This window comes from Ahaetulla prasina, chromosome 3, assembly GCF_028640845.1.
Source record: "Ahaetulla prasina isolate Xishuangbanna chromosome 3, ASM2864084v1, whole genome shotgun sequence".
NCBI lineage: Eukaryota > Metazoa > Chordata > Lepidosauria > Squamata > Colubridae > Ahaetulla > Ahaetulla prasina.
In genome coordinates, this window is record NC_080541.1 from 27,148,719 (window position 1) to 27,437,076 (window position 288,358).

A 288,358-nucleotide genomic window follows, 5' to 3' on the forward strand; every position below is an offset into this window, starting at 1 on the left:
GGTTTTGATTTACTGAGGGAAAACCCGGACCTTTCAGATTCGGGTTTTTCCAGATGTGCCAATTTACCTATCCTAGTAAATAGAACTTTGAAAGATGCTTACTTCGGAGTTTTTAACTTGGAGCTGGGGTCTTTTTCTGGAATGCTGACACCAGGCACATCTGAGGCAGTGCTACCACACCAAGAACCAAAGGTGGAACAGCCTTGTCACTTGAGGGTCCAGATACCCAAGCTACTCATTCTTGTTTGGGTTGAGTCAAAGTCCATTGTGCCCCATCTAGGCTCCTAAGCCTTCAAGTACTGGGATGGGACATCTGTGGCATCACTCAGGGAGCCCATGGCAGAATTCTTGATTTGTGCTCATTCAGTTCCACATTTTAATCAAACTTCTTCATCAGCATCTTTCAATCATATTAGAATTACATGTCCCAGAATTTCCAGCCAATTAGTGTTTTGACAAAGACTGCAGGTTTCATCTAACTGCATTTTTGTTTGGTTCAGTATTGTTTGATATTCAAATAAATAAATTCCAACAGTGTCACTAATTACACAGAGTTGCAGAGGTCTTCTCTTTGAGCAGATGTGTCTGAGCTAAGATTAGATAGCCATCTACCTAAAATGTTTTAATTTTTAATCCTGCCTGAGACAAGTGGTTGGACTTAATTGTCCAACAAGTTCCTTCTACCAATGTCGGTCTATGATTTGATGATTCTTTTTACATGGGAAGGAAACATGGCTTGTTTTGTGACAGTTGCTTTGATCTTGCTGATGTTATGTAACGTGCAACTGAACGTGATGTTCTTAAAAATGAGTTTAAAAAAAGAATGCTAGATATACTGATATTTTTAAAAAACAGACTGTGCCTAAAAAAGGACAATCTAATTAAAGTCAAGAGGACATGTATAATAAAAATCTCTGTAAGTCATGAAATTTCATTTCATTTCCTTGCATATCTTTGTCAGGGTCCTTTTTCCCTGGTATTATTTGAATATCAAACAATACTGAACCAAACAAAAATGCAGTTAGATAAAACCTCCAAAGGTCAGAAATGGGCCTGTTTTTTGCCCTCCCAAGGTTTTGTGTGCACCCTGCACTTACCTGCATCCAAAACAAGCCACGTGGTGACTCCTGGGAGGGGAGGGGGGCGGGGTGGGGCCAGCCAGAAGTGGGATTTTGGGGTTCTCTGAATCTTAGCTAGAAGTTCTCCTGAACCCCTCTGAACCCCAAGCAGCTCCCCCCCCCAATTATTATCATTATTTAAAATGGTTCTGAACAAAGATGTTTGGATTTAAATTTGACTAGTGACTAGTGGCACTAGTCACACAGAGTTGTAGAGGTCGTCCCTTTGCCCATTTGTTTATTTTTAGAAAAAAAATATTTTTAATTGGAATCTTTGCCTTCTTATATTATGCCATTTTTCTGTACTCTGCATGCCAGGACAGTGGAAAATAGATCTTGTTCACCTTCTGTGTGATAGTCATCCAGCTTCCTGAAGGCAACTGCTAGTCTCCACACCCCAACCCTTATTTACCTTCTTAAAACCAAAACCTTGCACTTCCCTAAATATTACCATAGAACCTGTCAGATGTCTTTGGCCTTAATGGCTGTTTTGGGGTGATCTGGCAATTGTTTACAATGGGCCGAGCCAACAAAAGATTGTATCATCTTACAGTGGTTGCTGTCCACTTCATCTTGTGGGTCCACTGCTGGCTCCAAGTATTAACTGCTCTCACTTTTCTGTGATGTTATTACTGTTTCTTTCTCTCTCAGAGTATTTTGACTTCTAGGTCATGTTACAGGCAAGCCACAGAGGGAGGAGCTTGCAAGAGATTACTGAGTAGTGACTATACCGGTAAAATAGACCGTCTCAAGGAAGGAGAACTGATTGAAGGCACCAAACCAGCCTTCCTGTTGTCATCAGTCATGACAAATTGGAATCCGATCACAGTATTTAACTCATAACCAAGCTATTTTTTTCCTTCCTTAGTTCCTAGTTAATTAGTCAGTCAGTCAGTTAATTAGGTCCTTAGCGACTATATAAAAGAGGTTTAGCCTTGTTATCATCTAGGACAGTGGTGGGTTGCTACCAGTTCACCCCAGATAAGGTGAACCAATAGCAGCAATGGCAAGAGGCTCCACGTGCACAGAAGCGTAATGCGTGCAAGCATGCGAGCGCCCATGAACGAACCGGTAGCGGGCGAGAGTGAAACCTACTACTGGTCTAGAATATCTTTTGGTAGAGTGTCTTCAAGGCACGATAAATTAAATGAAGATGGCAGCCATGACAGTGCTATTGAAGCTGTGATTATTGTTGCTTACACAAGGCACATTTTTTAAAAAAACTGATAAAGCTTCAATCTCATTGATGTGGCTGCCATCTTATCTTGCCTTGGACACATTCCGGCTTTGTTTGACTTCCCAGCTTTGCCTCTCACTCTGGAATTTCCTATAAACTTTCAAATGTAACTTAATCTAATCCAATTTAACTTTTTCAAATACAATCAATAGCTGCTTGCTGCCATCATTGCAAAATGTTTTGAAATTCCTATAATGCATAGTCATCGTAATTTTTCTTTCTATTTTCTGCCAATAATTTTTTATTATTTATTTATTTTATGCATCATATTTATATGGCTAGCTATCTTACACAAAAATGACTGTGGGCAGTGTACAACAGTGAATTAAGAAGAAAAAGCAATAATTATCCTCTTCTGAGGCCAGTACTTTACATCCAATCTGAAAGTGGGGCTGGGATTTAAGAAATTCTATCATCTTTTTAAAAAATTATTGAAGAACTATACAAGGAAGTATTAAAGGCACTGTCATCAATCACCCTTTTCCTTGGTATATAATTTGTCCTTTGAATTTAGCATCACAAGAATCTTATATTTATTCTATAATGGGATTTGAAAGAGTATTATTATCATCATTTAAAATGGTTCTGAACAAAGATTTAAATGGATTATTTTTTCACTAATTATTTCAAGAGAAAGATCAAAAGGGAAAAAAAGTAATTAATTTGCTTCAAAATGCACTTCACTTTTCATTATCTTGCAATTATGTAACAAGCAACTGGTTCCCAGGTCATTTTAACAAGCAAGAAACAGAAGCTGTGGAAAATATGAACTCATCCAAAATCTGTAATGCAACTTATATAAATTGTCAACAGCAGTTAAAAGCAAACATAGTAGCCAAGAAGATTTCCAATTACTTTGGAATAATTGTCATAACAAGAGAGTTCCAAAGAAAAGGAGCCAGACGGAATACATATAGCACCAAAATAGAATTGGCAAATGGAATTCTATTTGCCAAGAATACAAGAATAATGAAGATAATGTAATGGTGCATTCATTTGTGTTGACTGATCTGCAAAGAAACAAGCATTTTGATTTTTTCAGGAGCAGGAGGAGAATAAGAATCATCTGCCTCTTTGTTGGCCTATCTTTGGGAATAGTTACACTTATTTTCACTAGAGGTAGGTTTCAGTCAGTATAAAAATCATTAAACCGAGTGGTGTGGTGGCCTAGTGGTGAAGACATGTGCCTCCCACTTGGAAGATTGAGAGTTCAATCCTAGGTAGTGGCAGATGTTTCTCACCTAGGGTACAAAGAAAAAAAAAATCTGCTGCAAACTCCATGGAATATCAGGGAAGGGTATGCCTACATGGATAAAAACATAGTGTTACGAAGGATATGAGAATTTTGTATCCTCCTCTAAATAATCAGATTATCATTTTGGAAGTACAACATTATCACTCTATTGTTCCCTTCAAGGCAGAAGATGCTTCTGATAGAAAAAGAAAGGGGGATATCTAGCTTCTTTTTTTCTATCTATCTATCTATCTATCTATCTATCTATCTATCTATCTATCTATCTATCTATCTATCTATCTATCTATCCCATCTATCTATCTATCTATCTATCTATCTATCTATCTATCTATCTATCTATCTATCTATCTATCTATCTATTTATCTACCTATCCATCCATCCATCCATCCATCTTTCTTTCTTTCTTTCTTTCTTTCTATCTACCTATCTATCTATCTATCCATCCATCCATCCATCCTTCTTTCTTTCTTTCTTTCTTTCTTTCTTTCTATCTATCTATCTACCTATCTACCTATCTACCTATCCATCCATCCATCCATCCATCCTTCTTTCTTTCTTTCTTTCTTTCTTTCTATCTACTACCTATCTATCTATCTATCTACCTATCCATCCATCCATCCATCCATCCATCCTTCTTTCTTTCTTTCTTTCTTTCTATCTATCTATCTATCTATCTATCTATCTATCTATCCATCTATCATCTATTTATTAATCTACCCACCCACCTACCTATGTAACTCATTTCTAGGATTACTGCTGTGAGCCTTATTAAATATTCTTAATATTACAATCTTCCAAACTTGATCCATATCCTAGATGTTTTTATTTCAAGCATTGACAATTTGCATTTGCCTAGGTTTATATACAATCCTTGATTGCCTAGAGCGGTTCATGAAATGGCAGGCATGTTTTGTTTTGAACTCTTCCATCAAAATGTTTCAAGTTGAGAGAAGACAAAAGAATCAAAACATTTTGAGTGTTCTGACAATAAAACACAATAAGAACTAAGAACAACTTCTTAAATCCTCTGTTATGCACCACAGTTCTGTAAGACTAAACAGGTGGCAATCCTTGTTCCGACTCTGCCATCTTGAAATACAAACAAATGATTTTTTAAAAAAGAAACTTTATAGAAAGCTTTAGAATAAATGGAAACAGAGCTCTGATCTCTCCCACTGAAAAATCTGTTATTTTTTAATAGAATATGTTATCAGATCAACCATCATTCTTCTTATTGGAATGAGGAGTCCTTTCCATAATTTAAATAAGCAGTCTGGCACTGAGCCAATAGAATACAGAAGAAAAGAGGAAATATTTTTAACATTTCTTTCAAATAATGCATCTTTCAGCTTGAAAACAAACAAAAAACAAAAACAGCTAGACATCCAGATAGAGATAAAGCTTCCATTCCTGAGGTTTTCTTAATGTTACCACTACTTCAATTTTTCTCTTGGCACTGCAGTTGCAGTTACTTAGCAAAATCAAGATCAAGTAACAATTTAGCACATCTTTTTTTAGTCTGCCTATCTGCGAGGTGCAAGACAATAAAGGGAAATGTTACTTTTTGCTAATATTTTTCTTTGCATTCGGGGGTGAACGGTAAAAGTACAAAAAAAAATGATGTTGCTCGTGTTCTCTTCTGCTCATTTAAAATAATAAAGCATAAGAACATGTACAAAGTGGATGCAGAATCAAAGCTTAACCGATCAGTCTTTGCTTTTTAAAAAGGTTTTAAAATGCTTCCTGAAAATTCAGCCTCAACAAGATATTTAAATCATAGCTCAATACAGCAAGTAAACTACTTCGTGGCATTAAATTTGTATGAGAATATGAGATAAGCTCTGCTCATAATTTCCTCTTAAATTATAAGTGCTCAGGCTGAACATGTAGCAGTGCATGATGGATTATGGCATTGTCATCTCTCTGTGGATGCTTCTGTGCCTGGTCTTCATCTTAAATCATGCCATATGGATCAGAAGCTCAGCTGGACTCTGGTGATGTCATTCAAGGCCTTTGACTTGAATTGTCCTGGTCTATGATACTTTAACATCTGAAAGCTCCAGTTTTCCATTATTTCTGTGTGTCTTTCATAATGCAGGAGACTTGGGCTTCAGAATGAGAATTCTTCAAGAGAACTCTTCAAGTTCTATGTTAGGAAGGACCTAAGGAATCACTTGACTCTGGCTTTTTTTGAAGTTTCAGTCAAGGCAGGTGTTGGAACAATAGTTCTTATATTGAAAGGTAATCTACTCTATGGTTTTCTGCACTGAGTATCCCAAACCTGCCTTGTTGACTCTGTGGGATTCTCGGTCCTTAATTACTGGTAGGTTTGTCAAAGTCTTCAGCCTGGTAAGGACGATATGGCTCAATCATTTATGAAGGGAATTTCTAAACATATTAATTTGGAAATGAGTAAATCCAATTTGGTCTATTGGTAAAGGTGCTGGCCTAGAAACCATGAGACTATCTCACTTTAGCCATGGAAACCAGCTGGCTGACTTTGGGCCAGTCACTCCGTCTAACCCCAACATACTACACAGGATTGTTGTTGTAGGGAAAGAGGTGGAAGGAGTATTTCTGGATGGTCACCACTTTGAATTATGTAATAAAGGCAGGGTAAAAATCTAAATAAGTAACAAGTCCTCATTATGATGGACCTTGATAAGTAAAAAGTCCTCATTATGATGGACCTTGATAAAATAAATCCAGCCATAAATGGAGTTGTACTATCTAATCCCGTGATGGTGAACCTGTCGCCAGCTGCTCTTCTGGTTTTCCCTGTGCACATACATGCTGGCCGGCTGGTCTTCATGGGTGCCAGAGTGCAAGAAAATGCCTGAAAAATGGCCAAAAAACAGGCCATTTTTCAGGGCTGGAAAATGACCAAAAATGGCCAAAAAACAGGCATGAGCATGTCGGCCAGTTGGTCTTTAGGTTTCCAGCGCTCTAGCACATGCAAAGACCAGCTGGCTGGCACACATGCGGGTGCCGGAAACCCAAAGTCCAGCTGGCCGGCACACGCATGCACACCAGCCAGCTGGTCTTCGATTTTCTGGCGCTCTGGTACACACACATGCATGGTGCATGCATGCGCGTTCCAGTTTGGGCACTCAGTACCAAAAAGGTTCACCATCACTAATCTAATCTGTCAGAAAGTAGGATGTCTCCCAAATATTGTGACCCAATGCAATAATCTCTGAAGCAGAGAGGATGAGAAGAGAGTGTTAAGTACACATAGCATATACGGAGTTGTGTCTACCCAGCTTATGTTCTCATTTGTTGAATGTGTGAAGAAAACGCGTAGATAATGGAACACAAAAACAATTATCCTTAGCCAAGTTTGGAGAAGTAGAAGCAATAAACGAAGGTAAGGGTGGGTGAGTGTTTATCTCAAAAACACAGCTCTGAACTAAAATAATGGAGAAAGTGCTTAGAACCCCATTTTTCCTTGGGCCTTTTCAAAAGTGAAATCATCTTCATCTATGTTCTATGTTTGGGTGGTCAGAACATTTCCAAAAAAACCAGAGAGAAAAGGAACGTTTGTAAAAGAAAATAAAAAAGCCCCAAACCATAAATGAAGTCACTGCTCCTGTCACGGAAAGAAAAAGTAAGTGTTAACATCATTAGTCAGAGGCTGAAGGCCAAACATTAGAGATAGGCTTGCATTTAGTGAATTCGTGATGTTTTTTTAAAAAGTAAAGAATACAACAGTTGAAATAATTCAGATTAACTCCTTCATTGTGTCTTGTAGCTTTCCTTATCTTTCCTTATACCTTATGAACGTATCTTTTCTTTTATGTACACTGAGAGTATATGCACCAAGACAAATTCCTTGTGTGTCCAATCACACTTGGCCAATAAATTCTATTCTCATTCTCATTCTCTTATTACAAATCGAGTCTCTACCACTTATTATGGTTCGTTGCCCAGTCAGCCAGATGTTTAACTTGGATTTGGCATTTTTATCCAGTGGTGGGTTCTAACCGGTTTTACCACCGGTTCGCTTCATGCACGCGCTTTGCACGTGATTGCCACGCACCTAATTGCTACGCTCGCAGGCGCGCCAATCTTGCGCTTTGCGCAAGCGCATTTAATAAAAATACAGCTGACGCATGGCAATCCACTCTGCCGTGCCTTACAGCTGGGCTAAAAACAAAGGAATAAAGGTATGTATAGCGCGGGGGTGGGCAGGAGGACCCAATTGACAGATGGAGAGAACCGGTTCGCTCACACATCAAGATTTCCGCTACTGGCTCTCCCGAACAGGGAAGAACCGGTAGCAATCCACCATTGCTATCGAGGGACCTGGGATGGACAGATGTTGTCATTTAATAATACTAAAGTCACAAGATATATTGTAAGATGTACCAAGTAAAACTGCCTTTTACAATTAACTAATGGTGATTTTCTCAATGCCAGTAGTGTTCAGGGATTGTTCCAGATATTTTGGGATTATAAAATGCATTTACATTTACTACAGCATTCTCTTGAATACCAGAACAGATCAACACCATTTCACTTCTCCAGAGAATGTTGATAAATATGTTAACTTCCTTGTAAGGACTTAGAAGCTTCCAACCCTGACCTTACAGTTCATTTTCTTGAACAGAAAAGCCGATAAAGACTGAAACTGTTTCTCAATTTTATAAACATTGGACATGTGCAATGATTTTGAAAAAAAAAAGAATAAAAATGTGACTTTAGCAATGACAGACTCATTTTTGCCAACATGGCTGCGCTGAAAATGTTGCTATGACAGCATCATCAGCAAAAGGAACATTTAAAAAGATGTTTTTGTAAGTGAATTTTCCATATATCCCAAGCACTGATGCCATTTTCAATACTCGTGGACTTATACTTTATTGAAGTAAGGTAAAGGTTCCCCTCACACATATGTGCTAGTCATTCCCAACTCTAGGGGGCAGTGCTCATCTCCATTTCAAGCTGAAGAGCCAGTGCTGTCCGAAGACGTCTCCATGGTCATGCCATGGCCGGCATGACTAAATGCCAAAGGCACATGGAATGCTGTTACCTTCCCACCAAATGTAGTCCTTATTTTTCTACTTGCATTTTTTACATGCTTTCAAACTGCAGAAGTTGGGACAAGTAATGGGAGCTCACCCTGTTACACAGCACTAGGAATTCGAACCGCTGAACTACCGACCTTTCGATCAACAAGCTCAGCATTTTAGCCACTGAGCCACTGTGTCCCTTTTTACTGAAGTATAAGTCCACAACTGAAGAGAAAGATAACTTTATAAATTAACAACAATTAAGAAACATCTCTGGGATACATTCATACACATCACAGAATCTTTCAAAAGATTATTTACATGGGAAGATTTGAGATTAGTAAAATTTTGATCATGGATTATCCTCCTGGCACAATTTATCGAAAAATTCTAAACTGCATTATGTCTATGAATATTCTCGGTCATCCAAGTCATCGTTGTTCCAAAGGTGCTTTTTCAAAAGGCAAGTGGACTTAGTTTTTCCTTGAAGACATTTTACTTCTCATCCAAGAAGCTTCTTCAATTCTGACTGAAGAACTGTTCTTGGATTGCATTACGCACATAAAAACTGTAGGGTGAGGCTTGGAAGACAGGAGACAGCAGTAATCCTGAAAGACAGCCTGGATGTTCCCATGTGTATGACTCAGATCCCCAAAATTTGCAGAATTGTTCTACCAACTGTAATCCACAGGACAGTTCCACCGAAGTTCTTGATTTCCCATGCTACTCCAACTCTTTTAGACATTTCTGTCTCTATTGCAGTAGACTGGCAACAGGGCAGAGCAGATGATCAGTCTGGACTGACAACAAGATCTGGTTGATCTTGCCCTTCCACATCATGGTGTGCTGATGTCAGCCCTGAAGCCATTTTGAACTGAAGCCATTTTGGGAGCATTTTCAGGGCTGCCACAACAAGGCTGTTTGGAGCTGTGGGAACAAAAGGGAGGTGATAGAGATAGCTGGGGATGTGTAGCAGAGGTGGGTTTCAGCAGGTTCTGACCAGTTCTGGAGAATTTTGAGTAGTTCGGAGAACCGGTAGTAAAAATTCTGACTGGCCAACGCCTATCTGTTCTCTGTCTCTCAAGTTCCAGCTGATCAGGAAGAAATGGGGATTTTGCAGTAACCTTCCCCTGCATTGAGGAGGGAATGGAGATTTTACAGTGTCCTTTTCCTGCCATGCCCGCCAAGCCCACCAAGCCATGCCACTCCCACCAAGCCATACCCACAGAACCGGTAGTAAAAAATTTTGAAACCCACCACTGTGTAGCCAAAACAACATTCTTTTCTATGGGAGCCAAGGATGCTCTACCAGGTCTGGAGAGGCATGGACCAAAGCCATCTAAGATGGTTGGATCATGTGACAGAAATGTGTCCTGGGGGGGGAACTTTAGGGTTTGATTTGGATGGGAAAAACCTCAGGTCCTTCAGAGTCAGGTTTTCCCCAGATGTGACAATATGACTTGCCTAATAAATCTATGCTTTGAGGAATATGCCTGCCTTGGAGTTTTGATGCAGTTGGGTCTGTTTAACTGGAACCCTGACAGTTCAATGGACAGGAGTTTCTTTTTCTCTTGCTGACGAATAACTGATTTTTCCACCTGCTTCTTGTCCTTCTTATCCATGTAGTGCAGGCAAAGTTGTTGACTCACTCCTGGGAGAACTGGTCTGCCATGGCCTACATCTTCATTCTGGCAATTGCTCCATAGTCATTAGATGCCACGCCTTTTATTTTCTTTTCCCAGATGTTTGCATGCATTGATGCCTCCCCTCGCCCCTCCAACTTTATTTCCTTTTACATTAACACAGTCCAATTTTTTTCTGTCCCCCATCCCAACGAGTTGCTCTGATGCCACAATCAAAACAATAGGAAGTAGGTTGTGGTTTCCTTCCTACCTTGTTCTTTTTTAAAAAAGTGCATTTTTATGGCATTAAAGCAATGATGGTTCGGCTTCATAGAAACAAAGGTATAATATTCCTGCTTTACAATTTATTTATTTTTTTAAAAAAGGAAAAGAAAGGAAGTTTTGCATAACAATGGGGAATAAGTAGGAAGGCAAGGGGAGAATGGAATAGAAACTGAAAAGATAATCACTAAATTATAGTTGTAGGGAAGTAATAGGTTAATATGTACAAAATATGCATATCTATATATTCGGAGTGGTGCGGTGGCCTAGAGATGGAGCTCTCACCTCACAATCAGGAGGCTGTGAGTTCGATCCTAGGTAGAGACAGATATTTCTCTCTGGGCACAATGAGAATTTATCTGCTGAATAAAATTCCGCACTGGCGACAGGAAGGGCATCTGGCCAGTAAACACTCTGCTCCATTCAGTTGTCCAGACTCCACCCCGCTAGGGATTATGAGGTCATTAAAAGGAGATGATGATGGATATTTATATATTCATATTCAGACTACATACCCTGCACTTCTTGACAAAATCTGCAGTAAGTTCAAAACCCTCAATGGAGAAATCTTTTTCAAAATGTTATTTTTAAACACAGTTACCCTGATCAGGGTTGAATGGCATGGGCTATCAACTGCAAGATTATAACGAAGCTGCAGATAATACGGCAACCCAAGCCCAAATGGCTGTACAAGGAAAAGATCTGGGAGAAGTTAATGCTTGACATTGTAGCCAGTTGGAGTTGGGCTACAGCTAGATTGGAAAAAAGCCATGGAGAGCATACCTGCTTAAGTCACATCCTGCATTTTTATGGACCAGGTGATACATTTGCTTCAATATCTATCCGTAATTTTTCACTTTCTCATTACAAACAGAATGGGATACAAAGCCAGTTTCTGTTCTTTTATTTGCTTCAGAAGATGATTTTTGCAGAAGTAGATTATCAGGTGAACCACCGAAATCACTGAGATGGAGCATTCTATGTATTAAACAAATAAATAGGATTGTAGGGGGCTAATATACTAATATGTCTAGAATATGCATGTCTGTATACTCAGGAGACATACCCTGCTATCCTTGAAAAAAAAACTTCACTCAGCTCAAAACCACAACAGAGAAGGGTTTTTGAAATGTTATTTTTAAACACAGCTACCCTGATATTTCTTATCAAAGCAGCATGTCTTTAAAAGATCCCATTAAACAGGCTAATTAGAAATACATGTTTCTCTTTTGAGTGCACAAATCTATCTCCAAAAAAAATCTGTTTAAACAGCCCTCTGGTTTTCAGGGAAAACTTTCAAGATAGATCTGTTTTCTTTAAATGGCAAGATCTCTGATATCACAATGACATGTTTTCTAATACCATCCAATCACCTGTCAGTTGGGTTAAACATCCCTCAGAATATGAGCCTCAGATAAAGATCAACTTGTGCATTCGCACAAAAAGGAAATGTGTGAGTAGCAAACAAGACACTGCAAAATACAAGAAGGCTTTCAAAGGAATGAGAGCTGGAGGAGCATCGGCCAGATTTTGTTTGCTTATTTTTGTCCAAATATTTTTTTTTATTATTATTTCAAAACCAGCCTTCCAAAAGGCTATTATGGAAGCTTATTTTACCCTCCAGAAATGGAATAGAATTAAACAAACCAAAAAAAACCATACAGACAGCTCATTTAATATGCCATCCTCCAATCTTTGAGATAGCAACCAAGTATATCAGGCAGTACCAAGTCGAGTTATGATCACAACTGACCCCCAAAATTTCTGTTGCTCAGTGAGACAGTTGTTAAGTGAATTTTGCCCTATTTTATGACTTTTCTTGCCACAGTTGTCAAGTGAATCCCTGCAGTTGTTAAGTTAGTAACACGGTTGTTAAATGAAACCAATTGGCCTCCCAATTGACTTTGCTTGTCAGAAAGTCGCAAAACGGGATCACATGACCCCAGGACACTGCAACCATCACAAGTAAGAACCAATTGCCAAGCAATTAAATTTTGATAATGTGACCACTGGGATGCTGCAGTGGTTATGTGAAAGACAGTCATATGTCATTTTTTTCAGTGCCGTTGTAACTTCCAACGGTCACTGAAGGAATTGTTGTTAGTGGAGGACTACTTGTATAAACTTGCTCTGCCTCACCAACCATTCCTAAGCCTGCCTTGTTTATAAATCTGATGAATAATGCCGCCTTGACAATTTACTGTGGAGAAAGTGAAGGTAGATGGTGCAAGGCAAATTCCTTTTCTTGTCATAGGATACGGCTGTGAGAGGAGATGAGTTTCAAAACATGGCTACAGAGGGGGATTTAGCCATTGGAACCTGATCTGTGGAAAGAGGTCGAAAGAAATATAGAATAACAAAGTTGGGAGGCACCTTGGAGATCTTCTAGTCCACCCACTGCTCAAGCAGGAGACCCTATACCATTTCATGGCTGTCCAATCTCCCCTTTAAAAACTACAGTAATGGAGCACTCATAACGTCTGAAGGCCAGATGTTCCTCTGATTAAATGTTCACACTGTCAGGAAATTTCTCCTTAGTTCTAGGTTGGATCTCTTCTTGATAAATTTCCATCTGTTACTTCTTGCCCTGCCCTCATGTGCTGTGGAGAATAGATTGTTCCCCTCTTCTTTGCGACACCTCTCAGATATTGGAAGACTGCTATCATGTCACTCTTAGTCCTTGTCTTTGTTAGACTGGGCATACCCAGTTCCTGCAACCATTCATTGTATGTTTTAGCCTCCAAACTCCTTAATCATCTTAGTTGTTCTTCTCTGCACTCTTTCTAGAGTCTCAACATTCTAGTATATAAAAAAGCATGACAAAGAATGTTATTTTTGTGCCAACTCAGAAAGCTCAAACTGCCCAAGGAGCTGCTGATCCAATTCTACAGAGGAATTATTGAGTCTGTCATCTGCACCTCTATAACTGTCTGGTTTGGTTCTGCAACCCAACAAGACTTCAGAGGATAATTAGAACTGCAGAAAAAATAATTAATACCAACCTGCCTTCCATTGAGGACCTGTATACTGCACGAATCAAAAAGAGGGCTGTGAAAATATTTACAGACCCCTCACATCCTGGACATAAACTGTTTCAACTCCTACCCTAAAAATGATGTTATAGAGCACTGCACATCAGAACAACTAGACACAAGAATAGTCTTTTCCCAAATGCCATCACTCTGCTAAACAAAGAATTCCCTCAACACTGTCAAACTATTTATTAAATCTGCACTACTATTAATCTTGTCATCGTTCTGATCACCCATCTCCTTCCACTTATGACTGTACAACTGTAACTTTGTTGCTTGTATCTTTATATTGATATTGATTGTTTCCTAATTGCTTATTTGCACCCTATTACTATCATTAAACGTTATACCTTAGAATTCTTGATGAAAGTATATTTTCTTTTATGTACACTATTCTAGTAGAATGTTACAGTGAAATTCAACTCCCACTTTATCAGGAAGATCCTACTTCCTGAACTAACTTTCTCAAACTTGGCAATTTTAAGACATATGGACACCTGATCCACAGGGCTAGATGACAGAGGACACTTTAACTGATGGCAAGAGTCCCAATAAAGCTAAGACAGGCTGAGAATATTTTTAATGCTATCAAGATTTCTTTCATTGTTTCATCCATTTACTTAGGATAAGAGTTTCATCTAAGATTCTGTCTCCATATGTTCAGAATCCAAAGACATTTTTTTTATTGCTGGGAAATAAATGAAGTGAAGAAGATATGAATGCTTGCCCAGATGGACACAGTTGGAAGCAACTTATAAAGCCACCATGTGAGTCTAGGAGAAGGTATGGCTTTTTGACTTAGAAATGATACTCATAAGAGAACCAGATTGGTCCAGTGGATACGATTCCATGCTAAAATCATATCCAGAGACCATTAAGTTCTAGTCCCATCTGAGACCTAAAAGCCAGCATGAAAAATTGGGCCAATTACTCTCAGACAAATTCACCTTACAGAGTTGTTGTGAGGAAAATAGGAGAAGGAAGATGTGTTGGATACATTAGTCACCTTCAGTTATTATGTAAAAATAATGAAGGTGGGATATAAATTAATATAAATCCATCCATCCATAAATGAATTTAAAAATTTTTGTAGAACAGTGTTTGGAAGATTGCACAGCCCTCTGAGAAAGCATCCCACATTCTCTTCCAAAAAGTTAAATCTACTCCCTGCAAACAAGCAGAGGCAACTTTTGCTTTCAAGATATACAAAATTCTCCAAAGTAACGAACGTCTCCTTGTAAGAAAAGATAGGGAAAAAAATATCATTGCTTTTACACTTTGGGCAATTTAATATTTCTGCATTCCAATGTTGAGACACTGAGTCTCAGTAGAATTCTTTTGACAGTATATCAGCGCATTTCCTGTTATTTCTCTGCAGAAGCAAATCTTATTACTGTCATTAGCGGGATGCCAGATTTTCATAACCTATCAACTTATCATATTTGCAGACAACACCAAGCTAGGGGAATAGCCAATGCTTCAGAACGTAGGCTCAAGATCTAGAAAGATATTGACAGACTTGAGCACTGGGCCCTATTCAACAAAATGCAATTCAGGGTGAGAAAAGTAAGATTTTACACTTAAGACAAGAAAAACCAAAAGCACAGGTATAGAATAGGAAGTATCTAGCTCAACAGAAGTAATTGCAAAAGGGATTTTGTAGTCGCTTAAATATGAACCAGCACTGTGCTTCAGCAGCTGTCAAAACAGCCAAAACAATCCTAGGCTGCATTAATAAAGGGATTGAAATCAAGATTATATGATGTGTTAATACCACTTTAATGTCTTGGTAAGGCCTTGGAATATTTGGAATATAAGGCCTTGGAATATTGCATCCAGTTTTGATTGCCACAATATAATAAAAGATGTTGAAACTCTAGAAAGAGTATAGAGAAGAACAGAAAATATGATTAGGGAACTGGAGGATAAAATTTATAAAGAACAGTTGCAGGAGTTGGGTATGTCTGGTGGCTCAACAGACTAAGACAGCCTATTATTAACACAGCTGCTTGCAATTAATGCAAGTTCAAGTCCCACCAGGCCCAGGGTTGACTCAGCCTTCCATCCTTTATAAGGTAGGTAAAATGAGGACCCAGATTGTTGGGGGCAATAAGTTGACTTTGTATATAATATACAAATGGATGAAGACTATTGCTTAACACTGTGTAAGCTGCCCTGAGTCTTCGGAGAAGGGCGGGATATAAATGCAAATAAATAAAATAAAAATAAATAAAATAATGTCTAGTTTAATGAAAAGAAGAACTAGGAGTAGGCTGCCACAGAGAAGAGGGGTGAATTTATTTTTCAAAGCACCTGAAGGCAGAACAAGAAGCAATGGATGAAACGAATAAAGAAGACCAACCTAGAGTTAAGGAGAAATTTCCTGACAGTTAGAACAGTTAATCAGTGGTTCCAGAAGTTGTGAGTTCTTCAACACTTGAGGTTTTTAAGAAGAGATTGGACCACCATTTGACTGAAATGGTATAGATTCTCCTGCTTAAGCAGGAGGTTAGACTAGAAGTCCACCAAGGTCCCTTCCAACTCTGTTATTCTGTTAAACTGTCAGAGTGATCTAGGAGTCCTAATAGACAACCACTTAAGTATGAGCCAGCAGCATGCTACAGCTACCAAAAACAGGCCAATACAGTCTTAGATGCATCAACAGCCATCAAATGGCTGTTGTAATTTTTTGCATCTCGGATCTGATAGCCTGAAAGTGTGGCATCTATTGCATTCAGACTAGATTTGTTTCTTTGGAATGTCATACCAAATACTTACATCTATCTGAGACAGTGATGGCGAACCTTTTCAGCATCGAGTGCCCAAACCAGAACGCATATGCATGTGTGCGCATGTGCATGTGCCGGAGCGCCAGAAACCCAAAAACAAGTGGACCAGTGTATGTATGCCTGTTTTTTGGCCATTTTTCAGGCCATTTTCCCACTGTTTTTCAGGAAATGAAAAATAGCCCAAAAAAGGCTCAGAAACAGCCCAGGGAACAGCCCAAAAATGGTCCAAAAAAGGCCTGAAAAAGGCCCTGAAAACAGTCCTGGAAAAAGCCTGGAAAACAGCCTGAGAAAGGCCTGAGAAAGGCCCAAAAACAGCCCACAAAATGGTCTGGTTTTTTGGCCATTTTTTGGGCCGTTTTCCGGTGCTCCAGCGTCCGTGAAGACCAGCTGGCTGGCATGCATGTGCGCGCCGGAAACGAGAACAGCAGTTGGCGACTGCGCGCATGCCCACAGAGAGGGCTCTGCATGCCACCTCTGGCACGCATGCTATAGGTTTGCCATCATGGAAGTAGGATTTTATATCTTAGGCCTTTGGGGGCAATGCCACACACACTAATATAAATTTGTAAGCAATGAAATATCTACTTGGTGTAGTCAAGTCACCTGTTACATGTGAAAGCTATGGTTAGGGTCACTCAAAGTTTTTCCTTGATTAGCTAATAGTTATATGCAGATCGTTTTCTCCAATGTGGCTAGGTCCTGTTCTTATACTGTTTCCTCCTTTATTAAAGTGCTTGCATCGTATTTTATATTAAATGATTTTGTTCCATTTTTCAAAAGTTAACTATCTGAGCAATAATTCACAATGGAAAGAAAATACTTTGGATAAAGGATGAATAATAGAGCATGCAATGAATTTAAGACTTGTGCAGTATTTTTAATTACTTAGGAGCATTAGAGGTTTCCTTGAGTTCCACAACAGCCAAGGTAATATTGCGATAAAAGGATTGAATTGCATGTGGGGAAATATAAATTCAACGAATAACTTCGAGCAAGTTATCCTCACTCAGTCAAATATATGTCACCATATTGTTGCTGTCGGCAAGAAATTAAAGATTCTCTTCTTTAGCCTGCAAACTTGAGATTGCAGACAAAAGTCAGTATATCAATGCAAAAAATAATAAGCTTATGAGGCATACATATCCATCATGCTTTTGATTTTCAAGGTCACTAAAGGTATGTAACAGGGATGTGGTGGCTTAATGGCTAAGATGCTGAGCTTGTCAATCAGAAGGTTGGCAGTTCATTGGTTTGAATCCCTAGTGCCATGTAACAGGCTGAGCTCCCATTACTTGTCCCAGTTTCTGCTAACCTAACAGTTGGAAAGCAAGTAAAAAATGCAAGCAGAAAAATAGGGACCACCTTTGGTGGAAAGGTAGCAGCATTCTGTTTGCCTTTGGCATTTAGTCATGCCAGCCACATGATCACGGAGACGTCTTCGGACAGCACTGGCTCTTCAGCTTTAAAATGGAGATGAGCACTGCCCCATAGAGACAGGAACAACTAGCACATATGTCCGAGGGGAACCTTTACTGTTACCTTTTTAAAGGTATGTAAAGCAGAGAAGACATGTCAACAAAGACAACAAAATTGATGACAAGAATTTTTGGTGATAGATATTCCATTTTTTAAATTTTCTCTCCCTCTTATTTTTTGGCCAGGTCTCTTTAGATAACAAAGCTTACAGAAGGAGCTCTCTTGGTTTTATTCTTCTGCAAAATGGCCTGACACAAATGCTAGGCAAGTTAATGCTATTTTTTTTTAATTAATTATAAGAAACATGCTCTGAAATAATAATCTGCTCCACGGACTCATAGCTGTCAAACTCGCAGCGTCACATTGCTGTCATGTGATATTTTGTAATGTTTTTTCCCTTTGCAGGGTTGGGGTGGGTGTGGCCTATGTGTGATGCATCCAACCAGTTTGACACCCCTGGTCTAGATAATGAAAGATCGGTGGGCATTAGAACCAATTTTTTTTCAGGCAACTTTTTAGGTCTGAAAGCAATATGTAGGACAGGTGGCAACATCAGGCTGATGTAGTCTGGGTGCAGAAATTAAATAAGTTCAGCCTTGGTTAGACATGCAGAGCAGACTTGCATAGAATTTGGAATTCTACTCTCCAAGTATTTTTTAGATTTTTTTAAAATCCCGCCTTTAGTTTTGAGTTTTTTTTATAACTCAAGATGGTGGACATATCCAATACGCCTTCTTCCTCCTGTTTTCCTCACAACCACCACCCTATGAACTAGTTGAGTGGAGAGTGACTTGGCCAAAGTCACCAGCTGGTTTTCATGCCCAAGGCTGGACTAGAACTCACAGACGCTTGGTTTCTAGCATTAACCATTAGACCAGGGGTCTGCAAACTTGGCTCTTTTAAGACTTGTGGATTTCAACTCCCAGAGTTCCTCAGCCAGCAAAGCTGGCTGAGGAACTCTGGAAGTTGAAATCCACAAGTCTTAAAAGAGCCAAGTTTGAAGACCCCTGCATTAGACCATTCTTAAAGAAGGTAATGACAAACCATTTCAATCTATCTGATGAGAACATACTGATTTGTACGTGGTCACTAGGACTAAAACTTCACTTAAGGAATCTGTATCCTTTTTTAAAAAAACTGATTTTGGGTTGCATTATATAGTAGGCTATCTGTCTTTCTCAAAAAAACAAAACCCTAATGGAAAGAAATTGCGCATAATTTATGAGAGTCCATAAAATGTCTTTCTCCTCTTATTTTCTAATGGCAATGTTAGCGGTGTACATCAGTGTGAAATGTACTCCTGAGAGGCTTGATTATCAGAGCAGCTTGTGCCCCATGCAAACCACTGAGAATAAATGCAATCCAAAATCAATTACTAGCTAAAGACAGCAACATTTTAAAGTTTGTTGTTTTCCTTTGTGTAATTCACTGGTGCCAGTGTTATGTCTCTCTCTGTGTGTGTCTGTCTAGCCTGATAACAGACAAGAATTCTTGTGGTTGCTTAGATTCTCCCAATGTGCATTTTGGCTGGTTCAAAAGCAAGTTTAAACAAATGACCCAAAATTCTTTAATGACCTCTTGGATGAAAACAGGTGATATGTGTTTTAGCTTGTTGCTATTTATTCTTTATCTATTCTTTATTTTTGGCATAGTTTATATACATCTTAACAAGTTGTAGCATTTTTATTGTGGCTTCATTTCAAATTTAATCTCTAAAATATTATATTATATTATATTATATTATATTATATTATATTATATTATATTATATTATATTATATTATATTATATTATATTATATTATATTATTATTATTTTATTTACACAAAATGACAGTATACACAGCAAACGAGATAACTATGCTGCATTTCATATCACAGATCACTAGTTGAACACTTTCCAAACGTTTAGGACTGCGTGATGTATCGGCGAATTATGCGAGCAGATCTTAGTAAGGTGGCCTTCTGCAGCTGACCAATGGTGATCTTGTCAGCACCAATTGCTTTTAAGTGCTTATTATTATTATTATTATTATTATTATTATTATTATTATTATTATTATTATTATTATTATTATTATTATTATATTATACATACTATATGATAGAATGTTCCTTATGGCATTCCCAGAATTTTTTATGATACAATTTGTCGGTTTTGACAATTGATGGAATTTTGTAACATATGTAAACATTTTGTATCCGTCCTTTTTTTTAACAGAGTAACAGAGTTGGCAGGGACCTTATAGGTCATCTAGTCCAACCCCCCCAGTCAAGCAGGACCCTACACCATTTCTGACAAATGTCAGTCCAATCTTTTCTTGAAAGGCTCCAGTGATGAAGCTCCCACAACTTCCGAAGACAAGCTGTTCCATTGGTTGATTGTTCTCACTGTCAAAAAGTTCCTCCTCTTTTATAGGTTGAATCTCTCCTTGGTCAGTTTCCATCTATTATTCCTTGTCTGGCCTTCAGGTGCTTTGGAGAATAACTTGACCCCCCTCCTCTCTGTGGCAGCCCCTCAAATATTGGAACACTGCTATTCTCTCAAATGAAAGCTTGGAATATATTTTATAGATTTGTTCCACAGTTCTTCCCATTATATTGAAACAGTTTCTTTGAAGTTGTGCATCCAAATCATTATACACGTTTTAATTTCTTCTGTCCCTCTTTTGTATTTAAATAAAAGTTTATATGGGCTGATAGGTGGTTTTGATTCTACACCATAACATACATTCTATGCAGAATACTTCCAATTCTGTCTTTTTTCTTAATGTCCCATCCTTATTTCCGAGTTCAGATTTTTCTCTTCCAGCCATTTTTATGTCAGTCATGGTAAATACCAGATTTTACTGAGTAATTTTTGCTCCAGTAATTCATGGTGTCTGGGTAGATCATGTTTGCATCAGAGGTGGGTTTCAGCAGGTTCTGACCAGTTCTGGAGAACCAGTAGTGGGAATTTTGAGTAGTTCAGAGAACTGACAGTAAAAATTCTGACTGGCCCTGCCCCCATCTATTCTCTGCCTCCCAAGTCTCAGCTGATAGGGAGGGAATGGGGATTTTGCAGTAACCTTCCCCTGGAGTGGGGTGGGAATGGAGATTTTATAGTATCCTTCCCCTGCCACACCCACCAAGCCATGCCCACCAAGCCACACCCACAGAAGCTATAGTAAAATATTTTGAAACCCACCACTGATTTGCATATGTAATTACAGTTTTCTTATAATATTGCAGTTATCTCCAACATGAAAAACATCTGGGGACCAACTAATGGTGAAATTGTTGCACTTGTTATTTTTCTTGTCAAGTTTCTATACGCTTTGTTTTATAATTCTGTCTTCAAATGTTCAATCCTGTCATCCCTGTCTTCAAAAAAAGAGACACCAGCCTAGTTGAAAATTACAGACCAATCTCTTTATGCTGCGTCACCTGCAAAGTAATGGAATCAATCATCAACCAATCCATTATTCTCCACCTAGAAACAAACAACCTACTCTCTAATAAATAATTTGGTTTCAGAAAAAAATTATCCTGTAATTTACAACTTCTGCACTGCAAAAACATATGGACTACAAATCTAGATCAGGGCAAAATAATAGATGCAATTTACATAGACTTCTGTAAAGCTTTTGACTCTGTGGTGCATGACAAACTTCTCCTAAAAGTAAAATCCTATGGCATCTCTGGACTCCTCCACAATTGGATAATACTGTTCCTATCAAACAGACAACAAGTGGTCAAAATAGGCAGTGCCCTATCAAATCCTGTTCCTGTCAACAGCGGCGTTCCCCAAGGCAGCGTTCTTGGATCAATACTCTTCATATTATACATTAATGATCTCTGTGACCATATTATAAGTAATTGTGTTCTCTTTGCTGACAATGTTAAACTATTTAACACTACCAACAATACAGCTACGCTTCAAAAAGACCTTGACTTTGTGTCGGAATGGTCAAAAAAGGCCCAGTACTCTTCAACATCTTCATCAATGACTTGGATGAGGGGATAGATGGGGAACTCATCAAATTTGCAGATGACACCAAACTGGCAGGAATAGCCAACACTCCAGAAGATAGGCTCAAGATACAGAAGGATCTTGACAGACTTGAACATTGGGTGCTAACAAAATGAAATTCAACAGTGAAAAAAGTAAGGTTCTACATTTAGGCCAAAAAAACCAAAATGCACTGGTACCGTATATGTGGTACCTTGCTCAATAGTAGTAACTGTGAGTGGGATCTTGGAGTCCTAGTGGACAACCATTTAGATATGAGCCAACAGTGTGCAGCAGCTGCTAAAAAAGCCAACACAGTTCTGGGCTGCATAAATAGAGGGATAGAATCAAGATCACGTGAAGTGTTAATACCACTGTATAATGCCTTGGTAAGGCCACACTTGGAATATTGCATTCAGTTTTGGTCGCCACGATGTAAAAAAGATGTTGAGACTCTAGAAAGAGTGTAGAGAAGAGCAACAAGATGATTAGGGGACTGGAGGCTAAAACATGAAGAACAGTTGCAGGAACTCAGTATGTCTAGTTTAATGAAAAGAAGGACTAGGAGAGACATGATAGCTGTGTTCCAATATCTCAGGGGCTGCCGCAAAGAAGAGGGAGTCAAGCTATTCTCCAAAGCACCTGAAGGCAGGACAAGAAGCAATGGGTGGAAACTAATCGAGAGAAGCAACTTAGAACTAAGGAGAAATTTCCTGACAGTTAGAACAATTAATAAGTGGAACAACTTGCCTGCAGAAGTTGTGAATGCTCCAACACTGGAAATTTTTAAGAAAATGTTGGATAGCCATTTGTCTGAAATGGTGTAGGGTTTCCTGCCTCAGCAGGGGATTGGACTAGAAGTTGTCGAACGTCCCTTCCAACTCTGTTATTATGTTATGTAAAAACTTGGCAACTCCAAATCTCAACCAGCAAATGCTCTATCTTACACATTGGAAAAAAGAATCTGAACACTAAATACAAGCTCAATGGACATTACCTTGTATATGACCCTCACTCCGTTAAAGACCTTGGAGTTTTCATATCAAATGATCTAAGTGCCAAAGCTCAATTCAACTACATCGCAAAAAAGGCTTTAAGAGTTGTAAACTTAATCTTGCTTCTTCTCCAGAAACACTACACTACTAACCAGAGCATATAAAACATTTGCTAGACCAATTCTTGAATACAGCTCACCTGTCTGGAACCCATACCTCATTTCGGACATTAATACAATTGAGTGTGTCCAGAAATGGGCAGGGGGTTGGACTAGAAGACCTCCAAGGTCCCTTCCAACTCTGTTATTATTATTATAAATATTTTACAAGACGAGTTCTCCACTCCTCTGATTACAACAAAATACCTTATGCCACCAGACTTGAAATCCTGGGTTTAGAAAATTTAGAACTCCGCCGCCTTCGACATGATCTGAGTTTAACTCATAGAATCATCTGTTACAACGTCTTTCCTGTTGAAGACTACTTCAGCTTCAATCTCAATAATACAAGAGCAAACAATAGATTCAAACTTAATGTTAACCGCTTCAATCTTGACTGCAGAAAATATGACTTCAGTAACAGGGTTGTTAATGCCTGGAATGCACTACCAGACTCTGTGGTCTCTTCCCAAAATCCTCAAAGCTTTAACCAAAAACTATCTGCTATTGACCTCACCCCATTCCTAAGAGGTCTGTAAGGGGTGTGCATAAGAGCACCAACGTGCCTACCGTTTCTGTCCTAATGTTCCCTTTGATTGTATCCAATTTCATATAGTTATTACATATTTATGATTATATTTATGCTTATATATCATATAGTTATTTCATGCTTATTCTTATATATACTGTTGTGGCAAATAAATAAATGTGCCCTTTTAGATTTTTATTGTCTTTTGTGTCTGAAGAATGCATTTGTTACTCCTTCCATCTTTAATTTTCTTTGAATCAATTACTGAGTGATCCTTCACCATACCTATTTGAGTTGGTCTGAGTTGAAAGATCTTTTGAAAAGATTTTTTTTTTCATTTTCCATGTTTGTTGCCATTTTCAGTGACTTTAAGATGTTGCAATATGGCTTGATATCCCCAAATCCTGGTTCAATTCTGAGCTCAAGCTGCATTATTAGCTTTGTAATTCTTATTGTCAGGAGTAAGGAGGCATTCCTATACTTAGCTATACCAGTCCCACCCTCCATTTAGCAGATCAATGCTCATGTCTAAAGTAATATTGAACAGATGCTTCATACAGCCACAAATACTTGTTATAAAAGCCAAAAGAAAATTGGCAAACAAACTATGAATATTTGCGGACTGAATGTTTATGGACATAATTTTTGGAATTTTGACAGCATGGTATATGATGGGCACAGTCAGTTAAAAATATTCATTTATTAGTCTGACCTCAAAAGAAAGCACAAAAGTTCTGCTCTATAATTTTTTTAAAATCTAAGAATAATTCCGCCCTGCATTTTATTGGAAACAATTATTATACTTAAGGCAGATATTTTTGTTTGCAACATTCTGACCTTGGATGCTTTTGAAAAAGCTAAACAGATTCAAATCTGATTTATTGTATATACCTATAACAATCTCCAGCCTGAAGACTAAATTGAAAAGTTTTATTTAAAAAAAAAATCATGAAAAATCATGTCAAACTTCTTTCTCATTATAATCATTATTTATTTATTTATTTATTTATTATTCAAATTTTTATACCGCCCTATCTCCCAAAGGACTCAGGGCGGTTTACAGCCTAATAAAACATAAGAATAAATACAAGTTAAAACAACATTTAAAAAACTTATTAAATTAGGCCAAATTTAAAACTATCGTTAAAATGATACAAAACCCCATTTAAAAACTAAATTTAAAACTAAAACCCAGGGCCACTCAACAATACAAAATGGTGCCTTGAAAGACTGATTTAATAACTGAAATGATACAAGTGTTGTTGAGATGTGACTGGTGGTGGTGGTGGTTGTGGTACCGTGTTTTCCCGAAAATAAGACCCTGTCTTATATTTTTTTGAACCCTGAAATAAGCACTAGGCCTTATTTTGGGGCATGTGGAGCAAGAAGGGGCTCCTCTTGCCATCTTTCCTGATTTCCAGCTCTGCGTTTAAATATTTTCAGTGAGGCCTTATTTTTGGGGGGAGGCTTATTTTAGCACATGTGCTCAAAAGCCTGATTGGGCTTATTATCAGGGGATGTCTTATTTTTGGGAAAACAGGGTAGTTATAAAGTTGGAGATAATGAAGAAACACTTGCTACTGCAGCATGGAACACTGTTCCACAACCTAATGGTCTATAGTTATTTTAGTTCACAAAACCATCATTCCCAGGCAGCATTGCCTTTGACTGACTGAGGATTATGGAAATAAAGTCCAGTCTATGTTGTGTAAGGCTATGTTAACTTCAGAAGAATTCCATAGCTAACTTCCAACTAGGTACTTTGGACCAATAAGTATTTGTGGCTTACAAATATTTCTAACTTCATTCTTTTGTTTTCAATCCTCTAGGATGAAAAACGGTATTTCTGAAAGTATTACATTGCTCACTATAATAATAACTACTGATTACCCCGAACAAAATTCTGTTTAATTATAAAACATGAGTGAGATATGGAATCTTTTGATCAGTGAAACAGGAAGAGAAATGAGAACATCTGCTGCTATTTTCCTACCTCTTCTATGTTTAGTGTTTGTCATTTTTGTACCTTGTGGCAAGAACACCGGGATCCACTAAGGTGTAGCTTTTTATGGAGATGATGGGAGGATTGCCTTTATCCTTAATATTCTTTATTACTAGATTTTCAGTCAGGATATGAATCATTTACTATTCTACTCTGGATCGTTAAACTTTAAATTTTGGATTTCCTTTTCCTCATGCACAGTTCCTCCAGACTATTTGTTAGACAGGGAAGTGCTAAGTCTTACTTTCTAATGAAAGACATATTAAGTTCATAGTAAGTGATAAATCTTATTGTGTGCATATTAATACATATTAAGCTCATGCAGGATTTCTAAATCCTACCTTAAGCTTCTTTGTGAATGTATATTTCTTCAAACTATTCCTACAGTCACTCTTCAGAGGTTCTGCTTATGTGAATGAATTCCCTATAAAATTCATGTTATCCTTGGTTTGTTAAATGCTGAACAACACCATGTGGCTGGGTTCATCGAGCACATTATGATGCAATTATTTAATCCACCAGAGATAGGTTCATAGATTGCACTAGGTCAAAGATGACAACTCAAGGATCATACTAAGCTTTGAACAAGAGATTTAAGAGTTAACTCCAAAATCAGATAAGGAGAAGACTCAAAGAAGGGCATTTTGATGAATGACCGGATGTTTTGAAACTGTTATAAGCAGTGGTAGGATTCAAAATTTTTTACTACCAGTCCTATGTGCATGGCGTGATGGGTATGGCATGGCATGGCTTGGTGGGCATAGCAGGGGAAGGATACTGTAAAATCCCCATTTCCTCCCGATTAGCTGGGACTCGGGAGCCAGAGAATAGATGGGGGTGGGGCCAGTCAGAGGTGGTATTTACCAGTTCTCTGAACCAGGGGTCACCAACCTTTCAGACCTCAGGGACCATTAAATTCATAATTTTAAATCCTGTGGACCACTAATATGATTTTTAAAAAAGAAAAATAGTATTTAGTGCAATATAAAAAATGAAAATAATTTTTCTGTGGACCACCAAAATTTTCTCACAGACCACTAGTTGGTGACCACTGCTCTGAACAATTCAAAATTTCTGTTACCAGTTCTCCAGAACTGGTCAGAACCTGGTGAATACCACCTCTGGTTATGAGCCTCTTGCTAAGCCTTTTCAAGCTTTAAGGTTTCTGTTTTGCTCCTTTGAACCCCTTGCTACCTATAATAAGATGATTTTTCTTTTCAAATCTTTCCTCTTGGCAGGAGTATGAAGAATGCAAAAGTGATGCAAACTTTAAAGAAAAGAAACATCTATAATGGAATGTGTGGATGGCCTTGGGAGATGAAGAAAAGAGATGCTGCCTAGGAAAGAATCAGACAAGAGAAGAGGGAGCCCCTAATGGCTTAGAAGTCAGAGAAAGAAACTTAGAATAGACCAACTGCAATTGATCAGGTGGTTAAAAGTGGCAACAGAAAGTATATATATTCAGACTTGTAAATGTCTGTTAATGTAGCTTTACATTAAATTAGGTTTCAGAGGTGGAATTCACTTACCTTCCCTACCGGTTCACAAATGTGAGTGTGCGCGCCTTCTGCTCATAGAATAGAATAGAATAGAATAGAATAGAATAGAATAGAATAGAATAGAATAGAATAGAATAGAATAGAATTTTATTGGCCAAGTGTGATTGGACACACAAGGAATTTGTCTTGGTGCATATGCTCTCAGTGTACATAAAAGAAAAGATACGTTCATCAAGGTACAACATTTACAACACAATTGATGATCAATATATCAATAGTTATATCAGTAGTTGCGCATTACATCCAGCCGGGTGGGCGTAGCCTCCTGCAGTCGCCGCTACTGGTTCACGCGATCTAGACAGAACCGGCTGAATCTCACTACTGGCTTAATTCATCTAGTGATGTTTCCTGTCTGACTTACTGGGAGTGCTGAATACATGAAGAAAATCTCATTTTTGCTATATCTTGTTAAGGGATCTCAAGACTCTGCTAGCAGCTCTAAAAACTGACAGCCAGAACATATAGTAACAGGTAGACTAATTAATCTAATTAGATGTGATAATTTCAAGACAGTTTGATGTGACCCAGAAAAGTTAATGGGTCAGATTCCAGAGGTATCCTTCTCTGAATAGAAAAACACTTTCCACAGGCAGAAGGGTCCAGAATCCTGTTGGAGAATGTAGATCTGCTGGCAATTTTTTTCCCCTATTTCTTCCATCACTTGAGCTTTTCATATTACTTTGCAAGCTATTCTAAAGAATTCCCAGTGTCCAAAGAAGAGTTGTAGAAATGTAATGAGTTGCAGAGAAGAAAAGGAATTGGAAAACTCAATTCAGGTCCAAGGCTGATGTCAAATAAATGAAAGATTAGTAATTAGGATTTATATCTGATAATGAGTTGCATCCTATTCAACAAGTTGTCTTATTGAATGTTCTAAGCAGCACTGAACAAAACAGTTAATGTGGCTTAAATCTCACATCAACTTTTTTTTTTAAGGTTGAGCTATAGCAGGGCTGTCAAACTCCCTGCCTATGAGCCGGATGCGTCACGCGCTGGCCACGCCCGGTTTAGCAAGAGGGAAAAAGTTCCAATATGTCATGTGATGCCGCTGTAATGACATGAGTTTGACACCCCAGATCTACAGGGATTGCAAACTGTTGGGGAGATAATTTATTATTGAAACCATACTTTCAATCTAACTATGGTTGAGAGCTGAGAATATAGACTTCAGCCCTAGATTAACAGGGAAGATACACACATCTGAATGTAGACACAATGATCTAATCAGAACTCTGGACACCTCTATAACTGGAAAATTTGTACTAGGTTATTATAATTTGGCCAAACAAAATTACTGCCCTTATATAAACACATCAATTTAATTTGGTCAGGGCTGATGATGGAGGCTCTGGTTCCCATCCATGAATGATGACCCATTAATGATTCTCTCTGCTGAACTAAGAAATTCAGTTCAGAAATTGCTAATGAGTTATGAATTCTCCTGCATATTTCAAATAATGAAGGCACAGGGAGCCATTAGCAGTTTTGCAGAGTTAAAGAAGAATCTGGAGCTTGAAATAATATTAGAATTTGAGATGTTTTAACTGTCATAAATTGAGGATCTGTATCTTGTCAGAACTCTGAGGAGGCACAAAGTTCAAGAGAATTAAAAATGAAAAGTTCCAAAGGTGCTTTTTTCAAGAGGCAATTGAATAGAGAGGTGGGAAATAGAAGGATTTATACAAATGACCAGCTGTCTACAAGGAATACAAATTCCCCACCAACTAGTCAGACAGAGCTGAAGAAGTTCCTTGGATGAGAAGCAAAATGACTTCAAAGAAAAATGAGAAAGTCCAGTTGCCTCTTGAAAAAACTGCACTTTGGGACACCATATAAATATCACACACAGAACAGTTCAAAGCACACACTCTGCTAGAGAGAAGTTTCCTGAAGATGGGCTCCAGTATGTATCTGAAAGCTCAGAAGACAAAACCTCTGGTCCCGATGACCGACCCAGATTGTACTAAATTGCAATTGTACTAAGCTATTTCTATTGCATTCTGCTGTTCCTGCCCATAGTATTGTACTATGCCACCTTCAGAGGTTCTTCTTGTAGGACTTCCTTCTTTTATCTCCCCTTTCCATCACTCTTTTACTGGTCCACCTTTTTAAATGGCTCGTCCAATAGTGCTTGCCCTTCTTTAGCCCGATCGCTGTCAGAACCTTTACAATTAGTTCCATAACATCCTTTGAAAATAGTTTACAGATTCCATTTCAATATTAGGTGGAATGAAGAGCTCAGCTTAATAACAAAGCACAACAGATTTAAAAGTGGGCGTTCAGAAAAATTATGTCCTTGGAACACGCTTCTCTCTCACTCTAACTTATTTCTCCTTATGCTTCCTACTTGTCTCCCTCCCCCCCCCCCATCCTGAATACGCACGCTATTGTGATACTATTCTTCTTTTTTTCCCCCATTTTATTTTGGAAATCAGAATGTCTTCAGCTTAGTTTAAGCATCCACCCATCTCTTACAAAAACCTTTATCTTCCCTTATATTCTAATGCAGAAAGAGTTACCGGTAGTAATTCTGCAAAATCAACTCCTGCAAAAAAAGAGAGGCGGAAAAATCAGCTGTTTTATTCTTCAACTTACATCTATTTTTCACAGATGGCAGTATCCATATGAGCTCTTCCCTTGCCTGGCATGATTGCTGAATAGGATTCTTATAGTACGCCTTGATTTGGATGAGCTACTCAGATGTGGCACTGACTGATAAATTACTGTTATCAAAGAAAACAAGGATAATTTTCTTACACATGGGGAAGTTTAACAAGAATAAAAGCTACATAAATAGATTTCAAGTTGATCAAAAACGTGTGTAAGATAATGTTTGGTGTTGCATCCTAAGATGAAATCATACGGGATCTTCAGGAGTGAGATAGCTGAAAATTGTAGGATTAGCCACGTTTAAATGTTTAATATTTGATGCTATTACTGTAGGTACAAATATGCTCTCAGCTAAAAGGATTTACCAACCCCTGGAGTATGCTCTTAAAACTATGGTTGGTTTTTTTGGTGAAAAATCACTCTGAAATCCATAGCAATTGCAATTTATTAGCATTTTTTCCCCCTGTAGAAAGCCATTTGTGGAAATGGGTGGCGCTCCTTTTCAGCCCAAGTTATTTAAATCGAATGTTCATGGTTCATCACGTAGAAAGAAATCAAGCTGCTGTTTTTAGCATGTTAATGAGCTTTTATATTTCATAAGCTGCTTTAGAGGAGGGATTATATGAGTAAAAACTCTTCAATAAATAATAATATGCATCGTTCAGACATCTAAATTGCATAAAATTAAAAAGCTAAAAGCAATCTAATGCATCTCTGTCAACCAGTAAGTTCTGTTGAAGTTCAATTCTCAGTTAAAATTGTTCAAATATGGCATTTGTACTGTATCATTTCTATTATTCTGTATCCATATGCTATGTAAAGTGTGCGTTAAGAGTGGTCAGTTATTGTTTTTTCTTTAAGAAAAAAAATCACATTAGCTAGTTCCCCCAAAATTCAGTACAATGGTCCTTTGTGAAGGTGTCTCAAACACTACAGAATGTTTCATATCTCTTAAGGAGATATAGATCCATTGTGATATGGGGACAAGGAGAACGGATTCCGTTTCTCGTGGACTTCAACTACCAGAATTCTATGCTAACTTGGGAATTCTGGGAATTGAAATCCACAAGTATTAAAGTTGCCAAGATTAGACACCTCTAAATTAAACCATCATGGCAACTTCCGTGCTATAATTTCCAATAGTAAAATTCTGATTTTGGCAGATGTGAAATGGAGGCACAGCAGATGGACTTGATTAGTATGATAAAAGAGGTACCAGATCTGCAGAATGTTCAGTCCTCCTGGTTTAGGAATATCACTCTGCCTACCAGAGACCAGTGGTGAAATCCAAATTATTTTACTAGCGGTTCTGTGGGTGTGGCTTGGTGGGCATAGCAAGGATACTGCAAAATCTCCATTCCCTCCCCCTTCCTGAGGGAAGGATATTACAAAATCTCCATTCCCACCCCCAGAGTGGTTCTCTGAACTACCCAAAATTTCCTCTACCAGTTCTCCAGAACCTGCTGGATTTCACCCCTGCCAGAGATTCTTCTGGAGTAGACCAGTTCATTCCCTCTTAATTTCATCAGATGGGAGAGCAGAATAGATATATCAGAAACACCTTAGATTCGTGATGGTGAACCTATGGCAAGTGTGCCAGAGGTGGCATGCAGTGCCCTCTCTGATGGCACGTGAGCCGTCACCCCAGTTCAGTTCTGCCACGCATGTGCACATGCCTCCTGCCAACCAGCTAGTCTTCGGGTCTCTGACACACATACGCGGGGAAGCGGGGCACGTGTGGGGAGCCCTACATGCACATGTGCAGGGGGCTGGGCACCTGTGCAAGGTCATGTGTGCATGCACGGGGGCTGGGAACATGCGGGTCTGTGCGAGCAAGCGCAGTGAGATGGGATGCATGCAGGGGGCTGCACACAAATGTGCGGGGGGGAGTGGATCATATGCAGGGGGCCCACACCCATGCACGGGGGCAGGATGCATGTGTGGGGGCCACACACATTGCATTTTGGGGGTTTGGGGCAGGGGTGAAATGCTCCCAGTTCGGCCCGGATCGCCCGGTTCGGCCTGGATCGCCCGGTTCGGCCCAGATCGCCCAAATCGCCCAATCCGGTAGTGATGGTGGCGGGTGGTTCCGAGAACCGATAGCAAAAATCCCTCCCACCCCCGCCCCAGATGAGCCATGCGATCATCAGAGGTTTTGGGTTTTTTTTACTTTTAAAAGCATTTTTTCTTCCGCCAAAAAATAATGCTTTTAAAAGTAAAAAAAAGCCTCTGATGATTGCTTGGCTCAGCTGAGATCGTCAGAACCCTTTCAAAGCATGTTTTCTACAAGCTTTTTGGCTGAAGAGGTTGTAGAAAAAAAGCTTTTAAAAGTTCTGGCGATCAGGCAACTCAGCTGGGATCGTCAGAACCCTTTAAAAGCTTTTTTTCCTCTGGTGATCCCAGCTGAGTTGCCTGATCATCAGAACCCTTTAAAAGTATGTTTTCTACAACCTCTTCGGCCAAAGAGGTTGTAGGAAAAATGCTTTTAAAAGTAAAAAAAAAAAAGTTGGCCATGCCCATCTAGTCACATTGCCCCCACCACCAAGCCATGCCCACAGTAACAAATTTTACATTTCACCCCTGGTTTGGGGTTGCGCTTTGGGCACTCGGTCCGGAAAAGGTTAACCATCATTGTCTTAAATCCATCTGTAGTTTTGACTTTGGGAGATAGGATTACCTCCTTTCATTATTCCATTAGCAGTACTAAACACAGTCACATGCATTAGCTTTCATGTACAGAAATATTTTCACTCTGTTCTAAGCAAACTCCACATACTTTTTCCTGGTGTCCATTTTCCTCCCGACTCTAGAATGCTAAGACATTAATAATGTAGCTGGAGAGGCACCATAAAAACTCAAAATTTAGAGGTAAGTAAAATCCAGAAATTCAAACTCTCATCTAACTTTTTAAAAACAAATCAGGGCAAATAGCAAAATTATGGCCCACATTTTTTTCTCCAATATACAAAGACAGATACAACGCAGATCCAATTCAAATATTATTGTGTGGATAAAGGAGGAAAGCCAGAATTAATATACTTTGTCTAATCATATAAGCAATTTCCTCTCTACTGTGCAAGACTAATTATCAAGGGTAATAGGTCTTTAACTACTTCACATTTCTTTCCTGGTGTTATTGTTAGTGTTTGTTTTCCCTGAACAGAATCTTTCTTACATTAAATGCAGACAAGGAGCAAGAAAATGGGGTAATAGAATGTCCTAAACAATATTATCAACAATACTTCCTCATGGTTAATTAACAAGAAAGCACAATGACATTTGCATAAGAAGCAAATACTATAAGACAGAAATCACTTTATCTTTGTTCAGATAGAAGTGACACTAGAAACAGTGTTTATGTTTTTAATCAACAGACATTCCGATTTCTATTTTGTCTTTTATAGCAAAACTAATTAGGAGCTGATATTTGGCTGTAGGAGCTGCCTGCTAATTTCAAAAAGTATCGACAGTTGGGTAGAAAAGCAACTCCAAATTCCACTCTTCCTTTTAATCTTAACGTGCCTCTCCCTATTTTTAAATTATTTTTCCAGTCCTAGCGTATCAAAGAAGAGAATCATACTTGTAGTGACTCTTCTTTCTTCCATTATTTCTAGATCACAGTAGAAGGCTGTTCACATAATATTAAATTTGCCCAGAGGGTGGGGTGCATGCACAGGGGCCGTGCGTGCATTGCATTTTGGAGGCACGGGCGTGCGCATTCGCACACATGCTTTGGGCATTCAGTCTGGAAAAGGTTAGCCATCACTGCCCTAGAATCTCTCAGGATATATCGAGTAAGTTAGTTTGGCAAGACTCTTCAATTTCCAATAAAAGATCGAATTTCACTGGACTTTGCAGTGTCATCTCTGGATTGGGCCTGGCACTTTAGAGTACTCAAGAAAAAGAATAATTTAGAAGGTACAGATTGTTTGGGATGGGTGCTATGAGCCACAACTTCAACGATCTGTTCAGCTGGAGCCTTCCATTGCCAGCTCCTTTCCAGACCAGTTCAAAGTCATGTGATATTGTTAATTTAAATAGGACCTTTGTTGTCTGTCTATCTTTCTCTGTCCTCCCTCCCATTCTCTAAAAGGCATGCATTGTTATATTCCATATGAAGTTATCTGATAAATGCCCCACCTAATTTTGGGATGCTCCACTCTGAGGTTCCAGATCTGCATGACCTCCTTCCCCACCCCCCAAAATAACTTGGTTGCTACTCCAACAATCTTCAACTTTCTTCCATGCAAAAAATGAAACTTACCATATCAGTGACAGGGGTGAAATTCACTTACCTTTGCTACCGGTTCGCAAATGTGAGTGTGCTTATACACGTATGAGTGTAGAAAGCATGCACCTCCTCCACACATGTGCAGAGCCTTCTGCGCATGTGCAGAGGGTAAGAAACAGGACATGATGACACCCGGGTGGGTGGGCGGAGCCTCCCACTGCTGGCGCTACCGGTTCGCCCGAGCTGGATAGAACCGGCTGGATTTCACCACTGATCAGTGAGCTATCTATAGTTAGTGTTAAATGGCTGTGTTTAACACCAATGGTTAAAATGAATGCAACTGACTTTGGCCAAAATTACACAGCTGACCAAAATATAGATAGGATAGTCTAGTAATTAAAATTACCTCCTTAGATAGGGGAGCCACAAGTTCAAACCTTTTTCAGCAAACAAGACGAGAGAAGTATTTTTACAGTGAATACAACAATTCTTTCTCACATCTACTTATCACAATGCAAAAGGACCTGTACGAAGCACTGGTAGCTGCTATTCTTATTATGAAACTTGATCCATTTAAACTGAATTCTGAACAACGTCAATTTTTCTTAAAGTATAACTTGCATATGTTCTTCTTGTTATATTTGAGATGTTAGATGTTAGGCTGCGGGTGTAATCTTGTTGTGTCTCGCTCGGTCCCCCTGCTGCAGCCGGGCCCCTCTTATCTCCTGCCGGACGCTGATAGTTCGGAATAATGTCCTGGAATGCCTCCAGCCCCCAGCCCTGGCACTATGCCCGGACAGGCCAAGCAAGACGAAGGGCCTGACGTGCCTTCAGCCCCCAGTCCTGGCACCATGGCCAGGAAAACGGAGCAATTAAACCCCTCCCCCACAGCATGTGAGCCTGAAAAATGTGAAGCCAGTCATGAGCTAAGATTACCAACAGCTGGAAGCTGGAGAGATCCGCGCTTCTGGAGAGTAGAGAGGCGACGTCAGCAAAAGGAAGGGAGGGGCAGGCCTGGATAAGTGCTGAGTCATGGAGCCACACCCCATGGCCTATATAAAGGATCTGCTTTCTGGCATTCTCTGAGTCAGGCAAAGTCTAACTTGGATTGCTGAAGTCACTTCCTGGTCGCCTGCCTGCCTTCCTTGAGAATTCTGATAGGACTTTGGCAGAGCTGCAGAGGCACGCTTGATACAGACTTCCACGACCCGGCCATCAGCGGAGGAGTGGGACATGACAAATCTTCACTTTTTTGATTAACTTCCTGCACATATCAATGGCAGATCTTTCACCAGCCAATTCATAATTGGCAACAGAAGAATAACATTAAGGATTAAGTACACACCTAATATTTAAAATAAATCTAAATATTTATTTTTTAAAAAAATCTTTGAAATAAATATAAGAGCTGGAAATTTTGATCTACCTGCCATTCCCAATTCAAGATAAAATAAAGGTTTACTGTATTTTTCGGAGTATAAGATGCACCTTTTCCCCCCGAAAAAGAGGGTGAAAATCTGGGCGCATTTTATATTTTGAATGTAGCCCCACCCAGCTTCTCAAATGGAGGTTTCAGAGGCTGAAAAAAGCATCAGAAACAGAGCTTCAGAAAAAAAGCCCTCAAATAGAGCTTCAGAAAAAAAGCCTCCAAATAGAGCTTCAGAAAAAAATCCCCCAAACTGAGCTTCAGAGGCTTTTTTTCTGAAGTTTTGTTTTGGAAGCTTTCAGAGGCAGAAAAAAGTTTTTTTCTGAAACAGTTTCAGAGGCAGGGGGAAAAAAGCCAAAAAAAGCAAGGCACAGAGCTCATAAACAAGGAACCTGTTGCTAAAATTCACCTCTGGGAACAACTGATTAGGGGTATTCGGGGAGGGCAATCCATCTGCCAATCAGTTTTTTTCTTATTTTTCTCCCCAAAAACGAAGGTGCATCTTATACTCCGGTGCATCTTAAACTCCAAAAAATATGGTACTTTCATTATTTCTTAGAGGAAAAAATCTACTCTGCAGATACAGTACATAGAAGCGCTATTTTTCTTCCCTATTGAAAACTCAGTGAGAAAAGGACAGATGGATGGGTAGGGCCTTTGCACTATTCCATCTAGTATACCACATAAGGCCATTCTTGGAACAGAAGGTCCTTTCTGATTTAGTTACCTCTCCTGTGAATTCAAGCACAAATTGCATTCTCTGTGGAGCTGCTGTTGAAGACAACCCCAAGGCTACAGCTGTTTCAGAAGACAGTGGCTTAAATGGTGATAGATAATTTTCAGTACCTCTGCTACTTCAAGGGCTGTGCAGCTTATTACTTTGTTTCTGGGTGCAGCTAAGGTGCGAGTAGTGTGAGCTTTAAACCCCTTTACGACTTGGGATGTTGGTATTTATAGGCCACCACCTCCCAATTGTTTCTGCCTGGCTACGTTTCTTAGATCCGTTCTATTCACTCAGGGAATTCCATCATCAGGGGTCATAGAGTTTCTCTTGAATCATTGATCTGGTTAGCCCTAACCTTGCTGGGACTTAAAGAAGCAATTAAAAGCTTGCCTATTTTCCCAACCTTGCTGGTTGCTATGTTCTAAACCAGAGGTCTTCAAACTTGATGGCTTTAAGACTTGTGGACTTCAACTCCCAGAATTCTCCACCCAGCTATGCTATGCTGGCTGGAGAATTCTGGGAATTGAAGACCACAAGTCTTAAAGCTGCCAAGTTTGAAGAGCTCTGTTCTAAACTGTTTTCTTCTCATTTGGGGTGTGATTGAAATTGAATTGTTATTGCTCTTTTGACATTAAACTGGTGTGTCTACAATGTTGTGCAGTTACTGATCCCTGTATATTTTAACCTTATTTATTGAAAAGGGTAAATAAGCTGTTCAGAATCAGTATTGGTTGGTGCATTATATATAAGCCCAGTGAATAAATAAACAAATATAAAATGACCTATCTCCTGGGCTCCATCCTCATAAGCAATGAAAATCTGTAGCTACTCTAAATGCAAGTCTATAAACCCAAGTGGGTCTACTAGTATCCAGGTGGCAAACAGCAATGCCACATGTCCGAGTATATTAATCACGCATATTACACGCTGACCCTAGGGCCCCACTATGCTTTGACGTCTAATAAGCAATTAAAAGCAGCAGCTCTAAGTCACGCAGCTGGACCAGATGATTGGAAAATTGACTTGCAAATCATTCTGAAAATTTCTTTTTTATGCTCAAGCCTCTTGGTACAATATTAGCCTTAATACTACTCAAATCCCAGGGGCAGGCTGAGCTCTAGGAGGACACTTCAATGACTTATGTTGACTGAAGATGTTTCAGATGAAAAGCCACCATCTGGCCACATCAACTCCGACTACTCAACTTGCAATTTAATTTTCCCACATGTTTTCTAGTTATCTGGCATTTCTTTGCCAGGATCTACCAAGACTGGCTGGAGGGGGAAAAAACTAGATTATTGGAAAGATAATTTCAATAACCAGTTAAAGGAACTGAAAGCATCTTTAAAATATCTTCAGCAGCAAAGAATAACCCTCTTTAACAGCATCAGAATTATAGCAGTTGTAGATTTGGAAAGCCAGAACAGCAATTGCATTACCACCAGGAAAATCTTTCTGAAACAGACATTTGGCAGGGGAATCTGAACAGGAAATTACTAGCAAGTTTTTTGTTTTTCTAGTAAGAATCCCTACATGTTGGTGCTATAGCAAAAAAAAGTCTGGATTCTGGGCTCTTAAAGATGCCTTCATTGGAAGATGAAATTACCATCTACTGGTAATTGTCTGCAGGAATATAGTAGAATAGCTGACCTATATAAGGGAAACAAGAGTAGTAGGGAAAAAAAATATTTCTCTGTTTATTTTAGAAATATATCCTGCCTTCCTTACAGGAGCTTAAGGCACAGTACAGTTTGTTTATCGTGAATAGCAATTCTGTAAGGCAGGAGGTGAGGCTGAAATTTAGTGGCCTGCTCAGTTGCCAGAAAAGTTTTTTTATTATTATTTTTTATTATTTTATTTATTTATTTATTTATTTATTTATTTATTTATTTATTTTATCACAACAATATATATAAGTATCATATAAAAAGATTATATAGTATATAAACACATATATGAGTAAATATTAGGAGGTATAAGCATATATATATATATATATATAGGAAGAAGGAAAAAAAAACAATAGGACAGGAACGGTAGGCACGCTGTGCTCTTATGCACCCCCCTTATGGTCCTCTTAGGAATGGGGTGAGGTCAATATTAGAAAGTTTTTGGTTAAAGCTTTTAGGATTATGAGAAGAGACCACAGAGTCAGGTAAAGTATTCCAAGCACTGATGATTCTGTTACAGAAGTCATATTTTCTGCAATCTAGTTCCATGTCTGTTAGCAGATTTGCACCTCTCCAGATATAGTTCAAACCATAAACCATTTCCCTACAAGCCCATTCCAAGTTCATTTGTTTATAGTGGTATTGGAGGGGGTGAGTATGCGCAGGTAGAGTATTGCAGCATTGTGATGCAAACCGCATCCTTTTACTATGTGCATAGCAGCCTTGCATGGATTTCCAAAGGGATGGAGCTTGCCCAGCATAACAGCTTTCTTCTTTCATACAAATGCAACAAAAAGCTAGGGATACTGGTGTTTGCTTATTATCTTCTAAAGCATAGACAGCACACATATTGTTTAAAGGACTACAGAAAAGAGTGGTATAGTTACTGAAATAATTAATCCAATTAATGTACTTGATGGAAGGTTGTAAATTACTCCACTGAAGTAGAGTTTACATCTTCTTTGAAAGTTCATGTCCTAACTTAAAAGAGGAGCAAAGGCACGTGGGCCCCTTGCAGGAAAGCAACATCGTTAATTCTGTTCCCGGCCGGCATCTCTGTTTGATTCTGGACTCTGTGTGGATTTGCCAAGTAGGTCTTTGGCAGCATGTCAAGAGAAATAAAGGTTGGTGACTATCTGGAAGGACTTTTTGCAACTGATTGGGACTCAATTAGTTGAACGTAATTCACAGCTGTTTTTGGGACTACTTGTATGTTTTAATGACTCAGGAAGCCGAGGTCACAACAATCAGCTGTGCCGTGCAAATCAGCTGATCCAGAAAGAAGGTACTATAGGACAGAATAGGGAGGGGGTTGGTGGGTGGGTGGGGCCAGCTGATCATCAGAACTACTGGTTCGGTTGAACTAGTCCGAACTGCCAGCAGCCCACCTCTGGGTCTATTTTACTAGAGGGAAGGGGAAGGGAACATGCTAATATGATTCTCTTCTCCTTGTAGGAAAATGCCTGAAGAGAGATTTGGATATTTACCTTTATGCATATATAAAATGTGCCCTGTTTGGGTTTTTTAAAAATACTATATTAGCAATAGCACCTAGACTTATATACCACTTCATAGTGCTTCACAGCTGTCTCTGAGCAGTTTACAGAGTCAGCACATTGTCCCCAACAATCTGGGTCCTCATATTACTGTCCTTGGAAGGGTGGAAAGCTGAGTTAACCTTGAGCCAGTCCGGATCGAATTCCAGACAGTGGACAAATTTAGCCTGCAATACTGCATTCTAACCACTGTTAGAATAGCTCCTGTTATTCCCCCCAAATAACCATCAGAAGAGCTAACATTAAAAATGGAGATTTGCATGATGTTAATAGCAAGATAAAATCAAGTAAACTAATTTAAAAAAATAAGCAGTTCATTAATTTAGTAAGTGGGTATAATAAACGTACTTATCAAGCTGAGTAAAATGCTGAATCATCACCATCGTTGTAAGCCATTCAGTCATCTCCGACTTTTGGCTATTCATGGATCAGAACTCTCCATGCCTCTCTGTTCAGCACCCCCTCTTTCAGAGACACCATGGTCATCCTACTGTCAACCTTTATAGCAGGGGTGTCAAACTCGATTTCATTGAGGGCCGTATCAACATTGTGGTTGACCTTGGGGGAGGGGGGGCAGGCTGAGCATGGCCAGCTTGATATCACTTGTGTCGGGGGCACCTGTGGTCGCCTGAGCACTCTGCCAGAGAAAATGGGCTCCCAAGCTCCGTTTTTGGCTCCAACGGCCTCCTGCAATTCTCTGCCAGTGAAAAAGGAGCTCGGGAAGGCTTCCTGCGACCCTATCAAGTTCCGTTTTTGGCTGTGACAGCCTCCTGCAGCCCTCTGCCAGTGAAAATGGAGCTCAGGAGGGCCACCCGCTCTGATTTTGCTGGCAGAAGCACTGTGGGACGGTTCTTCACTGTTTCCAGGGTGGCTCCACGGGCCAGATCTAAGCACCCCATGGGCCGAATCCAGCCCCCAGGCCTTGAGTTTGACACTCCTGCTTTATTGTCCAGCCAGCAGGTACTAGGGCGGCCCCTTCTCCTTTTTCTGATCACTCCCAGCATGATTGACTTTTCGAATGAGTCAGCTCTCATGGCAAAAGGCTGAATACATTTCACGTCATTTGTGAGAGCTGCACTGGTTATCACCTTCAAAGCCGCACATGGCTTTGGGACAGATTATTTGAAGAACCGTCTTTTCCCAAATATACAGGTATGTATAAATATATTTTCCCAAATACATCTACCCAACTTGCCAGATTGGGAAAAGTAGGATCAGGAAGGGCCTTTTCTGTAGTATTCCTTATGGAATTTCATCCCCATAAAGTGCTCCAACCTTGATACTCTTCTGAAAGGACCTGAAGACATGGATTTAACATAACATAACATAACATAACATCAGAGTTGGAAGGGACCTTGGAATGTTGTCATCTGCTGATGTATAGGGTTTTGTATTTGAGGTGTAATCCTTGTAAGATTCCCAGAATCACCATGGATGAGTTGGGTAGCCATATACATTTCTCAAATAAATAAACTTCTATAAATTAAAACTACCCTGCTCTGCTCAGGCACATATAACACATCCCTAATCATCAGGATCATCTGTTACTAATAGGAGAGGTGGAATGGTTCCTCCTGAATGTGTACTTAAACCCCAATCAAGAATTCAAGTCTCATTTCATTAAAATTTCATTTTAAGTTTTGCTGATATGTTTAATATTCAGGAACAAGCAGGTGGGCAATGCAATCCCAGGGTTTTAATGTTATTCACACTCCATCTTATGGCCAATTTAGGAATATTCCTACTAAAAGATTAATATAATGAGATGATGCCATCACTGCAGTGGTGGGTTTCGCATTTTGTTACTACTGGTTCGGTTGAACTAGTCCGAACTGCCAGCAGCCCACCTCTGGGTCTATTTTACTAGAGGAAGGGAAGGAACATGCTAATATGATTCTCTTCTCCTTGTAGGAAAATGCCTGAAGAGAGATTTGGATATTTACCTTTATGCATATATAAAATGTGCCCTGTTTGGGTTTTTTAAAAATACTATATTAGCAATAGCACCTAGACTTATATACCACTTCATAGTGCTTCACAGCTGTCTCTGAGCAGTTTACAGAGTCAGCACATTGTCCCCAACAATCTGGGTCCTCATATTACTGTCCTTGGAAGGGTGGAAAGCTGAGTTAACCTTGAGCCAGTCCGGATCGAATTCCAGACAGTGGACAAATTTAGCCTGCAATACTGCATTCTAACCACTGTTAGAATAGCTCCTGTTATTCCCCCCAAATAACCATCAGAAGAGCTAACATTAAAAATGGAGATTTGCATGATGTTAATAGCAAGATAAAATCAAGTAAACTAATTTAAAAAAACTAGCAGCTCATTAATTTAGTAAGTGGGTATAATAAATCTACTTATCAAGCTGAATCATCACCATCGTTGTAAGCCATTCAGTCATGTCCGACCTTTGGCTACCCATGGATCAGAACTCTCCATGCCTCTCTGTCCAGCACCCCCTCTTTCAGAGATGCCATGGTCATCCCACTGTCAACCTTTATAACAGTCAAACTTGATTTCATTGAGGGCTGCATCAGCATTGTGGTTGACCTTGGGGAGGCAGGCCCACCCATGATTTCTGCTACCAGTTCAGGTAAAACGTTCCAAACTGGCTGGATACCACCTCTGCATCACTGGCACGTAAACAAAATACCTGAAACTTTTTAATTTATTTTTGCAATCTTAAAAGTGTGGTTGTCAAGCCCAGCTCCGGCTCGACACATGATCCGGATCATGGGAGCAGCCTCTAATCAAAGATCCAAAGGGATGACACATCAGGGCCTTGTTTGAGGGCTGCAGGGATCAGCGAGGATGGGAAATGAATCAGCACACTGGTGGCCGGAATAGAGGGAGATGAGGGCTGGGCGTTAGGAAGAGCTGCTTGAGTTCCAGGATTTAACAAATGACGTGGCAGCTGAGACTGTCAGACGAGGATGGAGAGAGCGGCTGGGCGTCCAATCAAAGGAGCAGTTCAGCCATGGGGCGGGGCATGAGCAGCGCGGGATGTTTAAAAAGGGGCTGAGAGGCAGAAGCTCCAAGCGCTGACTTTATAAAGAGAGACCTCAACTTTTACAGAGACCTGGTTTATAGCAAACCCAATAAATAAAGTCACTATTGGAAAGGGAAAAAAAGGAAAGAAAACCAAGTTGGCTTGTTTCTTCTCACGGCATCTGACACAACTGTGGCTGAGAGAGCCGAAAGTTGTGTTCAATGTGTATCCGATTACAAGAATTGTGAATTCTATATTTAATCAGTATATTACATACAATTCATTTCATTAGGAATTTCAGATTCTGTACAGGTAGTCCCCGACTTACAACAGTTTGCTTAGTGACCGTTTGAAGTTGCAACAACACTGAAAAAAAAGTGACTTATGATTTTTTTACACACTTGTGACCGTTGCAGCATCTTCATGATCATCTGATTTACATTCGGATGCTTGATAACTGATTCATCTTTATGATGGTTAAAGTTTCCCAGGGTCACGTGATCCCCTTTTGCAACCTTCTGACAAGCGAAGTCAATAAGGAAGCCAGATTCACTTAACAGCTTAACTACTGCAAGTGGTTCACTTAATCAGTGTGACAAGAAAAGTTGTAAAATGGGTCAATTTCTCACTGAGCAACATAAATTTTGGGCTCAATAGTCATCATACATTGAGGATTATTTGTACAGGCTTCCTCCACATTATTTAAAGCTGCAGACTTATCGTATTTTTCTCCCAAAAAAAGAGGTTGAAAATCTGGGTGTGTCTTATACTCCAAATGTAGCCCCATCCAGCTTCTCAAAGGGAGGTTTCAGAGGCTGAAAAAAGCATCAGAAACAGAGCTTCAGAAAAAAAGCCCCCAAATAGAGCTTCAGAAAAAAAGCCCCAAACAGAGCTTCAGAGGCTTTTTTTTCCTGAAGCTGTTTTGGAGGCTTTCAGAGACAGAGTTTCAGAAGTTTCAGAGGCAGAAAAAAAAAAGCGGAAAAAAAAAAAGCGCAAGGCAGAGAATTTATTCCAGGAGGCCAATCCACCTGCCAATCAGCTTTTTTCTTATTTTCCTCCCAAAAAACTAAGGTGTGTCTTATACTCTGAAAAATACAGTTGTTTTAAATTAAAAAATGGGTGGGGTTTCAATTATGCTGCTTTGACAGCAATTTGGACATGATGGATCCCCCCCTTCACCCCCAACCTCTTGTCTGCACCTGCTTGAACCCTTTCGGTTAAAAGGAACAATACCTTTGACAACAACTAAAATGATATCCAAATTTTAGGTCATTTCTGTTTGCCTATCCTTTTCTTGATAGTTGCATATAAGGATCTGTAAAGCCACCACTACAGTTCGGAGGATTATTTGTAAAGCCTTATTTTAATTAAAAGCATAAGATTTGGGATAATGATTTGAAAATCCCGTAATATTCGGGACAGGAATAGGAAAAACTCACAAGAATTTGCAACTCCCAAAACCTTATGCAATTACCCTGCAGTAAGATGGGCAGCCCATAAATTTAATACATAAATAAAAAAATTGTCACTCTCACAAAAATTCACCTTTTTTCCCAGAAATATGATTGAGTGTAGCAATCAATCAGACCAGAGCATGCAATTATGTCATTCTAATTTTTATTTATTTATTTATTCTTCTCTGTTATATTCTAATAATCACTTGTCTAAGAAAAGTTAAAAATTCAATCACAATGCAAAAAGTTAGAAACCCAGTTTAAATTTAACAATAGAATCAATGCTAAATTGTTGTCATTCACAGCCTAGTAGAAGATGCAACTTTATAGATCACCAAAATGCTAAGAGTCAGGGCAAAAGACAACTTTCAGGTAAGATGATGATGATGACGATATGATGATGATTAACATTAACATTTTAACCTAACTCATCCTGATTGTCATTATCAGGTCTAGTTTGCAGGTCCTCACTAAACCAGGGGTGGGTTCTACTTACCTTTACTACCAGTTCTCAATGGGATCGCACACATGCGCAGATTGCCTATGACAACATCTGGGTCGGTGGGCGGAGCATCCTGCCGGTTTTACTACCGGTTCTATAGAACCGGTCCAAACTGGGGGCAACCCACCACTGCACCAAACGTCCGTCTTGTGATGCATGAAAATCAGTGGTGGGTTTCTATTGGCTTTGCTCGCACAAGCACAAAGCCGAAAGCCCCAGCCTGAAGATGATGAGTGAGACCTTGTTGAAACGTCACCAAGATACTCTCAACCTTACATGGGAAAAGACCCGAATATGCCAAGACCTACACACACACACACACACATACACACAATGTATGTATATATGTTAGACCATAGGCATGCTAAACCAAGCATATTTTATTTGTTGAGCCATAATTAAAGCTAACCAGAATCATTCAATCTCAACCTGCCTATATATGAGACCCATTCTTTAGGATAAAAACATTCTTCAAGGTGTTTTTTTTCAGTTGGGCTCTATTATGTCCCTCAGCCATAGTAAATGTACTCAAATATTGACAGAATAGGGTCAGTGTGCAATCATTTTGCTAGTCTGGATTTTATTTCATTTCTAAGCATGCATCTTAAGCATTGTCTGCTTCTGTTCATCACCAATTCAAGACAGGCTGTTTTACGTCACCCCAGAGCACTGCTGTTGCCAGGAGCAATGCAATGGAAGCTGTACCGAATGTGATTTTCATGCGTTCTAGAGAGAATTTCATAGCAGCATGGATGTGACCAATAGGGTAGCAAGGTGATGCAGCTGTATGAATGAAAAATGGCTATGCTTTGTGCTCTTTAAATGAACCAGGTAGTTTCTTATGAATGGCAGATAGTTTCTGGAGCCCAGTTCAACTTAATTAGGATGGGATGAGAACATGTTGTAAGTACTGGGCAATAAACAAAAAACGAAAGGTTCCCTTAAGCTCAAACATCACTTTAGTTTCCTTTGGCAGTAATACAGAATTGGTTTGCCATTGCCTTTTTCCGAGGTTCATTTTTTTTATTCCCTAAGTCAGTTTATAAGTAGTGCTTGACTTACAACTAGTTTTTTAGCGAATGTTCAGTTTTGAGGGACCTCCCCATAGCTACTTAGGATCTGGATTCAAAGTTCCAACACACACAGCCCAGTCATTTGATTACATTTTGGGCATTTACAGCTTTTTTGGCATAGTCCTGGAGTTACAGGATCATGATTTATTATGTTCTTCTATCAGAAACCAGTATTTACTTCCAGTTTCTAGAAAAAAACAACATCCATTTGGACAATTGACTCACTTAATGATTGCTGTAAAATTGGATGCAATCAGGTGTTGACCTGTTTAATGACTAGCATGATTTATGACCATAATTCTGCCCTCACTTACAGTTGTAAATCAAGGACTACGTGTAGTAATCTGGGATTGCTGAGCAGTTTCCCATCTAGTTAATAACCAAATCTGAGCCTGTTCAGCTTTTCAGAGAAGCAAAGGTGAGGCTTTCAAGATTCAATATTTCACACTCCTAGCAACTTACCGTATTTTTCGTACTATAAGATGCACCGGAGTATAAGATGCACCAAGATTTCAAAGAGGTAAATAAGAAAAAAAATGCCCCCAGGAGCATTCTGCAGGTCTCCCAACCCCCCTGTACATCCCGTTTTTTTGTGAAAAACGGGCCCATTTTTGGCCTCCCAAACCCCCAACATCACATTTTTGCCCTTCCCAGCCCCCAGGAGCACTCTGCAGGCCTCCCAAACCCTCTGTGCATCCCATTTTTGTGAAAAATGTGTCTGATTTTGGTGAAAATGGGACGTGCTGGATGGGGTTTTGGGAGGCCAAAAATGGCTGTATTTGGTGTATAAGATGCACCAACATTTCCACCCTCTTTTAGGGGAGGGTCTTATACTTCAAAAAGTATGATAGGTCTTTGAAGAAATCCCAATGGTTTTCTTGTTTCTTGGGTTACCTACCTCAAAAACTTATTGTGAATGGGGTGTGTTATGCGTACTGCATATAAAGAAACAGAAATGTAAATTTACAGATCTGCAGTGAGAATCTTCTACCTGAACCAGGAGTGACCAACCTCGTACTCAATGTACAACACCTTTCAGAAATATAAAAATCCAACAAGGGTATTCCCTAACCATAATGGGATACTCCTCCAACCATCCTCAAGTTCAACCCTGAAAAAAGACTTGGATTAAAAAAAGGTCATCTTCTCACTGCTCAGTCTTTTAGGCTAATCTTAAAGCCATTTTCTTACAAGCTCAAACAACAACAAAAAAGCTTGGTAGCAGCAAATGCTGTTCACCATGGCAACAGAGCAAAAACGATGCAAGAACAAAATCATCTTCCTCTTTGGCTTTCTCCATTTCAGATTTACAAAGTCTTAGTCTGTGTCTGAGATATTCCTTTATTCCAATGTCTCAACCAGGGGTGAAATGCTCCCGGTTCAGACCAGATCGCTCGATCTGGTAGCAATCTTGGCTGGTGGTTCGGAGAACCAGTAGCAATTGCGGTGCGAGGCTCTGCCCACCGGCCCAGCTGTCATTACTTCCTGGTTTTAACCAGGAAGTAATGTGTTTTGTACCCTCTGTGCATGCACAGGCTTTGTGCATGTGCAGAGGGCCTGTGCTCACATGTGACGCATGTGTGGGGTGCGTGCACTTCTGAACCAGTAAAGAAGGTTAAGTAGATTTCACCCTTGGTTTCAACCAGATTATTTACATGGTAGTCAATCAGGGAAATGAATAGATAAGCAGATAAGCCACAATTGTGGCTTCCAGTGGTATAAACTAAGTGACTCTTTATTAGAGAAAAACAGATACTGATATAACAAAGGAAAAGGAACATGCATATGGCCTCAATTTTTAACCCAAATATCTTGGAAAGCAGATGATAACAAAAATTTCCACTGTAAAAAGTTAGGGACTTGCTATAGGTCAGGGTGAAGAATATTGGTCTGTAATGGGCCAACCATGAGAGTCAAAATAAAACACATTTGAATGGTTATATACTGTATATTTAGTATGTAACCCTTGCTACCTTCATTTCCCATCTCACAAAGATTGCTATTTACCATTCTCAATTTCCTTAGATTTTTTTTTTTTTTTTGCCACTGAGAATTGCTGATGATCTGAAAATCTATCCATATGGATGTGCAGCCTGCTTAGCTGGTGAAGTGGATGATACAAATTTAATATCAGTCTTGTATAGCATAGTTAAGAATCTGTAACTCTCCATATACTGCTGAGCTTCAAATTCCAGCAGCCCAGCATGACAAATTACAATGTGCTGAAAGTTGTAGATCAGTTTTATTTACAGAGACCCAGGATGCTCACTATTCTTGTTGAATTTAGTGTTAGACACGCAGTCTATCTTGCCCTATCTATTTACTGTTTCAGCATGTTTTCTTCCATTATTTTTTTTTCTTTGCTCTACTAGCTAAGTAATCTGTTTTGAGGACAGAGGCAGGTGAATGGCAAAAAGATTATTGCACCACAGAGGCAATTAATTCCCGTGCAGAACTTGGGTTAAATCAACCCACCCACTTTTTGTAATATTTTTTTTATCGTGTATTGCAAGTATTCCTTTCAGATTTGAAGTGCTATTGTTTGTGCTATTTGAATTTGGGCTAATTGCTGTTTTTAATGTACTGCTTAATTATACACGGGGTTTTGTGGGACATAAATCACCCTAAATGCCTAGCTGAATGTTGACATGCATTCTGATTAGACAGTTTCAATATAACTGGAAGCTGTTGAACAGAATCACAGCGACTGATTTATGTTGCTTGGAGAGCTATCTACCCTGTCCTTGGTACTGAAATGCCAAAAGGTGAGTAGATCCCACAAATTCAGGTCAGCATGTGTTGATTTAATGAGTCAGCATGAAACAGACTAAATTTGGATCCAAACTACATCTGCTGTTTGTGTAGCACCGATTTGTCTTTTTAAAAAAGAAAATGCAAACATTTTGGACATCCCCCCCCCCCCGTGGATCAAATGTGTGAACTCTTAAGACCTCAAAATATTCAGAGGCCATCAGTGTGCAGAATACTGTTTGAACCCAACAAGAAGCCATCACACTTCTCTTAGTTTGTACTAATAATGCATTTAAAAGACCATTTCTGCATTTTCCAGAAGAAATTTAAAAAGGCACTGTTTCTCGTTGTTTTTAATTAATCAAGGGCATTTGGCTTGAAGTTGTCAGATAAAATTAGCACTTGCAGAAGCAGCAGAAGGAAGAAAAGTGTGAAGAGATAGCAGGCTGCCAAAGACAAGAGAACAGTTCTGTTCCCCCCAAAAAAGAACAAATGAGAAAAAAGGAAAATATGCCTATTTCAGAAAACTTTGAAACCAGACATGTCAAATTGGTTTCTATGGGTAGCCCTCATTTAGTGACTACAATTGGGACTGACAGGTTGGCCATTAAACAGAGCAGTCGTGAAGTGAAATTGTGACTGTTTTTAAGATCTTATGTCAGCTTTCCTTTGCTTTACAGACTGAAGGATGTAAACACACGAACTGGTCACAAAATTACTTTTTCATCACTGTCCTAACTACAAATAGTTACTATCTATTTATACTATACTATCTATTTATACTATACTATCTATAGCTAGTGCTTTCCTACCTGAAAACCATCACGAATCCGCTTTTAGACCCCTTGCAATTTGCATACCGAGCAAATAGATCAACAGATGATGCTGTTAATATGGCTCTGCACTACATCCTACAACATCTTGAGTCTCCAAAGACCTATGCAAGGGTCCTCTTTGTAGACTTTAGTTCAGCATTCAATACCATCATTCCAGACATTCTTCTAACTAAGCTAAACCAGCTACAGGTACCGGAACAGACTTGTAAGTGGATCACAAGCTTCCTAACAAACAGGAAGCAGCAGGTGAAGCTAAGCAAGATCACATCAAATACCTGTACAATTAGCACAGGGGCCCCCCAAGGCTGTGTGCTCTCCCCACTTCTCTTCTCTCTGTATACCAATGACTGCATCTCCAATGATCCATTTGTTAAGCTACTGAAGTTCGCAGATGACACAACAGTGATTGGTCTCATTCGAGACAATGACGAATCCGCATATAGACGAGAGGTCGAACGACTAGCCTTGTGGTGCAACCAAAACAATCTGGAACTGAACACACTCAAAACCGTAGAAATGGTGGTAGACTTTAGGAAAAACCCTTCCATACTTCCACCTCTCACAATACTTGACAACACAGTATCAACAGTAGAAACCTTCAAATTTCTGGGTTCTATCATATCGCAAGATCTCAAATGGACAGCTAACATCAAAACATCATTAAAAAGGACAACAAAGAATGTTCTTTCTGCGCCAACTCAGTAAGCTCAAACTGCCCAAGGAGCTGCTGATCCAATTCTACAGAGGAATTATTGAGTCTGTCATTTGCACCTCTATAACTGTCTGGTTCGGTTCTGCAACCCAACAAGAAAAACACAGACTTCAGAGGATAATTAGAACTGCAGGAAAAATAATTGCTACCAACTTGCCTTCCATTGAGGACCTGTATACTGCACGAATCAAGAAGAGGGCCGTGAAAATATTTGCAGATCCCTCGCATCCTGGACATAAACTGTTTCAACTCCTACCCTCAAAACGACGCTATAGAGCACTGCACACCAGAACAACTAGACACAAGAACAGTTTTTTCCCGAAGGCCATCACTCTGCTAAACAAATAATTCCCTCAACACTGTCAGACTATTTACTGAATCTGCAGTAATTAATTTAATTTAATTAATTTAATTAATCGTTTCATAGTTCCCATCACCAATCTCTTTCCACTTATGACTGTATGACTATAACTTGTTGCTGGCAATCCTTATGATTTATATTGATATATTATCATCAATTTTGTTGTAAATGTTGTACCTTGATGAACGTATCTTTTCTTTTATGTACACTGAGAGCATATGCACCAAGACAAATTCCTTGTGTGTCCAATCACACTTGGCCAATAAAATTCTATTCTATTCTATTCTATCTGAGGCAGCTCCTAAATAATTACTTGTATTTATTATCAACAATTTTTTTTCTTCCTTAAGTGGAGTCCACTGAGCTAATCAAGCTCAGAATCATCACTGGATTCCATAGCCAAATGGTGTCTCTGTGATTTTTAAAATTTAGGTTTCCTGGATTTAAACTATTTCATTATTTAGTTTTAATGTAGATTATATTGAACTCAAATATTGCAGTCCAGATGTTTGCTGAACTTTAGGAAAAACACTATCTTCCAAAAGATAGTTCCTCGACTGAGTGTTTTACTTCTTTTAGTTACTGATCCTATGCCATTCCTCTTCCCTTTTTTTAAAAAAATGACATTTATTAATTGGGAATATTTGGCAAATTGTTCACTGTGAACATAATAAATAATAAAAGGCCATTTGTAAATGCATATCAAGACATATCCCTATTTTACTAATATTAATATTTAATAGTAAGGTGGAGGAGGATCCAACATTAAAATTAGATTAGATTAGATTAGATTAGAATAGAATAGAATAGAATAGAATAGAATAGAATAGAATAGAATAGAATAGAATAGAATAGAATAGAATAGGAATAGGAATAGGAATAGAAGCTGGAAGGGACCTTGGAGGTCTTCTAGTCCAGACCACTCTCAAGCAGGAGATTCTATACCATTTCAGATAAATGACTGTCTAGTCCAGTGTCGGCGAACCTATAGCATGTGTGCCAGAAGCGAAACGTGAAACCATCCCGTGAAGAATGTGCACCCTCGCTGGCTCCTATTCCATGTTCCTGTGATCACACGCATGCCGGTCAGCTGGCCGTTCCATCACACATGTGCAGGATGGCACCCGACCTTCCGGGTTGATGTTGCGCGCATGCGCGATGGCCAGTTGTTTGTTGAGCTCAGTTCCATGCCAGTATCTGGGTGTTTGGGTGCTGGCTCGCGCATGCGCAATGGACCACTGCTCTTCCAGGTATCGGTGCTCCCGTGTGCACGAAGGCCAGCAGGGCTGTGCATACCTTGCGGGATGGTTTTGCAAGCCACTTCCGGATGCAGGCCGGCACATGGTGATGTCAAAGGTTCACCATCACTGGTCTAGTCTCTTCTTAAAAACCTCCAGTGATGGAGCATCCATGATCTCTGAACCTGTTCCACTGGTTAATTGTCTTCACTGTTAGGAAGTGTCTCCTTAATTCCAGGTTGCTTCTCTTTTTGATTAGTTTCAAGCCATTGTTTCTTGTCCTGCCCTCTGGTGCTATGGAGGATAATTTGACCCCCTTTTCTTTGTGGCAGCCCCTCAACTACTAGAATACTGCTCGCATCAGCTAGGCTTACATGCTTGTCACTACCCCATCCCAATCCTCTTTATGGTGATTTGGACCTCTATCTTGCAGGGTGTGGTACCCTGGATATCAGATCCAAGATCCTGTTCTATCTGTCTCGCTGCCCCAATGAATCTGGGAAAGAAAACAGTGATTGCTCAACCCCACTGCTTTACCTAGTCGTGGATATTATGGGGAAGGTCAAGAAGAGCCAGTTTGGTCTAGTAGTTAAGGCACCAGACTGGAAAGCAGGAGACCACGAGTTCAAGTCCTGCCTTAGCCATGGAAGTCAGCTAGGTGATTTTGGGCCGGTTATTCTCTCTCAGTGCAAATCAACTCACAGGAGAGGAAGTTGTGCTAGATACCTTCACTGCCTTGAGTTATTTGTAAAAAAATAATAAAAGTGGGGTACAATAAATAAATAGGTAAGTAGGTCGGTCGGTCGGCCGGTCAGTATGGCTTCCTGAATAGCTGGTGCCAAACGGGCATTTGACCATTTCTTATCCTAAAGTTCATACATAAACCATACATAAACCATACATAAACCTAAGTTCTCTGAGAACCTCTGAGAGCTACAGAAAGCACTGCCAATTCTCTAAATAAATAAATGATATTGAGGAAGAGATGGAATGGCAATATGACACACTCATTGATGCAAGCTTACTTCATTTGTCAGCACAACCAAAATGAGAAAAGATTTTAAAAATTTGATAGGCATCTAAATTATTCAAGCTGGGGAAATGGGTTATTTTTGTTCAGGTTTCTCTTATCTCCCACTACAGTTACAAGGCAAAGGGAAGATTGAAAGTTTCCCTGTGGAATTAAAATATTTTGTTTTAACTGGGTGTCTTCCTATACAAAATACCTCTCTCAAATCTCACGCTGAGTTATAAACAAGATAAAAAGGCACCTTGGTACATTTAAGAGAAGCCAATAAAGTCTACATGGCTAGATACTGGATTATCCGAAGCATCATTTTTTTTCAACAATTTCTACCCATCCAGTCTGATCCAACAGATTGGGCATGCTCCAAATCCCATCATCCAAGGAGTGTCAGCCAGCAGGAACTAGAAGATGAGCTTTTCCTGCTATAGCCCATTTTGTTAAATATTCTCTCCTTAGAATTTAGAAGGATCTCAACCCTGTTGGCTTTTCACAATGCTTTAAAAACTTGACTATGTAGCCAGGTCTGGGGCTCAGAATGTATTTAGGATCCAGTTATTTGGATTTCCCAGTTATTTGGATGTTTATACTTATTTATTTTGTGGATGTCTTTGTTGTTTTAGAATAGAATAGAATAGAATAGAATAGAATAGAATAGAATAGAATAGAATAGAATAGAATAGAATAGAATAGAATAGAATTCTTTATTGGCAAAGTGTGATTGAACACACAAGGAATTTGTCTTTGGTGCATATGCTCTCAGTGTATATAAAAGGGAAAAAAAGAAAAAATACATTCATCAACAATCATAAAATACAACACTTAGCGATAGTCATAGGTTACTAATAAGCAATCAAATCATACTAGGAAACAGAACAATACAAATCGTAAAAATACAAGCAACGTAAGTGGGAGGAGATAAGTAATAGGAAGGATGAGAAGAATAATAGCAATACAGTCTTAGTAAATAGTTTGACAGTGTTGAGGGAATTATTTATTTAGCAGAGTGATGGCATTCAGGAAAAGAACTGTTGTTCTGGTGTGCAGTGCCCTTTAGCACCGTTTTGAGGGTAGACATTCAAACAATTTATGTCCAGGATATGAGGGGTCTGTAAATATTTTCACAGCCCTCTTTTTGACTCGTGCAGTATACAGGTCGTCAATGGAAGGCAGGTTGGTATTAATTGTTTTTTCTGCAGTTCTAATTATCCTCTGAAGTTTGTGTCTGTCTTGTTGGGTTGCAGAGCCAAACCAACAGTTATAGAGGTGCAGATGACAAACTCAGTAATGCCTCTGTAGAATTAATGTTTTATAATTTTTAGAATTGCAAGCCACCCAGAGTCAATTGGTTGAGTTAGGAAGCTATAGAAACTGGATAAAATAAATGAAAAATAAATAAATTGGGGCACCATAACTCAACTGTTGCCAAAAGCCTATATTATTCCTGAAGAAAGGAAAGCTGCATTTCTGGAACAGCCACTAGAGGGTACTAGAGACAAGCAGTCGGCATAAGTGATGGCCTGTTATACACACTCTTCACTGCTAAATACTAACAATCAAGCCAATGTTAATTATCCAATCAGATATTCCTCCCAATTAAGGTTGGGCAGTGTTCAATAATGATTTATTTATTTGTTTATTTATTTATTTATTTTGTCACACAGTATATATGAGTGTAAGCATGAAATAACTATACAATATATAAGTACACATATAAGTATGAGTATGTAATAACTAAATTAACTGAATATAAAGAAAGGAAACAATAGGACAGGAACAGTAGGCACTCTTGTGCTCTTATGCACGCCCCTTATAGACCTCTTAGGAATGAGGTGAGGTTGATAAGAAGTGTTTCCAACCACGCTTAGCAGTTCTTTGCTATTCATTAAAACAGTCAAACTCTTTTTAGCTTTTCCATGAGGTTGAGAAAATATGATCAAGAATCTCATCCATTTAGTTGAATGGGTTTCTTAAAGCAGCATTTCTCCGCCCCCAGGCTTACGTGGAGAGAGGGTCTGTTTTAATGGAGGAGAGCTTTTGTTCAAGCAAGATCCAAGCAATTTTTCATACCACTGTATTTGCAATTTTCCTGATGAACAATCCCGTGTAACTGCAGCCACAATCAAATAGCACCCACAAAACAGGGGTGCTATTCAGCAGGTTCTGACAGGTTCTGGAGAACCGGTAGCGGAAATTTTGAGCAGTTCGGAGAACCGGCAAATACCACTTCTGACTGGTCCCAGAGTGGGGTGGGAATGCAGATTTTGCAGTATCCTTCCCATGGAGTGCAGTGGGATTGGAGATTTTGCAGTATCCTTCCCCTGCCACACCCACCAAGCAACACCATGCCCAAGCCACACCCACAGAACCAGTAGTAAAAAAATTTGAATTTCACCGCTGCCACAAATTAAATATATAAGTAAGCACCCTTTAATAGTAAGATTACCATGGACACAACCATGCTGTTATTCTGTCAGACTTAGCCCATTCCTCCTTCTAGGTATAATCTGTATTTTCTCTATAATTAATCTTTATTTTCCTTGCAGCCTGAGCTGTCCTCTCTAAGGGTTAATCAAGACTTACCCTGCTTAGATTCCCAGCCCAGAGGGAATATACTCAGGAGTATATTGGGTGGGTGGGTGGGGGAAAGGGGGTTATTAAAGAGTTCCCGAAGGCAGTCACAATCCACTCCACCTCTTTTTAATGCATGTCGTATACAGGTAGTCCTCACATTGTGACCATCACTGAGCTGAAAACTTCTGTTGCTAGGCAAGAGCTTTGTTAAATAAATTTTGCCCCATTTTACGGCATTTTTTTCGGGGGGACAGCTGTTTAACTGAATCACTACGGTTGTTAAGTTAGTAACATGGTCGTTAAGTGAATCTGGGCTCCCCATTGACTTTGCTTGTCAGAAGGTCGCAAACGAAAATCACTTGAACTCGTCATAAATATGAACCAGTTGCCAAGCGTCTGCAATGTTGATCCTGGGACCACAGGGACGGTGCAAGGGTGGTAAGCACGAAACGTGGTCAGATGTCGCTTTTTTTGTCATTCTGAACGGTCACTAAATGAACGGTTGTAAGGCGAGGACTACTTGCCTTTTGCTGGCTGGGGAATTCTGGGAGTTGAAGTCCGCCAGGCTTAAAGTGGCCAAGATTTGGAAACCCCTACCTTAAACGATTCCCCCCACCCTCACGGGACACCCCACTGCCAGCACCCGTTGGTTCTCACCTGCCGAAAAGACACGGGAAGCCAGCTACAAGTGGGGAGGGGCAACCAAGAATTTAAATTGGGGGGGGGGCGTCGAGACGCAAAGAAAAATTAAGAGGCAGCCGCTCTGCGCGTTGCCACCGCCTTCCCAGACTGAGGAGCCCCCCCCAAAAAAAAAATCTGCGCACCCCCTTCTTTTATCTCAGAAGGCGCTGTGTCAATAGGCGTCTCTCTCTCCCCCCCCCACCCATACACAAACACACCCCGGCAGCAGCGATCTCCACAGCCCCAGCGGAGCCAGCATTAGCCCCCCGCCTGACGCGAGCCAACAGCCAGCAGCGGCGGAGTCGGACTCTCCACGTGTCAGGGCGGGGCGAGGGGACGGCGAAGGCGGGGGGCTGGCCGGAGCTCGGGCTGCGGAGCGCCAAGCACGAGTTCGGGTGGCTTGGGAGGCGGCTGCGGCATTGGCAGAGCGACCCGGTTTCTGTCCTCAACCTTCCTTCGCGCCGCCAGCAGCCCCGGCTGGCTGTCACCGCCGAGGCCAAGGCGAGATGGGGCCCCTCAAGGAAAGCTGCAAGGTAAGACGGGGTGGGGGGGGGGATGGAGAGGAGGAATTGAAGGGTGGGGAGGATTTACAGAGTGAGAGAAAAACCAGGTGTAGCCAAATCTCCTTTCCAACCCGCCCAGTCTGTATGCGTCTAAGCTACCTAAAGACTCGTGCCCAGAGGTACGCGCGTGCATACGTTCTTTGGAGTGGGCAATCGCGTGGATTGATTGATTGATTGATTTATTTATTTATTTATTTATTTATTTATTTATTTATTTATTTATTTATTTATTTATTTTGTCAAATACATATTAAATAATATATATAAGTATAAGCAGGAATTGAATGCATAAAATGAATACAACTAAAGGGAACATTAGGACAGGGACGGTAGGCACGCTGGTGCTCTTAAGCACACCCCTATATACTGTATAATATATAGGGGTGGAAGAGACATCGGTTTCATCTCTGCTTCATCTCACACACACACCAACCCGCCCCCCTCCGTTCATGCAAAAATGCCCTTCGAGAAGCGGCGTTAAATGCCAGGGAGGGGGCTATTCTCGTCCCCCCTCGATCGTATTTATCAGCCCCTCGTCCCTGCATGGGAGACTGCATGGGATGGATGGATGGATGGATGGATGGATGGATGGATGGATGGATGGATGGGGAGACTGAATATTTGGGTGGTGGTGGTAGGGGATGGGCTGCAGGACACCCTTATGGGGCAGAAGTTGATCCTGATCTCTCCCCAGCTGAAGGTGTGCATCCTTCATGCAACTACACACACATATACACACATACATAAGGAGGCTGACATCATTTTATACGGCACTGCCTGTGCTGCGGATCTTTCTCTAGAATGGGTGGGTGGGATCAAGCTCAAAAATAAATAACGTCAGCCCAAAGCTCAGAAAGGTACACGGGTTGGGGTGGGGGTGGGGGGAAAGGGGAGTAGAGAATGAAGCTCAACATATTACATCAGCTCAAAGCTGGATTGTCTCCCACCCCTTTCCCGGTGAGTCTTTTGGGATTCCAGAGTGGTGGAGAAGAGACAGAGAAGGACTATCTCTCTCTCTCTCTCTCTGATAATTGTGTTTTGAGTCCCTCTTCCAGCTGATGCCTAGCATAATATATTCATTACCGTCATTCGGGAAGCAGTTTCTTTTGAAAGGTTAATTTATCTTCCTTCTTTGCATCTGACATTGGGGTTCATTTCGAAATAGATCCCCTTCCAAAGAAAACAAAGCCAAGACCAATTAATATAATGTGATTTTTTGTTTTCCGAGGTGGGTTGAAATATATGTGGATTTACTGCAGAAGAGCTAAAGGACAGTAGGTTGATCAGATCCTTGTATAAAGCCTAAGAGGTTTTTGGATGTTACAACAATTCTTTGCCCAAAGATTGACCATCAATGAAAGGCCATATCATCAATTGGAGCACCGTCATGAGTGGTTTCCCTATCAGACGTTCATAACTCAGTAGACTCAAAGACCGCTCTTGGCTTTGATCATGTGCCAAAAGGCCTACTCCCAAAATTAGACAGAAATTACACTTGATTTAATGAAACGTAAATGAATGATTGATAATAATATTATAGTAATGATACAGTGATAATGATTGATTGTTAAATTCAATGATAATTCAATAAAGGAATTGATGAAATGAAGACTAAGATTACAGAACTATTACCCTGTTAGTTGCATTAACATTTGGAGAGAACTACTAGAGAAGCTCTTAACCATGGCAGCCCCTGAGTTTCAGCTTGTTTGTTTGTTTGTTTATTTATTTACTAATATGATAAACATGTTCATCGACCCCTTTTTTATGCAAATTTGTCATATTTATCAATTTTGAGTTGACTTATTAAAGCATCCAGTAGTCCAATGCCAAAGTTACTAATGGAATGAATGCTTAAGATCCACCTAAAATCAGTTCTAGTTGACTAGGGGTAAACACCAGGCCAACCTCACCCAGTCTTTAAAATGTTAAACTAGATCAAGTGGGAAAGAGAAAAGTCTAGATCTGGAACCTAAACTGGGGGGGTTGTGAAAACATCGTGAAAGCCATGGTGGACCATTTCTGTACTGCTATGAAGAAAACAGCTTGAATGTGTCAACAGGAGTCAAATTTAGCTCAGAGATTTACCTATGGGATTACTATGATAGATTATGAAACCATTTTGTTTCTAGCCTTAGTCTGTCATGGGTACATCAAATACACTTGACAATATGATGCTCTTCAGGTGTGTTTGTTGGAGTTGGACCTGTCTCAATTATATTGGATAGGACAGTGTTTCTCAACCTTGGCACCTTGAAGATGTATGGACCAACTCCAGCAAACATATGCTGGTTGGGGAATCTGGGAGTTGAAGTCCACACGTCTTCAAATTATCACCACTGAGAATCACTGAGCTAAGGAATCTGCTATGGAATACGTTGGGGAAGGCTGATTTAGCTACATCTCTGTTATTTCAAAGATGTCTGAAAATGTTTAAGGATTGAAAGTGGCTCCTATAGATGGAAAACCCTCATCCTGTTGGTGAGCCACAAACTTTTCTTTTTTTCTCTTTGAAGAAAATAAAGTTATTGCTTTAATAAAAACATTAATTTAATTTTTAATTTAAATTTAATTAATTATGATTACAATAATTAATTCACAAAAGAAGATATGGAACACAAAAGACATGCACACTGTTACAAGCAGTGGAAAGAAAAAAAAGGAAACGAGAAATACATATAGGAAATCATTCAGCCTAATTCTTAAACACAGCTCTGTTTATTGATTATACATTGATTGATCATTCAGTTACATTGATAGTAAGGAAGTTGGTAAACTGAAAGCAAATGCATATTGGTGATTCAAAACTGTAAATATGGAATCACATTAGCTTCCCAACACATAAAACTGGACTTATTTGTCCCCTCACTCCCATTCTTAATAAATCCATAATTGATATTTTTTAAAAAAATACTTTTTAAACCAAAATAAGATCTGTCATGGGACAAACCCAATCAATGAATGTGTATTCCTGCTTAATTTATATTTCCAATTAAATGATGTTGTTTGCCAAGTTTCCTAAACATTTTTTGGGATTTCCAGTAAATTAGAAGAAAAATGATAAATGAGAATCATTAAATAAAGCTTTAAGACTGTTATCAATGAATCTTTTATATTGCAATTGAATATTGCAATTGTTTATTCCAGAATTCTTGGAAATAATTAATACTCACCTTTGCAATACTCTTTGTGTATGAAAAATATAGGTATGGCATCATCAAAACATGGAAAATATTGATAGTAATATGGAACATTTTGAAACAGTTGTAAAAACAATATCCTTTAACTGAATTCTAATTCTAATTCTAATTCTAACTTTAGGCAATTCAAAAGCCACTTCAGATATTGGCAAAAAGCTGATTTGAAGTATTAATACCTGTAGCTGACCACAATTTCCATACCTATTTTCGAACTGGGATCATTCAGGAATACAAGTTAGTCTTGGGAGTAAGGATCAAAAATACGTTTCTGTCTCAAATTCATTTATTTATATTTGGGTGCTGCCCAATTTCAAATCAACTCTGGGCTGTTCACAATATAACAAATTGTAAATAGATGAAAACACAATACAAAATAAGTAAATAAAATGGGATTTATTCCCTCTATATATAATCACAGACAAAAACATGTTAAACGAGGGACTCCATCCAACCTGGAAAACTGCCAAGTCTTTAAGGCTTTCTGAAAACCATTGAAGTGATGATGAATTTTATGAATTCATGAATTATGAATTTTAGTGGGCACCAAATGTGCCTCCAAGCCTCTAATGTAAGAATGGTTAGTGAATAGAGAGGTGGAAATAGATATAAACTGCCCAATAATGTTGAACAGGTCACACAATAACTTTCTAATTATGATCATAGTGTATGTTTCTTTTAATTTAATCACTTACATTCCATAGCAAAGTTAAAATACTGAATAGGCCCCTTGACCATAGCTGAAAATCAGAGGTGATTCAGTTACTATATCATAGTTGCGAAGTAGATTTTAAAAACCTAGAAGGTTGCTCTTTCTGTATATAAAAAAGGGCAAAATTTAATATTTTCTCAACCCATTTTTAACGATTAGGAATACTTTTACATAGAAGTAATAATCATTTTTACATTATATTTTTACCATAGGATTTATAGCTATTTGTGTACAATCAAAAATATGTTTATATCCACTAATAAAGAAACTTTCCTCGGAATAAATATTTACAGAATTCAAGCAGTCATTGAAAGCCAACTATTACAAATTGTTATAGAAATATTAGAGTCTATAAGAAGGATATGGAACTTCAGTTAATTAAGTAATCTGATAAATTATCAAACTGTAAATATTGGTGTAGAAAAATAGGTAGTCATAAATAAGATGCAATAAGATCAGGGGTGAAATCCAAAATTTTTCCCTACTGGTTCTGTGGGCATGGCTTGTTGGACATGGCAGGGGAAGGATATTGCAAAATCTCCATTCCCACCCCACTCTGGGGCCAGCCATAGGTGGTATTTGCCAGTTCTCTGAACTATTCAAAATTTCCACTACCGGTTCTCCAAAACCTGTTAGAACCTTCTGGATTTCACCCCTGAATAAGATATAATACAGTATAACATGTATGAATAATTTGTATTCAATTCAAATATTGTTGTACTGAAAATCTCCTGTGTTTGATAACAGACCAATTGTTTCAGTATTACAAATCAGAGATAAAGGAGGTATTTTACAAGTGATAAAGTATCCTGCTAAATGAACAACTAATACCATTTGCAATAACCCTAGCAAAGGTAATATAATACAATGTATTAATTCAATTAAAGCAAGAAGAAAATCCACACAGGATTTATTTTAAAAATTGCCAATGTACCATATCAAAGGCCTTCTCTGCATTCAATGATGCAGAACATCATCACTGGTTTCAATAGTTTTGAATGTGTGCTCAGAATGTAGTCTACATGTATATATGCATGCAAAAAGGCACTCATTAACCCCAAGCCATATTGTTTACTGTTTTCAACAAGAGTGCTAATTGCACAGGTTTTCATTGGATAAAATACGATGACAACAGTCATTCTGCTGATGTCAGATTATTTGTTGGGACATGGGTGTAAGTGGGTCTGGGAAACAGTAGGAATTGATAGTCTGTAGAGATTCTCAGTCATCCAGGTCATGGTTGTCCCAAAGGTGCTTTTTCAGGAGGCAACTGGACTTTCTTGTTTTTTCGTTTGAAGACGTTTCACTTCTCATCCAAGAAGCTTCTTCAGCTCTGACAGGATAGTGGGGAATGGAAGGATTTATATTCCTTGCAGACAGCTGGTCATCTGAATCCTTTTAGCGGGTTGTTGAAGCACTTGGACATTTATCTGTGTCCTCAGGGTCACCTGAGTAGTGCTTCTTATAGTCTGCAATTTTTTCCTCTGGAAATCCATTCCTACTCCCACACCATTCAGTGGGTGTTTGTCCCAAATTGTAGAGCTAAATATCTTTTAGATCCTTCCATACCCCACTATCCTGTCAGAGTTGAAGACGTTTCTTGGATGAGAAGTGAAACGTCTTCAAAAGAAAAAAACAAGGAAGTCCAGTTGCCTCCTGAAAAAGCACCTTTTGGACAGTAGGGATTGATCCAACTTTCCAACTTTCAATGTATATCTATAGCTCTGATATGAACTGTGGAATTCTCAGGGCTCTTTGAATGTGGTAGTTTGATCATAGAAGTTACCCATTACCCAGCTAGGTAGTATCATCTGTACTAGTGACACTACTTTCTTTTCCCTTTAGAAGGATCACAAGATGCAGGACAAGGAGTTTTGCCGCAGCCGGATTCCTCGCCTGGTACTTCGGCCTCATCTCCCCCAGCAACATTTCCAATACCAGAAGGTGTCTCCAGCATCCGAATCCCCCTTTTCTGAAGAGGAAAGCAAAGAATTCAACCCTTTAAGCTCATCTGGAGGGTCTGCCAGGACAATCAGCAGCAACAGCTTTTGCTCAGGTATTAAAGAAAGAATGTACATCAATTAGGATAAATGGCTGTTTTTATACTATCAACACTGAATGGTCTTAGTGGTCTTCTAATCCAGCCCCCACCCCCCCCATGCAACTTTCATTTACCCTGTTTCCCTGAAAATACGATCTGATTTTTACATGTGTGCCCAATATAAGTCTTACCCCCAAAATAAGCCTTAGTTAAGACCCCGCCCATTCTGGGGTGCACACAGTGGAGCAAGGAGCATGGGTAAAAAGCTAGAGTGTGGATGGGGGGGTGGAACTGCCCTACTTATCTGTTCTGTCCCCCTCGCCTCAGTCCGAGCGATGACTTAATTAGCCGGCAACTATCAGCTCTGGCAGCAAACTAGCGAGTGTCTGCCAAGTGTCTCTGTTATCTCTCTTGATGCCAATGAGTCAACCAGGAACAAACAATACTTCAGCTCTAATTAAGCAGTTGATTTGCTTGCCACAAAGTGGTATAGCAGCCCTGCTGCTTTTATATCCTGTGGGGTGTGGCTCCATGACTCAGCACTTCCTAGGCCTGCCCCACCCCTGCTTTTGTTGTTCCCGCCTCTCCTGCCTACGAAACCTAGGGTCCAGCCAGGCCTGATTGCCATCAGCCGGGTCTGGAGGCGTGGCCTGGGGAGGAAAGAGTCAGGGGACGGAGGCCTCATTATTTCCTCCACCTGGCCTGCCTCTGGCTCCTGGAGCTGAGCCAGGGAAGCCGGTGCTCCCGAGGTAAGTCCTGATGGCCCTTCCCCCTCACTTTCCAAGTCACTTTCTGGCAGGGGGCCCCAGGCCTCGCATACCCCGACACCTGCCTCGTCTTGCAGGTCCACTTCTCCTGCGTCTGCTTGCTCACATGCGTCGCCCCCGGCCTCCAATCCAGAGCTCTCTTATCAGCTGCTGAGGGCTTTCTGGAAGGCCTCTGACGGCAAAATGGAGCCTGGAGACAATGCACACGAGTAGCGGCAAACGGCCATAGAAGAAGTGGGCTGGCAGTGGGCTCCTGCTGGTAGGGCTCTCAGTGCCACCACTGTGAGATGAGTCAGTAATTAGACATTCTCAAAAATAAGACCTGGTGCCTTTTTTGGTGGCAAAAAAAAAAAAAAAATAAGACCGGGTCTTATTTTGGGGAAAACACAGGGTATGTATTTCAGGCTTTTCCCATCTTGCTCATTTAAAAAGAAATGGTTACAAGATAGGGGAAAAGATCTGAGGTTTGTGTACAGAATCTGCCTACTTTCCCCTTTCCCTGATCCTCCGTCCCCCTTTATCTCCCTAGTGTCTGATTGATTCAAACAGGTTGTTTTGGTAATGGTCTTGGGGGGCTCAGTGATGGTCCAGATTTCATTCCAACACCCCCTGCAGTCACATGACTATATTTTGGACATAGCTGTAGCCTGCAGTTACAGCTGTTTACAGTGCCTTATGGTTACATAATCATAATTTACAATGAATTTGTCAGAAACCAGCATTTACTTCCAGTTTCCGACAGAAAAGTCCATTCTGGCACATTTGGAAGTGTAAGCAAGTGCTATTAATGTTGCTGTGATGGGCGTGGCTTGTATAAAACACCCATTTCATAGAAGGGAAAACTGGTCAAACTATTTGTCAAATCAAGTAATTTGTCTAGGAATCTGGATACATGCCAAAAGATAAGAGCAGAGCCCTGAGATGCAGACCAACAAATTTGAATCCAGCCATTTGCCCATTTGTGGCCCATCTGTGCAATCTATTTCACAGAAAGAAAGATTTGTAAAGAAGTTGCCCAATAGGCATGAGATTTGAGCCTCGAAACAGTAGACCATCTCTTTGAATGCAGAAATCTTTCTTCTTCTCATTTGAGTATCCTTCCCTAGACACCTACTACTGATACCTCTCTGATACCCATATTCAAACATGCATATGTAGAACAGTGATAGTATTCAGCCAGTTTTATCCGGTTCGGGCAAATTGGTGGCAGTGATGGGAGGCTCCACCCAGACATAATCATGTCCCATTTTTGACATTCTGCGCGTGCGCGGAAGGTCCTGTGCTTGTGTGGAGGTAACATTTGCAAACCAGTAGCAAAGGTAAGTGAATCCTACCCCTGATGTAGAACCTTTTCCTTTTTCCTAACCCAGGTCTCTTAGCTGCGTCTTCCCATTCCATTGGGTCAACTTCTTCCTTGTCTTCACATTTTTATAGGATCATCTCCTGCTTTCTCCGAGATTCCTACTAACCAAATGGTGACAACGGAGTCTATTTTTCTCTTTTCCCAGATGATAAGAAATGGTCCAAATGTTAGTTTGCACACATATTTTTTTTTTCTTAGTGACATGAGAAAGGTCCACAGCGTCATACTTACCACGTTGCCTTCTCCCCAAAATAGAAAACTGCAAAGGATTTGGTGATAGACCAGCCTTAGCCAACCAATTCTAGATGCGTGGAAGGGGGTATTAACTGAAAATCCTAGGAATTGAAGGCCACAAGGTCAGTCATGAAGGATCAAGGTCACACATTAGTTTCAGTTCAGAAGATTTGTTGCTCAATCTTGTAAACAAGAATCTAGTCAACTAATGAGCAATACTTAATTGGTGCCAGGTAAGGGTCAATGGTATTCAAGAGGGGTTGGATTTGGGTAATTTGTGGTAAGATAATGACTCTAGGCTGATGACTCACTAAACTCCTCCCTAGCGCTGCATGCTTTTCTGCTACATATAATAACTATGGTAGAGTCTTTTTAAAACTCTGGAAGGCCTGGGAAGAGATGTCCACAAATTGGTGCATATGCAAAGGAGCAGGGCTTTGATTATGCAATTGCATCCACCATCTTGGTCTTTAATCCCCCACCATCCACAGATACTCGTCTATGGGCAAAACATCCTCCAAGTTCTTTTTTTATTGCATTTTTGCCATTCATTATCTTTTTCTACAGGGTTTTTCACCCATTGATGCCTACTTAATAAGACTGTGACTGGAAAAGCCAGAAATAATTATTCAAACGTTACCAATTTCAAATATTGAACTATCAATACCATCAAAAACTTAACTATTTATAGAGTCACTTGGGGCAATTTTTCCATTCTTTGCCTATTAAACTTAGGGAGAATCCGTTGGTTTGATGAGTGATAACTATCATTTAGTTTGTCAAAAACATGCTTCCCAAGAGGCACAGCTTGTTTATTGCTTTCTTCTTCCAAGTGCTGTTATGCTTCAGTACCTGCAGTAGAGCTAAAATAATTGTGGATGAAATTTTCCACTGGCTAAAACCACGTACTGCTATTTGAATTAGTAGACAATTATTTTAAAGTCAGCCTGAAAAGATGGCATAGCTCTTTCACAAATGTTGCTGGGGTTTACACATTGTCGACAGATGTTTGATGTTCTTTGGTCACATTGTATAAAATATGTGGCTTATCCAGCCTTCACCAGCTTAATAGATTCCAGATTGCCCTTCCTGGCTAGGGGATAAACGTTGCTGCCCAAGGGCATCAGGATGGAAGGAATTACAAATTTCTGATTTTATAATCTGTTAATGCTGTTTAACATATTTAACTCATTAATATTGATGATCCATCAGAAACAAACCCTAACCCATTCTAAGTCAATGATACACCACCTGTACACCGCCCTGAGTCCTTTGGGAGAAGGGCGGTATAAAAATTTAATAAATAATAATAATAATAAAATAATAATGATCAAATCTGTCAGCAGAGATGATTCTGGTAGCTGTAGTATGCAAATGAGAGAATATCCTTCTCTTCTTTGTAGATGCTTTGAAAGGTGCTGTGGATTCAGTTTCTGAAAGGAAACTGAACAGTGGTCACCAACTGGTGGTCCATGGACCACTGGTGGTCCGCAAGAAAATTTTGGTGGTCTGCAGAAAAATTATTTGCATTTTTTATATTGCACTAAATCAGGGGTCCTCAAACTATGGTCCCTAGGCCGGATACATGCAATGAATGGTTGTGAGTGAGTCTCCCCCTTTGGGGTCTTTTTGTGACCCCAAATTGGGGGCAGAAATTCCAACTTGGGGTCTGCTTCAGCCTCCTGGTATGGGGCTTTGGGCAAAGGCTAGAATGAAGTGCTGCTAGTGACAAAGAGCGAGATGGCCTTGTTCCAGTGGGACTGCTTGATGGCCTGGAACTGGCTGACCATCTCAGTCAGCTGAGCCTCCAGGTGCCGGTACCTAGCCTTGCACTCCCGCAGGTCTTCCCTCTGCTTGGAAAGCCTATAGTCATAGTCCTCAGTGAGGTGCTTCTGTTGAGCCTCCTTCTTGGTCAGATCCAATTTGAACTGAGCCAGCAGTTTTGCCAACTCTTTCTCGTGGTGGCTGCTTAGCTCCAACAACTGCTTCCTGTTGGGGCCCTAAGGAGCCTGGGGAGGCAAGGAGTGGCTGGGAGGGGAGGGGCGAGTAGAGGCTGGTGAGGCACCCCTCCACGTGAGTGACATCGAGTTGGCCACGCCCACCCAGTCACATGACAGCCTAGCCATCCCCACCCAGCCGGTCATTAGACAGATCATATTTCTAGACCGGGATGCCCTATGCACGGTCACTCACGCCCTCGTGACGTCTCGTCTGGATTACTGCAATGCTCTCTACATGGGGCTCCCCTTGAAGGGCATCCGGAGGCTGCAGTTAGTCCAGAATGCCCTCGTGGCTCCCGTGTGACACCTATCCTGCGCAGACTGCACTGGCTACCTGTGGCCTTCCGGGTGCGCTTCAAGGTTTTGGTAACCACCTTTAAAGTGCTCCATGGCATAGGGCCGGGCTACTTACGGGACCACCTACTGCTACCGAATACCTCTCACCGACCCGTGCGCTCTCACAGAGAGGGACTCCTCAGGGTGCCGTCAGCTAGGCAGTGTCGTCTGGCGACACCCAGGGGAAGGACCTTCTCTGTGGGGGCTCCCACCCTCTGGAACGAATTCCCCCCAGGACTCCGTCAACTTCCGGACCTCCGAACCTTCCGTCGTGAGCTTAAAACACATTTATTCATCTGCGCAGGACTGGATTAGATTTTAAATTTATATTGGTTTTTAATGGGTTTTATTATTTATACTGCTTTTTAATAATTCGGCCTTTTAGAATAAGTTTTTTAATTGTTATTTTAATTTGTATTTATATGTTTTTTACTTGCCTGTGAACCGCCCTGAGTCCTTCGGGAGATAGGGCGGTATATAAATGTGATTAATAAATAAATAAATAAATATTAGTGGTCCGCAGGATTTAAAATTATGAATTATGAGGTCCGAAAGGTTGGTGATCCCTGTTTTAGAACACGATCATAATACTGTCAGTAGCATATTTAAAAATTTATAAATGTGGAAGGTACCCTTGTGATCCTGCAAAAAGGACAACTGTGTTGCAAATAGATGTTTGTTTGCATTCCTGGGTCTTCAAAGCTCATTTTGGAGATTAGAATCAAATTTCTGCATAGCCTTAAGGCTTAGGCAAGGATGAGGCATGAATGGTCCCCTGGCTAGTATTGAATGTCCAATGTTATCCAGCAAACCTAACCAACATGTTAGAAATAGGAAGGATGAGTTTATATTTCACTGACATCCAGACCCCTACAGGTTGTCCAGTGCTGGATTAGTAGATTAGAACTGGAGAATGCCTAGTTCAATCCAACTTCACTGTGAAATTTACTGGAAGGATCTCAGCCTCACCTGCCTTACATGGTTGCTGTGAGGATTAATTTGGTGGCGTTGTGTGATACCTTGAGATACTTGAGGATGAACAGAAAGATATTACATACAAATGGCATACAGTAAGTGGAGGCATTCTTTTATAATAACAACATAGCAAGGAGTACTGGTTCCATACAAGTAAGATTTGGAAAGTCTTGCCAAAGGAGAAATATGACAAAGCAGAAGTGACTCTTTAATATGTATGTTGCAAGTATACATAGTTTTCTGTCTCTTTAATTACAATGGCTTCTACCAAAGAATGTAAGAATGAATAAAGGTGGTGGAAATACCAAACAAGTCCCTCCAGGAATTCTTCGGAAAGAGCAATGGCTACTAAATAATTCCTGGTAGTGGAAATTATTCCTTCTCAGTGAAGTCATCCAAGGCCTGGATGATTGTTTAGCCTTCTGAATTGATGCAAACCAGTTCAAATCAAATGAGTCTAAATAAATTCAAACTGATCTGGATGCTTTCCACATTAATATTTTAAAGATCATAATTAATATGAATCAAAGCTGATCCAATTAGGTATTTGTTCTGAACTGATTTGGACATCCCAAATTTTCCAAATCAACACGAACAAAATGCCATTAATTTGATTCTGTAATAGCCACCTATTTTTCAGTAGTCCAGTATAGAAAATATATTGCAAGTAATGCTTTTTTTTAGTATTCTGTGAAATTCAAATTAGGATAGCACTATTTCCAGAACATGTACCATTTGACTTTGAATAATATAGACTATTGTGTATCACTATAAAATTGTAACAGAAAAGCATACTTGATGAATATGAACAAGGTCCACGTATAAGCATAACATGGTAAATCTTGCAAAATGGTTACTATGGCTTCAAATGGGAAGTATGCAGGAGCTAAAATGAAGATTACTTAAAACATACCAAATTATATAGACAGATGTGCTGTAAGAATATGAGAAAATCATGCCATTCGCTCCCAGTTTAGATAATTGCTTCAGATGGTAATGTGTCTGTGACAGAATGCAAATTGGTTGCTTATACTTTGAAACTTGCTAGTTATCACATTTATGATGCTTTTCAGCCAGTGAACTGAATAGTTACCTCTGGACGGCAATCAATCTAGATTAACTCATCACAGTTCTAGTATAAAAGAAATAGTTTCAGTTGCTGAGCAATGTTATATAACCTACCTTTGTATCTTCCAGAATATAGGGTTGCATTGCCCTAGGTATTTGTGTAATAGATGGAAGTAGTTCTAAATTTTAATAGAGAAACAGGCTGAGCTGGAGGGCAGAGTTAAATGTGTCATCAGTTTGGAACATTTTACGCTCCCACAAGAGATCTAAGTCTAGCTCCCTTCCTCATGAATTCTATTGACCCTTATCTCTACTGCCAATGTAGCTTTGACTGTTAGTTACCAGATTCCTATGCATAGGTAGCAATAATAACCTTTTCTGTGCATTGAACTAAGTGAATCCTCCTGGTTATTTGTGCCTGACAATTTTAGCATCGCAAGTTGTTGTCTCATCTGCATCTCATGCTATTTCAGCTCTAGTCCTGAGGATATGGCCTCAGGCAATGCTTTTTAGAGGAAGTAACATTGCTGAATTCTGTAATTGAATGTTTTTTTGACTTGCATTTTATATCTGTTCTTTGGCAGGTGACCTCATACATAACTGTGGCCCACACATGAAAAAAAAATGATAAAAATAATATTGGCTTGCAAAATGTTCATGAAGATGTTTAGAGATAGTGTTCAGCATTTTAAATAAAGTCCTCCACTGTCCCCAATCTGTTAACCACTAAATGTACTGGAATGACAATCTCCAGAATGCCCAACCATCACTATGTTGATTGGCAGCTCTGATGCTTATAGACTGAGGCCAGCAACCTTAAACACTCAAAGAGCCACAAAGATCCTAACCAGAAGGCCCCCCCCCCCCCGTTCAATTCTGGAGCTGACCGGACATCCAGTTCCCCCACCATAGAGTATCCTCCTAGCGTGGCGTCCTTTTTCCTCTGCCAACCAGAAATCTGGTTCCCTCACCATAGAGTCTCCTCCTAGCATGGCATCCTTTTTCCTCTACCTGTCCTAACTGAAAGTCCTATTGGTGACAAGGAGCTACAGAAGAGGGATGAAAGAGCCACATGCGGCTCCAGAGCCGCGGGTTGCCTACCCCTGTTATAGACCAAACCATTTGAGCGGTGTCAGGAGGGATCTGCAACCAATGTGTGAGAGATTGCAGAGAGGTTGGAAAAAGAAGGCAACCATATAGTAATAAACAATCAAGAGATAGCAGCTGGTGAGTAGCAGACAAGCACATGCACGCATGCTCCATTTGCATGAGCAGCAGGCGTTCATGCCACTTGCACAAATGAAACTGCGTGCACAATTGAGTCCAAAATTTCTGTTTCTAAGGAGAAAGTTGTTAAATGAGTTTTGCCTCATTTTGTGACCTTTCTTGCCACAGTTGCTAAGAGAATCACTGTAGTTTTATTAAATTATAACATGGTTGTTAATTGAATCCGGCTTTCCCACGGGCTTGTCAGAAAGTCACAAAATCTGATCACATGACCCTGGGACACCGTTGCTGTCATAAATATGAGTCAATTGCCAAGGGTCTGAATTTTGATCATGTGACCCTGGAGATGCTGAAATGGTTTTAAGTGTGCAAAACAGTCATAAGTCATGTTTTTTCAGTGCCATTGTAACTTGGTCACTAAACAAACTGTTGTAAGGTGAGGACTACAATTAATGCATAAACAGCAATTTGATCCAGGTGGATCAAAATCTTGGAAGAAGCATTTGAAAACACTCAAAGAGATTCTGTCTTAATTAACTCATCATAACTGAAGCTGATACCTTTTTGCTTGTAGTGTCCAAGTTTCTGTGTTTCTACTAGATGAGCATTAAGGGTTATGGACATAGTTCTAATATCTTTCATCTTCATAGCTGAGGCTGATACATTTTTGTTATAGTGTCCAAGTTTCTGTGTTTCTACTAGATGAGCATTAAGGGTTATTGACATAGTACGGATGTTCTTGATCTTGCCAAGCTGGGTGAGACGTAACATGATGTGGTGTACAAGGTTGCAATTACAATTTGGACTTTTCTGCCTAGATGAATGGCAGAAAAGGCTTTGACTTAAAAGATGCTTCACTACATCCAGAATTGGTGTGTGCGGCAGAAGAGTTGACGTTCTGGTTTAATCTGTTTTTAAATGCCTTGTGTTCTTCAATAATGTTCTGATCACACAATATGTCCACAGTTGAAACTTGATGCCAACCTTCCTTGGCAGCATCATCGAGGCTCAGCTGTGCTGCAAAAGAGGTGTTGGTAGAAGGAACTATGCTAGGACATTTGTTCGGGTGGTTGGAGGGGAGAAAATTTCCATGTTGCCAATTCTCATTGCATCTGAATCCCATTAACTAGATTTCACTAAAAACAAACGAACAGACCCTTTCCTGCTGGGTATGAACATTCTGAAAAACTGAATAAATAGGAATTAGATACTCTTCTCTATCTCCTCCGCCCCTCTTCCACCCTTAGGTTTGGATTTCAGCTGCAGGATTCATATGTCAAGCTGAGAAAAAACATTCACCAGAAACATTCAGCTGGCTTGTTCACTTCAGATTATTTTCCAGTATTAGTTCTGTTTAAATCAAGTTGCGCAGCCATTTTGGAACCATTTTTCATGTAGATTGAGGCATATTGGCTACCTGAGCTTTAAGGTAGCTGTTCCGAATAGATGAAATAAAAAGGAAGTTTTGCTCATTTTGGAAAAGTTAAGCCATTTACCTTAATAGTTCCAGAATGAGAAAGCAAGACACTAAAGGAAATGTATTTAAATGTTCCAGCAGTATAATATTGTGTATTAGATCCCTAAGCCTATTATTAACCTATCACAGTAGATATTTCTAATAAGATGCACAATCTATTCTTTGTTATGTGTTCACTGTACTGCAGATTAGTAATTTAATTTTAGCAAAGGAGTTGCACCTCAAAAATGGCACACAATCTGATGCCTAGTGAATACACGAGATCCACTTAATTAAATGTTATACAGTATATTGCAAAGAATGAGTTAATACACACACATGCATTTGCTAGGCAGAGGTAGTCCTTGTTTAGCAACTGCCTCATATCTCAATCATTCATAGTTAACAATGGTGATGAAAAAGTAACTTTTCCACCAGTCCTCGCATTTACAACCTTCACAAGTCTGTAAAGCAGGGTGTCAAACTCAAGGCCCGTGGCCCAGATTTGGCCCATGGAGTGCTTAGATCTGGCCTGCAAGGCTGTCCTGGAAATAGGGAAGGACCGGTCCAAAGTGCCTCCTGCCAGCAAAAGCAGTGTTGTGGTCCGCCAGCAGCCTACGGAGATGGCAACGGAGTCAGACAGCGATGAGGCTGAGGAAGAGCATGGGCCAGTTTTGGAGGCTGGGAATGGTCCGGATGGGGGCTCTGCGTCAGAGGCTGAGGTGGGGCTAGGGCCATCGGGGAGTGGGGTGCGGACTCCAGAGCCTCCAGAGACTGACAATAGTGAGGCAGAGTAACAGGAGGAGCCTGTTCCTAATGCAGTCATGAGATGAGCTGCCAGAAGGCAAGAGTAGCTTAAGCAAAGAGAACAAATCAAGAGTAGGACCAAGAGATGATTGGCCCCTCCCATAAGGCTTAAAAAAGACCAGCAATCGCATTTGAGTTTTGCTGGAAAACAACGTTGATAGCTTCATCTTCTTGCATTTATTTTTGTATCAGTGTCTTCTGAACATTTGCCAAGAAAGGCCTTTGGCAGTTTGCCTAATTGGACCAAGGTTGGTGATAGGACTGAGGAATTTGTGTTTGGGAGGAATTTGCTTTAATTTAGTTGGACTACCTTGAGAATGAAGTAATTCTCAGCTGTTCGAATAAAGTTTGTTTGTTTTTTGCTACTACCTACTTGCCTGGGTCACAACAAGCAGAGCTCATGAGGGCGGCCCTCCTGGGCTCTATTTTCTCTGGCACAGTGCTGCAAGAGGCCATCACAGATGAAAATTGAGTCCGGGAGGGCCATGTGCCCCCCTCACGAGCTGTGTTTTTGCTGGCAGAGTACTAGCAAAACAAACTACTAGCAAAAGACACATTTGATCACACGAGTGATGTCGAGCTGGCCACACCCACCATGGCCACACCAACCCCAGCCCTCTGAAGTCAAACACAACCCTGATGCGGCCCTCAATGAAATCAAGTTTGACACCCCTGCTGTAAAGCAAAGAGAAGCAGAAGTAAGATCCCAAGCACAGTCACAATTTCACTTAGCAATCACTTTGCTTAACTCTTGGGTTGCCTGTTCCAGTTGTGGTTGCTAAACAAGAACTACCTGTTTATCCAGGTAGATATATATGCATTTATAGTTATTTTTTAAATCAATTATATTAAATAAATAGAAGTATGTGCAGAGCAACTGTGTATTCTGGAACAAGAGAATGGAAGGGATCAAGGTAGAAATTTTGCCAGAACATAGTAGTAGTACTTTATTGTCATTGCACCAGAGGTGGTATTCAGCAGGTTCTGACCAGTTCTGGAGAACCAGTAGCAGAAATTTTGAGTAGTTTGGAGAACTGGTAAATACCACTTCTGGCTGGCCCTGCCCCCATCTATTCTCTGCCTCCCGAGTCCCAGCTGATCGGGAGGAAATGGGGATTTTTCAGTATCCTTCCCCTGCCACGCCCACCAAGCCATGCCACGCCCACCAAGCTATGTCCATTAATGGGGTTTATTTCTGAGAAGAAATGAGGAACAGGATTGGCCTACAAAATTTTTTCTCAAGGATTCATGGAATCAAAGCAGCAGCCTGCCGTCCTGTTTCCCACAGTGGCCAGATGCCTCTGGGATAATATACAAAGAAGCCTGACAGGCTATACTGGATGCCAAGATTTAATTTAGCTGTCAGAGCTGATGGCTGCTGTTGGATGTGTCATCCTGGACAACATTTTTCCCCTATCCTTTTCAAATTCATTTGTGTTGTGGAGATGTGTCTTTGTCTTTCATTGATCCATTAAAAAAATGGCATATTTTATAATAGAACTATGTTGGCAGTAGGTAATGGGAAATATAGTCCGCTACACACTCATACTGTATGTATATGTCTTTTTTTTATTTTATGTCTCTTTAATTGATATTGGGCGTTTTTTATACCACTATTGAAGAACTCTGGGTAACAGGGGCTCTGCAAATCAAATCAGTCATGTAATAACTTGTGAAGCTGCTATTCTGAAGAAAGCCATTTCAGGAATTCTTCTCATCCTGTCATCTAAAGATTGACTTTTTAAAAAGCAAGGAAGGTCTTTGATGGGTAAATTTATTTCTGGTTTATCTCATTGTTTTAAACCTGAGGCACAAACGTCTGTTTCTACTAAGAAAGTCATTGATAAGAATGTGCCACTGGGCTAAGATTTTGTGAATGCTAGAGGCTAAACCTTGTTAATTTAGCAAGTTTCCCAGTGAATATTCTAGAGGTAGACTGTACATAAATTCAGCTTTTAAGCCTCTGCGTGTCACCTGCATGACTGATTTTTTTTATAGCATGAGTTCTTCTGATAAGTGATTATCCCCCATGCCGGTGTCGGTGTCATGTGTGCCTACTTGGGAAGCCAAGTCAGTGACCTTGACTTCTGTCTTCATATGTTTTGCTCATCAATCATCCTATTGGTTATGTATCCTTCCTGTCCCCATCACCTGTTTTCTTTTCTACACATAGGAATCAAGGCAGAGCGTTGAAAACAGGATCCAGCCCAAATGCTAAAGTGGCATGAAGCCAATTCCTTTAAGCCGAATCACTGTTGTGTAATGAGAATTTTTTTTATTAAGGCACACTTTCAGATTACTTAGGGACAAACCTAAGGGACTGGTGGCTTATTTCATTCCATTCTTAAAAACTTCTTCAAGGAAATTGTTTTATTTTGCCACCAAGAAATGGGGAAAAGCAGTAATAATTTATCTTTACAATTGAATCAGGGTTCTACTTACCTTTACTACTGGTCCGCAACAGGACAACACTTGTTCACTCGTACACACACTTCTGCACATGCACAGAAGTTTCCTGATGACATCAGGATCGGTGGGTGGAGCCTCCTGCCAGTTTTACTACCGGTTCATAGAACCGGTCCGAACCGGGGGCAACCCACCACTGAATTGAATGGTGGAGAGCATTTCACTAGATGTAGCTGCTGGCCACCCAACATAAAACAAAGCTAGGGAAGGGAGACTTAACTATCCCTGCTAATATTTTTATCAAGCACAGTGAAAACCTCTGGAAAATATTTATTGATCCATAAAAAAAACTTAGACCACAGTCTATCAAAAAGCAATCTCTTGCAGCTCAAAGGGTTGCTGTCAGGAAAATAGGAGGAAAATTGACTGCTTTGAGTTTTGCATTAAAAATAATAAAGATGGGTTTAAAAAATTGTAATCTAAAATCTAAAACCCTCGTTCCTACAAGTTTCTTTTCTTCTTGGCAAACCCGGATCTTTATTTAAAATAGGTACGGCCAACCTGCCATGATAGAGTTTATCAAAAAGCAGGATTAAAAAAAACACCAAATGGGTTAAATAGTATGTTAAAACTCATAACAATAATTGTTGTAATACTGATAGAGAGGCCCTAGGGACAAAAGCTGTGACCTCAAAACCTGAGGGATGGGTCATCAAAAAACAAAGAAAAAATAGAGAAGATCCTAGGTTGCTCATCAGAGGAAATCCATCTGAGGTGAGGTGCCATAACATAGAAATCACTCTTTGGAAAAAAAATCATTTGTACTGTCCTTTTTCTATTTCCTTTAGCAATCACGTGAGGAGAACAATGAAACCAAATATTGCATGCTGCTCAGTCGGATTCATGAACACCAACTGGCAGTCAGAAAACATGACAAAAATTCTTTAAATTAACAACATATAGACAGATTTAACCATAGTTTCAATTTGGAAAATGTGACAATCCTACGGTAGATCAGGCCAAGTCCAAAAATGCCAGGGAATTTCTAGAAGCCTGGCACTCTGACAAATCAGCCATCAATAGATACATAGATAATAACAACATCTATAGACCATGCAAAAGAGACAAACAAACAGCCCAAAAGAGAAAAAGACTCCAGCACCTCTCCACCAGTTATCAGCACTCAGATCAGCATGGATTAAATCCAAAGTTAACTTCAGACCAACAATCAAATAAACAATGCCTCAGTCAAGAAACTGCCAAAGAGCCCAACCAAAGAATCTCAAATACTGCCTCCACCCACACAGACAGGCAAGTCACCAGAATATAAACCAGGGTTGAAATGCTATCCGTTCGGACCGGTTCGGCCGAGCTGGTAGCAATGATGGCTAGTGGTTCAGAGAACCAGTAGCGATGGCAGCTTGAGGCTCCGCCCACCCACCTGGTCATTGTTACTTCCTGGTTTTAACCAGGAAGTAACCTGTTTTTTACCCTCTGTGCAAGCTCAGAGAGCACCGAGGACCCCCTCATGTCAACCCAGAGCTACAAATATTCTCCTTCATTAGATCTCTTGCAATTCTGAGATACACAAAGCTTCTGCCCCTGTATACAAGAGGCTGGTTTATTTTTTTAAATTTCAACCGACTGATTTTCCTTTAACTCATCCTGCCTCGACCTGGGATTTTGCGACCTCTTTTGCCACTGTTGTTAAGCAAATCACTGCAATTGTTAGATCAGTGGTTCTCAACCTTTATAGTGCTGCAACCCCTTTAATACAATTCCCCACGATGTGGCAACCCCTTTAATACAATTCCCCACAATTTGGCGGTCCCAACCGTAAAATTATTTTCGCTTTGAATTTATCGCGCCTGAAGCCGTATTGGCTAGCGATCTGAACTGCTTGCGATTGCCTTGAGGACAGAGGCATTAAAGCGGAGACTCCTCCCCTATTAAGTTTATCGCGCCTGAAGTCAGATTAGACTAGCGATTGGGAGTGATTGCAGCTGGCTTGAGAGGGAGACATCAGAGCAAAGATTTTTCTCTTTTTTAATTCATCGCGCCTGAAGCCGAATTCAGCTAGCGATTTGAAGAGCCTGCAGCTGGCTTGTGGAGTCAACCATTGTAGCGCGATTCTTCGACTCGCAAGTATACTTCCCATATTTCCAATGGTCTTGGGTGGCCCCTGGCAAATCGTCATTCGACCCCCAACGGGGTCGCGACCCACAGGTTGAGAACTGCTGTGTTAGGTGAATCACACAGCTGTTAAGTGAATCCAATTTCCTCTATTGAGTTTGTTTGTCAGCAGTTAGCTGGGGAGATTGCAGATGGTGATCACATGACCCTCGGATGCTGCAGCTGTGTAAAATACTTGCCGGTTGCCAAGTGCTCAAATTTTGATTCTGTGGCCATGTGGATACTGGTGAAAGCATTGTAAGTGCAAGGACATTTCATAATTAGAGGTGGTATTCAGCAGGTTCTGACCAGTTCTGGAAAACCGGTAGTGGAAATTTTGAGTAGTTTGGAGAATCCGTAAATACCACCTCTGACTGGCCCCGCCCCCCGCCCCCTTCTATTCTCTGCCTGCCGAGTCTCAGCTGATCAGGAGGAAATGGGGATTTTGCAGTAACCTTCCCCTGCCACGCCCACCAAGCCAAGCCCACCAAGCCACACCACGCCCACAGAACTGGTAGTAAAAAATTTGAATCCAACCACTGGTCATAAGTCACTTTTTTCAGTGCTGTTGTAACTTCGAATGGTTGCTAAACATGACTGTAAGTCAAGAAATACCTGTATGCGTTTTACCACAACTTAGTTTGAGGATTAAGGATATGGGAATTGATTTTCTGTAAACCCACCAGCGGACAAGACCTGGATTGTCTCTGTTATTATCTTGAAATCTTGATATCAGAGGAATGGGAGTGCAGAAGATAATAGCATGTCTTTAATTCCATGAGAATTGAGAATGTGGAAGGGCTTGTTCTGCTAAGAGGTTAATTTAAATGCTTTATGTCACAGCCACCAACCACGTTAGAGCAAGTACTAGTTAGGAACTGTTTGTAATTGATGGCCTGGTAGGGAGAAAAAAAAAAGGAGGAGGGAAAACATTTTGTGCTGTCCAAAATTATGTGCTGCCAAGTTGCACGAGCTGCAAGTTGGCAGATTTATTTCCTTCTTTCTTGTAAAAAAAAAAAAAGAAAGAAAGAAAAGAAAAGTGTTTTATGATCAAGCAAATAAAACCGGGAAGTGGGAAGTGATCCTGTTAAGTTCATGGCATGCTGTCATCGCCCAATCTTCTGCTTCCCTTTCCTGTCTGATTTTCTGCAAAACTATGGTGGTAGAGTTTAGCAGGCGTTACTCTGAAGGACAAAGTTATCTCTGGTTACATTTCCTTTCGTTCCCACTTGTGACTGAGGCTCTGACTTCACAATTTCGTCATTGTCATTACGAAGCTTCTAGAGATAAGTCATTCTCCATTTTGAGATAGTGTGTGTTAACAAGTCAGGGGGGCAAGTGGTAAGATCTGGCCACTAACTTAGAGGTGTGGGAGAGAAAGTTTTCAAGAATCACTTGAGAGTCAACCCACTGGGGGCAGCCAACTGCTCATCATGATTTATTGGGCAGTCACTTAGGAAGGTGAAAGTGTGAAGGCGCTGTGGCAAGAGGGATGTAAGCTGGTCACAGGAGCTTTTGAATGGAGATCTTGGCAAATAATGGTAAGCTTTGCATTGGGATAAAGAACATTTTCTTTATGTGCTGAATGTCTTCGTGAAGGATGCTGCTCAGTGAGCTGTAAGTTGTTATGGATGATTTTAGATTTTATCTTGATCATAAACTCAGTAGCTTTAAGGAAAGCACATTTTTTTGCTGGTGGAGTTATTCCCTTTTTTGTGTGTGTCATCTGCAGTTTCCATTAATGGTTGACTTTATTACGGGGCTGTTGGAAGGCCCACTGAAAATTATATTTCCAACTGCATGAGTATTCAAAAGGGGTTGCCTAATTGCTAAGTAAAATAGAATAGAATAGAATAGAATAGAATAGAATAGAATAGAATAGAATAGAATAGAATAGAATAGAATAGAATAGAATAGAATAGAATAGAATTTTATTGGCCAAGTGTGATTGGACACACAAGGAATTTGTATCATGTATAATTATTATACATGATTTTATCATGTATAATAGAATAGAATATCATGTATAATAGAATAGAATAGAATAGAATTTTATTGGCCAAGTGTGATTGGACACACAAGGAATTTGTATCATGTATAATTATTATACATGATACAATCATGTATAATACAATCATACAATCATACATTATAATACATGTAATTATAATACAATCATGTATAATTATTAACCTGTTGTTATTGCATTTTACTGCATGTCTTTTAGCAAACTTTGTTTGAATGCCTAGCAGTCTCTATATCTACCTGTCCAGTCCATCCATCTACGTATGAATTAATTTCAATTCAGTCTATTTTCTTTCTTTTTGGTTGGTCAGCAAAAATGTAGCCTTCATTTGACAGAGGATTGAACTGAAACTAAATTCACATTTATTTCATAACTTGGACTTCAAATGTCCAGTCCTTTACCAATACAAGAAATCTTCTACTCTCTTGTTCTGCCAGGTGTTCATTTACTCTGTACTTAAAAAAACCCACAACTTTTGAAGAGTCTGCTGTTTGAGCAGCCTGTGGTTGATCAAAACCACATTATATTGATTTAGCTTCTAAACAGTTGTGGAACAAAGATGGTCTTCTACTTCTTGGAGCATAAACAAATTTGCTCTTACAATTCAACAGACTTTTTACACAGGAATTTTTTGTGTTATGGATTGAGTGACTTCCAGTGGTGGGTTGCTACCGGTTCGCCCCGGATCAGGTGAACTGGTAGTGGCGGTGGCAGGAGGCTCCACCCAGATGCTTCTGCACGTGCATGAAAGCATCACACGAGCGCATGCACCCACAAGTGAACTGGTAGCGACGGGTTTTGAAATCCACCCCTGGTGACTTAATTCTCACCTCTAACCCCAGCCCACCAAAAAATATTTTTATGGATAACTGAAGGTAGTCTTCAAATTACAACCAAAGGGAAATTCTCGGACTAGAATTTAAGTGCTATTGCTAAGATGTATCTATTTTAAAATAATTCTGAAGCTGACAGTCCTTCACGCAGAAGGTGTCTCCAATCATAATATTCTGATAGTTGTTCAGTTAGACAAACTATGATGATTTTATTGGAACTTTTATTTTCTCCTAGAATCTGGAGGATGATTAACTGGAACTGGTGGCATTTCAGAATTGGTTTTGATAATATCCAGTTTTCTTTCACTTCAGTAATATACCATATTTTTTTGAATATAAGATGCACCTTTCCCCCCCAAAAAAGAGAGTAAAAACTGGGCACGTCTTATACTCTGAATGTAGCTCCAAGCAGCTGCTCAAACGGAGGTTTCAGAGGCTGAAAGAAGCTTCAGAAAAGAAGCCCCCAAACAGAACTTCAGAGGCTTTTTTTCTTAAGTTCTGTTTTGGAGGCTTTCAGAGGCAGAAAAAGTTGTTTCTGAAAGGGAGTTTCAGAGGCAGAAAAAAAAAGCAAAAAAAAAGCAAGGTACAGAGCTCACAACCAAGGAACCTGTTGTTAAAATTCACCTCTGGGAACAGCTGATTAGGGGTATTCCAGGAGGCCAATCCACCTGCCAATCGGCTTTTTTCTTATTTTCCTCCCCAAAAACTAAGCTTATACTCCGGTGCGTCTTATACTCCGGTAAATATGGATAATTAAGAGAAATTGGTAATCTGTTGATACTATTCCAATCTTTTGAAACCATCCAGAGATTCATAGGGAAATTCAGACTTACTTTCTGTCCAGAAAGATAAATCAGCCCTCTTATACCCAAAGATGACCTACCTACCCTTTCCTGCAATTGACATTCTTCTGTACAGCAGTGTAACCTCTGTCTAAGTCACAGAACGACTTTGACCTGAGTGATCGACAGTGCTGGGAGTTGTGCAGCTGCTGTTTTGGTAATGGTGAAAATTTTGATCCTGCAGGAGACATAGTGATCAAATGCTCATCTGATACTAATGTACAGGGAGGAAAATATGTCCTCTGGCAGAGTGGAAGAAGGAACATGACTATATTGATGTATGTTTTCGCTGTGGATATTTGGAGGGGAGAGAGAGAAAGAGCGTTATACGCCCAGCCTGGTATTCATTATATAGCTTGATAAAAATAACAATACGGTGATTGGTAAGAAGGATTGTATGCAACAGATCCTTGGACTGTCCGTAGCTTGAATTCAAAAGCCTGCTGAGTTATTGGTATGTCTAAAGGTCACTAATGACATGAGCCAAGTGAAGAATGATCTTCCCTGCCAAGATCGCTTTGTTCCTATGATAAGCAGCTTGATGTTCATGAAAGCTGCGGAACTGAAGCAGTTTTAGTTATAATAGAAATCAGGGCTGGATCCAGGTTTAAGAAGACCTATTAAAAGTTGCTTGGAGCCCCCTTTTATTTATTTTATTTCCTATATTGTTGCTGTCAGGTCTCCTTGTCACCATTATTTACGTTTTCCACAATGACCTAGATGTGAGCTATTAAAATGGGAAGAAGGAAGGAAAGAAGGAACGAAGGAAGGAGGGAGGGAGGGAGGGAGATGGGCTGTGTTTCGGCTTATGGAGGTTAGAGATAGACTTGACAAGGATGAAAGCAAAGGGCCTGAGACAGTGGTGGCATTCACAATTTTTTACTACTGGTTCTGTGGGCGTGGCTTGGTGGGCGTGGCATGGCTTGGTGGGCGTGGCAGGGGAAGGATACTGTAAAATCTCCATTCCCTCCCTACTCCAGGGGAAGGATACTGCAAAATCTCCATTTCCTCCTGATCAGCTGGGACTCAGGAGGCACCAAATAGATGGGGGCGGGGCCTGTCAGTGGTAATATTTACTGGTTCTCCATCCTACTCAAAATTTCCGCTACCGGTTCTCCAGAACTGGTCAGTACCTGCTGAATACCACCTCTGGCCTTAGAGCAAACTGGCCCATTAAGATGTCCATTCCTTCTGCAAAATGAGAAGCTCTCAATTTGTTAGAACTGAGCTGAGAAAGCAATTGAAGGATAAACAGGATCTGCTACATATTTATGGAGTCATATTGTTGATTTTCTCCATTCTAGACATTTTTAGGCTTTTAGAATTCATAATAAGAGCTGCCTTATCAGGAGTATGATCCTTACACCTACCATCCTTCAGGTTTCAAGTATTCATCTGGTAAAAGCCAATTGGAAAGGTCCCAAAATTCTAGGCCTTTAGCCCAGACAAGGTAACTTTTTAAAAGCATCTAAGCATTTCACTCTTTGTAAATTGAATTCCGGTCTAGATTCAACAAATGTGTAAATCGTCTATTGATTGAAACCAGGATTTTCAAACTAGCCAACTTTTAAGACTTGTGGAAAATTCAGAATTCTGGGAGTTCAAATCCACAAGTTTTAAAGTTGCCAAGTTTGGAGAGCCCTGATTTAAACTGTGGAAACAATAATCCCTGTGTAATTTGAAGAGTCCTGCCTATAACCATTTTAAGATGTTTCTTTCTGAATTAATAGGACTCCAAATTGGAAAAGTGAAAGAGGCTTTACATTCCTTGTGTAAGGAACTTCATCCTTGTGGGTTTTTTTCCTTTTCAACCCAACTTCTTGACATTGCAACTTACCTAATAAAGCAGTCTCTAATCGTGTAGAAATGTGTTCTCATATTCATCTCAATGCACGTACTGGGTGCCACAAATATTTTGAAGAATTAGGCAATGATAAGGATGTGGAAAATTAGTGACTGTGGTGATGATAGTGGTACAGATAACTGAATCTTAAAGAATTGAGGAAAATCAGCAAAGCAGTAATAGAATGACTCTTATAAGCATGTTTCAGAGTGAGAAGGTTAATCGATGAGGGTTTAATTATATTTTTCTTTAAAGAAAAGATTTGTGGCTACCACCAGCTTCAAAATGCAAAGATATGGAGTTGCTTTGATTGGTGCAATGTTTCTCAACCTTGGCAACTTTAAACTGCATGGACTTCAACTTCCAGAATTCCCTGATTAGAGTATGCTGGCTAGGGAGTACTGGGAGTTGAAGTTCATGGGTCTTAAAGCTGCCAAAGTTGAGAAATCTGACTTGGGGACAAAAAGGATGCTTCGTGGATTCTCCTTTCCTTTCAGCATAGACCAGGATCCCTAATCCCTGGTCTGTGGACCGGCCAGCAATTAGGCCATGCAAACAAGCGAAGCCACATCCATGGGAAGCAGGCAGCATGTGAAACCATGCCTCCTCCAGTCTGTGGAAAAACCTCTCCATAGAATCAGTCCCTAGTGCCAAAAAGGTTGGGGGCCGTTGGCATAGACTACCTGGGATCCAGTGGCGGGTTTCACATTCTGTTAATACCGGTTCGCCATGCACACCTACCTTCCACACATGTGCTTGGCCTTCTGCGCATGCACTTTGCTTGCACGTGTGTCTTCTGCGCATGCACCCGGCCTCAAAAACATGCCTAAATAGGACGGCATAGAGCCAGGGCGGGTGGGCAGGCCCACCCACGATTTCCGCTACCGGTTCGCCTGAAACCATCTTAATACCACCTTTGCTGGGATCGCAGGTGTGGAATGTCACGATGATGGGATGGGCACTTTCTAAGAGCCCAAGGTAAGCCACTCTTGTACAAGAGAAACAAGGTGTACATGCCTTGTACATTGATAGAAGACGTTCATGTTTGCTCAATTTACCTATCCTGTTGCTTTGGTTTCGGATCATTGATGTTGTTTTAAAATTGATGTTAAATCAAACCCTTCTCTGTTTACTTTGACTAGAATTTTGCCAGGCAAGTTTGTGTATGCAATCAAAAAGTAGCCTCCATCTTGGTTGCTTTAGATCTTTTGCAAACCACCTGCTTTCCCCTCGTGGGATAAAGGGAGACTTTTCTTCTCTGAAAGAGAAACATGGAAAATATGCTTGTAGGCTTCAGATGTTCTTTCTTTGCTAATATATAGGGAGTCCTCAACTTAGGACCACAGTTGAGGTCAAAATTTCTGTTGCTAAGCAAGACAGTGTTAAGTGGACTTTGCTCCATTTTATGACCTTCTTTGCCACTACAGTTAAGTGAGTCACTGCAGTTGTTAAGTTTGTAATATGGTTGTTAAGGGAATCTGATTTCCCCATTGATAAGCATCAAAATTCATATGCTAATCAGAAAGTTGCAGAAAATGATCACATGACTCATGGGCACTACAATCATCCTAAATACATGCAAGTTGCCAAGTCAGTTGAATTTTAATCATGTGACCATGGGGATGCTGCAACATTTTAAGTGTGAAAAATGGTTAGGGCTGTTGTAACTTTGAGCAGTCACTGAACAAATGGTTGTAAGTTGAGGACTATCTATAGTACTTTGTTTGTAACACCCACTCCATTACAATGACTATGATCACGATTTAATAATAATAATAATAATAATAATAATAATAATATTTTAATTTGTATACCGCCCTTCTCCCGAAGGACTCAGGGCGGTGAACAGGCAGATAAAATATACATACACACAATAATTAAAAAACATCCCTTAAAAAACTAATTTAAATGCCCAAAATATTAAAAAACGTACTTCCCCGTAAAATCACAGAATTTAAAAAACCCATCCAATAAAAATAAGAATCAGGCTAGTCCAGCCATACGGAATAAATAAGTTTTAAGTTCGCGGCAAAAGGTCCTAAGGTCAGGTAATTGTCGAAGTCCGAGGGGAAGTTCGTTCCACAGGGTCGGAGCCCCCACAGAGAAGGCCCTCCCCTGGGGCCGCCAGTCGACACTGTTTGGCTGACGGCACCCTGAGGAGTCCCTCTCTGTGGGAACGTACCGGACGATGGGAGATAGAAGCCGGCAGTAGACGGTCCCGTAGATAGCCGGTCCTAAGCCATGGGCGCTTTAAAGGTGGTAACCAATACCTTGAAGCGCACCGGAAAACAACAGGTAGCCAGTGCAGTCTGCGCGGGATAGGTGTTATATGGGAGCTCGAGGCGCTCCCTCAATAACCAGCGCAGCGTTCTGAACTAGCTGAAGTCTCCGGGTGCTCTTCAAGGGAGCCCATGTGAGAGCATTGCAGTAGTCCAGGCGAGAGGTAACGAGCATGAGTGACTGTGCATAAGGCATCCCGGTCCAGGAAGGGACGCAACTGGCGGATCAGGCGAACCTGGTAAAATGCTCTCCTGGAGACGGTCGCCAAATGGTCTTCAAAGGACAACCGACCATCCAGGAGCACGCCCAAGTTGCGTACCTTCTCCATCGGGGCCAATGATTCACCCCCGACAGACAGCCGCATCTGCAGCTGACTGTACCGAGGTGCCGGCACTTATTGCTTGTATGTATACTGAGAGCTTATGCACTGGAGACAAATTCCTTGTGTCCAATCACACTTGGCTAATAAAGAATTCTTATTTTATTACTGTTTGGCCATACTGTCAGCAACCCTGTCAGTGATCATTGGATCTTGCAAGGCTTTTCAAACTTTCAGCTTGTCTTTGTGGCATCCCCAGTGTGTTTCCCACACTGTTGGTTGTACACAGCACATGAAGCCAAGAACTGGTTCTTTGAGAAGTCCTTGGATGGCATGAACCTAGTGTTGTGTCTTGCCCGCTCTCACAGCAGCCGGGGCCTTCTTATCTGCTCCCGAACACAGAGGAATATATGCCTTCCGGCCCCAGTCCTGGCTCCATGCCCAGACAAGCTGAAGAGGAGGGGGCACCTCCCGGTCCCAGCCCTGGCTCCATGCCCAAGCAGGCTGCAGAGGAGGGAGCACCCCCCGGCCCCAGCCCTGGCTCCATGCCCAGGCAAACGGAGCAGCTAGACCCTCCCCCTCCTCCACAGCATGTGAGCCTGAGGAAAGTTTATTTCCAACAGCTGCTGATTGGAGTGACCCTCGCATCAGAAGACTGGATAGGCAGAGGCAACAGAAGGAAGGGAGGGGCAGGCCTTAATGTGTGCTGAGTCATGGAGCCACACCCCATGGCCTATATAAAGGATCTGCTTTCTGGCAGTCTCTGAGTCAGGCAAAGTCGAACTTATCTTGCTGAAGTCACTTTCTGGTCTCCTGCCTGCTCTGAGGACTTTGCTAGGACTTTGGGCAGAGCTGCAGAGGCAAGCCTGATTCGGATTTCCCTGACCCGGCCGTCAGCGGAGGAGTGGGACACGACACCTAGGCACCTATTTCCCTTTCCCATTCTCCATCCCATAATACCCTGTGTCAACTCACAAAGCATCACTGGCCTGCTCTCGAGTTGCCATAAGGAAGGGGGATGGGAAACCGATGAAATGGCATAACAGCCAAAGACAGATGCACATTCCACACTTATCTCTCTCAAGGCTATAGCCCAGGGTTACCCACAGCGGTGGAAGGGAGTGATCTCTAAAACCCTCAAAATTGCTCCATTGGCGAATGTGATTGATGACACACCCTGTGGGGGGAAGGGGGGAAACAGGGTCATGACTGGGGCGTAAATTACTTAGGGTCAGAGCTGGCTTCACTTGGGAATGCACTGACATGAAGCTCCTAATAAATAACTGGATTTCTTTTGAAGCTTGGCTGGAGGCTCATGATTTAATTAGGGAATCTGGTGGGAACCCTGACACCCTGTTTTGAATGAGTGAGGTGGGAAATGAACCCCCTTGCCTGACATTCAGTCCTGATGGGAACTTCATTTTTTTGTCCCTCTGTGTTGGAAAGCATAGTTCCAACATGGGTGAACTAGAAGCTACTGCTGTGGGGATTAAAAAGATGCTTATCAGATGGTGACACAGCAATGTTCCACTGAAAAGAAAAAGGCATTCAACTCCAGCCAGGACTGCATGCTTCATTGCTTTACAGAATGCCTTTACAGAGAGAAGCTGGGAAAGAGGAGGAGAAGGAAGAGAGAGATACCCAGCAAGTAACTTTTGCCCCTCTCTTGTTTTCAGATGACACAGGTTGCCCCAGTAGCCAATCCGTATCTCCAGTTAAGACTCCACCAGATACAGGAAACAGTCCAATCGCTTTCTGTACAGGCAGTGATGGGGGAGATTATGCGAGAAAGAAATTTAATTCAGGAACAGTGGCAGATGGAACTCACCAGCCGGCTCGATATAAAAAGGAAGCAAAGACAAACCTCATAAAGCCAGGTAAGAACTACTTAATTTTTACTTTTTTAAAAAATGTATTTTTTTCTCCTTGCAATATAAACTTTATTGAACTATATATACATAAAATTCATTTACAGAAAATCAAATAGAGTCTGCAATGTATACATATTTGGAAAATCTTCTGGATCTTTATAATTTAGAAAGAGCCTTTGGCTTTAATGGTGTACTTTGGTGTTCTTCGTACTTTGTTTGAAGTATTCTTTCTTTTCCAAGTCTTCCATACTTGGAAATGACATACAGAATGAAGCACGCATGTTGTATTATGAACGGTGATGTTTTTTAAAAGCAGAAACTGGGTAGCAAAAAGGCAATGCTTGAAATCTATTCCTCATACAAAGTAAAGTTTAAATGCTGTTGTGATGCCAAGAGATTTTGATTACTGATTATTGATTGTTCATTGATAAAAGCCAACTTGGCCTTGGTAAGATTAAGTTTGAGCTTGTATCATCTCATCTAGATTCTAACAACTCTTGTACACCAGTTCAGGCTTTTTATGGCATTTATGGGGGTAGTAATATATAAAGGAACGCAGTGGCTCAGTGGCTAAGAGGCTGAGCTTGTCGATCGAAAGGTCGACAGTTCAGCCGTTTGAATCCCTAGTGCCGCATAACAAAGTGAGCTCCCATTACTTGTCCCAGCTTCTGCCAACCCACCAGTTCGAACGCACGTAAAAAATGCAAGTAGAAAAATAGGGACACCTTTCGTGGGAAGGTGTGCCTTTGGCATTTAGTCATGCTGGCCACATGACCACAGAGACGTCCTCAGACAGCGCTGGCTCTTCGGCTTTGAAACGGAGATGAGCACCGCCCCCTAGAGTTGGGAACGACTAGCACATATGCAAGGGGAACCTTTACCTTAATATATAATACCTCTTGGTATCACAACAGCAAAAGGAATCAAAAGGTCAAGGGATCTTTGCTCAACTTTAGCTGCTAGGCCACCCTACCTGAATTCAAATTACAGCCTTGGTGTCTGTAATTCATATCTCAGTTTCCAGGTATTTAGACTCCTGTGCTCCATGTCAATAACCTTTGAAGGTTATTTGACAACTACAAATGGTCCAGAATACAGTGGCCAGATAAACTGATGAAATCCAACCAATATCAGATAAAACCAACTTTGAGGTTATTCACAAGCTTCTGGGTGAAATTTGGAATGCTGATCATTAAGATCCATAATGGAATGTCACCAGGCTACATCAGGCACTGCCTTACCAAGGTTAATTTTAGCTATCCAGTCGAAACATCTTGAGGTCTTAAAGACAGCCCATATCCTGTATTCCTCAAAAAAGAACATGGGACATGGATGAAGTATCTGACTGTTCTATTAGATATCCTCCAACCAGCAGTACATATAGCCCTCTTGTTGCTTTTTTACAAAGCACTAAACACATTTATTGTCTCATTGGGTGAGTGTCTGAACTCAACTGATTAATATGAATAATTGCCGATGAGGTGAACTCTATGAAACGTCACACAGATGTCAGACAAATGTCTTCACTACAAATTAACATCAGAAGATCTCCGATGACAAAACTAGTGGGAAAAATAAATACTGTGCAATACACATTTATTAAGTAATTATCCTACCACTTTATCATTTGCAGCACAGTTCTGTGTATATCTTCTCAAAAGTAATTCCCAATGAGTTTAATTTCATAACATTATAGTCTGATTAAAGCCATATTTAGTCATTCTTGGAGCAGATCTGTTGAAATTAATGAGATGTGGGGTTTTATTCTAAATAAGATGAATCCAAGCAATCCAAAATGTTTTGTTAAGATACTAGCAAATACAGCTGCAGACTGGAAGTTTCAAATGAATATAAAACAAATGTGCCTCTGAATGTGAAAGACTATTAACCACTTTTAGACCGATTAAAAATCATGGTACCTTTTTAAGTTAGAATTGTGATCATTTATTTGCAGAAGGAGTTTACAATCTATATGATGCTATGGTAAACTTGATACTGATTCAAGAGCGTCCCATTCTATTCTTGGAAAAATATTCTGCAAATTTTTTTGCAGAAATTGACATTTTAAAATTTGTGCTTGAATTGCTGCTTTTTGTTCTCAGCTGCAGAGATCAGCAATCTGGTACAAATAATGTTTGTTGCTTAAATACAAAATGTGCTCAGTTGAATAGAGGGCTTGTCATAGGGATAATTGACTGTTTGGGAATAATAGTTTGCAGCACACCTACTAAAATCCTGCATTGTTCATTCTTAATTGAAGATTTCAAAGATAGCTTTCATTTCATGGTTAAACTGTTACCGAGAGCTGTTCACCCATTCTCATTTCTGTGAAACATCTCCATATGTTTCTATCACTGATTCCAGCTTTGTGGAGTGTATAAGCCCATGCTTCAGGTGTTTGTCAGAAAGGAAACAGAAGGCAATGTTTAAGGCACTGCTCAAGTTATTGATGTTAAAGTTACTTCCATGGAAGTATATAAATAAAGCAGCTAAATTTCATTTAATTCACTAGGTTTCGAATACAGGTAGTTCTCATTTAGTGACCACAATTGAGACCAGCTACTTGGTCATTAAGCAAAGCAATCCTTAAGTAAAACTGTGAATATATAAGCACGGTGGTAGCTCAAAGGGTAGAATGCAGTATTGCAGGCTAACTGTTCACAGCCAAAGTTCGATCCTGACTAGCTCAAGATTGACTCAGCCTTCCATCCTTCCAGGGTCGGTAAAATGAGGACACAGACTGTTGGGGGCAATATGCTGACTCTGTATACTATTTAGAGGGGGCTGTAAAGCACTATACTGTAAAGCAGTATATAAGTCTAAGTGCTATTGCTATATTTATGATCTTAATTCAACAAAGGATATAAAGGCAAGAACTGATTGCAAAGTTATTTTTTCATCACTATTCATAATTGCAAATGGTTTCTAAATAAGCCATCACTAAGCAAAGACTAGCTGTAATGGGTTTGAGATAAAGGGAGGCAAATTCTCATGAAACATTGGGAAAAAACTTTGTGGCAGTAAAAATAATTTGACCATGGAATCCATTATACGGAGATGGATATATATATACCATGGAATCCATTATACAGAGATGGATGAAATTATACAGCTCTCTTCCACCATTCACTGTATGTTCAGTGAAGGTTAGAGAGGCTCTTGCCACTATTTCTTTTTCAGATAGTCCTCAACTTATGACCATTCATTCAGCAACCCTTAGAAATTATGATGGTGCTGAATGAAAGGATTTATGACCAATGCTCAAAATTAAGGCTATCATAGTGCTCACACAGGCATGTGATTGCACTCTGGGCTTTTGGAAACCCTCTTGTACTTACAATGAGTTGCCAAGCCCTGTGAAAGCATGTGACTGCCATTTGCAATCTTTCCTCAGAATGTCAACAGAGAAGCTGGCAGAGAGGGTCATAAGCCACCTCCTTTGTCTGGCACAGACTGCACAGCACACCAGTTCTTTTCCTGTCCCTGGAGACTTTCTAGCCCAGGCAGGAAGTGGAGCTGGCATACTACAGCAGCGTTTCTCAACATTAGCAACTTTAAGATATGTGGACTTCAACCCCCAGAATTCCCCACATGTGGACTTTAACCCCCAGAATACAGCATGTCTGGCTGAGGAATTTTGAGGATTGATGTCCACATATCTTAAAGTTGTCAAGCTTGAGAAACACTGTACTTATAAGCCCTGTGCCAAAAAACCCGAAGTGTTGGCCATTGCTTCTTTTGGAATTTTTCTCACATGTTCACTATTTCTGGTTTCCTGCCAGCTTCCCCAGTGACTTTGCTTGTGGGAAGCTGGCAGGGAAAGTCTCAAATTTTGATCATGTGATCATGGGTTGCTGAGATGACTGGAACTTTGGTGGCTGATCGTAACTATCACTCTTTCAGTGTAGTTGCAAGTTTGGATGCTCACTGAACAAGTAGTCCTTAAACAAGGACCACCTGTATTTGTTTACGATATCTCATTAAATGAATGTTCTTTCTTCTTTTTTTCCTTTTTGTGGGTTCTTGCCTCCTTCTTTTGCCTTTTTATTTATTTATTTATTTATTTTGTCACAACAGTATATATAAGCATAAGCATGAAAGTAACTATATAATATATAAGCATATATATAAGTATAAGTATGTAATAACTATATTAATTGGATATAATGAAAGGCAACAATAGGACAGGAACGGTAGGCACATTTGTGCTCTTATGCACAAATCTTTTGTTCAAAATCTTACATCTTATAACAAGGAAATAATTCAGTCATTATTTTATACGCAAATTCCTTGAGGCATGGCCTACAGAAAGCTCAGGACCGACAGTGCCCTAAAGCTGTGAGATTTCCTCCAGAGACTTCCAAACAGTGCTGCCAAATAAGAATTTTTAAAATGCTAAAAGAGAAAACATATTTAATAGTTGACTAAGGAACAGTAATCTAAGCAAATAAACTTTACTGCATTTAAAGGCCAAATGCAGCTTTTAAGCCAAAACAGTTGAACATTCAGCTCTAAAATATTTGTCTTTAGGCTTGTGATAGTGGGATTTTTCTTTGTGCTTCTCACTAGATTGGCTCCTTTCCTAAATACGTGATTGACAAGCAGAGGAAGGACAGAATTGATTGTTGTTGTTAGTTGCGAAATCATGTCCATCGTGACCCCATGGACACCTTTCCTCCAGGCCTTCCTGTCCTCTACCATCCTCTGGAGTCCGTTTAAGCTCAGGCCTACTGCTTCAGTGACTCCATCCAGCCACCTAATTCTCTGTCGTCCCCTTCTTCTTTTGCCCTCAATCTTTCCCAGCATTAGGTTCTTCTCCAGTCTTCCTCCTCATTAGGTGGGCAAAATATTTGAGTTTCATCTTCAGGATCTGGCCTTCTAAAGAACAGTCAGGGTTGATCTCCTCTATGACTAACCGGTTTGATCGCCTTGCAGTTGAAGGGACTCGCAGGAATCTTCTCCAGCACCATAGTTCAAAGGCCTCAATTCTTTAGTGCTCAGCCTTTCTTATGGTCTAACTTTCACAGCCATACATTGCAACTGGGAAAACCATAGCCTTGACTATAAGCACTTTTGTTAGCAGGGTGATGTCTCTGGTTTTTAGTATGCTGTCTAGATTTGCCATAGCTTTCCTCCCCAGGAGCAAGCGTCTTTTAATTTCTTGGCTGCAGTCCCCATCTGCGGTGATCTTGGAGCCCATGAAAATCAAATCTGTCACTACCTACATTTCTTCCCCATCTATTTGCCAGGAATTGAGAAGGCTGGATGCCATGATCTTAATTTTCTTAATGTTGAGTTTCAAGCCAACTTTTGCACTCTCCTTCTTCACCCGCATCAAGAGGCTCTTTAGTTCCTTTTCACTTTCTTCCATTAGAGTGGTATCATCTGCATATCTGAGGTTGTTGATATTTCTCCCGGCAATCTTAATTCCAACTTTTGATTCATCTAGCCCTGCCTTTCTCATGATGTGCTCTGCATATAAGTTAAATAGGCAGGGCAGAATTGATAACAGTCTCTATATTGGAATTACAAGGATTATGTACCCTTTCAGTAGACATGCCTTTAAATCTAGAGAACTCAAGACTTTCAGAGACCAAACAGACATCACAGCTTGATACATATATTATAGATGTGGGTTTTGTTAAACCCTTATTTTACTTGTGTTTCTTCCAGCACATTGCTGCAGCCACTAATCACCAGTTGCACAGAAAACAAATAAAATAGATTAATTTGCTCCTAACAGGCAGCCTTTTCCTATTGGTCTGGTTCTTTTGACTTGCATTGTCCCTTGTCTTCTTTAGCACCTTCGTCAAAGGGAATGTGGGCCTTTTGATGAAGCTAGCCTGCAGAGCAGAATAATGGGATGCAATTGCTACTCGTGAGAATACTCAATTGCTGATAGACTCCTCTTTAGTAGAGTCGGTTGCTATGGTACTGGCTAGGTTTGCTTACCAGTTACTCTGATGTGAGGGGTTACTAAGTGATCTGTCTCCATGGAGACACCGGGATAAAACTATGCTCCACGGAATACATAAATTATACATCCTTTTACAAGAAAATCTTACAGGCTTTTCTTTTTGTGAAGAGTTTCTCTCCCCTCCTCCCCATTCTGGAAACCTTGAGTAAATACACAATCCCAAATGTAAGCAAGAAGCCAACGTTGTTTAAATTATCTTCTGTGTAAGTTCTCGTCTTTGTAGTTTTGAAGAAGCTATCACTGGAAATCGGCTCAGAAATTAGGAGAGATTTTGATGGTGAAAGTTCCCTGGGCTTTTTGGCCTCAATGTGATTATTACAAAGACAAAAATCAATTCCCATGTTCTGTTCTGGTGGCATCATAAAACTACTAGAAGATTAAAGTTAGAGGGGTGTTAAAACTCAGAAGAGGGCATGCAGAGGAAAGAGTGCAGCTATGCGTGTAGAATTGATATAAGAGTGTTTCTGAAACCTCGAGACAAGAGGAAAAAGTGAGCTGGATAAAGCCACCAGATAGCTGCTTGCTATGCTTTACAGGTAGTCCTTGACTTACAGCAGTTCATTTAGTGACCGTGCAAAGTTACATCACCAAAAAAAAGCGACCTGTGACCTTTTTTCACATTTATGTTCATTGCAGCATCCCCATGGTCACATGATCACAATTCAGATACTTAGCAACTGACTCATGACGGTTGCAGTTGTCCCGGGATCATGTGATCACCTTTTGTGACCTTCTGACAAGCAAAGGCAAGGGGGAAATTAGTTTCACTTAACAACCATGTTTCTAACTTACAAACTGCAGTGATTCGCTTAACAACTGTGGCAAGAAAAAGTCGTAAAATGGGGCAAAGCTCACTTAACAAATGTTTCACTTAGCAGCAGAAATGTTAGGCTCAATGGTGGTCATAAGTTGAGGACTAACTGTATTTATTATTAAGAAAAAATTATTCTGCCCAACCCCTCTGTTACATTTTTTTTCCTAGTTCAAATTGAAAGCTTTGTGATTCATGAAGAAAAGCATAGTATTTTAGGATGTCTTTTCCTCTTTAACAATCTAAAAAGACTTTGAGCCAACATAAATATGAGACTGGACCTATAAACACTTTACATAATCTGTTGTTTATTCTAAAATATCCAAAAGGTTGACCCAGAGCATAACTTCAAGCCTGCTTGTTTACTTTTCTTGTTCTTCTTCTGCATTACTGAACATTTTTCCCATGTGATCACACACTATAATATTTTTCCAAGTCATTACAGTATAAATCCTGTACACATAGAAGTCTCTCTGTCTGTATTTGTACCCTTGGCTGGGATTTTTTAATTTTGGCTTATTCTTTTCTGGCTCAGTAGTTAACCCCTACCAGTTAGTTAATTCAGTAAATCAAAATTAATATTTTAACACAAACAATTGCTACTAACCTGCCTTCCATTGAGGACCTGTATACTGCACGAGTCAAAAAGAGGGCTGTGAAAATATTTACAGACCACTCACATAAATTGTTTCAATTCCTACCCTCAAAATGACGCTATAGAGCACTGCACACCAGAACAACAAGACACAAGAACAGTTTCTTCCCAAACGCCATCACTCTGCTAAACAAATAATTCCCTCAACACTGTCAAACTATTTACTAAATCTGCATTACTATTACTATTAGTGTCCTCACTGTTCCTATCAGCCATCTCCTCCCACTATGACTGCATGATTGTAACTTTGTTGCTTGTATCCTTATGGATTATATTGATATGATTTCCTGATTGCTTATTTGTACCCTATGACTATCATTAAGTGTTGTACCTTATGATTAGTGATGAACGTATCTTTTCTTTTATGTACACTGAGAGCATATGCACCAAGACAAATTCCTTGTGTGTCCAATCACACTTGGCCAATAAAATTCTATTCTATTCTATTGCATCCTCACAGGAGATTCTATTGCATCCTCACAGCTCTTCATTCCAAAGAGCAATGGATAATATTATGGTTAGGTTGAATAATATTATGTTAGAAGAAACTAGGTATGTCTAGTCCAGTGGTGTCAAACTCAGGGCCCGGGGGCCGGATCCGGTGCTTAGATCTGGCCTGTGTGGCCATCCTGGAAACAGCAAAGGACCAGCACATATTGCCTCTGCCAGTGAAAACGGAGCTCAGGAAGGTCACTGGTAGCCCTCTCAGACTCCATTTTCACTGGCAGTGGGTTGTAGGAGCCATCGCAGCCGAAAACAGCGCTCCGGAGCCCATTTTTGCTGGCAGTGTTCAGGCCACCACACATGCCCCCAACTCGACTGACATTAAACTGGCCACGCCCACCCTGGTGCCCACCCATTTTTGCTGGCAGAGTGTTCGGGCCACCACACATGCCTCCGACTTGAGTGACATCGAACTGGCCACGCCCACCCTGGCAAGGGCCCCCACAGGTCAAACACAATGCTGATATGGCCCTCAATGAAATCGAGTTTGACACCCCTGGTCTAGTCTAACAAAGAGAAGTCATGGGGTGACATAATAGCAGTCTTCCAGTACTTGAGAGGCTGTATAGAGAAGAGGCGGCCAAGTTATTTTTCAAAGCACCAGAGAGTAGAACAAAAAGCAATGGATGGGAAATTATCAAGGAAAAATCCAACCTGGAACTAAAGAGAAATTTTCTGACAGTTCGAACAATTAATCAGTGGAATTGTTTGCCTCCAGAAATTGTGGATGCTCTATCAGTGGAGGTTTTTAAAAAGAGATTGAAGAACTTTTAGGTATAGGATCTCCTGCCATGGGCAGAGGGTTGGAATAGAAGATCTCCAGGCTCCCTTCTAAACCTATTATTCTATGTTCTGTGAGTCAATTCTCCTTGATCCTTTGTTTACACTCTACAGGAAGCTCATTAGAGGGAATCTTCTTATTCATGGTAGACCACTGAAGAGATTGAGATATTAGCTGCAGCCAGAATAACATGCCACTGGCTCCATTCCAGTGGGGTCAAACTCGATTTAATTGAGGGCCGCATCAAGGTTGTGTTTGACCTGGGGGGGCGGGGGCGTGGCCAGTTCAACATCACTCATATCGGAGGTGCCTGTGCTCTGCCAGTGCTCCGAGTGCTCTGCCAGCGAAAACAGGCTCCTGAGCTCCGTTTCTGGCTTTGATGGCCTTCTGCAACCCTTTGCCAGTGAAAACGAGGGCTACCTGCGGCCTTCCTGAGCAGTCCTTTGCTGTTTCCAGGATAGCCCCACAGGCCAGATCTAAGCACCGCGCGGGCCAGTTCCTTCACTGTTTCCATAGCGGCCTCATGGGCCAGATCTAAGCACCCCACGGGCCGAATCCGGCCCATGGGGTGCTTAGATCTGGCCTGTGGGGTCGCCATGGAAACAGCGAAGGACCAGCCTGCATTGCCTCTGCCTGTGAAAATGGAGCTCAGGTGGGCCGCATACTGAATCCGGCCCGTGGACCTTGAGTTCGACATCCGTGCTCCATTCCATTTAATTTAATACAGAAGAGCAGTCTTCCAAATAAACACTTTTAAGACTATGCTATGAAGTCAAGGTTATGTGATATAGGTTCACCTGAAAAAAGGACCAGTGATGCAGCAACATCAATAGAGGAAGAACGTGTGCCTTTGTCACTTGTTTGGTTTTTTTAAAAAATGTTAATGGCAAACATAGTGGAGATTTGATGTCCCTATATGCTATCCTTTCTCTTTAAAAAAATCTAAAAAAAATGTACCACTTTAAAGTTAATGTTTTACTTCTGAATTTGGGGAGTGCGATTTGAGATGGTGGAAGTGGACAGTATACCACTGGTTGCCCTTTCCGAATCACATAGATATTTAATGATTTATTATGGGAATTTATATGGCTCCTGTTATGTATTCATGTTTGTACCTTTAAATATTTGAGCGGGAAATCAGCACGTTGCTGATTGGACGAAGCCTCCAGCAGAACTGTATAAAAGGAGAGGTTTTTCCCCCAGCCTGTTGCTGGGTTCACCCTATATTAAAGAGCTGTTGTCACTACCCTGGTCTCCAGCCTCATTACTTCCAGAACTTAACATTGGCGACGAGGGTGGGATCTCGAGGCTAAGGAGAACCAGAACCGAGCTGAAGCACGCACGATAGAACCGAACCCAGCAATTCAGGGCAGAAAACGCGGAGATGGCCAGTTACACTCCGCCCGCACCGTTTGACCCAGCCAGAGAGAAATGGGGAACGTATATGACCCGTTTCGAAAGCTTTCTAGAAGCCAACGAACTGCAGGGAGTTCCAGATAACCGCAAAAGGGCTTATTTCTTAAGCCACTGTGGTCCGGAGGTCATCGATATTGCGGAAGCCCTGGCAGAGCCAACGCCGATACAATCGGTATCGTGGCCAACTCTGCAAACCCTATTAAAGAACCACTTCGCACCCACACCGTCCAAATACGTGCGGCGGTTTGAATTTGGAGAGCGAAGGCAGATGGAGGGCGAGTCCAAGGACTGCGGATACCGAGACCTAGACGAGGTGCTGCTCGAGCAACTCATCCGAGGGGTCAAAGACATCCGTTTGCGGCGCCGGCTGCTAGCGAAGAGCAACCTAACGCTGGCCAACGCTCTGGACGAAGCCAGAGCACATGAAATGTCCACCCAAGCGGCGGAGACATTGCAAAAGCCTCCCCCACCAAAGGCGAGCACAAAGCCGGCTCCAGTGCACCAGGAGGAGATTCAGACCGAATCCGACGGTGGCGGTGAGGATGAGGAAGGGGTCTGCCGAACCAGCGCGACAAAGAGGACCGAGACGAATGCGGAAGCTGCGGAGGTCAACACCAGCGCCAACGCTGCAAGTTTAAGGACGCAACATGTCGGCGGTGTGGAAAGAAGGGGCACCTAGCTCAAGTCTGTCGAGCTCCCCAACCTTCCCGCCGAAAATTTAAATCGGCCAATCAGAGCGCGGGATCGGAAAGGCGACCCACGATTGGCTCAAATAAGAAAGGCGCGAATTCGAACCAAACGACTGTAGTTATAGGCCGCGCCTCAACCCGAGTGGAGAAGAAGATCTTCACCAAACCTAAAATAGAGGGAGTAAGGTGCCGACTCGAAGTGGACACGGGTCAGCCATCACCATCATGTCCTGGGACACTTTGGTGAAGTCACTGCCTTCAGTCGCGGCGCCACCTGCAATCCCAACGGTTACGGGTCCACGATTACCAGGAAATCGAATCCCTGTTCGAGGACCACCTCCGTCCGAGTCAGTACGGACCTCACAAGAAGACCCTGCCCATCACAATCGTCGAGGGGACTCTGCCTAGTTTGCTAGGACTAGACTGGTTTCGCGCACTGGGCATGGGAGTGACTGGCATCTACAGAAGTAACTGCAACCTGAAAGACATACTCTTGAACGAGTTCGAAGATGTCTTCAAGGACTGCCTGGGCAAGTACAAGGGGACCCCTATTTCCTTCAACTTAGACCCCCAGGTAGCTCCCATTAGGCTAAAGGCGAGGAGAGTCCCTTTTGCCCTTAAGCCAAAAATTGACAAGGAGCTAGATAAGCTCATAAATCAGGGAATTTTGGTACCAGTCGATCACGCAAAGTGGGAGACGCCAATCGTCACCCATAAAACCAGATGGGTCAATTAGAATTTGCGCTGACTACAAGGCGGCTAAACAAAGCCTTACAGAAGAGCGCTTACCCGGTCCCCGTGGTGCAACACTTACTGCACTCTTTGGGGCAAGGGCAGGCCTTTGCAAAGTTAGACTTGGCCCAAGCCTACCAACAATTGCCCGTGGACGCCAACACAGCCGAAGCCCAAACGATTGTAACTCACAGGGTGCCTTCAGATGCACCCGACTACAATTTGGGGTGAGTGTGGCACCGGGGTTGTTCCAAAACTTAATGGAACGACTCCTGCAAGGGCTCCCAGGGGTAGTTCGCTACTTCGATGATGTCTTAATATCAGCGGAAAACGTAGAGGAACTGGGGGAGCGATTAAGAAAGGTTCTGGGCATTTTCCGGGCAGCCGGACTAAAGGTAAAAGCAAACAAATGCCACATAGGGGTCGAGTCCGTCGAATTCTTGGGCTACCGGATAGACAAGAAGGAATTCACCCACTGAGAGCAAAGTCAAGGCAATCAGAAAGGCCCCAGCGCCCAAAAACAAAGCAGAGCTGCAGGCATTCCTGGGGTTAGTGAATTTTTACGCGGTTTTTTTAAAAAACAAAGCGACCGTTGCTGAACCGCTGCACAAACTTCTAGGAAAAAATACTGTTTGGTCTTGGGGAAAGTCGGAAAGTAGGGCTTTTGAAACAGTGAAAAACCTGCTTTCAAGCGATAGCCTGCTCATCCAATATCATAACTCATTGCCCCTAGTGCTGGTTTGCGATGCCTCCCTTACGGGGTGGGGCTGTGCTCAGCCACAGACTTCAAAGCGGCACAGAAGCCCCTATAGCCTTCTACTCTAGAACAATGTCCCCCCCAGAAAGGAACTATAGTCAGTTAGATAAAGAAGCGCTAGCAATTGTGTCAGGGGTGAAGAAATTCCACGAATATGTATTTGGGCGGGATTTTGAAATTGTGACTGACCACAGACCGCTGTTAGGAATACTGGCAGGAGACCGCCCAACGCCTGTGGCACTTCGCCACGATTGACTCGATGGACTATTTTCTTGGCAGCTTATTCGTACAAGCTGCAGCATCGGCCAGGAAAAGAAGTGGGGCATGCGGACGCTTTAAGCAGATGCCCACTACCAGAGGCGATCGAAGACCCCACCCCGGGGACGCCTGTCCTGCTGATTGACTCTTTGGACTCAGGCCCAGTCACCTCTAAGGAGGTGGCTCGGGCATCATACCGGGACATTGTGATAAGGACTGTACTCGGATGGGTACAAAGAGGGTGGCCCGCTGCGCCGGGCGAAAGGTTTAAGGAATTTGTTAAAAAGCGTGATGAGCTCTCGGCTCAAGGGGGGTGCCTATTATGGGGTGATCGTGTGGTGATTCCGGATAAATTAAGGGAAAAGGTATTGGACCTCCTCCACGAGGGTCACCCAGGGATCGTAAGGATGAAGGGGCTAGCAAGAAGCTATGTGTGGTGGCCACTCATGGATTCAGAAATTGCTGAGAGGGTAGGAAATGCCAGGCTTGCCAAGAGTCCAGACCTCTACCACCAACGGCCCCAGTCAGGAATGGGAAAAACCCCAAGGGCCTGGTCAAGAATCCACATTGATTTTGCTGGCCCTTCCACGGCCAAACCTTCCTAGTGGTTGTCGACGCATTCTCTAAATGGTTAGAAATCGTACTTATGAAATCCACTACGGCCGAGGCAGTAATCGCAGCCCTCGCCACCTATTCGCAACCCACGGGTTGCCTGACACTCTAGTGTCCGACAATGGCCCGCAATTCACGGCAGCCCAGTTTGAGAATACTTGGCAGAGGAGGGCATCCGCCATGCCCTCTCCGCGCCTTTCCACCCTCGTCGAATGGCCTTGCAGGCGTTCCGTCCGGGCGCTAAGGAGGCGTGTCAGGCTCAAGCCAGGAGACTGGCAAGCAAAGGTAGATTTCTTTCTGGCCATTCAGCACAGAACCCCAAGCACTGCTACAGGCAGAAGCCCAGCCGAACTCTTGATGGGTCGGAAGCTCCGGTGCCCACTTGACCGTTTGAATCCCATTACACCAGAGGGTTACCAGGGAAATAGAAAAAACGAGAGGAATGGGTATAGGCGACAGAGTGTGGGCCCGCAACTATGGGGACGGCCCAAGCTGGCTCGCAGGGCAAATCATAAAAGCGACCGGTCCAAAGTCATACTTGGTCGAGTTACAAGACAACCGAGTATGGAGGCGCCACATAGATCAGATAAGGAAACGAATAACAGAGCAACCCGAACCAAATGAGACAGATAGTGACCAACCCTTATTTGAACCCACAGCTGACCATAACCCGGAGGCGCAAGACTTAGCTGAGGTCCCGGAGGTCCAGCGACGCCATCAGGTTCCCGAGGGAATCGGCAGGGAAAATCACAAAAGTAATCCAAGGCCAGATGGCCAAGAAAAAGAGTCTGCAAATAATCCAGGGCCCGTTGGCCTAGAGAAAGAGCTGGGAGGAGAAAACAGCCCCTCCGACCAGCTCAAAACACCACCCAGAACTGAACCGCGCAGGTCTGAAAGAACTAGGAGACGCCCAGGTTATTTGCGTGACTACGTCGAATAAGGACATGTAAATAAAATGTAAATAGAGGCAAAGTGTTTTCTGGGAGGGGAGGAGTGTTATGTATTCATGTTTGTACCTTTAAATATTTGAGCGGGAAATCAGCACGTTGCTGATTGGACGAAGCCTCCAGCAGAACTGTATAAAAGGAGAGGTTTTTCCCCCAGCCTGTTGCTGGGTTCACCCTATATTAAAGAGCTGTTGTCACTACCCTGGTCTCCAGCCTCATTACTTCCAGAACTTAACAGCTCCAACCCATCTTAATCAGATTGAATGGGCGGTTAAAGTCCGTAAAACCTGGTATATATAAAAGCAATAGGGAAAAAAAAACAATACAAGACACTGGGCAAAGAAAAACTTAATCAACCATAGCAGAAAACACAATATAAATTTCAGTTTGATTGCAGCTTTGGGCTTAGATCCAGAGTTCCTTGGGGAAATGTTCCAGAAATGAAACTGTATAGCCAATAGAGTTGGGGGTTGCCAATAGAGTTTCTTTTCAGGAAAGAAAAGAATCATCAAAAACCTATTGCCAAGCATGATTTTTCTCCCAGCTGGAAACTCTTCAATATCTAAAAAGAAGTCCTTTTTCAGGTTAGGTACACTTTGGATTTTTTTAAGGGACAGTCTCTTTGGGAACAGCTATTATAAAACACAAGGTGCATTAGCATGTCAATTGATTCCATTATTCCTACTAAACAAAAGGAACCCAAGCAAACAAATAGCTTTCAAGTTCAAGAAATGAATTAAAATGTTTTTTTTTTGTCACAATAAAGTTCTCTTCAAAAAAAATATTCTCAGGGCGGCTCATAACAATGGAAAAGAAACCACTTATTTTATTTGTTTGCTTAATCATTTAATTTGTAGAAGAGCTATTTTTATCTCAGTTCTTTATTCCTGGGGAAATGTTAAAAATTTCTGAAAATGGGATCTGCCCTTCCAGTTTTGCAAAATTGCAGGATGGGATAGTTTCAAGCCAAGCAGGATGATGGTGGTGATTCATAGTGAGGCACGTATGTCGTACATTAATCTTTTGAGTTAGAATTTCCATCAAAATTTATTCCTCCCTTTTCCTTTTTCAGGAAGTGAAGCTGATTTTAGTTCATCGAGTAGTACAGGAAGCATTTCAGCTCCTGAAGTTCACATGTCTGGTGGTTCTGGAAACAAAAGATCATCATTTTCCCGCAAGTATGTCACAACATTTTACCCTGCTTCATCTCGGTTATTTATAGTGAAGTGTGGACATTAGAAGTATTCCTTGACTTACGACCAGTGGTGGGATTCAGGCAGTTCTCACCTATTCGGGAGACCCAGTTGTTAACTTTCTAAGCAGTTCGGAGAACCAGTTGTTGGAAGAAATCTTATTTTGTTTTTTCAACATTACAGGGCTAATCCTGTAAGGAAGTCAGGAAGGAAACATTCTGGTGTTGTTTCTGGCCTGATCTTTATTGCCCTGCTTACAGAAACTGCCTCTCTGGTTAACCCTTATTACATTGTAACAGCTAAGATGAAGCGCCCATCGACATGAGTGACGTTGAGTTGGCCCAGTCACATGACCACCGAGCCACGCCTACCCAGCTGATCATCAGGGCAGAGAACCGGTTGTTAAATTATTTGAATCCCACCACAGCTTACGACCACAATTGTGCCCCAAACCTCCATTGCTAAGCAAGACCGTTGTTAAGTGAATTTTGCCCCATTTTACAACTTTTCTGGCCACAGTTAAATGAATCACTGCAGTTATTAACTTAGTGACATGGTTGTTAAGTGAATCTAGTTTCCCTATTGACTTTGCTTGTCAGAAGGTTGCAAAAGGTGATCACATGACTCTGAGATACTGCAACCGTCATAAATACATGCCAGTTGACAAGCATCCAAATCTTGACCATGTGACCATGGGGATGCTGCAAGGGTCATTAAGTATGAAAAATTTTTGAAAAAAAGTATGAAAAATATACTTTTTTCCAATGCTGGTTTAACTTTGAACAGTCATTAAATGAATGGTTGCAAGTCAAGGATTATCTGTATTAGAGCATCGAAGAGAAGGAAAATAATTTAAATGGCCCCTTCTATCCATGCATATTTTCCACAGTTGCATCTGTGATCTGTAGTAAAAAGAGGAGTCTAACATTTACATGAACATTATTATCTCAAGACACTGTTAGGCACAGGATTCCCTGAAACAGTGGTTCTCAACCTTTATAGTGCTGCGACCCCTTTAATACAATTCCCCATGATGTGGCGACCCCTTTAATACAATTCCCCACAATGTGGCGACCCCAACCATAAAATTATTTTCATTTTGAATTTATCGCCATGTTGAAGCCGTATCGGCTAGCGATCTGAACTGCTTGCGATTGCCTTGAGGACGGAGGCATTAAAGCGGAGACTCCTCCCCATTAAGTTTATTGCGCCTGAAGCCAGATTAGGCTAGCGATTGGGAGTGATTGCAGCTGGCTTGAGAGGGAGACATCAGAGCGAAGATTTCTCTCTTTTTTAATTCATCGCGCCTGAAGCCGAATTTGGCTAGCGATTTGAAGAGCCTGCAACTCGCTTGTGGAGTCAACCATTGGAGCACGATTCTTTGACTCGCATTTCCGATGGTCTTAGGTGGCCCCTGACAAATCGTCATTCGACCCCCAACGGGGTCGCGACCCACAGGTTGAGAACCGCTGCCCTGAAATCCATTTTTGTAGGTCTGAGAGACCCTTTAAACATTGTTTCCATTTTCGGTTCATTTTCCTGCCCATTTTGAAGCAGAGGATACCTGAAAGCTGAAGTTTAAATAATAGAATATGGTCAATGTTGTTCTTAAAATTAGGAAAATAGCCCCATTCGTCCCCAAAGCAGTGTAGGATTTAAAAAATGTCTCCTCTAAGTTCGGACACTTTTGTCAGCATCCCATTAACTTTAGGACCTATCAAAAAATATCAAAGGCAGCTTCAGGCCACTAAAACAGATGTCTCCAACCTTGGCAACTTTAAGACTTGTGGACTTCAACATCCAGAGTTCCTCAGCCAGCTTTGATGGCTGAGGGACTCTGGGAGTTGAAGTCCACAAGTCTTAAAGTTGCCAAGGTTGGAGACCTCTGCACTAAAAGATTACCCACACCTCTCTTTAAAGTTATAAAACTGCAGCAGAACACTGATATTATGGGTTCTGCACATAGATTTTACAACCCAACAAAGTGAGTAATAAATAATTAGAATGTGGAGAACAAAGAAACAGTTGGCCTTGTTCTCTTCACTGTAGTCTTTTTTCATGCTATTAACCAAGGGTGAAATGTAAAATTTGTTACTACCGGTTCTGTGGGCGTGGCTTGGTGGTGGGGGTAATGTGACTGGGTGGGCGTGGCCAACTTTTTTTTTTTTTACTTTTAAAAGTAAAAAAAGCTTTTAAGGGGTTCTGACAATCCCAGCTGAGTTGCCTCATTGTCAGAATCTTTTAAAAGCATTTTTTCTACAACCTCTTTGGCCGAAGAGGTTGTAGAAAAAATGCTTTTAAAGGGTTCTGACGATCCCAGCTGAGCTGCATGATCATCAGAGCCTTTTTTTTTACTTTTAAAAGCATTTTTTCAGCTGAAGAAAAAATGCTTTTAAAAGTAAAAAAAAAAAACCCTCTGATGATTACACAGCTCAGCTGGGCATGATCGGGGGTGGGGGGGCAGCAGGGATTTTTGCTACCGGTTCTCTAAACCACCCTCCACCATCGCTACCAGATCAGGCGATCCAGTCCGAACCGGGAGCATTTCACCCCTCCTATTAACCCTCTGCCAGCACACCTTTCATCCCATCTGGTTTTGTCAGTCTGAGTAGGTGTCTTGTTGCATGTTGAAAAGTTGTGACTCCTTTGGGGCCACAGAGCATTGGGAATTACAGAAAGTATCAGGTTTATTATTTTATTTTATTTTTTATTAAATTTGTGAAAACTCTCACCACAAGGTTGGGAAATGCAAGTCCAAAACTTCTGGAAGTCCTCAGAAGTTTAACAACAATCCTGGAACTCTAGATAGTCCCCATCCAGATTCTAGCAAGAACCTATTTTGATTGGCTTTCAGGTTCATTTTCCACTTTTGCTGGGATCTTTTAACTTAATGGGTGACAAATACATTACGGCAAATGCTTTCATGGATAAATGGTCCATGTCATCAGCTAAGTGTTATGAAAAGGACCATAGTCCAAGAAAATGTGAGTAAGAAATGAAAGAACTCTTACTTTGTATTGCAAAGCAGGGTTTGGGAGATGCAGGCCTATAGAGTGTTCATCCAGCAAAGTTGTATCGTCTAGCTCAGGGGTAGACAACATTTTCATACCTACCGCCCACTTTTGTATCTCTGTTAGTAGTAAAATTTTCTAACCGCCACCGATTCGGGGGGAGATGCGCGAGCTATTCTGGGACAAGGCTCTTTTGTTTGCGGTCGCACTATAGCGCCATTTAGTTTCACTTACATAGTGTGAACTAAACTTATGTGCGGGCGATACAAATAGTATATTTTCAGAAATTTAAATTGTCACAGGGAATTTTATGAAAACCTAATGAAAATGTTTTTAAATAATGTTATGAAATTTTTTTAAAAAGTCAATTAAATAAAAAAAAAGGAAAATGCTTCAGTATCGGACAAAACCTTTACTGTCCAACATGAAAGCTGGAACGCCCACTAGTGGGAGGTAGGGACCAGGTTGACTACCACTGATCTAGCTGGTCGTGTCTGGCCTCAAAAAAATCAAGCAGGTTGAACCTGGTAGTAGCATTCAGTGGAGTTGTAGGAGATGACTAGGTTGAGCCCGAGGGAGGGATCAAATGTGTCATCAGTTATGAGTCCCTATGAGCCCACAAGAGATCTATGTTCAGTTCACCGTGAATTCCTTATCCATCGCCAATTTCCTTTGGCTGTTAGTAGTTCAGATACTTGTAGACAGCTTAAGTTTACAGTAAATCTTGATACCCATTTGAACTGCCTGGATCTCCTGATTTCCCTGGCGCTTGTCAGGAGTTTTTTAATAACTATACAGAAGATATTTTGCTTTGCTTTCTTTTAAGATGTTTTTCAACTTCCAAGTGTAGCTTGCACCCTTGGAATATCCTGGTAGTGTCCTATCCAAGGCTAAACAAGAAGTTGAAAACATCCTGAAGGAAATCAAAGGAAAGCAATGTCCATGTTATTGTCAAGAAGACTTTATATATCTTTCCAAGCTCAGTTCAAGGGAACTTTCATTTTTCAAGCCGCTAATATTGCATTCATTTGTTGGATTTTTCACTTTCATGGCCAAGAGTTACTTTTTTCAGCTGCTGCTGATCTGTTTTACATTTAAACGCACATGCTCATACATTCATACTATTTTTACTATGTTCTGGCCAAGTACAAATTGTGGTGGTGATTTCCCCTCTTTCTAACAAAAATTCTTTTACAGTGAGAATTGGTTTGAATTACATGAAAAACGTGGCAGCTTCCATTCCAATCCTTCTTTGTCTCAGAAAGAATTCTGGATGTTTGAGCTGGAGCTGTTTTATCATGATGACAAATCCCAACAAATTAGTTGAGCCAAGGAAGCAAAAGGGGTCCTTGGTGCTCTCTGAGCTTGCTTGTTTTCTTGCAGATGTTTCATTACCCAAAGCAGGGAAATCATCAGTGCTAGTAAGGAGTGCAGTTTGCTGTCAGTTTATATCCTAGTAGCTTCCCTATCAGTGTCAGAACACATCCACGGACACCCAACTAGCAGTCAGAAAACATGATGAAAATTCTTCACAGCATATAGACCAACGATGGCGAACCTATGGCACGTGTGCCCAAAGCGGCATGTGAAGCCATGTCGCCCGGCATGTGCGGCCTTGCCTGTTTGTCTTCTGGGTTTCTGGCGCACATGCACGCATGATGATCAGCTGTCCTTTATACATGCGGCAGTGCCAAAAACCAGTGTGTGCATGTGCACTGGCCAGCTGATTTTCAGGTGCGCATGTGTGCCAGAACCCGGAAATTCAGCTTTTCTGGAGTGTGATTCATTTGTGTGTGCAAGAGTGCTGAAAACTGGCCAGCGCATGCATGCCGGCCAGCTGATTGTCAGGCATGCTAGAACCTGGAAGTTTGGCTTTTCTGGAGTGCGGTCCTGACGAGCATGTGCGCACATGCGCAACTCAGTGCCAAAAAGGTTTGTTATCACTATATAGACAGATTTAACCATAGTTTCAATAAGGAAAATGTATCCATCCTAGACCAAGCCAAGTCCAACAATGCCAGGGAATTTCTAGAATCTTGGCACTCTGACAGTTCAGCCATCAATAGACACATTAGCAACATCTCTAGGCCAGGCACAAGAGACAATTACTCAACGCAAAGACCCAAGCATCTCTCTACCAGCAATCAGCACCCAAATCAGCATAGATTAACTCAGGGATGAAATCCAGCAGGTTCTGACAGCTTCTGGAGAACCAATAGTGGAAATTTTGAGCATTTCAGAGAACTGGCAAATACAACCTCTGTCTGGCCCCAGAGTGGGTTGGGAATGGAGATTTTGCAATATCCTTCCACTGCCACACCCACCAAGCCATGCCCACAAGCCATACCACACCACGCCCACCAAGCCACACCCACAGAACCGGTAGTAAAAAAATTTGGATTTCACCACTGGATTAACTCCAAGGTTAACATCACACCAACAATCAAGGAAACAATACCCCCAAAACAAGAAACTTCCAAGGAAGCCAACAGCAAATGACTCAACCAAAGAATCTCTGAGACCACTTCCACCAACAGTGGCAGGCAAGCCACTAGAATATAAACTGACAGCAAGCAGCACTCCTTACTAGCACTGACAATATTACCTAGTTTGGGTAATGAAACGTCTGCAAGAATACAAGCAAGCTCAGAGAGCACCAAGGACCCTTCATGTCAATCCTGAGCTACAAATATTCTCCTTTATTAGTACCAAGGAAGCAAAGCAAGGAAAACAGAGGTTAGGCTTTTACTTTTCCACCACAGTCCTAGATCCGTTATGGTGAACCTATGGCACGCGGAGCCATATCTGTGGGCATGCGAGCATTGCCCTAGCTCATGCCTTCTGGCCTTCCAGTCCCACCCGGCCTCCAGAGGGTGCTGTGGCTCCAGCCCCCGAACCTGGCCCCATGCCCGAAAGTGACTCCAAGAGTGAGGGGGAAGGGCCGGTAAGGCTTACCTCAGAAGCACCGATTACTTTGGCCAGATCCAGGCCAGTCGGAGGACGTAATGAGGCTGACATCCCCTGATTCCTCCCTTCCTCAGGCTACGCCTTCAGACGCAGCTGATAATCATACTAATCAAGCCTAGATCGACCTGCGCTTCAGAAGATTAAAGAGGCGGCGTCATCGAAGGGAAGGGTGGGGCAGGAGCCCCACCCCACAGGATATATAAGGAGCTTTGGGACTGCTCTCAGTTCCACGGGAAGCAAATTAGCTGAACCGTGTCGAAGTGAGCTGAAATCTTAATCTGTTTGAACTTTTTGGCAGGCAGCTGCGTTTTCTTGACCAGGACTGATAGGAGCCGTGAACCCACTGGCTGTAGGCCAGCTCGTTACTCCAGAGTGAGGATGGAGACAGAACAGAGAGCCTCTGGGAGGGAAGGCCATTTTTGCCCTCCCCAGGCTCCTAGGGAGAGCAAAAACGGGCCTTCCAGTCCCACCGGAAGTCTGGAAACAGGCCTTTCCAGCCTCCTGAGGGCCTCCAGAGTGGGGTGGGGAAAGCTGTTTTCGCCCTCCCCAGGCTCCAAGGAAGCCTCTGGAGCCTGGGGAGGGCGAAAAACGAGTCTACTGGGCCCACTGTGCCATCACGTGCCAAAAGTGGGGGGAACGCAGGGGGTCCCATGCATGTGTGTGTGCGGGGGCAGGGTGCATTGAATTATGGGTGTGGGTACGCATGCGTGGGACCCCCACGCTCCCTCTGTTTTTGGCACGCAATGGCAAAAAGGTTAGCCTTCACTGTCCTAGATTGTGTCCTTTCTAATGGAGCCTTTGAATCAATGAGCTCAACTCTGCCTGCCAAAAATATCTTGTCCATGCCATGTGTGCGGAACAGAGGCCCTATTTTCTTCCTCGTTTAAAATTGTCAGTGCCGCTTTTCTTTTCCCGCATCAGGGCCAGACATTCATTCCGTGCGACGGGTAATGCTGTGTCTTCTTCTTCCCTTCCTCCCCTCCCCTTTTCTTGAAACGAATGGGATCGAAGCCACTAACCTCTGTCTGGAGATGCATCTGTGCTAAACACCCATGCCACCATCTGGATGATATAAAGTGTTCCTTGCCATGGGTGGAGGAAACCAATTCAAAGAGATCCTTAATTAAGACTTTCTGCTTCTTGGCTGCTGACTTCTCATCCAGGCGTTCTGCCTATTATTTGTCAGCTTATTTTTGTACTTCAGAAGATACAGTTTTAATTATTAGATGTGGGTGCATGCACACGCAAACATGTACATACACAAACACGCACACACACAGTGAGAGAAAGAGAGAGAGAGAGAGTGCTTTGACAAGCATGTGTAATTTGTTCAGTGTTCACATTAAAGACCTATCAATAGGGTATTATAAATATTTATTTGATCTGTAATTTTCCAGTGAATAGATTCTTCAATCAGTTGTCAAAGCAAAATATGCATGGTTGATTACTATGCCAGTGCTATGATGTTGTTATGAAATATGCTTAGAAATCAAACATTTTTTAAAAAATGGTACTTTTAAGAACTCAAGGTCTTGTGCTTTCAAAATAAAAACAACAACAACAGTGAAAGTATGCTTACAGTCTGGAATGGTGCCTGACTAGACCATGGATATTTACAATCATGACTTTGTCTCTTGTGACCTCTGCACACTGTCATTTAGAGCAATTATTAAATAAAAACAGACAAGTTTTTTGTCTAAACCAATGTTTCTCAATCTCAACAATGTTAAGACCTTCAACATCAACTTTCCCAACTAGCAAGCCTATTTTTTTCAAGACAACTTTGAAAAATGGCAAAACGTACTTCTTTTTACCAAGTCTTTGATTATTGGAATGAACCTGATTTTAATGTTTCATTTTGATGTTAATTGCATTGAGTTTCCTGTTATGCTTTATATTTTGTATTTTTTGTTATTTTTAATCAATCTACCAATTCACACCAACTGGACGGTGAAATATGAATTAGAATAGAATTTTTTATTGACCAAGTGTGATTGGACACACAAGGAATTTGTCTTGGTGCATATGCTCTCAGCATACATAAAAGAAAAGATATGTTCATCAAGAATCATAAGGTACAACACTTAATGATAGTCATAGGGTACAAATAAGCAATCAGGAAACCATATCAATATAAATCGTAAGGATACAAGCAATAAAGTTACAGTCATACAATCATAAGTGGAAGGAGATGGGTGGTGGGAACGATGAGAAGATTAATAGTAGTGCAGACTTAGTACATAGTTTGACAGTGTTGAAGGAATTATTTGTTTAGCAGAGTGATGGTCTTCGGGAAGAAACTATTCTTGTGTCTAGTTGTTCTGGTATGCAATGCTTTGTAGCGTTGTTTTGAGGGTAGGAGTTGAAACAGTTTATGTCCAGGATATGAGGGGTCTGTAAATATTTTCACAGCCCTCTTTTTGCCTCATGCAGTATACAGGTCCTCAATAGAAGGCAGGTTGGTAGCAATTGTTTGATTAAATATATAAATACCTTATATCTACCAACAGAAGAGAGTATATGTAGTTCAGAGTTGAACTGTGGGATCCTTGGCGCTCTCTGAATTTGGTGGTTTTCTTGCAGATGTTTCACTACCAAACTAGGTAACATCATCCATGCCAATAGAGAAGTGATGGTGTTACTTAGTTTGATAATGAAACATAGTGAGAAAATAACCAAGTTCGGAGAGCACTAGGGACCCCATAAATAAATCTATTTTTGTGTGTCGGTGACCCACTAAACCACTTCAAAGCATCCCAAAAACCTGTTAACATTTCACAAGATGTCAACAGGGTTATGTGAAATTTTTGCCTAAAATGTTGAACATCTTGCATTGATGCTCACACAATTTGGAAAGTCCCAGTCAGCAGACTCTGGAATTGTACTGGTTTCACCCTGATTGCCATTTTAAAATACTTCAGGAGTCTACACAGATAAACTATTCCTTACCACCAAAGGTGCTTTTTCAAAAAGCAATTGGACTTTCTGGTTTTTCTTTTGAAGATATTTCATTTCACATCTTTAAAAGCGGAAGACACTTCTTGGATGACAAGCAAAACGTCTTCAAAGAAAAAAACGGAAAGTCCAGTTGCCTCTTGAAAAAGCACCTTTGGGACCACCATGACCTAGATACCTGAGAATCTCTAGACATTTAGCTATTCCTTACTACATTTTTAATTCAACAGGGTGGACAATTTCAGAAGGCATGGAGTCAACTCTTATCACATACGCCCTTCACACATGCTTAAGATTTCTACATTTCAGATGGTGATCTGTTTTCCAAAATATACTTTATGAATTCTTAGTTTGTGACATATAGATCAGAGCCTGAAAGTTGTCCAGGTGTCATCTGCCACCAATCAGAGTTTTAAACTCTGGTGGCTTTGTTCCCAGTTCAGAAGTCTTTCTGTTATAGCATTTTAAGTCTATATCAGTTAATAATTTCTGTACTTGCAACTACCAGGTAGGAGCTCTGTGAGTCCACATTTACAAATTTTAAAAAGGAAAAGTTGATTTGTTGTAAAAGTCTCATGGATTGGTTCAATAAACCACTTAATCTATGGATGTATAATTAATTGGCATAAATTTGTGCCAGAGGTGAAATGCTCCCAGTTCGGACTGGATCGGCCGATCCGGTAGCAATGGTGGCGGGTGGTTCGAAGAACCGGTAGCAAAAATCCCTGCACCCCCCACCCATGCCCAATCGCCCGGTCACCCGCTTGCCACTTCTTTTAAAAATGCTTTTAAAAGGTAAAAGTTCTTCTGCGCATGCGCGTAATGGCGGTGGCGTTCTGAGGCTCGTGAAGGCAGTGGCCGGTGTTCCCAGCCGTGATGCCGCTGGGCCGCTTGCTGGGCTGCGTGGACTTCGGCCCCAGGTTGGTCAACATGCTGGCAGTCGAGAGCGAGGTCTTTGGGCCTCGGTGGTCTCTCGGCTGCCGAGAGCGGGGCCGGAGTCCTGGGCAAGCAGCGGATGGTGGCGGCGGCCATTTTGGGGTTGGGGTGGCCGTCCCGGACTGGCTTTGGAGATCCCCGGCCGTGAGCAGAACGCTGGCAGCAGTGTGGTGGGCCGTTCGGGCCGGAGCTTTGGAGGGCCCGAAGATCGGCCGTTTCTCCCCCCCCCAGCTGACTTTTGGGCATGTTTAGCCCCTGCCGCAGTTTCCAGCAGCGGCAAGATTTTGGGCCGCATTTCTACCGACTGGTGAGTCAGCGGATCAGCGGATGGCGGTGGCCATTTCGGGGTGGGGTAACCACCCGGACAGGCCCTGATTCGATCCCTGGCCGCGCACAATGTCAGCGGCAGTGTGGTGGGCCGTGCGGGCTTGAGTTCTTGAGGGCCCGAAGATCGGCCATTCCCCCCCCCCAGCTGACTCTTGGTTAGGCCTAGCCTGCGCCGTAACGTCTATCAACGGCTTAGGCTTTTTTCATCACCGGCACATTGGCGGCATGCTCAGGATTTCCATCTGCGGCAGGCTGGATCATGAACTTAACACAGATCCAGCGTGATTAATGGCGGCCATAGGAACGGCGGCGGCAGTGACAACATTAGCGGCAATGGTATTAGTACGTGTGGCTTTCCATCTGACCACCGAACTGCACGAGCCCCTTCCCCAGGACGGAGTGAGCCGGGACTCGAGGGACATTATGTCATCTTAGTGGTCGGCAACCGAGGAGGATATTATTGTACCAACTTTTAGGAGGGAGGCCATTAGATTTGGCCAGACCTCTGGTCCCCTTGGCTGTTTCCTGGATCATCTGGACTTGGGCCGGTTTTGTTCCCCGGATTTCAATGGATTGTGGGTTTGGCATCTTAGCCTCCCTTTCTCCGTCTGTGATGAGGATAGGGACGAAGTGGACAAGTCTGTGGGCCTAGAACTTGCTTAACATCTATGCCGGCTCGGTATGTACACTTTCTGCTGTCTTGAATTTGATATTCTCATGAGATATTCATCCACCGACCTATTACAACTGCGAGGTTCCCCGCCTCGCAGGAATGGCCCTCTAGGCTATCGAGAGCCTACCTTAACGAAGGGTCTTGGGACCCAGAGAGGTGGCATGCGGCCAAGAAGAATTTTTGGGGATTTTTAAATAGGTTTTTAAAAAGGGGTCTTTTAAGGGGAGGGAGGGATACAACGGGTGGGGGGATTAACCCGTCGGGGAGGGATCCAGCCTCTGTGCTTGTTCGTGGCACTTCCACATCTGGTTTGAAGGCAGGGGGGGAGGGTTTTGTTCCAGGACTAGAGTGTTGTTCAATCTGTACGGTAAGTGGGAGAGGCAGATATGGCGGGGGGGGGGCATATCGAGAGTTGGGAGCACGTGCTCGATGTCTGAAAGCGATCACGTGCTCCGGCCCCTCAGTCCCTACCCGTTCCTCGGGCGGCCATGATCCTCAGAGCTTGGATCTTCGGTTGATGTTATGTAATGCCCGGTCCGTGGTCAATAAAGCTCCCCTGATTTGCGATCTTATTCAGGGGGAGTCAGCGGACCTTATGGGCATTACGGAGACCTGGTTGGGTCCAGAGGGGGGGGTCCCCCTTGTTGAGCTGTGCCCTCCAGGTTTCCGAGCATTTCATCAGCCGAGGGCCCAAGGTAGGGGTGGGGGGGTGGCGGTTGTTATTAAGGAAGATCTAGAGCCGAGGCCACTGTTCCTCAGATTGCCGGCTGTGAATCCCTCTATGTGAGGTGGGGCCATAGGAATCAGTTGGGCTTGTTGATCGCGTACCTGGCTCCTTGCTGCGTGACCACAGCCCTGCCTGAGCTGTTGGAGGTACTAGCCGCTGTGGCGGTTGAGACCCCCAGACTTATAGGCATGGGGGGTTTCAGCCCGGCATCAGCTGGCTTGGTATCGGCAGCAGCACGGGAGTTCAAACTTCCATGACGGCCTTGGACCTGATTCGAGTAAATGATGGCCCTCGCACATGGGGAGGCACGCTGGATCTGATTTATATCTCTGGACAGTGGTTAAATGATCTGGAATTAGATGATTTAGTAACAGAACCGATGTCATGGTCCGATCATTTCTCCTTCGCCTAGACTTCGAACCGCCACTCACCATCGCGGGAGGCGGAACCTATCGTTGGTTCCGTCCCAGGCGCCTGATGGACCCGAGAGGTTCCTGGCGGAGCTTGGGCCATTCCTGAGGATCTGGCCCACGGCACGACTGAGGAACTAGTCGTGGCCTGGGAACAGGCGCAGCTGGGGCCTTGGACCGTGTCGTGCCTTTGCGGCCTCTGACCCGGCGCAGATCTCGTCCGGCCCCTTGGTTCTCCGAGGGGCTGAGGGAGATGAAAGCGCGGAGAAGGCGCCTAGAGAGCACCTGGAGGTCCAGTCGTTCGAAGCTGATCGGACACTAGTTGGGTCCTATTCTAGGACCTACCTAGTGGCAATGAGGAGGCGAGGCTTCCTCGCCTCCACCCTCATTGCGTCGGCAGATAACCGCCCGGCCGCCCTGTTTGGGTGACCGCTCCTCCTTCATCAGGAGGTGCGGGATGACCCTTGCAGGGGCGTGCCGAGGAGTTTAGTGGTTATCTATACGATAAAATCGCTCAGCTCCGGGATGGTCTGGACCGACATTGGGATGATCAAGCGAGGAGAGGAGGCACGTCTTGTCGAGTCTGTTTGGGATGAGTTTGACGCTGTGGCTCCCGAGGACGTGGACAGGTTGTTGGGGAGGCTTCACGCCACTACATGTTTACTGGACCCGTGTCCTTCCTGGCTGGTACTGGCCACTCAGGAGGTGACACGAGGCTGGCTCCAGAGGATTATCAACGCTTCTTTGTTGGAAGGGGTTTTCCCTGCCGCCTTGAAAGAGGCGGTGGTGAGACCACTCCTCAAGAAGCCCTCCCTGGACCCAACCATTTTGGGTAATTATCGTCCAGTCTCCAGAGTGCTGTGACGCGACAGCTACCCCAATACCTGGATGAAGCCATCTATCTAGACCCGTTCCAGTCCGGCTTCCGACCCGGATACAGCACGGAGACAGCTTTGGTCGCATTGGTGGATGATCTCTGGAGGGCCAGGGACAGGGGTTATTCCTCTGCCCTGGTCCTATTAGACCTCTCAGCGGCTTTTGATACCATCGACCATGGTATCTTGCTGCGCTGGTTGGGGGGATTGGGAGTGGGAGGCACCGTGTATCGGTGGTTCTCCTCCTATCTCTCCGACCGGTCGCAGACAGTGTTGACAGGGGGGCAGAGGTCGACTGTGTGGTGCCTCACTTGTGGGGTGCCGCGGGGTCGATCCTCTCGCCTTCTGTTCAACATCTATATGAAGCCGTTGGGTGAGATCATCAGTGGCTTTGGGGTGAGATACCAGCTGTACGCTGATGACACCCAGCTGTACTTTTCCACCCCGGGCCACCCCAATGAAGTTGTTGAAGTGCTGTCCCGGTGTTTGGAAGCCGTACGGGTCTGGATGGGGAGAAACAGGCTCAAGCTTAATCCCTCCAAGACGGAGTGGCTGTGGATGCCGGCATCCCGATTCAGTCAGCTGCAGCCGCAGCTGACTGTTGGAGGCGAGTTATTGGCCCCAAAGGATAGGGTGCGCAACTTAGGTGTCCTCCTGGATGAACGGCTGTCGTTTGAAGATCATTTGACGGCCGTCTCCAGGAGGGCCTTCCACCAGGTTCGCCTGGTTCGGCAGTTGCGCCCCTTCCTTGATCGGGATGCCTTGTGCACAGTCACTCATGCGCTCGTTACCTCTCGCTTGGATTATTGTAATGCTCTCTACATGGGGCTCCCCTTGAGGTGCACTCGGAGGCTTCAGTTAGTCCAGAATGCAGCTGCGCGGGTGATAGAGGGAGCTTCGCGTAGCTCCCGTGTAACACCGCTCCTGCGCAGACTGCACTGGCTACCTGTGGCCTTTCGGGTGCACTTTAAGGTTTTGGTTATGACCTTTAAAGCGCTCCATGGCTTAGGGCCTGGGTACTTACGGGACCGCCTGCTATTACCACATGCCTCCCACCGACCCGTACGCTCTCACAGAGAGGGACTTCTCAGGGTGCCGTCCGCCAAGCAATGTCGGCTGGCGGCCCCAGGAAGGTCCTTCTCTGTGGGGCTCCCACTCTGGAACGAGCTTCCCCGGGTTTCGCCAAATACCTGACCTTGGACCTTTCGCGAACTGAAGACATATCTTTTCATTCGCGGGGCTGGCTTAAATTTTATCGATTTTAAATTTTCTACTAATTTTAAATGGGGTTTTAGTTTTTATATATTTTAAAGTTTTAGGCCAATTATAATAAGTTTTTTAATTTGCATTTTAAATTGTATATTGTATTGTCTGTTTTTACTTTTGCCTGTACTTTTGCCTGAGTCCTTCGGGAGAAAGGCGGTATAAAAATCAAATAAATAATAATAAAAATAATAGTAATAATAATAATAATAATAATAATAATAATAATAATAATAATAATAATAATAATAATAATAATAATAATAATAATAATAATAATAATAATAATAATAATAATAATAATAATAATAATAATAATAATAATAATAATAATAATAATAATAATAATAATAATAATAATAATAATAATAATAATAATAATAATAATAATAATAATAATAATAATAATAATAATAATAATAATAATAATAATAATAATAATAATAATAATAATAATAATAATAATAATAATAATAATAATAATAATAATAATAATAATAATAATAATAATAATAATAATAATAATAATAATAATAATAATAATAATAATAATAATAATAATAATAATAATAATAATAATAATAATAATAATAATAATAATAATAATAATAATAATAATAATAATAATAATAATAATAATAATAATAATAATAATAATAATAATAATAATAATAATAATAATAATAATAATAATAATAATAATAATAATAATAATAATAATAATAATAATAATAATAATAATAATAATAATAATAATAATAATAATAATAATAATAATAATAATAATAATAATAATAATAATAATAATAATAATAATAATAATAATAATAATAATAATAATAATAATAATAATAATAATAATAATAATAATAATAATAATAATAATAATAATAATAATAATAATAATAATAATAATAATAATAATAATAATAATAATAATAATAATAATAATAATAATAATAATAATAATAATAATAATAATAATAATAATAATAATAATAATAATAATAATAATAATAATAATAATAATAATAATAATAATAATAATAATAATAATAATAATAATAATAATAATAATAATAATAATAATAATAATAATAATAATAATAATAATAATAATAATAATAATAATAATAATAATAATAATAATAATAATAATAATAATAATAATAATAATAATAATAATAATAATAATAATAATAATAATAATAATAATAATAATAATAATAATAATAATAATAATAATAATAATAATAATAATAATAATAATAATAATAATAATAATAATAATAATAATAATAATAATAATAATAATAATAATAATAATAATAATAATAATAATAATAATAATAATAATAATAATAATAATAATAATAATAATAATAATAATAATAATAATAATAATAATAATAATAATAATAATAATAATAATAATAATAATAATAATAATAATAATAATAATAATAATAATAATAATAATAATAATAATAATAATAATAATAATAATAATAATAATAATAATAATAATAATAATAATAATAATAATAATAATAATAATAATAATAATAATAATAATAATAATAATAATAATAATAATAATAATAATAATAATAATAATAATAATAATAATAATAATAATAATAATAATAATAATAATAATAATAATAATAATAATAATAATAATAATAATAATAATAATAATAATAATAATAATAATAATAATAATAATAATAATAATAATAATAATAATAATAATAATAATAATAATAATAATAATAATAATAATAATAATAATAATAATAATAATAATAATAATAATAATAATAATAATAATAATAATAATAATAATAATAATAATAATAATAATAATAATAATAATAATAATAATAATAATAATAATAATAATAATAATAATAATAATAATAATAATAATAATAATAATAATAATAATAATAATAATAATAATAATAATAATAATAATAATAATAATAATAATAATAATAATAATAATAATAATAATAATAATAATAATAATAATAATAATAATAATAATAATAATAATAATAATTTTAAGTCTGGGTCCAGCCCTCCAACCACAGCCCGTGAGAAGGACTTCTTGTCGATGCTGTGTAAAAATCAATTGAGTCCTGTCAGTCCCCATCAGAATTATGGTGCCTCTTCAGCCAGCAGCAGCAATTCCGGTTCATACAAGGGAAATGATAACAGCCCGACTTTTAGGCAAGTGAACTCCTCTATAATATTTATCTCCTCCTTGCTGTCCTACCACTTCCCAAATCTTTAAACTCTTTCATCTCTAGCTGCCACTGGAGTTTCTCCAGGGCACATAATTTCAAGCCCATGAAATCTCTTGATCTTTGAGTTGCTTTGTTTTGAGCATTTGAACAAGCTCTTCTATGGTTTTTTTCCTCCTCCCGGAGAGGAAGGAATCTTTCGAAAGGTCACATTCCTAACTTAATGTCTGTATTAACTATTTTTCTTTCCTTTTGAACCCATCTCCCGTTTTGGTGGAATCCAGTGTATCTCGTCCTGAAAATATCTCAGACTTGCTTGTGGATTTGACACCCACAGATCCAAATTCTGCTATTCTCTTATCTCCATTGAAACCCATGCCCAGGGCCATGGATTCTCGCTATTACGAAAACCGAGTCATGAAGGAACTGGATTTCATAGACTATCACACCACAACCCTTGGGAATGTGACAAAGATGTCTGAGGGGAACATTGTCAAAAGGTATTGGAGCAGCAACTTCCTCATAGATCTGTTGGCCATTGGTGCCCCCATTGTGCCAACAATCATGTGGATGTTTAGTACTAGGCGGGGAGGAACAATTCCAATCTTCACTTTCGGAGCATTGTTTCGTGGCTGCTGCCTGCTGGCCTTGAATTCTCTTCGTCAAGAACCGGTTATTCTTCAACGTTAGATATCACTGTCTTGAATGGTGTGCCAAGAAATTGTATTCTGGTGGATATTATAGTGAGGCCATTTAAAAAAAAAAAAAAGTGGTGTGCATCATGGTGAATCTGCCTGTTTTGCTCCTAAATGTTTGATTTGCACTATATTTAATTGAGAACATATTCAAGGCACAAGATGTTTGTCCAATCAACCCATCTCCCGTTTTGGTGGAATCCAGTGTATCTCGTCCTGAAAATATCTCAGACTTGCTTGTGGATTTGACACCCACAGATCCAAATTCTGCTATTCTCTTATCTCCATTGAAACCCATGCCCAGGGCCATGGATTCTCGCTATTACGAAAACCGAGTCATGAAGGAACTGGATTTCATAGACTATCACACCACAACCCTTGGGAATGTGACAAAGATGTCTGAGGGGAACATTGTCAAAAGGTATTGGAGCAGCAACTTCCTCATAGATCTGTTGGCCATTGGTGCCCCCATTGTGCCAACAATCATGTGGATGTTTAGTACTAGGCGGAGGAACAATTCCAATCTTCACTTCGGAGCATTGTTTCGTGGCTGCTGCCTGCTGGCCTTGAATTCTCTTCGTCAAGAACCGGTTATTCTTCAACGTTAGATATCACTGTCTTGAATGGTGTGCCAAGAAATTGTATTCTGGTGGATATTATAGTGAGGCCATTTAAAAAAAAAAAGTGGTGTGCATCATGGTGAATCTGCCTGTTTTGCTCCTAAATGTTTGATTTGCACTATATTTAATTGAGAACATATTCAAGGCACAAGATGTTTGTCCAATCAACCCATCTCCCGTTTTGGTGGAATCCAGTGTATCTCGTCCTGAAAATATCTCAGACTTGCTTGTGGATTTGACACCCACAGATCCAAATTCTGCTATTCTCTTATCTCCATTGAAACCCATGCCCAGGGCCATGGATTCTCGCTATTACGAAAACCGAGTCATGAAGGAACTGGATTTCATAGACTATCACACCACAACCCTTGGGAATGTGACAAAGATGTCTGAGGGGAACATTGTCAAAAGGTATTGGAGCAGCAACTTCCTCATAGATCTGTTGGCCATTGGTGCCCCCATTGTGCCAACAATCATGTGGATGTTTAGTACTAGGCGGGGAGGAACAATTCCAATCTTCACTTTCGGAGCATTGTTTCGTGGCTGCTGCCTGCTGGCCTTGAATTCTCTTCGTCAAGAACCGGTTATTCTTCAACGTTAGATATCACTGTCTTGAATGGTGTGCCAAGAAATTGTATTCTGGTGGATATTATAGTGAGGCCATTTAAAAAAAAAAAAGTGGTGTGCATCATGGTGAATCTGCCTGTTTTGCTCCTAAATGTTTGATTTGCACTATATTTAATTGAGAACATATTCAAGGCACAAGATGTTTGTCCAATCAACCCATCTCCCGTTTTGGTGGAATCCAGTGTATCTCGTCCTGAAAATATCTCAGACTTGCTTGTGGATTTGACACCCACAGATCCAAATTCTGCTATTCTCTTATCTCCATTGAAACCCATGCCCAGGGCCATGGATTCTCGCTATTACGAAAACCGAGTCATGAAGGAACTGGATTTCATAGACTATCACACCACAACCCTTGGGAATGTGACAAAGATGTCTGAGGGGAACATTGTCAAAAGGTATTGGAGCAGCAACTTCCTCATAGATCTGTTGGCCATTGGTGCCCCCATTGTGCCAACAATCATGTGGATGTTTAGTACTAGGCGGGGAGGAACAATTCCAATCTTCACTTTCGGAGCATTGTTTCGTGGCTGCTGCCTGCTGGCCTTGAATTCTCTTCGTCAAGAACCGGTTATTCTTCAACGTTAGATATCACTGTCTTGAATGGTGTGCCAAGAGATTGTATTCTGGTGGATATTATAGTGAGGCCATTTAAAAAAAAAAAAAAAGTGGTGTGCATCATGGTGAATCTGCCTGTTTTGCTCCTAAATGTTTGATTTGCACTATATTTAATTGAGAACATGTTCGTTGTTTGAAATTGAAGGCAAACTATTGATGGCATGGAGACATGTTTCCATTAAGTGTATACACAAGTGCATTTATAGCGCATGATCAGCACTTTCCATCCTGTGGTCGGATGTATGGATTGTGATACCAAATGTGTTCTGATGTGAGGGTCAGGTTCATTCTTTCAAAGGCAGCATATATAGTCCCAGCATGTGTTGTCTATGCTTCTAAATGGCACAATTGTGATGCAGTCACGCTCGCATTCCATTCATCTTGTGTACCCAGGGATCATAACCAAATCTGCCCCCCTCCCCCCACAAACCAGTGTATTCATGTAGATGGGTGGGAATCTTGAATTGTGTTATTTTGTTTATGAATATGGCTGTGAATATATTTTACTGAGATTTGTCTGAAGTCTTAAATGAAGTCTTACTGGAAGTGTAATGTTAATCTATGAAGGAATATTTTAAATGTGTGATGTAATAACTTATTTTTCCTCTTGTTTAATAATCTTTTCAAGAAAGCAAAGACCCTTTGAATCACATGTTGTAAATAAAGCATGCTGAAACTGAAGTGGTGTGTTTGTGATAGCTACTTATGGCACAATTCAAGAGATTTTATGCTGTTATCCACATAGAAGCTTTTAGAGCAGGGGTCTCCAAACTTGGCAACTTTAAGACTTGTGGACTTCAACTCCCAGAATTCCTCAGCCAGCTTTTAAAAGCAGAAAAGTTCACATTTTGGCAAATAAAATAATGGTTATGATTGCATTTTCATTTCCATTTTCAATGGCCTTTTCAAACTACATTTTCTATCAAGTATTCTAAAATGTGATGGTCACTTATTTTATGTGCACCAACCATACTGTAAGAACAACTCTTAAGGGTGAGAAGCTCTTAAGGCATCCCAATGTTAGATCATCATTGTTATATTTCCTGCTCCGCCATTGGGTGGGGGGTGGTTTGGTTTTGCAAGAACACAAATGTATACCCCAGGCCTATTCACCTTTTTCAGTTTTTTGAATTTTGGTTCTCCCATTGCTACTGGTATTATATTTGTATACTTCAATAAACCAGTTTTGAGCCATTTAGCTATTTTTGCATCTGTCTGGCACGGCATACCCAAGGATGGGCATTAAGGCAATCAGGTTGGAGAAAGCTAGTTTAGGAATCAATGACCTGAACTAGAGACTAAACTAAACCATATGAAGAACGGCTGCAGGTTTTGGGTCTGGCTAGTCTAAGGAAAAGAAGGACCAGGGGTGAATAATAGCAGTATTCCAGTATTTGAGGGGCTGCCACAAAGAAGAGGGGGGCAAATTATTCTCCGAAGCACCAGAGGGCAAGACAAGAAATAATGGTTGAAAATTTATCAGAGAGAAGCAACCTGGACAATTAACCAGTCGAACAGCTGGCCTTCAGAAATTGTGGAGTGTCCATCACTACAGGTTTTTAAGAGACTGGATAGTCACTTGTTTGAGATGGTTCAGGTTCCCCTGCTTGAGCAGGGGGCTGGACTAGAAGACCTCCAAGGTCCCTTCCAACTCTTCTCTATTCTCTTCTTCTATTCTACTCTACTCTACTCTACTCTACTCTACTTTACTCTACTCTACTCTACTCTACTCTAAATCCTTGAGGAGATCCAGTCAATTGCTTTCAAAATATAAGAGGGCAGAAGTACATGTATGCGGAACAGAAGGCATCTCTTTTCACCACATTGCCACTAAGTGGAATATGTATAGGTCAAATAAGTCAAGATGGTGCCCGCAATTGTAATCAGAAGCCCACTGTTTAACGTGCATATATTTTACAGCCAATGCATGTAAAAAGGGCAGGGCTTTTTATCACACAGTTGGGATTCTGATTTTTGGCCCCATTTCTTGTCTTTAAAGAATACAGCAAGAAAAGGTTTGATGAATCTTCAAATGCCACATCATGGGCAGAAAACCTTTAGGAAACAAAGTCTGCATTTTCTTGAACAGTGGTAAGCCATGGGATACCAGCCATGGGATAGAGATTTAAAGACACTTTCTTTGTCCCAAATATCCTCAAAAGTGTCTAATTTCTCTTGCTTCAGTACCTCTGCCCACTGCTTCTCAGGATAAGAAATTCAAAGCAATATTATCGTTAAGAAATTATCTCTCAGACCAGATTGAGATTGCATATGAGCAATACCTAGCATATTCTTTGCATAAGCAACTCGGTGCATATATATCGGTGCATATATATATATATCGGTGCATATATATCGGTGCAATACCTAGCATATTCTTTGCATAAGCAACTCGGTGCATATATATTCTGAGGTTTTTGCGGGTGTTTGTGGAGAAAACCCGAATAACCAAAGACCTACACACACACACACACACACACACACACACACACACACACACACATATGTCTAGACTCAAACCTGGGTGTTCTGGACAGTAGGGGCTGTGGTGGAGAATAGGCAAAACAAAGTCATTTTGTCTGGGACAGAGTTGTAGACCTTGGCAGTGGCCATGGTAGCTGATAACAGGATGAGGACAGAGGAAAGGAAGATGCCAGGGAGCTCAAGGGCAAGCAAGCAGAAATTCAGGCTGGCCAGAAGATAGGGAGAAGGGGTGACAGATGCCAAACTAACCTTAGTTGCCCCATTAAATCAACTCAATTTCATTCTTGGGTTTCCTTTCAGCTGAAACTACAGCCGAAACATGAGTTTTGTAGAAGTCGCAGAATGAAATGGTTTGTTTCAAGTTCAAAACATCTTTTATATTTTATTCTCTTCTCCCTCTCCCCCCAAGCAGTAAACTTTTTTTTACTCTCCTTCCTCCAGAAGGAGCAGGTGGCTAGAACAACATTGCAGGAAAGTTGATTAATGGCATCACCAGTTGTTAATGAGTGATATTATTACAAGCCATTGAAATATATATTTCACTCTCCTCTGTACATAGTCTTCATTTCAATTTGGATAATCAGCAGGTCTCTTTATTGATATAAGTTCTTCAAATCTGCTTTTCAAGCAATAGTCTGAATCTATTATGTTGCCAATATTCTGCGTTCTTACTGACAGTATTAACTATTTCCTCTTGGAAATTGTTTTTTATTGGATCCCATTGAAACTGAGAAAAAGAAACTTAAATCCCATTACTTTCAATGATATTCAGTGATATCTAGGTTTATTCCCTGAATAATATCCATTTTTTGAGCTTTATTCAAATAACTGCAGCAATTAACTAATATAATCTTACATTCTATTATTTAGATTCCCCCACTTTAGAGGCTATTAAAGATTCAGATCAATGTGCCTAATCTCCCAAATAACTGAATACTACAAAAGATAAGTACATAGTAAGCGACAGCTTGCTTATCCAACTCCTTTTGAGAAGTCCACACTAGGAGTAAAAAAAAAAAAATCACATACAAACTGGTACTCCTAATCCTTTGACATTGCATGAACTTCAACTGGAAAACTTTTTAATACAGAAAACTTACTTCCATTATGAGAGACTAGCTGGATCCCTGTGCTTCGCTACGAAACTATGTGATCGGGCTTGATAAATTGACACTTACAGCTTGAATCCTCCCCTTTCTCCCTCAGCCTTGCCCCACAGAAACGTCTCCTATCCTATCCCCTTCCCTCCTTGAGGCTTGCCCCACAGAAGCTTCTCCCCATCTCTCCCTCAGCCTTACCCCACAGAAACGTCTCCTATCCTATCCCCTTCTCTCCCTCAGGCTTTCTAGCCCCTTCTCTCCCTCAGGCTTGCCCCACAGAAGCCTGTCCTATGCTATCCCATTCTCTCCAGAGTTATTTTCAAGTTGGGAGGGGCAATAGAAGGTCTAACTAATTAGCATCAGAGCGTGTTATAATAATATAGGAAATACTAAGGCTCTGATGGTCATTTCGAAAAATCTTTTCTTAGTGAGCACCTAGAAGCCAAGAGGAACATATGTGGCAAATGTCAAGTTTGTAGGCTTTACAGTTCGGGAGATTTCGTGATTAATGCATGAGTAGTTTTTGCTTTTATATATAGAGATTTAGAGAACCCTTATTTTTGCTTTTATGACTGGTGGATGAGAAAGGAGGCTTAGAGACTTAAGAATCTTCTATGATTAAGAGACTTAATCATGGAAGATTTCTGAACAAGCTAAGAAAACAGGATTCTTACAAAATTTTCAAGCTTTGATTTTGACAAGTACCTAAGAACTGGGTCAGCTTACTATATTAAGACTAGAATAATTCATTCCAGGCAACAATAAACAAATGCTCATTTTTCTCTTTAGCGAATCTTACCTCACATTGATTGATGGCAACTTATATTTATTTTCAGAATTAAGGATGCTTGGCCTAGAAGCAATAACCCTTAAGTGACCAAGAAATACGTTTATGTATACCTTGTGCTACTTCCTATTTGCCTCCAATATTTTTATTTATTTAAATAAGTTTATACGGTCATTTATCTGAAACAACTCTGGGCAGCTCACAACAGAACCATAAAAAAAAACCATAAAAGAGTAAAAAGATCAGACAAAAATAAAAACTTTAATTATCTCCTTAAGATGCTCCTTAGTAAGCTACAATGATCCTTGTTTCATTCCTTTCTTTCCTATCCTGAGTAAAAAGCCAGGTCTTGATGGCCTTCCCAAAAGCTAAAATGGGGAGGGGGTTGTTGAATTGTTGGGAGGAGGGCATTCCCAGGGTTAGGGACAGCCTTGGTAAAGGCACCCTTCTGAGGCCCTATTAAGTGGAAAGATTTCAGGGAAAGGCTCTAGAGCAGGAATGTCAAACTCGCATCCTCACGTTGTCGTTACGTGATGTATCACATCTTTTCCCTCCTTCTCTAAACCAGGGGTGGGGGTGGTCAACGTGTGACATATCCAGCCCGCGAGCTGCAAATTTGACACCCCTGAGCTAGAGTGCGCCTATTGTATCTTATCTAGTGGACATGCAGATATTCTTAGATAGAAGTGGTTCTGCAAATAACCAGGTCTCCTGCCAGGTAGGGCTTTTAAGATAACCAGCCCATCAAATTGGAACCAGAGAGAAACTGAGAGCAAGTGCAGGTCATAGAGGTATAGGCAAACCTATTAACACCTAATACTGTGCACACCACTGAATTCTGATGCAACTGACCACGTCAAGAGTGATCATGAGCAAGGACTCTCAGTCCAGGAAAGGATACAATTGGGGCACAAGATGGATCTGTGCAAAGCCCACCCCCCAGTCACGTCTGCCATTTGCTCATCAACCAGAAGCTGAGTCTAGGAGGGCATGCAAATTGTTCAACAGCTTGGTCCAGGGGAGTGCAACCTGGTTCAAGTGAAATATTAATATTGCATTATAAAGCCTTAGTTTTATAATGTTTTGGTCCCCACCTTGCAAAAAAAGATGTTGAAACTTTGGAAAAAGTGCAAAGAAGAGCGACTATGATTAAACAGTTGCAGGAACTGGTTATGGCAAGTTTAGAGAAAAGAAGTACTAGGTATGACATGATAGCAGCATTCCAGTATTTGAGGGAATGCCACAAAGAAGGGATCAAATTATCTTCCAAAGCACCAGAAGGCAAGACAAGAAACAATGGATGGAAACTAATCAAGGAGAAAAGCAATCTGGAATGAAGGAGAAACTTCCTAACAGCGAGGACAATTAACCAGTGGAACAGCTTGCCTTCAGAAGTCGTAGGGGCTTCGTCACTGCAGGTTTTTAAGAAAAGACTGAATAGCCACTTATCTGAAATGGTATAGGGTCTCCTATTTGAGAATGGGGGTGGACTAGAAGACCTCCAAGGTCCCTTCCAGCTTCTATTGATTGATTGAAGTCACCATCGTTAAGGGGTCGAAAACCTAAAGCCACTCCATTTTGTGACAGTTGCGCCCATGCAGACTGTTACAGCCTCCAGGGACTTGGACAGGACCATAACAGCATTACTTGCCTGGCCCAGGGAAGAAATGTATAACTGGGTATTCTCAGCATACTGATGACACCAGATCTCATGTTGTCAGATGACCTCATGCAGTAGTTTCATTTTGAAGTTAAAGAGTAGAGGGAAAATACCGAAGCCCTGACGCTCCCCACATGCTAGGGCATGAACTCTTCTTGTCCAACTGGAACCAGAAAGAGACAAAGGAGGGTTTTGCACTCCCCTCAAATAAAAATGCTGGGAACCATATCACATAAAATCTTCACTTAATTTTTCCCTATTTGAAAACAAGCATCTAATTATGAAATAGATGTGCTAGACGCACAAAGCAAAAAAAGTCAACATCAACACGGCTGGCATTAAGAATTTACTTTCTCTTCTGTGCATAATGCCGTCAGTTCAGCTTCTTCACAATATGCAAAGAGGCACTTGGTATTGTAAGCTAAGGCAAGAATTGTGGGAACAAGCCAAAAACAAAGCAAGACTTTGTTTAAAATCATTTAATTAGTCTTTTCAGTAATAAGCGTAATAGACAATAGAATAGATTGCCATCATTCAACTATTTACACCTTTTTTTTTACTTTAGCTTCAAAAACAGGCAGCTGAAGAGGTTAGGTAGCAGTATCTCTTTGCAAGGAATGCAATGGGATCCAGCTTCAGCAGAAAAACCCGTCCTGTCCTAGAGGAATTGTGTGCAGTGAGGCTTCTGTCATTTCAACTGTCCAGCTGAAGATACAATTGTGAACTGTTTTTCCTGTTTGATGACTTCAAAAATGAAACGGCAAACTTTAGTTCTATTAAATACTGAGATCATTAGAAAAGGATGCAATTCTGTGGAAACCGAACTCTCTTCCTCTGCTGGCATAACAAGCAGCATTAAGACAACTTCACACCAATTTTATTCTGCTCTTTCTTCATTAGCCGCTGTACTTCTTTCTCCATTTTCTTCCTTTGTTGCTCAGCTGCCCGTTTTTCCCTTTCTGCCATTTTCTGCTGCCTGAAATTTCACAGAAAATACATAATTAAATGGTCCTCGAGTAACTCAAGATCATAGAGTATTGCAGGCACTTCCTGAGCCCAACTGGTACTGATTTTTTGCTTATATTCAGTATGGGAATGGATTGCCAAATACCTGAACTGTACAAATGATCCAAATAATCCATCAGAAGGTAGATTAAACGGAGCACCATTTAATTAGAAAAGTAGAATCATTACTGCTTATTAAGCTACCGAGCTAAGAAATGGTAAACTGAGCTCTATTGACATAGCTTCCTGGGTTCAGTGATCAGCATCCTGCAGGATTAGCTGGAACTCCTCCATCCAGCAGTCAGTAGATCACAATATGCTCAGTTTTCTACAGATGTCTTTAATAAGCTTATATTCTACCCTACATTTGGGGGGTGGGGTGTTGCTGTAAAAGCCATTATTTGGGGAATCTGACCCTTTTTGCCATCATGTATGCCATGTTTGTTACTTTTTTACCTCCAACTTAGCTTTACAAAATACATCCTCAAAACTCTCAATAATTACATTTGTAAGTGCATCACTTTTAATTTGAAATATGAGTTCTACATTTTGAGTTTAGTTTTGTTAACATTTATTTACTTACAGTATATACCACCTTTATTATTTTACAAATAACTCAAGGCAGAGAACATGTGCACCATACCTTACTCCTCCTGTTTTCCGCACTATGAGGTGGGTTGGGCTGAGAGAGAGCGACTGGTTTAAAGCCACCCAGCTGCCTTTCATAGCTAAGGCGGACTTGAACTTACAGTGCCATGCTTTTTAGCCTGGTGCCTTAACCTCTAGTCCAAATTAAACTAAATTAGTAAAATACACTTTGTTAGTCACTTCCACCCGTGATCCTTCTCATCACTAACTCTATAGGAGTGGAACTGGATATTGTTCCAAGAAATATTTATGCAGCACTAGAAGATACAGGTAGTCTTCAACTTACAATCATTCATTCAACAACTATTTAAAGTAACAGTAGGGCTGAAAAAAGTGATTTACAACCAGTCTTTGCATTTATGACCATCAGTCAAAATTTCAAGTTCTTGATAACTGGCATGTTTTTACAACAATTGCAGTGTCCTTGATGTCAAGTGATCGCCATTTACAATCTTCCCAGTGGACATCTGAAAAGCCGAGTCAATTGAGAAATTCAGATTCATTTAAAGACCATGTGACTAACTTAACCATGGCAAAAGGTCTTAAAATCAGGTAGAACTAACTTAACAACCACACTGCATAGCAACAGAAGTCCCCATTCCAATTGTTCGTAAGTCAAGACTACCTGTATAGAGGGCCACTCACTATTATGGCTCATATTCTCAAGTCAGCCTTTCCAAACACCTGTGGTTGTTGGACTATAATTCCCATTATCTCCACTCCACATAGCCAATTATCAGGTAGGATCAGAGTCGTAACCCCACAATTGTAGAACCAAGAAAAAAATTTTTTTTTTGCACACTGCATACATTAGAACTCACAAGCAGAATCTAGTGATAATGGCAGTTTGCATGGCCTTAAAGGGGGAGCGTGACAAATTCATACAGGAAGATGCAATTTAAGGACAATAATTGCCCTGGTTGTTTACTCCTTTCTGAATGACAGGCAACATGCCAACGGTTTTGAACTTCCCAAATGCAATCAGTTAGTAACCGCAACAGTTGGGTGGGCTAAACAGACATATGAGTAATATTGCAGGGCTGGTCTTATGTTTTCTCTGAAATTAGGAACAAATGCTCTCCAAAGCCAGGGATATTAACTTTGTTAATAAGAGGTAGGCTCTTATTGTGTATGTTGACAAAACACCTTCAAGAGCCTGCAGAGATGCAAGGGGAAACTAGAATGGATGAGAGTAAAAATGGTCATTTGTTCATTTATAAAATTTATAAGGCCGCTCAACTCATAACTCATTTATTATTGTGAGCAGAATACATCAGTTACAATAAAAAGCAATTAAAATCAAACAAAAGTAATATAAAAGCCATTTAATAAACCACAACAGATACACATATTGGCTGTGTTATATAACAACTGCCGTAATACTTTACTGAAAATGTAATTCCTTCTATAGAAGAATAACAAATTAAGCAGTGGAAAACTGCATCAATTTGTCAACAGTAACCTGATACTTGAAACACAAGTCAGTTATAGAATTCAATTTAATTTGGAAACCATATAATGCCATGTTATTTTTTTTTAAAGAAATACTGTGTTTGTATTAATATTTGTTTTGACTTGCTTATTCGCTATCTTTTCTACCATGTTCTTAAATGCTCATTAAAATAAAAAATAACCTCCTTTTGGGATTTCTGTTTGTGTTCAAAGCATACGGTCTTGGAGGAAACAATAAATTTCAGCTTTTTAGCTTGATTCTACCATGGTAAAGTTCTCACACAATATTGAGCATTAGAAGAAAGACAGCACTCTCCAAGCAATGCCTTCTATCCAGGACTCTGAAAGGCAATGTTAGCTGTGTGCTGAGCCCTCTGCTGGCTTGCTAGAACATTTTGTGGGTTGTTTTTAATGCGGAACATAAGTTCACAGATACATAATTACATTCCCATCAGGCTATTTTCTCTTAAGGTGACCAACATTATCAGAGTGCAGAAGAGAAATAAACCAAGGAAATTAAAGGCATGAGGGAAGAAAGAGGAAAAGAAGTATAATTAAAACTAGTTTAAACCAATCCCATTCACAATATATCTCTGTATTTTTGTAAACTGTCAAACTATCCACTTTCTAACACCAGGGCATATTTCATACACTGCCTTTTGTTCTTCAAACGATTCCCTTTTTCCCCAGATCTCATAAACTATATCTAACCACTTCTTGCTCTTCCTCTTCCTTTCAACCTATTCATTATTCCCTGATATATTTCTTCTACAATTTGATCTTCACAGATTCTCCTTATATGAACAAAGCACCGCAATCCACATTTGATTTGAATCTACTTATTCTTGACTCTGTCTCTTTTTGTTGTACCATATAGATTTATTAATCACCCCACTCCTATTTCTATTCAAGTTACTGTTTATATATCTCCTGTCATAGCCAAGTTTCACTTTCCTATAATGAACTGGGCAGAAGCAAGCTTCTATGCTTCTTTCAATAAATATACATTCCCTGAAATACATATACCTACTCTCTTTCTGCCTGCCACACAGAAAAACCTGGTGCCAGAGAGTGCAACAGAAGTATCTTATCAAATGGTCACACAGATTTTGTAAATTGTTAAATTTGCTACTGTCAGCTAGGAGGTGTATCTCCATAGCATCTACATAAAAACTTTCATTTAAACATTTCAACAAAGCAGAACCCATCACATTCACTTTCAAATAGCTTTTACTGGAGCAAAAAAGGAGTTTTCAAAATTAAAAAAAATGTAAAAAAATATAGAACATTTTTTTTCCAGTGTTCCACCTCTCACTTTTGCCATGCAACGGTCTCATGAGGAAATAGTAGCAGTCAAAATTTTGCATCCTCGATGCATGGGAATGCAGCCTTAGCAAGTAATATGTAACTTTATACTGTGGCTAAATGTTAAATAATAATTGATCAAGGGTTTCCCATTGACTTGAGTACTCTACATGTATTTCCTTATTTATTTTACTGGGTTTAAAGGCTGTTCCAATTATAAACAACTCCGAGACTGGAATACATCTCAACCTCCATAACTTGAGTTAAAACAATACAATAAAAAGATAAGTCATGGAAAACTTAGTTCAATTCTCTATATAAGCAAGATACTCTCCACTAGTGCCTTACTTACTTGCTAGGCTTCATATGAAGCTCTCTGTTTTACTATCCTAAGCTCTTGGAAACAGAATTGGGACAATAATTAGAAGATTACCTAATATTTGAAAAATGTTAAATTATTATCCTAGCAACAACAGCACTCTTTAAGAGCAAAGGGTGATAAACAGAGAAGGTGTGAATTAGCAGCACCAACAGCTGACATGATTTGGCAGCAAAAGATATAGCAAATGTCAAGGCTGGCAGAAATCCTCGCCAGTAATTTTCAGATTCAGATGAAGTGATTAACTGCAGTTTCTTCAATGGAAATGAGGAGTTTTAGACGTTTTAGAGCTGGTTTGCACTGTAAATATTAATTTATATTCATAAATATATATTTATATAAACTTCTTCATATTTTTCAGAATAAAAATCTAATCCAGATATAGGCAATATAGTGTTTACAAGCATCAATGTCTCCTTAAATCAGTCTTTGGTGCCCATCAGTTTATCTATGACATCTGTTTTTTTAAAAGATCTTTCTAAAAACCATAAATAGATAACTTCCTACAAAGCAAAGCAGCATATCCTGGCACCCTATTTATCTGCAGGAATGACAATGAAGTCCAGCTCTAATTGAGATGGCACAAAATACCCTGAGAAACTGATTTGCCTTCTTGTAAATGGGTGCTTGGTGATATATCATGCTAACAATTTTATGTTTCCTTTACTCACATGTTCCTATTGTATCTTCAGGTCAAAAAGAATGATTTATTGATAGAAGCTTAAGTTCAAATCTTAGATTTGAATTCAAAGGAAATACAGGTGAAACTCAAAAAATTAGAATATCGTGCAAAAGTTCATTTCTTTCAGTAATGCAACTTAAAAGGTGAAACTAATATAGGAGGTAGACTCATTACATGCAAAGCGAGATAGTTCACGCCTTGATTTGTCATAATTTTGATGATTATGGCTGACAGCTCATGAAAACCCAAATTCACAATCTCAGAAAATTAGAATATTACATGAAATCAATAAAACAAGGATTGTACATAGAACAGCATCGAACCTCTGAAAAGTATAAGCATGCATATGTACTCAATACTTGGTTTGGGCCCCTTTTGCATCAATTACTGCCTCAATGTGGCGTGTCATGGATGCTATCAGCCTGTGGCACTGCTGAAGTGTTATGAAAGACCAGGATAGTGGCTTCAATAGTGGCCTTCAGCTCTTCTGCACTGTTCGGTCTCATGTCCTTCATCTTTCTTTTGGCAATGCCCCATAGATTCTCTATGCAGTTCAGGTCAGGTGAGTTTGCTGGCCAATCAAACACAGTAATACCATGGGCATTGAACCAGGTTTTGGTACTTTTGGCAGTGTGGGCAGGTGCCAAGTCCTGCTGGAAGATGAAGTCAGCATCCCCATAAAGCTCGTCTGCGGAAGGAAGCATGAAGTGCTACAAAATCTCCTGGTAGACGGCTGCGTTGACCCTGGACTTAATAAAGCACAGTGGACCAACATCAGCAGATGACATGGCTCCCCAAATCAACACACACTGTGGAAACTTCACACTGGACTTCAAGCATCTTGCAGTGTGTGTCTCTTCATTCTTCCTCCAGACTCTGGGTCCTTGGTTTCCAAATGAGATGCAAAAGTTGCTCTCATCAGAAAAGAGGACTTTGGACCAGTTCTTTTTTTCTTTAGCCCAGGTAAGACTCTTCTGACGTTGTTTGTTGTTCAGGAGTGGCTTGACAAGAGGAATACGACATTTGAAGCCCATGTCCAGGATCCATCTGTGTGGTGGCTCTTGATGCACTGACTCCAGTCTCAGTCCACTCCTTGTGAAAGTCCCCAACACTTTTGAATGGCCTTTTCCTGATAATCCTCTCCAGGCTGCGGTCATCCTTGATGCTTGTGCACCTTTTTCTTCCACACTTTTCCCTTCCACATGACTTTCTATTAATGTGCTTTAATACAGCACTTTGGGAACATCCAACTTCTTTTGCAATTACCTTTTGAGGCTTTCCCTCCTTATGGAGAGTGTCAATTATGGTTTTCTGCACAGCTGTCAGGTCAGCAGTCTTTCCAATGATTGTGATTCCTACTGAACCAGACTGAGAAACCATTTAAAGGCTCAGGAACCCTTTGCAGGTATTATGGCTTAATTAGCTGATTAGAGTGGGACACTTTGAGCCTAGAATATTGAACCTTTTCACAATATTCTAATTTTCTGAGATTGAGAATTTGGGGTTTTCATGAGCTGTCAGCCATAATCTTCAAAATTATGACAAATCAAGGCGTGAACTATCTCGCTTTGCATGTAATGAGTCTATCTCCTATATTAGTTTCACCTTTTAAGTTGCATTACTGAAAGAAATGAATTTTTGCATGATATTCTAATTTTTTGAGTTTCACCTTTAAATAAAAAGGAAAGATAAGATCCTAATGTCCTTTTACCTCCATGCCAGGAGAAAGGGAACAAAATTCACATGATGACTTCATTGATCATAGGATAAACTATGGTTTGTCATTTTATATCCAGATACAGTCACAGTAAATCCTATCTGAATCATGGTGGATGGATAAATTATAATCAATTACAGGATTTGGTAAAGTTACCTCAGAACTTCTTCTGCTTGCCAGGAAGCATCTTCTTCTTCTTCCCAAGCATTTCTGTTTTCCTGCCATGTTTCTAAGTCTCCTAGTTCTGGCTGCAAAAGGAAATTAATTAGTATCTCCAAAATACTGTTCCACGCTATCGAGTAATTATTCTAATAAAGTACTGCCATCCAAATTCTGGAAAATGTAACTACCTATTCCTGGAAAGCACTGAAGGGAGACTTATAGACATCAATTTGCTTTAAACAAATTCACTGTAATGCAGAAAAAACCTGGTGTGTGTGTGGGGGGGTATATATATATTATTCAATACCATCAAACGCTTCTAAATTTTCACACAACTTAAGGCTTTATTAGATTATAGTTATCAATCTGTCTTGCCTATGACCAAAAAAACAAAACCCAACAGCTAGCATTCCTTCTTTAAGACATTCTGGAAATTACACATATAAAAATATTTGTGATAAAGAAGTTACTTACAGATTGGTGAATAAAAGGAACATCTGGTGTAGCTGCTAATCTACTTGAAAATCCGGCACTACCATCCTGGTTGCCAAAATTTAAAGGTTCACGTTTTTTAACAATGATCTGAAAAGTATGAATTGAAAATAGTAACTTGCAATATTACTATTATTAACAAATAAAATTGGAACCTTATTAACCCAACTATAAACATTGATGTCACACAACAATGCCATGTTCACTGTTTCACAGACGTCAACTCACATTTCCGGCCAGTGCAAGAGGAGCAGTGAACCTGAACCTTGCAAGTTTCCCACCACTTTTTCAATCAATCAAAGTGTCCTTAGTTCTGCCAGCTCAATCATTTGATTTCTGGTTAGTGACTTGGAAGTGGAACTGGCTGTAAGAACAGCTCCTCTCTCTTTCCATGCTACTCTTCTGATATAGCTCCTCTTAGGGCCCTAGACTTGGACTAACAGGTTTAGACCATAAAACCAGATATTGTAGCAGAAATACAGAAAACTCTTTTGCCTTTGGACACCAGGATTTTGCAGGGCAAATTCAGTCATCCAATCAGGATTATTAAAAGCATGAGACAAAAAATGAGGATGAGGAGAACAGGCTGCTTCCTCCCTTGCCTTCACTACAATTAAACCACTGCTCTCTTCTCTTTTATTTTTTGGCCACAAGGTGTCAGCCATCATTCCAAAACTAAGTTTAACTCCTGGTTGTAAGTGAATATGGAAAGCACTGCTTTTCTTACATTTTTCATCAACTCTTAGGTATGGATGAAAAGGGAAACAGTAGTTTGTTTAAAAGTAGGAGCAAATACTTCTGTTAACATCTACAGGCAAGAAAAGAACATTTGGAAGCCAAAGGCTTTTGCAGGCTTATTCATTTTTCAAATGGTCCAAGGTTGTTTTCAAAAGCATAGCTGATTATCCCTTTTGGTATAATACACACTCAGACTGTTCAGAATTTTATACCCCGAAATGTTATCTTGCACACACACTAATTATATGCAATACCCCTACTGCCTACTAAACTGAAGCAAAGCACTTTGACTCTGCACATATAGACTTGTCCAGCTGTTTGATGGAATGAGGTGGGGCTTTACCACAGCAGTCAGAAGGAATTGGCATGCAATCCTGCAAAACCTTCAAACAATAATGCATAACCTCGCTCAACCCACATAACTTAATTCATAAGTAGGAACAAGTTTTGCTTTCAAACTTTCTTCTCTAACCTCATCCTTGATTAAAACTACAAGGCTCAGCACATAAACTCATTAAAATGACTGGGAAATTATGTTAACATACAGGTCGTTCAATGTGATTACGTTTCAAATGCAAAACAGAAAGGAGAAAATAATGTAAATTACTTCTTTGCTACATATATAGCCTGCTGTACTCCCAAAGGATACAAACACAAAAGTCACAAAGCTTTGGGTAGATATGACATTTTTTATGATGTAAACTGAAGAGAGAAAATTATTGTCTGCTTTAGCAGTTTCAGTCATATTCAAGTCTATGATTATGTTTGTGGACTTTGCGCTTGGAACATTGGATGCTTCAGTACCTGTACCTCGAGAACGTGGATTTTGGCAATCATGAGGATATATCCGAAGACCCAAATCTTCCTTTTATGTATAGCACAAGGGTGTAATAATGTATTTTCTTTTTGTTTGTTTGTTGCAAAAATTAAAAAAAAAATTAAAAAAAACAAAAAACAAGTCTATGATTATGAATTTAAATTGCTCAAAATGCTGTACACCTCTACTGGATACAATCACTTTACAACTACTATACTATACAAGTATAGTTGTTAACTGCAATCTAACTGAGCCACAGATAGAAATCAATTTTCACTGCTAAATAAACACCACATGAGAAGGAAGTATGGAAGATTTTAGACTGTTGTGAGAGTGCTGAAAACATACTTTCTGTGTTTTCCTTATTGTTGGTGCCATGTCTTTAAAGTAATCAGGCTCCATTTCTTCCAATCCATTTTGTTGATTGGCCACACTGCCATTACCACCTTCAATTTTCACACTTGTAGGGGCATCTTCATCCCATGAAGACCAATCTTCTACTTCTGGCTAAAAAGAAAAGGGAAAGAGTTCCGTTCTTTATTGGCCATCCAATGTTCATAATTTATAACCTATTTTTATTGGGTCATTTGGTAGAACTGTGTTTAAAAATTGATATCCAGACCATTCAATATATTACTTGTTTAGGAACAGACGAAAAATCCACAGTAGTTGGCAAAGTTATTTGGTCTCCACTAAGCTTTCGTCCTCTTCCAGTCCTGAAAAAGAAAAGTTTCTTCTTAACTCTGACACGTTTGATAAAACTGAAATTGCAAATAAGAAATCATTTAAAAGCTAACTTAAAAGTTTATTTTTTTTATTTATTTATTTATCAAACTTCTATACTGCCCTTCTCCCGAAGGACTCAGGGCGGTGTACAGCCTTCATTTAAAACAATTAATATACATATTAAAATAACAATTAAAAAACTTATTCAATAAAAGGCCAAATTAAAACCGTCGATTGACCATAAAAATACCCAATAAAATTACCATTAAAAGTTTAAAATTTAAATTTAAAATTTAAAAAATCAGGCCAGTCCTGCTTGTATAAATAAATAAGTTTTCAGTTCCCGGCGGAAGGTCCGAAGGTCAGGCAATTGGCGTAAACCGGGGGGAAGTTCGTTCCAGAGAGTAGGTGCTCCCACAGAGAAGGACCTTCCCCTGGGGGCCGCCAGCCGACATTGCTTGGCGGATGGCACCCTGAGAAGACCCTCTCTGTGAGAGCGTACGGGTCGGTGGGAGGCATGTGGAAACAGCAGGCGGTCCCCTAAGCCATGGAGCGCTTTGAAGGTGGTAACCAAAACCTTGAAGCGCACCCGGAAGACCACAGGTAGCCAGTGCAGACTGCGCAGGAGTGGTGTTACCCGGGAGCAACGCGGTGCTCCCTCAATCACCCGCGCAGCTGCATTCTGGACTAACTGCAGTCTCCGGGTACACTTCAGGGGTAGCCCCATGTAGAGAGCATTGCAATAATCCAGTCGAGAAGTGACGAGAGCATGAGTGACCGTGCATAAGGCATCCCGGTCAAGAAAGGGGCGCAACTGGCGGACCAGGCGGACCTGGTAAAAAGCTCTCCTGGAGACGGCCGTCAAGTGATCTTCAAACGACAGCCGTTCATCCAGGAGAACGCCCAAGTTGCGCACCCTTTCCGTTGGGGCCAGTGACTCGCCCCCAACAGTCAGCCGCAGTTGCAGCTGACTGTATCGGGGTGCTGGCATCCACAGCCACTCCGTCTTGGATGGATTGAGTCTGAGTCTGTTTCTCCCCATCCAGACCCGTACGGCCTCCAAACAACGGGACAGCACTTCGACAGCTTCACTGGGGTGGCCTGGGGTGGAAAAGTACAGCTGGGTATCATCAGCGTACAGATGATAACTCACCCCAAAGCCACTGATGACCTCGCCCAACGGCTTCATGTAGATGTTGAACAGGAGAGGCGAGAGAATCGACCCCTGCGGCACCCCACAAGTGAGGCACCTTGCGGCCGATCTCTGCCCCCCTGTCAACACCGTCTGCGACCGGTCGGAGAGGTAGGAGGAGAACCACCGATAAACGGTGCCTCCCACTCCCAACCCCTCCAACCGGTGCAGCAGGATACCATGGTCGATGGTATCAAAAGCCGATGAGAGATCCAACAGGACCAGGGCAGAGGAACAACCCCTATCCCTGGCCCTCCAGAGGTCATCCACCAACGCGACCAAAGCTGTCTCCGTGCTATACCCGGGCTGGAAGCTGGACTGGAACGGGTCTAGATAGACAGCTTCCTCCAGGTACTGAGGGAACTGTCGTGCCACCACACTCTCTACAACCTTCGCCACAAAGCGGGGGTTGGAGACTGGACGATAATTACCCAAAATAGCTGGGTCCAGGGAAGGCTTCTTGAGGAGGGGTCTCACCACCGCCTCTTTCAAGGCGGCAGGGAAGACCCCTTCCATCAAAGAAGCATTTATAATACCCCGGAGCCAGCCTCGTGTCACATCCTGAGTGGCCAGCACCAGCCAGGAGGGGCACGGGTCCAGTAAACATGTAGTGGCATGCAGCCTCCCCAGCAACCTGTCCATGTCCTCGGGAGCCACAGAATCAAACTCATCCCAAACCACATCAACAAGACGAGCCTCAGTCATCTCATCTGGATCATTGCAATCTTGGTCCAAGCTATCCCGAAGCTGAGCGATTTTATCATATAGATAACAGCTAAACTCCTCGGCACGTCCCTGTAAGGGGTCATCCCGTCCCCCCTGATGAAGAAGGGAATGGGTCACCCGAAACAGGGCGGCCGGGCGGTTATCTGCCGACGCAATGAGGGAGGAGGCGTAAGAACGCCTCGCCACCCTCAGTGCCACTAGGTAGGTCTTTGAAAAAGACCTAACTAGTGTCCGATCAGCTTCGGAGCGGCTGGACCTCCAGGCAGTTAGAATATTTAAAAAGAGATTTACATGCATGAGTGCTTCTCCGTACTAAAAGTATGCTCTACATTTTATTTCTACCAAGACATAAAAAATGTGCAGCATTAAACTTCCAAATCCTGCATACAGATGAAAAAAATAGTATCCATGCTGGATATGCATATTTGAAAGGGTAAAACATACATTATTAAAAAAATAGAGTAGAAAACTATAGCATACATTTATAAAATTAAAACCTTAAGAGCAAAGTAACTTTATAAAACCAGAGGAAATATTAAAAACAAAAGCAGGTCTGTCAGAAATGAAAACTACAGTAAGAAAATATATTCCTATTCCAATCATCAGAATTTTTAAGAGAGATTGCCAGTCCTTTTCCTTTATAAACTAAATCAAATGTTAGACTTTTTTGCTCCAAAGATTATGGTCACTTCAGATGCAGCAAAAATGCTTACAAAATAAAAGATAAAGATTATTGCATGCCTCTGCATTTTTTTCTGTTGTGATAAAAACTTAAACAAAAATGAATATGTGTTCCTTAGACTCTTAGAAAATATTTTTACAAACATTTTCTGAATATATACTTATTCCTATACCTGTTTAATCAGAAGTAGTATCTATAAATTCTGGTAACAATTCACAGCAGTTCTCAAAACAGTACAAAATGTAATCTTAGCCAATTACTAGTATTATATTACCAATGTCCTTCTTTATGATATTTGATTTTGTGGCTTTTTCCTAAGGGAATATATTTTTTCCCCTTTCTCTTAATACTTGAGCTATATATTAATTCAATCAATTACTCATTGTATGTATGCAAAGAAAGAAGCACACACCTACAAAACAGGTTCTTGTATAAATAAGAATTTGTATCAGACATATTTATTCTTAAGTACTAAAACTAATCACATGACACCATAGTTTTCTGTTTTTCTAAGCATTATTATATCAGTTTCTTTAGCTATACAAAGATAATAGAAGATATATTAATGATTTTTTTAAAAAAAATCTCAATGCAACATCAAATTATGTCACTATTTATTGTTCAATTAAGGAAGAAATTTAATTTTATGTTAAATTTTAAACTGTCATAAAAAAGGGATTAAGGAATACTACATTCCCCCTTCCCCAATTTGAAACACCACACAGAGAAAGTTCTCAAGAGGAATGAAGTAGAAATCTTAAGAGGAAAAATCAGAGCAAACTCACATGCAACAATAGATATTTACCTGCAAATCAATCTTTTAAAAAAAGATAGTACTGCTGCCAAGCATGTACAAATTTTAAATAGACGGAATTGTGTAATTGCCATGATGAAAGACTTCACCTGAAAAAAGAGGAAAAAATGTACTGATAAGCGTAATGCTACTTTGCAATGATGGTTGGTTTTGCAGACTTCTAAGAGAAATCTGCGCATAAACTTCAGTGTAGCTACAACCCATAAGTATGATTTCAAATGCATATTACCAACAAAAATCAAAAGGAAAGTGTAGTATTGAAGAAACATCTAATGCAGTTCACAGTGCTAGTCTGCAAGCAGGATTGCTATGTCCAAATATGCCACTGATTTTTAAGAAATCAAGAATACTAAGAATATGTATTCATATTGTGCTAGACCTCAACAAAAACTGACAGAATCTATAGACATTTAGAGCACTTCAAGAAATGGAAAATGTTTTTTCTCCTGACAAGGTGGGCCAGCATGTTAGCTGATTAACTAGCTCAATAACCTAACTGTGGATGGTTTGGGCATGATGCTCAAGCCATTATATTGCACTCTTTGTGCTTCTTTTCCAAACCATATAGTGATCTATTCCGTTTCCGAATTCCATTTAGCTTTCTTTGATATCTCAACTAGGTGCATTATAGTTAATACTAATGAGAATGTGTCTCAGAATTAACAGGGAAAAAGCAACATTTAAAAAACCCCATAATTATTTATTTATTTATTTATTTATTTTGTCACAACAATATATGTAGGTATCATACAAAAAGATTGTATAGTATATAAACACATATATGAGTAAATATAAGGAGGTATAAGCATATATAAGAAGAAAAGAAAAACCATAGGACAGGAACGGTAGGCACGTTTGTGCGCTTATGCACGCCCCTTATTAGGAATGGGGTGAGGTCAATAGTGGAAAGTTTTTGGTTAAAGCTTTTAGGATTATGGGAAGAGACCACAGAGTCAGGTAAAGTATTCCAAGCACTGATGATTCTGTTACAGAAGTCATATTTTCTGCAATCTAGATTAAAGCGGTTGACATTAAGTTTAAATCTATTAGTTGCTCTAGTGTTATTGCAATTAAAGCTGAAGTAGTCTTTAACAGGAAGGACATTACAATAGATGATTCTGTGAGTTAAACTTAGGTCTTGTCGAAGGCGACGGAGTTCCAAGTTTTCTAAGCCTAGGATTTCAAGTCTGGTGGGATAAGGTATTTTATTGTTTTCAGAGGAATGGAGAACTCTTCTTGTAAAATATTTCTGGACACGTTCAATTGTATTGATGTCAGAGATGTGGTGAGGGTTCCAAACAGGCGAGCTGTATTCTAGAATTGGTCTAGCAAATGTTTTATATGCTCTGGTTAGTAGTGTGGTGTTTTTGGAAAAGAAGCTATGCAAGATTAGGTTTACAACTCTTAGAGCTTTTTTTGCTATGTAGTTGCAGTGGGCTTTGGCACTTAGATCATTTGACATGAAAACTCCAAGGTCTTTAACGGGATGGGGGTCGTCTGTAAGGTAATGTCCATCTAGTATGTACTTAGTGTTTGGGTTCTTTTTTTCTATATGTAAGACTGAGCATTTGCTGGTTGAGATTTGGAGCTGCCAATATTTAGACCAAGCGGTTAGATGATCAAGGTCGTTTTGAATGATAGATGTATTGTCTGTGGTGTTAAATAGTTTGACATCGTCAGCAAAGAGAACACAATTACTTGAGATATGGTCACAAAGATCATTAATGTATAGTATAAAGAGTGTTGGTCCAAGGACGCTGCCTTGAGGAACGCCACTCTTGACAGGAACAGGATTTAATAAATATAAATATATCCCAGAAGAAAGAAAAGCTCCAGGATAGTAGAAGATGGATGAATAATTTGATCCTATTCAAATAACAAATTTTCAAAGCTAAAACTATATTTTGTCTAGAATATCTGAACTTGCCCTGTTGCACTGTATAGCACTGAATGCTGGGCAGCAACAACAGGGACCGAAAGCTATCTCCATGGCATGGAAATGGAATGGTCCGTTGGATATCGGGCATCTTCTCTTCTTGACCATATCACAAATGACACCATTTGACAACGTTTTGGTGTGGCATCAATTATAGACATGAGAGAAGGCCGGCTCCGCTGGTATGGACATGTCCAGAGAGCAGCACCTTCCACCGTGACCAAGACTGCCTACCAACTAGAAGACAATTGTCAGCGACCTTGTGGGCATCCAAAACAGAGATGGCAAGACACCATCAACAAAGATATGCAAGCAGCGGGCCTGTGCCCTGCAGACTGTGCAAAGTGGTGTTCACTGATCCGAAAAGCAGACCCTGCACCTGGAGGAATACACTAGGTAGGAGGAGGAGGAGGAAGAAGAATCTGAACCTGAGGCTACAATATCTGAACTTGTCCAATATAATGAACATTGAATTCAAATGTTAGGCTTCTTTCAATCTTTGTCCTAGCATTATTCCTGAGCTATGGCAGGGTCCACTTAGACTTCTTTTAATGTTAATTGAAAACGTTGCTTTAAAGCAGGAGTAGTCAACCTTTTTATACCTACTGCCCACTTTTGTATCTGTTAGTAGTAAAATTTTCTAACCGCCCACCAGTTGCACAGTAATGTGCTGTGTATCATCGTCTGTGCATGTCTCTCGCGCATTGTGGGTTGGGTTTGGGGGGGGCACCGGCTACCAGCTCTGCTTGTCTGTTACAGCTGAGTGATGTGGGGGGAGATGTGCAAGCTATTCTGGGATGAGGCTCTTTTGTTTGCGGTCGCACTATAATGCCATTTAGTTTCCTTTATTTGCCTTACACACTGTAAGCCGCCCTGAGTCTTCGGAGAAGGGCGGGATATAAATGTAAACAAAAAAAAAAAAAAGTTTCACTTACGTAACATGAAGTAAACTTATGCGCGGGCGATACAAATAGTATATTTTCAGAAATTTAAATTGTCACTGGGAATTTTATGAAAACCTAATGAAAATGTTTTTAAATAATGCTATGATTTTTTTAAAAAAAATCAATTAAATTAAAAAAAAGGAAAGTGCTTCGGTATCGGACAAAACCCCTACCGCCTACCATGAAAGCTGGAATGCCCACCAGTGGGCGGTAGGGACCAGGTTGACTCCCACTGCTTTAAAGCAATTCAGCAATAGAGTGTCAAAAATCATGTTATTTCTTAAACACCTTGGCAAAGTCTTTAAAAAATATTAGGTTGCTTGGCCTCATGTGTAACCTGTATGTGTACCTATTAGCCAAAAAAACAACTACCAATAAAAAGCTACTTTTATGGAAGCCTATTTTAAAAATATACTCCAAACCATGAAACAAGTTAGATGACACACAAAAGATGCTGTTGCCTGATGTTTGTTTCATTAGAGTCAACTACCTGGAGAAATCTCTGCATTGTTTGAAGTAATTTGTCATTCTAGAACTGAAAACAAATGACTGGGCCAAGATCACCCAGCTATCTTTGTGCCTAAGGCAGGATTAGAATTCACAGTCTCCAGGTTTTTAGCTCTTTTTCCAAATACTACAAGAGCAGCAAATCTTAAAAAAATTGAGTAAATGGTAATATTAAATGGTTTAATCTTTGTATATTTTTATAAAAACAATGTATGCATCGTATGCATTATACCTTATTTTTCAATGTCTTACATTCATAGATGGGCAAGTGCTAGACAGAATATATTACTAAACTATAAAATTCCATCTAGATTCCTGCTTGCAAGATATCCAAACTACAGTGTTTATGGGAGAGAAGTTCCCTCACTTCTAAAATATTTTTTCAAATTTGATCAAAATCTCTGAAATGAATTTCACTTTTAACTACAGTACATTCTTTGTAGCTTTCTTTCAAGTCTTTCACCATCGTAATTTTTTGCAGCAATCATCTTCTCATATGCATTCTGTCTTTCTCCCATTATTTCATTCAATTCATTAATTTATTTCCTTATTCAATTCCATACTGGGAAGGTAAAGGTAAAGGTTCCCCTCGCACATACGTACTAGTCGTTCCCGACTCTAGGGGGTGGTGCTCATCTCCGTTTCAAAGCCGAAGAGCCAGCGCTGTCCGAAGACATCTCCGTGGTCATGTGGCTGGCATGACTCAACACCAAAGGCGCACGGAACGCTGTTACCTTCCCACCAAAGGTGGTCCCTATTTTTTCTACTTGCATTTTTACGTGTTTTCGAAACTGCTAGGTTGGCAGAAGCTGGGACAAGTAACGGGAGCTCACCCTGTTACACGGCAGCACTAGGGATTCGAACCGCCAAGCTGCCGACCTTTCGATCGACAAGCTCAACGTCCTAGCCCCTGAGCCAATCTATCTATCTATCTCATCTATCTATCTATCTCATCGTCTTTCTCCCATTATTTCACTCAATTCATTTATTTATTTCCTTATTCAATTCCATACTGGGAAAGAACGTAGTAAAATATGTTAATTCATGCTTTTTACCATTACCAACTTCTTACATTCCATGTCTTAATTCCATGATCATATGCCATGATCATCACCAAATGGATGACTATTCAACTCAGGCTTTCATATACTATAATTTTTAACAAAACAGAGTAGATTACTAGCTATAGTCATACACATGCCAGTATACATGTCAGTTTTGATACATTTAGTCTAGTGTGCCACATGAGCAACCAAGTTTTATCTCAAGTATACTCACACTTCTATATGCAAACAAGAGCCATATAATCTAGAGACTACCTAGCAAGCTAATATAGTGTTACTCGCATCCCATCAACTAGCTGGTAAATGCAATTCAGTGAGAAATATAACCAAGAAATTTTTAAAATCTCCTTCTAATCTAAGCCTTATTCTCAGGATACCGCAATTCCAAATATTTGTCTCAGGATTTGCAAGAATGAAACCAAGCTTGCTGAACACAAGCTTCCCCTTCATAAATCGTATAAATAATTTGGACACCAGAGAAATTAAAAGCTTCAGAGAAGCCAAGTACTCAATGTCAACCTCAAAGGCCACTGTGAATATCACAAAAAATAAAAGTTTTGCTCCTTGGGGCAAAAAGTGCTTGGTGACATGAAAAACAAAACACAACACAACAGCATGGTCACAAGCATAGCCATACTAAAATCAGCTTGCGTGAGAAAAAGAAACGGAAAGAAACTTTTTGTTCTAATATTTACCCTTCTCTTTCCCACAGAGAAAAACAACCACAGGAAATCTATGGAGATTCTCAGTGATTCAGGTCATGGTTTGTCCCAAAGGTGCTTTTTCAAAAGGCAACTGTACTTTCTGGTCCAGTTTTGAAGCTTCTTGGGTGAGAAGATGAGAAGTCTTCAAAGAAAAAAAAACAGAAAGTCCAGTTGCCTCTTGAAAAAAGCACCTTTGGGAGAACCACAAAAAGCCCTGCCAGGTAAATTTACAGGTGCACCATGATTTTTTTTCTTTAATCTTCCCTAAATTCGTTTGGATGGAAGATATGTATCTGATGTAATATAATATAATAGGAATAGGAATAGAATAGAATAGAATAGCAGAGTTGGAAGGGACCTTTGAGGTCTTCTAGTCCAACCCTCTGCTTAGGCAGGAAACCTTACACCACTTCAGACAAATGGTTGTCCAATCTCTTCTTAAAAACTTCCAGTGTTGGAGAATTCACAACTTCTGGAGGCAAGTTGTTCCACTGATTAATTGTTCTAACTGTCAGGAAATTTCTCCTTAGTTCAAGGTTGCTTCTCTCTTTAAATAGTTTCCACCCATTGCTTCTTGTCCTGCCCTCAGGTGCTTTGGAGAACAGCCCGACTCCCTCTTCTTTGTGGCAACCCCTGAGATATTGGAACACTGCTATCATGTCTCCCCTAGTCCTTCTCTTCATTAAACTAGACATACCCAGTTTCTGCAACCGTTCTTCATATGTTTTAGCCTCCAGTCCCATAATCATCTTTGTTGCTCTTCTCTGCACTCTTTCTAGAGTCTCAACATCTTTTTTACATCGAGGCGACCAAAACTGAATGCAATATTCCAAGTGTGGCCTTACCAAGGCATTATAAAGTGGCACCAACACTTCACGTGATCTTGATTCTATCCCTCTGTTTATGCAGCCCAGAACTGTGTTGGCTTTTTTGGCACCTGCTGAAAACGTAATTTTTGCGACGGCAGAGGCTTTGGACTGGGAGTACAGCCCGGGGATAGAAAAGCCACGTTGGACCCTCCCGGAGGCTTCTTTGGAGGGCAAGGCCTCCCGCGTCCGGGATATGCTTGGGTAACCAACCAGCGTCCGCCTCATCAGGACTCCGGCCTGAGGGAGGAGCGGGGTAGCAAGAAACCCGCCCGCCCGCCCACCCGCGCGCTTTCTTCTTCCCCGGGAGAGAAAGCGGCTCCAAGGAAGGCGACTCCGGGGGGAGGCGCGCTCCTTCCTCTCGCTCACCTTGTCCAGCGCGGAGGCGAGGGGACGTGAAAGCGACGCGGCTCGAGCCGAGGGACAGCCGCTTCCCTCGGCGACCGCGACTTCCCTTCATTCAAAAGAGGATGGGGGGGGCCTCCGTCCCAGCCGAGGCTCTTGGCTCCTCCATAGCTTCCCTTCACCGGCCACTACCGGCTCCACCTTCCTGTCACCCTAGTGACACCGCCCACCCACCCCCGTCCCCACATCACCACCAGCCGCGCCTACAATCGCCTCTTCCGGTTCCGCCCCAACACTTGAAGCCAACCGGAGCTTCGGACTCAAGAGGAGGGAGGCGGGGACAGAACCGGAAGGATGGACGTTCCCTGCGCAAGCGCACAAAGCTGAAGCCCGCAGGGCCGACGGGAGGTAAAGGTGAAAGAAGAGAGGGGGGTGGAGCTTACGAGGTACAGGACCCGCTTGGGCCACGTGACCTCCTGTTCGCCTTTGAGTGGCGGCTCAGTAGAAAAACGCATAGCGGCTCGCGCTGGGTCATTTTCCGTGCAGGCTAGCCGCTAGTCTGTGCATTCGCTGATCAGAAAATATGCATCATGTTTTTATTTAGGAGAGGAGGAAAACGGTAGAGCAAGGCGGACTGGTTTAAACTGGAGTTGCTTTTACAGAGCTGTAGGAAGTTAGCAACCACCCCGTTCTAGAAGAATGAAATATTTTAGAAAATACTTAAAAAGGCAGAATGTATTTCCCTGGATGAGAAATGGAGAAACATGTTTTAAAGACAAAGCAGCTTCCTGACTCCCCCCCCCACCTTTGTCAATGGGCCATTAAAGCCTCAGCCAAGCTCACTCATTTCACCCCATCTTTGTCAATGGGTCAGAGGTAGAAACTCATTCTCCCCACCTTTGTCAATGGGCCACCATCATCTGCAACATAATAGGACCCATCTAGCAACAGAAACTCACCACATGACAACTGGGAAGATTACATCAGCCAGCAAGGCTAGCTAAGACCTCCACCCCCTGGGAGTCTGACAGCCAATCAGGGTACTCTTCTTGTGCCCCAGGAAATTCAAAGCTCAGAAAAAGCATAAAGCCAGGGAGCACACAGGATCTCATCCCTTTTTCTGTTCAGGATCTCAAGCCATGTGATCCTGACCACCATTAAACCATCTTTCCAAGCAGATTCCATGTTTCCAGTGTCTTTGTCCCCACTTGGAACTGAACCCAGATGGATATTTCTTCCAACAGAGCTTTGCAGACCTGCAAGATTTTGGAAAAGTTACTTTACTGTAAGATGTGTTATAATTGCAAACGGTCGATAAACGAGGCAGTCATTAAACAAGGACTGACTGTAACCATCTCCAAATCTTCAAGACATCTATTATTATTATTGTTATTGCTTTGAAAGGTTCAGCTTTCACATCTATAGATCAATAGGGGATTTTTGTTTCACTGCAATGTCCTTATCTTTGTGATTCTCTGTTGAAGCTTAGGGTTGCGTTCCTTCCTAATAGTAATATCTGGTGTATTATATACATCCTGGTCTACACTTGAGCCTTCCAAAATAAAACCGTCGACTTATTTACCATCAAATATATATTACACGGATATAGTGTCCGAGAAAGACATGTCTTAAGATATAGTGGACTGGGAAATGGCTTTTTTAAAAAACAACAGTATGTTCAAAAGCATTTTTAAAAAAGAAAGTAGGTGGCAAAGCATTTGGATTTTCAAAAGGCTGCTACATCCCATCGGGTTACGTTTCTAGCAAACAAAATGTGTAATTAATCAAATCATATATTCTTATGGCATAAATAGGAATCTGGAAAGTGAATCCTTTTTGCTGGCAAGTGATTGTAGCCAAATGAAAAGCAAGGGAACCTTCTCCAAATAAACCTTTAAAACAATGCAATGTTTCTAAAATTAAAAATGAAGACTATATAGAGTTAGCAAAACATTAACTTCAGAGTATTCGTGTTACTTTTAATTGGGGCCCATCTTTTTGTTCCAAAAGTATATTTTCTTTTACCCTGATTCAGTTTCATCTTTAAAAAATGCAAATTAAAAGTATTGAGGAATACATTTTAATTAATATATTTTTTTATGAAGCATTTCATTTTTTTTACAGAATTGAGACCTAACATCTATATATTTGCTTAATAATATTCAAAACTGAACTTGTCATTCAGAAATGGTTACCTCCACTTGATCTTCCATTGAGGACCTGTATACTGCACGAATCAAGAAGAGGGCCGTGAAAATATTTGCAGATCCCTCGCATCCTGGACATAAACTGTTTCAACTCCTACCCTCAAAACGACGCTATAGAGCACTGCACACCAGAACAACTAGACACAAGAACAGTTTTTTCCCGAAGGCCATCACTCTGCTAAACAAATAATTCCCTCAACACTGTCAGACTATTTACTGAATCTGCACTACTATTAATTGTTTCATAGTTCCCATCACCAATCTCTTTCCACTTATGACTGTATGACTATAACTTGTTGCTGGCAATCCTTATGATTTATATTGATATATTGATCATCAATTGTGTTGTAAATGTTGTACCTTGATGAACATATCTTTTCTTTTATGTACACTGAGAGCATATGCACCAAGACAAATTCCTTGTGTGTCCAATCACACTTGGCCAATAAAATTCTATTCTATTCTATTCTATCTGTATACTAAATCTGCCATAATTAGGCTGCAAACATCTGGGCGATCACTAGATGGCAGCAGAGAGAGGCAATCTGCTACCATCTCTGGATATTTGCAATGTAAATAATGCTAGCTTTGTAAGGGGGCATGCACACACCCATTTCAAGAACCTATTTTCAAGATACTTTTAGCTGTAATATGCCCACTACACATTATGATACCACATAGCCTGGTTCTGGCTTACAATAGTCCTCAATTTACTACTACAACTGAGCCCAACATTTCTGTTGCTAAGCAAGACAGTTGTGACCTTTCTTGCCACGGTTAAGGTAGTAAAATGGTTATTAAGTAAATCTGGCTTCCCCCTTGACTTTGCTCGTCGGGTCGCAAAAGGGGATCACATGACCCTAGAACATCGCATTGCAACCATCATAAATACATGCCAGTTGCCAAGCCTCCTAATTTTGATCACGTGCCCATGAGAATGCCGCAACAATTGTGTGAAAAATGCTTGTGTCGCTTTTTTCAGTGCCACTGTAACTTCGAATGGTCGGTCACTAAGCGAATGATTGTAGGTTGAGGACTACTAGACATGAAATGCAATCCTACTAGAAATAGGCTCAGATGCAGGCTCAGATCTATTTGAGCCATTCAAATTTAAAACATTCAAAATAATGCTACTACATTATTTCAATCAAACCTATAAGGTAAAGGTAAAGGTTTCCCTCGCACATATGTGCTAGTCGTTCCCGACTCTGGGGGGAGGGTGTGCTCATCTCCGTTTCAAAGCCAAAGAGCCAGCGCTGTCCGAAGACATCTCGCGTGGTCATGTGGCCGGCATGACTAAATGTCAAAGGTGCACAGAATGCTGTACCCACCAAAGGTGGTCTCTATTTTTCTATTTGCATTTTTTACGTGCTTTTGAACTGCTAGGTTGGCAGAAGCTGGGACAAGTAACTGGAGCTCACCTTGTTATGCAGCACTAGGGATTCGAACCACTGAACTGCTGACTTTTCGATCGACAAGCTCAGTGTCTTAGCCACTAAGCCACCGCGCCCCTTTTATCAAACCTATACATTATATTAATAAGTAAGAAATACATTTGATTTCTGAAAGCCTTGTATTTTTGACATCCCAACATCTTGTTCAACTGGAGTATTAGTATATATGGCCCAAATTGTATTGCAGATTATGGAATATGTCTTCTTTGATCATGAAACACATTACTTATTACTTTAAAAAAAAAGAAGACGACTGAACTCATCTTGTTACTTACTCATTATGGACTGTGACAGGCTAAAAGGTGGCAGAATCTGAAGTTTACTATTCTGTACCCTCCATTATTTCAAAGGAATAATTCTTCTCCTGGACATCCAAGGGGCAGAGGGAAAAGCAAATGGATCATAATATGTGTAAGTTGTTACACAAATGCTGGCCTTTACACCCAAGGTCAGCATGGCAAGCATGCAATGGCTGGATTTGCACGTCACTCGTCATGCACCATTATTTGGAGCCATGGTATGGTAATTTATTTTACTCTTTGCTTTCACTCTGCTGCTGTGCTGTTTTGCAATTGACATCAAATATTTAGAATTTATTCTTTCTTATCCTTTCTGCTGGATTCATCTAGCATAGAGGTCTTTAAACGTAGCTGCTTTAAGACTTGTGGACGTCTTAAAGCGGCCAAGTTTGAAGACCTCTAATCTAGCGGGATGGCAGCAAAGCCATTTAGTATTAAAGTATATGGACACAGGTCCTACCCATTAGGACACACAATGGCAAAACATCTTTTGATTTCAACATGTAAGCGCAGGTTGTTGGCATTGTTCTCTTTTATTAAAACATTAGGAGTCAGGATATCCAAGTGGACTTGGAGTAAGTAAACGAAATATTAAAAAAAAAAATAAGTGAACTTGAACCCTGAAATATGAAAAAATGTCTGCCCAGTTTTTCACGTGATTCACTGAACACAGCGTGTTAAAGCACGGGAAGATTCAAACGGACGGCTCAAAGACTGGCATGTTGAGCCAGAAATGTTCTTATTCTCTGTAGAAGTTCTTTCTTTACACTATCAGGTACCAAAGCTGAAAAAGAAAAAAAAGAAAAAGAAAAGAGCAAGATGAAATCATTGCCACACTGCAAATAATTTCAAATACAGATAGTCCCCTACTTACAACTGGTCGCTCAGTGATGAAATTTACAATGGACCTACCCAGAGCTACTCACGACCAGGTTTCCAAGTTTCAATAGCCAGACCCTGCTCCATGGTCACATGATCATGTTTTGGGTGTTTTGCCCGCATTTACAGCTTTTTGATTGCAATTTATGATGTTTTCTGCTGGACACTGATATGTAACTTCTGGTTTCCGGCAAAAAAAAAAAGAAATGCCCACTGGGATCACTAAATGACTGTGCCCATCACTCAGTCACGACAAAAATGGTGTAAAATGGGCAATCACATGGTGATCTGCTTAACAACTGACATGACTTACTGCTGTAATTCCAAGCTCAATTGCAATCATAAGTCGAGAACTGTTTATTCAGTATTATACTATACTATTATACTATACTATCCTTTGTGCATTTCTATATGTATAAGCGTAGATGCATGTGGCACCACTTGACCAATGTTGGCAAGCTAGAAAGCTAAATATGATTGACCATGGCTAGGACTTGAATGGGAAATCCAAAATTCTTACAAAAAAGCATGGAATGGCAACATTTGAATCAGACCCATATAACAACATGAATGGGTCCGTGTGAGCCACCAATTCAAGCTCAACCCAAAAATAGTATTAGTTGCTTGAAACAAACTTCGGAACACTCTTCATAGAGCTGCGGACTGAAAATAAACATATTATGTGGTGTAGTATAGACAGATGAAAAATGATGCATTTGGAAAAATAAATCAAAAGGCACAAGTATAGGATATGGGAAGCCTTGCTTGGGAATAGTGCCTAGGGATCATCTGTAAAGATTCTCAGTCATCCAGGTCATGGTTGTCCCAAAGGTGCTTTTTCAGGAGGCAATTGGACTTCCTTGTTTTTTCTTTTGAAGACATTTCACTCCTCTTTTTTTTTTATTTACATTTATATCCCGCCCTTCTCCGAAGACTCAGGCAGCTTACAGTGTGTAAGGCAGAGCTTTCATCCAGAGCTTCTTTCGCTCCGACAGGATAGTTATTCCATTCCCCACTATCCTGTCAGAGCTGAAGAAGCTTCTTGGATGAGAAGCGAAACGTCTTCAAATGACAAAACAAGAAAGACCAGTTGCCTCCTGAAAAAGTACCTTTGGGACAGTGCCTAGGGATTGAAATCGATCAAAAGGCACATCAGCAGTATGCTACAATTGCTCAAATAGCAAATCCAGTGCACCTGAAAAGAAGGCCAGTGTCGAGCCCAGTCCACGGGCTCGCCACAGCTGGGGGGAGGGTAACACTGTGAAGGCACTGGCAGTCGCAGCGGCAGAGGCAGAAATGGCCGACGGAGGTGAAGCTTACCGGTGCATCTCCGAAATCATGGGAGGTGCCAAAGAGCCCCTGCGCCTCTCAGCTGTTCCCCGACATTCTGCGGAGGGCTTGAGCAGTGAAGGAAAGCCTCTGCGCCTCTCCGCTGTTCCCCAGCGGTACCAGAGACACCGGGACGCCACTGCACAGCTGATGAGCTGCCACGTCACAGCTGATAACACCTGCGGAGACCTGGACGGCCGAGTATGGCCAGATCCACAGCTGCTGGGATGCCACCAGCAACGCTGGCCCAGAAGGCCATCTGGGACATTGTCTGACTCAAACCATGGCCACCTATGCTGGATGTTAGCTATCCGGGGGTGGGGTGGGGTTGTTAGCTGCATGTATATTATGGAAGGGAACTGAACTCTATTCTGCACTGGGTTGCAATCCAGAAATGAAAGGTAAAAGTCAATCAAAGCAATTGGGCACCTATGTCCCATAGATGCATGACATAGATTTGCACATGGTCCCAAAGTGATTTTCTGCTCCCAATTCCTTTGATTCACTTTGTCATTTTTAACCTTTGCTGCATCGTTAGAAAGTTCATAAAATTGGCCATAATTCAGTTAACAATCACCTCACTTAGCAGCAGAAATTATGGTCTCAATTATTGTTGAAAGTCAAGGACTACCTGCAATTGTCTTACATTATTGGAAGGCACATTTGGGCTGATAGTAAAAACTTCCTAAGAATAAGATAGGGACCAATTCCGTGGAGTTTTTTCCATGGACCAGAGGGAGCGTGATTTCGCAGGCTGCCTACATCCCACGGATGGGGTTTCACTTGTTTGGGTGGCCCGGTTGCTGGCATGCCATGGACTGGTGTCAGTCCAAGACCGGAGGTTGGGCATCTCCGAGACAGATGATGGACTTGTCTTTGTTGGATATATTCCTACAGAGGCTGGCATTTGTCATGGATGTTTTCATTTGGATCCTGCATTGATCATTTCTATGTAACACTTGTCAATTCTATAATTCTGTGATGATTATTTATAGCAATATCTCAGGGCCCGCACAAATGTTTCCATGAGACTCAGTAAACAGAATCTTGGAATATGAAAAAGCAGAGCAGATGAGCATTGCTAAGCCACTTAGAATGTTGTTGTTGTTGTTAGTCGTGAAGTCATGTCCGACCCATCGCAACCCCATGAACAACATTCCTCCAGGCCTTCCTGTCCTCTACCGTCTTCTGGAGTCCATTTAAGTTCATGCCTACTGCTTCAGTGATTCCATCCAGTCACCTCATTCTCTGTCGTCCCTTTCTTCTTTTGTCCTCAATCTTTCCCAGCATTAGGCTCTTCTCCAGTGAGTCCTTCCTTCTCATTAGGTGGCCAAAGTATTTCAGTTTCATCTTCAGGATCTGGCCTTCTAAAGAGCCCTCAGGGTTGATCTCTAGGACTGACCAGTTTGATTGCCTTGCAGTCCAAGGGACTCGCAGGAGTCTTCTCCAGCACCATAGTTCAAAGGCCTCAATTCTTTGGCGCTCAGCCTTTCTTATGGTCCTAACCTTCACTGCCATACATTGCAACTGGGAAAACCATAGCCTTGACTATACACACTTTTGTTGGCAGGGTGATATCTCTGCTTTTTAGTATGCTGTCTAGATTTGCCATAGCTTTCTTCCCCAGGAGCAAGTGTCTTTTAATTTCTTGGTTGCAGTCCCCATCTGTGGTGATCTTGGAGCCCAGAAAAATAAAATCTGCCACTCAGAATACTCATTATTAAAACAGACTGAAGATCTCAGCAACTTCAGTTCCTTCAATTAATATTAATATCCCTGCAAGTAGGACTGCACTGATCCCCTTGAAATTATTGTAAGTTTTATTCTTAGTTTTTGTTGTTACCCTCAGTGGCTAATCACATCTAAAAGACTAAGGAATTTTCATAGAAAAATCAACATGTGAGAATATTTTAATGGAGATCAAGGAAACAAAGGTCAGCATTTTTGAGCTAATAAACCAGTATTTCTCAACGTCTGCAATTTAAAAGGTGTGTAGACTTCAATTCCCAGGATGCGTTGCATGCTGATTGAAGAATTCTGGGAGTTGGAAGTTCACGCATACTAAAGTTTCTGAGGTTGAAAAACACTGGAATAAAATGCAAATGTACATTCCAGGGCATTGCTGGAAGGTACATGAATCAGCCATCTTCTTAAAGCTATATCAATGAAGTCTGCTCAGTGCCTAGAAAGAATTTATTCCAACAACTCAGTGTATACTTTATGCTCAAATACTAAAGCAATAGAGCATTATTACCTCTGCCTTTTGGAGTAATTTCAGCCACCAAATCATCAACTGTAACATGTTCTAGCCCTTTCTCTTTGATGACATCTAAGCAAGATAAAGACAAGCATATAGGTGTTAATGTGAGATAAAATTAGAGAGGTTTGTTTTAGTTACAGAAACTGTAACTTTTTGTACATTAAATTCAATAGCACAGACAAACCCTATTTATACATTAAACACTACTTATTTGTATCCTGCCTTTATTTTTATAAACAACCCAAGGCGCAGAACATATCCAGCACATTTTCCTTCTATTTTCCCCATAACAACCCTGTGAGGTGATTTGGGCTAACAGAATGACCTGTCCAATGTCACCCAGCTGGCTTTCGTAACTATGGTGGAATGTGAACTCATTATCTCCTATTTTCTAGCCTGGTGCCTTAACCACTAGACCAGAGGTCTGCAAACTTGGGAGTTGAAGTCCACAAGCCTTAAAAGAGCCAAGTTTGCTAACCCCTGCACTAGACCAAACTGGCCGTATTTTAAAATAGAGCTTTTTTAAAAAAATAAGCATACTTTGGATTGTATTCTAGAATCCAACCACATCTACTCACTCATCTACTCTCTCATTTAGTCCCATGCAACCCAACCTATTTTGAGTAGTTTTTGAATAGCAATGTTTTCAACACATGACAAAAAAAAACCCTCTTGAAATCCAGATTAGAGCGCTTTCGCGTTTGACTTCCTTAATTGTTGAATTGCACAACTCAATTAAAGTTGTGCCACATTATTTAAAACTAATCGGCAACCTATACCTAAGATCATCCAGTTGTGTCCTTGTTTGGAAGAATCTATCTTGGTCCGTAGCTAGATACCATTGCAACCTAGCTGACATTGCTATTTTATTTAAATTTTCCCTTTCAAAGTAATTGGAATAAAGAAAAATAATTTAATACAGAGAGAGCCAATTTGATGCAGTGGTTAAGCATCAGACCTGAAGACTATGAGTAATACTTCTGCCTTAGGCAAAAAGCCAGTTGGGCGACCTTGGGCCAGACACTCTCTTTCAGCTCTAGCAAGAAGGTAATGGCAAATCTTTCCTGCAGGAACTTGTCCATGCAGTGTGTATATCTGTATGTGTGAATATATGCACAGATACACAATTTACAGGGCCCAGATGTGATCCATAATCTTTGTGAATAGAAATCATTCTGATTGCAATTTCCATCTATCCTTTTTGTGTACCTTTTTCCAGGAAAGAAAATAGAATTAGGCTAGAAGGAGGGGAAGAAAAGAGTATAGATAAAAGAGTATAGATAACAGGTATAGATCCTGTTAGCCTATTTTGCAGGCTAACAGGAAGAGGAACTTACTTTCAGAACAACCCAGTGGCATTCCATGCTAGCTTTATAGTTAACTTAGCATACTCTACAAATATACCTAATATTTTTCATTAATCTCAGAATTTAGACAGACGGTTTGGTCTAATGGTTAAGGCACAAGGCTAGATAGTAGATGAGTTCGTGTCCCACCCTTTGCCTCAAAGCCAGCTGGGTAATCTTAGACCAGTTACTCTCTGTCAACTCAACCCACCTCACAGTTGTTGTGGGGAAAATAGGAGGAGGAAGATGTGCTGGATATGTTCACTGCCTTGAGTTATTCATAAAAATAATAAAGGTGGGATACAAATAAATAAATATTGAAAAAAAGACAAAATAGGAGAGGGGTACTTAGGCAGGCCAGATATAGGACTCATGTATTGGTGTGACATTGCAATATGTTTCCTTTTTAAAAATATTGTCTATATATCATACATCTGTGATTGAAAACGCAACATGAGAACATACATATTACATGAATATTAGATTTGTGACCATGGTACCAACATATGAACGATTAATGAAGTGAGAGTTACACTCTATTCCCAAATGACAATTACCTTTGCAGTGTGCCTTTAGCTGATCTTTCCAACCACATTCAATTAATTTGGCTCTCAGTAATTCTTTAAGGCTGTAAAAACAACAGTGTTAGAAATACGGCATATCCATACCAGGTACTAGAAAAACATTAAACAGTGTTCTCAACCAGCAAACAACACAGCTCTACAACTAGAGTAGAAAATAAAACCCACATACCGTTCTCGTTCTCCTGTTTCAATTAACTTTTGATTAATAGTTGCTCTCATTTGTGCATCTTTGTTCATTTTTCCCTCCTGCGTGCAAGTAGACCAGATCTACTGAAAAGCAGAGATTTCAATGATGTAAACTATTTCAAGGATAATCTCTAGCTTCCATAAATGCTTTGGTGCAGCTCCTCAACCTGCAGACCCACAACTGAAATAAGGATTATTAAAACTGTGACTCGAGTATAAAGTTAGCTTGTCGTGCTGCCAATTTGGATCTGGTTTCCCAGAATATATATACAGCACAGTATATATATATATTTCAACTGCATTCACATAACATGCATCCAGTGGTGGAATTCAAATAATTTAACAACCGGTTCTCTGCCCTAATGATTTCTTCCAACAACCAGTTCATCAAACTGCTCAGAAAGTTAACAACCGGTTCTCCCGAAGTGGTGCGAACTGGCTGAATCCCACCACTGCATGCATCCCCTACTCAGCTAAAAATCCAGCCTATATAAGAGGGGTTTAATTCAGCGACCCGTGTGACCCTGTTGTACAATTGCGTTTTTCCCAAGTTTTGAGTGGATCAAGCACCCAAACAATTGGGATTACTTAATAACGTGGGGATCCCCTCCTCTCTGAAAAACCACCCATTTTGAGTCCTCCATGCTTTTTTGAGTTGCACGCCCATCAGTTTCATCGTATAATAATATAATATGATGATAATGACGATGATGATAATGCTCAAACTATACTACTGAAAAAAGCCTCGCAATAAATAAGTCAGATCTGGACTCGGTTTATGTTTTACGGAAGGGATGGGAAAAAGGGGACGGGAATATCAAGCAAATTTGAAGAGGAATCGACATCCACACGAGCACAAAAGCCTCCTTTAGATGCACTGCCCGCCCCCCGCACAAACGGGTTACCTCCCTGGCGACCCACTTGCTTCTTCTACGAGCTCAGTCTCCGAGGAGACCCGGTTCAACGGAGCCTCGAACTCGCGACAAGCCCAACTCTCCCCGGGTTGCCCAAGACTTTACCCAACTAAAGAGAAAAAAGCCTTGCAACAGCCTCCCTCAATCCTCGCAGAAAGATTTGGGAAGCGTAGTTCTGAGCCGCATGGTTTTAATGGCTCGACGCCCAATGAAAACTACAACTCCCAGAAGAACGTTGCCTCTTAGCCGTTCCCATGACGCCCTTCACGCCGCCTTAACATAAAAACTACTTTTCCCACAATGCTCTTCTATACTGCACTCCCCCCCCCTTTTTTTTTAATGTCTAGGTTGATTTATGTTGATGCCGCAGTCGTTTCTTCTGACTTTAAACTAGCTATTTAGCAGGTGGAGGCATATTCTCATTGCCTGTTTTATTTGGGATTTGCTTTTTTTAAAAAAACGGAACCTTGGTTTGGTTCTATTCAAAAACAAACAGAATTCAAGGCGGGATCGGGTTAGTTTTTGGGGTGGAAGACACTAGGAAATCCTGGGACTAGACTGCATTATGAACATGGGGAAAAATATCTCGGAGAAGAAAAAATGAACAATTTCTCTACAATTGTAAAAGAAAACATATGATTGTTCCATCAGGAATTGACCTTTATTTTATTTAAAATGAATGGAAAGTAAATATTTCCTCATATATATGTTTATATACTATATAATCTTTTTGTGTGATGCTTATATATATTGTTGTGACAAAATAAATAAATAAATAAGTTCAGTCACTCATGTTTCCAGGTAGTTTTCTTGGAAAGCATAGAAGTAAATGGTACACAGGGAAGTAAACAGTGATTTCAAAATACAGGTGTCTCTTTGAGAGAGACAGAGAAAAAAACCTTCAGAATGATCCCAATACATAAAGTTCAGAAATAGGACCCTTACAGTTCAATGAGTTTTATTCCCAATAAACTTGCAATCCAACCAGTGGTGAAACCCAATTTTTTTTTACTACCGGTTCTGTAGGCATGGCTAGGTGGGTGTAGCAGAATCTCCATTCCCACTCCACTCTGGGACCAGCCAGAGGTGGTATTTCCCCATTCTTCAAACTACTCAAAATTTCTACTACCAATTCTCTGGATTTCACCCCTGAATCCAACCTACATTTTATTGGGGAGTGAAATCATTTTATAATATGGGTAATAACCAGATCCAAGACAAGGCACATATCAGAATAACAGAGTTGCTCAGGCAGGAAACCCTATTCACTGCATTGAAAACAACATATATTCCAATTGTTACTGTTACTAAACTAAAAATAAATCCTAAAAGTTAGGTTTTATTTACCCTCGCATCCTGGACATAAACTGTTTCAACTCCTGCCCTCAAAACGACGCTACAGAGCACTGCACATCGGAATAACTAGACATAACAACAGTTTTTTCCCTGAACGCCATCACTCTGCTAAACAAATGATTCCCTCAACACTGTCAAACTATTTACTAAATTTGCACTACTATTAATCTCATCGTTCCCATCACCCACCTCCTTCCACTTATGACTGTAACTTCGTTGCTTGTATCCTTACGATTTATATTGACTGTTACCTAGTATGATTTGATTGCTTATTTGTACTCTATGACTCTCATTAAGTGTTACACCTTATGATTCTTGACGAAGGTATCTTGTCTTTTTATGTACACTGAGAGCGTATGCACCAAAGACAGATTCCTTGTGCGTCCAATCACACTTGGCCAATCTATTCTATTTAGAAAGGTTAGCTCCGCGGCGACAGGCGCTCCAAAACTACGATTCCCAGCAGGCTCTGCACTCCTTTCCTACCCAAAATCCTTCGCGGAGGGAGGGCGGCTGCAAAGGCCTCAGCGCTGAGGCGACCGAAAAGGCTTGGAGGGCCGCGCCGGAAGCCTGTTCTCCTCAGCTGCGGCGGCTGAGGCCGAGGCCTGAGGCATGGAGACGGCGGCGAACTGTTCGTTGCGCGTCAAGCGGCTGCTGCTCGACCCCAGGTTCGAGGGCTACAAGCTTTCGTTGGAGCCGCTGGCCTGCTACCAAGTGGGGCTGGACTCGCGTGAGTGCCGGCGTGGCGCCCGGGTTTGGTCTACGGGGAAGAGTAGGCTGAATTGGGCTGGAGCGGGGTGGGGGAAACCCTCGTGTCTCGGCTTCCCGGATTTGCGGCCCTGAAGGGAATAGGATAGAATAGAATAGAGCTGGTGGAAGGGACCTTGAAGGTCTTCTAGTCCAGTCCCCCGGGAGGCTGCCTGGGCAGGGACAGGGCTTACAAGGCGATCAGCCGGGGAGGATGGAGTCAGGCAAAACGGAGCAGGAAAAGCCGAGGATATGCCCAGGCTTATAAATATAAAATGTAAAAAAATAAAAATGTAAATAAAAATTAGTGTTCTGCTGTTGAGTTTGAGGAAGGAAGAAAACAGCAGCTCGGTGGGAGCCGCCGGATCCCGAAGCTAATTGGATGACTTTTAGATCTCGTTTTGTTACAGCACCGGCTCTGTTTATGTTATTTGTTTTATTTTCTTGTGATTTATTGATTGATTAAATTTATCTGACTGCCATCTCGCTGTAAAGCAACTGTTGCCTATTAGTTTCTCATTCCTTTGAGCCAAATTTGATTTCTGGTGGCTTCATGGAGATGCATTCATTCATTCATCCCTTCCTTCATTCAATATGCCTCCCATCTCACAACTGTCAAGCAACTACTGACTATTATATTCCTTTTTGCCAAATTTGACTTCTGGTGGCTTCATGGAGGTGCATCCATCCATCCATTCCTTCCTTCCTTCCTTCCATATGCCTCCCATCTCGCAACTTTCAAGCAACTATCGACTATTATATTCCTTTGAGCCAAATTTGACTTCTGGTTCTTCATGGAGTTGCATCTATTTATTTCCCATTTATTTGTTTAGTTATTTATTTGTACAAATAATTCCAAGGCGGTGAAGATATCCAACACACCTTCCTCCTCCTAATTTCCACAACAACAACAACAACAACCCTATAAGGGGAGTTGGGCTGAGAGAAAATGACCAGTCCAAGAGCACCTAGTCGGCTTTCTGGTCTCCTATTTTCTAGCCTGGAGCCTTAACCACAAAACCAAAAACAAACTCTTGTAGTTTTCTTGGCATCCTTAAAAAAATGGCTGGGGTATTTTTTTTCACTTCCCAAACTCCCGCAGCTCTCAGATTTCCTGTTGGTCTCTCATCCAAGTTCTAAAAACATCAGTTTGTAGTCTGCTTAGATCAGGGTTCCCCAAAGAAATAAATAAATTCTTCCCCAAAGAAATAAATAGGGACCCCAAAGTCCCTATCTGGATGGGGAGGAACAGGTTCCAACTCAACCCTACCAAGACAGAGTGGCTGTGGGTTCCGGCGTCCCGGTACAGTCAGCTTACGCCTTCGCTGACTGGGGGGGGTGAAGTTCTGACCCCCAGGGGAAGGGTGCGCAACTTGGGCGTTCTCCTGGCCGATTGGCTGTCTTTAGAAGAACATTTGACGGCCGTCGCCAGGGGAGCATTCTATCAGGTTCGCCTGATGCACCAGTTGCGCCCCTTTCTTGACCGGGACTCCTTACGCACGGTCACTCACGCCCTCATTACCTCTCGCCTGGACTATTGCAATGCTCTCTACATGGGGCTCCCCTTGAAGAGCACCGGGAGGCTCCACTAGTCCAGAATGCGGCTGCGCGGGTAATTGTGGGAGCATCACGTTGCTCCCATATAACACCTATCCTGCGCGGCCTGCACTGGCTGCCGGTAGCCTTCCGGGTGCAATTCAAGGTGCTAGTGCTCACCTTTAAAGCGCTCCATGGCTTAGGACCGGGCTATTTATGAGACCGCCTTCTGCCACCGATAGCCTCTCAATGACCTGTGCGCTCCCACAGAGCGGGCCTGCTCCGGGTACCATCAGCCAAACAGTGCCGGCTGGTGACCCCCAGGGGGAGCGCCTTCTCTGTGGCAGCACCAACCCTATGGAATGAGTTACCTCCAGGGTTACGCCAACTTCCCGACCTCCGTACCTTCAAGCGGGAACTGAAGACTGCTATTCAATCGGGCGGGACTAGCCTAAATATTATTTTAATTTAATATTTTAGTTTAACTTAATTTTAAGTTAATTTTAATTGTATTAATCTATTTATAATTTTATATTCTAGGGTTTTATATCGGTCTTTTGACCGTTTTAGTTTTAAATTGGCCGGTTAAATATTTCATTTTAAATGTATTTTAAATTTGGGATTTGTATTGTGTACCTATGTGTTTTAAATAAGGCTGTACACCGCCCTGAGTCCTTCGGGAGAAGGGCGGTCTAGAAATCTAATAAATAAATAAATAAAGGTCGATGAGAGTCATGAGACTATCCAAAAGAGCAAAATCATTCTTTGTAGTACTATTAAGGATAAAGTATTTATTAAATTAATTTCAGATAATAAATGTTTCAGGTGAACAATCTGAAAATTCATGAGGGGATCGATGAGCTGAAATATTTGGAGTACCCACCTTAGTTATTCAAGATTAGGAAGGATAATTTCAGTACCTTACATAAAAATGCATATTCATTTTTAACTTATTGGCAGTAGGTATAGACATTTAAAATACCGTTAAAACACAATATAAATACAATATAGAATAAAGCGATCTAAAAATACATTATATAATAAATCAGCATGAAAATATAGGTGTTCACATATATGAGTTTCTATCCTTAATTGTTCAATACATATACTTTGGTTTCAAATGTATAGTTTGGTTGTATATTTCTTCTGAATAGTTTCAAAGAAATATTTTTTCATTATGCCTGTAAATTTAATCTGGGCTAATTCATTAAAGGTAGATTTTAATGTACATTCTTTCTCTACTTGAAAGAAAGATCTTAAGTCAAAAGGAATCAATAAGAAGTCAAGTGAATTATATTAGGAACTTGATTGTTCTCTGATATTTTATTGTTATAATTGTATTTATAAACTAAGATTTGATGGTGATGATTTAAGGTGATTTAAGCAAAGGTTAATCTTAGATAATGTTACTGTATAGTAACACTGTAGAATTATGAATGATTGTGAGACAGAAGCTTGTATACTATGTAACTGCTGTAATGCCTACCAAGGCTCTACCTTGGTACCTGTTCAAATCTTGGAGGAAACCTCATTTCAGAGGGCAGGCACTGCTACAAAGAACGCACAAATATCCAGAAATATATTATTTAATTGGAAGATCCTGGAGCCTATCAACCTTGCCAGATAGGATCAGCAGGACAAATACTGTGGGAGATCCCTAAGATGTAATGGCAAACTAGTTGAACATGGGAAAATAATAATGCTTTTAATATAGCTATGAATAGGTTACAAAAATGTGATGATTAGACAGCTTTTCAGTATTCTGTTACTTGATAATCCAAAATTCCACTATTGAAAATTGAGTTATTTCTATTTCGCTTGCTGTATCTATTCATAATATTAGTCTGTTTTGTTTCCGAAGAGATTTGTGGTCCTGGTATAAGAAAATAGGTGTGGTAGATTTGTAGATTAAAGTTGCTGTCACAACTTAATTTTTCTTTCTTTGTGTTTTTAAATGCCAAGGAAATAGAAGCTATGAAAGCTATTAAGAAAAAAATGCCTTCTAAAACTTGCCTAAGTATTTAAAGAAAAGTCAGAGACAGTAGATGGCACTCTAATACTAAATTTTACTTATCAGCCTGGTTTCTGTGTATTTACTTTTGAGGTATCTTGGGCAAAACCTACAGTACCCTTATTTTAAATATATAATGAGAAAATTATGTTTTGAACAAGACCCATGAGTTCAATACTGTAAGTTCATTTCCTAAGTGGTTATGCAATATCATAATTTTCCTGTTTGTTTCACCTTCAGCTGTAGCAGAAGTCAAACTGAGAGATGATCAGTACACCTTGGAACACATGCGTGCATTTGGCATGTATAATTACCTACATCTGGATTCCTGGTACCAAGATAATGTTTATTACGTTGATCAGCTTGGAAGAGTCATGAATTTAAGTGTTACTTTGGTAAGTTCATTATAAAATAAATATGCTAGATATCCATGGCGGTAGCAGCAAACTGGGTAAATTTTCTTGCAAGTATATGTCCAAGAGCTACATGTGTAATTTCCAGCAAAAATACTGTTTTTCACATTCCTATCTCTCAAATTTCAGTATTCAGGGAGGGGGAAATTTAAACTTAATTCCCTGAGCTCCAGAGACAATTTGCATGTCTAATCACACCTGGCCAAATAAAGTATTCAAAGCAAGATACAAAATGAATAGTCTTCTCTCTGTTAATAGGTAATTATGGATGATCTGGATATTTGTCAAAAAAGCTGTAGTTTGTAATGTGTAATGTTTCTTCAGTTAAAGCTATTTATGCGCTGTTTTTTTAATTTAAATATGAAAAGATATGAGAGACTGTGCAGGTGAACATTAAAAATTATATGTATCAGTATTCCATACATCTCATTCCAGAAGTGGTTCTAATTGATGTAATAGGAAATGGGGGGTACTAACCATACTAACTATGTATTAATATGCTAGGAAACTTAAGTCCAAAAATACTCGCAGATTTTGACTTTTATCCTACTTTCCAATTCTTTCAGAAGAATACTAACCCTGTCCGAGCCAAAGAATCAGTGAACTTAATCAGAGAACTTCTGGATCAATCGCCATACATTCTTGTTCAGTATATATTGCTTTTCTAATAAGGAGATTATGTTTTCTTCTGACTTCCTATTATTTCTAACTTTGGTTCTGCTTATTTGGAGGGTGTATAGACCAAAGACCATTACCAGAGTCAATGAAAACCTTAGCTATGCTATTATGATTGTTTATTCTTTGCTTTTTTGAGTTTAAACATATTCTTTTTTTCTTGCTTTGCAGGACACTGCCTTAAAAAAACCAAGAGAAGTATTCAGGCTTCCTGCAGACTTAACAGCTTGTGATAATCGTCTTTGTGCATCACTACATTTCACATCTTCCACCTGGGTTACCCTTTCAGATGGAACAGGAAGACTATATCTTATTCAAACTGGCAAGCGGGATGATGGTACTTGTGAAAAATGGGAAGTAAGTCCTAAGAATTTGCCTTTTGTTGAGAAGCATTAACTATATTTTAAATGTTATCTCCTTTCTCAAATGGTTCAAGATGCTTGGTTAAGATTACCCTCTTTCTACTGCTCACTTGCTTCAGTATAAAAATATTGGCTTTCATATGTTTCGAATTGTAAGATAAGTGTTTTCCTCCTTGTTTCTTCATTAAAGACTGCTAACCTCAGGAAACCTAATTATTATTGTCATTTATATATTATAATTTTACAAATGCCTGAGGCGCACACAAAACAGTTCTAGACAATGTGCAAAAAAACACTGTCCTTAAATTAAAAATTGTTAAAGTCCTTGTTAAGTCCTTGTTAAATAACCAGCCACTTACTGACCGTTCGAAGCTTCAACAGACCCCCAAAAGCTATTTACAACCTGGAGTTCTGATGGCTGCACACCACGCAATCACATAACCATATTTTGGATGCTTGATAACCATTGTTGCAGCTAGTTACAGTTGTGGTTACTCATGTGACTATCCTTTTTTTTTTTTTTTTGCTGGTTTCCAGCAAAAAATGGCAGTAGAAATACATTGATTCATTGATTAATGAACATGGTGTTCACTAACAACTATAATGTTTGCTTAGCAACTATTGCAAAAAAGTCAGGTTTGGTCACGTAGGTGCCCTGACTTATCACCATCATGATTTATAATGGAAATTATTATTGTGAGTCAACAACTATTTCTTGCAAAATATTAAATGCATCATATCATTAAATAGAAAAATGTTTATAAAACATTACTGCTAGTTATAAGAAGATCTAACCATTAATGTTCAGAAATACGGAAACTATGAAAATAAAGACAACAGCTATAAAGGCTTATAGTTCCCAGAAAAAAATACATTTTCTCTAAAGTATCTATGAAATATGCCTTTCTGCATAGTTCTGTTGATTTCTGGAATGATAATTTTTGTCCAAGTGCTAGATATGCAAATGATTTAATATAGAAGTTAATTAATTGAACATCATGTTGATCTTAATTGCATCTTGCTGGAGCTAGCATCAAATGCTATTATCAAGCATTGAAGATTGTCCTATTTCCTAACATTCTCTGAGTAAAGAAATTCTAAATTACACTTAGGCCATTTCTGAAAGATTAGAAATAAATTAACATTAGAAATTAACTATTCTCGGATTTTATATAGCAAAAGAACTAATTTTCAGAACAGTATCTAGCTTTTTGCTAGTTTAGAATCTTTAGTGGAGGTTTTTTATATTATTAATTCTTCTGTTACTCCTCAAATCAGCAAATAGTTAAGGCAGCAGGCTAGAAACCAAGAGACTATGAGTTCTAGTTTCACGTTCGGCATTAAAACCAGCTAGTTGACTTTGGGCCAGTGACTGTCTCAGCCCAACCCTTTCTTCCTCCAAGGAGGAAGAAAGAAGGTATGTTCGTTTCAGAATAAAAATAAATATTTTCCATAAATATCATTATCTTTTTCCTAGAAATTGTGCTGAGAGTTGAATACAATAACTAAATTCAGAATTTTGGATATCCTTTTACTATCTATTTGTTTGTTTGTATCCTGCTTTGATTATTTTTATAAATAACTCAAACTGGCGAACATATCCACCATAGCTTCCTGTTATTTTCCTCACAGCAACTGGGAGGTAAATTAGGTTGAGAGGTCTTTTCTCATTCATGTGTTCAGTCTTGGAATTTGATTCATAAAATTGGTTTATGAAAAGATAAACAAAGTTCCAACTTGCCCATGGAGCTTTCTATTATAGATAGAGCAATATCTGTGGTGGCTTAGTCATTTTCCTGGATGATTAAGGAAATGTATGCAAGGCATATTAGTGTTCATGGTTTGTAGCATAGAGCTACAATTAAGGGGATTCATCCATCATCATAAGCCAGTCCCTGAGAAAAAGGCTTGAATGAGCACTGAGGTGATATTTTCCCCTTTGCAAAAGATTTTTAGTGTTGAAAGATGGACAGGCAGAATAAGTCTTATTGTCTAGACTCCAGATTTATGTGTAGGTTGCTCGGGATAGACGAGTCAGTTATAAAAGATGGAACTTCTGGGACCAATAATATAGTTTGTTTATTTGTATGGGGGAAAATAATCTTAAAATTGGAAGCAAATGGCCATATGCCATCAGCAACATCTAAAACACTTCAAATAAGTATTTTCTTTTCCTGTTAGATGAACTGTGTGGATTGGAAATAGTAGATGCTGAGTTATCATCACAAAAACATAGCCTGATAGTTCTATTAGATCTAATGAATGGATTGTGCACTCAGAAAATATTATTCAGTCACTTACTAAAATTCCTTCTTTCTCTAGATACTATTCAGTGAAGAGTTTGAGACTCCCTTTATTATAGTCCACAGCCTATCGTTTGTGCAGTCAGATGCACATTCAGTTGGTGTCTTGCTCTTACGAATAGAAAAGGATGAATTGGATGCACAAGGCAGCGGCTTTCATGTTTCATTGGAGTGGGTTACAATTGTGAATACTTCTAAGGAGGGTGAGTGTGTCACTTGGTTTTACTTTGCTGGTTTATGAAATAAAGTTCACTGGGTATCTATACGTATTTGTTGCATTCTTACTATAGGAATTCTGGAAATTTAACTTGGGGAATGGAGAAAGAATATGAATACAAATTTGCAAATACCTAATAGCCCGAAGGTTTGGAAGAGCTATTAGAAAATATTTCTTAAAAGAAAATATGGTAAGGTGGAATGGCATTAAAAGTAGTAGTAAATCACACTGAAATTAAAGAAGTTACTTTTCAATAAATATTTTGCTATCCTTCCTGTTTCCCAGAAATGTATAGAAATAATTTCAGATAGCTGAAACAGACTCCATGTTACAAGCATGGGAGATAGCTGAGAAAAGCTGTTTTCGAATAGCTTTTCCCTAAAGCAAAGCCTGGCAATAGAAATCAATCATGAAAATGTGCTGGGTGAATTTGAGCTAGTCACTTTCTCTCAGCCCAGCCTACTTCATTATATGGAAAAATGAGAGGAGTATGCCCTTGTTCCCTGCCTTGAGCTCAGGGCATGAGGCAGGGTAGAAAATGGAAAGCCAGCCAGGTGACTTTAGGCTGATCACTCTCTTTGAGTCCTTCAAGCTTCACAAGACTATTTACAATTTTTTTTAAAAAATTATTTCTATCTCACTTTTACAATTTTTACAAATAATCCAAAGCCATGAATATATTCAACACACCATCCTGTAAATGAGGATTTTGAGATATTCCAGAACAATTGTTAGTAGCATAATTAACCTTGGACTATAAGGAAAACATATGTGTTCTGTGCTTCTATATCTACATAGCATTTTTCCAAGGATTTCCTTTCATGAAGGCTAGATTAAAACCTAAAGACATTGTCAGATGATGCCCCAAATTTTGGTATGAAAGTATTGTTGAATGCTTATCCTTTAAAAATAGGAGGAATTAAGAAATTCAAAGTTTTTTTTCTTAAATCAGGTGAAGAAGTGTATGATGTCTCCAAACGCCGAGTTCTTCAAGGAAAATCTGTTCCTCATTATGCAGCTCTAGAACCAGATGGCAGGGGCCTGATGGTTATCTCCTACAAGCCCTATACTCTTTTGCAGAATGGTGAGACCAAGCAAGATGAAAATGAAAAGGAGAAAACAGAAGCAAACAGGAAAGGTAACCTCCCTACAACTCATGCTATCCGGAAGCTTTACAATGGAAAACATAATTAAAATCATGCAGGCTTGAAAATTCTTCTGGGTAGCCATGCTGCGATCTAATCCCAGAACATCAAAAGCAACCTTGATATGTTAGTTTATCACACAGTTTTTACAGTTAAAAGAAGTAATTGTAGAAGTTAGAGTTACAATATATTTACCAGTATACAGTATATTTACCTGTATACAGTGGGCATCTGTTTAAATATTTAACTTGCCAAAGCCTTCAATAGGTATGATTGTAAGATTATAAGAAGCTATGGTGATGCAGAAATATGACATATTCCAATTTATGTCCTTTTACGTGAATAAGATAAGTAGACTTCTCAGAAGATACTAGTTCATAGCCTAGTTCAGACATTATAAATGATGGGTAGTGTTGTTCATTCAAAAGCTTCTGCCTTTTTAGCTAGCAAAGTTGCTAGAAAAAATTCCATGCTAATAGTTTCATCTATCCTGTATAGCCAAATAAGGGAAAGTGATACTTTTATTTTAAAAAAGTTGGTATATTATATTGATGACTTAGTAAATTACAGTATATTTGTAGTAGGGTTATCTTATTATACTATTCAGGTAGTGTCTAAGAATGACAGTAATATTGTTTTCCAAGGATTCATAAGATACAATTGTTGATGCGATTTTATAAATGGGAACAGTCAAGGAAAAATGGCAACTCTGGCTAACAGCCCTGTCATTTAATTCATTGGACGATAATTGCATACAGTTCAACCTGCATTGGGCTACATCAACATAAATATAATTTCAAAATCAGTGGAAGTAACTGTTCTGCTCTTTTCTTTTTTGATCATTCTTTAGACACTTGCCTCTAGTTCTGGGCTCCATGATTTATGGATCCTGAAAAATTGGAATAATTTCAAAATAGGGCACTGAAGATGATCAGGGACTATAAATCTAAGTGAAGAAAAATGGAAGAAAACTAATATGTTTAATCCTAATAAAAATGACTAATAAGAGATATAATTACACTTTTCAGTGCTAGAAAAGACTTCCTAACATTAACATCAGTTTGACCTCATCTGGATGTGTTTTAGTACTAATTAGCTGGTCATTTTTCTGCGCTGCTTTAATTTGCATTTCTTCACTGTGCAGTAGATTGAACTAATAGCCTAAACTTCCCCTTTGCAACTCTTATTATTCTATTTATCTCTGCGGTGTATTTTTAATTCTCTTTATATTTAATGATTATTTGTACCTTCCTAGTAGATTATAAATAATAACAGATGATATACTTTGGAGTTGCTGTTACTTTTCGTTTTCTAGTTTCAGGTTACTAGGCAATGCAACATTTTATTGTACAAATAACTGGGTTTTTAACAGCTATTCCACAAATCTTTAATATTTTAACCTTTAGCTAATTATGTACTCCCCTTATGTGCTCCTGCTTATAGAACCTCTATATTACTGGCAACAGACTGAAGATGATTTGACAATTGCTTTCCGACTCCACGAAAACTTTACCAAAGAAGATATACATGTCAGCTTTTCTCCAAATCATCTTAGTGTAGCATTGAAAGATCCACAGTTTCCTATACTGAAAGGTGACCTTTTTTCATTGATTGACCATGAAAGCTCCACATGGATAATTAAAGAAAATAGGTATTTATTTTAGTGTTCTGTGCTTGATCTGTTGAATTTGTTACATATGTCAATCTGTAACCTATTGCCATTTTTCACCCACCTTCTATTTAATGGGGGAAAGGGATAACCAGGTGGTGGCATTACTAAAGTATCTTTAGTGTAGATTGCCACAATGAAATGAATATCAGTAGTATATAGCATTCAACAAAGCAGTCATATAGAGATCATTTCACGTCATATCGTTTAACATCTGAGTTTGTCAGTTGATAGTCACCTATGTGTGATTCATAAAATAATGTTGAATCGATTGCTTATCTATAACTGAAGTTTTTCATGTCATCTATAAATCCACATGATCCACTCACTTTCCTATTGCAGATTTTTTTCTTTTCTTTTCTTTTTAGTTTTGGAAATGCTGTCAGTTATCAAAATTGAGGCAAACACATGGCATATAAGGCCCAAGGACAGATTTAATTAATTAAATCTTTAATTAATGTATTAATTAATTTAATTAATTAAGGAATGATTTAATTCTAAACTGTTCCAGTGAAAGTGCACCATTTACAGTATATGTGTGAATTCATAGTTGGGTTTCCTTGAAGAACCTTCAGTTACTACTATCAAAGCATTGTGACTAGATTAATTTATTTAATATTAAGTCCTGCATTCTACCTTTGGTTATGGCTTATCAATGTTTATCTATTTCATCCCTTCCCAGATTAGAGATAATTTTAATTAAGAAGGAAGAAGAGAAGCGTTTATGGCCAGAACTGATAATTGGTGACTCTCGGGGCGAATTTATTATGGACCCAGCTCAAAGTGCCACAATAGCTGAGCAGCTGATGTATCTTACCTCTGATGAAATGGTAAACTGATGATAAAATTTGCGGTTTTAATATATAAATACACGTACCAAAATGTATTTCAATCTAATGGTTAAATTGTAAGTTGCATGATTTTTATTTTATTTATTTATTTATTTATTTATTATTTAAACTTATATACCGCCCTATCTCCCAAAGGACTCAGGGCGGTTTACAGGCATATAAAAAACATCAATATACAAATTAAAATAATCATTAAAAGACTTATTCTAATGCCAATAGTTAATAATACCAATTGTTAAAAATAGAAATATAAATATTAAAATCGATTTAAAACCCCTCTAAATTTAAAAAATCTAAGCCAGTCCTGCGCAGATGAATAAATGAGTCTTGAGCTCGCGACGGAAGGTCCGAAGATCTGGAAGTTGACGGAGTCCTGGGGAGTTCGTTCCAGAGGGTGGGAGCCCCACAGAAGGCCCTTCCTGGGCGTCGCCAGGCGACACTGCCTAGCTGACGGCACCCTGAGAGTCCCTCCTGTGAGAGCGCACGGTCGGTGAGAGGTATCTGGTCGCAGTAGGCGGTCCCGTAGATAACCCGGCCCTATGCCATGGGCGCTTTAAAGGTGGTCACCAAAACCTTGAGCGCACCGGAAGGCCACAGGTAGCCAGTGCAGCCTGCGCAGGATGGGTGTTATCACGGGAGCCACGGGGCTCCATCTATCACCAGCGCAGCCGCATTCTGGACTAACTGCAGCCTCCGGATGCCCTTCAAGGAAGCCCCATGTGAGGCGTTGCAGTAATCCAGGCGAGGCGTCACGAGGCGTGGTGACCGTGCATAGGGCCTCCCGGTCCAGAAAGGCGCAACTGGCGCACCAGGCGAACCTGGTAGAACGCTCTCCTGGAGGCGGCCGTCAAGTGATCTTCTAGAGACAGCCGTTCATCCAGGAGGGCGCCTAAGTTGCGCACCCTCTCCATCGGGGCCAATGACTCGCCACCGATGGTCAGCCGCGGTTAGCTGACTGTGCGGGATGCGGCATCCACAGCCACTCTGTCTTGGAGGATTGAGCTTGAGCCTGTTTCTCCCCATCCAGACCCGTCGGCCTCCAGACACCGGGACAGCACTTGATGGCCGTTGGGGTGGTCGGTGTGGAAAAAATACAGCTGGGTGTCATCCGCATACAGCTGGTACCTCACACGAATCCACTGATGATCTCACCCAGCGGCTTCATGTAGATGTTGAACAGAAGGGGCGAGAGGATCGACCCCTGCGGCACCCACAAGTGAGGCACCTCGGGGCCGACCTCTGCCCCCCTGTCAACACCGACTGCGGCCGGGCGGAGGGATAGGAGGAGAACCACCGATAAACGGTGCCCCCCACTCCCAATCCCTCCAACCGGCGCAGCAGGATACCATGGTCGATGGTATCAAAAGCCGCTGAGAGGTCTAATAGGACCAGGGCAGAGGAACAACCCCTATCCCTGGCCCTCCAGAGATCATCCACCAACGCGACCAAAGCCGTCTCCGTGCTGTAACCGGGCGGAAACCGGACTGGAGCAGGTCTAGATAGACAGTTTCATCCAGGTGCAAGGAAACTGATATGCCACCATACTCTCTACAACCTTCGCCGCGGCGGGTTGGAGACCGACGATAATTACCTAAAACAGCGGGTCCAGGAAGGCTTCTTGAGGAGGGCCTCACCACCGCCTCTTTCAAGGCGGCCGGAAAGACACCCTCCACCAAGGCGCTCGTAATCGCCTGGAGCCAGCCTCGTGTCACCTCCTGAGTGGCCAGCACCAGCCAGGAGGGCACGGGTCCAATAAACACGTGGTGGCATTCAGCCTCCCCAACAACCTGTCCATGTCCTCGGGGCGACAGGGTCAAACTCATCCCATAAAATGTCACCAAGACCACCCTCAGCTGTCTCACCCGTATCACGCAATCTTGGTCCAAACCATCCCGAAGCTGAGCGATTTTATCGTATAGATAACCGTTAAACTCCTCAGCACGTCCCTGCAGCGGGTCATCCCGCTCCCCTGGTGTAGGAGGGAGCGGGTCACCAAACAGGGCGGCTGGGCGGTTATCTGCCGATGCAATGAGGGAGGAGGCGTAGCTCGCCTCGCTTCCCTCAATGCCACTAGGTAAGTCCTAGTATAGGACTTCACTAGTGTCCGATCAGCTTCTGAACGGCTGGACCTCCAGGAACTCTCTAGGCGTCTTCTCCGGCGTTTCATCCTCTCAGCTCCTCGGAGAACCAAGGAGCCGGTTGGGACCCGCGCCGGGTCAGAGGCCGCAAAGGCACGACACGGTCTAAGGCCCCGCGCGGCCCGTTCCCAGGCCGCAACAAGTTCCTCAGCCGAGCCGTGAGCCAGACCCTCAGGAAATGGCCCAAGCTCCGTCCGAACCCATCCGGGTCCATCAGGCGCCTGGGACGGAACCAACGTATCGGCTCCGTCTCCCTGCGGTGGTGAATGGCGGTCAGAAAGTCCAGACGAAGGAGAGAGTGATCTGACCATGACAAAGGTTCAGTGACTATTTCCTTTAAGTCCAGATCTCTCGACCACTGACCAGAGACAAAAATCAGGTCCAGAGTGCCACCCCCAATGTGAGTAGGGCCATCAACTACTTGGGTCAGGTCCAAGGCCGTCATGGAAGCCATGAACTCCCGAGCTGCCGTCGATGGCGGGCCGGACGATGGCAAGTTAAAGTCCCCCATGACTAAAAGTCTGGGGGTTTCAACTGCCACCCCGGCCAGCACCTCCAGGAGCTCGGGCAGGGCAGCTGTCACGCAGCAAGGAGCCAGGTACGTGATCAGCAAACCCATCTGGCACCTATGACCCCATCTCACAAAGAGGGATTCGCACCCGGCAATCTGAGGTACAGTGGTCTCCCTCGGCTCTAGACTCTCTCTAATCACAACCGCCACCCCGCCACCCCTACCCTGAGCCCTCGGCTGATGGAATGCACGGAAACCCGGCGGGCACATCTCCACAAGGGGCACACCCCCTTCCGTGCCCAGCCAGGTTTCCGTAACGCCTATAAGGTCCGCAGCGCCCCCCTGGATAAGGTCATATATTAGGGGGGCCTTATTAACTACGGACCGTGCGTTGCATAACATCAGCCGCAGGCTCAGGCTCTGGGGGTCTTGACCATCCGGGGAACGGGAAAAGGACGAGGGATCGGGGCGTGCGACCGCTTGCAAACATCGGGCGCGCGCCCCCCCAGAACGATATGATCCCCCCCTTCCGCCATATCTGCCCCTCCCACTTACCGTGAAAATCGGGCCACCCTCACCAACAGGGCAATCTCCCCTAACCTCCGAACCTATTAAAAACCGTCACGAGCACGCGCAGGACTGGCTCCTCCCGACGGGCTACCCCAACGCCCGCCCTAACCCTCCCACCCCTTAAAAAGCCCTATCTAAAACCCCAAAGGCTCTTTTTTTCGCATGCCACCTCTGTGGGTCCCAAGACCCGTCATTGAGGCCGGCCCTTGATAATCTGGCGGGCCATTCCTGCGGCGGGGCACCTCGCAGGCGCAAGAGTTCTAAGGCAGAATATCGCATAAATAGGTTAAAAGCATAAACAGGAGAGAGAAGACGACGTGAGGTAGCAAGGTAAAGTCTGGGGTGGCAGGATGTAATGCCAAGTCCAAGTGGATACCCATCTTCCAAATATCTTCAGATGGTGGCTGGCTTAAAGCTGGTACAAGCTGGTATAAGTCGCAGATGCAATCTGATAGTAAAAAGTTATTGTAACTCTGCGGAAAGCTCAGTCCTAAAATCCATCCTAATAGAGGTGGTATTCATCTCCCCGTTAAATGGCGTCACGAGATTTCAAAGTAGATGTTTCCTCAAAAGATGTTACAGAGTAGGGCCCCAATACACCATTCGGTCTCCAGTCACCTTCCCGGACAGTCCCAAAGATGGCCATCACCCCTAACTCCAGCTGGCCATATAAAGTGCAAGATGACAAATGCAGCTGACCCATGTTGCAGATGGTAATGCAACTCCTAGTCCGAGAAGAGGCAGGCCCGCTAGGCCTGACCAGGCCGAGCTAGGCCAGGACACCTCCGGTGGGGGCCACAAGGATCTTTCACAGCCCTTCACCTAGACCCTCCACCAAGTCCAGGGGGTCAGGGAAGTCAAGAAGAGCTGGAGGCCCAGAAACCATCCGAAGGCGTCAGATGCCAAAAAGCAGCAAGCGGGGAAAAACCCCAGCTGCGGCCTCCAACAGCCAAATCCAGGCCGCAGCCTCGTCCGTGGCCCAGTGGCTGCCATCCGCAGCTCGCCCATCCCTCGGCCTCGTTCCCGGCAGTCGGGGGTCCAGAGAGGCTCCCAGACCTCTCCCCCGGCTGCCCGAAAGATGACATACCGGATTGTGGCGAAACCGCTCGGCAGGCCACCTAGGTACCGGCGTCCTTCCTCCATGCCCAGCTGTTTCCTTCTTCGGCTCCCGCCCGGCCGAATAGTAAAATGGCCGCCATTCGCAGCTCGCTCTTCCCCGGCTTCGGTCTCGGCAGCCGTGAGTCCAAGAAGGTCCCAAGACCCCTCTCACGGCTGCTCAGATGATAATAGACCTAGCCGGGGGGCGCAGGCTGCTCGGCAGGCCGCCTGAGCGTCGCCATCCCCACTTCACTTCACTCGTCGTCGTCCCGATCTCCCGGTTAGGCAGCCATCTTGCGCATGCGCACCTGGAATACCTGAAAGTATGATTTTGAAATCATACTTTATTGAATATCCTACAGTGATTGGCTTTATATATTGTGTTTAGTTATCTTCAGGTAGGCTGAAAGTGATGGACATATTTCAGACTGTAGATATAAAATTAAATCATTACACCTTGAAGAAAATCTCAATATGCATAAACATAAAAAGAAGGGACAAAAACCCAGCACAATAGTCCTCCCAAAATTCTCAGTTTCCAGGTTTTTTTATGAGAAACAATCATTGTTTCCCAAACTGCAGTCTGAAATGTTTCAGTTTAGGGTGCAATTATCTCATGTTCCTATGAATTGACTCTATTCTGGAATTAAACATTTTTAAGGTATCAGCGAAATACTAGATGCAATACATGTATTATAGATTTATTATTATATCACATGCTTCTTTTTTACTGCTATTTTATTAACATTGGCTCACAGAATGCATAGAAAGCTAAACTGAATTCCTGATTTCAGAATCCAGATCCTAACAAAGAAAATCCTCCATGTAATGCTCAAGAGCTAGAAGAATGCGACATTTTCCTTGAAGACAGTACAAGTTTATGTAGATTTGACGGTCATACCATGAAGATCACTCATGTGGTAAGCATTAGATTATATTCTTAAATCCCATAATGGTTGATAATTTACAGAGTTTTTTTTTCTGTTGGTTTTTCTGGACCTTCTAATTGTTTTCAACCATAATGATGTCCTTTCAGACAGAAATGGATAGAATCATGTTTTTGTGACTTTAGTCTTTTCTAAACAATATGGCAGGTGTTCTCTTCCCAAGTTACTTCCCTCAACCATTGCCAACCATTCCCTGTTCTAGTAGCAGTTTCCCTTTGCCCACCTGGTTCCCTGGTTTTCCCTGAATCTTCCTTTTTCTACTCCTTAGTAACCACTGTCAACATCAAACTGTTGGCTGTCACTAAGGGAGCCATTCACCCTTTGAATTTTCCTGCTCTCTTCTGTTCCCCCTCTTCCCAAAAACAAATTATACCCAGGACAACCAGGGTGACTCAGACATTCTGTATTACTGAGGATAAAGAAAATGTGACCATGTGACTTCATGCCCTTCATCTCCAGTGAGGATAAAGATAATTTAAAATAGAAAAAATACATTTTACATTTCTTCTCTAACACGTTATTATGTCACAGATTTATATAAGCAGGTGTCACATTCAGCACATTCTCGGAGAAACTAACATGCTTTGCTTTTTACATTCATTGACGGTTTTTTTAAAAAGTCATCCTGTTCCTTCATGTATAGGCTAACCACTCCAAGACTGGATAGTATCATAGTGATTGTACTTCAGAGATCTTTGCTACAGTGCCCTCCACCACCTGATGAAACTCACTGAATTTTAAACAGAATAAGTTCTGTGTCTTTACACCTTTACATCAAGCAAATGAATAAGGTCTTTTCTATCTGTTAGCTTTGGCAGTTTTCCAACTAAATTGGATTTATTTTGAAAGCAATCCCTATTGCCTATAACTTAAAACAGCACAATTCTTAGGAAATGTTCCTCAGTGCATTTTTTTCTTTTATGTTAGAGTGTATATCAGGGGTGTCAAACTGGATTTCTTCGAGGACCGGATCAGCATTGTAGTTCTCTGCGGGCCGGCCGGGGGGCTGAGGGGAGATGGGACGGATGCCTCCAGCACCCTGCCGGCCAAAACAGGGCGTAGGGGGACCACAGGCGATTCCCCTGTACCTCGTTTTGGCCAGCAGGAGGCCATCCAGGATGAAAACGGGGCACGGGGGGCCCTCACGTGGGGGGACCCATGCTCTGTTTTGGCTGCAAGGCACTAAGGGCCGGTCCTTTGCTATTTCCAGGCTGGCCCTGCAAGCCAGATTTAAGCACCCCGCGGGCTGCATTTGGCCCGCGGGTCTTGAGTTTGACACCTCTGGTGTATATGATAACAACAGTTCATCTTAATAAAAAAAATTGGTACTATTTATTATTGGGCAAAATACATAGATAATTCATTATGACAAAAAGAAAGCATACGTAATAAGCAATGGAAATATATAAGCTTTTCTTTATGGATAAGAAATAAACAATTGCTGGTTAACAACCATGGAAGTTGGATATAGCATGGTTCATACTATCCTTTCATTACTTATTTAAAAGACACAAACATGGTTCCTTTCATGTGGGATGCTGACAATTTTTAGCTGCATCTATTTCTTTGAAATTGGATGATGGATGAGAAAGATTATATAAATTTGGTACTTATATTGTATATAAACATATTCATTGTTTATATTCATAGCTATATAGGAAAATATTTGTAGTTCAGAGTTGAAATGGGGGATCTTTGATGCTCTCTGAGCTTGGTTGTTTCCTTGCAGATACTTATCTGCCAAAAAATACCTGGGATTCAAAAAGTACACTTGTTACGGTATTACTTTTAAAGAGCATGCAGGCTTGACTTCTATGAAGTAATTCAAATTCTTTTAATGAGAATTAAAAGAGAATTAATGAGAATTCTTTTAATGCCCAAAATTAAAGCAATTCCATTATTGTTGGGGAAAAAGTTATGTATTTAGTATTCTAAAAAAAAACAGCCAAAGAAATATCTGCAGACTATCAACCAGTAGAGTAGCAAGGAAAGCCTTGGAAAGATAATCAAATAACATGCTATTATTTACAAAGATCAACATTATACAGGCAATGGCTTTCCCATGAGATCCTATGGAAGTGACAGTTGGATTTTGAAGAAGCAGGATAGAAAGAGTATTGACACATTTCTGAACTCTGATGGTGGAAAAGGTTCCTGAGAACATTAGGGGTAGCAAAAGCAACAACTAATGGATCATTGAACAAATTGATCCAGAGTTATCACTTGAAGCACAAATGACCAGGTTGAAATGACTATATTTTGGACATATTATGTGAAGACCCGTGTCTTTTTAGCAGTCTTTAATACTGGAAAAGGTGGAAAGTAAAATAAAAAGACAGCGATTAGGAGTTAATTGGTGGATTAAATTATGGTAGTAATGGGTGCACCCTTGGATGTAGACGGATCATCCTGGAAAATCTCTCTGTGGTTTCCAAGAGATAATACTGACTTGATGGGATATAATTGGTCAAGAAAAAAGTCTATTTTAGCTGCCAAGTTATACACATCGAATGGACAAACCTGTTTATCCCACTAGTCATTTATTAAAATAATTCTGCATAAAAACATACAGTAGCTTCCAATTCGAGGTGCTCTCTCTCAAATCACATAGAACAGTAATCTCCATAAATTTGTACTACCACTTGCTTTCCTCATCATGGCTTTTGGTTTCTTCTTTTTTCCTGCAACAATCAATAGCTGAATTTCCTCATTTTATCTGCACCATCAATTTATCTGCACCATCATATTTTATGTGGCCACCAAGAATTGATCAATTAAACATCTTCTCACTAGTGTCAGTTTGAACCCTTAAAGCTAGAAGGACGGTCATGCCATAACATTTCATTAGCCATGAACCACCCAGTGCTTAATATAGCTCATTCTAATGGGTCATGTCGACCTAACTTAAAATCTGCTGTGCAGTAATCTACTCTTACTATCATTAAAAATAAACTTCACCTTTTCAGATTCCTAATACTTACACAACTTGACATTTAGAAGTGAGAAGCAGAACTAGTATTAACTTCTACCTCGGTGCAATCAAGATGAATCTATCCATAGGCTTATTGAAACTTAGATCTTCAGTCTATATTAGCCTTTTCAACCTGCTGCTTTCCAAATACATTAGACTATAACTCCAGGATTCCCAGCCTTGAGAGTTGCATAACACAGTCAATCCACCTAGAGTAAGCAGGGCACAATTTTCAGCTCCTTTTTTTTTTAGGGCAGGTTGTGCTATTCTGAGGAGAAAAAAGTATTAACATTTCCTCAGATGTTGGATGCTATTTTGGGGGAGGGGGAAAATTTAAGGCACTTATTTTCTCTACAAATTCCTATGCCAAAGAAATTTAATTTGAAAACTTTATCCACTCTATTGATAAGAAAAATCATTCTCTGTGTCCACCAAACAAGGCAGAGCAGGAAGTGCTGTTCCCAGAAGAAGAAGAAAAGTTCACCCTTGATACAATGGAACCATAGGGCATCAAGTAGAGAAGGTTTATTCATATTGTTATTTCTCTTTGAATGCAGAACTTCATAGAATGGTGGTATAACTTGGAATTCCTAACCAATGCAACTTGACCATCACTGTGATGATACTAGTGGTTTTTTAATTCATTATAATTCAAAATGATGCCGTGGTTAATTTTAAGTATGTGTGGATGAGTCTTACTATAAACATTAAAAGTTAATTTAATATGTTGTTTTCTTTTTGAGTTTCTAACTCAATACTGCATTCTAACTCTACTGGTGGCACAGTGATTAAAATGTAGTATTGCCGGCTAACTCTACCGATAGCCTGGTATTTGAGCCTGATGGGGCTTGAGGTTGACTCAGCCTTTCATCCATCTGAGGTCAGTAAAATGAAGACCCAGATTGTTGGGAGAAATATGCTGACCCTGTAAAATGTTCAGAGAATGCTGTAAAGCATTATGGAGCAGTGTATAAGTCTTAAGTGATATTGCTATTGCATTTACACAAATGCAATAAAGTCCAATGGCATGGAGCAGAGTCCAATGTGGTAGACAAGTTAAATGTTTTTTTTTACCTTTTCAGCTGAATATTAATGAATTAAATGTTTAAATTTAAGTTACTGTGGATATTAGTCTGTTGGAACAAAAACAGTACAATTATGTATTTGTTGATACCACATTGTTTCATTGTTGGCTTTTGTTTTTTAAGATCCCAAAGAATGAATTTTTAAGCCATCGGCTATAGTTTCATTAGTGAGAACAAAGTTTTGTGCAGGAGACTTGGTGACAAGAATACTGTGTAAATACAGCAAGACTAATGTAGCATCAGATTACATATTGTCTTTTTTTTTCTTCTGTTCAGTTGTATTGACTAGGGGTGACATAATAGCAATGTTCCAATATCTAAGGGGTTGTCACAAAAAAGAGTGGTCAATCTACTCTCCAAAGCGCCTGAAGGCAAAACAAAAGCAATGGGTGGAAACTAAACAAAGGAAGAACTAACCTAAAACTAAGGAGAACTTTTTTGATAGATCAATTACCGGTAATCACTTGCCTCCAGATGTTACGGGTGCTCCGTCACTGGAGGGTTTTAAGAAGAGATTGGACAAGTATTTGCCTGAAATGGTATAGAGTTTCCTGCTTAAGCAGGGGGTTAGACCAGAAGACCTCCAAGGTCCCTTCCAACTCTGTTATTCTGTGTCTGATGTCAGAGATTGCTTGGGCAGCCTCTGCAGTTTTTTTTGGCAAGGCTCTTCAGAAGAGGTTTGCCATTGCCTCTTTCTTAAAGCTGAGAGAATGTGACTAGCCCAAGATCATCCAGATGGCTTTGTGCCTTAGGCGAGAGGAGAACAACTTCCAGTTTCTATCTAGCCTGGTGCCTTAATCACTATACTAAACTAGCTCTCAAGCCAGTTTGCCTTCATATTGGTAGTTCTAGTTGTGATAGTTAGTCAAATCTCACACAATTGTTAGAAGCTTCATCATGTGATTGCCTATGTTGTTTTTTTTAAAAAATTTGAATTTATATCCCGCCCTTTTCCGAAGACTCAGGGCGGCTTACACTGTGTTAAGCAATAATCTTCATCCATTTGTATATTATATACAAAGTCAGCTTTTATTGCCCCCAACAATCTGGGGCCTACCTTACCTACCTTATAAAGGATGGAAGGCTGAGTCAACCTTGGGCCTGGTGGGACTTGAACTTGCAGTAATTGCAAGCAGCTGTGTTAATAACAGACTGCTTAGTCTGTTGAGCCACCAGAGGCCCTTTGGTGACTTTTCTTTTTTACTTTTAATACAACTTTTATTCAGTTGCTTTTGTTACTAGGGTAGGAAAAAAAGTTGCAGTGGTGCTTTTTTTGTTTGTTTGTTTCTCACTTAATCATTGAGCAATGTAAATTGACCTTTTGCATATTGCAATGTGATTTTGTCAGTATAAAATGTATATATAGTACTATCTTATCTGTTCTTTTAAAAAAAATTAAAAGTATAATTATTTTCCATTTGCATTAGCATTTTTCATTCCGATAACATGGAAATTCTCTTCTGTCTGGAGATTCATTGTTCTTCATTTATTTCATGTGGATAAGATTATAACTACAAACTATACAGCATTTTAAAAAGGGCATCTAGGAAATTATAGAACAATCAGCGTAACATATTCCTGGCAAATTGATAGAAATGAGAAACAAGGAAATAGTATTCAAGCATATAGAGTCAAAAAGAAAGCAGCATGAGTAGTACTCAGGTCAATTCTGCCAAACCAAACTTTTAGAGTACTTTGAGAGTGTTGAGAACCATATAAATGTTGGTACTATATTTGAATTTTCAAAAAGTCATTGACAAAGTTTCTCATCAAAGGTTTTTGAATCGATTTGCTGGTCATGGGATAAGAGGATCTGTCCTTTTGGGAATTGATACATGGGTCAATAAAACAAAGGAATAAATGGGCTTTTTTTTTCTCAGTGGAAGAGAGTTAGAGTTTGAGGTGGGTTGATGTGGTGGAAAACAGGAGGAGGAAGAAATGTTAAATATGTTTGCTGCCTTGAGTTACTGATAAAGTAATGAAAGCAGGATGAAAAACAGATCTGTGTTGGGCCCATTGCTTTTGATCTTGTTCATAAATGATCTGAATTTAGGATTAACCAATGAGCAGCTGGGGAGAGCGATGTCTGCACTGCCAGCTTGTCAGAACCCATAAACATTTGGCTCCTGTGAGAATCAAAATGTTGGAGAAATGCTGGTTCTGATCTAATCCAGTAAGACTTTCTTACAGTCTTACATAAAAATAAATGTTGCTAGTTTCGATTGCCTAAAAATAATTTAGCAGTTCAGAAGATGTAAAATATTATCTGTAAGCATCTGTTGTTTATTTTGTAGCTGCTAAAAACAAGAAATTAACTAATTCTAATTAAAGTTTCTATTTTAAAAAAAACTGGAGCATGGTTTCTCCTCTGCTAACCTGTGGACCTTTTGATTTTGATTTAAAACATTGGTATGAAACGATTGAACTCAGCAAAGCTAAGTAGGTACCTAATGGGTGTACTGTCTTTATGATGTGACAAACCATGCTTCAAAACTCCAACTTGTGTGAAAAGGCCATGAAAAAGATCCCATTTTCAATCCCTTGAGAGTTTTACAACCAAAGTTACATCCCTCTACGGTACAAAAAACTTTCCTGGTGTTCATATAGAAGTAGAGCTTCACTGCAAGGATAAAAATTTCCCAGAGTGTTTGTAATTGGCATCTTGCTACTCAGAGCACATTTATTGACATGCCTAGGCAACTGTAGTAATGCACAAAATTCAGTGTAAAATTAAATATTTTAGGAAAGAAGATACTGGATTAAGACATTAACTGTTCTTGATTACAAATTCTGAACCTTGGTTTTCAGCAAGGAAGCCACTGCTTTTCTTACAAAAAACAATGAACTGTGTTGAATATGTAGCCTCTGGATCCTTTTTGACCAGCTTATACCCTTTTCCAAATTCAAAATAGAGCGATTTATTTATTTGGATTCCATTCAATGTCTGAAAAAAATAGGTATGTGTTTAAAATGGCATAAAGATAGTTTTTTGCTTCTGTTGGAAACAGCAGCCTTAATGATTTGGCATATCAACGGTCCTAATTATGATTGTTATTTACATGTATGCAACAGACTTTTTTTACAAGGTGCTAATGCCATTTATAGGTCTCGGGAAGACAGATAAAAACTGCCTTTCTAAAGGAACATACAGCCATTCCCAAGTTCATAGACTTTAAATAGCAATCTTTATTCCAGTTTAAGTACAACACACAGAATTCCCCAATCTATATGGACATCCTACATAAAATTCCCATAATGATGCTTCCAAAAAGTTTATTACGTTTTTCCTGGCATAAGTTTTTTGAAATATAATGTTGTTGTTGTTATAATACTGTATAATACTGCTATAATACTGTTATAATAATGTATAATACTGCACAGCAAGTAATAGTGAAATAATTACTATTTTCAATAATTACAAGTTTTTTAAAAAACTTGTTAATCATCTGAATATTACTTATATTGGAAAAGGTTATAAAATTAATAAATTAATCTGCATTTATCCAATAAGATTCATCACCAAATGAAGATCTGAACCTGCAGATCTAGCATTAAAAAAATACCAAACTGAATCAGGGAGCACAACTGAATATAATCAGTTTTATATAGTGTGCGCTAATCCTCCAATCCCCAAATCCTAATCCTTTAGAGCAGATCAGAACTGGACTGGAAAATGCAAAAACAAAGATTTGAACTGGTCAACTATTTTTTTACTGATATTGCTGTGTTCTGTATAGCCAGTTAGTAATTTTTGTATTGGTAATAAAGAAGATTGTTTTTCTTAATCCTACAGGTAAACCTTGGAAGCAATCAGTATCTTTTCTCAGCAATGGTAGATCCTAAGGAAATGCCATGCTTCTGCTTACGCCATGATGTTGATGCTCTTCTCTGGCAGCCTCGCCCAGATCAGCAAGACAAATGGGAGCATATTTCTACTTTCAATGCCTTAGGTAAGAGAAAAGGAATACACAGTGTTGCTCTCTGATTGAACAATTGAAGCGCTTTTCCACTTAGTTCAGTCCTCTGTGTTCATATAGCAAAGTTTCCAATTAAAATTTGTTTGGGCTGAGTTTTGGAAATGGTTATCTCAGAAAATAGCAATCTTAAGATCAGTAGAGTAATTGAAGTGTTATCTCATCAAATCTATTTTTCTTTTTTTCAGAATTACAGGCTAGCTTTGTAGAAGAAAGCTTCTGCAATATTAGGGAGAATATGGAGAGAATAAATATGTTCACTGCTACAAGTGTGGACTATTTCCAGTTGAGGATAAAAGCCTAAATTAAATGAAATCTTTCGGAAGAAACTTACCTGATATTTCTAAGATCTTTATGCTGAGTTAACTTGAACAGATTCTAGTCAGCAAAAGTTATTTGTGATAGTCATAGAGTCCTGGCCATCTAAGGTTGGTGCACTCATTTATACCAGAGAATCTGACATCCTCTAAAACAGGGGTCACCAACTTTTCAGACCTCAGGGACCACTAAATTGATAATTTTAAATCCCACAGACTACTAATATGGATCTTTTAAAAAGATAAATAGTATTTAGTGCAATATAAAAAATGCAAATAATTTTTCTGCGGACCACCCACATTTTCTCGCAGACCACCAGTGGTCCGTGGACTACCAGTTGGTGACCGCTGCTCTAAAAGGCAGCTTAAACTTTAGATGTTAATTCCACCCTCTCTCTGGTATGTAGTTTCATTAGCTGTTTCTGAAAATACGTTTTCAGTATTACCTCTGTGTTCAGTTGCATGGACGCCCACATCTTTCAGTCATTTTAAATTGTGTTTTGCTTTTATTATAAAATCCCTTACATGATGTGTATGCATTGCAGAGTGAAATGGAAGTATTTACACCAATAAACAAACAAGTCTGGTCTATAAAAGAAGAAATTTAATTTCTGTTGATATAGCTGGAAAGGTGAAAATAGGAGTATATCAGTGAACAGTTTCAAAGCTTAAAAGCGCTATTTGGAAAAAAACCAAAACCCTAAAATGCCGAGGATTTGCAGATAGCAAGAAAGAAATCTGCCCTTTTTGTTTTGGCTTCATCGTAAGAATTTGATTAAAAACTAGCAACATTTTCCTTCTCGCTTATTAGCCTGTTGCAATATGGCATACAACATAACACTTTGGTGATAATCTGTTCCAGTAAATTGGTTCCAAAGAAAATATGGCTTGTATAATGAAAAATTAGAAATATCTTCCCAGCAGCACAATTAAAGGGCTCAGACAGATGTGTCAAAGATAAACAGTATAATTCTTTAAGCTTTAGAAACTCATTTTCATTTGATGTTTGAATTAGAATGAGAGCAACATATCATAGAGTTCAAATGTTGCGTTAAAAAACTCGGGAGAGCCAGTCGAGACCGAAGTTCTACTAATGTATTTTGCATGTGCTGTCCTCTTAGCATGTTTGCCATAGCTGTGTGGGCCTTATAGTTTCCAAAAACACACCAAATATTTTCTATTAGAGCAGTAGTGTCAAACTCAATTTCATTGAGGGCCACATCAGTGTTGTGTTTGACCTTGGGGTGCCAGAGTGGGCATGGCAGGGGTGGGCATGGCCAATTCAATGTCACTCGTGTCCAGGGGCGCCTGTGATGGCCCGAGCTCTCTGCCAGCGAAAATGAGCTCCTGAGCTCCATTTTCGGCTGCAACAGCCTCCTTCGGCTGCCCATGGACCTCCCAAGCTCCGTTTTTGCTGGCAGAGGCACCATGGGCTGGTCCTTTGCTGTTTCCAGGGTGTTTCCGCTGGTGGCTCCGTGGGTCAGATCTAAGCATGCCATGGGCCAAATTTAGGCCCCGGACCTTGTGTTTGACACTACTGTATTAGAATAATCTAGTCCTGAGGATACAAAGCTGTGCACATTATCCAGCTGAATCCAAATAAAATGTACACATCTTACACTGCATTAAACAAGAGAGCAAAAGCTCACACAACTGGTCTGTGAGATAAAAACAATAATTATTTGCTTTTGCTGGCTATGTGTGTTTTAGGTTATGTGCAGGCATCCAAGCAGGACAAGAAATTCATGGCTTGTGCACCAGACCACTCATATTCTGCCCTTTGCGAGTGCCTGCGAAGAGTGTTCATCTATCGCCAGCCAAGCCCTCTAACCACTGTTCTCTACAACCGAAAGGAAGGCAGACAAGTTGACCAGCTTGCTAAGCAATTGGTAGCAACTCTGGAAACACACGATCCTTTTTTGGGTTTTCAAGCAACAAATGAGAGATTGTATGTTCTCACAACAAAAGCTCTATTTATAATAAAAGTAAGCAATGAGAATTAATCATGATCTCATAATAACTGCATAATATATTATTGATCTTTCTGCATTCATAATGAGCTCCAGTTATGACTCCATAACATAGCACAAAAGTACAAAATTCCAGTATCTACTATATTGCAAAGATAGTGCAATATAATGTGTACTGTCTCCTAAAGGATGACCAACATTGTTTTGTTGTATATTTAGGAGAGAAGCAGGTGAAGATTTATTTTTTAATAAATGTATTATTATTTTCAAATTGTCTTTAAAGCTTTTTATTGTAACTGTTTCTATTTGGTTTCCTGAATCACTTAAGACATTCTGAAAATGTAGTTTGCAGCTAAGTAAATATATTTTTAGTTTTGTTTTAATTGGATTTTTTAACATTTTCTTTAAATGTTTTCCTGAAGTGCTTGCATTGGCTCATTGAACAAATCAGACTGAATATGTACTTCCACTTTTCTTAAGCATATTTTTAATTGAAGCTCAAAATTCTCATTATGTGCAAATGTGGTAATTGCAGTTGGATTGTATCTGGTTTCTGGAGGCAAATCCTCATCCACTTGAGAAATAAAGTAGTTTTTTTTTTTAAAAAATGAAAAGGTTTCAGTGTTCTTTACCTTGACATTAAAAGTGGATTTGAGAAAATTTAAAGATTTGTTAGAAATTGTCTTCTCTGAGCTGGTACTGTTTGTAAAAGATTGTGAGTTAAAATGGCTGTATATAGTTTTTTACTAGGAGGAACAAACTTACCAAGACCCATTAAAGATAATCTGGCTGGGAAAGTAGATTTTACCATGGGATAAACAGTCCAGGATAAAATAACAAAGTGTGTTTTGTACAAGACTTCCAGTTACTACAACATAATTGTGAAGCCAATAATTTTCAAAAATGTTTATGTGCCAGTTTAAAGCAAAGTTGCAGCAAAAATTATTACTTCTTTTTCCAGACTGCCTTTTTACTACACATTAATAAGGATTCCAAAGAGCAGCTAAGATACTTTAACTTTAAAAGGAGTTACAGCACCAACAAACCACATCGAGCTAGATTAACGGCTCTTTTCTAATACTTCTTTCCATGTTAAAAATGGAATGGTGCTTTCAGTTAACCATAGTTTGGTAGCATGTCTGAAGTAAATTAGTTATGCCCACATCTACAGTGGTTTAATTTTACATCATGTATTGAACTGCATGTAGCACTAGCAAAACTAGGGAGGGCAGTCAGAGGGCTTTGGCTGTCTGAGTCTCAGTATTCTTTTTTATTTTCCCTCCATTTATTTAACTACATGTGCTCTAGTCTACAACATTGCCAAGCTCGTTCATTTAGATTTCTGATCAGCTGGGAATATTCTTAATGTACAGTTCAGCTTCTCCTCTTCTGTTATTTTCATTATTTCTGTTCCATTCCATTTTGAACAAAGTATTTTCTGAATGGTATATTCCAATTGTGGGATTCAACTCATTAGGTCCCAGTTTATTACCATTAAGTCATATTTAACTTCTTTGTGTAAGGATTTATGCTCTTCTTGCTTATTGTCCATACTCTGGTCATTATTACAGAGAACACAAAGACTATGAATTTTATAATCCAGTCCCAAAGGTGCTTTTTCAAGAGGCAACCATTTGTTTTTTTTTCTTGAAGCACCTTTGGGACCACCGTTATCTGGATGGCTGAGAATCTCCATAGAGATTTATGGCCCAGTATTCTTGATTTTTTATTAAGCAATTCAACAAACTACTACAGCTACCTAGTTCCTTCACCAGTTCTTAAAAATGGATGGCTTTGTTATAGCCACCTACCCCTGATTCTTTTTAAAGTATTCCCGATTAAGCTCAATATATTTCAGCCAAACACATTTTGTCTAGTCCTAGTAAATGGATCATATCTTATGCCAGCATTTCACTATCCAGAAACCATTTCCAAAGTCAGTCATTTCTCTTCGGTATTCTTCCCTTTCAGATGAGTCAAAAGGATAGATAGACAGACAGACAGACAGACAGACAGATCCATCTAAAACCATAAAACAGCAATGTTGCAACAAAGTCCAGAACAGTATTCCTTTTTTTTATTCTATGATTGTCTAACGTGGAATGGACTGTTTGATCTAGTTAATGTGCTAAACCAGCATTCAATAGCTTTCCTCTGTCAAAACCTTCTCTTCTCTATCAGCATTATGCTTTTCTATGATGTGTAAAATCTCCTTCAAAGCCAAGTTTGACTCCTGAGTACTACCTGGACAATTCCATGTAGTTAGGGGGCTCCTACCCTGTGGAACGAACTTCCCCCTGGACTTCGACAACTATCCGACCTTGGGACCTTTTGCCACGAACTTAAAACCTATTTATTCCGTCTTGCTGGACTGGCTTGATTTTTAAAATTTTAATTTGATTTTATGGGTTTTAAATTTTTGTAAATTTTATAGGGTGTTACTGTTTTTTAAATTTGGCCAATTGAATAAGTTTTTTAAGGGTTGTTCTTAGTATTGTATGTGTTGTTCTTTTTGTATTTTATTTTGGCTGTGCACCGCCCTGAGTCCTTCGGGAGAAGGGCAGTATACAAATTATTTATTTATTTATTTTATTTATTTATTTATTCGTATTTTTATACCGCCCTATCTCCCTAAGGACTCAGGGCGGTGTACAGCCATATAAAAACACAGAAATATACAAAATAAAACATTCAACTAAAAAACTTATTATAAAGGCCAAATATTTAAAATCAGATATAAATAGTAAAACCCAATTTAAAACCAAAGCTAAAATTTAGTCATTTAAAAATTTAAAACCCTAGTCCAGTCCTGCGCAAATGAATAGATGTGTCTTAAGCTCGCGGCGGAAGCTCCGAAGGTCAGGAAGTTGACGAAGTCCTGGGGGAAGCTCGTTCCAGAGGGTGGGAGCCCCCACAGAAAAGGCCCTTCCCCTGGGCGTCGCCAGTCGGCACTGCCTGGCCGACGGCACCCTGAGGAGTCCCTCTCTGTGAGAGCGCATGGGTCGGTGGGAGGCATTCGGTGGCAGCAGACGGTCCCGTAAGTAACCCGGCCCTATGCCATGGAGCGCTTTGAAGATCATAACCAAAACCTTGAAGCGCACCCGGAAAACCACAGGTAGCCAGTGCAGTCTGCGCAGGACAGGTGTTATGTGGGAGCCACGAGGGGCTCCCTCACTCGCGCAGCTGCATTCTGAACTACCTGGAGTCTCCGGGTGCTCCCCAAGGGGAGCCCCATGTAGAGAGCATTGCAGTAGTCCAGCCGAGATGTCACGAGAGCATGAGTGACCGTGCACAAGGCATCCCGGTCTAGAAAGAGGTGCAACTGGCGAACCAGGCGAACCTGGTGAAAGGCTCTCCTGGAGACGGCCGTCAAATGGTCTTCAAAAGACAGCCGTCCATCCAGGAGAACGCCCAACATGGCAGGGAGCCAGCTCGGAAAGATGAAAATAGGCAGAGGAGGCGAATGCAGGCCGGGAAAACCTTCACCCCTTCAGTAGTCAAAAGTCAGGGGTGGACAACTATGGGCTAGGACACAAACCTTCGCCCCTTCGATGATCAGAAATCCGATGGGGGGGGGGGGGAAGGCAGGCCATTCCATAGAGGATTAAATTAAATTATTATTATTATTATTATTATTATTATTATTATTATTATTATTATTATTATTATTATTATTATTATTATTATAGTTTCTTGGCAACAGCACAGAAGTGGTTTTTCTTTCTTTTTTCTTTCAGGATGTGTGTGTATTTAATTTCACTGAAAAAATACTTTTTTCCAGCCCAGATCCCTGAGATTCTTTGCCGATCTTCTATTAAAGCAATAACTAGGGTCAACATTGTTTAGCAGCTGGGCCCAAATTCAGCCAGATGCTATTGCTTGCTCTCTGAGCTGAGACAGCAATGTTGTAAAAACTATCCAGTGAATTATTAGTGCTTTACTGCTATTACCAAAAACTCTCTAGAGAAGAGCAGGAACTCAGAGTGCAAAAAAACCCTAAATTTTACAACACATTTGGCTGCAATTAAGAAGAATCTTTGCCCCTTCTGCTCATGTTTATTCAATCTATCACCCTTCATGTAATTTTGTTACTTGCAATCCAAATAATACTCTGTTCAAATCTAAGGTATATTCTTGCCAAAGAAAATTTCCGAAAATACCAAAGAAATTATTTGATGGTTTTCTGAAATATTTCTATGGAGGTAGTGCCTAGAGGAGACTAAGAATAATCTCTCGCCAATCCAAGCATTATAGAACGGGAATATAAACCATATAATGATTTATATAAAATCATTAACGGATGGTAACGTTTCATCAATTGCAAGAACAATTTTAGTTACTTCCAAAAGTCAACTTTTTTTGGCAACTGAGTGCTTTTTGTCCATGGGCGCACAAAATAAGTGAATGAAAACAACTAATCTCCAAATGGCCAAACAATAGAACAATCTGACTTCCTAATGCACCTAAATTCTGTTTAATTAGGATGACAAAAAAGACAATATTCATTCAAATATGTGCATTTTTTTTAAGAGAACAAGTACCAATAATCAGAAGGGTTCAATGGTTCAATGGCTAAGAAGTGGCTCAATGGCTAAGACGCTAAGCTTGTCGATCGAAAGGTCGGCAGTTCAGCGGTACAAATCCCTAGTGCCATGTAATGGGGTGAGCTCCCATTACTTGTCCCAGTTTCTGCCATCCTAGCAGTTCGAAAGCAGATAAAAAATAGAAAAGTAGAAAAATAGGGACCACCTTTGGTGAGAAGGTAACAGCATTCCATGCGCCTTTGGCATTTAGTCATGCTGGCCACATGACCACGGAGACATCTTCTGACAGCGCTGGCTCTTCGGCTTTGAAACGGAGTTGAATACCACCCCCTAGAGTCTGGAACAACTAACACATATGTGTGAGGGGAACCCTTTACTTTTATCAATGATCATAAAGAACCTGTCAGTCTTTTTCTTTTGTTCTTGACTACGTTTTATAACATTTGCAGGAAGCAGTGCTTTTCAAACGGAGTACCATTAGCTGTTCCTGCCACAACATATATCAAGTTTATATGTATATGTATTAAGCTGTATCTGTCTTGTAGCTGCTAGATGTTCTTTCTGTTTCGTGTCTAGCTTCAGACTATGGCAGAGAAGGCCCCAGAGACAATGCAAAGCCTCACAGTGTTTTTGCTTTGCTTTCAAGAAATGGAGAGATAATATTTCATGAGTCACCTCTGAAGGGAAAGTCATCTTTGCTAGAAGCATCCTTCAAGTACAACACATTTTTAGAGTCTTATTATGGCCCTAATTTATACGCATTCTGCTTATACCTTTTTATAGTCTTTGGCAAAATATTTATCGATCTTAAACAAGAACGTCATAGCAGCTCACATTTAATGCATAAACTTTATCCAGAAGTCAGCTGTCTTTAAGATTCATTATGAAAGGTGTCACACTCAATTTATACAAAATCTGCTTGTTTGATTCTGCTCTTGGCAAGGCATAAACTCAACCTCAGTGCTAATTCATACAGCCTGCGTGTCTACAGTTAAGGAAGGATACAGTTAAGCTCCCCCCAAATGAGAAAAGTCATATCCTGTGGATAAAATTTTAGTCACAGATTCAGAAGCAAAAGCACATCAAAATAAGCAAGAACAAACTTCATCAAATGAAACAGTGCTGAAGAAGGCTGAAATAAAATGCAATGTTCGATTTTTGCTTTTCCTCAGCTATTTCTTGTGCATCGCTTTTCCTTCAAACATTAGCCTGAATTCAATGCAGTTCAGCGTTTTGAAAAATAGCAGACAGAAAGTTCTAGAGGTGGGCTTGGAGGAGATACATGAAGACGAAAGTCAGGAAGACAGAAAGAAAAAAAAACAATGCACAAAACCTGACAACTCTGGCAATTGAAGAACAACTTTAACTGAAGCTTCAATCATGATACAATTCCTCAACTACTAACAAATGCTATTGTGTATTGAGAAAGTGATTTTTTTTTTTTAAGGCAAGGAAATATATTACCCTTCTTTGTATCTAGTAGAAAACACAGTTTTACTAGAGGGGAAATGAGTAACTAGAATGAAATGACAACACATTATGTGTATCATCATCACTAAGGTGTTTGTTTGCTTTTTCCTTTTCCCCTTTTCTTCTTTTCAGTTCAGTAGAATTTGACTCTGGTGGATTTTCCTAGGTAGGTTATCCCAATTCATCATCCCACAGTTAAGAATACACAACTTACCTTATGTGTGGCCAGAATCCAAAAATAACACTTAGCACAGTATATAAGCAAAATGGTTTGAGATATGTGGGACTGGGATAGATTGTGAGATTGGGATAGATTGTAGGGGTGATACCAAAATATAATTGTATCATATTTTATTTAACTGTATATTATTTTATTTTATTCCAATTTCATTTTAAATTGTATTTTATCCCAATTTCATTTTAAATTGTTTTTTTACCAGATTTTAGGAAAATTTGAGTCTGGAACTGCACTTTGATATGGCCCAAGGGCTAATCAATAAAGTAAAGTGAAGTTATAAAGTAATAAAAGTAGAATAAAAATCTAATAAATATATAACAATAAACAAAGATGTGTATTCTATATATCTTAAGACCTGAACCCATTAATTTTCCTAGGTAGGTTATCCCAACTCATCATCCCACAATTAAGAATACACATTTTTTATTATTTAGGAGAAATCAGTTACTGATCTTGAACTGAGTCTTTCCAGGTCTTAGACATCCTTATTGTATAGGGAAGATTCTAAAATTTACTGCATGGAACGCAGGAATAGTAAATCAGGATGAGGAAGATGCATTTCCCTAGATCAGGGGTGTCAAACTCGATTTCACTGAGGGCCACATCAGAGTTGTGTTTGACCTCTGGGAGCCGGGTTGGGCATGGCCAGGATGGATGTGGCTAGTTTGATGTCACTTGTGTCGGGGGGCGCCTGTGGTGGCCCGAGCGCTCTGCCAATGAAAATGGGCTCCTGAGCTCTGTTTTCAGCTGGGACGGCCTCCTGCAACCCTCTTCCAGGGAAAATGGTGCTTGGGAGGGCCTTGCATGTCCCTTGCGATATCTGTTTTTAATGACAGAGGCACCCTGGGCCAGTCCTTTGCTGTTTCCAGGGCTGCCATGAGGGCCAGATCTAAAAATCCTATGGGTAGGATCTGGCCCCTGGGCCTTGAGTTTGACACCCCTGCCCTAGGTGTTGCTAAGTTTCTATCATTCCTCATTACTGGTTATGCTAGTAAAAGGGGGGGATGTCAAAAGCCATAATTCATATCTTGAGGACCAGATTCCCCACTCTACAGAGTAAACAATTTCCATTTTTCACGAGCTTTTAAAGTTAAGCAAGGTTTACCGGTCCTTGAAAATGTGGTGTAATAAATAGTACTACAGATCACTAGAACTTCTCTTTACTAACTGATTTATTTATTGATTTGATTTATATGATCACCCATCTCATTTAAATGACCCTGGGCAGCTAATACAATCCAAACGTCAATACAATGGCACCATGCAATAAATAAGACACATAAATCAAATGAAAAACAACTAAGCATAAAACTTCTTGTCCGTAGTTGTTCAGGTTATCTGGGTCTAATGAAAATTCATCATCCACACTAAAAAGAAAAGGCACATAGGAAGTCAATAAATAAAAATAATGAGTTTGTAAGCAGGAACACCATGACTTCCCTACTGACGAGTAGGGAAACAAAGTAAATCACTATGATAACAAGTGGCTTCCAGACTTCAAAGGAAAAACACTGGCAAATTCTAAAGGATGCACATCATCAGATTCTGTCTCTGGTTTAGGATATCAGCATACATAATAGCAATAGCACTTAGACTTATATACCGTTTTATAGTGCTTTGCAGCCCTTTCTAAGCAGTTTACAGCACTAGCCTATTGCCCCCAACAATTTGGGCCCTCATTTTACCCACCTCGGAAGGATGGAAGGTGATGTGACCTAGGCCCAAGTAGTTATTACCAGACACAATCAGTCCTAAACAAACATAATTTTATTAGAACAGCTGAGAATTACTTCATTCTCAGCTTAGTCCAAATTAAGTCCAAAACAAAGTCCTTCGGCCTTATCACAAACCTTTGTCTTTGTTTCTTGGCAAAGCCCCACGAAGTTCAGAGACAAGAGATGCTGACTAGAAACCAATGTAGCAACGTTGCTTTCCTACAAAGAGCCCAAGAGCCGTTGCTGCTCTTTTAAGCCTTAAGGGAGGAGCCAATCATCTCCTGGCCTTACTCCCAATTCATCCCTTTTGCAGCTCCGCAAGCTGCTGGTGGACCACAACAGAAGGTTGAGTCAACCTTGAACCTGGTGAGATTTGAACTGCCAAATTGCAGGCAGACTGCAGTCAGCAGAAGTAGCCTACAGTACTGCACTCTAATCACTGTGCCACCACGGCTCATAATACAAAATTACCACAACTGTCCAGCATGGAAACTGGGAAAACAAGCTTTTATTCTTAACCGTGAGACTCATTTACAAGATCAATTCAAAAGAAAGTCATGTCATAAGGATGTATGTGAGAAAGATGGAGGCAATTATCAAGCATTCATCAGGTACATAGCAACTTTAGTCTGCTGGTCACTTGTTCCTCCTTAACAATCTCATTCCCTACTATCCATGCACTTAAATCTATATGCACTAACTGGGGTGGGGGCTTTGGGTGAAAAAATACATGGCTTTATATTCTATAAACCATATATACTTGTGGATAAGCTAATCGGATTTTTTAACTCAAGTACCATGAAAAAAATTTGTGCCACCCACAAATAAGCCAACCCATATTTTTATGGTGCCTTGGTTAAAAAACCAAGGGTTGAATTATTCATGGATGAACTTTTACATGAGCATATATGGGAAATATGGGCACTTTTTAAGAATATTGCTGTGTACAGTTGTAGGTAAACCTATTTCCAGATAAACTGAATCCAGTTTTTGGAGTGACGTTAGCACCTAAAATTCTCAACTTACCCTCAAGTATGTACGTATGCAGTTATTTGAAGGTGTCTTTATAACTTCAAATTTAAGTGGATTAGAAAGTGGAAATCTCAAAGCTGTGCTTCATTTTAATTTGGGATGGTCTTTTGCTCTTTTTCTTTTTTAAAGAAGGAAAGCATTAATGAAATGATTAATGCAACAAAGATGATTAGGGGACTGGAAGCTAAAACATATGAAGAATGGTTGCAGGAACTCGGTATGTCTAGTTTAATGAAAAGAAGGACTAGGGGAGACATGATAACAGTGTTCCAATATCTCAGGGGCTGCCACAAAGAAGAGGGAGTCAAACTATTCTCCAAAGCACCTGAGGGTAGAACAAGAAGCAATGGGTGGAAACTAATCAAGGAGAGAAGCAACTTAGAACTAAGGAGAAATTTCCTGACAGTTAGAACAATCAATAAGTGGAATAACTTGCCTGCAGAAGTTGTGAATGCGCCAACACTGGAAATTTTTAAGAAAATGTTGGATAACCATTTGTCTGAAATAGTGTGGGGCTTCCTGCCTGGGCAGGGGATTGGACTAGAAGACCTCCAAGGTCCCTTCCAAGTCTGTTATTATGTTATATTATGAAAGCATTAATATTTTTCTCAAAATGAGTAGAGGACGGAGAGGCATGGCCAGTGTCATAATGAGACAACGTGAACCCCAGGAGCTCCAGGGAGAGTGCTGAAATTCCTGTCCATTTGGGGGTCCTTTGCTGTCCTGGAGGGACAGCAAAGAAAGAAGACACCAGCTGGTAAATTGTGAATACCCTGCAGCACCAGCACCCAGCCTTCGATCCAGCGATGAGGAAAGGCAGCCATTAGAAACTGCCAAAGTCAAGACGCACACACAAGAAGATTGAGCAAGAGTGAAGATCAGAGCAGAGTATTGTTACCGAGCGAGCAATTGGTCAACTCCCAGGTAAGAAGAATTTTTTTTAAAAAAAAGCTCAAGAGATTTTTCCATCTTGAATTAGTGGATAATTGGCCAGCAGAAATTTAAAGTGAGAGGAAACAAACAGCAAAGTGGATTTTTAAGACAGAAGCCCTAAAACATTCTATCTGGACTCAAAATTGGTTTTAGAAGAAAAAATAAATATTAAAAGGAGAAGAAAATTGAGAGAAAGCATCTTTTGCTAACAAAAGGGTTAAATTGAGGAAGACAAAGGAATCGGCTTGGTGGATTAACGAGTGATATTTTGTTGCTGGGAGTTGTGGATTGGAAAGGAACAGCGCTGTCGCTGTAGAGGGAAAAAGACAACATTGCATTGTTTAGACTGTTAAGAGAAAAAAGGAACACTGAAGGAGTACTTGTTTAAACAGCTGTGGCATAGCTTCAAAAGACTGACTAAGACTGGAACTAGGACGACCCAGAAAAAAATAAATAAAAAAATAAACAAACATATGAACTGGCTTGCATTTGGAAATAGAAAAAAAAGAGGGGGGGAAAAGAGACAATATTTTGGATTTGAATGTGGACTATATATAAGTTAAAATAAATAAATTTAAAAAGTTTTTCTCCTTATATTGAAAATATGGAGAATTGGGAGGAATTATGGGAGATGCTTCAAATGGTGCGAGAATCCTTTAAAGGGAATAAACAAGTGGAGCTGTGGCTTAAAAATAAAATAAGAAGAAATTATGAGGAAACAAGAGCAACAAAAATACAATGCTGAAAAAGAAATGAGTGAGGATAAAAATATAGATGATCATATTGGGATTGATACTGAAAGAATAGAAATGGAGAGGGGGAAGGATACCTTGAAAAAGAAAGGGGGAAAAGGAAAAAAGACAAGACTGAAGGGAAAAACTAAAAGAGTGAAAAAAAATAGATGATTACACTGGGATTAGCAGTGACAGAATAAAGGGAAGAGGAGGAAATGGAGAAAAATTGTGGGGGGAAATTAAAGGAGTAAAAGCTAGAGAAAGGAGATGGAAAAGAAGATATAAGAAAGAGAGAAAGAAGAAGATAAAAAATGGGAGAAAGGGAGAAAAATATTAAGAAATGGGATTGTGGAGAGGCTGAAAGAAAATGGTTAAAAGGGGGAAAATGAATAGTAGAAAAGAAATTAAAATAGTAGTAGAAACTTTTAGGAATGATGGAAATTAGAACAAACATATAGATTATTGTAAAAGGGTAGTTAAAAAGGGTTGAAATGAAGAGAATGAAGGGAGTAGAAAAGAAGGAATATATTGTTTAATGTAAAATGGAGAAGTAAATAAAATGTGGAAGATATAATGGGATCTATGTTTTTGTGTGTGTGTGTGTCTGAGAATGCATGGAATGAGAGAGAATTATAGTTGATGGTAAGGAAATAAATTTTAAATATATAAAAGAATGGAGAAATTAATTGAAGTTAAGATACAAAATTGTAAAGAAGGTAAAAAAGAAGAAACACATTGTAATAATAATAATAATAATAATAATAATAATAATAATAATAATAATAATAATAATAATAATAATAATAATAATAATAATAATAATAGTTTTCAGCACTGACATCAGCATGGAGTTCGGCCTGGACAAATGCGCCACAGTGGCACTGAAGAAAGGGAAGATCGTAGAAAGTGATGGAATTGAAATGCCCAATGGACAAACCATCAAGTGCAACCAACCCAAAGCCTACAAATACCTGGGCATACTGCAGTTGGACAATATCAAGCATGGGCAAATGAAAAATGTGGTCAGCAAAGAATATACCCAAAGGGTCAGGAAACTTCTAAAAAGTAAACTGAATGGCGGTAACACCATCAAGGCTATAAACAGCTGGGCCATACCCGTTATCAGATATACTGCTGGAATTGTAAACTGGACATAGGCAGAGCTAGACAGCCTGGATAGGAAAACAATAAAACTGATGATCATACACTATGCGCTCCACCCAAGTAGTGACGTTGACAGGCTATATTTGCCCAGAAAGGTAGGCGGCAGAGGACTTTTGCAAGAGAAGCAGATAATCAAAGAAGAGAAACATGCTCTGACAGATTATGTGAAAGACAGTGTTGAACCAGCTTTGATGGAGGTCAACAAGAGGAAGCTGCTAAAAGTACGGCAAACCAAGTATCAATATAGGAAAACAGCGATGCAAGCTCGAGCTGACAGCTGGTATAACAAAGCACTGCATGGACAGTTCCTTGAAAAGATCCAAGGAAAAGTAGATAAGGAAAAGACCTGGTTATGGCTGACCAATGGAACATTGAAGAAAGAAACAGAAGGCCTAATTCTTGCGGCCCAAGAACAAGCCATTAGAACAAATGTAATCAAAGCCAGAATAGAAAAATCTGTTGATGATCCCAAATGCAGACTCTGCAAAGAAGCAGATGAAACCATTGATCACATACACTGAGCTGTTGTAAGGTAATAGCTCAAACCGACTACAAACAACGTCACAACGCAGTCGCTCAGATGGTCCACTGGAACTTGTGTCACAACTACCATCTGCCTGTAGCAAAGAACTGGTGGGATCATAAGCCTGAAAAAGTGATTGAAAATGAGCATGCAAAACTACTGTGGGATTTCCGAATACAGACTGATAAAGTTTTGGAACACAATACCCCAGATATCATGATTGTGGAAAAGGGAAAAGTGTGGATAGTCGACATTGCTATACCTGGTGACAGCAGAATTGATGAGAAACAACTTGAAAAAGTCACCAGATATCAAGATTTGAGAATTGAATTGCAGAGACCCTGGCATAAACCAGTGCAGGTGGTTCCAGTGGTACTTGGCACACTGGGAGCTGTGCCTAAAGATCTAGGCAAGCACTTAAAAGCGATTGGCGCTGACAAGATCACCATTGGTCAGCTGCAGAAGGCCACATTACTGGGATCTGCTCGCATAATTCGCCGATACATCATGCAGTCCTAAACGCTTGGGAAGTGTTCGACTATGATCTATGATACGAAATCCAGCATAGTTATCTCGTTTGCTGTGTATACTGTCGTCATCATCATCATTATCATCATCATCATCATCATAAAAAAATAGTCCAGCAGATGGAATGTGAAAGATAGTATGGTTTATAAGTGAAAATGATTGTTATTGAGATGTAAAAGGAAACAAAATTGAAATGTTAGTAAATGATATATAATATTGGAAGAGAATAATAACTATTGATTTGGGAGAGGGAGGGAGAAAGAAGAAAGGGAAGAGGAGAGGAGGAAAGGTAGTAGAAATAAGAGTAGGAAAGAAGGTTAGATAGGGAGGAAGTAGGGAGGAGGGGGAGAAAGGAAGGGGAAGTAGAGAAGGAACAGGAGAGGAGAGAAGAAAATAGGTAGGATAAAAGAAGGGAGGAAGAGGAACGAGAAGAAGAAAGGATTGCTGTGAAAAGGAAAAGATGAAATGGAAGAAAGGCAACCCCGAATATATTTGAATATATTAGGATAAAAATTGAAACAGTTAAAAAAAAGAATGAAAGAGAATGCATACCAATAAAAAAGGAGAAATTAGAACTTGAGGGCGAAAGAAGATGTGACTTAGTGAAATGAGCAAGGAAATATTAGGATATGAATAAAAATTATGAAAAAAGAATATTTTGGCAAAAATTGTAACTAAGTAAAATATATTTGAATATATTGAATTGTATAAGACATGATATGGCCAATACTCTGTTCATAAATCATGTATGTGTGTAGGGGGAAAAATTAAAAAATCAATAAAAACTTGTTCAAAAAAAATGAGTAGAGGATAAGTCGGTGTAATGAGAGCCATCAAAATTAGAGGCTTCCTTTTTATTTACGTATTTAATATGAGAGAGAGAAAAAGAGGGAGGGAGAGAGGGAGAGGGAGATGATGGCCTACTGGTGAAGGTTGAAAGTTCAATCCTAGGTAGAGGCAGATGTCTCTTTCCTAGGGTGCAAGAGAAAAAATATCTGCTGTGAACTCCATATAGCATCAGGAAGGGCATCAGGCCAGTAAATGGTCAACTCCGTCCAGTCGCCCTGACTCTACCCAGAATTAAGGGATTGCAGAGTCATAAAAAGGGAGCTTTGTTTAATATATATATTTAATATATAAGAGAGACCAAAAGAGAAGACTGACTAAAAGCAATACAAGTACATATATGTTGTGTCTCGTCCAATCTCACCTCAGCCGGGGTCTTCTTATCTGCTTCCGAACACGGAAGAAGAAATACCTCCAGCCCCCAGCCCTGGCTCCATGCCCAGACAGGCTGAAGAAGAAGAAATACCTCCAGCCCCCAGCTCTGGTTCCATGCCCAGGCAAACGGAGCAACTAGACCCCTCCCCCTCCTCCACAGCATGTGAGCCTGAGGAAGGTTTATTACCAACAGCTGCCGACTGGAGTGACCCTCGCGTCAGAAGACTTGATAGGCAGAGGCAACAGAAGGAAGGGAGGGGCAGGCCTGGATAAGTGCTGAGTCATGGAGCCACACCCCATGGCCTATATAAAGGATCTGCTTTCTGGCATTCTCTGAGCCAGGCAAAGTCTAAACATATCTTGCTGAAGTCACTTTCTGGTCTCCTGCCTGCCTTGAGGACTTTGCTAGGACTTTGGCAGAGCTGCCGAGGCACACCTGATTCGGATTTCCCTGACCCGGCCGTCAGCGGAGGAGTGGGACACGACATCATATTTTAAAAAGGATTAAACATAAAACAAAAAGGAGAAAAAGCAACGCAAACATGTTACATTACATATAGGAAATACCTCAGCCCAATTTTATACATCAATAAAACCTGACCATTCATAATATTGACATTAACAAAGAGCAAGTTCACATATAAAATGCAAAGCCATAGTAGCGATTCAAGAATGTAATTCTTGAATTACATTCTTCATACTACAACACTCTTCATATTATACATTAATGATCTCTGTGACCATATTAAAAGTAATTGTGTTCTTTTCGCTGATGATGTCAAACTATTTAACACTACCAATAATACAGCTACCCTTCAAAAAGACCTTGACTTTGTGTCAGAATGGTCAAAAACTTGGCAACTCCAAATCTCAACCAGCAAATGCTCTGTCTTACACATTGGAAAAAAGAATCTAAACACTAAATACAAACTCGATGGACATTACCTTACAGCTGAACCCCACCCTGTCAAAGACCTTGGAGTTTTTATATCCAATGATCTAAGTGCCAAAGCCCACTGCAACTACATCGCAAAAAAGGCTTTAAGAGTTGTAAACCTAATCTTACGTAGCTTCTTTTTCAGAAACACTACACTACTAACCAGAGCTTATAAAACATTTGCTAGACCAATTCTTGAATACAGCTCACCTATCTGGAACCCATATCACATTTTAGACATCAATACAATTGAACGTGTCCAGAAATATTTTACAAGAAGAGTTCTCCACTCCTCTGAATACAACAAAATACCTTATGCCACCAGACTTGAAATCTTGGGTTTAGAAAACTTAGAACTCCGCCACCTCCGAAAGGACCTGTGTTTAATTCATAGAATCATCTATTGCAATGTCCTTCCTGTTGAAGACTACTTCAACTTCAATCACAACAATACAAGAGCAAACAATAGATTTAAATTTAATGTTAACCACTTCAATCTTGATTGCAGAAAATATGATTTCTGTAACAGAGTTGTTAATGCTTGGAATACACTACCTGAGTCAGTGGTCTCCTCTCCAACTACTAAAAGCTTTAACCAAAAACTGTCTACCATTGACCTCACCCCATTCCTAAGAGGTCTGTAAGGGGCGTACATAAGAGCACAAACGTGCCTACCATTCCCGTCCTATTGTTTCCTTTATAGAGTTGTAGGAAAGAAAGATTCTGCAAATGAATGATGGAGATCTTTTCTAATGATTTGGGCTTACTTACTATAGACTTTAGTCCAGATGTTCAGTTTGTGTATTTCTTGTACTTGAAAGCCATAGTTTACCATATTCATTCAATTATTTGGCCTTGATACTCTTATGTTTAATATCCCAAGCTGGCTCATTAAAGTTGGCCTAAAGTATGCACTTCTCATTGTTAAATACAATAGCACTGACTTACAAAAAACTATTATCTACTGCAGGAAAATGCCAGGGAAAAAGCTGGATGAAAATAATTACCTATACGCTCTGTGTTCCACGTAAAATGTGCATGACATGCCATAGCTGAAATTATTATATCACTTTCAACCTTAATGTTAGCATTTTCTGAAAAATCAGCTGTAATCAGGACACATAAGCTGCAATCTCTTTAGGGTACACCATCAATTGCACATAATAGGTAGAAGGTGAAAAGTTCTAACGATAAAAATAATTATATTTTTTCAGTGACAATCTGTGCCCTAATATTAAGCATAAATGTATCCCAGTTCTATATGTTTTTCACGAATTGAATATCAGTAGACATCATGGTAGGATACAATCAAAGGAGAAAAACAACAGCAATCAAACAGAATAAAGAGAGGAAGAGAAGGTAGTGGGTTTTTTTCTACTGGAAGTGGAGTTGTGAGCACCCAACAACTATAAATTTCTGGTTTTATCTTTTGAGGCTGGTTTTTATCTTCTTGTTCCTTATATTAAAGTAAATAAATTAACAACACAACTTTTAAATGACATCAATTAAGACTCCCAAAAGTCAGGTGCCCAAAACATAACTAAGTTTGGTGCAAGCTCTGAGAAGAATAATTGGATTCTATTACCAGAAAAGATCTTCTGTTAGAATCGGAGAACTGATGTATTGAAAAGGACTACATAGGTCATCTACTCTAGGGTTCCTCAATTTCAGCAACTTTAGATGTATGGACTCCCATGCTGGCTAGGAAATTCTGGGAGCTGGAGTCCACACCAGTGGTGCGATTCAAAATTTTTAACTACTGGTTCTGTGGGCATGGCTTGGTGGGCGTGGCTTGGTGGGCATGGGAAGGTTACAGCAAAATCCCCATTTCCTCCCAATCAGCTGGGACTCGGGAGGCAGGGAATAGATGGGGCGGGGCCAGTCAGAATTTTTACTACCGGTTCTCTGAACTATTCAAAATTTCCACTTCCTGTTCTCCAGAACTGGTCAGAACCTGATGAATGCCACCTCTGGTCCACACATCTTAAAGTTGATGAGATTGAGAATCAATCTAGTCTAATTGCTTGCTCAGTGCTTAGCCACTCCCAAAAGACAGCCACTTCAAAGCCTCCAGTAAAGGAGAATTTATCACCAGAGTTTCAAGTGGACAGTTGGCTGATAAATAGTACTTACCAAGTTGCATTATCGCATAAAATTTTGTTTTGATAGACATGTGGCCAAGCATCAAATTTTATTCTTTGCAAGTGTATAAAATTTCTGAAGCTCATTTAGAACTTGGTCAACATGAAGAATCTGAATTTGATGTGTATTATAATTTAGGCACGTACAACTTCCAGGCTAAAATCTCCTGTAGGGTCTTGAATTGCAGTCCATATTCCAGAATGTAGGCAGAGTCAAACCAATTAAAAAGGAATTTTACATTTCATTTTAAAATTAAATTTAAAACAGAACAAAATTAATTGATTTCTGATTTCTGCATCATCCATTTAATAATTCTCTCCTTCTGACACATTCAAACCTTCTATTTGAAGGCAAATTTTGGAGATTTCTAATGGATTCGTGCAAGATTTTTGGATAACTATTGTACTCTTATACCCCACTAATATTTGGGGGGGTTGGTCTCATTTTTTTCTTTTCTTCTTTTTCATATGTGACTGATACAAAAGTAAAAGGTGGGAAAGTCTAGAATAGAATATAATTTTATATTGATCAAATGTGATTGAACACACAAGGAATTTGTCTTGGTGCTCAGTGTACATTTCTACTTTCCTTTCTTGAATGTATGAATCTTTCTTGAATCTTCCTTCCCTCTAATGTCTCAATTTCTAAATTTAAGTAAGAAATAACTGCAGATGTTATTATATCTTTGCTGCCACCTGAAACATACTGTTCCTTAAGCAAGATTTATGATTCTAATGGGCTTAACTTTCAAGCAAGCATGCTTCAGAGCACCACCTTAATTTCCAGTTTATGATTCGGTTATCAATTCAGGAACCAGCCAAGTGTGTTTTTATGATATCAATAATCTCAGTAGAAGAGAATATCTGTAGCTTGGTGTTGAACTGTGTAGTCCTTAGTGGTCTCTGAGCTTGGTTGCTTGCAAATGTTTCATTATCCTAATGAAACATTTGCAAACAAACAACCAAGCTCAGAGAGCACCAAGAATTTTACAATTTGAATAGTAATGGAAAAAATAAACCCTATTTCATTTGCTCTGCAACAATGAGAATATCCAAGAGGAGAAGGGGATAAGGGACAGATTTAAACAGATTTATAAAGTTTTAACAAACCTTGAAGGTTATTTAGTCAGTCAAAGATTTTAGAAATTACATAATATCTAGAAAATGCTTCACTAAAGGTTACATTGCCTAAGCATTAAAATGTCCAATAAGGAAAGTTGTCTACCTTCCAAGATAATTTGTTACATTGATGCTCATACCATAAATGCTGATTTTAATAATATCTGGGTGCAATTTTTCCCCTAATAGTTTCAATTGTCTAAGCTCCGGTATGGATGTTTTGTTTGTGGAAATGCTCATTCTCCACATCCTTCCTGTGCAAAATCACCCTTGGGTGATTTTTAACACTGCTATACAATATTTCTGAAAATTGGTATTGATGATAAACTATCTAAAATATTCTGCCCAGCTCCAAAAAAATGGCCCTTATGAGTTAATTGACAGCCACCATTAATGGTCCACATCTGGAGAGATGCATCGTAACTTGACAACTCTTTGGTAGAAGCTGGAAATGTTACTTTGGTTTTGGATGGATGGTTGACAGTCTGGATTTTGCTTCAAGAACTACTATGAGAGATTAATTTTGGGAGAAGGAACATGCTATGTCTTTACAGATGCATCAGGCCTCTTGTGGCTCTACAGACTAATGCAGTCTGTTATTAACACAGCTGCTTGCAATTACTGCAAGTTCAAGTCCCACCAGGCCCAAGGTTGACTCAGCCTTCCATCCTTTATAAGGTAGGTAAAATGAGGACCCAGATTGTTGGGGGCAATAAAAGTTGACTTTGTATATAATATACAAATGGATGGGACTATTGCTTAACACAATGTAAGCCGCCCTGAGTCTTCGGAGAAGGGCGGGATATAAATTTTTTAAAAAGGGGGATAAATATATCAAGGGTGTCACTATCATGACTGGAGAAACTAAACTCATTGGATGTTGGTGAGAATAGAATAGAATAGAATTTTTTATTGGCCAAGTGTGATTGGACACACAAGGAATTTATCTTGGTGCATATGTTCTCAGTGTGCATAAAAGAAAAGATACGTTCATCAAGGTACAACATTTACAACACAAATGATGGTCAATATATCAATATAAATCATAAGGATTGCCAGCAACAAAGTTACAGTCATACAGTCATAAGTGGAAAGAGATTGGTGATGGGAACTATGAAAAGATTAATAGTAGTGCAGATTTAGTAAATAGTTTGACAGTGTTGAGGGAATTATTTGTTTAGCAGAGTGATGGCATTTGGGAAAAGACTATTCTTGTATCTAGTTGTTCTGGTGTGCAGTGCTCTATAGCGTCGTTTTGAGGGTAGGAGTTGAAACAGTTTATGTCCGGGATGTGAGGGATCTGTAAATATTTTCACGGCCCTCTTCTTGATTAGTGTAGTATACAGGTCCTCAATGGAAGGCAGGTTGGTAGCAATTATTTTTTCTGCAGTTCTAATTATCCTCTGAAGTCTGTGTCTTTCTTGTTGGGTTGCAGAACCGAACCAGACAGTTATAGAGGTGCAAATGACAGATTCAATAATTCCTCTGTAGAACTGAATCAGCAGCTCCTTGGGCAGTTTGAGCTTACTGAGTTGGCACAGAAAGAACATTCTTTGTTGTTCTTTTTTGATGATGTTTTTGATGTTAGCTGTCCATTTTAGATCTTGCGATATGATAGAACCTAGATTATATATATTATTATTGTTATGGTTTGGTGCACAGCCAGATACTTAGACTGGATTTGACATTTTTGTCCACGCATTGAGGCATTCCCAAGGTCCTGGAATAGGCAGATGAGGATATTTGAAGGTATTATTATTATTATCAAATTTATTTGCCACCCATCATGCAGTCTGAAGTCACGCAGCTTATGTTGTGCCTGAAGCAGGCCTAGAACTCACAGTTTCTTGGTTTCTGGCCTGATGTCTTAACTACTCTACCAACTCTGCCTTAAATCATACAAAAAAGTGGAAAATTCAATGTATTCGCCCCAGCAACACGTGCAGGCAGAAGCGCTCCTGATTGGCTGCTCCACCAGCAAATATATGGTGGGAACTAACTGTGTTCCTATTGGTCTGCTGTCTGACAGCTCGACTATATAAGGGCTGTCAGATGAAAAGAAGCCGGCTCGCTCGCATGTTGTAGCTCAGAGCAAGTCCACCATTAGCCTGTTATTGTTAGAAATAAAGTGTTTTTACCCTGTTAACCTGTCTAGCCTTCATCCTTGCCAGCCCAGTTCTATAAACAGAACAGTCATGATTAAGATTCAAGAAAGAAGGCATTTTATTTATTTATCAAACAAATTTATATGGCTATTAAACTCACAGTAACTGACTCACACCATTAAAATTTCAAAATGTAAGAAGTGATAAACCCACCAACCACCCCAGCGGCAGCAACCACACAATCACACCAGCCTCCATACCAATCTTGGGTGTACAAGATTAACAAACAAATTAATTATTTTCCCTTAGTTTTAAAAAAGTCTGTACATTTTACAAATTTTAGTGTAGCCTTTTTCTTGAGGATTTCCCCCCCCCACACACACCTACTTTTGAGAATATCTGTTAATTTCTACTTTGTCCTGCTTGTGCTCTTAGCATTTTTTTCTACCCATAGGCTTATCTAAACATTTTTAGTAGTGACTCTTTTCATTCATATTGAATACAGGTAGTCCTCGAGTTACGACCACAATTAAGTCCAAGCTTTATTTTTGCTAAGTGAAACATTTGTTAAGTGAGTTCTGGCCCATTTTACGACTTTTCTTGCCACGGTTGTTAAGTGAATCGTTGCATTTGTTAAGTTGTAAAATGATTGTTAAGTGAATCTGGGTTCCCCGTTGACTTTGCTTGTCAGAAGGTCGCAAAAGCTGATCACGGGACCCTGGGACATTCCAACCGTCATAAATATGAACCAATTGCGAGGCCTCTGAATGTTGATCAGATGATCATGGGGATGCTGCAACAGTCGTACTTATGAAAAACTGTCATAAGTTACTTTTTTCAGTGTTGAACGGTCACTAAATGAACTGTTGTAACCCAAGGACTACCTGTATACATTTTCAGATGATCACAATTAGTCTTATTTCTGTGCTTTAAGATGGTACTCATGCCTTGAAAAGCAAGGAAACATGGATGCTGAGGCAATTTCAGGTTTACAAAGAATTTTCCTCCCCCCCTCCCTTACATTATCTGTAATGCCCTAGGACAGTGATGGCTAACCTTTTTGCCATCTCATGCCAAAAGTGGGGGGAAGCACAGGGCGGGGGTCGTGCGGGCACGGGCCCACACCCATAATTCTATTCACCCCGCCCCTCCACGTATGGGTCATTTCCGGCCTCTGGAGGGTTTCTGGGGTGTGTGTGGAGAGCCGTTTTCACCCTCCCCAGGCTCCTAGAGAGGCTCTGGAGCCTGGGGAGAGCAAAAAACAGGCCTTCCCAACCCCCTCAGGCCCTCCAGAGGCAGGAAACAGCCTGTTTCCCTACTTCTGGTGGGCCCAGAAGGCCTGAAAATCAACTGGCCAACGCACACGTGTGTGCTGGAGCTGAGCTCGCGTGTCCACCGATATGGCTCCTGTACTGTGCCATGTCCAATTGTATTTATAATCCTTTACTTCAGCTGAAGACAAATCAGAAATGCAATTACAAGCATGGCTGGACCAAATTGGGTGGACATTTAAATAATTTTAAAAATAGAATGTGCTTGTTTTCTGAAAGAAGCCAAAAACAAAACAAAAATAATCTCCAGAACAGCTTTCTGATGACCTTACTGTCAAAGGACATCTTAGATCAGTAGATGCATTTCTTCTAGTGTGAGTTTTCTGTTTTTGAAAATCAAAGGCAGGCAGTGGAACCTTCAAATTAAATTGGGCCCCTAATCCAGAAGAAAGAAAGTTAATGTTGTGGTCCACCAGCAGCCTGAGAACCTGGCAGGGGAATCAGTGAGGAGCCTGGGGCGGACAATGGGCCAGTCCTGGAGTCAGGGGAAGGCCCAGACAAGGGCTCTGCGTCAGAAGCAGAGATGGGACCAGGGCCATCTGGGAGCGATGCGCAGACTCCAGAGCCTCCAGAGGTGAACAGCAGAGAGGCAAAGAAACAGGAGGAACCTGTTCCTAGTGCACCCATGTGAAGAGCTGCCAGAAGGCAAGAGCAGCTGCAGCAAAAAGGATGACTCAGGAGTAAGGCCAGAAGATGATTGGCCACTCCCATAAGGCTTAAAAGAGATTCCAGTGCTTCTTGTCAGTGTCTCTTGAACTTTGTGAGGGTTTTGCCAAGAAAAGCCTTTGGCAGGTTGCCAAAGATGACAAAAGTTGGTGATATAGCCAAAGGACTGTTTAAGAAGAATTTGCTTTGGACTCAACTGAGAATGAATTAATTCTCAGCTGTTTTAATAAAATATGTTTGTTCAGGACTAATTGTGTGTGGTAATCACTACTTGGGCCTCGGTCACAACAGTTAATCCTTTCCTTTCACAATCTTTTTCCTGTTGCAAAATGTTTCTTTTCTCCAGAAATCTGTGTGGTCTCAGAAAAAACATTAAGCTGCTTTAAATTATTGGAGATAAGGTGTTCCATTCTTGTCCTCCAAAGTATCTTTTTCCCCTTTAGATCTGCACAGCTTCCACCTTACTTACTTACTTACTTCTTTGTCTGAAATGGACTAGGGTTTCCTGATTGAGCAAGGGGTTGGACTAGAAGACCTCCAAGGTCCCTTCCAAGTCAGTTATTCTGTTATTCACTTAACAGCTGCCTTGCTTAGCAGTGGAAATTTTTATCCCAACTATGCTCATATGTTGAGGACTATCTGTATCTCGTAGGCTAGGACTGAGTGCCCAAAGCATACACACATGCCCGAATCCACAAATTGCAATGTGCACACAGCCCCCTTACATGTGCCCCACCCCCATGCATGCGCCCTGTGCCCCACACATGCGTGAGTGCCCAATGCATGTGCCTTGTGTCCCACACATGCGTGACTGCCCTTGTGCATGTGTGTGCGGCCCCCTGCATGCGCCCCGCCCCACCGCATGCATGGCAGAGACCCAAAGACCAGCTGGACAGCAGGAGGTTGCATTCATGTGCAATGGAACTGAACTGAGGTGACAGCTCCCGTGCCCACAGAGAGGGCGCTGCGTGCCACCTCTGGCACATGTGCCATAGGTTCACCATCATGGTCCTAGGCTAACTGATTCCATAGTAAAACTGCTCTCTCTCTCTCTCTCTCTCTCTCTCTCTCTCTCTCCCTCCCTCCCTCCCTCCCTTCCTCCCCCCTCTGTTAGAAAATTTCATAACTGATACAGATGATTCCTTGAGGAATCTCTTCTATAAATGTTGACTTTAGTAAAAACGGACATGGCTGGATTCATACAGTGCTAATCCATGATTTGTTATCCACTGTTTGTTTAATTAGCCACAAGTAGCTAAATTCAGTACACAGTACATTTAACCCAAATCAATCAGTTCACATTATGAGTTAGTGTATTGTGTGAATCTCCAATAAAGTTCAGTTTCTTGTTGGAAGCCAGAACATTGAGCAGATTTATCAACTGCTGTAATTTGGAATTACATTTTCTCCAGAGACTAAAAATCTGACCTTTGAAAAAAAGAGTCAGACTGGGAAGTAACCAGAGAGACAAAAATAAAATGTTAAGTGCAAATATAATTGATTATGACTCAAAAGTTGCATCAGAACTTGATTAGCAAGAGACATAGACATATTAATGCAAGCTGTGATCTCATCAATTTGCAGGCAAGATTGTTTAAGGAATGTCACTTTAAGATAGGTCTATATAGAAATATATTTCCAAGAATTATGCTGACACAAACACATCCAACCAACACTAAAGAAGGCTTAGATTTGGGGACTAAGGGCCAGTGTCTTACAGTTCAAGCATTCCCCAAAAGATCTTCCAGAAATGGACGAGAGATGAGAACCATAACAAAGCAGGCTGTTTTCAGTATTTGGAATTGCCATCCTGGAACTCTTTGAGGTTTGTGCTTCTCCCTTCCAGCCCCCATGATTTCTATTTGTAGATGGGCATTTTCCAAAGAGTCAAACATGTTGAGAACAAAATCCTAGTCCCTTTTCCATTCACATGCTCCAGACACAGGTGGCTTTGATTGCATAGTTACAGCCACCATTTTGACATTTTTGAGTTTCCCGGAAAACGCTCTTGTACTTAATCATTATAAATAGTGGGGTGGACATATAGTCTTCCTTCCTTCCTTCCTTCCTTCCTTCCTTCCTTCCTTCCTTCCTTCCTTCCTTCCTTCCTTCCTTCCTTCCTTCCTTCCTTCCTTTTTTCCTGATTAAAAAGCTATATTTTTATTAAACAACCCTACTTTTTCCATAAGAGCAAAGTACCTTTTCCAAAGTACATTTAGCATAATCATAGCCTGCAGTCATGCTATGATTTAAGCCAATTTAACATGTGAAGTCACACCTGCTAAGGGCTGTTATAATTGTTTAATCAGGATTGGGAAACTTTCTTTCGGCTTTGTTATGGTCGAAGGGGGGCAAGGAAAACATAATTCTGTCTAAAGAATCATACCATATCTCCACAACACCTGGCAGGACAAGCTTCCAAATATAAACAGGGAGCAAACTCGAAACTCCTTAATATTGATGATGTTACCTAGTTGGATAATGGGATGTCTGCAAGTAAACAATCAAGCTCAGAGACTCTGCGGAATGATTCTGTAAAATAAAAAATAGTTTAGTGGAAGCAATTTTTAAAGAACCAACATAAAAGTATGAACAAAAGGAGGGAGAAAACAATACAAGACCCACTCACCCAAAAATCAGCGTAACCTATTTCCTTATTTTAAAGTATGAAGATATTAAATATAAAAGATTGTAACTTCTTTGGTTCAGATGATCCCAGACTAGAAAATTTCCCTATACTTCTAGGTCAAAAGTTTACCAAAATCCAGGGAAAAAATAACAACCCTCCCTGAAAAAATGATCCCGTGGCAACATTTTAAACCCCTTTTTATTTTGCTGTCAAATGAGCTTGAAGTCTGGAAAAATCATTACCCACTTTGCACTTCATTTAAAGATGTCACTTCCTGAGAAAAATGCAGGCTATTAACCTATAGCCATGATGGCGAACCTATGGCACGCGTGCCGGAAATGGCGCGCAGGGCAATCTCTCGGGGCACACCAGCTCTTTTGCCCACTGCTCTTTTGAGTTCTGGCGCGCACATGCACACTGGCCAGCTGGTCTTTGCATGCGCAGGAGCACTTCTTCCAGAAACTGGAAGAGCGGTTCCCTGGAGCACATGCGTGCCAGGAAGCTGAGCTTCTGTTTTTGGCACCCACACCTGCCAGCTGGTCTTCACATGCACATGTGTGCCAGAAACTGGAAGACCAGATGACTGGCATGCGCACACCAGAAACCGGAAGCTCAGCAGCTGCTCTTCTGGTTTCTGGCTCTCCCCTGTGTGTGCATGCTCCCGTTTTGGCACTTGGTGTCAAAAAGGTTCACTAATACTGACCTATAGTGTAGAACAGTAGCCCTAACCCCTGGGCCACTCGCCACTACTAGGATGTGGCCTATTTGCAACCTTGCGCAAGCAGTGGGCCAGCTCATGAGCACACATGCGGGCAAGCTCAACTTGTGCAAGTTAAGCTTGTGTGCACCAGCCGGCTGTTCATGCAAATTGAGCTGTGTGCGCACAGGCGTGCCAGCCCATCGCTTACACAATCCGCATCCCCTCTCCTCCCCCTCCACCAGGCCACCAAGCCACAAAGGTTGGGGACCGCTGCTGTAGAACTTAAACATCAAACCATCATAGAACTGCGTTTTTACACTAGGTATAAATATAAAATCACATAAAAACCAATTTCAATGTCCAGCTTGTATTCCAGCTGCAGTAAAAATAACCCCATAACTCATATATACATTTCTTCATAAAGATTACTATAAACTGATACTACTCGGCTTTGTAAATAATGTTTAGAGGCTGTAAATTAATTTTGTGAAATAAATCTTGCAAATCATCTTGAAGTATTTATTTATTTTCAGCACTATTTCACCATAGTACATAGTATATCAGAATTTTCAAGCTAGGTGGTTTTCTTTTATGTGAGCATTGATTAAAGTTTTTATACCCACTCTTTTCTAAGTTAAACAAATCTGACTTTATTTCATCTCCAGAATGTTTCATTCCTTCCACTCCTATTTTTATGTGCATAAGTTCAATGTGAAGGCTGTAATAACCAGTATGCTGCACAGACAGGCAGAAGACCAGGAGAGCACATCCATAAATAACTACCTGTCAGAAAACACAATGAAAAATTGGTAATCTCACAACACACATACAGACTCAACCACAATTTCAACTGGGAAACCATTGGCATCTTAGGCCAAGCCAAATCCAAGAATGTTAGAGAATTCCTGGAAGCCTGGCATTTAGAGAGATCTGTCATCAGTAGACACATAGAGATAAATCACATTTACACACCGTTCAAAGGAGACAACAAAGGAAGGAAATAAAATATCCCTTCCAGCAGCCAACATTCAGATAAGCAGACAAGATAAGTACTCTTATCAAAGAACCACCAAGGAGGAAACTACATCCCTGCCATAATTGTCAGGCTGGCTATCATATATAAACAGGCATCAAACCTCACACTTACACACCGATGATATTGCTTACTTCGATAAAGGAATGTCTGCAAGCAAACAACCGAGCATAGAGACCACCAAGAGTACCACGTAAATTTCACACATTAGTTCAATTTTTCTGACTGTAAATCAGAGGCATCTTCAGCAAGGGTCATTAAGTTCATGAGTGAAACTCTGAGCCCTTTTTACACGCATCTAATGGGTGTGTGTAGCACATGTTAAAAATCAGCAGAGCTTTGATTGCTTGGTGGTGCCAAGCATTGTGAAAGCTGCATCTGTCCCTTGTGTATGTCCCTGCTGTAAAGTATAGAATGAGCTATTAAAGACATAATCCACCCCACATAATTTCCTTTCTGTTTTACTTTCTCTTCTACTTTCTTTTGTGGGTAACAGATAGATTCAGCTTTTGGCTGATCATCAGCTCCTAGAAGCTGCTTCTCCACAGATAAAGAAGATGTTTCTTTTATTTCTCTGTCTGCTCATTTTCAGACACATATCTTTGCACTGCAGAGCAGTAATTTAAATAAAGAAACGCATTTTCTATTGACTCATAAAGGAATAAAGCCAGTAAAAGTCTGTGGAGACAGCTTTTAACTTGGGCTGTTTATGACAAGCCCAAGGTTACTCAGAGACACTCCATTTGTTGGACAAATGAAGCTGCAAATGGTTTGTTTAAGATTATTTAATGAAATGCAGGATAAACAGGGATTTGAATAAATAGTCCAGACTTCAGTGTTACTTTTACAAGAAAAAGAGGAATGGAAACTGTCTACAGTGCACATAAAATGTATATAAAGTCAAACCTTGGCCTAAATAAGCTTTAAACTGAATCTACATTTTCATTGTAAGCAGAATTCTAAGTGAGCACATATAAAATTGTGAACATAGATATGGCAGACTTAACAGATAGCAGTAGGTAGGTAGGTAGATAGGTAGATAGGTAGGTAGGTGGACGGATGGATGGATTGATGGATGGATGGATGATAAGTAGATGATAGACAGACAGACAGACAGACAATTTCCTAGAAATCCATCAGCTACTGATATAGGAATTACCGGCCAAAAATCAACATAGCATCAACTCTCAAAGTCAAAGATGATCAATACATCAGTGCAACAAATTCAAGATATACAATTGTTTGTTTCTCCCAGGCTGATGTAATAGTCAAGTACTCATACTCCATTATGAATGGAAGAAGAGTGAAAAAGAAAAAGGAGAATTCAACAGGTATAACCTAGACTGAAAATCATGTTAAAATTGTGACTGGTGCTTTATTATAGGACTTTCCCTCCTTGAGTGGACAGAGGCCAGTTAGTTGATGCTGGATAAATTCACTATAGGATAAAAAAAAAAAGGCCTGCATGTACATTGGTGATTAAACTAGATTTTCTCAAACCCTCAACTGTTGCTGTGTTTGTGCCATCTATTACAATATGAGCAGGTGCAGCTGAGCTCCTGGCTTTCTTTTTAATCATGTCTGGATCAAACAGATGGCGTTTTGTGGAGCATAGAAAATGTTTAAGAGATGTCTGCTACTTCTCTCAGATTTGCTTACATTTAAAGATTAAACCTATTTTGCTCAGAGGCCTTTATAAAATGAAGATCCTACTTATAATTTACTTTGGAGCTTCAATAGTTCTGAGGCATTTTCATATGCCTTCCTTCCTTGCCTTGACAGGGATTCTAATGGTCTTAAAAGAAATCCTAAAACACATTCAAATGGTAGAAAAAATGATAAAGAAGAAAACCCTTCAGAGACATTTTTGATATTGTAATATTTTGTTTAATTGTAAGGGGACAACAAAAAACCAACTCGGTAGCTGCATATTAAAAACCTGCCTCTGTATCAAATTATGCTAGGTATTCTACCAATAATTTCATTAAATTATGGCCTTCTAGTTCCAATTACTTCTCATGTCATTATGGTAGTCATGCAACGAGCTTATAGTCAAGCTTCTATCAAAGTTTCTGCGGAGAAAGAATTTCTGAATACATTTCCAAGAATTGCTAAAACAACTGAATAGAATATCCAAATAATATAGCTGTAGCTTAACTGTAACATTTCACGTACCCCTCTGATTAAAGTATATTTTGTAGCAGAAGAAGAGGAACTATGGATTTCTAGATGTTGTTGAACTACAACTTCATCGCTCAATCACTGTGATGCTGGATATGGCATCTGGCTGTTATGACCCAAAATATTTGGATGACCAAACGTATACTGTATAGTCTTTCTTGTATACTTCCATAGTAAATATGTGCTTAGTAAGAGTTTTCCAAGCATTCCCTTATGGATCCAAAAGTATATTTGCTTCCACTGTAAAAACACTCTCCTAAGCAGAAACATAGGCTGGTTCTGAAAGGCAATATATAAAAAGGAAGTTCATGACTGAGAACCGTAGTGTAATAGATTAGGTTAGTCTAATTCCCAAACAGTGACAGAGTGAATGATTCATGTGACATTTTGTCTTCTTATTACAATCCTTGTTAGAGAAATTACGTTTTGAATCCATTTAGTCAAAAAGATTGTGCTTCAGTGCACCTCACTGAACTTTGTAATATCTCAAAAAGGCATATAAGGCATGTCCTCGTATTTCATGCCATTTTCCTCTTCAGTAGAATTGATGAGAAGATAAAGCAGTATTATGTAGTGACTGGCTTTCTTTGCTGTGACTTATTCTCTCTCTTCTCTCTCTTTTCTCTCTCTCTCTCCACGTGTATATAATTAAGTCCAGTTAGACATGACCTTGTGGGGTTATCTAGAATGAGTTTGAGTCTGTGACATCAGATGAAGTGGATACAAATGGATACAGTCCTTTGAGCTGTGAGTTCAGCCACTTGTTCATTAGATTCATGTTCTTCCCTTGCCCCACAATTGTTAGGGTTACTTGGGAGGTGACCTTGGGAACTTGGATACCTGAGGTGGTATTTGCTTCTTTGACAGAGGTTCTTTCAGCCTTGAAAATGGCAGTGATGCAACCCCTGCTCAAGAAACCATTACCTGATCCACAGATTCTGCACAATTTATGTCCCATTGTCAACTTCCTTTTTGGGGAAAGGTTTTTGATAATGTGATCAAACAATAGTTCCTAATAGTTCCTAATTCTAGGTTGGTTCTCTCCTTGATTAGTTTCCATCCATTGCTTCTTGTTCTGCCTTCAGTTGCTTTGCAAAATAGGTTGGTGTCATCTTCTTTGTAGCAACCAGAGATAGCATAGGTTGTGTTTTTTGATAACTTTTAGCAAAGATGGGATATGAGCCCATCTTCCAGTGCTATTTGATCTCTAGGCAATTTTTGATACTGTTCATGCTTTCCTTCTTTAACCAGCTATGATGTTTGGGAGTGAAGACATTTTACTGTGGTGATTCTGGTTTTTCTCTGGTCAGTTCCAGTCAATAGTAACAGGTAGAAAGGATTGAGCCCATGATATATCATTATGGAGGGCTACAAGACTCAATACTTTTTCCTCTTCTAGAGCTGCATGAAACTTCAAAAATTTCCAATCTGTTTGGGTTGCTGACAGCAGAATATTTGGACCTATTGAAGTACTTTGTGATTGGAGCACTTCCAGTAGAACATAGGAGTCCCTCCCGCCATGCTAGCACCAGCACTTAGATTTACAGGTATATACTACTCCACAGTGCTTTACAGCCCTTCCTAAGCAGTTTACAGAGTCAGCATATTGCCCCCAACAATTTGGGTTTTCATTTTATCGACCTTGGAAGGATGGAAAGCTAAGTCAACCTTGAGCCAGTCAGAATCGAACTGCTGGCAGCAGAATTACCCTGCAATATTGCATTCTGACCACTATGCCACCATGACCACTACACCACACCCTTTCTATTCATAAAATAAATCGCTCCCATTAATTTAATATCAGTGCAACTATTATGTACTGTACAAATAGATGGATCACACTTGCTTTCTCATCAGTTGTGTACAAGTTTCCAGACCTGTGTTTCATAACCATGTGCTATGCAGGCAAAAATGTGGATGATTATCTAAAGGAATCCTGACCTGGGATCTTGGAAGAGACATTAAACTAAATAAATATTTATTTAATTACAGGATTTATATGGCCACTTAGTTCAAGCAATGACTCTAAAAAGCTTACTGCAAATATACACAAATGACATCCACAAATGATTTTTGATTAAAAACCAGAAAGTTTTACTGCTGTGATTTACAATGTAATTAAACTGAAATGGCACCAGATATAGTTGTGTTTAACCAACTTATGTTTTACTGATTTCAGTATATGATTAAGCACGATTAATATATGCCCAACCCAAGTATTTAATTTAACTCTCTTATAAAAGCAGAGAAAAAGACTACAATATATTTTCCCAGGAAAATGGATGAAGTCAAATACAGTAACATCAAAAGAGGTACACTTGATTATCATCAACCAATTTACAAAAAAAAAAAAGGCCCATGAAAATATGGGGTTAAATCACTTTAATGGGGATGTGGATTACTGTGTGATTTTTGTAACAATATATCTTGGGCTTCCTATACAACCCGCAACTAAATTAATAAAACAAGCCACAAAAATATCCCCAGCAATAGTCAGAGATCCGTATTTGCAGAAAACCATAAAGAAAAGAACTTTTATTTTTTTAAATGTTGCCAACCACTTTCAGCAGATTTAGGCAAAGAACATCAAAACCTGGACTTTCCTCATCTCTTTTTCTTTTCTGAAAACCCAGCATGAAATAATCAATGAAAAGCAGTTCAGAGAAAGGATAGCTTGTTATTAGTTTTGGAACAAGATGGAGGCAGGGAATAACCCCTTACAGAATATTTTTCCATCACTAGCTGACAACTTCTCAGGGGTCATTTCGAAACCCTTTGGGCAAGGCAAAGTTTGGATGACAACTGATTTTGCTCTTTATAAATAAGAAGTAGAGTGAAAGTCTATTGTTTATATCTTGATATCGATCACATTAAAAAGCTTCACTGGAACAATGGGATGCAATTATTGCCTATATCCTATATGAGGCAGTTGCCAAGCATCCAAATTTTGAACACATGACCAGGGGGATGCTGTAATAGTCATGTGTGAAAAACTATCATAATCTGCTTTTTTTCAGTGACATTGTAACTTTTGTAAGTCGATAACTACCTGTATATGTTAACATTATCCAGGCTTCAAAATGATTCTATTATTTTGAAATAGAACATTGGACTTTCTATATCATTCATGAAATCTAGGATATCTGATTTCATGAAATGGGTCTCTGGCACATTTATGTTAATAAAATAAATTGTGTAGCTCTTAGGCTGTTGGTTGCTTCAGATTTTCAGATGGAATTGTACATATATAAATCACTGAATCAGTTCAGGAAGTTCCAAATTAGAGGCATATAATTTATTTCGCTCTTTCCAATCAGTGTGGACATTTGCATGAGTCACCTTTAAATTGAATTTCCAAAGTGAATTCACAAAACTTTATTAGACAAAGTTATTTGTTGTTTTAAATAATTCATTGTGTATATTTTCAAATGGAATTTTCATTATATTTAAAGACAATACCTAAGATGTTTGAAGAAGAGAATAGGTTTGAGGCAAGAAGAATATGAATATTTGCATAGTTTCAGTTAAAAGGTGAGTGAATGAATTCAATGAAGCTTAAATTCTTTTGCATACACGTTTATCACAGGAAAAGAGCAATTATTTGACTATAAAAATTTCTGGGCGGTCAAATGGTTATATGTGTCTGATAAAAGAATTGCTAGATTTAGAATAATAATATGTATTGAGCCCCTAACTGCAGAATTGAATCCTGCAAGAAAGATTCATAATAAGCACCATTAGTAGGGGTTCTTGTCAAGAAATTAAAGGGTTAATAATATACAAAATCTTGGTAATGGAATAAATCCATATTCTAGCAACCATTCATCAATGGACTGATTTAGGAGGGTTTCTCTGAGCTGTTTAAATCTCTTCGTTTTAGAATAGAAAGGATGGTAGGTCAAATCTGGGTTTCTACCTACACTATCTCCTAGGATAGGAAATAGCCCTATCTTACTATTTGGAACAGCTGCCAGCCTCATTGTTTCTACGAAAACTATCTACAGGAGCAGGAGATCTTTTGATGGAAAAACATTGGAAAAGGCTAAAAAGAGCAAGATATAAGATGATAATGCCCAGTAGGTCATACCACATTATATGTCTGGATGGAGTAAGGACCGTAGGCTTTTTCCTGGGTTTTGAGGTTAAGAAGGAGCAGCAAAGATGATTAGGGGGTTGGAGGCTAAAACATATGAAGAAGGTTGTAGGAATTGGGTATGTCAACTAAGAATGATATGATAACAGTGTTCCAATATCTAAGGGGCTACCACAAAGAAAAGGGGGTCAACCAATTCTCCAAAGCACCTGTAGGCAGGACAAGATACAACAGTTAGAAACCCATCCAGGACAGAATCAACTTAGAGCTAAGGAGAAATTTCCTTACAACAATTAATCAGTAGAACGACTTGTCTCCAAAAATTGTAAGTCCACCAACATTGGAGGCTTTTAAGAAGAGATTGGACAACCATTTGTCTGAAATAGTATAGGGTTTCCTGCCTGAGCAGGGGGTTAGACTAGAAAACCTCCAAGATTCCTTCCAACTCTGTTATTCTGTTAACTCTTTTTCAGGCTTCCACTACATTTTTTTTTTAGTTCTGTTTTCAAACAGGACAGGAAACTATTCTTTTGATCTTTAATTAGAGGGATATAAGTACTGAAAAAAAATGAGTTTTGGGGGAGCTGCTGGCATGTTTTATGGGAACCAAAACATCAAAAGGAGTTAATCATGGATAATATTTCAATCACTTAGCCTAAGTAATTTTCCATAACCAGATAAACTATGCAAATGTAAAGTCATGGCAATAAGATCAGAGCTTTTCCAAAAATGGATTTAATGAGAGAACAGAACAAGTAGCAGTTGAATTATTAACAGCTGGTGGCTATTTGAGAAACAGGGCAGAAAATAGAATAAAAATGGTGTCCGGGCCGCTACTTCAGTATCTTGATCTACGCTACAAAGAGTAGAAAACCAGGAAGAGAGATTTAATGGTAAAGGAAAAGACATTTTTTACGTCTTTATTCATGTACTATTTAAACATTGGAGAAGTGAAACTTCAAGAATGTAAGGCAGTCGCTCTGTTGGAAGTACTGAATGTAAGTATCACACTTTAAAAAGGATTTAGATAATCTGGAACATTCATAGAAGAGCAAAGAGGATGATCAGGAGACTAGAAAATCTTAAAAGGAGAGATGAAAGAAACTTAGAATGTAAACTAAGAATATAATAGGTAAAGGTAAAGGTTCCCCTTGCACATATGTGCTAGTCGTTCCCAACTCTAGGGGGCGGTGCTTATCTCCGTTTCAATGCCGAAGAGCCAGCACTGTCCAAAGACGTCTCCGTGGTCATGTGGCTGGCATGGCTAAACACCAACGGCACATGGAACGCTGTTACCTTCCCTATTTTTCTATTTTTTATTTTTTTTATTTTTTTTTGCATTTATATCCCGCCCTTCTCCGAAGACTCAGGGCGGCTTACACTATGTCAAGCAATAGTCTTCATCCATTTGTATACTATATACAAAGTCAACTTATTGCCCCCCAACAATCTGGGTCCTCATTTTACCTACCTTATAAAGGATGGAAGGCTGAGTCAACCTTGGGCCTGGTGGGACTTGAACCTGCAATATTGCAAGCATTTGAATTTGAATTTGAATTTTTTACATGCTTTTGAACTGCTAGGTTGGCAGAAGCTGGGACAAGTAATGGAAACTCACCCCGTTATGCGGCACTAACCGTGGAACTTTCCGTGGAACTTTCGATCAACAAGCTCAGCATCTTAGCCACTGAGCCACTGCATCCCTAAAAATATAATATCCCTCTCTAAAATCCTGGAAAGACATCATATTTGAGGGCTGTGCTTTATTGTTGGTAGGCACACACACACACACACACAGAGAGAGAGAGAGAGCAGACAGAGCAGTTCAAGAGTAGGACCATTACTCAAAAACGTAGCAATTCTGCCTTGCTGACTAACCTCAGAGATACTTTAATTTGGACTATACTTGAAGCAGATGGCAGAATATCATACTCTAAGTAGCCCTTTTAATGCTAAGATTCTATGTGCCAGAAAGATACAATCATATTAATAACATTTAAGTAATCATATTAATATTAATGAAATGTTAATATAAACAAAATATAGTTTATTTTTTCTCCCGTCTCATTCAGTATATGTTTAGAGATCAAATTGTATATCTCAATTTAATATGAGAAGTGCAAGAAAGGAGGGAAAAAACTAAAAGAAAAATAGATAAAGAAGTAGTTTCTGGTCTTCTTTACAGATATTATAAATACAATTATAAATTTATCTTTTACTCTATGGGTACAGAACAACTTTCTTCTCTTTATTATCTAGTCTGTCTAATTATCAAAACCATTAGTTCATTTTTTGATGTTTGACATGAAAAGTCCATAAGGAATTTTCAGTCAGCAATAAACATACATATGACATTTTCTCTGATCAAATAAGTCAATTAAGTCATATTGGCAAGTCCCATCATCTTCACTAACCATTCCCCTATTGTGCATAATGCCAAATTCACCCAGAAACTCTTATGCATAAACATAATACATAAGTAAAGTAACATCTCATGCATTGAATCAAACTGAGTTTTCGGGAAACCCTCAAGTAGTCTGGTTTGAGTTAAGAAAACCCCTTTTCCTAATTTAGGGAAGATGTTGCTTGTAAGTGCAGACAGTGCTGAATTAAATGTAGCTGAGATGAACTTCTCATTTTTGGGTATCTCTAAAATGGTACCCAGGGGTGGATTCTACTGACCTTTACTACCGGTTTGTATTGTGCCTGCGCACGCGCGCTCGCTCAGCTTGAGCGCGCTCTTCTGCGCATGCGCAGAAGAGTTTTGATGATGTTTGGGTCAGTGGGCGGAGCCTCCCATCAGTTTTATTACCGGTTCTATCGAACCGGTCCGAACCAGGGGCAACACACCACTGATGGTACCCATAAAGAAGCTAATGGACTCAGGTGCTTAATTTATACTGACAGTTTCCAGAAGAGGTTTATGAAGTTTCCTGAGAATATGGTGGTTGCCTATTGCAGTAGAAATGTGAATTGCACCAGAGTGGACTCTGCCTTCTCACAATTTAATGCAGCTCCTTGATTCTCTGAGGGACTTAGAAAGATGCCTCTGTGAGAGGAGATACTAAAGTTGCAGGTGGAGGAAGACCCATTTCAAATCCAACCATTTCAAATCCAACTGGTCACTGGTAAGACCTCATATTAGAGCCTATGCAGTGGTGATGCAGGAGGTGAGAATGAAGTATTTGTCACTCTTGTCATATTTACCGTGTTTCCCTAAAACAAAGACATCCCCTGATAATAAGCCCAATTGGGCTTTTGAGTGCATATGCTCAAAAGAAGCCCCCCTGAAAATAAGCTTCTCCTGAAAATAAGCCATCCCTGAAAATAAGCCCTCCTCAAAAATATTTAAACGTATGCGCAGTCGGTCCCCACCATTTCCTCTAGTTAGGGTTAGGGAGACAGAGCTGGAAATCAGGTAAGATGGCAAGAGGTGTCTTGCTCCACATGCCCCAAAATAACAAGACCTCCACAAAAACAAGGCCAAGCACTTATTTCGGGGTTCAAAAAAATATAAGACAGGGTCTTATTTTTGGGGAAACACAGTATTGAGTGCCAACCAACAGCCCACTTTAACACCACCGACTCCTTCCTTGGGAAGGAGGTTTACTAAGAACAACCTGATTGGCCACTGTAAGAATTCTCATAACATTTAGCAGATAAAATGCCTTGATCCAAACCACTGTGAGTTCTAGTTCTAGCCAATGGAGTTGATTAGGGCTTCATCTCGTGAAATTATTTGGGAAATCCTGAAAAAGGAGATGGGGGTGTCTGTATTGTCAGCTTTGCTGAATCGACGTCCCTCATGGCTGATTAAGGCTTCTGTGAGGTGATGAGGAATTGAATCTGGGCAATTTTCAACACCCGTTTGCATGAGGGTATAGATTTCTCTTAAGAGCCATCCCTTGTTCCAACTACATTCAGTCTTCATTTAGGGACTGCCTTATTTAATGACTCTTCACAGTTATCACAGCAATGAAAAAATAACTTTGCAATCATTCATGACCTTTGCAGGTCTATAAAACTAAGGAAAGCTGAAGTAAGATTGTAAAATCATGATGTTTTAACTTGATACTGCTTCACTCAAAATTGAGTGATCACTCACTCAGTACCATGATCACTGAATGAGAACTACCTATATTTTGGACAACTTTGTTGGTGAAATGACAACTTTGTTGGTGAAATGTTACCGGTTCGCATCGGTTTGGGAGAACCGGTAGCGATAAAAACTACCGGTTCGGGAAAACTGTTAGTAAAAAAAAGTATTTCCGATGATCAGCTATGCCGCGCGATTTAAAATCAGTAGAAAGCAGGAAATCCTGCTTTCTAGTGAATCTAAATCGCGTGGCACAGCTGATCCCCCCTCACTGTTCTACTTACCCCCCCAAGCCTCCTTTTGGTGCACACTGCGCATGCGCCTGCAGCATGCATTTGGCATGCACTGCATATGCACATGCATGCAGCATTCATTTGGCGCGCACAGCGTATGTGTGCATGCAGTGTATGTTTGGTGTGCACAGCACATGCACATTCATGCAGCATGTGGTTGGCACACACAGTGCATGTGTGTGCATGAAGCGCACATTTGGTGTACACAATGCATGCATGCATACAGTGCGCATTTGGCACACAGCGCAAACCGATAGCAAACCGGTTCAGATTTCATCACTGCTTTAGACCTGTTGCTAGACATCCCTTTTGGAGAATAGGGTAGTGAAAGTGGTAGTGCCCCAACTTCAGAGGACCAGAGATTGTCAGTATTACATGAAGTTCAGCACGGAAACAGCATGATTAAGCTTTGATGTTTGGCAAAATCAGGACCAGAGAATGCAATCTTCCTCAGTGAAGAAGAATGTCATTTATCAGCGGAATAATTTGAGGTTAAGAAATTTTCCTTTTTCTGACACTGATCTTTTAAACTTTCAAGGATTTCCACATTGGAAGTTTATTTTATTTTAATTACTATATTCTTAGTGCCATAGAAAATTAATTCACATTATACATCTGTAACCTATTACTGAGCATACTGGTAAGCAATTTCACCACAATGTTTTGTCTTGAACTATTTTTATATTACCTACTTAGTCCCTTTCCAGATATATAACATTCAGGTGTACATTCAACCAGAATTCTGATAATCCCTAACCAGAATATGGGAGATAAATCCAATACATCTGAGATAATATATTCGATTAATTCTTTAGACACTACTTCACAATATTTTCCTTGCCACAATAGCAAACAAGCAATTCAAATATTTTGAGATACCATTTTCTTTTACACTACAATATATAATTGTATAAATACAAGCAAAAAGCAGACACATAAATTCATTCCCACCTTATTAAAAACCTGTACACTTTAAAGAGATTAATTTCACAAACATTCAAAAGAACAAGAATATTTAAAGCAAATAGGGACAATTTGGTTACCAGATGCGATCACGTGCTTGCGGATAATAAAATAAACTGGAAACAGATATAAGAACATCTCTTTGAACAAAACTAAGAAGCCATTTTGTTTCATACCAAAATGCTACAATTTTGCACACTTGGCGTAGTTGTGCATACATAATAAATTGCATTTCCAATTGTTGGCAAAGCACATTTAAACAATACCAAGTCGAGCTGATACAATAAAATCATGTTATAGAATACCCACAGCAAATTGACCACTTTCAAAATGGTCCAATTTTAGGGTATCATTTTCATTTATTGATATCCTGGTTTTGCACACGTATGTTCCAAAAATGGTAAGATGAATAGCAATCCATCATGATCATTGCATTTGGGAACCATTCTCATTCCCATTTCATTTGGTAGATGCTGTGCACAATTTTCTCTGCCAATGGACTCCTTAGGTCTCAGAAATAGGATATTAGATTCAGGTCTCACCATATAAAGAGAGGTAACTCTCCCTTGCCCTAGGTCAAGGCTGGCTCACGGGCCCAACGTGTCAGGTGCTGGCCCCGCCCAGTTTAGGGAAGAGGAAAAAAGTACCAATACATCATGTGATGCCACACTGACTATATGAGTTTGATACCCCTGCCCTAGGTTATAGGTCCAAATCTAATGGGCTTAAATTACAAGATATTTTGTTCGTATACTAAGACAAATTTCTTGTTGTTTCAAGAGTAGAATTAATTACAATCAGTGGAGATTTTCCAGCAGAAATTGGCCATTCACAAGTTAGGGCTGATGAAAATTTGAATTTCCTGTTTCAGATAGGAAGTTGGACCAGGTAAACCGTAAGGCCTGTTCCAACTTTCTGATTCTATCCATGACACTGATCCCTTCACATATTGAAGCATTATAAGCAGTGATGGGTTTCAAAAATTCTTCTTCAGTCTTCTACATGTGTTTTGAGTGAGGCATCTGACTGTGTGATGGATTGTGTCGGTTCCATTGATTTATTGATGTATCTTTGATTTGAGGACCATGGCTTCCAGGAATTCTTTAGCCCTTCTGCCCTTTCATGGTAAAATATTTCTGTGTTTGCCTAGTTGAATGTGTGGTTCATTCTGAGCATATGGGTGGCTATCAGTGGTGGGTTTCAATTTTTTTTACTACCGGTTCTGTGGGTGTGGCTTGGTGGACGTGGCTTGGTGGGCATGGCAGAGGAAGGATACTATAAACTCTCCATTCCCTCCCCAATCCAGGGGAAGGTTAGTGCAAAATTCCCATTTCCTACCAATCAGCTGGGATTTGCGAGGCAGAGAATAGATGGGGGTGGGGCCTGTCACAGTTTTTAACTACCAGTTCTCCGAACTACTCAAAATTTCGGCTATCGGTTCTCCAGAACTGGTCAGAACCTGCTGAAACCCACCTCTGATTATAAAACATCTGTTATCCTGTGATCAGTTCAGTAATATGTCTGCATTTCAGATCTCAAATACATAGTGGTAATGTCAGCTGTAAATTTAAGTGTACAAATATCAGTTTTGAATAGTCTTCTATACCAAACCTTAAAATATCATGAAAAGGATTCTAATTCAACTCATATTGTAATCCATGCTGGGTTAACTTTTCTATTTCTTGACAACTTAAAATTGTTTTGATTTTAACGTACAGGGAAATTAGGACATAGTGCATATTGAGTTGGAAACATGATATTTCAATTAAATGGGAATTATTACCCAGTCAGTGTCTGTCTTCATATCCTTCTTGCTTCTTCATGTCCAGCTTGCCGCAGCAAAATTTTGAGATATGTGTCTTCCTGATGTTACCTGTGTCTAACTTGCTGTCTAGAAAGCCTTTAGTTTTAACTGACTGTGGAAGTCGCGTTTTCTTTATCCTTTTGATGTAAAACGTGCCATTCAGACAATCTAGGACACTTTGGATATGAGTTCAGGATGGTCAAGATTTCCCATGTTCTACTCAATGTGTAAAGCCCTCTCTCTGTCTAGGCATGAAACATAGTCCTGCATGATTATTTTACCGTTAGTGAGAAGAGTAATGGATACCTAGCTTCTGCAGCTCATTTCTTTTGGGAGAGGGTTGACATAATGCTCTGACCTACATCCAGAAGAAGGTGGTCAGTTTTCCAGATGGTTGGTGATGCTCAGGAGAAGGAGAAAGTAAGATAAAGAATTCAATAATCACTTCTCTGACAATAGTCTGTGTTATGTTCTACTAGGGCAAGAACACTTTAGAGTTGAATTCTGAAGCTGGGCTGGAGGAAACAATGCAATTGATGTTGACATATTCTCCTCACCTCCATTCAAGAAGTTGAGGAAAGAATGTTACAGTGCCATTTAATTTTACTGACAGACCAAGAATTGTAACATTGTGAAAAGGAGAATTTTCAGGACTTTAAACCACTTTCACCACTTTATTTCAGGACTGTCAAACTCCTGGCCCGTGGGCCAGATGGCCACGCCCATACCCGGTTTAGCAAAGGGGAAAAAGGTCCCAATACGTCATGTGATGCTGCCATGACGATGTGAGTTTGATACCCCTGCTTTATCTCCAGCCATATTTTCCACACTAGTTCAATTTAGTTCTCTAAATTGGAATAAATGAGAAGTAGGGTTTAGACAGCTTGCAACAAGATAAGAATTATTGTGATGTGGATGCTACATGTTTGTTAAATATTCCTTCAATATTTGTTAATATTGAAGGAATGTGGTCTTATGGATTTGGCCTGGATTGGAATTTCTTTCCTGGAATTGCTGTCTTCCATAGTGAGATGGTTCCAATTTTGCCAATGTGATTCATGTTCTTCAGCCTCAACTGGAAGTTGTGCAGTAAATAGTTACAGTGTCTTCATTCAACTGCAGATAATTACATATGCCTATAGGACCTGTGAGAAAATGATGTGGCTTGAGAGACTAAAATAGGGCCATACAAGCAAGCCACTCCCATATTTACACACTGCTTGTCATAAAGTGCAGTGCTGCACCAATGTTCTTAATGACTGAGCAATAATCACAAAAATATCACATCTAAAGTTATCTCATGAAAGTGACTGGGCAACTCACTCTAGAAAATATAGATAGGAAATGAATAGTAAGGATGCATGCATACATATCTGCAGTTTACCTCTAAGTTTCCACAGTACAGGAGCTTCAATAAGTATGAGCATATTGATATTTACCGCTTTGGATATTTTTAGATTAATAGACAAGATGATTCAGAAGTGCATCACTCTATGAAACTACTCTCCCAACTAAAAATTCTGGGAATTGGTTTCTTAAAACATCCAGTGGACATCAAGTTGGCGAAGGTTGTTCTGAGATCAAATAGAACAAAAGCCAAATGGAGTAAGAGATGCAGCTTCTTCCAACTTCACATCACCTGAAATGAGAAATTAAAGGATAAGTCACTTTAGAGACCACCATATAGTAAAGTTGATATAGCAGCAGCTCAAAGTCGTCTTCTGATATTAGCTTTCACAGTCTTGAAACCATACTATTCATTGGATGCTCCTGCTTGCAAGTAGCTGTGAAATACTATCATCTACTGCTAGGCAGACATTGCTTTTAAAAAAAAAAACCTTTCAGGAAAATTATGGAAAAAGTGACTTTTATCTATCCAAATACAGGTAAAATCCCCAAAGTTGTAGGAATTAAGACTAATCTATCTCACATTTTCAGACAGATTTTCTCTGCAAAAAATGTTGGTCATTTGCCTTATTCCCAGTGATTTTGATAATTTCTTTGGAACTGAGGTGATGTTTTGAAGTCTCTTGGGTGAAAAGTGTTATATTGATGTTATTTTTAATTGCACCTCTTCTTTCATATTTAGAATAGAATAACAGAGTTGGAAGAGACCTTGGAGATCTTCTAGTCCAACCCCCTGCTTAGGCAGGGAACCCTACACCACTTCAGACAAATGGTTATCCAACATCTTCTTAAAAACTTCCAGTGCTTGAGCATTCACAACTTCTGGAGGCAAGTTGTTCCACTGATTAATTGTTCTGTCAGGAAATTTCTCCTTAGTTCTAAGTTGCTTCTCTCCTTGATGAGTTTCCATCCATTGCTTCTTGTCCTGCCCTCAGGTGCTTTGGAGAATAGCTTGACTCCCTCTTCTTTGTGGCAACCCCTGAGATATTGGAACACTGCTATCATGTCTCCCCTAGTCTTTCTGTTCATTAAACTAGACAGACCCAGTTCCTGCAACCGTTCTTCCTATGTTTTAGCCTCCAGTCCCCTAATCATCTTTGTTCCTCTTCTCTTCACTCTGTCTCAGAATCTCCACATCTTTTTTTACATCGTGGTGACCAAAACTGGATGCAGTATGCCAAGTGTGGCCTTACCAAGGCATTAATTGATCATATATTAAATATTTAAATATTAATATTTCTAGATGTTTACACTTTCCAACCAGAAAAAGCCCAATAAGGGGATAACCCTTTGTCATGTTTTTCCTTAAGTTTTACAGCGAACTGTGAGAAATCAGAGAGGTTCCTTGACCTTGCAGAGAAAATTCTACATTGACAGCTTTGGAGCAACACATTTCACTTTTGATAATTTCACCCCAATACATCTTTACTTTTATTAAATTAGGACTGGGAGCAGAAATGCAAACAAATAGTTTTGTATAGGAGTAGTAGAGACAACTTTTCACACTTTGATATACTTAGCAGTAAAGGACACACACTTTACAAGCCTTCTATGTCCAAAGTTGTCCAACCATGCTAATGATCTCTTTTATGGCTATTGATTGAAATGTCACTAATTCAAGCTGTTATTCTGGTTCTTACCTCGGAGGTCACACAGTTATCATCAAAGGATACTTTTGTGGATGACAGGTAAGCCTCTGTAACCGTGATGTCCTCTAGTTCAGTGTTAAAATGTTCAGTTTCCTTAATGATGCTGTAGTTGAGGGCTACACTGTAGTTGGTAGGTTTCTCCAGCTGTTTCTGTTGGCACTTACAGAGTTTTTTGAAGGCTGCTCGGAATTTTTGGGACATGAGGTTATAAATAACAGGGTTGATGGCACTATTAAGGTAAATGCAAATCCTACAGAACAGCAGGAACCAATGTTCTTGGAAAGGTTGAGACAGGAAGGAGTTAATGACCACCAAGGTCCTGTAGGGCATCCACAAGAAGGCAAAAAGGACTACAACCACGGCCAGCATCTTTGTAACCTGTGGGAAGTGAATGGACATATCTGATGAGCAAAAGTAGAGTGACATAAACCTTTTCAATGATTTAATGCAGAGACAGAGAACATTTACTGTAGTTTATTGTACACAATTCTGTCAATATGACCATCATTATCCAGGGTGGGACAGATGGGAGTAAAGTCCTATAAAATAACAGAAAAACAAAGTTAGAAGGGACCCTAGGGATATTCTAGTCCAACACCCTGCTCAAGCAGGAGACTTTATACCTGTAATGGCGAACCTATGGCATGCATGCCACAGGTGGCACGCAGAGCTCTCTCTGCAGGCAGGCTAGCTGTCACCCGGCTCAGCTCTACCACGCATGCGTGCGCACCTCCCACCAGCCAGCAGATTTTCTGGTCTCTGGCACGGGGGTGGGGCGCATGCATGCACGGGGGCACAGGGCGCACAGGGGGACATTGCACTATGGGTGTGGGCACATGCACGTGCGCCCCCCTGCTCCCCCTGCTTTTGTCACGTGACAGCAAAAAAGGTTAGCCATCACTGCTCTATACCATTTCAGGCAAATGGTTTTCCAATCTCTTCTTAAAAACCTCTAGTGATGGAGTCAGCCTATTGCCCCCAATAATTTGGGTCCTCATTTTAACCACCTCGGAGGGATGGAAGGCTGAGTCAACCTTGAGCCTGGTGAGATTTGAACTGCCAAATTGCAGGCAGCTGGCAGTCAGCAGAAGTAGCCTGCAGTATTGCACTCTAACCACTGTGCCACCTTTTTTTTTTTAATTTGAATTTATATCCCGCCCTTCTCCGAAGACTCAGGGCGGCTTACACTGTGTTAAGCAATAGTCTTCCTCCATTTGTATATTATATACAAAGTCAACTTTTATTGCCCCCAACAATCTGGGTCCTCATTTTACCTACCTTATAAAGGATGGAAGGCTGAGTCAACCTTGGGCCTGGTGGGACTTGAACTTGCAGTAATTGCAAGCAGCTGTGTTAATAACAGACAGACTTAGTCTGCTGAGCCACCAGAGGCCCCTTAAATATTGGAACATTGCTATCATGTTATTTAGGCACTCAGGAACCCATACAGATCTTTCAGTGTAAGTGTCAGGTGATCTCTGTTCTTAAGAGCCATGGTGGCATATTTTATTCAAGTGCAATTTCTGGATGCTTTTTAAGAAAGTGTTATGTAAAATATGTCAAAATTGTCACCTGCTAAAGAAGAAGTTGGTGCAGTACTAATGCTAATGTGATCCTTAACACAGCTACCATCAGCAAATCCAATGACACCTAGGGATTCTAAACCATGATACAGGGGCTTTGAGGGGAATGCAGCCCCATCTAGATCAGGGGTCTCTAACCTTGGCAACTTTAAGCCTGGAGGACTTCAATTCCCAGAATTCCCCAGCCAGCTTTGCTGGCTGGGGAATTCTGGGAGTTGAAGTCCTCCAGTCCTAAAGCTGCCAAGGTTGGAGACCCCTGATCTAGAGCATTGTCACCTCAGTCCCTGAGTTCCCTTGCTCTTTACCAACAACTCAACTGTTATCTGGATTTAATTTCAGTGTATTATCTCTCATCCAGTCCATAACAGAGAATAATTTTCAGAACTACTGGGTGCTTCTTTGGATGGTAGCGCTGGTGGGATTCAAATTGTTTTACTCCCAGTTCTGTGGACGTGGCTTGGTGGGGGTCATGTGACTGAGTGGGCATGGCCAAGTCGACGTCACTCACGGCAAAGCAGGGTGGGCGGGCAGGCTAGTGGCAAGCGGGCAATCGAGTGGGTGGAGTCGGGGCCAGCCAGAGATGGTATTTGCCGGTTCAGCAAACCAGTTAAAATTTCCGCTACCAGTTTGCCTGAACAGGTCCGAACTGGATGAATACCACCTCTGGTATGGTAGCATATCAATGTCTTCCCATTACAAAGTAATGAATACCATCAGTGGGGTTTTGTTTTGATTGGTGTTTAACACAATAGGGGACAAGATAGAATCTTGTGACATATCATGGATCAGCAGGAGCTGAGATGGTTGAGATGGACTTAAGAGATTCTTTAAGTTTTTATCTTTTCACAGTGAAGTCACACTTGAGATAAGTGTTAAACAATCCTCCCCTTTTCAAAAACATAGTTCTCCTCAACCACTTTTGAAATGTGGATTTTTAATGATCTTAATGAGTATCAATATTTAACCAGGAGAATAATAGTATTGCCTTCATTTCTAGAACAAGTAATGAATACCTTTTTCAAAAAGCACAGAGTCCTCCTGCTTTTGGTTCACAGGGGTACTTTATGAACCAAATCCTGGTCATCTGCAGTGACTCAGACTTAAAAAAAAGAAAGAAGAAAATGCCAATAGCTATAATTGCATATGGAATTTACTTTTGCACAGTTGAGACTCAGGTTTCACCAGTCAGGTGGCACCAACCAATTTTAAGCAATTTATCCATCTTCGTGTTGACAGTAGCTCCTCTGCTGAAGAAGTCAGAGAATAAGTGAAAATTGTTTAATCACATGGGGAGCTCAGTGATCCTTCATTCTATTGTATTTAATTAAGAGTGGTCCATTTCATCTGGAAATAAGGACTAACCATTAATATAAAAGCATTGTGAGGCGCTGTTAATGCTATGACAATGAAATAATGACAGAGAGGATGAAGGGGGAATCTATCTAGTCTATAGAAATAAATGCTCCAAGTATTTAACATAAATCAAGGATGCACAATTTTTTTTGTGGGGGGGAGGAGTGCAAGGGCCACCCAAGATGTAGGCAGATTGAAGACAGAAACAAAATTGATTTATACAATTCCAATTTCAGTTTGAATAATGCAATATCATGTCTGCAATATGATGACGTGTAGGGTAAAATTTCTCTTTCTGTTGCTGTAAAGAGGTGGTAGGAGATGATATGAATGCTGATGAGCTGGCTGGAGTACAAAGGATGTGAGGACCTGTTTAAATCCAGATGGCCTTGCCTTCATTGTTTGATATGAATGACTAAAGCAGCTGGATGAAGATGAAGCTGGACTAATGCCAGAAGTGAGAGATTCCACTTATGGCTGTATGACTGTAACTTTGTTGCTTGTATCCTTACAATTTATATTGATATTGATTGCTTATTTCTACCCTATGACTATCATTAAATTCTGAATTTAATTCTGAATTCTTAGAATTCTGAATGAACATATCTTTTCTTTTATGTATATTGAGAGCATATGCACCAAGACAAATTCCTTGTGTGTCCAATCACACTTGGCCAATAAAAAAATCCTGTTCTGTTCTGTTCTGTCCTGTCCTGTCCTCTCCTCTCCTCTCCTCTTCTATTCTCTTCTCTTCTATTCTAAAAGAGTCTCTTCCATAGTGAGATCGGCAGCCTATGAGTTTAACAAATAAATAAAGATACATGCTCAGCATTACAAGACAAGATAGAAAGACCTGCCCATGGATGAGAGATCAAATGAAAGTGTACGATATCATCAAGAGAGTAAAAAAATTGAAATGGGAAAGGGCTGGTCCCATAGCAAGAAGAACTGATGGCAGGTGGATCAAGGCAATCATAGAATGGATCCCACTTGATCAAAAGCTTCCACGAAAGAGACCTAAAACAAGATGGACTGATGACATCAGGCAAGTATGACAGGTCCAATTGGCAAAAAAAAAAAGAGAGAGAGAGAGAGAGATTGGGACCATATTGGTTGGAAACATGTGGAAAAGGCCTTCATCTTGCAGTGGATAGATAGATAATGGCTAAAATGAAATAATAGGGTAAAAGCCTGGTGAGAAAACCGAACTAGGGGAAAAATTGTGATTGCTGTGCATCCGGCAGGAAGAATCTGTTCTTTGTTTTGGTTTCAGAAGTAAACCAGCCTACAATGAAGAAGAAACTGGAATGGTGGAAGCATCCTATTAGACCAGGGGTCTCCAACCTTGGTAACTTTATGACTTGTGGACTTCAACTCCAAGAATACCTCAGCAAGCATGTCTCAATTATTCAATTTGGGACATATGGTATAATTGGTTAGATAACAGATGCAAAGATTAGAAAATTAATGATGAAAGACTATCAACGAACCAGAAATAAATACAAGTATAACGACAGATAGAAAAATACCTACTGTAAACAATATTATGGCCAGAATGTACAAAAGTGTAAATTGAAACATATAGAACGATAAATTTATAGAAACTATGTTAGAATCATGGAAACAATAGATATAAATATGATATTGTATGAATAAGAGTTAAATGGTCAAAACTAGGAGGTATAATATTATATATATTGTAAAAAACCTGCTGATACAACCAATATATCAAAGTTTTGAAGTTGAAACTGTGACACAAAATGAAGAAAAATATACAATAAAAATATTTAAAAGAAAAAAAGAAAAAAAAATTCCCTGAGGATGAGCTCCAGCACAAGTCTGAAAGTTTAGAAGAACAGACCTCTGGTCCTGGTGGCCAAGTCAGACTGGATCTTGCAACATTATCCTGGGACATGTATATTTGTCTTCGTTCACTAATATCCTTGTTTTAGGTCTTTCTACTAGGAAGTGCCTAAACCATTATTCACACTGATTTTAATACGTCTGGTTCCTTCCTTCTCTTCCTTTGCATGGCAGAGTATAAATTACTCTTAATAAAGGAAATTGAAAACAACATGAAGTGTTTTGAACCCATCTGTTTTAACTGACATTCTAAATGATGATACCATCTACGCAGGTCTGCAGCTTCATTAAAAGCTCTCTGTTATTCAATTATCAAAAGAGCTTTTTGTCAAGAAAACATTTTGTTAGGGTCCTTGTTGAGAAAACTCTTAATTGTTTAATTTAGGTCTGATGCTTGAAAAGAAGGGTCTTTTTATAATTATCTTTTTGTATTCTTGTTAAGGGACCTTTTTTATATTATAACCATTTTTAATCTTTCAAACTATTCCAATGAGCATATTACTAATTAGCTAAGTGCTATAATTGCTACTCTGAATTATGGTTTCTAAGAGAGAGAAAAAAGCTTAATCCCAGTGGTGAAATCCAATTTTTTTTACTACTGGTTCTGTGGGTGTGGCTTGGTGGGTGTGACTTGGTGGGCGTGGCAGGGGAAGGATATTGCAAAATCTCCATTCCCATCCCACTCAGGGGCCAGCCAGAGGTGGCATTTGCTGGTTTTCCGAACTACTCAACATTTCTGCTACAGGTTCTCCAGAACCTACAAGAACCTGCTGGATTTCACCCCTGCTTAGTCCTCTTTACTAATGAAACAATCTAGCAGAAGACAATGACTCTGCTGATTGAAGAACGTTCTTATTTAGATTGGCCACTTCTATGGACTTTACATTATAAACTATACACAGTTGGGATTTAAAAGAATTCTGGGTAAGTATCTCAATTTATCAGGAAGATCCTTGAAATTTTACAATGTATGGTTTGTTTTTAACTATTGTGGAAAGAATTCAGACCAATGGTGCTACTGGTAGGCAGCTTCTGGTCTGATGGTTCCCATACTCTGCTGGAATAAATCAATGTCCATCCCAACCAGATGTTTTATGGCTGGAAGTAGGCACAACTTTCCCCAAGGTTGTCTGCAGGATGTAGTGAAAACAGTCAAGATGCATTCACAATAGTATGATCATAGGGTTGGAAGGGACCTCAAAGGTCTTCTAGTCCAACTCCCTGCTCAAGATAGGAGCCTTATATCATCCCAGTCAAATGGTTGTTCAGTCTATTCTTGAAAACTTCCAGTGATGGTGCACCCACAACTCCAAGAATCAAACTATTCTATTGATTAATTGCTCTCAGTGTCAGAAAATTTCCCCTTACTTCTAAGTTATATCTCTCTTTGACAAGCTTTTACCCATTATTTCTTGTCCTGCCCTCTGGTGCCTCAGAGAATAAGTCAGTCCCTCCTTCCTTGTGACAGCCCCTCAAGGACTGGAAGACAGCTGTCATGTACAGCTGTCTATACTTATGCACTTGTTTTTCCCGCTCATGTGCAGGATCTTCTTTTTCTGATGACTGAACTGCCTCTTGCTGGATAGGGCCAGGGTGGGCTGCTATGGGTTCACCCAGGTTTGGGAGAACCTGTAGCTAACGGAATGGCCTCCAAATCCCACCCCTGGCTGTAACTGCCCACCCCACCCCGCCCATCTCAGGAATCTTCGTGCAGCCTGTTTCGTATGCAAGGTAAGTGCAGGGCCCGTGTGGAGGCTCGGGGAAAAGGGAAAACAAGCCACCCGGAAGTTCCGGAAGGCCGGAAATGGAGCTTGGGGGAGGCAGTTTTCGCCCTTCCAGAGGCTCAAGGAAAGCCTTTGGAGCCTGGGGAAGGCAAAAATGCCCCTCCCCGCACCTTGGTGTAGGAGGCTGACAAGGCCACACACTCCTGCCCACACCCACCCAGCAACCGGGCAGAGAACCCATTGCTGAAATTTTTGAAGCCTATCCCTGGATAGGGCCCAATGCTCAAGTCTGTCAAGATCTTTCTGGAGCTTGAGCCTATCTTCTAAAGTATTGGCTATCCACAGAATAATAATAATAATAATAATAATAATAATAATAATAATAATAATAATAATAATAATAATAATAATAATAATAGTAATAGTAATAATAGTAATAATAATAGAGTTGGAAGGGACCTTGGAGGTCTTCTAGTCCAATCCCCTGCCCGGGCAGGAAACCCTACACCATTTCAGACAAATGGTTATCCAACATTTTCTTAAAAACTTCCAGTATTGAAGCATTCACAACTTCTGCAGGCAAGTTGTTCCACTGATTAATTGTTCTAACAATCAGGAAATTTCTCCTTAGTTCTAGGTTGCTTTTCTCCTTGATTAGTTTCCACCCATTGCTTCTTGTCCTACCCTCAGGTGCTTTGGAGAATAGTTTGACTGCCTCTTCTTTGTGGCAACCTCTGAGCTTGGTGTCGTCTACAAATTTTGAATCCTAAACATGTGTACTTTAGCTCCCAGAATGCTTAACCAAGAACGGGCTATAATGGAGTTTACTGGGACTTCACATAGTCCACATAGGAGAAGGGTAGCCTGCTTGAGAATGCTGACTTTCAGCAATGTAAGGCATCTTTTTGAAGGACAAACTCAGCTGTTCCTCTGTTGAGCAAAACAGACCCAGCAGCAGGAGAGATCCAAAAACAGAAAGGCAAAATGTTTTTTTCAGAAAAACAACAATCTTTTAATGGGGGCAACCATGCCAGAAATGATCCTTTTCATTTGCATTCTGTATCTACTCTTTTCTCACAGAATAGATGTGGAATGAAAAGAATCTGTTGGATAGAAAAAGAGAAGACAGAACCAAATGGCTGGGATAGGAAATCACATGGGGGGGTGGGGGGACAGGGGACTAGGCTGCCTTACTGCAGATTTAAACAGGATCATTACATGCGGTAACAAATTAACCCTTGAATATTAATAATCACTTTTCAGGACAGCAATACAAAGCATGATATTTTCTTGGCCTGCAGTGTGTTAAAGGAGTTCTATCATTATTATTTTTTTTATTATTATTATTATTATTATTATTATTATTATTATTATTATTATTATTATTATTATTATTATTATTATTATTATTTCCAAAAAGAGGGCTTGAATGTTTTAGAGGAAATTGATTGCGGCCACTTCAGGTGAACATAAGGCTTCCTGTGTTCTCTCTACAGCTGACATGCAGAAAAACACACGTACCCAGGATATGTGATATGCAATTATATGGATACTGATACTGGGGGGGGAAAACAGGCATTTCAGGTGCTTCCGAGGGACTTAAATGCCCTTTAGTTTTAATACCACTTTTCCAGTGCTGAACCAATTGGTTGTAACACCCACGTCAAGGGGATGTATTTTGTCTTCATTTCAAATTTGAGTGACTATGGAGATTCTCAGTCATCCAGGATAGTCATGGTTGCTACAAAAGGTGCTTTTTTAAAAATTGTCTCCAAGGAGTATAAATCCTACCATTCCCCACCATCCAGTCAGAGCTGAAGAAGCTTCTTGGATGAGGAGTGAAAAACAAGAAAGGCCAGTTGCCTCTTGAAAAAAAAAAGCATCTTTTGGATTTCAGACTTAGTTGTGTTCTGCTCTTGGGTCAAAGGCAGAGCCTTTAGGTCTCCACCTTGTTTTTCCTTCTTCTCTTCTTTGCGTTTTGAATTCTGGAGTAGCAATTCCACACTGTAAATCTAATGAGAAATGCTGAATAGCCATTAGTCTATGTGATGGGACACACAAGGAATTTGTCTTGGTGCCTATGCTCTCAGTGTACATAAAAGAAAAGATACGTTCATCAAGAATCATAAGGTATAACACTTTATGGTAGTAATCATAATAAGCAATCAGGAAACAATATCAATATAAATTGTAAGGATACAAGCAACAAAGTTACAGTCATACAGCCCCAAGTGGAAGGAAATGGGTGATGGAAATGATGAGATTAATAGTAGTGCAGACTTAGTAAATAGTTTGACAGTGTTGAGGGAATTATTTGTTTAGCAGAGTGATGGCGTTCGGGAAAAACTGTTCTTGTGTCTAGTTCATTCAAACAGCCACATCTGGTAACTAGATGTAATAAAATTCTTGTTTCAAGGTAACTAGGGTTCTCTTTCTTCCTTGGACACTGTTTCATATCAATTAAAAAAGGTATAATAGTTTATATATCATTTCAAATTCAGAAGAAGAAGAGAATGAAAGAAAGTTTGACCACGTGTCCATAGTGTGTTCTTCTAGCCAGACAGTTTGGGTTTTTTTGTTGTTGTTGCTTTGTTTTGCTAAAAACCTGGAACAGAATTTTGGGAAAATAAATACAAACATTATTAATGTTTGTAGTAGAACCTACTGGCAATATCAATTGGAACAGATTGGACACATTTGGCTATCTGGAGTTATGCTGGAGGACTCCAGACTAATGTAATCTTAATTATATGATGCAAGGCATTTGGCACAGACTCCCCCCCCCAAAAAAAAAGGACAATACATCTTCAGGGGAAAAAAAACTAAGGTAAAAAGGAATAGTTCCGTAGGAATGCCATTACGAAAGGAATTAAGACTGCTTTCTCACAATGCAAAACTATATATTTTGAAAAGGATACCATTGACTTCAAAAGCTGTAATGAAATTACAGAAAGAAAGAGCTTTCTTTCCTGGCAGGAGACATGCTTGAACTCATCTAGGTTCAAGTTGGGTAATGAAGAGAGGCACCTGAAAGAAATTGCTCTTAGCTCTATGTGAAAAGAATGAAGTAATGAATTGGCAAACAACAGCAAAACACAGCTTGTCTCATGGATCCACCACTGGACCTCTCTCCGGAAGTGAGTTCAGAGGAGGGGGGTGAGTTTAAGTTGGCAGAGGAAAGCGCCGAGCCAAGTGTTGGTCAGGATCGGGGCTCAGAGAGTACTGGCCTGACAGAGCAGCCTCAGCTCAGTCAATTGGATGAGTGACAGGCTGAGCAAGGAGAGCCATAGCTGCAGCATGTTGGCCAGGAAGCTGCCACTCATTAGCAATGAGGAAGAGGTGGAGTCCACACCTCCTCCTGATCCAATGACATAGAGCAGAGAGCAGCAGGCACAATGCCTGCTAGACTATTACACAAGGAGGCAACCTTGACTCTCATGAAGGACTGCACCGATGTTGCCTACTTAATCCAACCCTGAGGACTTAAGCATTGCTGGAGCAATGTGCCCAGTTCTGTGCCTCACATGCCCATGCCATGTATCCTGATCCATTTGACACACAGACTGCTTTCCTGGACTTCACAGGTCCCATTGGATTTGGTTATCCAGTGACTCATGCCGTACTGAGTGCAATGGAGGTACTATCTGAGGACCTGTTTAGGGGGGTTGAATAATCACCTGTAGAACTCTTGCCATATGTGTGGGTGGGGAAGGGGAGGAAGCGGGGCAGCACAGCTTGGACTGAAAGCAAACATCCCTGGTGTCCGTCAAATATTGGGAAGTACAACTTCTGGGAATTCCCAGCTAGCAAACGTATCATGTTTTTCATCTGAGAAACATACCTGGAGCTATTTCAGGTATCCTTATAATAACTCTATAAGATCAAATCTTGCAATTTGTCTAAATTGGTGAAGGAGGGGCAGCTCATGTCTAATAAACTACACGTAATCCTTGCATCACTATTTTAGATATTCTATTTTCGAACCATTGGAGTCCTCCTCTATTTTACAGTTAACATTTGGTGGCCTCCTATCAGGTTTAGGGAGGAATAAGAATAGAATGTCATTGCAATGTTTCATAAAGTTGAACATCCTTACTTAACAAAGTTGTGCAAAAGGAGCTTTATCCATTCCTATAAAAACAGCTCCATCTTCTTGACACTATCTATCAGTGGTGGGTTGCCCCCGGTTCGGACCGGTTCTATAGAACCGGTAGTAAAACTGGCAGGAGGCCCCACCCACTGACCCAAACATCATCAAAACTCTTCTGCACATGTGCAGAAGAGAGTGTGTGCGCACTCACTCTGCTTGCCCGCACAGGCACAATACAAACCAGTAGTAAAGGTAAGTAGAACCCACCCCTGCTATCTATCCATGGCCACATCCTCACCTAACCCACTGCAACCCTTAGCACCGAACAAAAAGAATTGCAGCCTTCAGCCTGTTGCAAATTGCCCAGTAACTGCATAGACATCATATTAAAATCATAACGTTGGAAGGTATAGGTAGTCCTTGGCTTATGACCACAACTGAGCATCTCTCTGTTGCTAAGAAACATTTGCTAAGTGAATTTTATGAGGCCCATTTTATGACCTTTCTTGACACATTTGTTAGGTGAATCACTGCACTTGTTAATTAGTAACACAATTGTTAAATGATTGTCAACTGGGTTCCTCATTGACTTTGCTTGTCAGAAGTTTACAAAAGATAATCACATAACCCAGGACACTGCAACTGTAAATAAATATGAATCAGTTACCAAACATTTGAATTTTGATCACATAACCGCAGGGATGCTGTGATGGTCATAACTGTGAAAAATGGTCATCAATCACTTTTTTCAGAGCCATTGTAACTTTGAACAGACATTAAACAAACTGTTGTAAATCAAGGACTAACTATACTTCAAAGAATCATCTTGTTCTGCCCCTTCTAATATAGGAAATCTTCCACAGCATTGCTGCTGGGAACTATTTTGTCTTTAAAACCTTGAGAAATATAGAAACTTTGTCCAGGTTCTCAGCTCTCTTTCCTTTGCCATATAATCCCGAGTGTCTGCTAAGACTATCAGCATCAGAAATGTGCCTTCTTTAGCTTCAAGGGCAAAAAGATATTCTGTGGAATGCAGAGGTGTTCCTGGGGCATTTTTATGGAGCTGTTTAAAGCTGTTAGGACTTCTCTCAGCTCAGCTGTCATACTTTCCTGAAAAAAGACACATTGGGTTTAATGAGTTGCAGATAGTTGTTATAATTGTACCCCTGTGTGCTCCAGACCTTCTTTTGGATGCTTCAGAACATCAAACAACTCTTGTTAGATCATATGAAGGAGAATCAGAAAGAAGAACCAAACTCTCACATTAGTAGAGTTTTGAAGCGATATTGGGCTCTTTGAGTGTCACTCCTCAGCAGTTAACAATCAGTTGTAGAGTGCCACAAGGCACGGAGGCTTCATATAGACATCTCTGAAAGAATTGTATTTTCCATTCTTCAGTTCGCGAATTCCATAAATTAATCATGCATCTACCTAAGAAATATCTTATGTAGCTGTTCAGAAGCACCCAGCCTGGCAGGGAGGAGGGATCAAGTGCAGAGCTAGTCTTGAGTGACTATGTAACCACAAAAGGGCTAGGACTGACCTTCCCAAGTTCCTTGGAGCCTTATCTAATTGTTCCCAGGAATAGATTGCCAGACTTTATTATAGGTAGAACATAATAAATTAGTTACTTTGAACTCTGGATGTGTGTGTCTGACAGTGGTGGGTTTCAAATTTTTTACTACCAGTTCTGTGGGTGTGGCTTAGTGGGTGTGGCATGGCTTGGTGGGTGTGGCTTGGTGGGCATGTCATTTCCTCATTTCCTCCCCAATCCAGGGGAAGGTTTCTGCAAAATCCCCAAAATCTTGATCAGCTGGGACTTGGGAGGCAGAGAATAGATGGGGGTGGGGCCAGTCAGAATTTTTACTACTGGTTCTCTGAACTACTAAAAATTTCTGCTACCGGTTCTCCAGAACAGGTCAGAACCTGCTGAAACCCACCTCTGGTGTCTGATTGTTTGCACTGTGAGTAACTTAAATATGGAGCTAGTGAATCCTATTCGATCTGAGCCCTGTTTCTGAAAATAGAGGAAAAACATGCTTGGATAAGTACATTCAGTTCTATTATTGGCTACTGTATACCTTGTTTTGTCATTTTGGTTTCTCTGATGTGTATGTGTGTGTCTATGTCTATGTACATTTATCCAGGATTTATTGGGATAATGGTTTCCAAGATATATTGGGGAAATTATTATTATTATTATTATTATTAATTTGATTTTTATACCGCCCTTCTCCCGAAGGACTCAGGGCGGTGTACAGGCAAGATAAAACAATACAATATACAGATTAAAATACCATTTAAAAACTTATTTAAATTAGCCTGAAATTAAAATTTCCGTAAACTAAAAACCCTGTTTAAAAATTAATAAAATTTCACATTTAAAAAATCCAATTTAAGCCAGCCCCGCGCGGATAAAAAGATGTGTCTTCAGTTCGCGACGGAATGTCCGAAGGTCAGGTATTTGACGTAAACCCGGGGGAAGCTCGTTCCAGAGTGTGGGAGCCCCCACAGAGAAGGCCCTTCCTGGGGCCGCCAGCCGGCATTGTTTGGCGGACGGCACCCTGAGAAGTCCCTCTCTATGGGAGGCGTGCGGGTCGGTGGGAGGCGTATGGTAGCAGCAGGCGGTCCCGTAAGTACCCAGGTCCTAAGCCATGGGCGCTTTAAAGGTCATAACCAACACCTTAAAGTGCACTCGGAAGGCCACAGGCAGCCAGTGCAGTCTGCGCAGGAGCGGTGTTACATGGGAGCTACATGTAGCTCCCTCTATTACCCGCGCAGCTGCATTCTGAACTAACTGAAGCCTCCGCGTGCACTTCAAGGGAGCCCCATGTGAGAGCATTACAGTAATCCAAGCAGAGGTAACAAGCGCATGGTGACTGTGCATAAGGCATCCCGATCAAGGAAGGCGCAACTGCGAACCAGGCGAACCTGGTGGAAGGCCCTCCTGGAGACGGCCGTCAAGTGATCTTCAAACGACAGCCGATCATCCAGGAGGACACCTAAGTTGCGCACCCTATCCTTTGGGGCCAATAACTCGCCTCCGACAGCCAGCCGCGGCTGCAGCTGACTGAATCGGGATGCCGGCATCCACAGCCACTCCGTCTTGGAGGGATTAAGCTTGAGCCTGTTTCTCCCCATCCAGACCCGTACGGCTTCCAAACACTGGGACAGCACTTCAACAACTTCATTGGGGTGGCCCGGGGTGGAAAAGTACAGCTGGGTGTCATCAGCGTACTGCTGGTATCTCACCCCGAAACCACTGATGATCTCACCCAACGGCTTCATGTAGATGTTGAACAGCAGGGGCGAGAGAATTGACCCCTGAGGGACCCCACAAGTGAGGCACCTCACGGTCGACCTCTGCCCCCCTGTCAACACCGTCTGCGACCGGTCGGAGAGATAGGAGGAGAACCACCGATATACGGTGCCTCCCACTCCCAATCCCCCCAACCGGTGCAGCAAGATACCATGGTCGATGGTATCAAACGCCGCTGAGAGGTCTAATAGGACCAGGGCAGAGGAATAACCCCTGTCCCTAGCCCTCCAGAGATCATCCACCAATGCGACCAAAGCTGTCTCCGTGCTGTATCCGGGTCGGAAGCCGGACTGGAACGGGTCTAGATAGACATCTTCATCCAGGTATTGGGGTAGCTGTCGCGCCACGGCACTCTCTACAACCTTCGCGACAAAGCGAAGGTTGGAGACTGGACGATAATTACCCAAAATAGCTGGGTCCAGGGAGGGCTTCTTAAGGAGGGGTCTCACCACCGCCTCTTTCAAGGCGGCAGGGAAAACCCCTTCCAACAAAGAAGCGTTGATAATCCTCTGGAGCCAGCCTCGTGTCACCGCCTGAGTGGCCAGTGGCGTACATTGTACATGCATGTTTCCCTTAATAAAAATGTAGTGGTATATTTCGTTTGCCACTGTGATTCCACGAAACCTATCTATTTCGAAATGGAACTACCCTTTGATAGAAACTCTCTTCTACCAGTTTTTGTCTATCTCAGTGTTGATGTGGAAGGCAGAATTTGCAAAGGACTCATCTAATATCAGGCTAAGACAAAAGACCTTAATGTTTTCCCAAGTGTGCTCTGTAGATTTCGTGTAGCATGATAAACCATGAGACACCAAATACACCAAAGAAGGTCAGAAATAATAGCCACCAGAGGTGAGTTTCAGCAGGTTCTGACCAGTTCTGGAGAACCTGTAGTAGAAATTTTGAATAGTTCGGAGAACCGGTAGTAAAAATTTTGACTGGCCCCGTCTCTATCTGTTTTCTGCCTCCCAAGTCCCAGCTGATTGAGAGGAATTGGGGATTTTGCAGTATGCTTCCCCTGGAGCAGGGTGGGAATGGAGATTTTACAGTATCCTTTCCCTGCCATGCCCACCAAGCCATGCCACGTCTACCAAGCCATGCCACAGCCACCAAGTCACGTCCACAGAACCGGTAGTAAAAATTTTTGAAACCCACCACTGATAGCCACCTATATGCTCAGAATGAACCACATATTCAACTAGGCAAACACAGAAATAATTGACCATGAAAGGGCGGAAGAGTGTCCTGTTGCATCTATCTCCACCCACTATTCAACACTGGTGACAAAGGTGCGATCTGGAGGACAATAGAACACTAATGGCTGAACAAAGACTCCACATGGTAATCATCGGCCATTGAACTCAAAACCAACTGGCCAACACAAGATGTCTTCGATTATTCCACTTGCTCCTTTCAACCCCGTGGGAAAAGACCAGGATTCCACATGTTCCTGGAAGCAAATGACCTCCTGATCCTGTCTGAGCAGAAAAAGTGGGCTCTCTTGCTCACACACTGTGGAGCCATCATTTTTAAAATGGCCAAAGCCCTTTCATCACCGGCGGAGCTGAAAACCATGACCTGGCTGGCACTAGAGAGACTCCTAGGGGAACATTACGCTCCACAGGCATCATCACTCGTACCAGCGAGACCAGCGAGAAGGTGAGTCCATCAGAGAATTTGTCACTACCCTACGAGAGATCACAACCGCATGTGAGTTCTCCAATACGGACAAAGCCATGAAGGACTGTCTAGTGCTGGAGCTTCATGACCTAACACTACAAAACTGCCTGCTGGCAAAGCCCAGAATCACTTCTCATGAAGCCATGGAAGAAGTGACAGTGATGAAGGCTTCCCAAAAATCTGCAGGAGCAATGCGGAAAATGAATAAGCTGCCGCAGGTGAGGGAAGCTGCCACTGTCCGCTAAGAGGATGCAGAGACAGAATCTGAGGACTGAGATGAGGAAGAAGTCCACCAACTCCATTCGGACTGGAAAGGGAAATATTCAGAGAGGGAAAGAAAAGGGTTCTGATGTGCCAGATGCGAGGGTAACAACCCCAGGATGGAATGCAGGTTATGAGATGCCATCTGCCAGCGATGTGAGAGAAAAGGGCACATCGTAAGAGTCTGCAGGGCATCCCAACCCATTTCCTGCAAATCCAGACAATCCAACCCCCCATAGCATCCCAAGAGTTTTCAGATGAGTGGCCAAAAGAACCCATTTGGGAGAAGCCACCACAGAGGCAACAACAAATCCGAGAGAGGGAAAACGTACCAAGCAATAGTCATGGAGTGCAGGAAAAGCAAAGAAGATGGCAGCAACCATTTACATCAAAGGGAGACCATGTAAGATGGAGGTCAACTCAGGATCCTACCTTTCCTTGGTTTCCTGGCCGATGATCAAAAAGTTAGTACCGGATATCACAACCCGCAAACTCAAGCCATAGAGACTACCAAGGAAACTGAATTCCAGTGCTGGGAATTGGTTATTTCAATGTAACTTATAAACAATTCAAGGGACAGCTACCACTAACTATTGTAGACCGGGACCGACCTAGCCTGTTGGGTTTGGAATGGGTTGAACTCCTAGGTCTAGCCATGACGGGAATCAACCGAATCAAAGAAGACAACTGGGAAGACAACGTCCTGGTTGCCCCTGTCCAAATAAAGCCCAGGAGGGTTCCTTTTGCTCTACGGCCCAAAATAGATGAGCAACTGGATATACTCATCGCTCAAAGTGTTTTGGAGCCAACTGATCATGTCAAGTGGGAAACACCCATAGTCACCCCCATGAAGCCAAATGGGTCAGTGCGTTTGTGTGGAGACTATAAATGCACATTAAATAAAACCTTACAACAGAGCACATAACCTGTGCCTGTTGTACAACATCTATTACATTCCCTGGGCCGAGGAAAATGTTTCACAAAATTTGATCTGGACCAAGCATATCAACAGCTACCTACAGCTGACGGAACAGCAGAGGCCCAAACTATAGTCACGCATAGAGGAGCAGTCAAATGCCAACGATTGCAGTTTGGGGTGAGCATGGCCCAGGGACTGTTCCAGAGTTTCATAGAATGCCTCTTACAGGGTAGCAAAGGGGTAGTCCCATATTTTGACAATGTCCTTATATCAGCCATTAACAAGGATCAATTACAACAAAGACTGAGGACAGTATTAAGCCGTTTCCAGGAAGTGGGGTTAAAAGTAAAGAAGGATAAATGCCAACTGGCAGAGTTCCTAGGATATTTGATTGATAGTTCTGGAATACAGCCCCTCTGTTGGCAAGTTGAAAGTGATCTGAGCAGCCCCGACCCCTCTAATAAGATGGCTCTCCAAGCATTTCTGGGATTATTAAATTATTATAATATTTTCCTGCCACAGAAAGCAATGATTGCCGAACCTCTGCACCAGCTACTTAATAAAAAAGCAGAATGGACATGGGGATAAAAAGAAGCCAGCGCCTTTAACCAAATAAAAAGACTTTTAACATCAGACAGTGTACTTGTACAGTATAATGAAAATCTACCATTAAGATTGATGTGCGATGCTTTATCTTTCAACATAGGGGCCATACTAAGTCATTGCATGCTGAACAGAAGAGAAGCCCCCATTGCTATTTATTCCAAGACTCTATCAAAACCGGAAAGAAACTAACCAACTAGACAAGGAAGCGCTAGCTGCAGTTGCTGTAATCAAAAGATTCCACAAATACGTTTATAGCAGGAGGTTTGAACTTATAACAGGCCACAAGCCACTTCTGGGGATCATCATGGGAAACCAACCAACCCCGCATGTTTTATCACCAAGTATGATGAGATGGACAGAATTCCTTGCTGCATACAACTACCAGTTACACTACAGACCCGGCAATACAATTGATCAAGCTGATTCACTCAGCATATGCCCACTGCCAGAACCAATGGAAGACCCAGCTCCAGTGACAACCACTCTTCTGATAGAGACTCTCGCGAGCATGCTGATCATGGCAGCAGAGATCATGAGAGCTACCGCAAAAGACAGGACTTTGGCCCGTATTTTGAACTGGGTATGGAAGAGATGGCCAAAAGACACAGTAGCCAAAGAATTCAGGCCGTTTAAAACACACCAAATTGAACTATCAGGACTAAAGGGTTGTTTGTTGTGGGGGGATAGAGTAATCATACTGAAAATATTACAAAAGGACATCCTAGAGACACTACAAAAAGAGCATCCAGGGATAGTTAAAATGAAAGCACTAGCCAGAACTGCGTTTGATGGCCAAGGATGCGTAAGGAGATAGAAACATGGCCTGCCAAGAGTCACAGCCAACACCACACACTGCACCTACACATGACTAGGAAAGCCCTAAGGCACCGTGGTCATGTATACACATAGATTTCGCTGGGCCCTGCCAAGGAAACACATTTCTAATTACAGTGGATACTTACTCTAAATGGCTGGAGATTAACCTCATGACATCGACAATGACAGAACTGGTAATATGAGTATTGCGGAGACTGTTCACAACACATGGGCTGTCCAACATAGTAGTCTCAGTTAACAGACCCCAATTTACCATGAACCAATTCGAAATATTCCTGGCACGGAATAAGACATGCATTGTCCACATCTGGACAAATGGGCAGGTGGAACGGATGGTGAGAACAACAAAGGAGACACTAGCCAGAATGGGCCCCAGGGATATACAAGCAAAAATAGATAAACTGTTACGTATACAACAATACTTAATGGTTGCCATTGGGTCTGAATTCAGAGCGAGAAAAATAAATGTGCGTCAGTGGCTAAAGCCGCCGACAGCTCCCTGTAAAAAGAGCTGCCGCGGCTCAGCTACTCATTGCTGTACTGGAGCTGAAATAAACATTCTAAGCCTGTTGCAAGTGTCCTGTTGCATCTATCTCCATCCACTATTCAATAGCTTTCTTTTGACCTTCACCACTTGAATGCATAGATGAAGTGCCTATATACAGTCATTCAAGATGACTACATATTCCTAGTGGACAAGGTCAATGATCTACAGTTGACGCTGAAGAAATTCCCATATGCTTCTCTTCCATCTGACTATCAGCCTAAACAAGACTGAAGACCAAGCCCACAGAACTGAAAACTACTGCTGATGACACCCAACTCACAAATGTAAATAGCTTCAAATATTTGGGAAGCATCATCTCAAGCGATGAGACTTTGGCAAAGAAATCATCAAGGCTAGCCAGGTACTGGGGCAGTTGCATATTAGAGTGCTCCATCAACCTCCATCTTGACAAAGCTGAAAGTCTACAGAGCTGTGGCTGTCCCTTACCTCATCTATAGATTTGAGTCCTGGACTCTGTAAGTGAAAAGATATCCAACAATTGGAGAAATTTCACATTTCTCCAGTTACATGTACACTCTCTGCTCCATCCTTGGCATTTGTTGACAAAACCTAGGTATCTCCAACCTAGAAGTCTTGGATCACAGAGTCCACCAGCATTGAATCCTAGATGAAGAGCCCAGATGAAATGAGTTGGATCAGAATGAATGAGTACTGTAAGCCTCACCAGTTGCACTGTAGTGTATGGGAATCTAGGAAGAGACCTTGTGGTCAACCACATAACAACTACACAGATGCTGTGAAATAAACTGATGCCACTGTGACATTCAGCCAATGGAACTAGATGCTGCAACTGCTGACAAACCTACTGGCAAGCCCTGTGCTATGAAGTCTCTATTGCAGGGGTGAAATTCAGCCGGTTCTGACAAGTTCTGGAGCACCGGTAAAGGAAATTTTGAGTAGTTTGGAGAACCGGCAAATACCACCTCTGGCTGGCCCCAGAGTAGGGAGGGAATGGAGATTTTGCAGTATCCTTCCGCTGGAGTGGGGTGAGAATGGAAATTTTGCAGTAGCTTTCCCCTGTCACGCCCAACAAGCCATGCCCAACAAGCCACACCCACAGAATCGGTAGTAAAAAAACCTGGATTTCACCACTTCTCCATTGGCTTTGAAGATAAGCACTGCCAAAAATGATAGACAACCATCAATGTAACCATAGAATAATATACTTAGTTACTACAACAGTGGATGTTCAGTGCCCTCATTGTGCTAGACTTGGCACTTCCAGTTTAGGATTGCAAAGCCACCTCTGTGTCCATAGATGAAAGGCATAAGAACATATCTTCTTTGAACTCAAAGGATTACCCTAGGTATTGAATTGAGCTCAAGTCCTGAGACTGCACCCAGGAAGCTTTACTGCATTTTTGCTTGCTATAGAAATAATTGACATTGTAGCAATTCTTTTTCACCTTTTCAGAAATCTAAAAAGCTCTAGGCATTGTAATACCTCAAGCCTATAGCACCAGTCTCATCATTTTGCATTTCCCTGCTGTTTAAATAGTTATGATATGATAATCCTACCAGTTATAACTACATGCTGAGATATCGCTATGCTTATTACAGAGTATACTGTAGTTTTATACTCAAAGTACTAAAAAAGAATGCATGTTACATTTGGAACTCATTAAAAAAGCATTAGCATGTTACATTAGAAACTCATTCTTCAAACAAACAGGGCTAAAATTACTCCAGAAATCTTTTTTAAAAAAACAAGGCATAAATACTGCAATTCCCCTTCATTCCATTGTTCATCCTCAGCTTCTGTCATTCAGATAAAATGGTCTGGTTCACACATTGCATAAAGCACTCTATTTTTTTAAAAAAAAACAACCTCTAGTTTATAAAATAAACAATGATTGTCTGGGTTCAGACAATCCATAAACCATAAAACACAGTTTACAAATGACAATTCATACAATCTGTTAAGCTAAAATCCAGAAATCACATCAGAACGGTGGTAAACGCATTTGTAACCTGCAAGCTAGATTACTGCAGTGGACTCTTTATAGGACTGTCTTTGGATCTAGCCCATATATTTCCTGCAAAAATTCAACAGCCAGGTTCATCTATGGAAAGAGTCAAAGGAACTATTACATCTATGCAAATGGCATTATGTTGGTTGTCCATCTGTTTCCAGACAATATACAAAACTTATTATTCTTAAAGCCTTAAATATCTTGGGTATGGATCACGGAAGAAAAATTATTCCCTCTTAGCTAAGATCATTCAGGGAAAGTCAACTGCAAATGCTTCAGGCTCTAAATTGGGATCAACCATTGTTACCAGCTTCTGATCTCTAGAATCAGAAATTGTGGTGAATTTGGTTTGAAATTGTGGTTGAAATTATAGTGCAGATATTGAGTGGTATGGTAAGAACCCTTTACTCACCATACTTTGGGGCAGTCTTAAAGTGTTGATCATTTAATTTTTTAATATCAATTCTGGCTTCATATTTTTAGAACATAAATATTTGATTATCCTTGACATATTTATTGTAATAGAAATAACCAAATAAATTAAGGAAGTTTTATATGATGTACAAATGCAGACATCGCATCTGTGAACATAGAAGCTTCATTTTGTCTGGATTTTCCATCCAGAAGACTCTTGCTACAGATGGAACCTCCCAAACCATTTGGAGCAGGGGTCTCCAACCTTGGCAACTTTAAGACTTGTGGACTTCAACTCCCAGAATTCCTCAGCCAACCATGCTTCGCTGACTGACGAATTCGGGGAGCTGAAGTCCACAAGTCTTAAAGTTGCCAAGGTTGGAGACCTCTGATTTGGAGCATAGTTTTCTTACCTGTCTTCTTGAAGCCACAGCATTGTTGATGCTCTTATTGGTTGCTTTGGTTTTGGTTGAGAGAACCAAATCATCCTTCCATGTTGCAGAATTTTCTTTAGTGTCGGATGAAATGGGGTTCAGAAACAGAATCCTAGCAATCAACCCATAGAGGACAGTTGCTAAGATCATTGGCATGACATAGAATATCCCAAAGTCCATCATATAGATTGGAGAGTAGTAACTCCGAGACACTTTATATCCACAAGACACTACCGTGGCTTCTTTGTAGACTTCCCTGTTAAGATCCAGTAAGAAAAACCAGAGCATGCAATAGATAGAGGTGAATGCCCAGACAAAAATGATGATTTTTTTGGCTCTGGAGAAAGTGCATAGAAACTGAGCTTTGATGGGATGGCAAATAGCAATGTACCTCTCAATAGTGAAGGCAGTAATAGAGCAAGAAGAAGCATTGATACCCAGATATTGGAGGTAAGTAATGCAGAGGCATCCAATGTAGCCATAAACCCAGAAGCCATAAATGCTTTCAGTAATGTTGGGTAGTCCAGCAGCCACAAGGACCATGAGGTCAGCTACTGCAAGGCTGACCAGGTAACAATTAGTAGGGGTTCTCATGTGCTTTGTCCTAAGTACCACCAATACCACCATGATGTTGCCCACAATGCCTAACCCACAAATAAGGAGAACCAAAAAGATAGTGACCACTTGGTATTCAGTAGTGACCACCTCCAGATTTGGCAGAAGTTCTGTCTCATTCTGTCCATTGCCTGTGTTGTTCTCCATTGTCGCCTGGCTGCTTCTGTCCATTCTGGTCAACACATTTTCTCATTGCCTTCCTAGGGGTGAAAAAAATTAATCATAGAGAGTCTAATGTAAGGTGGAAATTCCTGTCTGTAGGCTTTATGTCTCACATATATTAAACCCTTGGCTTCCAACAGTGCATTGACCCATTTTACAAAAACGCATGCACAGATTTGACCACCCCACAAGAAGGTCATTCTCTCCATCTCATTAATCAGCTAGGTTTGGGGTTCTTTTTTTTTTTTTTTGGTAAACAATTATACTGGAACACAACTCCTATAATGATTTTTTTCTTCTTCTCCTAGGTTGTGAAAGAGAAGAAAGGCAACCTATCAGAGTTGGTTCTTCTTACCCTTCACAGACATTCCCTGGCAGAGATGAGTGACAAAGGTCTTGGACGTAGGTCTTCCACACTCCTGCCCCACTGCCAGTTTTGGAAGAAGGAGAACAGATTTCAAAATGGGTTGGGGAGAAAATTCTCCACTTCAATGGGGGAAAGCAGAGATGCACGCCTCGCCGTGATCAGCTTTGTTTATAGCTAAACACAAGGATTGAGCAACCCATCTTAAGAACCCTTTGGTGTAGCTTTGGGGAAACCAGCAAGTTGATGAAAAGGAGATTTACAATTAGACAATTAGAGCTACATGCCTTGATTATCCCAGCTTAGTTGTTGCATTGATCAGCTTTGGCTGATAAAGCAGAGATTATTCCCTTAGAGACACATTACATTTATTAACCTACATAGGAATCTATATTGCAGGGAGGGGAGAAAAATTAAAACTGTTCCATTTCCCTCTCCTTGTTCTTGGATGTAATACGCCAGGCAAAACTTACCTGCAGCTTCCTTGAGTTCTTTGAAATGAGCATGTTCTGTCTGCATAGAGGGCAGCAGCTCCGTCTCAACTTTGAGCAGCCAGAGAGAAAACCTTGTGAGGATGACACTTCCCCCGGCAAATGGGCTGGAGTAGATCAGTTCTGTGACAGTGGTTCATGGCATCAGCATCTTCCAAGCCCTCCCGAAACGGAGCCTCTCCAAGCGGCAAAGCTGTCAAATCACAAAATTGCCTATTAATGAGGGCAGCCACAAACAGGGCTCCTTGTACACAGCTTTATTCTCCGTGTGGAAGGAAAAAGAACCGTTCAGTTTTAACTCAAGAGGACTGTTTAAAATAAAACAATAAACCTACACAGACATAGCCAGTAGTCTCGGCTAGTTCTTAGAGAAGGAAGTGCTAACGGGGATATCCAAACAGTCGTACATGTCAGGTCTGATTCCATATGAATCTGTATGCTAGCTCTTTTTTTCTTCCTTTCGCTGCTCAGTTTCCTGCGCTGAATTTCCACATTTTGTCATATATGAGAAAAAGGATGAGGCTAGCTTCCAAATCAGTGCATCTCGGAATATATGTGGGTGTGTTTGTGAATCTATTTGTTCTGTTTCCCTTCCCCCAATACTCCCAGCAAAGAGTCCGTCAGAGGCCTTCCTTTTTTTTCCTTTTATTTACATAGATACATGTCCTGGCCACGTCTACCCACGGGCCTGCCAAGTTTCTGGAGATAACGAGGAAATTATAGATAAGGCCAGAATTACTCACGAATATATTCTTCCCTCCATGAATTAGCTTGCGCCAAATTCATTGCTTTGTCCAAGACAAAAACCAGGAAGTCCGCCTCCTATTTATAGTCTCTGCAGATGTCACTGCATGACAATTATGACTTGGCTTTGTCCCAACTCTTCCGCTGCTGCGCACGCCGATCAAGCCTTCGTAACCTTGCGTCCCTCCAAAACTGTTCTTGGGCGTTGCCAAATCAGAAGAAGGCCGGGAGAATCAGGCCTTGCCGGCCCCTCCCTCTGAGTGGGTGCCAGGGAGGAGAGGGCTCAAGAGAAGCAGGGCTTGCCAGGTCTTCTCCTCATTTTCTGAATCATCCGAGTCCAGGAGTCTGGGTCCAGGAACCTGGGTCACAACACTATCCTCACCGCAGGGCCCTTCCCCGGGCTGACGATCGGGATGCGGTCGGGCTGGGTTCTGCTCATGGAAGGCCTGCACCAGGTCAGGGGCATGAACGCCGGAGGCATCTACCCAGGAGAAATCAGTCCCGTATCCCTTCCACGCGATCAAATATTGGAAACGACCCTTTAGCCAGCGAGAGTCTCGTCGCTGTGGACTTCAGATTCCTCAGATCCGTCCTCGGCGACAGTGACGGGTGCTGTTGGGCACCGAAGGGGACTCGGTGTGGCCTCAGGAACCAGAAGGGACCGTGAAAACGGGTGGATCCGCATGGATCGTGGCAGGGTCAGTCGGTAGGCTACCGGGTTGATGACTGCCTCGACAGGGAACGGGCCGATGAATCGGTGGTCCAACTTCTTTACCGGGCGGTCGGACGGGAGGTGTTTGGTGAGAGCCACACCGGTCTCCAACTGCCAGCGGGGCGTTGCCCGTCGGGAGCGGTCGGCGGACCGTTTGTAGTCCTCCTTTGCCCGATTCAGCTGCTGACGTACCAACTGTTGGACCGCATGCAATTCCGTCAGGAAGGTCTGCGTTCGGGAACAGGAGAGTCCGTGGTGCCAGAGGAAGAGCCGCGGATGGTACCCCACATTGGCAAAGAACGGGTCATCTGAGTAGAGGTGTGCTGAGAGTTGTTAAAAGCAAACTCCGCCAGGGACAGGTAGTCGCCCAGTTGTCCTGTTGCTGGTTGATGAAGCAACGGAGATACTGTTCCAGTATACCGATGACCTTCTCTGTACCCCGCCGGTCTCCGGATGGTGCGATGACGACAGACATACCTGCACCTCCAACGCGCCATCAGGCTCTTCCAGAAGCGGGCTGTGAACTGAACTCCGGTCCGAAACCACCCTGTCCGTAGACCATGGAGGCGGAAGATGTGCTGCAGAAAGAGGCGGGCGTTTTGCGGCTGTGGGCAGTCCGCGGCATGGGATGAAGTGTGCCATCTTGGTGAGCATGTCCACCACCACCAGCACCGTGGTGAACCCAGAGGACGGCGGCAGGTCTGTCAGGAAATCCATAGAGATCGCCCCAGGGTCTGTCGGGTGTCGGCAAGGGCTGGAGGAGCCCGGGAGGGGCCCCGTGGCGGTCTTGGCTTGCCGGCACGGTACGCAGGATGTCACGAGGCATGTATATCATGCCGCACTGGGCCACCAAAAGGTCCGTGTCACCAGGTGGAGGGTCTTGAAGAACCCAAAATGTCCTGCTGCAGGGTTGTCGTGGCACTGGGTCATGACGAGGGCTCGGAGTGGTCCTGTGGGCACATATAATCGCCCGAAACTTGAGTAAGTCCTCCTCCAAGGTCCAAGGAGACGTGGGGCCCACCTCCGCCTCCTTTGCTGCGACCAGGCGTCCTGGCGCTGCGCCTCGCACCTGGGCCCGCAAGTCCACTGGCTCCGTGCTGCGGCCAAGGCTTCTGCCGCAGCACTGTCCGTGGAGGAAGGGGTCCTGGCGCAGAGGTACTCTGGCTTGCGGGACAGGGCATCCGCCCGTTGTGACCGCTGGGAATGTAGGTCACGCGGAAGTTGAACCGGCAAAACAACGACCACCGGATCTGCCGCTGGTTCAACTTCCGAGCTGTGGTGAGGTGCTCGAGATTCCGATGGTCCGCTCGACCTCCACCTGATGTCGGGCCCTCCAGATGGTGTCGCCAAGCCTCGAATGCAGCCTTGATAGCCAGCAACTCTTTTCCCAGATAGTGTAGTTGCGCTCGGAAGGTTGAGTTTCCGGGAGTAGTAAGCGCAGGGAAAAGTGTGCCGCCATTCGCCGGAGCCTGTAGCAGCACCGCCCCAGAGCCACATTGGACGCGTCCGTTTCCACCACAAAAGGCCGGAGCGGGTCGGGATGCCTCAGGACGGGTTCCGTGACGGCTTTCTTGAGGGCTGTGAATGCTTCTTGCTGCGGGGACCCCACCGAATGCAACCTTCTTCCTGAGGAGCTGGGTAAGTGGAGCTGTCAGTGTGGCGAAGCCCGGATGAAGGTCCGTAGTAGTTGGCGAAGCCCAGTAGGCGCTGAACATCCTTCACCCGACGAGGGCTTCCCAGCTACACAAAGCTTCTACTTTACATGGGTCCATGGCTATGCCTCGGGCGAGATGATATGCCCGAGGAATTCTATGGAAGTCCGGAAGAAGACGCATTTCTCCAGTTTCGCATTGAGTTGTTGCTCCCGCAAGCGTTGCAGAACCAGACTGACGTGTCAAGGTGGCTTTCCTGGACCGAGTAAATCAGGATGTCGTCGAGGTAGATAACCACGAACCGATCCAACATGTCTCGGAACACGCTGCTCATGAAGTGCTGAAAACGGCGGGAGCATTGGTCAACCCAAATGGCATGACAGTGTATTCGTAGTGTCCGTATCGGGTGCGAATGCCGTCTTCCATTCGTCTCCTTCTCGTATCCGCACCAGGTTGTAGGCCCCGGAGATCGAGCTTGGTGAAGATCGTGGCCTCCGCAACCTTTCCAGTAGCTCCGGGATGAGCGGCAGGGGTAGCGATTCCGCACCGTAATGGCGTTTAGCCGCGGTAATCACAGCATAGGCGCAAGTCCCTGTCTTCTTCTTCACAAAGAGGACCGGGGCCGAGAGGGACTTTGAAGGCCGGATGAACCTCGGGCCAGGTTTTTGTCCAGGAAGTCCCTGAGGCGGCCAACTCGGGCTCCGACATGGAATACAGGCGTCCCACAGGCAGTGGTGCGTTGGGCAGAAGGTCCACGGGCAATCGTGGGGCCGATGCGGGGTAGTCGGTCCGCCTCCTTCTCGCTGAACACGCCGGCGAAGTCCGTCAGCTCAGGAGGCAAGGTGATGGCAGCGGTGGGGCGTTCTGGCCGGCACAGGTGTGGCGGATGTGATCGACGCACTGCAGACTCGGGAAAGAGATGGCGTTCGCGACCAGGCCACCTGAGGATCGTGGGTCCGCCAGGCCAACCCAAGGACCAAGGGAAAATGAAGGTCCGCCGTGACATAAAACTGGATCGCCTCCTCATGGTCCCCAATAGCCAGGCGCAAAGGCTGGGTGGCGAATTTAATGGGGCGGACACCAGTTCTCGCCCATCAATTGTCTCTACCGCATCGGAGGGTCCACGGAACCACGGGACCGCAAACTGGGTCACAAAGGCCTGGTCCATAAAGTTTGTTGTGGCCCTGAGTCCACCAGCGCATGCGCCTGGAGCCCGTCCGACTGGTTCCCCAACCATATCCGTGTGTCCAGAATCAGATGCCGAGGGGCCCAGAGTCTACTTCGCAACGCCCAGTGGGGCTTAGTACGTGCCCGACCTAGGGTTTCCCGAGGTCGGGCCTGCCCGCTTCCGATTGGTCACGCTGTGATTCGGGGACGGCGTCGTGCCCCACTTCGCTTTCTGGGGCAAGCGGCGCGGTGGCGGGCTCCCCACAGTACAGGCACAATCCCCCTTGGCACCTCCGGTTCCGCTCCTGGGCTGTCAAGCAAGGTCTGGCCGCTCCCAACTCCATGGGCTCTTCCGCAGCGGTTACAAAACGTGGGGCGGCCCTGGGTGCTGGTGGTGCAGGGAGTGGGGTGCAGATGTCGACGGAGGGTCCCGGGGTGCGACGGGACGGTCGCCCGTTGCAGACGGGCATCGAGGCGGAGACAAAGGGCACCAAGTTGTCGAGGGACCGCGGTGCCTCCACGCGGGCCAGCTCGTCTTGCAATTCCTCTGAGAGTCCCTCCTGGAACGCGTCCACCAGCGCTGCATCATTCCAGTCAGAGTCCTGGCACAAAAGACAAAATTCGGCGATGTACTCCTGCAGGGGGCGTTTCCCTTGACGGAGTTCCTTAAGGCGCCTGGTTGCCGTCAGCATTCGAACGGGTCCTCATACATGGTGCGAGGTGCTGCCAAAACGCTGTTGGTCCGCCAGCAGGGGCTGTCCTGGAGCAAGAGGGCGTGGCCCACCGAGCAGCCGAGCCGGAAAGAAGGTTAACCACGAAGGCCACCTTAGCCCGGTCGGCTGGGAAATCCTCTGGCCTCATAGCCATGTAGAGCTGGCACTGTCCCAAGAAGGACGGGAACATCTCAGGCTGCCCAGAAAACTTATCCGCACGGTTATCGGGCACTTGCGGCGAGGAGGAGGTGGGAGGATGGGGGGCTGCAGGCACATTCCTGGCAGCAAGTTGGCCTGCCAAGTGAGCCACTTGCTGCTGGAGCTGTTGATTAGCCGCGTAGCTGCTCTAACTGCTGCTGTACCTGCTGCTGATCCATCTTTGGTGGAAGATGTTTTAGTCAGGTCTTGGACAAAATGTTCTGTTTCCTTCCCCAATACTCCCAGCAAAGAGTCCGTCAGAGGCCTTCCTTTTTTTCCCCTTTTATTTACATAGATACATGTCCTGGCCACGTCTACCCACGGGCCTGCCAAGTTTCTGGAGATAACGAGGAAATTATAGATAAGGCCAGAATTACTCACGAATATATTCTTCCCTCCATGGATTAGCTTGCTCGCCAAATTCATTGCTTTGTCCAAGACAAAAACCAGGAAGTCCGCCTCCTATTTATAGTCTCTGCAGATGTCACTGCATGACAATTATGACTTGGCTTTGTCCCAACTCTTCCGCTGCTGCGCACGCCGATCAAGCCTTCGTAATCTTGCGTCCCTCCAAAACTGTTCTTGGGGGGTTGCCAAATCAGAAGAAGGCCCGGAGAATCAGGCCTTGCCGGCCTCCTCCTCTGAGTGGGTGCCAGGGAGGGAGAGGGCTCAAGAGAAGCAGGGCTTGCCAGGTCTTCTCCCTCATTTTCTGAATCATCCGAGTCCAGGAGTCTGGGTCCAGGAACCTGGGTCACAACACTATTACGTATATATGTGTATGAAAAACTCTTTTGTACCCTTATGTATTATATTGAAATTAAATTATAGCGTGGTACTCTCTACGTGGGGCATTGAATTCGAAAGATAAAAATCATTTTCGAAATTCAGTTGTCTTTTTTGATGTACAGAACAGTTCTTTTGTGTTTCCTGCCTCAATTGCAGCAATTTTGGAAATAATAACTGGCAAGGTGGCATTGATTTCTTACCAAAGCAGGAATATGTTGTTGTTCAAAGAGCAATCTTTCAAACAGGTTTTTTTTTTTTACAAAAATGTACTTTATTCTGGTTTTAACTTTCTAAAAAAGCAAAAATCATCAATTAAGTCTGTAAGTATGTAATTTTAAGAACCAGACTTGCTAATAATATTAATGCCACACACATACGTAATTGCCCCAGGAAAATAATCGCATTCAATCAAACTACACATGTGTAATGAAATAGCCAGCCAGCAGTCTGAATCTAGCATTGGATTCAGATTGTGAATTAATCTGCGTTCTCTCTCTCTCTCTCTCTCTCTCTCTCTCTCTCTCTCAAGCTCTTCTGTCTGTCAGTTAATCTGTCAGTCAGTCTGTTGGTCAATTTGTCTGTCACTGGAATGGGTAAAGACATGGCTTAATTCCACTGATGTTGAAAGCTGAATCTATTATGGTGTACTGAAAAAGAAGTATATGCAGTATAAACTTGTCAGAGACTTTCAGATATGTTCCACAGATTACTGCAGCTTCTCCACCTTGCATAGATCAGAGCAGAGTCACTATATCAGCCTGATTCCTACATGCACCAACAGTATGTTGCTAAACTGGGGGAAAGGGAAAGGGACAGATAGATGGATTGTTTCTGCAAATGCAGGATACATGTGACACAAATTACCTTATCGACTAACCATTTTTGTGTGTTGGAGACCCATTATGTTTGTTGAGACCTTCTGAGGTTGTCTGAAACCTTTTGATGTACAGTGTATGAGTTTCACAATTTCTCACTGAATGTTGCTATTAAAGTTCTATTTTTCTAAAGCATTTTGACGCTTGTTGTGGAAGCCCATAATTTGTATAATAAGAAACCTCAAAGGAAAAAAGAATAATAGGAAATATGAACATAAACATCTAAAAGGAGGCATTTGGCTAAAGATCTACTTTCCTTCAGATTTTCAAATGCAAGAGATTTGTATGGAAAAAAATTTCTTGCTTAACAAATTTGCTTCTAAAGTGCTATTATGGCCTGAGAAACATAAAATCAACCAAGTGGTAAATAAACCCTGACTTTTCGATTACTGTTTTTATGAATTTCATTGGAAAATGAATTCACAAAGGTTGGGTTTTTTTTTCCTATATATATCAGTTGCAGTGTGGACCTCATGAAAGTGCATTTCTACAACAATACAGGATAGTAGATATTTTCATCACACGCTTTTCTGCAGCTCTTTAAATTTGACGAGACTATGTCGCACCACGGGACTCCATGCAGTAGGATACCCACTGGGAAATTTCATGGCAGTGTAAATTCCCAGGACTGAGGTTTTTTGGTAATACTGTATTGTATTACCAAGAAATTACACAATACTGTGTCCCAGATGAAAATAGCTGAACTTTCTCAGAGAATTTCATTGCATATAGGTGTCATAGTGACATGCATCAGTCATACAAAAGGTTTTGGCAGAAGCAATTGGACTTTTGCAGGAGAGCCAGTAGAAGGACAAGACACAAGACCTGTGTTTAGCACACAGAATCATCTATTGCAATGTCCTTCCTGTTAAAGACTACTTCAGCTTCAATCGCAATAATACAAGAGCAAACAATAGATTCAAACTTAATGTTAACCGCTTCAATCTTGATTGCAGAAAATATGACTTTTGTAACAGAGTTGTTAACGCTTGGAATACACTACCTGACTCTGTGGTTTCTTCTCAAACTCCCAAAAGCTTTAACCAAAAACTGTCTACCATTGACCTCACCCCATTCCTAAGAGGACTATAAGGGGCATGCATAAGAGCACAAAAGTGCCTACCATTCCAGTCCTATTGTTTCCTTTCATTGTATGTGCTTCTATATAATGTTGTGACAAAATAAAAAAAATAAAAAAAATAAAAGAAGGAGGCTGACAGGTGAGGATCAAGTGGTTTTCAGCACTGTGCAACTGCTGAGCAGAGTTGGGAGAAAATAAATAATGCAGGTAGAACAGGGGTGGGGAACAATGGCCCTTTTATGACTTGTGGACATCAACTCACAGAATTCCTGAGTGTCATTTTAACTTCAAATAAACACTAAATGAATGCTCGATAACCAAGGTTGATAATGTAAAGATGGCAGCTTTGATTGTGTAGGTACCATTTTGATTTTCTTTTAACATCCTCTCCCTGGGATTTCCCATAAGTAGTTGAGGAATGGGATGCAAGGAAGCTGTGTACCCAGAGTTTGTCATGACCAGATGTAGGAAAGATGCTTCAAATGTGAAAGCAGGAGTGAAATAATGTGATTAGATCATAGACTGAGATTTTTCAAATTTCAAATCTTTATGGTCAATGCACAACATACGTACAATGAGATTGGTTGAGTTCCCTCAGTGCATTCCCCCAACACAATACAACACAAAGTGAAGACAGAAAATCCCTAACCCAATAAATCATATTAACAAAACATCCAGTCCTACTGCACCAGTGTGAACATGTTACACATTGCACCAGCCCTGCAAATCCATCATACTACGTAGTTATAATGTTATTTCACATTCAGGAGTTTTACAGCCCATAGATTAAAAACTGTTCTTCAGCCAGTGGTGGGATTCAAATTTTTTTACTACCGGTTCTGTGGGCGTGGCTGGTGGGCATGGCATGGCATGGCTTGGTGGGCGTGGCATGGCTTGGTGGGCGTGGCAGGGGAAGGATACTGTAAAATCTCTATTCTCTCCCCATTCCAGGGGAAGGTTAGTGCAAAATCCCAATTTCCTCCTGATCAGCTGGGACTCCAGAGAGAGAGAATAGATGGGGGCGGGGCCAGTCAGAGGTGGTATTTACAGGTTCTCCAAGCTACTCAAAATTTTTGCTACCGGTTCTCCAGAACCGGTCAGAACCTGCTGAATACCACCTCTGTCTTCAGCCTGTTTGTGCTGCTGGCTGTACTTCTATATCTTCTTCCAGATGGTAGGAGGGTAAAGAAGCGGTGACCAGGGTGTGAGTCATCCCTGAGACCCTTCTTAGTAGACAAAGAGATACTTCTTAGTAGACATTTCTTAGATGAGACATTTCTTATTAGATAAAGGGGAATATAGACCCAGGGACCTTCCAAAGTGATCTGAGTGAGCACTGAATCTTGCAAAGAGGTGGGGACAGAATGAAATATCAGACTTTGGAAAAGCTATGTAAAAATATGGTGTTGTGGATATAAAACCTCAAACTAGTGGACAAGGATCAAATTTAAGTAATCTGCTTGATGCAAAGAGATTGATCAACTCTAAAATTAAAACCTTGAGTAGGAAATGGAAAATGAGAAGAGTTGGTTAGGAGCTGCCGTGGCACCGTGGTTAGAGTGCTGTACTGGAGGCTACTTCTGCTGACTGCCAGCCACATGCAATTTGGCAGTTCAAATCTCACCAGGCTCAAGGTTGACTCAGCCTTCCATCCTTCCGAGGTGGGGTGAAATGAGGACCCAGATTGTTGGGGGCAATATGCTGACTCTGTAAACCACTTAGAGAGGGCTGTAAAGCACTATAAAGCGGTATATACCGTATATACTCGAGTATAAGCCGAGTTTTTCAGCACGTTTTTTGTGCTGAAAACGTCCTAAACTTATACTCGGTATATCTGACTTATACTCGAGTTTTTTTTCTTCTTCTTTTTTTCACATTATACCGGATGGCGCAAACTTGGCGGGCTTTTGCATTAGCGCGGGGAAGCCCTGCCGGTGCAGTGAGAGGGCGGGGCGGGGGAGCCGCCAGCCTTCTCGGCTGAGGGAGGGAGGGTTTCCCCGACCGGTAGCTGCCTCATTTCCCACCCTCGGCTTATACTCGAGTCCCCAGTTTACCCCAGTTTTTTTGGGTAAAATTGGGGACCTCGGCTTATACTCGGATCGGCTTATATTCGAGTATATACGGTAAGTGTTATTGCTATTCACTTAGAAATGCAATTTAAGAAAATAAGTTCCAAGTCCTCTTATTCATAAATGATTTGTATTAAAAGGTTTTAGGAAAAAAATCTTGTGAGACAAAAAAAAAACTTATAATTGTTCCACGCATTCCTAATCAACCCTATTTGTGAAAGGAGGCAGCTCAAAGGTAGAGAATTAAAACATACGCATAGCACATTTCTCCAAGTATTCTTTAAAGCCGCTGAGGTTAAATCAAAATTCTGTAAAGGAGAATGCCCGTACAAAATTGCTGATGGATAATTTGTTAAGAAGTTCTGTTCGATCACCTGGGCCTGAGACCAAATGACATGTTTTTATTCCATGGCATTTGCTAAGTAGATTAGAAATGCCAGGCTTTTGTATTATAATCAATAATGCTTTGTGACTGGCCATTATAATCTTTTTAAAAGGTTTTAAGCCTCAATGGCATGGTTAGAGATGTGCACTGCTTTGGATTTGATTTTCAAAAGGTGCTTTAGAACAGGGGTCTCTAACCTTGGCAACTTTAAGACTTGTGGACTTCAACTGCAAAGCTGGCTGAGGAATTCTGGGAGTTGAAGTCCACACATCTTAAAGTTGCCAAGGTTAGAGACCCCTGCTTTATAATAGTGTTGGCCTGCAGTTCTTTAAAACAGATGGATTTTATTTTTATTTTTATATGACCTACCTTTATTATTTTTTTATGAACAACAACAAAGGGCCTCCGGTGGCTCAACAGACTAAGCAGCCTGTTATTAACATAGCTGCTTGCAATTACTTGAACTTGCAATTACTGCAAGTTCAAGTCCCACCAGGCCCAAGGTTGACTCAGCCTTCCATCCTTTATAAGGTAGGTAAAATGAGGACCCAGATTGTTGGGGGCAATAAAAGTTAACTTTGTATATAATATACAAATGGATGAAGACTATTGCTTAACACAATGTAAGCCGCCCTGAGTCTTTGGAGAAGGGTGGGATATAAATTCAAATTAAAAAAAAAACACCTCAAGATGGTGAACATATCTAATTCATCTTCTTCCTCCTATTTTCCCCACAATAACAATCCTATGAAGTGAGTTGGGCTAAGAGAGAGAGAGTGACTGACCCATCCAGCTGCCTGTCATGGCTAAGGTGGGACTAAAACTCACAGTCTCCCAGTTTCTAACCTGGTGCCTTAACTTCTAGACCAGTAATGGCTAACCTTTTTCTTGTCGGGTGCTGAAAGCGTGTGCGACACCGTGCGCATGTGCCAGCACCCATAATGCAATACGCACCCCCCTGCGCGTGCACGCATGACCCCCTCCATGCTCTCCCTGCCTCCTGCACATGTGTGTGCAACCCCTGTTTTTGGCCTAGTAGGCCTCCCTGCAGCTTCCTGGGCCCAAAAATGGGCTGGGGGGGCATGCTGCACCCCTCCATGCTCCAACCCACCCCCATGCATATGCACATGACCCCAACCTCCTGCACATGCACGCAACCCCTCTGTGCATGCATGCATGTCTCCCCGTCCCTCGCGCATCCCAAATATCAGCTGGCTGGTTGAAGGTCCATGTGCGGTGGAGCTGAGCTGGGTGACGGCTCACATGCCTGCAGAAAGGGCTCTGCGTGCCAGCTGTGGCACGTGTGCCATGGGTTCGCCATCACTGTTCTAGACCAAAATTATTGCTAAGTATGAAACAGCTCCAGAGGGCAGCACTTGGATTCCAGGAAGAAAAGGGGAGTTTCAGACAGATGGTACATTAACATTTCTGTATTTCGGATTTCTAACCGATGGGCCACAGCCCAGTAGTGGGCTGTGGCCCATTCAGAACTGGGCTGTTGTGGCTCCAGCCCCCCCCCCAGGCCTGACCCCCTGCCAGAAGTGACTCAGAGAGTGAGGGGGAAGGGCCATCGGGGCTCCCCTCTGCAGGGCCGGCCTCTCTGGCTCAGCTCCAGGAGCCAGAGGCAGGCCAGGTGGAGGAGGTGACAAGGCCTCTGTCTCCTGTATCTCCCCCCGCCCAGGCAACGCTTCCAGACCCAGCTGTGTACAATCAGTCCTGGTTAGATCCCAGGTTTCGTAGACAAGAGAGGAGGGAACAACAAAAGAAAGGGTGGGGCAGGCCTAGAGAATGCTGAGTCACGGAGCCACACCCCACAGGGTATAAAAGAGGAGGAGCTGCTCTACTACTTCATGACGGACAAAACAAACTGACTGGAGAAAACTTGAGCTGAACTATTTGACTGAGCATTTGGCCTGGATTACGGTTTGTTCCTGACTTCCTGGTTGCTCCGGTAACGAGCTTCTGTGACGCCGGCATCAGGGAAGATAAAGAAAACCTTGGCAGACGTTCGCTGGTTTGCTGCCAGAGCTGATAGCTGCCGTGGACTGAATTGCTGGCTAATTGAGTCATTTCACGTGTCCCCCAGACTGAGGTGTGGGGGACAGAACACAGGCCATGGAACTGATGGGCGTGCGTTTGGGTGAGCATTTCCACTTGCATGCACAGTGAGTGTGCAACACGCACATGCCCGCCACTTGTGCAAAGGGACAAGTGCACATGCACACGCACTTGTCCCCCACTCATGCGGAACCATCCCCTCTTTCCCTCCCCAACCTCGCCGGTCGGCAAAGCCAAAAATGTTGGAGATGACTGCTCTGAAGCATATTTTCCTGATTATTTTTGGAGCCCTTGTAATCAACATAGTTTGCCTTCATTTGTTTCATTTTAAAGCTTGCATTGGTTTACCCATCTACACTCATATACTGAGTGTAGATGGGTAATATACTGACATGCATGCCAATTTAGGAGAATACCCATAAATCTGATAAATTAGATTCTAGTCCAAAGCAGCTTTTGTCATCATAAAACCGCCATTTAAAAAAAATGTTATTAAGTTTCTCTTTTCTTTCTCCTTTTACTGAGGATGATTGGGAAATAAATACATTATGGAACCTGATTCCCCGAACAGTGACTCTATGTGGAAAGAATTAATGATTGCATCAAAGTTCTGTATAATAATGGATGTGATCATTTATGTACAGGTAGTCCTCGGGTAACAACCACAACTGAGTCCAAAATTTATGTTGCTAAGTGAAACATTTGTTAAGTGAGATTGTCCCATTTTACGACTTTTTTTGTCACGGTTGTTAAACGAATCATTGCTTTTCGTAAGTGAATAACATGGTCGTTAAGTGAATCTGCATTCCCCATTGAGTTTGCTTGCCAGAAGGTCGCAAAAGCGGATCACATGATCCCATGATGCTGCAATTTTCATAAATTTTGAGTCAGTTGCCAAACATTTGAGTTTTGATCATGTGACCATGATGACCATGGTCATCAGTGTAAAAAATGGCCGTAAATCACTTTTTTCAGTGCCGTTTTAAATTTGAATGGTCACTAAATGAACTATTGTAAGCCGAGGATTACCTGTATTTATTTATTTAATTTCTATGCAAGCCATTTCACTCTAAAAGGCAATTCTGTGGCTCTTTGGATATCTGAGAAACATCTTGCTAGGTCCATAAGCACAATATTCTGGAGAGTTAGGCTAAGAACAGCAAAATAGGAAAGACACGGCTGCAAAGAACCATATCTAAAAGCACTGCACTCTAATTGGTATTACTCTCTGACCTATCCTGATCTCGTCTGCTTAAAAGCTGTTTCTGTTGCTATGGTTATATTAAACCTGTTTTACTTCTTAGCCCAGCACCCTTTTCCAAATTCTGAACCTACTACATTCGGCTATTTATTTAGAAGCTTTGCCAATAGTAGAGATTAATCACCCCAATCTCTCTTTCGTCTTTTTTGAAATCATATTTTTTTTCCTTTTTACCACCCTGTGTAATTTCTCAATTCCTAGAGTTGGGGTAGCCGAATGGGGATTGACATGGTTCTCCTAGGGCAGGGGTGTCAAACTAAGGGCCCAGGGGCCAGATCCGGCCAGCGGGATGTTTAGATCTGATCCACGAAGTCACCCTGGAAACAGCAAAGGACTGGCCTGTGGTGCCTCAGGAGCCCATTTTCGCTGGCAGAGCACTCAGGCCATCAAAGGCGCCCCTGACACAGGCGTCAACTGGCCACGCCCACCCTGGCCACACCCACCCTGGCACTCAGAGGTCAAACACAATCCTGATGTGGCCCTCAATGAAATCAAGTTTGACACCCCTGTCCTAGAGCGACCAAAGAAGAGAAGAAACACAATGGTGGTGAAGATACAAAGCAGAACATATGCTTTCAATATGAAAAGCTTAAATTCAATTCACAACATCTGATGTTTGGGATAATAAAGTAGTGTCACGACCTGCTGTTAGGCAATTCAGAAGGACAATGTTAGATCAATGACCTGACTTTATATAAAGCAGTTACAGATATAACTGATTTAAAAATGCTATGAAAGCATACACAAAACCTCTTGTATTAGGTATCAAAGAGAGAAATTTATTTTCCATTTTGATTCAAGAAGCAACAGAACTGGCTGCTTAATTTTAGTCTTCTACCCAGACTTGAACACTGGGACCTATCAAACAAAATTCAATGTAGAGAAAAGTAAAGTCTTACACTTAGACAAGAAAAACCAAAAGTATACATATAGACTGGGTGAAACTAGGCTTAACAACAGTAACTGTGAGAAGGATCTTGGAGTCTTAGTGGACAACAGTTAAATATGGGCTAGCAGTGTGCAACATCAGCCAAACAACCCAATGCAACACTAAAATGCATTAACAAAGGAATACAATCAAGATCAAGTGAGGTACTAATACTACTCTATAAAGCCTTAGTAAGACTACACCTAGAATACTGCATCCAGTTTTGGTCACCACACTATAAAAAAGATGTTGAGACTCTAGAAAGAGTGCAGAGAAAAACAGCCAGAATGATTAGGGGATTGGAGACTAAAACATATGAAGAGTGGTTACAGGAACTGAACATGGCTAGTCTAGTGAAGAGAAGGACCAGGGGAGACATGATAGCAGTTTTCCAATATTTGAGGGGCTGCCACAGAGAGGGAGGGGTCAAGCTATTTTACAAGGCACCCAAAGTCCAGACAAGGAATAACATATGGAAACTGATCAAGGAGAGATTCAACCTAGAAATAAGGAGAAATTTTCTGACAGTGAGAACAATCAACTAATTGAACAATTATTCATAATAACAGAGTTGGAAGGGACTTTGGAGGTCTTCTAGTCCAACCCCCTGCCCAGGAAGGAAACTCTACACCATTTCAGACAAATGATTTCCAACATTTTCTTAAAAATTTCCAGTGTTGGAGCATTCACAACTTCTGCAGGCAAGTTTTTCCACTTATTAATTGTTCTAACTGTCAGGAAATTTCTCCTTAGTTCTAAGTTGCTTCTCTCCTTGATTAGTTTCCACCCATTGCTTTTTGTTCTACCCTCATGTGCTTTGGAGAATAATTTGACTCCCTCTTCTTAGTGGCAACCTCTGAGATATTGGAACACCGCTATCATGTCTCACCTAGTCCTTCTTTTCATTAAACTAGACATACCGAGTTACTGCAACCATTCTTCATATGTTTTAGCCTCCAGTCCCCTAATCATCTTTGTTGCTCTTCTCTGCACTCTTTCTAGAGTCTCAACATCTTTTTTACATCGTGGCAACCAAAACTGAATGCAATATTCCACGTGTGGCCTTACCAAGGCATTATAAAGTGGTATTAACACTTCACGTGATCTTGATTCTATCCCTCTGTTTAAGCAGCCCCGAACTGTGTTGGCTTTTTTGGCAGCTGCTGCACACTGCTGGCTCATATCTAAATGGTTGTTCACTAGGACTCCAAGATCCCTCTCACAGTTACTACTATTGAGCAAGGTACCACATATATGGTACCTGTGCATTTTGTGGTTTTTTGTCTAAATGTAGAACTTTACTTTTTTCACTGTTGAATTTCATTTTGTTAGATAGCGCCCAATGTTCAAGTCTGTCAAGATCCTATCTTCTGGAGTGTTGGCTATTCCTGCCAGCTTAGTGTCATCTGCAAATTTGATGAGTTCCCCATCTATCCCCTCGTCCAAGTCATTGATGAAGATGTTGAAGAGTACGGGGCCTGAAACAGTGTCTTGGGGTACTCCACTGCATACTTCCCTCCATTAATGCCTTCAGAAGTTGTCAAAAAGAGATTAGACTGCCATTTGTCAGAAATGGTGTAGGGTCTCCTGCTTGGGCAGCAGTTTGGACTAGATGACCTATAAGGTCCCTTCCAACTCTGTTAATCTGTAATCTGTAAACCCAAACTGTGCAGACACTGCCAGTTCTCAGTTAAACTGAGCTAAACTGAAAATCTCATAGAGAAATTTTGCAAAGGAAAACCAGGAGTCATCAAAAGGGCATTGAGGAGGAGGGGCATGCTAGTCTATGGCACCCTAAAATCAGAATGAGCCTGTTTAAGTTGAAATGAGAGCGAAGGTTGGTTGAGCAGATACACAGGTTACAAAAGGTTTCATTTTGTTTCATATATCAGGTTTTTAAGATGTTGCAATTGTTAATTGATGAGATATTTGTAATCTATTTCCCATGTAAGCTGCATCTGCACATCCAAATCATTTCCCCCTCCCTTTCTCTCTTTCTCAACCCTGGTTAAATCCTACATTGTTTACCCACCCTATATATCTGACAGTGAACTGCGGCTCACAAAAGCTTGTTCCTTTTATTAAAATGTATCAGTTGGAAAACAGGCTATACCAATATTTGGCTGCCTGAAAGGACAAAGTGTACTCTTGTAGAATGAAATTCATTCATGAAGCATCTATTTAAAAAAGAGATCCATGTAGCAGCTTATTAAATATCAGATTAAAACCCTATTTCTGCCTGATGATGTTTCTTTGGAGCACATACAAAATGTTCATTTCCAAAGTTCAAGAAACATCAGCTCTATTCTAAACCAATGGTCAAACTGATTTCACATTGAAAAATGGGAGGGAGCGAGGGAGGGAGGGAGGGAGGGAGGGAGGGAGGAAGGAAGGAAGGACGGAAGGAAGGAAGGAAGGAAGGAAGGAAGGAAGGAAATAGAAGGTGTTGAAGCTACAGGAACCTTGGGGGCAAGTGACCACGCAATATTGGAATTCGACATTAAGCAAATACAAGTAGTAGAACAAAGTCAAACTAGAGTCTTGGACTTTAAGAGAGCTAATTTCAATAAACTTAGAGAGAGCTTGAGAAGGATTCAATGGATGAGAATCCTCAGGGGGAAAACAACTCAAGAAGCTTGGGAAATTTTGAAAAGTGAGATTATAAAAGCACAGTCTAACACAATACCAATGAAGAAGAAAAATAGTAGATCTCAAAAGAAACCAGCATGGATGCATAAAGAACTATCTGACAAATTGAAAGACAAAAAGGACAAATATAAAAAGTGGAAAGAGGGCAAATAACTAAGGCAGAATATCAGCAACAGCCCGAGCCTGTAAAGATGAAGTGAGGAAAGCTAAGGCTCACAATGAACAAAGGCTAGCGACAAAAGTAAAAATAACAAAAAGCTTCTTCCAACATGTTAAAAACAAGAAAAAGTCAAGGAAACAATTGGCCCATTGCTGGGAGAAAGTGGCAAGAAGATGACAAGCAACAGGAGAAAGCAGATCTACTTAACTCATTTTTGCATCTGTCTTTACACAAAAGGAAAAAACAATCCAACCTATCAAAGACAGCACTACAAAAAACAGATTAGAAACACAAGTTAAAATAGGGAAGAAAATGGTAAGTGAACACCTGTCTACCCTAGACGAGTTCAAATCACCAGGACCGGATGGATTACACCCCAAGGTTCTGAAGGAACTGGCAGACGTGATCTCAGAACCACTGAACTATATCTTTCAAAGATCCTGGAGCTGCCAGAGGACTGGAAAAGAGCTGATGTAGTTCCCATCTTCAAAAAAGGAAAAAAAACAGATCCAGGAAACTACAGACCTATCAGTCTGACCTCAATACCGGGGAAGATTCTGGAAAAGATAATCAAGCAACGAATCACCGAACACCTAGAAGCAAACAAAGTAATAACCAAAAGCCAACATGGGTTTGTCAAAAACAGATCATGCCAGACTAATCTTATCGCATTCTTTGACAAAATGACAAAATTAGTAGACCAGAGGAATGCTGTCGATATAATTTACTTGGACTTCAGTAAAGCATTTGATAAAGTAGACCATAACCTACTACTAGATAAAGTAGAAAAATGTGGGTTAGACAGCACCACCACCAGATGGATTCATAATTGGCTGACCAACCGCACTCAATGTGTAGTCCTCAATGGAACTGCATCTACATGGAGTACCCCAAGGCTCTGTTTTAGGCCCAGTACTCTTCATCATCTTCATCAATGACTTGGACGAGGGGATAGATGGGGAACTCATCAAATTTGCAGATGACACCAAGCTGGCAGGAATAGCCAACACTCCAGAAGATAGGCTCAAGTTACAGAAAGATCTTGACAGACTTGAACATTGGGCGCTATCTAACAAAATGAAATTCAACAGTGAAAAAAGTAAGGTTCTACATTTAGGCCAAAAAAACAAAATGCACCAGTACCGTATATGTGGTACCTTGCTCAATAGTAGTACCTGTGAGAGGGATCTTGGAGTCCTAGTGGATAACCATTTAGATATGAGCCAGCAGTGTGCAGCAGCTGTTAAAAAAGCCAACACAGTTCTGGGCTGCATAAACAGAGGGATAGAATCAAGATCACGTGAAGTGTTAGTGCCACTTTATAATGCCTTGGTAAGGCCACACTTGGAATATTGCATCCAGTTTTGGTCGCCACGATGTAAAAAAGATGTTGAGACTCTAGAAAGAGTGCAGAGAAGAGCAACAAAGATGATTAGGGGACTGGAGGATAAAACATATGAAGAACGGTTGCAGGAACTGGGTATGTCTAGTTTAACAAAAAGAAGGACTAGGGGAGACATGATAGCTGTGTTCCAATATCTTAGGGGCTGCCACAAAGAAGAGGGAGTCAGGCTGTTCACCAAAGCACCTGAGGGTAGAACAAGAAGCAATGGGTGGAAACTGGTCAAAGAAAGAAGCAACTTAGAACTAAGGAGAAATTTCCTGACAGTTAGAACAATTAATAAGTGGAACGACTTGCCTGCAGAAGTTGTGAATGCTCCAACACTGGAAATTTTTAAGAAAATGTTGGATAACCATCTGACTGAGATGGTATAGGGTTTCCTGCCTGGGCAGGGGGTTGGACTAGAAGGCCTCCAAGGTCCCTTCCAACTCTGATGTTATGTTATGTTAAATATTGCAAATGATATGTACACCAGGCAAGAATATACCACAAACAGCGTTTTTGGTGGTGGGCTGCAAAATGGAGGTTGATACTAAAAATACAATCAAACAACAGACAGATCCAAAATTTCCAAATTTGTGTTTCCATTTTAATTCCTCTGTTCTGAATATCCAAATGCAGAAATGGAGTGGTAGTCTATTAGATTCATCCGTTCCAATTATTGGTTTCAGAATAGAAATCTTTATTGTCAGTTTATGTGGAATAAAAAAAGTATTTTCTCTTAAAAAAAGAAAAATAAGTTGAATTTTATGTTCATAGATTTGCTTCTTTTTTGCTCTGTTGAGTGTACGTAATTCATTTTTAGCATGAAGTAGGTGGTTTTTATCTTATAATTGCTTCAGTCAAGCTGTATATATGTCCTATTTCTCAAAAACAGATTATTTTGTATAGAAGAATTGATATATTTTAGATTTTAAATGTATAAATATTAATACCGTATGAATTAAAAACACTGAGATAGTTACTGTAGGACTTATGTCATTCTGCTAGTATCTTGGAAATCTAATGTTCCACTTTCATATACATCTCAATTAGGGTAGGATCAATATACTAGCTCAGATTCCATTATACATCATACTAATTCTCTGTAATTAGCAAATGAACATAGAATACAACATAGAATGCAAGCAATAGCAACAGCAATAGCACTTGGACTTACCAGTATATATTGCTTCATGGTGCTATGCTCTAAGTGGTACAGAGACAGCATATTGACCCCAACAATCTAGGTTCTCATTTTATCGACCTTGGAAGGATATTGCATTCTAACTACCATGACGGCTCTTCACTTACCCAGTACAAGAATATAAGGGAGTTGATGACCAGTTCACAAGTAGAAAACATCATTGGCACCTTACAGTTACCCACTTATAAACTTTGGACTAGTCTAGGGGACTCTTAACTGAAGATGTAAATAAGGTAAGTCCAAAAAATATTAACTTGAATGCAGGATTTCACTTGGCAATCTTGTGCTGATGCTGGAATAAAGAACATAAGAGACAAAGATTCTGTTCTACTTTCCTATTTTTTTTTTTATTTACATTTATATCCCGCCCTTCTCCGAAGACTCAGGGCGGCTTACACTATGTTAGCAATAGTCTTCATTCTATTTGTATACAAAGTCAACTTATTGCCCCCAACAATCTGGGTCCTCATTTTACCTACCTTATAAAGAATGGAAGGCTGAGTCAACCTCGGGCCTGGTGGGACTAGAACCTGCAGTAATTGCAGGCTGCTGCTGTTAATAACAGACTGCATTAGCAGCCTGAGCCACAGAGGCCCCTGTTCCTATTTCTGTTCCTATTCTTCTTTCCCTTTGTAGTCCACACCCAAAGTTTGGTGTGAAAGAATTTTTGGAATTTTTGGTTGAGGTGCTGGGCAATTCAATCGTAACTTGGGGACAGATTCACGTTGTCTCCAGGAGCTGCTTTTTTTTTTTTTTTTGCATTTCAGTCAAATCTAATTTATTGACATTGATTGCACACTACATTATAAAAGGTTAGAATGTATTTTGCTGTATTATGAGAACCCAATCATTATCTTTATATGCTGCCTGAATCAGACTATTACATTAAAGGATAATGCAATTTAGTTGCTTTGGGAATTAAAGCATAACCTAGTATATTTCTTTAGGCCTTCTGTGTTGTGTAAATATGGCCACTGTATCTGAAGTGACTTTCAATTCAATTCAATTCAGTTCAAATCTTTACTGTCAGTGCACAACATACGTGCAATGAGATTGATTGACTTTCATTGACATGGTAGTTCTGTTATGTGCTGCCAGCTTGCTATGATTTAGGGAAATCCAAATTACAAATCCTATACATGTTTGTTCAGAATGTAATTATGCTAAATATCAAATGATGGGTGTGTTGTGTACAGAGCAATCTTTAGGAACTATCATGGAGCCGTGGTGGCGCAGTGGTTAGAATGCAGTACTGCAGGCTACTTCTGCTGACTGCTGGCTGCCAGAAGTTTGGCAGTTTGAAACTCACTGGCTCAAGGTAACTCAGCCTTCCATCTTCTGAGATCAGTAAAATGAGAACCCAGATTGTTGGGGGCAATACGCTGATTTTGTAAACCACTTAGAGAGGGCTGTAAAGCACTGTGAAGAAGTATAAAAATTAAATTAAATTAAATTAAATTCTGCAAAATAGGAAGACTAGCATTGAGGATGGAAGGAAATACTATGGCCACTGGTACACGTCCCAATGTTGCAAAACAATAACAACAGCAACAACAACAACAGCAGCAGCAGCAACAACAGATAAATGGATAACTATGCGGCACATTCAATGAATGTGAGAACATCTATATTTCTTCTATCACACTTAGAAGGCTGAAAACTTAAACCACATATCTGCTTAGCTTTTTCTCTTCTGAACTATCGATGGAAGAATTTTGACGTTTGAGAGATCTTCTTCATGTCTTTGGTTGTTTGTGACCAGGGTAACTCTATATGAATTTCAACTTCAGAATAAGATCAATATATTGGATAAAAAGCTGCAGATGCTGCCTGAGGCACATCTTTTACTACATTTAAACAGCAGAGAAAATGTAAAACAGGGATATTTTTGCTATTACTTGGGCTGCCACACAGAGCCAAAAATATTATATTTTAACACGGATATCATATTTAACTTTAACTTGATTAAAGTCGCCAGCAGCAGAAATAGTCTTGGTGTTAAAAGAAATATAGTTTTTTGGGGGATGGTTATTAATAACCCAAGTGACAAAACAGGGGAAATTATTATTTTCTGTAATGCCTTCTTTTACAATACCACTAACATAAAGCTAATTGTTAAAGTATTCTGCTAAATTTGCAGTTTGGTATTTATGCAAATATAAACATACATTAAAACCAATTGTTTGGAACTCTTTTAACATTCATTATCAAATATAGTATTCTTTCTATGAATTTTTAAATTTGTTCTTTTGCACATAATTGCACACTTTGTAGGGGGAGGGGAGGGACAAGTCCTGAATTTGTGGTCCTACTGTGAAATATCATCATTGCATTAATCGGATTACTAGTTAAGGTGCTGACCTAGAAACTAGGGAAACATAAGTTCTAGTCCCAGCAAAAGCATGAAAGTAATGGTGGGATTCAAATTTTTTTACTACGGGTTCTGTGGGCATGGCTTGGCTGGCATGGCGTGGCTTGGTGGGCGTGGTTTGGCAGGCATGGAAGGGGAAGGATACTGTAAAATCTCCATTCCCACCCCACTCCAGAGGAAGGATACTGCAAAATCCCCATTTCCTCCTGATCAGCTGGGACTCAGGAAACAGAGAATAGATCGGGGCAGGGCCAATCAGAGGTGGTATTTACCAGTTCTATGAACTACTCAAAATTCCGCTACCGGTTCTACAGAAATAGTCAGAATCTACTGAATACCACCTCTGCAAAGTGATGTGATGGCCAGTCATTCTCTCTCAGCCCAACTCACTTCACAGTGTTGTTGTTGTTGTGAGGAAAACAGGAGGAAGGAGTATTATACATATGTGCCACCTTAAGTTATTTATAAAGTAATAAAGTTGGGATAAATATCTAATAAACGAACGAATGAATGAATGAGTAACAGAAGAAGGGAAAATGCCTAAGGGAGAAAACGGCAGTTTTTGTAAAATTATGAACATCTTTAGAAATTTGAGAACCTGTTATGAGCATTCTCACAGAATGACCAATAGTTACAAAATAGCCATTTATCAAATGTCAGACTGACGTTATTGGGGCAGACCACTTCCAATAGCAAATAGGCATTTCTTTACCAAACTAGATAACATCATCAGTGCTAGTAGCGAGGAGTATTTGCTCTCATTTTATATACTAATGTCTTGCCCTGCCGGTGTCTCTGACAGTGGTTTTGGTGGTTCCTTGATTAGGCTATTGTTTACTATTAGCTTGTTTGTTTGAGTTGGTAGTTCCTGGATTGGAATATTGTTTGCTTCTTGATCTAATGGTATTTTATACTTATTTGGTTATTGATTGCTGGTGTGGAAGTGTTTTGGTCTTTTTTGTTTCCTTTTTTGACTTTTTCAGTTACCAATTCAGACAGAGGAGGAGGAGGAGGAGGAAGATACTTAGGGCTAGCATTTTGCTTTGTAGCATCATTTCAAAATATTAATTAAAAGAAAAATAAAATTAGAAATGTTTAGAATATTGCAACAAGTAATAGGACATTTATTAGGCTCTAAATGAAAAAAGCCCTGCTTTTGGTTAAATTTTATGCCAAACGTCAGACGGGAAAAAGAAAGACTTTGGAAAATTGTTGCTTTAATTGGGACTTAAGTACGTACAATACTTAAATAGGAACTCATCATTGTATAAGATACATTCTTTTATTTGTTTCTTTAAAATAGTTACGTAACCACAGTCTCAAACAATTCTGGAGGGCTTACAACCAATAAAACAATATAAAATAATACCAATAAAAAGCATCATTTAATATTGCAGAATGTAGCAAAGATTGATAATATTCATTTATGTAATTCTGTCTGTGAACACTTTGTATATTTTAGTCAGCCTGGTATGGGCTACAAACTTACATAAAGGTCTTTAAAATGGGTTTTTTGTTTGTTTGTTTGTTTGTTTTGAGAAAAGACAATGTAAACGGTTCTTATCAAGAATGGGGACTGGTATGTTATTTTGTGGTTTCTTGTGTCCTCTTCAGCACTAATTAAGATTCAGATATTATTTAACAGCTTGGTGTTCACAGAAATAATTTGTTCTTTGTTGTTTATTTTTGGATGTTATCTAAATGAAAATGTATATGTATACATAAATACCCATGCATGAATATTCCACACACAACTCAAAGTACCTATTTTCTTTTAATACAAAATGGAAATGCAAAGGCATACATAAGGTAAGCCATAATTGCTTGCAGTTAAAATTTAAAAATTTGGGTGACTATTCACTGATTTTTTTCTCCAGATCTGCTGCATTTCCATTTCTTGAATTAGCACCTACGTATCTTAAAATACCTCAACTTCTACTATTCTCTAAATTTAAATTATTGGTCCTGGCTAAGAGGAGGGCAGGAAGACACACCCAACAATAGCAGAAAGAAATACAGCAATAACCTCTATTTGACATTGTTTGACATCTTGATGCTCCAGAGTGGCAATAAGTGTGATCAGTAGATATATTGGCCCCCAAAGCACAGCAGAACCCATCATAGGGTCCAGGAGTCAGATGGTGGATCGGCAAGTTCAATTCAACTGTCGGTGACTTTAGTTCAGAATGGACATTCTCAATTTGGAAGAGAGATTTTATTTTCCAATACAGCACAAAACTTCTGTTACAGGAAATCGCTGAAGGTTCACTTTGAAATACTGTGCATTGCTCCAAGGCACATATTTTATGATTTTGAAGAGAGGTGATTTTGAAACACTGCTTATTATTCTTGACTTCTTATTTATGGGTACCCAATGCAGATGGGCCATAGCACACAATATATTCCCTGTTATTTACTTTATAGGCTTTCACTGTATTAATATGTAGGTAAACATGAAAATCATGAACCTGAGTTGGCAGATAAAGTCATCCATCTCTGATGACTTCTTTTGGGGAACTTCAAATATGGCAACCCACTTAGAAAAGGCATAAATATTACTTTGTGGATTTAATACAATGCACTCCCTTCAAGTGAGTACTGTATTACACAGACATTATACAGTACACAGAAATTATATTTCTTAAATGGATAGACAACCAAATGTTTACCTACTGTTACCAACTCTGGTTTGCAAGCCGGGTATGCTGCTATTTTACTAAAAGCATTTATTATTTGCATCAACACTGGAATAGCAAGTGAGGTTTTGAAATAAACATGAGAATGTTATCTGCAAATAAAACCAGCTTATGATTAACTGAACTATGCACTATTCCATAAATTTCTCTATGTTCTCTCTTTAATTGCACAAGCCAAGAGTTCCACACAAATATCAAAAAGCCAAGGGTGAAAATAGCAGTATGCTTGTCTAGTAATGGGAAAGTAGGAGAAAACATACCATTAAACTTTATTGTAGATGTGGACAACTCATATAATATCTTGATCCACTTTATGGATTTCAAAGAAAGGAAATTCAAACCTGTTTCATACAGCAAACATGTACAGTACTGTAAATATATTTTGTTAAAGAGTTTTACGCACTGTCTAATGATAAGATTACAAATTGGTCTTCATTTTTTATTCAAGTCTATTAAATCTACAACTATTAAAGGATCAGGACTATACCTTTTTATTACTGGTTCTCCGAACTACTCAAAATTTCCAGTACCGATTCTCCAGAACTGGTCAGAACCTGCTGAAACCCCCCTCTGAGATTTCCAGGAGGGAGGAGGTATATTTTAGAGGAGCATGAGACAACTCGGTTCGGATAGATACAGAAAAAGGGTGAAGACAGCTCCTCCATAGAGGTCACAGGTGATTTGCTTTATGTTTGCTTTAGTTTTGCAAGATTCTGTCTTATCAGTAAAGAACAATTTGTTAAAAATCCACTTGGAAGAATCACAATGTGTCTTTCTTGGTCTTAGAGATCCTGGCAATATCAGGACACCCCAAAACCACAGAACCTTTTACAATAGAGAACACTTGCAATTTATCACTACTTTCCTCACTCTGGTATTAGATGGAAGCTAAAATTGAATATAGTTTTCCAGATTGTCAACAACCCAGGGATGAAATGCTAGCGGATTGAACCAGATCACGTGATCCAGTAGCAATCGCGGCCAGCAGTTCAGCAATCCGGTAGCGATTTTGGAGCAAAGCTCCGTCCACCCACCCAGGTGTCATTATTTCTTGGTTTTAACCAGGAAGTAATGTGTCTTTCACCTTCTGCGCGTGTGCAGAAGGTTTTGCGCATGCACAGAAAGTCTGCGCGCACATGTGATGCATGTGCACTCCCGAGCTGGTAAGGAACGTAAGTAGATTTCACCCCTGCAACAGCCCATGCAGAAAATAGACATTTAGAGATTGGCTGACGGTCCATACCTGGCAGTCAGACAAGATAATTCCTTAACTTCTAAATAAATACTAATTATGGCACTACTTCCTGAAAACAACTAATATTTTTTGTATCGGCTTTGATCAGTTATAATCATTTTAGGGAGAAAAGAGTGTAAAAGATGTGGGAGGATAAGGACTTTAGCATTGGTTAGCAGACTCACAGGCTGCACCCAAGGGAAACTGACGGCAAAGCAGATAATTATTGCTTTTCCTATCATGAAATATACAGCACAATTTTACCTCCGCCCACTTCTCTTTCTTCAAATTAGGAAGAAAAATAGCATTCTGCAATTTTCCGTTTATTAAATTAAAAGCCAACAACACATTAAAGAAGTTTATCACTTTAAGTTGTTATCTTATGTACAGGCTAGCAAAGGTAAATTACGCAGTCTAAAATCAAATCGCACCGGACTACTGAGTAATTCAAGTTATTTAATTACTCTCTTCTTTCTAGATCAAAGGATATTTCAACATTATGTTGGATTGTCTCACACTGGAATTTGATGTTAAAAGCAAATTTTAAAAAAATATTAAAAACTTTTGAAAATCTTTTCTGTCACATCTAAGTTTTCCAGTTAACTAATGCTAGGTTTATTTGTTTCCTGATATAAAAAACAATATGGACATTTTATCATGATGCCTTAAGGCAGTGGTGGGTTTCAAATTTTTTTACTAGTGGTTCTGTGGTTGTGGCTTGATGGGCATGGCAGGGGAAGGATACTGTAAAATCTCCATTCCCTCCCCAATCCAGGGGAAGGTTACTGCAAAATCCCCATTTCTTTCCAATCAGCTGGGACTTGGGAAGCAGAAATAGGTAGGGCCAGGGCCAGTCAGAATTTTTACTAACGGTTCTCCGGACTACTCAAAATTTCTGCTACCGGTTCTCCAGAACTGGTCAGAACCTGCTGAAACCCACCTCTGCTGTAAGGTCCTCTTACAGACAAAACATTCCAACTAATTTTTGGGGGAAAAAACATAGCTGTGTATCTGAGCTAAATTTCAATATGTACCATATTTTCTGCAGTTTCATATTTTCTGCATATTTTTTGAAGGCAGCCTTAGGGGAAAACAACAATAAGAAAAGTCAAGTTTTAGCTGCTTTGTAATTACACAACATATCACACTGTTGTCTTATTTACAGGTATGAAAAATGGATTTTCACGATTAGATAATAAAGAATTGTAATGACCATTGGACACAATGAGGTTTCTACTTCTATAATCTTGAAACAATTGGGTACTTTTAAGGTCACATACTTGGGAGCAATATTCACTGACTCTCACTTATTTTAAAGAAATACAAATGAAGATTTTTGAACAATCCTAAAGACATTTCTCCTTCTCCTCTCTAGAGTCTTAATAGAAGGCTAATCTTATAGGTTAATCTTCTATTTTTAAAATGTCAAATAGTAAATATGACATTTATTTCAGAATTTGTGGTTACAAGTATGGTCTAGGCACACAACAATGATGCATAATTTCTATATGGGCTACCTAAAAAGGATAATGGAAATGACCAAAGCACAAAAATAACATGATTTATGGTAACTCTAAATGGTGCTCAGGAATTAAGGCAAGACTGGAGTGTTTAGAATAGAATAGAATAGAATAGAATAGAAATAAAGTGGAAATAATTTAAAAACAATTGCTACCAACCTGCCTTCCATTGAGGACCTGTATACTGCATGAATTGAAAAGAGGGCTGTGAAAATATTTACAGATCCCTCACATATTGGACATAAACTGTTTCAATTCCTACCCTCAAAACTACACTATAGAGCACTGCACACCAGAACAATTAGGCATAAGAACAGTTTTTTCCCCAAATGCCATTACTCTGCTAAACAAAGAATTCCCGCAACACTGTCAAACTATTTACTAAATCTGCACTACTATTAATCAGCACCCATCTCCTTCCACTTACAACCGTATGACTTTAACTTTGTTGCTTGAATCCTTATGATTTATACTGATATTGATTGTTTCCTGCTTGCTTAATTGTAGCCTATGACTATCATTAAGTGTTATATCATTAAGTGTTAAATTTGTACCCTATGACTATCATTAAGTATTGTAAGTGTTGTACCTTGATGAAGGTATATTTTCTTTTATATACACTGAGAGCATATGCACCAAGACAAATTCCTCGTGTGTCCAATCACACTTGGCCAATAAAAAGTCTATGTTGTTGTTGTTAGTTGCGAAGTCGTGTCCGACCCATCGCGACCCCATGGACAACATTCCTCCAGGCCTTCCTGTCCTTTACCATACATTTACGAGGGTAGTGAGACCCATCATACTGGGTGATTTGGGGCCAGGCATTCTCTTTTGGGCCCAATATTGTTGTAAGAAAAAAAATTGGAGGAACAGTGAACAAGGCAACACCAGCAAAGTTCTTAACTTGGATCTTTTCAGTAAAACACTGTGCCCCAGGATTCTAAAATGACCCCATAAAATCCCCAGCTTTGTCTTCCTGTGGCACTGAAGGCTCAGAATCCTCATAATCACAACAAAATCCTATCTTGCTAATACAGGTGAGGGCAGGCCATCTACCAGAAAAAAACACACACCAACTGCTACTTAAACGCACAATCACATCACCACCCTGCACAGATCAACTCCCTAGCCAAGACTGTCATCTCCAGAACCAAATGCCTAGCTGACAAAGACCACCTGAAAACTGAATTACACACTCTCACAAACGTATTAATCTCTAACGGATTCCAAAGAAACACAATTACCAACCTACAGTAATCCAAACAGAGACACCGCCCAAGAACCAAGACACAGAACAAGACAACGCATCGCCCTCCTCCTGTACATCAAAGGCACCACAGATAAAATCAGCAAGATTCTCCACAAACACAACATCAGGACAACCTTTTGCACAGACCAAAAAATAGCCAACATCTTAAGAAACCCCAAAGACAAGATCCAGCTAGAAAACCAAGGAGTCTATGAAATAACATGCAAAATCTGCCAAGCCACATACATTGGACAAACTAATAGGAGAATAAATGCACGCATCGCCAAACACAAGAACGCAGTCAGAAAAGAAGAAAAAACCTCCTCCCTTTTCCAGCACCTTAAAACCATAGGACATGAAATTGATTTTGATGCAATCAAATTAATCTCCAAAACTGAACACTACAACAAGAGAATAATTATGGAAGCCATCAAAATAGAGAAACACTCTCACAACATGAACAAATGTGACAACACCTCCCGCCTACTAGACATCTGGAAACTAGCCTTAGCCAACAAACGAGTCCCAGCCATGAAAATTGACACCGGACCCAGGATAACACACAACGCCACCACCAATCATCCTCACCAGATTCAAACCCAAACCCCCACCCCCAGACAAAACATAACCACCATCCAGAAGCCAGATCACACTGGCACCACCGGATGTTGTGCCCTCCTCCGATCCCCACACAAAGCAAGCTGACACATGCCAGGAACACATGGGCCTCTGTGGCTCAGACTGGTAAGACAGTCTGTTATTAACACAGCTGCCTGCAATTACTTCAGGTTCTAGTCCCACCAGGCCCAAGGTTGACTCAGCCTTCCATCCTTTATAAGGTAGGTAAAATGAGGACCCAGATTGTTGTGGGCAATAAGTTGACTTTGTATATAAATATACAAATAGGATGAAGACTATTGCTAACATAGTGTAAGCCGCCCTGAATCTTCGGAGAAGGGCGGGATATAAATGCAAAAAAAAATAAAAAATGACAAGTCCTCGGACTCGGAGCCAAACCAAAACCTGGGATGTTGCATCACAGCCATCTGCTCAGGACATCACATTACAGAACTCCAGAGGCCACAACACCAAAGCTCAGGATGTTACAACACAATCTACCACCGAGAATGTTACAGCACAAGACTCAGGAGGTCACATTCCCAGAACTCAGGACGTTTCCAGGAAGCCCATTACCACTACAGGAGGTCACATTCCCAGAACTCAGGATGTTTTCACTCAGCCCATTAACCAGGTCGTTACAACACAAAAGACTAATGGGCACACAACTAGGACCACACCCACACAGGATGCTACGAAACAGCCAACTAATCTGCAAACACCCACTCCACCTACCAATCAAGATGCAACCACACAGCCAACCAACCCGCTTACAGCAACACTCCCCACCAGTATTTATAGAGAGACGGCAGCTCCGATCACGCTTTGCTCACACAAGCATGAAGCCGTAAGCACCAGCCTGAAGATGATGAGTGAGATCTTGTCAAAACATTGCCAAGATACTCTCAACCTTACATGGGAAAAGATCCGAATACACCAAGACCTGAATGTATGTATGTATATGGAAGGGTGATATCCAACCCTAGCATTTTTTTTTTTACCTTGGACTTGTTGATTCAAACATTGAACCAGAACCTCAATTTACCAATCCCATGATGACATTGACACTTACCTGGGAGTAAGAGAAGAAAGAAGCAGAGGAATGGACAGCTAGACAAAGAAGCACCTGGAGTAGGTAGAATGGATTCATTGAAATGGTTTGAATGAAGAATCAGGACTAACTGGTGTTATCTAAATTCATCCAGAGGCTGAACATCCTTAAGGACATTATGATACTACAGTAGACCACTTTGGTGCAGCCAATCATGTATACCATGCATCTGGCTCCCAGTTCTGATGTTTTTTTAAACAGTGTGATCACACGAAGCTTGGCTGTCATGGGAGTGATCTATCTTCTTTGAACCTGAACAAAGGTTTCTACATCTTTGCTTCATGAATGAACAATAGGAAAGCCTTGCCATGGTTAATACAAACATATCCTTTCCTTCACTTGTAGCTGAACTAAACCTCTGCCTATAAAAAAGGTTGCCTTCATTATTTAGATGCGGATGTTGAGATGGGAAGATAGATAGATAGATAGATAGATAGATAGATAGATAGATAGATAGATAGATAGATAGATAGATGATAGATAGATAGAAAGAATTCTTTATTGGCCAAGTGTGATTGGACACACAAGGAATTTGTCTTTGGTGCATATGCTCTCAGTGTACATAAAAAGACAAGATACATTTGTCAAGAATCATAAGGTACAACACTTAATGATGTTCATAGGGTACAAATAAGCAATCAAATCATATTAGGAAACAGTCAATATAAATCATAACGATACAAGCAACAAAGTTACATCATGCAGTCATAAGTGGGAGGAGATGGGTGATAGGAATGATGAGAAGACTAATAGTAATAGTAATGCAGCCTTAGTGAATAGTTTGACAGTGTTGAGGGAATTATTTGTTTAGCAGAGTGGTGGCATGTGGGAAAAAACTGTTCTTGTGTCTAGTTGTTCTGGTGTGCAGTGCTCTATAGCATTGTTTTGAGGTAGGAGTTGAAACAGTTTATGTCCAGGATGTGAAGGATCTGTAAATATTTTCACCGCCCTCTTTTTGACTCATGTAGTTTACAGGTCCTCAATGGAAGGCAGGTTGGTAGTAGTTGTTTTTTTCTACAGTTCTAATTATCCTCTGAAGTCTGTGTCTGTCTTGCTGGGTTGCAGAATCAACCAAAAAGACAAATATTGTTGTCCTATTTGCAGGAGCAGACATCAAACCTTAGGCATCAAACCAGTATCGATCCATGGCTGCACAGTCGGAGGTGAGTGGCAGATGAGCAAGTGAAGCATGTACCCTAGTGAAAACTGTGTATGCAAGGAACCTAGGTTAGATTCCTCCCCTCCAATCCGTGGAAAAATTGTCTTCCACGAAACTGGTCCCTGGTGCCCAAAAGATTGAGGGTCGCTGCTCTTTTGTGATTTTCTGACTGAAAATATCCAACCACAGTTCATATCAATTTGCTAACTTTTAAGGTATCAATTTGCAGTGGTTTCATTTCATCTTTCACTGGAGGATCTGCCCTGAGTAGCATGATGAGGTTCATGCTATTCATGTCCCACTTTCCCATGCTTTATTGAACAAAAATAGTGATTCTTAAACCAAATTTATGATACCTATTTGTTTCTGAACCTTAAAGGCTTACTGTACTTATACTATAACTAGCCATGTGCCTATTTCTATACAGATAATTCTCGACTTGTAATCATAACTGGACCAGAATTTTCAATGCTAAGCAAAGTGTTATGTGAGTTGCTCCCAATTCTACAACCTTTTTTGCTATGATTAAATGAATTGTTATAATTGTTAAATAAATCACACAGCATCCTCCACCCACTTTACTTTACTGACTTTAACAATCATTTGATCCTGGAATTCTGTCATCAATACATGCTGGTTGCCAAGCAACTGTATTTTGATCATGTGACTGTAGGCATGCTGTGACAGTTGTAAGTGTGAAGATGGGTTGTAAGTCAGTTTCTAATTTCGAATGGTCACTAAATGAATGGTTTTAAGTTACCTCTATGCTCTATATAGATTTCTAATGATTTCTTATTAATTATTATGTATTTGCATACATTTTTTTCTGTTTTTCCTCTTTCTCCTTTACAGACAGGTTCAAATTCCCTACAATTATCTAGAGTAATAGGCTTAGTTATCCTGCTCTTCAGCTACTCTCTCATTTGTGGGGAAGGATCTTAGCTGAGTTATAACACCTCTTAACAAAGCTTTAGTTACTTTAGGTTTACAAGGCTTCATTGCTGGCTAGAATCTTAATATTTTCAACCAATTATTACAGATGCCATTCTGAACTGCTGGATGGACAATAGCACCTGTCAATGACTACTTCAGCTTCAACCACAACAATACACGAGCAAATAATAGATGCAAACTCAAGGTAAACCGCTCCAAACTTGAAAATATGACTTCAGTAACAGAGCAGCCAATGCCTGGAATGCACTAACTGACACTGTAGTTTCTTCCCCAAACCCCCAAAACTTTAAGCTTAAACTGTCTACTGTTGACCTCACCCCATTCCTAAGAGGTCTGTAAGGGGCATGCACCAGCATGCCTACCGTCCCTGTCCTAATATACTTACTCTTTTCATGTATCCAAATAATGTTTATACTTTTAACTGTTATTGTATATATGATTGACAAATAAATAAAATAAATCTTTTCATCTCTGACTGGGAGGGGAGAGATTCATTCCAGCTAGCAGCTGACTGCTGGTTGCCAGAATTTCTGGAGGAATTAGCATGGTTACTATCCAGTTCCACAGTCTTTTTTTTTTTTTTTTACATAGGCACTAATGTGCTGCATATAGTACCAAACCAACTTTGTCACTTCCTTCTCTTTTACTTGCAATCCTATCCTCCACACCCACACCCACTCTCAAGTCCTGCTGTGCTGCCTCCTCTGACAGAGAGGTGTTGCTAAGGGGGATGAGCAAAACATTTCAGCAATGTATCTGAAATCTATATTCTATACATCTATATTCCCAGCATCTCAGCTGCCTGGCTAAAGCAAGCAAGCACCTATACTGGGGAACAGCGATATAGAAAGATACTAGAGACAGACGATCACTTTAGTGACATTGGCAAAGAGATTGATTATGGGCTGTATGCTAAAATAAAGCCAGGTCATGATGCACACTTGAAAGTAAATCAGGAAGCCTGTAATTACGGAGTATATCTGGCAAGAACAAAGAACGTTTATCTACAGGAAATATGCATGTGTAAATCTTGTAACCATTCTGAGTAGTTAGAAAGCTGATAAAAGTAACAACAGTTAGACAACTTGCAGGCCTCATCAAAAATTAGGAATACAGATGGCCTGCAGCCAATTAAATGTATATTAGATAATTCTTGGGGCATTCATTAGCCAAGGTTTAGGAATAGGGATAGCTAGAGACCAATAGAACAAATTGTAGAATTATTACTAAAATGTTTATTAGATGATATTTCTTATTATCTCGCCTTGTCCCGCCTTCTCTTTTAGTGAAAACATATAAAGCTTTCTTAATCCTTTGTTCTTGGTGCTTGGCATTTTGGCCAGGAGCCCTTTTCCTTGGAGAACTCCAATAAAAAGCAATCAGAAAACCTGCACCTCCTGTCTGGCATCCATCATTGGCTTTGGCACCAGGTTCAGACCCGAATTGGGGACAATAAGATCATTTCACACCATTGCTGGAGAAGGCAATAGGAAACCAATCCTGTAATTTTACCGAGAGAACCACATGCTGTAGATAGAAAATACAGAATGATTGATGAT

General features: G+C 40.7%; 5 protein-coding genes across 9 annotated transcripts; 2 read left to right on the forward strand and 3 right to left on the reverse strand.

Annotated features, from left to right (window-relative positions):
• Positions 1-55,823: 55,823 nt before the first annotated feature.
• On the forward strand, positions 55,824-121,779 carry SYBU (syntabulin). Its single transcript, XM_058175014.1, has 9 exons — positions 55,824-56,005; positions 61,790-62,000; positions 86,616-86,816; positions 102,022-102,170; positions 118,361-118,587; positions 118,823-119,038; positions 119,439-119,654; positions 120,049-120,316; positions 120,601-121,779. The coding sequence occupies exons 1-9, from the start codon at positions 55,979-55,981 to the stop codon at positions 121,066-121,068; spliced, it is 1,983 nt and encodes a 660-aa protein (XP_058030997.1). The 5' UTR covers positions 55,824-55,978; the 3' UTR covers positions 121,069-121,779.
• Positions 121,780-127,593: 5,814 nt separating this feature from the next.
• EBAG9 (estrogen receptor binding site associated antigen 9) lies at positions 127,594-147,238 on the reverse strand. The gene is made up of 7 exons (XM_058174758.1): positions 147,057-147,238; positions 140,658-140,755; positions 137,164-137,242; positions 136,875-137,033; positions 134,954-135,061; positions 134,474-134,565; positions 127,594-128,105 (listed from the first exon to the last, which is right to left on the reverse strand). Exons 2-7 carry the CDS (start codon positions 140,738-140,740, stop codon positions 127,985-127,987), a joined length of 642 nt encoding a protein of 213 aa, XP_058030741.1. The 5' UTR covers positions 140,741-140,755; positions 147,057-147,238; the 3' UTR covers positions 127,594-127,984.
• Positions 147,239-151,506: 4,268 nt separating this feature from the next.
• Positions 151,507-158,733, reverse strand: ENY2 (ENY2 transcription and export complex 2 subunit). 5 transcript variants are annotated; one of them, XM_058174764.1, is made up of 5 exons: positions 158,596-158,733; positions 157,560-157,660; positions 157,364-157,434; positions 155,455-155,529; positions 151,507-151,776 (listed from the first exon to the last, which is right to left on the reverse strand). In XM_058174764.1, the coding sequence occupies exons 2-5, from the start codon at positions 157,625-157,627 to the stop codon at positions 151,700-151,702; spliced, it is 291 nt and encodes a 96-aa protein (XP_058030747.1). In that variant the 5' UTR covers positions 157,628-157,660; positions 158,596-158,733; the 3' UTR covers positions 151,507-151,699. The 5 variants fall into 5 exon arrangements, with proteins under 5 accessions (XP_058030747.1, XP_058030748.1, XP_058030746.1 ...); XM_058174765.1 differs by having other exon boundaries at positions 157,560-157,657; positions 158,498-158,714; XM_058174763.1 differs by having other exon boundaries at positions 158,498-158,714.
• A 1,622-nt stretch (positions 158,734-160,355) lies between these two features.
• Positions 160,356-187,970, forward strand: NUDCD1 (NudC domain containing 1). Its single transcript, XM_058174757.1, has 10 exons — positions 160,356-160,576; positions 164,381-164,535; positions 165,400-165,585; positions 167,913-168,096; positions 169,063-169,248; positions 170,699-170,906; positions 171,607-171,754; positions 176,887-177,012; positions 184,889-185,045; positions 187,097-187,970. The coding sequence occupies exons 1-10, from the start codon at positions 160,459-160,461 to the stop codon at positions 187,387-187,389; spliced, it is 1,761 nt and encodes a 586-aa protein (XP_058030740.1). The 5' UTR covers positions 160,356-160,458; the 3' UTR covers positions 187,390-187,970.
• A 41,209-nt stretch (positions 187,971-229,179) lies between these two features.
• On the reverse strand, positions 229,180-252,991 carry TRHR (thyrotropin releasing hormone receptor). Its single transcript, XM_058175015.1, has 3 exons — positions 252,209-252,991; positions 230,597-230,983; positions 229,180-229,188 (listed from the first exon to the last, which is right to left on the reverse strand). Exons 1-3 carry the CDS (start codon positions 252,989-252,991, stop codon positions 229,180-229,182), a joined length of 1,179 nt encoding a protein of 392 aa, XP_058030998.1.
• Between the last annotated feature and the right edge of the window lie 35,367 nt (positions 252,992-288,358).

Excerpts from the sequence above, each read along its gene's own strand:
- SYBU (XM_058175014.1), top strand. The coding sequence starts at position 55,979 with ATGGGGCCCCTCAAGGAAAGCTGCAAG. Across the intron at positions 56,006-61,789 it reads CCCTCAAGGAAAGCTGCAAG|AAGGATCACAAGATGCAGGA; the intron begins GTAAGACGGGGT and ends TTTTCCCTTTAG. Across the intron at positions 118,588-118,822 it reads TACCACTTCCCAAATCTTTA|TGTATCTCGTCCTGAAAATA; the intron begins AACTCTTTCATC and ends GGTGGAATCCAG.
- EBAG9 (XM_058174758.1), bottom strand. The coding sequence starts at position 140,740 with ATGGCAATTACACAATTCCGTCTATTTAAAATTTGTACATGCTTGGCA. Across the intron at positions 137,034-137,163 it reads TTTCGTCTGTTCCTAAACAA|CCAGAAGTAGAAGATTGGTC; the intron begins GTAATATATTGA and ends TTTTCTTTTTAG. Across the intron at positions 135,062-136,874 it reads CAATAAGGAAAACACAGAAA|ATCATTGTTAAAAAACGTGA; the intron begins GTATGTTTTCAG and ends CATACTTTTCAG.
- ENY2 (XM_058174764.1), bottom strand. The coding sequence starts at position 157,627 with ATGAACAAAGATGCACAAATGAGAGCAACTATTAATCAAAAGTTAATT. Across the intron at positions 155,530-157,363 it reads GCTAAAGGCACACTGCAAAG|ATGTCATCAAAGAGAAAGGG; the intron begins GTAATTGTCATT and ends TATCTTGCTTAG. Across the intron at positions 151,777-155,454 it reads AATTACTCCAAAAGGCAGAG|CTTTGGTACCTGATAGTGTA; the intron begins GTAATAATGCTC and ends TTTCTTTTTCAG.
- NUDCD1 (XM_058174757.1), top strand. The coding sequence starts at position 160,459 with ATGGAGACGGCGGCGAACTGTTCGTTGCGCGTCAAGCGGCTGCTGCTC. Across the intron at positions 165,586-167,912 it reads GTACTTGTGAAAAATGGGAA|ATACTATTCAGTGAAGAGTT; the intron begins GTAAGTCCTAAG and ends TTCTTTCTCTAG. Across the intron at positions 171,755-176,886 it reads ATCTTACCTCTGATGAAATG|AATCCAGATCCTAACAAAGA; the intron begins GTAAACTGATGA and ends TCCTGATTTCAG.
- TRHR (XM_058175015.1), bottom strand. The coding sequence starts at position 252,991 with ATGGAGAACAACACAGGCAATGGACAGAATGAGACAGAACTTCTGCCA. Across the intron at positions 230,984-252,208 it reads CTGTGGCTTCAAGAAGACAG|GTTACAAAGATGCTGGCCGT; the intron begins GTAAGAAAACTA and ends CACTTCCCACAG.